General features: G+C 41.7%; 10 protein-coding genes, 2 long non-coding RNA genes and 1 pseudogene across 16 annotated transcripts; 6 read left to right on the forward strand and 7 right to left on the reverse strand.

Annotated features, from left to right (window-relative positions):
• Positions 1-13,730: 13,730 nt before the first annotated feature.
• LOC120025328 (potassium voltage-gated channel subfamily C member 1-like) lies at positions 13,731-41,811 on the reverse strand. The gene is made up of 3 exons (XM_038969851.1): positions 41,263-41,811; positions 23,605-24,544; positions 13,731-14,053 (listed from the first exon to the last, which is right to left on the reverse strand). The coding sequence occupies exons 1-3, from the start codon at positions 41,797-41,799 to the stop codon at positions 13,731-13,733; spliced, it is 1,800 nt and encodes a 599-aa protein (XP_038825779.1). The 5' UTR covers positions 41,800-41,811.
• Positions 41,812-51,818: 10,007 nt separating this feature from the next.
• On the forward strand, positions 51,819-71,816 carry LOC120024914 (CD81 antigen-like). Its single transcript, XM_038969282.1, has 8 exons — positions 51,819-52,047; positions 57,205-57,319; positions 67,913-68,010; positions 68,175-68,249; positions 68,512-68,637; positions 68,789-68,887; positions 68,998-69,081; positions 69,207-71,816. The coding sequence occupies exons 1-8, from the start codon at positions 51,982-51,984 to the stop codon at positions 69,267-69,269; spliced, it is 726 nt and encodes a 241-aa protein (XP_038825210.1). The 5' UTR covers positions 51,819-51,981; the 3' UTR covers positions 69,270-71,816.
• Positions 71,817-85,561: 13,745 nt separating this feature from the next.
• Positions 85,562-100,930, forward strand: LOC120024912 (plakophilin-3-like). Of its 2 annotated transcripts, none has more exons than XM_038969279.1 (13): positions 85,562-85,974; positions 88,896-88,984; positions 89,416-90,092; positions 90,236-90,359; positions 90,561-90,765; positions 96,444-96,618; positions 96,720-96,837; positions 97,251-97,415; positions 97,582-97,764; positions 97,908-98,061; positions 98,219-98,414; positions 98,530-98,617; positions 100,233-100,930. In XM_038969279.1, the coding sequence occupies exons 1-13, from the start codon at positions 85,749-85,751 to the stop codon at positions 100,272-100,274; spliced, it is 2,442 nt and encodes an 813-aa protein (XP_038825207.1). In that variant the 5' UTR covers positions 85,562-85,748; the 3' UTR covers positions 100,275-100,930. The 2 variants fall into 2 exon arrangements, with proteins under 2 accessions (XP_038825207.1, XP_038825208.1); XM_038969280.1 differs by having other exon boundaries at positions 90,236-90,299.
• Positions 100,931-102,732: 1,802 nt separating this feature from the next.
• Positions 102,733-112,645, reverse strand: LOC120024801 (anoctamin-9-like). The gene is made up of 18 exons (XM_038969130.1): positions 112,641-112,645; positions 111,611-111,745; positions 111,370-111,463; positions 111,214-111,274; positions 111,027-111,109; positions 110,690-110,794; positions 110,395-110,559; positions 110,281-110,317; positions 108,403-108,514; positions 107,839-107,905; positions 107,618-107,715; positions 107,156-107,355; positions 106,783-106,935; positions 106,537-106,681; positions 105,349-105,471; positions 104,992-105,085; positions 104,506-104,618; positions 102,733-104,328 (listed from the first exon to the last, which is right to left on the reverse strand). The coding sequence occupies exons 1-18, from the start codon at positions 112,643-112,645 to the stop codon at positions 104,295-104,297; spliced, it is 1,824 nt and encodes a 607-aa protein (XP_038825058.1). The 3' UTR covers positions 102,733-104,294.
• A 940-nt stretch (positions 112,646-113,585) lies between these two features.
• On the reverse strand, positions 113,586-114,034 carry LOC120025371. The gene is made up of 3 exons (XR_005472991.1): positions 113,988-114,034; positions 113,828-113,886; positions 113,586-113,666 (listed from the first exon to the last, which is right to left on the reverse strand). It is a non-coding gene; the product is annotated as an uncharacterized LOC120025371 (long non-coding RNA).
• A 469-nt stretch (positions 114,035-114,503) lies between these two features.
• On the reverse strand, positions 114,504-118,324 carry LOC120025037. Its single transcript, XR_005472965.1, has 3 exons — positions 118,131-118,324; positions 114,754-114,825; positions 114,504-114,608 (listed from the first exon to the last, which is right to left on the reverse strand). It is a non-coding gene; the product is annotated as an uncharacterized LOC120025037 (long non-coding RNA).
• A 453-nt stretch (positions 118,325-118,777) lies between these two features.
• LOC120025238 (protein TSSC4-like) lies at positions 118,778-122,472 on the reverse strand. Of its 4 annotated transcripts, none has more exons than XM_038969719.1 (4): positions 122,378-122,472; positions 120,692-120,833; positions 120,286-120,359; positions 118,778-120,179 (listed from the first exon to the last, which is right to left on the reverse strand). In XM_038969719.1, exon 4 carries the CDS (start codon positions 120,106-120,108, stop codon positions 119,173-119,175), a length of 936 nt encoding a protein of 311 aa, XP_038825647.1. In that variant the 5' UTR covers positions 120,109-120,179; positions 120,286-120,359; positions 120,692-120,833; positions 122,378-122,472; the 3' UTR covers positions 118,778-119,172. The 4 variants fall into 4 exon arrangements, with proteins under 4 accessions (XP_038825647.1, XP_038825649.1, XP_038825648.1 ...); XM_038969721.1 differs by lacking the exon at positions 122,378-122,472 and adding an exon at positions 121,999-122,355 and having other exon boundaries at positions 118,778-120,127; XM_038969720.1 differs by lacking the exon at positions 122,378-122,472 and adding an exon at positions 121,999-122,354 and having other exon boundaries at positions 120,709-120,833.
• Positions 122,473-123,045: 573 nt separating this feature from the next.
• On the forward strand, positions 123,046-147,338 carry LOC120024904 (anoctamin-5-like). The gene is made up of 20 exons (XM_038969268.1): positions 123,046-123,385; positions 135,783-135,853; positions 138,296-138,403; positions 139,068-139,136; positions 139,983-140,267; positions 140,396-140,515; positions 140,637-140,752; positions 141,376-141,510; positions 141,890-141,995; positions 142,308-142,368; positions 142,487-142,638; positions 142,741-142,815; positions 142,935-143,163; positions 143,424-143,602; positions 143,737-143,834; positions 144,034-144,155; positions 144,290-144,495; positions 144,673-144,875; positions 145,071-145,176; positions 145,376-147,338. The coding sequence occupies exons 1-20, from the start codon at positions 123,310-123,312 to the stop codon at positions 145,589-145,591; spliced, it is 2,733 nt and encodes a 910-aa protein (XP_038825196.1). The 5' UTR covers positions 123,046-123,309; the 3' UTR covers positions 145,592-147,338.
• Positions 147,339-150,912: 3,574 nt separating this feature from the next.
• On the forward strand, positions 150,913-171,104 carry LOC120024802 (vesicular glutamate transporter 2.1). Its single transcript, XM_038969131.1, has 12 exons — positions 150,913-150,986; positions 153,183-153,438; positions 153,985-154,103; positions 155,943-156,057; positions 161,505-161,592; positions 161,727-161,813; positions 162,373-162,515; positions 167,209-167,358; positions 167,537-167,669; positions 167,859-167,969; positions 169,498-169,625; positions 169,755-171,104. Exons 1-12 carry the CDS (start codon positions 150,913-150,915, stop codon positions 170,094-170,096), a joined length of 1,746 nt encoding a protein of 581 aa, XP_038825059.1. The 3' UTR covers positions 170,097-171,104.
• A 30,716-nt stretch (positions 171,105-201,820) lies between these two features.
• On the forward strand, positions 201,821-213,781 carry LOC120024803 (annotated as a pseudogene).
• Positions 213,782-218,382: 4,601 nt separating this feature from the next.
• LOC120024868 (transmembrane protein 178B-like) lies at positions 218,383-226,695 on the reverse strand. The gene is made up of 4 exons (XM_038969202.1): positions 226,293-226,695; positions 221,281-221,394; positions 220,661-220,798; positions 218,383-218,630 (listed from the first exon to the last, which is right to left on the reverse strand). Exons 1-4 carry the CDS (start codon positions 226,693-226,695, stop codon positions 218,383-218,385), a joined length of 903 nt encoding a protein of 300 aa, XP_038825130.1.
• A 1,161-nt stretch (positions 226,696-227,856) lies between these two features.
• On the reverse strand, positions 227,857-243,310 carry LOC120024901 (zinc transporter ZIP13-like). Its single transcript, XM_038969261.1, has 10 exons — positions 243,180-243,310; positions 241,683-242,030; positions 240,392-240,505; positions 237,927-238,060; positions 235,037-235,159; positions 233,309-233,398; positions 232,385-232,435; positions 232,047-232,179; positions 231,571-231,670; positions 227,857-231,419 (listed from the first exon to the last, which is right to left on the reverse strand). Exons 1-10 carry the CDS (start codon positions 243,271-243,273, stop codon positions 231,344-231,346), a joined length of 1,263 nt encoding a protein of 420 aa, XP_038825189.1. The 5' UTR covers positions 243,274-243,310; the 3' UTR covers positions 227,857-231,343.
• Positions 243,311-255,087: 11,777 nt separating this feature from the next.
• On the forward strand, positions 255,088-264,415 carry LOC120025149 (transcription factor PU.1-like). Its single transcript, XM_038969601.1, has 5 exons — positions 255,088-257,603; positions 258,107-258,197; positions 259,039-259,226; positions 263,025-263,184; positions 263,345-264,415. The coding sequence occupies exons 1-5, from the start codon at positions 257,556-257,558 to the stop codon at positions 263,665-263,667; spliced, it is 810 nt and encodes a 269-aa protein (XP_038825529.1). The 5' UTR covers positions 255,088-257,555; the 3' UTR covers positions 263,668-264,415.
• The last annotated feature ends 3,126 nt before the right edge of the window (positions 264,416-267,541 follow it).

The following is a 267,541-nucleotide window of genomic DNA, read 5'->3' on the forward strand; positions in this document are numbered from 1 at the left end:
GCTCAGATGGCGCTGGGGAGACGGATGGCTCAGATGGCGCTGGGGAGACGGATGGCTCCGATGGCGCTTGGCAGACGGCCAACTCTGACGGCGTTGGGCAGACGGACAGTTCAGACGGCGTTGGGCAGACGGACAGTTCAGACGGCGTTGGGCAGACGGGCAGTTCAGGCGCCGCTGGGCAGACGGGCAGTTCAGGCACCGCTGGGCAGACGGCAGACTCTGGCCGGCTGAGACGCACTATAGGCCTGATGCGTGGTGCCGGAACTGGAGGTACCGGGCTGAGGGCACGCACCTCAGGGCGAGTGCGGGGAGGAGGAACAGGGCTCTGGAGATGCACTGGAAGCCTGGTGCGTGGTGTAGGCACTGGTGGTACTGGGCTGGGGCGGGAAGGTGGCGCCGGATATACCGGACCGTGAAGGAGGACACGCGCTCTTGAGCACCGAGCCTCTCTAACCTTACCAGGTTGAATGGTCCCCGTAGCCCTGCCAGTGCGGCGAGGTGGAATAGCCCGCACTGGGCTATGCAGGCGAACCGGGGACACCACCTGTAAGGCTGGTGCCATGTACGCCGGCCCGAGGAGACGTACTGGAGGCCAGATATGTTGGGCCGGCTTCATGGCACCCGGCTCGATGCCCAACCTAGCCCTACCAGTGCGGCAAGGTGGAATAGCCCGCACTGGGCTAAGCACGCGTACTGGGGACACCGTGCGCTTTACCGCATAACACGGTGTCTGACCAGTACGACGCCTTCTCACACCACGGTAAGCCCGGGGAGTTGGCTCAGGTATCCAACCCGGCTTCGCCACACTCCCCTTTAGCCCCCCCCAAGAAATTTTTGGGTGAGCCTCTCGGGTTTCCAGCCACTCTGCCTTGCAAGCGCCTCATAATGCCGCCTCTCCGCTTTTGATGCCTCCAGCTCCGCTTTGGGACGGCGACACTCCTCTGGCTCTGCCCAGGGTCCTTCTCCGTCCAGAATCTCCTCCCATGTCCATTCCTCCTTGTACCACTGCTGCTGTCGCTGCTGCCCGTTGCCACGCTGCTTGGTCCGGGTTAGGTGGGTGTTTCTGTAACGGCTTTCTTCCATAGGTGAAGGAGAGGACCAAAGTGCAGCGCGGCTAGTGTTCAACATGTTTAATAAAAGAACAAGTGAAACACTACAAACAACATACAAAATAACAAAATGTGCAAAAACCGAGACAGACCTATCTGGTGCAGACAACCACAGAGACAGGAAACAAACACCCACAAAATCCCAACACAAAACAAGCCTCCTATATATGATTCTCAATCAGGGACAACGATTACCATCTGCCTCTGATTGAGAACCATATTAGGCTGGACATAGAAACAGACAAACTAGACACACAACATAGAATTCCCACCCAGCTCACGTCCTGACCAACACTAAACAAGCAAAACACATAATAACTCTGGTCAGGACGTTACACAAACATAGGCAAAGACACATGCATACACACACATGATAACATACACACTATACACACACAGGTACACATAGATTTTGTGTTGTAGATATCTGGTAGTGGAGTATGTGCCTGAGGGCACACACTTAGTGTGTTGTGAATTCTGTAATGAATGTATTGTAATGTTTTTAAAATTATATAACTGCCTTAATTCTGCCGGATCCCAGGAAGAGTAATGGGGATCCATAATAAATACAAATACAAATACACACTCACCGCACCAGACAAGCCACCAGGGTTCTTTTCACAGCCCCCATGTGCAGAACAAATTCAAGTCAATGTACAGTATTATACAGAGCCATGAGTGCATGGAACTCCATTCCATCTTATATAGCGCAAGTGAACAGCAAACCTGGTTTCAAAAAACAAATAAAGCAACACCTCATAGCACAATGTACCTCCCCCATGTGACCTACTTGTTGTGTGTTTGTACTGGCATGTATGTGTAACTGATAGATGCACACACACACTACATGTTAATGTTTTTAAATGTATGTAAATTGAAAAGTATTTTGTCTGTAATGTCTTTTTCATTATGTGCCGGACTCCAGTAAGACTAGTGGGGATTCTAATAAAATCTCAAATAGAAATCTGGAACTTTACTGGAACTCTACTGAGGTGAAATATTTATGGCCATGAACAGCAGATGCTCAGGGTTCCAGTCCTCTACTGTATATTCATTACTGATCTGCCCTTGTCTTCACCCGCCATCTCTGCCCTGAACACATGACACCAACAGTGGATGAGCACTCTGTGACCTCCATGGCCTCCACACTCAAGGAAAGGCACTGATCAATACATGTTATATGAATATGTGTTTATTGACCATATTTGCCCTTGTCGAGGTTATCCTCTAATAAGTGAGCATTACGCAAATCCCCAACGACGTGTTGTTTCAAATGTGCTTCAAAGCCTCGTAAACATCCAAGATTCCGCTGACTGGGGACAGACTGGGAATTGACTGGGCGCAAAAGACATCAGAACTTCTAATGTTAAACAAACACAGTTTTCTTGTCACTCACTATGTATGAACTAATCTAAACTCCTGGCAAGACCCAAGTAGGACCACAGCAATCAAAGCAGACATGTTGAAACATGCCCTGGCAGCAGGTCAGATTCTGCAGGCTCATGGTCTGAGTTTTTTGGTCTATTTTTACCCTGTCCATGGTTTCTTCATTTAGCTCCAGGTTCACATTTCCCCCTTCCAGCTCTCTAGGAGCCTTGCTCTAACCTCCTTTATATCCATCACCTGCCCTGCATGCCGGCCCGGCCTACCCAAACGGTTATGAAGGTTTAATTGCCTAGCATTAAAATTTCAGAGACCCCTGTTCCATCCTCCTGCATGGTGTGACAGGGGAAGAAGATGAAGTGACTGCTGACAGCATTAGGTTCTGGAACCACAAAGTTCAATGCATCAAAGCATCATGGTTTAATGCTAACTCTGCTACTACACAGACACTCAACTGTGAGATTTTCATCGCTTTATAACAGGGATGGACAACTCTGCTCCTGGAGGTCTGCAGTGTGTGCCGGTTTTTATTCCAGCCCAACAGTCACAAGTCTGGTTCAAACACTTAACTTACCATGGGCTTCAATCATGGTCTTCTTCGTGGTCTACAACACTTTCTTCCCATCTCCTTTTCTACATTCTGCTATCTCCCTCCCTGGCTATTGCACTCTCTGTACTCCTCTTCTCTAGCACCCTCTAACAGCAACCTGTGTCCTTACAGTACACCATAGAGCTAGATAGAGGACTCATTTTTATATCTGTGCCATTATAACGGCTGTGACAGCATGGGCAGCGCCGTTGAGGCTACAGCCTATAGGAATTCCCACCCAGTCGACTACTTCAAAATGGAGGAAGCATGGTGGAAGCCCTCAATGGTAATGTTCATGCCAAAACGGGTTATATCCATGATGAGTCTTCTATCGCTATGGCTCACATCCCTATGTTCCTCTCGGAGGAACAGTCAGTGTAGTGATACAGCAGCCGATGGGGAACACAGATCTGAGAGTCTGTTATTTATTGTGCAGAAATAGGCAAAAGGGATGAGAGAGTCTCTTCTAGCTCCTTCTCCCTGCTTTCCTTCCCTCCCAGCCCAGAGAATGCAATCACTCAGTAACTGTCATAGAGTATCTACAAAACATGGGACAAACTTGTTTAAGTTGCCATGCAAGTGGTAAAAGTGCTTTTAGAGTTATGGGAGCAGTTTAGAATGAGAAAACATGTGTTTTTATTGTATGTACAGTATGTATGTTGTACAATATGTTTTTATATAAAATATGCAGCCATGTGGACAGAGTTACCAACAGTACAGCAGGTGTCCTGTTATAATGGGTCATGCATAATAGTCTGTGTTATGTGTACATCTACGTGTGACAGTGTCAATCCTTTCTTGGTCTTACAAAAAAAGAAAAAAACCTTGTGTGTCCAGCAGCACAATAATGACATTCCTCTAACAAGATATTGAGAACGCTAAGCCACAGATGAGCAAAGTAAAGAAAATTATATCAATAGCCAGTGTGAAAACACAGAAAGACAGAAGGCAGACATTGTGATCTCTAAGCAACATCTACAGAGAGAGAGAGAGAGAGAGGGAGAGAAAGAGAGAGAAAGAGAGAGAGATAACGGAAATCATGTAGAATAAAGGGGTGGGAAAATGTGCTGCCCTTGATAGATGATCATGCTTGTGTTGCCTAGGTAACAAGCCCTGTTAGGTAACTAGGTTGCCATGGTGCCCATTTCTGCCAGTGATGGAGACCTGGCCTTCCTGTCCATGATCAAAGCTCACCAGCACAGAAAGGAACTCATAACACTGGACTAAACAGTGCTGCACTAGAGGGCAAATGTATTCAGCCATTCACTGGTCCTCAATTGAAATTAGGGCCAAACACCTGGAACATGTACAATAACTGCACCTGCATGTCCATTGGTGATTTAATGTAGGGATACATTTGGCAACGATACAGAGTAGATACTGACACAAAGAAATAAGCAACCAAACAACCAAATAAATAACCAAGCAAACACACAGCGAGACAACCTTGGATCCTCGGGTGGATGTCCTCAGTGTAATGAAAAAAAGAGAAACTGAACTTATATACAATTCCAAATGAATTGTGTGAACACAGTACAGCACACCCAAAATAATATATATTATGGAACTAGCCACGCAAATGAGATTAACTAGCTAATTTAAAAACGGTGTAATTGCCACACAGATAGATTCTACTCCAATCGTTCACAGGCCTTGTTATGCTGCAGTAGCTGTATATCAGGGCCCTAGTAGTCCCCTGGCCTTGGCCCATTATCATTGTGCCATATACACTGAACCACTAAATCATCTGGATAGGCTGATGGTAGTGGCAGCTAAACAGTAGAAACTATCTTGCCAAGTTCAATGGGTTAATACAAGGCATATTCTTTGCTTGTCTCACAGCCTCCACATTTATTTTTCAGGAACATTTACTACTACTGCGGGTTTCTTGTAACTTTAACAGTGACTCAACCGGTGTAGGTGTGTTTGTGTGGCTATGTGTGGGAGAGTTTCTCTGTTTGTTTTCAGGTGCAGCACCTCTGAGGTCATATCGTATTTGTCTGGATACTGCTTAAGCTAAATGTGTATATGTTTATCAGATTACTCTGACTGACTCCTCTCTCAAGGTGGTCTGACACAATCATCTGATTACATGTGTGCCAGTATGAATGTAATTTTTGCCTCCAATGTTCTGATGTGTCCTCCTGTGCAGATGGTTTCCATGGGAACAGGACCAGAGCGTCAAGCCGAATGCAGAGAGTATATGGATGTAATAAACATTCAAAACATGCGCTGTTCAGATAGAAGTGTGTATGTGAGAGATAAAAAACAATAAATGAATCACTCAAACAAAACATATAAGCACAAAACTCAAAGGGAGAACATATTTAATTACTTTTTATTTGTTTATTTATGTGGTTCTTTTTGTAAGGATCATCCAGAAAAGCTCAGCTAGAATACATATCTTGAAAGGGAACATAAGAATATGTACCTGTGTTGGTCGACAGATGGGGCATGACAAATTAAAGCAAACAGCTGGCATTCTTCCAACATACACTGAGTTGTGTGAACAATGCACATCGTATGTTCACACAGGCAGTTATTTTAGCATCTTAAAACCCCTTCTTATACAAGCACTAACTTCAAACAATAACTAACCTCAGCACTAAGGTTGGTTAGTTGCATTCACTACTGAACATCTTTCTACCTAATTTGACATATATTTTGCAAGATGTTGGAGTATATGATATACTGTACTGCGGTTTGTTGCTAAGGAAAAGAACAACCTTGGAAAAAACATGCAACTCCCATAGCAAACGTTTACTAAACACTCTGATCCCTAAAATATGGCACCATTGAAGAGGGAGGAGTCTCCCTGTTGCATAATTGTGGCCTGCACTGGTCCATGCTTCACTCCACCTCTTGGATAGGTTTGTGTTTGTAGATCAAAAGTGTGCATTGGTATGGCAGTGTTGCAGTGTGTAAATACAGCTTCATGTCTAAGTTGACTAGTTCCCTATAGGAGGAATTTAAAGTCTTTACTTGGCTGGTTCCTCTTTACCGTGTTAACTGAGCTAAGTAGTCTGGTCTAAAAACTGACTTTAGAAATACAAACGCTTTACATTATGCAGATGTGCACCCCAACCCCTTACTGATTAAATAGCAAATATTCTCAATTCAAGTTCTATATAATGAAATACACTGGTCTGTTTTTCAGTGCAAGAGATCTTATCTACTAAACCCAATAGTTTAACCTGATGTCTAGTTTGGAGCGCTGGTTGAATGGTTTATTATACAGGCAGTGTATATATTGTCTGTGGCAGCAATCTTATGCTAAGAGCATTTGTGAGCCAAATGAAGAGGTTATTAGTATTGATAGACTAGTCATATATTCCATTATTAGGCTATCAACCTTCAGTAACTATGTGGGTAATGTATCTGTTGTGTGTTTTGAAATCCCATGTAGGAAATAATGTGGTGAATAATTCCCCTGGGAGTTGGTAAAAGGAAAATGTGACGACTTTGCAGCAAAGTGTATTTTTCTTTATAATATGGCCATTCAAACTGAGTTAATGGAAACAGTGGAAAACTGTTCCTCAGCCTCCCTCACTTACACGTCTCAATGCCAATAATGGTATCTAGTACCACAACTTGCTCATGCAACATATTGGTAATAACCTGGCTCTTTGACACATTAAGCCAGCTGACAAAGGAGATATTAGTCCATATTCTATAGCTAACTAGAAAAGCAAAGCCCAAAGCTTGTGAAAACATACGCTTGTGAAAACAGTGTGGAAATAGTGTAACACATACAGTACTGTTGAAAGAGAGTTCAGAAACCAACCAACCAGTTGTCATTTACTACGTAGTTACAACATGGGTAATCATTTTGTTCTTATCCCATCAAAACCAGTTTTGCGAGTGCTTATGCTTATGTGAGTGCTTGATCTCTGTTAGTCTCATGGTCACATACTGAACAGTAAGTACATGCATATAAAAACCTTGTTCTGAGTGCAGTATGTACTGCATATGAAATCCACCGCACATTGTCTGGATGACGGTTTTCCACCTTGCAGCAAGTTAACATAGTAATATTTGCAAGAAATACCTCAAATAAATGTTTCTTTCCATTGCTGATAACTGCAAGGTTCCCTTTGCAGGCATAGTACCATACAGCCAATACATATTTCAGCAAGAAATGTGTCAATTGTTTGTATAACTGGGGATAACAAACTAATTTAAAGCACAACTACAGCTGAATTTAGGGCAAGTGATATTTTATGACATAAAAAACAAACATCATGTTGCGGTCATGATCACTTTGCTGAATTCATTTTTTCTTACACTCAAACCGTAATGTGTAGAAAGTGATGGCAATCAACATTTCTCAAAGGAAAGTTGAGTGTAAATATCTAAAAAAGGCAACTTAGATGTGGTATGACAAAAACAGCCTGAAAACAAGTATTTGGCAAGTTTTAACTCAGGGATAAACTGACTGTGTTACTGGGGTCAACATGACACTTGATTATTTCTCCAACATAGTTACATGAAGTCAGACACAAGGAAGAGAAGCAGATATACAACACTTATAGAAAACAAACAAACTTCAATAAACACATACACGCACACACGCACACACACACAAAGACACACACACAACGTTCATTCTTACTCAAGTGTGTACAGCATGAAATCAACCAGTCATAGGTACAGCAGCCAATGAGAAAGGTTTGAGAACCACCAACTCTTCTGGGTGACATTTAAGGCTGGGCAGGGGCTGGCAGCATGTCCAGCTGTCCATGTCAACACCCCCCTGGCACTGGTCATCTATGTACAACAAACAGACTAAGAGCATTATCAGTCGGGGGATGGGACGTTGTGGCCCACACACAGTGTGGTTGGAACACCATGGTTCATAACACAGACTGACTGGTCTGTGTTCTGTGATCGCCTGGCCCGGCCTGGGCGGGATGCTAGAGAGAAGAGAGACAGAAGCGTTATTACCCAGGGCCTGCTCCTGCTGGGCGAGGGCCTGCTGGGCGAGGGCCTGCTGGGCGAGGGCTTGGGTGAGAGTTAATGGTGGATGATGCTCAAAGTGCAGAGGGAGGAGCAGAGATGAGATAACTTTAGAGGAGTTTAATGTGTGCCGCCGGGCTGGCATCCCATGGTAAACCAGCTAGTTTTACCATGCTTCACCCATGCTTAGCCAATGCATCACACCTCTTAGTGTAGACTGTCTGTATAAATAGGTTGTTTTAAAGGGAAGTCTTATGAGTATGTTCAAACCATGCTTTCATTTATAATCCCCTTTAGATGTTGTTGAAGGTTTAGTCGTCACCATGCTGTGCATTCTGCCATGCATCTTCCAGGCCACTCTGGGTTCAGACTTGATTTCACTCCTGTTTAAGACCTCCCATTCACTTAATTTTGGTTTCCAAAAAGCTTGGTACACCAGAGGAGAGAAAGGGAGAAATACATTGACGTACATTCAATCCATTCAATGAAATACAGACCCCTCTGACAGGTTTCATACAAAATTTATTTCATGCTAGAGTTGTATTCTTCAACTCTTTTTTCCTATTGATTTCATGTTGCATAACATTGTGCATGCAGTTGATTTCCCCCCATGTTCTTAATTGCAAATAATCATTTTATGTTTTAAAATATACATATATTTTTGCTGCTTTCATAGTAGCTAAAGGTTGTTAGGGAAAGATGGTCAGACACATCCTGACTCAACCAGATTCTTTATGATTTATTTTCTAGTTTTCTTTAAAAAAATAACACTGTTCAAATTATATATATAGTATGTGAGAGTAAGAATGGTTCACTATGATAAGTTCTCCATAAATAATTGATCGTATACATCAATACGTATAGCAGTAGACAGAAACATAGATTACTAATTTAGCCTAAATGATTCTTCTCATTAAGATCCAGGATCACAAGCATGCCAACATAAACAAGTTCAAACATTATTTTAGCTTTTCACAACATAGAGAGCTTGCTGAAATATGTATATTCTCCATCTTTCTACAAATCTCTAGTTAGGAAATAGTGGTCAATATGACCAGAGCTGCCAGGTAACATGTACTCTGTACCACAAAGAAAAAGAGGAAGAAATGTGAAAAGAAAACACTGTCATTGAACACCTTAATAGTCTGGCTACATAAATTGTATGCAAAAGTGAGGAAACGTTAAAATAAAAATATATTCCTCATACGGATAGTCGTAATAGCTATAGTTTCTTTTTCTTTTTTACTAGTCCACCATGCAACTCATGCTAAATAAAAAGAGTCATGTTTAACTGATGGTATTGGGTGACATAAATGCCATTAGCAGTTATTCTTATTGTCCTCTACTTATTGATTTCATTCCACCCTTTCTTGCCATTCAGGCCAAGATGTCAGACCAATGTTCCTTTGTTATTTGTCTTTCTGTCCTCCTACAGTTCTTCATTGAGAAAAAGTCCATACAAAAACAACAACGAACAAAAGCAAAAAGGACTTCATCGATCTTGATGTTTGAGAGAAAACCTGTCCTCCAAAGTGAGACGGGTGAGCTCACTGTAAGAAGCCTCTGTATCTACTGTTTCTCTTCCTCACTGTGAATGTGGCCCTGTCAAGCCTTCCATCCGTGGAATCAAGAAACGTTGGAGAGGGGGATTTCTCCCAAAGCGTTGGTTTCTCCCATTCAGAGTCAGACTGTGGTGCACCCCCCTCAGGTCACTCTGAGAACTTCTGCCTGCATATACTTAACTAAGACAGTCTCCTCTTTACAGGGATCTGTGGTAGAGAATACACGGGAGGGTTGGGTTGCTCAGCATCAACCAGTCATTGGTCATTCTCAAAAGGATGAATGCATTTGAGAAAAGTAAGACAATGGGGGGGGGGGGGGGGGGGGCTTACAGAGAAAGAGGACCTCTAACAGATGTTTTAAAAATAAAAAAAACTTGCTCTGTGGTGATCCAGGAGAGGGAGAGAAAACAAGGGACAGAGATATAGAGAAGTGAAAGAAAGAGACAAGCTGAGAGGACAGCAGAGGAACAGAGTGTGTGACTGGGCCAACTATCTGTTGTGTCGGAGCTGTGTCCATGCACACCACGTCCCTGAGGGGGAGCCACCCCAAGAGAGAAAGACAGGATTGTAGCAGGATAGGAAGATCGACAGAATAAAAGACAGACGAGCAGAACAGGAGAAGAAGTCAACCAAAAATAGGAAAAGTGGACTTCTCTTTGAAGTAGCTACTTTGTGGTTGTGCTTGTGGTGGGAAGATACATTCTTTACCTTGTAAAAAAGTATTATGAAATAGAATATAGATAAGCTAAAATATATATCTTGACTACTGAATCTATTGATGGTTTGCCTTCAATAAAAACATGACTAGGTTCCAATAATTGATGTGTTAGAGTACTTCACCTACAGTGAATATTTACAGCTGGGTCCTTTTCACCATTTGGATGGGCTATACAAGAGTATTTAGAGAATATTATCTCCCATTCATAGGTGTAGAGTTCTATATGAGTTCTTCCAGATCTTTTGGAATCTACCTGAGCTGACCTACTCTTTCCTATGGATGTCAAAATTCCATATTTCTGGTATTAAAGACTCTCTTCCCATTATCAGTTTTGAGAAGGGACAGTTTACAGAGACAGAGAACAAGCAACACAGATAGATAACCACAGAAAAAAGAAGAGACGAAAGCGAAAAGCTGAAGACGGAGAGAAAGGTCCAGAGGACAAAAATGGGACAGACCGATACAACACGGTGGAACAAGAGCTAGCTGCAGATGGGGTTCCTGTGGGTGGGTAACAGGGAGAAGGGCAGAGGTTTAGAGGGGACCTTAGGAGACCGCCCTGTGTCACTGACCACTCCAGTACCAGCCCCCCATGCCGACAATGGTGCTAAGGCTATAAAGCATTTGGTAACCTTTGTTTTGGGAGAGACAGAGTTTCCAGGGTGTAGTGTAACAGTATGGGACCTCTATCTTTCAAATAATTTCCTTTCACTCTTTTTTCAAAATGTATAATGTTATTGATCCAGGCCAATTGTACACACGTATTACCATTCATGCATTCTCTGTTTGATTAAGGCCCCGGAAGCATGCAGAGAGCAGTTGGGGGGGGGGGGTTGAGGCACGGCTCGGAAAGAGAAGGCACATCAATGTATTTTCTAGCAGGGTTGAGAACCCAACAGCCATTCTGGCTCCAGGCACAAACACTTATCTGACGCTTATTCAGCTAGTTCAACATCAAGATACATTTGTGGTTAACAATATCAAATGGAGAAGAGAGACTGACAGTATCCAGTCTGCTTTGTAATACTGTCTATAAGAGTGCTGGCACAGAGCCATATTCAGCTAGACTTCAACATGTATCTACTGCAGTCCAATTATATAGTGATCTTGTTACATAATCTTATGACATGCTGTTATTTAATAACAATAGCCTGCCATCTATTTGTGAAGCAATGATATAAAAATAGTTATTTGCTGAAGTTATTCGTTGTTAGATCAGAGGTAGGACGCTGTTGAAAATGTCCGTCTTGCTTCTCACAATACTTGTCATAGACTGTAATACCATGTGGCCTCTCTTATTCCTCACCATACTTCACCCCTTACCACCAGCTACATTTCCTCTCCAATGCCAACCATCAGCTGGACAGGACATGCAGTGTTGAGTTAAGAGACAAGCACAACACATTCCAATATGGAGCAACAGAGAAACAGGTTCACTTTCCATTGGCAACATATACACAGACAATCACACACAGACACAGTCGCTGACATACCATACACACACTCAGAAGCACATTCATAAACACATGACATAGAATATACAACAGTGAGGGCATGTGTACTCTTAGCTGCTGTTAGTGATCATCCTACTTGATTCATGTAATGGATCAGTCTCATGAAGTGGACACAGTGGATTACAGTTGTGTTTGTGTTATGGCTCTTGAGAGTCACTGAACTTGTCCACCCAAAACAGATCATGCTCACAAAGAGCGGTTCACTATGGGAGACAGTGGGATTGTGGGACACAGTGGATTACAGTTGTGTTTGTGTTATGGCTCTTGAGAGTCACTGAACTTGTCCACCCAAAACAGATCATGCTCACAAAGAGCGGTTCACTATGGAAGATAGTGGGATTGTGTGACCTTTCGGTCAAAAAAAGCTCCACTGTGCACTAGAAGAGGCAGGATAAAAAAGTATGTGTAAACTGTATACTGTATGGAGGCTGTAGCAGGTTCTGTCTTAGCTAGTGTCTGGGAACTTGGCTGGGGATGATGGCAGGTGAGATTTAGCAATGCTATTAGCCCATGACAACAATATACAGTATTATGTGCTTGTGATTCATCTCCCTACGCTCAAAGCAGCTAATTTAAGAAGCTGCGGATGACACTGGCATTATAGTTTGATACTGCAACAATTGTGGAAGCAGCTTTTTCTTCGTCTTTTTCAGAGTTGATTCATCATAGAAGCCTTTGGTTTGCACTTGTCCTGCCTTTGCCTGGTGTAACTGTAGACTAGAGGATATGATGAAGGCCTGATGTTATTGTAGAGCATAAGGATAGTAAGGATCTCTCGGTGTGGTGAACAAGGCAATTCTTTGATTGTGCTATTCTTTAGTGTTAGAGGCTGGGGCGTCAGTTTGTGAGTGTGGCATGGCCGTCCTCTTGGCCACATACCCACCCAGCTAGCTGCAGCAGAGGGTAGCCCTGGGGGCCCTGGGGGCCGAGCGGTGGGCATAGGGGCGCCGGCTCCGCCAGTGACCTCCCCTGGGAAGGGCCGGCTACCGGCCAATTAGACACAAATCAAGGATGGGGGTATGATGAAAGGGGGAGTGATGGAGGGAGGAACAAACAGATCAGACAATGAGTAGAGGAAAAACAAGGAAAAACAAACATACGACAAAGAAAAACAGAAAAAGGGAAAGTTAAGGTTGGCCCAGGGGGCAGTGTGATAGTCTCGGTGATAGTGAACAAACCAAATGGAGAGTATGGAACACCCAGAGATGGAGAGGAGGGTTGGCAGGGTAACATAAAGAACATTTTCAAGAAAATCCCAAAACAGAAAAACAAGACCACTAATTAGTGATTTGTTTATATATTTGTTCAGTAACTTATTTCATGAGGAAGTAAATAAATTAAAGTAAGAGTAATAAAGATGATTCAGTTTTAATGAAAGAGAGAGAGAAGAGTTGGACAGAGAAAAAGGCTAGCGTCCAAATGCCAAATAAGAATGTTGGGGGTGATGTTTTTTGTTGTTGTTTTTTTTCACCTTTATTTAACCAGGTAGGCCAGTTGAGAACAAGTTCTCATTTACAACTGCGACCTGGCAGATGTTGTGTCGCTCAGCAGTAGTATGTGGGTGGGGGACCTGAAGTTGTTTGTGTTGGAACTGTATAGACAAAGATAGTAAGGACAAGACCTACTGTGAGATAGCAACAAAAAATGATGTGTGTACTCTCTAAAGTGTCTTTTTGTGTCACGTTTCAGACTTACAGTACAGCTGTGCAGTTTCTCCTCCCTGAGTACACATGAAAGTGTGTTTGTGCTTGACTCTAAGTGTGTTCCCTGAGGTGTGTTCCCTGAGGTGTGTTCCCTGAAATGTGTTCCCTGAAATTTGTGCACTGAGGAAGGTGTGCCCTGAGATTTAAGCCCTGGGATGTGTGCCCAGATGTAGGGCCTGTGTCAAGGTGTGTCATATTACGTACCCTTCCTGACTCTGGCCGCCGTGTGGCCTGGCCGCCCGCCCATGGCCAGCAGGAAGCAGGGCTGCTGCTCGGACCGGTCAATAGGGCTTAAGATCTGTCCGTCGTCAGGTGACATGATCTGGTCTATGTGGGGACAGTCTTCATTGGCCAGTGCTGCTTTTTCTGCCTCCTTGGCTGACTCCTTGGCTGACTCCTTAGCTGAATCCTTGGCTGACTCCTTGGCTGACTCCTTGGCTAACTCCTTGGCTGCTCTCTTGGCTGACTCCTTGGACGTTTCCCCGTTCACTTTGGGATCTTGAAAAACAGCTTGTGGAGCTGAAACAGGGGGAGAAGAACTTAGTGGTGATTCCTCAATGGTGTGGAAGAGGTTGTGTTAGCACCGGCATTTATGTGCAAGCTTGGCTGTTTTTTGAATCAACCAAGTAACACAGTTTTGAAGCACAATCATCAAACGTTTTAAAATGTCAAATAAACATTGACCTTTCCCAACTGCCCCAAATCCCATCCACTGGAGCTTCAACAAACAAAAACTCTTCAGACTTGCTGCTCAATTTGGCACAGAATATCTGCTTTCTTTGGTTTCCCAAATCCCTCACTCTCAAAACGAACAAGCTCCTGTCCTTGAAATGTACCACCTGCCTTTACAGACATAGCAGTGACTATGTACAGGTCAATAAAATAACCATAGTGCCACACGATTCTTCATCTTCAGCATGGTAAGTAAAGGTAGTGGAGTTCTAAGCCATTACCTTCTGTACATGACCAACTCAAAACAATGGAACAGGAAACACTAACATTTGATCATCTAGGCCTCACATGTCATGCCTCGTGGGCCTTATAAGCATTACATCTCCAGACTGAACCACACAGCCCAGACCACCACTGTCACCGCTGTAGTGAAACATTATTTGTGGGTAACACTTGCAGATATTAGCAATGGTGTCTCTGCTGCATTGACGCTCCACCCCATTACACATTACAGTAATCCATCTGCTCTTGTCAGCGCAGCAGGCAGCACAAAGACCCTAGCCAGCCACACACAGCCATTGTACGTGTGATGCAGACCCTCTGGGATAGAGGGAGAGGAAGAAGGGGAGAGAGAGTGGGAGATGAGTCACTTTCTTCAGAATAGTTCAATGAATAGACACCATTCTCTAACTCCCTCACCTTTTCCCTCTCTGTTCCTCCCCTTCTCCCTATCCCTGTTGACTTATGTCTTTTTTTCATCTTTTGGATATCTGTATCCAATTCATGGGATCTATTGATTGGCTGTTGGCCTCGTAATCGTGCATGTCTGATGTGATGAAGTGGCAGAGGATTTGTCCAGATGGTGCCTCTTTACGGGAAAGAGAGGGAGAGTAAAGATGACACAGCAGTAATGAACATATCACTGAGATCTGTCCATCACTGGCATCGTGGAGGACAACACTTCCAAAAGAAGCATGATGCATTCTGGTCATTTTGGTCAGTCATCACTACAGCCTGAAGCCATCTTACTCTCTACTTTCTACTGCACTAACAACATTTCTCGCAGAACCATACTCATCACTTCTCATTCAAATGTGTTGCCACACTGCACAACTACAGAGGAGATATACAGCGAGATACTGTATGTAAGTTAGCGGACCTGGTCCAGAAGTGTCTGTGTTGCACGTGTGGTTAAAAACAGCTCACTGAATAAAAGATGACAGAGGGTGTTTTTTTTTTACTGCACTGGCTTGCTGACTGGAACTGCACTCTCATAGTCATCCCAATGGCATTTCACCGGGTCCTCACTGGTCCCTTACTGTGTGTCTGTGTGTTTTGACATTGATTAGTAAAAATAGATGTGTTCATTTGTTTAAACTTCAAAACAATAAGCACACACCATATTCAAGTATGCAACAAAGTAGTGGATGTCATAAATAAGCAAGTAGCTACGTTGTCTGTGTGTGTGTGTGTGTGTGTGTGTGTGTGTGTGTGTGTGTGTGTGTGTGTGTGTGTGTGTGTGTGTGTGTGTGTGTGTGTGTGTGTGCGTGTGCGTGTGCGTGTGAGTGCGTGTGTGCGTGTGTGCGTGTGTGCGTGTGTGCGTGTGTGCGTGTGTGCGTGTGTGTGTGTGTGTGTGTGTGTGTCGAGCCAGAATGCTCGATCACATCAGCTGCTCAAGGGACCAGCTTTATGAGGAGTACAGTACAGCACTTTAAAAGTTATGTAACCTTTCCCAGCTCTCTTATTCAGAGGAATTGAGCTCTATAGATAGTGTAGACTGCTGTAAAAAGCAAATTGATGCATTGCATATTTGGCAATCCTAGTCTATTCCTCATCCTAATCAAACAGCCCATGCCTCTTGTTCAAAGACTGGAGGACTCAGACAGAGTTCTCACTCCATGGGAGGCCATATATAGAAAATGCCAACTCATGTGCCAGAATCACAACATTCACATGCATTATTCATTTCCCCCTGAGCTGAACCCAACCCATCTTGAGGGCCCATGCTTAGCATGTTCCTGAATGTGTGTGTATTCATGTGTTATTACATACATGTATCCCTTATAGTAACTTTGGAATAATGTCCATGTAATGTAAAGTGTTGCTCTGTTAAATTACCATTCAGTGACATCATGTACAGTAGATGGATGAGCTGGTCAAACTGTTTTCTGATTGGGTGCTAAATGAGTTTCAGATTGGCTGCTTATTCCATCATTCTGCTTTGCAGCCCAGTGTGAATAATAGGAGAAGCAAGTGAATAGCTGCAGTTCGTGGCAGAACCTGAGTCTTATTGTGCAATGTGCGTTGCTTGGAGACTGTTGTCATGGCAACATGCATTGGCACAGAAAAAAGATTGGGGGGAATTAAATAAATGAGACATTAAGAATGAGAGAGGATGTTGGGAAGGTGAAAACAATCATTGTTTTTACCACCTCCAGAGAACGTACATTATGGCAGTGCCTGGTGAAACTCTAACTCTCATTGTTCAAGATCATAGAAATAATGAGACTTATGCACATCCTGTATCATATGACTAGGCAAAGTCAGGAAGTCAGGAAGTGTTAATGTTTTTCCTCTCTCCTCCAGCAGACAAGTCATTATGTCACCTCTGGTTGTTCTCTCTGCAGGGAGTCAGGTCAGATGATAGGCCCTGATGGCTCAGCGTGTAGACGCCATCTGACAGGCTGCAAAGTAAAGGTGCAGATAGAGGTCAAGGTAATCTAAATGTGTTTGTTACAAACAAATAACTATCAATGAATAGTATCGTTGGAATCTAATCAGTAGAGACACCTTGTAAGTGGGACATCTTGGATACACAACTCTCCAGGGAAAACATTCATTATAAAGTTAAAGGATTCTATTATAAACAGGAGTACAGCCAGCGAGCGAGGGGTGCAGTGTTTTTTTTGTGTGTGTGTGAGAGTGCTCAGAGGGTTGTTAGTCATAGACATAGAGTGGAATGATGCTTGGCCGTAACATGTGGCAGTAAATAAGGAGCCATCACCAGATGCACTCATGGCCACTTCAGGCCCTCGTGGCAGGGCATACATACACACTACTCACACTATTTCATAGAAGAGGGAACTTCATGGAATCTGTTGGGCCCTATCCCTATCATGAGTAGGCGATGTACAGTATATCAGCCTGTGAGTAACTGAGAATCCGCCAAAGCTGCTGGTGCTCACCACAGCTGGCCTGGTCATCCAAGCAGAAAAACATGAAAGAGCAACACAGTCATCATCCATCCAAGGGACTTCCTGAAAATTGATAGGTTCTCTGAGGGAAACCCCCACTCTCTGCTGTCTTTGTCCAACTTCCCCTATGAGTCACACAGGTTAGACACACAGGTCTCCAGGCAACCAGGCTGTCTCTTTTATTGCAGTAATTTCTAGAGTGCGATATCACTGGTGCAATGTTAGTTAAACAAGTTAACTGTGAAATAATGGCATTCGCTGTTATTAAAAAAGATATATATATAAACACTACCGGTCAAAAGTTTTAGAACACCTACTCAAGACATCAAAACTATGAAATAACACATATGGAATCATGTAGTAACCAAAAAGGTGTTAAACAAATCTAAATATATTTTATATTTGAGATTCTTTAAATAGCCACTCTTTGCCATGATGACAGCTTTACACACTCTTGGCATTCTCTCAACCAGCTTCACCTGGAATGCTTTTCCAACAGTCTTGAAGGAGTTCCCACATATGCTGAGCACTTGTTGGCTGCTTTTCTTTCATTCTGCGGTCCAACTCATCCAAAAATTGTCAATTTGGTTCAGGTTGGGGGATTGTGGAGGCCAGGTCATCTGATGCAGCACTCCATCACTCTCCATCTTGGTAAAATAGCCCTTACACAGCCTGGAGGTGTGTTGGGTCATTCTCCTGTTGAAAAACAAATGACAGTCCCACTAAGCCCAAACGAGATGGGATGGCGTATCATTGCAGAATGCTGTGGTAGCCATGTTGGTTAAGTGTGCCTTGAATTCTAAATAATTCACAGACAGTGTAACCAGCAAAGCACCCCCACACCGTAACACCTCCTCCTCCGTGCTTTACAGTGGGAATTACACATGCGGAGATCATCCGTTCACCCACACCGCGTCTCACAAAGACGCGGTCCTTTGGTCTGGAGTCAAATTTGGACTCCAGACCAAAGGACAAATTTCCACCGGTCGAATGTCCATTGCTTGTGTTTCTTGGCCCATGCAAGTCTATTCTTCTTATTGGTGTCCTTTAGTAGTGGTTTCGTTGCAGCAATTCATCTATGAAGGCCTCATTCAAACAGTCTCCTCTGAACCCTGAAATTTCCATCCGTAACTATAACATTTTCCGACAAGATAGAACTGTCAAAGGGGGCGGTGTTGCAATCTACTGCAGAGATAGCCTGCAGAGTTCTGTCATACTATCCAGGTCTGTACCCAAACAATTTGAGTTTCTACTTTTAAAAATCCACCTGTCCAGAAACAAGTCTCTCACCGTTGCCGCTTGCTATAGACCACCCTCTGCCCCCAGCTGTGCCCTGGACACCATATGTGAATTGATTGCTCCTCATCTATCTTCAGAGCTCGTGCTGCTAGGTGACATAAACTGGGACATGCTTAACACCCCAGCCATCCTACAATCTAAGCTAGATGCCCTCAATCTCACACAAAATATCAATGAACCCACCAGGTACAACCCCAAATCCGTAAACACGGGCACCCTCATAGATATCATCCTAACCAACTTGCCCTCCAAATACACCTCTGCTGTTTTCAACCAAGATCTCAGTGATCACTGCCTCATTGCCTGCATCCGTAATGGGTCTGCGGTCAAACAACCACCCCTCATCACTGTCAAACGCTCCCTTAAACACTTCTGTGAGCAGGCCTTTCTAATCGACCTGGCCCGGGTATCCTGGAAGGATATTGACCTCATCCCGTCAGTAGAGGATGCCTGGTTGTTCTTTAAAAGTGCCTTCCTCACCATCTTAATAAATAAGCATGTGTCACGTTCTGACCTTAGTTCCTTTGTTATGTCTTTATTTTAGTTTGGTCAGGGCGTGAGTTGGGGTGGGCATTCTATGTTGTTTTTCTATGTTTTGTTCCGTAGGTAATTTTCTATGTGTTTGGCCTAGTATGGTTCTCAATCAGAGGCAGGTGTCAGTCGTTGTCTCTGATTGTGAGCCATATTTAGGTAGCCTGTTTTTCATTGTGTTTTGTGGGTGATTATTTTCTGTTCTGTGTTTTTGTTTCACCGTATAGGAGTGTTCGTTTGTCGTTTTCTTGTTTTTGTTCAGTGTTCATTATTTTCGTATTAAAACAATATGGACACTTACCACGCTGCGCATTGGTCCTCCTCTTCTTCCAACCACGACAAGCGTTACAGCATGCCCCATTCAAAAAAATTAGAACCAGGAACAGATATAGCGCTTGGTTCACTCCAGACCTGACTGCCCTTGACCAGCACAAAAACATTGTGTGGCGTACTGCATTAGCATCGAATAGCCCCCGCGATATGCAACTTTTTAAGAAAGTTAGGAACCAATATATACAGGCAGCTAGGAAAGCTAAGGCTAGCTTTTTCACGCAGAAATTTGCATCCTGTAGCACAAACTCAAAAAAGTTCTGGGACACTGTAAAGTCCATGGAGAATAAGAGCACCTCCTCCCAGCTGCCCACTGCACTGAGGCTAGGAAACACTGTCACCACCGATAAATCCACTATAATTGAGAATTTCAATAAGCATTTTTCTACGGCTGGCTATGCTTTCCACCTGGCTACCCCTACCCCGATCAACAGCCCTCCACCTCCCACAGCAACTCGCCCAAGCCTTCCCATTTCTCCTTCACCCAAATCCAGATAGCTGATGTTCTGAAAGAGCTGCAAAATCTGGACCCCTACAAATCAGCCAGGCTAGACAATCAAGCTAGACCCTCTCTTTCTAAAACTCTCTGCCGAAATTGTTGCAACCCCTATTACTAGCCTGTTCAACCTCTCTTTGTATAGTCTGAGATTCCCAAAGATTGGAAAGCTGCCGCGGTCATCCCCCTCTTCAAAGGGGGAGACAATCTAGGCCCAAACTGCTACAGACCTATATCTATACTACCCTGCCTTTCTAAGGTCTTTGAAAGCCAAGTTAACAAACAGATTACCGACCATTTCGAATCCCACCATACCTTCTCCGCTATGCAATCTGGTTTCAGAGCTGGTCATGGGTGCACCTCAGCCACGCTCAAGGTCCTAAACGATATCATAACCGCCATCGATAAGAGACATTACTGTGCAGCCGTATTCATCGACCTGGCCAAGACTTTCGACTCTGTCAATTACCACATTCTTATCGGCAGACTCAACAGCCTTGGTTTCTCAAATGATTGCCTCGCCTGGTTCACCAACTACTTCTCTGATAGAGTTCAGTGTGTCAAATCGGAGGGCCTGTTGTTCGGACCTCTGGCAGTCTCCATGGGGGTACCACAGGGTTCAAATCTCGGGCCGACTCTTTTCTCTGTATATATTAATGATGTCGCTCTTACTGCTGGTGATTCTCTGATCCACCTCTATGCAGACGACACCATTCTGTATACCTCTGGCCCTTCTTTGGACACTGTGTTAACTAACCTCCAGACGAGCTTTAATGCCATACAACTCTCCTTCTGTGGCCTCCAACTGCTCTTAAATGCAAGTAAAACTAAATGCATGCTCTTCAACCGATCGCTGCCTGCACCTGCCCGCCCGTCCAGCATCACTACTCTGGACGGTTCTGACTTAGAATATGTGAAGAACTACAAATACCTAGGTGTCTGGTTAGACTGTAAACTCTCCTTCCAGACTCACATTAAGCATCTCCAATCCAAAATTAAATCTAAAATCGGCTTCCTATTTCGCAACAAAGCATCCTTCAATCATGCTGCCAAACATAACCTCGTAAAACTGACCATCCTACCGATCCTCGACTTCGGCGATGTCATTTACAAAATAGCCTCCAACACTCTACTCAACAAATTGGATGCAGTCTATCACAGTGCCATCAATTTTGTCACCAAAGCCCCATATACTACCCACCACTGCGACCTGTACGCTCTCGTTGGCTGGCCCTCGCTTCATACTCGTCGCCAAACCCACTGGCTCAAGGTCATCTACAAGTCTCTGCTAGGTAAAGCCCCGCCTTATCTCAGCTCACTGGTCACCATAGCAGCACCCACCCATAGCACGCACTCCAGCAGGTATATCTCACTGTTCACCCCCAAAGCCAATTCTTCCTTTGGCCGCCTTTCCTTCCAGTTCTCTGCTGCCAATGACTGGAACGAACTTCAAAAATCACTGAAGCTGGAGACATATCATATCTCCCTCACTAGCTTTAAGCACCAGCTATCAGAGCACCTCACAGATCAGTGCACCTGTACATAGCTCATCTGTAAATAGCCCATCCAACTACCTCATCCCCATACTGTATTTATGTATTAATCTTGCTCCTTTGCACCCCAGTATCTCTACTTACACATTCATCTGCTGCACATCTACCATTCCAGTGTTTAATTGCTATATTGTAATTACTTCGCCACCATGGCCTATTTATTGCCTTACCTCCCATATCCTACCTCATTTGCACATACCGTATATATACTTTTTCTACTGTATTATTGACTGTTTGTTTGTTTATTCCATGTGTAACTCTGTGTTGTTGTATGTGTCAAACTGCTTTGCTTTATCTTGGCCAGGTCGCAGTTGCAAATGAGAACTTGTTCTCAACTAGCCTACCTGGTTAAATAAAGGTGAAATAAAAATTTATAAAATAAAAAAACAGCTGATGTTGAGATGTGTCTGTTACTTGAACTCTGTGAAGCATTTATTTGGGCTGTTAACTCTAATGAACATCCTCTGCAGCAGAGGTAACTCTGGGTCTTCCATTCCGGTGGCAGTCCTCATGACAGCCAGTTTCATCGTAGAGCTTGATGGTTTTTTGCGACTGCACTTAAAGAAACTTTCAAAGTTCTTGAAATGTTCCATATTGACTGACCTTCGTCTCTTAAAGTAATGATGGACTGTCATTTCTCTTTGCTTATTTGAGCTGTTCTTGCTATAATATGGACTTGGTCTTTTACCAAATAGGGCTATCTTCTGTATACCCCCTTACGTTGTCACAACACAACTGATTAGCTCAAACGTATTAAGGAAAGAAATTCCACAAATTCACTTTTAAGAAGGCACACCTGTTAATTGAAATGCATTCCAGGTGACTACCTCGTGAAGCTGGTGAGAGAATGCCAAGAGTGTGCAAATCTGTCATCAAGGCAAAGTGTGGCTATTTTAAGAATCTCAAATATAAAATATATTTTGATTTGTTTAAACTTTTTGGGTTACTACATGATTCCATATGTGTTATTTAATAGTAAAGATAAAGACAAACCATTGAATGAGTAGGTGTTCTAAAACTTTTGACCAGTAGTGAATAAATGTTTTATTTTTTTTGTTTCTGAGAAGCTTCCTATTCTGCTACCTGGCCTAGACATCATAAAAATACATTTGGCAATCAGCCAAATGAACAATATGTCTGCAGGCTTTAAACTTGTTTCATAGCCCTGCAGTATTTTTCCTGAGACACCACACACTCAGATAACTTAACTAGGAAATATAATAAATGTGTGATTCATAAATTGTAATGTATTTTCCATCTGAGTGGATGAAATAGGCTATTTAACATCTGCTGTCAGGATGGCTGGCTAATGCATGTGCCCCTGTGTTACCTTTGGTGTTTTCATCACTGCATTAAACTGGTCAGGGTAGAGATGAAAAGGTAGTTGAGGGGGAGATTGGTCTGGTGTGGTATATGGTTTGGTCTGGTGTGGTATGAGGTTTGGTCTGGTGTGGTGTGAGGTTTGGTCTGGTGTGGTGTGAGATTTGGTCTGGTGTGGTGTGAGATTTGGTCTGGTGTGGTATGGTATGGTATGAGGTTTGGTCTGGTTTGGTATGAGGTTTGGTCTGGTTTGGTGTGAGGTTTGGTCTGGTGTGGTATGAGGTTTGGTCTGATGTGGGATGAGGTTTGGTCTGGTGTGGTATGGTATGGTATTGAGTTTTGGTCTGGTGTGGTATGAGGTTTGGTCTGGTGTGGTATGAGTTGATAATGTCTGGGGAGTGGGCAGTGGAGTTGATGACATATGTGTATGAGTGGAGTGGTCACTGGTCAACATACTGCCATGTAGGGGCTTTCCACATTCAATGGCTCCTGGTGTGGAGAATGGCTGTTTTTCTGACTGGTGAGTTAGCAGAAGGAGGAGGAGGTGGAGAGAGGAGGATAACGAGGAGGAGGAAGAGGAGGAGGTGTGAAGGCAGGGGAGTTCAGTCAGTTCATTGAGAATTTATTTTCTTTTCATTGAGATTCAGATGGACATTCGGCAGAAGGTTTTCCTACCTGCTCTGTTTATTTCTAAGATCTCTTCTGGTGGTTCTTGTGGGGCCAGGGGCCATGTGTCGTCCTGCGTGCTGTGGTGAGGTGAGGTTACCTCCGACCTACAGTAATTGGGGGAGCCCAGAAGTGGGGCGCGGGGGATATGCTTGTTCTTTTTCTTTGGTAACTTCTGCTTGGCCATCGCCAGGGAGTAATACATCCCAAAGTTATTGACAATAACAGGCACTGGCATGGCGATAGTCAGCACACCAGCCAGAGCACACAGGGCTCCCACCAGCATGCCAGACCATGTCTGAGGGTACATGTCTCCATAGCCAAGGGTTGTCATGGTCACCACCGCCCACCAGAATCCAATAGGAATGTTCTTGAAGTGTGTGTGCTCGCTGGCTCGGGGATCATTGGGCTTGGCACCAATCCTTTCAGCATAGTAGATCATAGTGGCGAAAATGAGCACACCCAGGGCGAGGAAGATGATGAGGAGCAGGAACTCATTGGTGCTGGCTCGGAGTGTATGACCCAGGACACGCAGTCCCACAAAGTGCCGAGTCAGCTTAAAGATCCGGAGGATCCGGACAAAGCGTACCACACGTAGGAAACCCAGTACATCCTTAGCCGCCTTGGAAGAGAGCCCACTCAGCCCCACCTCCAGGTAGAAGGGCATGATGGCAATAAAGTCGATGATGTTGAGGGTGTTACGGAAAAACTCCAGCTTGCTCGGACAGAATGTCACTCGCATTATGAACTCAAATGTAAACCACAGCACACAGACCCCCTCTATATAGGTGAGGAAGACCACGGTCTCAGTCTCCTGGTAGACCCGCGTGCTGTTGTCCAGCGGGTCAATTTCCGTCCGGTTGATGATGGGGTTGAAGGCCTCATGTGTCTCCAGGCAGAAGGTGGTGATGGAAACCAGGATGAAGAACAGGGAGGCAAAGGCTATCCACTGCAGGGGAGAGATGAGAGGGAGGGAGAGAAGTAGGGAGAGGGAAAGAGAGAGGGAGAGATTATAAGCGAGGGAGCTTCGAATACAAACATGAAGGAACAGAGCACTAAAACACCCCCACAGCTCTCTTCAGTTCTACAACACAAATCTAGGTCAGTACTCTTAACTGTGTATCACTTGAAAGGGCGTGCACCTAAACTGTGGTGCTCCGGTAAGAGAGTTGTTAGTGCTGTTGGAGCCTACACGGAGGAGGGGAGGGACGGAGGGGGACGTTATGTACTGTACAGGGGAAAGCTTGTTTCTGGGTCAGCTTTTGCGCCAGTACTTAAGGTATTTTTTCCGGGAGGGCACTGTGTTCACCATGGCATCTGGCCCAAACGATAACATGTGACGGTGCCACCTCATCAATTTTGAATGGTGCTTTAATGCATAGTCCTTAATGTATAGGCAGATATACACTGCTGCCCATAGATTAGGGCTGACAGCAGTACTGCTGCTGCCAGAAGAAGCTGATGGGGTTGCATAACTCCACTTAACACCACTGGAATATTAAAGCGATGCTCCAGAACTTTTGTATAATTTCAGCCAGTAGTTTTGAAAGTGGTGCTCATGAGCCAAAACAGGTCCCAGTTTTTTGTGTACTACATCATCCAATTGTGTACTACATCATCCAATTTGTGTGATATGTTACGAATCCAATTCGTACACTATATTAAGAATTTGTTTTGCTTAAGATCCCGGACTGTATCTTTAAACAGGTCCAGGTCTGAGAGGAGGCAGGCACTGCCAGGCACATACACTACAACCACACTACAGTAGTGATAGAGCCAGGGTCCTACCTGGACATGAAGGGCTTAGTGATTACATTATAGAAGAACAGATTACAATTAGGCTATTTTTCTAAGACGGGTGCACCTCAGTTATTTTTGTGCATGGTCCACAACTTCCAACATCCTTGACCTTCAACAAACTGAGCCAAAGCAATGTCAATATAAAATGTAAATCAAATTGATCTTTTCAACTCCAAACAAGAATTTACGTTATAGTACACGCACACCTTACAACCCTGATACTTACAATAACAACAACAACCTCTCAGGAGAAAGGATTCATTGACAAAAGAAGCAAACCAGGGTGTTGAGAAATGAAGCGGTCTAGTTAACCTCCAGTGACCATTGAGAGGCTTGTATAATGGAAAAAGGCACAAAAAAACATATTCTAGTTAACCCTTTACACTGAACCTATGCAGTGCCTTTTTCCAGTAAGTTTCATTCAGGGTAGTAAATGTACCTTGTGTTCCACTGATACAATCAGATACAGAATCAGAGACAGAAAAGACAATACAGACAGTCTGACCGACTCATTAAATTGAGAGAAAGTCATTACATTTAAAGAAACTGTGCTAGAGCGATTCACTCTGATACGGTCTATTGTTGTTGAAGGTTTTGCAAGCTGCAGGCCCTACTGCAATGTGTACTATTGAAACAGATAAAGGGGTACATTAGATATGCCACCTCCACCCGCCTGAGGCAGCAGAGGCCTGGAGATGACAGCACACAAGACAGGGAGAGTGATGTCTGAAAGACAAAAAACCCACTGCGATATCTTTCTTAGAAACACACATTCATTCACACTCTCACTCTCATTCTCTGACACACATGCAACACACACTAGACATTGACAACAACAACCACAGCAGCAATAACAATAACAAGATAGAACATAATAACAATAACAACAAGATAGAACTGCCAAAGCGGGAGGAGTTGCAATCTACTGCAGAGATAGCCTGCAAAGTTCTGTCATACTTTCCAGGTCTATGCCCAAACAGTTTGAGCTTCTAATTTTAAAAATTAATCTCTCCAGAAATAAATCTCTCACTGTTGCCGCCTGTTGTAGACCCCACTCAGCCCCCAGCTGTGCCCTGGACACCATATGTGAATTGATTGCCCCCCATCTATCTTCAGAGTTCGTTCTGTTAGGTGACCTAAACTGGGACATGCTTAACACCCCGGCCGTCCTAATCTAAGCTAGATGCCCTCAATCTCACACAAATCATCAAGGAACCCACCAGGTACAACCCTAAATCCGTAAACATGGGCACCCTCATAAATATTATCCTGACCAACTTGCCCTCCAAATACACCTCTGCTGTTTTAAATCAGGATCTCAGTGATCACTGCCTCACTGCCTGCATCCGTAATGGGTCCGCGGTCAAACGACCACCCCTCACCATTGTCAAACGCTCCCTAAAACACTTCTGCGAGCAGGCCTTTCTAATCGACCTGGCCCGGGTATCCTGGAAGGATATTGACCTCATCCCGTCAGTTGAGGATGCCTGGTTGTTCTTTAAAAGTGCTTTCCTCACCATCTTCAATAAGCATGCCCCTTTCAAAAAATGTAGAACTAAGAACAGATATAGCCCTTGGTTCACTCCAGACCTGACTGCCCTCAACCAGCACAAAGACATCCTGTGGCGCACTGCACGAGCATCGAAAAGTCCCCGCGATATGCAACTTTTTAGGGGAGTCAGGAACCAATACACACAGTCAGTTAGGAAAGCAAAGGCTAGCTTTTTCAAACAGAAATTTGCATCCTAACTTTGCATCCTAACTCCAAAAAGTTCTGGCACAGTCCATGGAGAATAAGAGCAAGCCTCCCCAGCTTCTCCTCCACCCAAATCCAGATAGCAGATGTTCTGAAAGAGCTGCAAAACCTGGACCTGTACAAATCAGCTGGGATAGACAATCTGGACCCTCTCTTTCTAAAATTATCCGTCGCCATTTTTGCAACCCCTATTACTAGTCTGTTCAACCTCTCTTTCCTATCATCCGAGATTCCTAAATATTGGAAAGCTGCCGCGGTCATCCCCCTCTTCAAAGGGGGAGACACTCTAGACATACTGGGAGACACAAACAGGGAGAAACAAACCCAAACTTTTACAGACCTACTGTATATCCATCCTGCCCTATCTTTCTAAAGTCTTCGAATGCCAAGTTAACAAACAGATCACAGACCATTTCGAATCCCACCGTACCTTCTCCGCTGTGCAATCCGGTTTCCGAGCTGGTCACGGGTGCACCTCAGCCACGCTCAAGGTACTAAATGATATCATAACCGCCATCGATAAAAGACAGTACTGTGTAGCCTTCTTCATCAACCTGGCCAAGGCTTTCGACTGTCAATCACCACATTCTTATCAGCAGACTCAACAGCCTTGGTTTCTCAAATGACTCGCCTGGTTCACCAATTACTTCTCAGATAGAGTTCAGTGTGTCAAATCGGAGGGCCTGTTGTCCGGACGTCTGGCAGTCTCTATGGGGGTACCACACGGTTCAATTCTTGGGCCACTCTATTCTCTTTATATATCAATGATGTCGCTCTTGCTGCGGGTGATTCCTCTATCCACCTCTACGCAGACGACACAATTCTGTTAACAAACCTCCAAATGAGCTTCAATGCCATACAACACTCCTTCCGTGGCTTCCAACTGCTCTTAAACGCTAGTAAAACTAAATGCATGCTCTTCAACCGATCGCTGCCTGCACCCGCCCGCCCGACTAGCATAACTACTCTGGACGGTTCTGACTTAGAATATGTGGACAACTACAAATACCAAGGTGATGGCTAGACTGTAAACTCTCCTTCCAGAATCATATTAAGCATCTCAAATCCAAAATTAAATCTAGAATCGGCTTCCTATTTCGCAAACAAAGTGTCACGACTTCCGCCGAAGTTGGTCCCTCTCCTTGTTCGCGCGGTGTTCGACGGTCGACGTCACCAACCTTCTAGCCATCGCTGATCTATTTTTCATTTTTCATTGGTTTTGTCTTGTCTTCCATCACACCTGGTTTCAATCCCATCAATTACATGCTGTGTATTTAACCCTCTGTTTCCCCTCATGTCTTTGTCGGTGATTGTTTGTTGTATGTTTTGTGCAAATCATGTTCTGGTGGGTGACGGGTTTTGTACCCGTTTATATTATTTTTGTATATATTGTTTTTCAGATTTTTTTTTGCATTTATTAAACTGCTCCGTTTATACCAAGTTCACTCTCCTGCGCTTGACTTCTCTTCCACCAGCACGCACCCATTACACAAAGCATCCTTCAGTCACGCTGCCAAACATACCCTCGTAAAACTGACTATCCTACCAATCCTTGACTTCGGCGATGTCATTTGCAAAATAGCCTCCAACACTCTACTCAGCAAACTGGATGCAGTCTATCACAGTGCCATCCGTTTTGTCACCAAAGCCCCATATACCACCCACCGACCTGTATGCTCTCGTCGGCTGGCCCTCGCTACATATTCGTCGCCAGACCCACTGGCTCCAGGTCATCTATAAGTCTTTGCTAGGTAAAGCTCCGCCTTATCTCAGCTCACTGGTCACCATAAAAACACCCACCCGTAGCACGCGCTCCAGCAGGTATATCTCACTGGTCATCCCCAAAGCCAACACCCACTTTGGCCGCCTTTCCTTCCAGTTCTCTGCTGCCAATGACTGGAACGAATTGCAAAGATCGCTGAAGTTGGAGACTTATATCTCCCTCAATAACTTTAAGCATCAGCTATCTGAGCAGCTTACCAATCGCTGCAGCTGTACATAGCCCATCTGTAAATAGCCCACCCATCTACCTACCTCATCCCCATATTGTTTTAATTTACTTTTTGCTCTTTTGCACACCAGTATTTCTACTTGCACATCTTCATCTGCACATCTATCACTTCAGTGTTAATTTGCTTAATAGTAATTACTTCGCTACTATGGCCTATTCATTGCCTTACCTCCTTTCTCCATTTGCACACACTGTATATAGATTCTTCTATTTTGTTATTGACTGTACTTGTGTTTATCCTATGTGTAACTCCGTGTTGTTTTTTCTCACACTGCTTTGCTTAATCTTGGCCAGGTCACAGTTGTAAATGACCCCGCTCCACCTCTGGCTTGGCCCACTTGGGTGGCGCCTCTAGAGCGAGGACCCTCGCCACCGACCCCGGACTGGGGACCCTCGCAGCGGGCCCCGGACAGGAGGGCGACTCTGGCAGCTCCGGACAGGAGGGCGACTCTGGCAGCTCCGGACAGGAGGGCGACTCTGGCAGCTCCGGACAGGAGGGAGACTCTGGCTGCTCCGGACAGGAGGGAGACTCTGGCTGCTCCGGACAGGAGGGAGACTCTGGCTGCTCCGGACAGGAGGGAGACTCTGGCTGCTCCAGACAGGATGGCGTCACTGGAGAGGAGAGACACACAGGAGGCTTCGTGCCATGGATCATCACTGGAGGCTTCTTGCCATGGATCATCACTGGAGGCCTCGTGCCATGGATCATCACTGGAGGCTTCTTGCCATGGATCATCACTGGAGGCTTCTTGCTCGCCCCGGTAAGAACGGGGAGTGGGCTCAGGTCTCCAACCTGACTCCGCCACACTCCCCGTGTGCCCCCCCAAACGGTTTTTGGGGCTACCTCTCGGGCTTCCTTGCCAGCCGTGTTCCCTCGTACCGCCGGTTCCCTTCTCCTGCTGCCTCCGCTCTCCTGGCTGCCTCCACCTGTTCCCATGGGAGGCGATCCCTTCCAGCCAGGATTTCCTCCCATGTGTAGGATCCCTTCCCGTCCAGAATGTCCTCCCATGTCCATTCCTCCTTTTTTCCACGCTGCTTGGTCCGTTGGTGGTGGGTAGTTCTGTAACGGCTGTTGGAAGGAGAGGACCAAGGTGCAGCGTGGTACATGTCCATATTTATTTAATGAACACTGAAAAAACAAAAATACCAAAGAGAATGACCGAAACAGTTCTGGCTGGTGCAGACACACAACAGAAAACAACTACCCACAAAACACAGGTGGGATGAGGCTACCTAAGTATGGTTCTCAATCAGAGACAACGATAGACAGCTGCCTCTGATTGAGAACCACACTCGGCCAAACACATAGAAATATAAAACATAGAACAAAAACATAGAATTCCCACCCCAACTCACGCCCTGACCAAACCAAAATAGAGACATAACAAAGGAACTAAGGTCAGGGCGTGACACCTACCTGGTTAAATAAAGGTGAAATATATATTTTTTAAATAACAATAACCATAACAATCACTGCAGCAACAACAACAACAATAACACTTCAATCCACAAGTGTAAATTAAATTCAATTACTTTGTTTTCACACTGACTGTTTCCATCTGTCCTGTTGTCCACATAAAAATAACCTTCTGGTTGGGTTTCTGAAATGAAGACAGGTTGTGGTAAGGCCAGAAGGAAGAGAAAAGAGTGTTACTGTCCTTGTCACCACAACATTTTCTCTCACAAGCCCAGCAAAGGTGACAGACTTGCTTCCATTCTTTCACTGGTGTGAAAACAAATCAGCAGCATCCCTGCATGGGCTCAATTACTGAGACCTGTCATTGGACTGAGAATCAATTCTAACTGCTGTCAACTTCCTGTGCAGAATATCCAACATCTAAGTCCATGTGACATTGTTCTCAGAACAACCAACATTTTCTTCAACATGGTCAACTATCCGTATCAATACAGCAACATCATTATTAATAATGTATGATATGCAGCTGTTAGAGGAAAACCTGGAACATTGGAAAAGTATCATATTGTTCACTAATGAGGGAACTTGAGCCGTTAACACAAATTCCATGAGTCCAATTGAACTCTCCAGCGAAAGGAAATGAAACAGCTATCTTTGAAAAATGTTGACTAACCTTTCCTTTATCTTTATTCCATGAATGCCTACAGACTGCTGGTACTGAACATAGAAACAGTACGGTAATATACAGTAGATACGGGAAACGATCACCACATCATTGAGGAACTTCTTGACAGAGTGGTATCATGGCATGTGCGTCATTTGTATCCTAAATGCATTCTCTAAAAGCTTTATCTTGAGACAAACTGCTAATCTCATATTATAATACATTGAGCCAACATGAGAGCCACCCTTCCTCGTTCTTACCTCTGACCTGCAGCACAAGCAATGTGTGTGCATGCATGAAGGTGTCTGAGCGTGTGTGTGAAAGCATGTGCTTGTTAGCATGCATGGTTGTGTGTGTAAACATCATCCAAGGCAGATTGTGATGTATTTGATCTGGTGTTCTCAACATAACATGTATCAACAACATTTACAGAAAACGAATGAGTGAGTGTCTAACTATAAATGAGAGGCAAAGTGCATTATAACACACTCATGTGAATTACTGTATGTTGTCATGGTTTGGGTGTGGGGGTGTTTCCGTAATAGATGTGTGATTAGCTTGTTGAGTTGTGATAAATCAGTGTTACAGAAAGCCAGGAAGTCATTTGAATGAACCATTAGGAAGTCAAATTTCCACCCCTGTAATAGGCAAGTGAAAATAACCCAAAAGACATAACGTACAGATGTATGATCTTAGTTTGAGCTAATTTACTACAGCAGGAAGATAATCCTTCAGCAACAGGACATTTGAAATATTATGTGGATTATAATTAATGGACATTTTTGTAGGGGTTGATATAATTTTTTCGTAAGGGAAAATCAAGTCTGAAATGACAACCTTCAGAAACCTTCTTTAACCCTCAATTACACTACAAGTTTTAAATGTCCTGCATCGAGGGAAAGCTCTCCTGCAACAGGGGGATCAAATCAAGATCCTTTAACTGTATTATTCCGGTTTGCAGCAAATAAGTAGAAGTGCTGAACATGAGCCATTGTCCTGTTTGCATTACAGGTGAAGGAACCGCCTTCACACAGGACTACCTACCTACAATCCCACTCATGCAATCCCATGCACAGAACTGACGCCGACCCAAACATAATGTCTACACTGCAGACTGACCAGAGCAAGCAAGCACTTGCACTGCACCTCTCAGCTCTGAGAGGGTGGTTCTTTTCCCTTTGTGTCTAGGCTGGCAGGCCTCGCCCTTCAGTGGGAGGGAGCCAAAGACAACGCTGAGTTTATAACTGAGAATATAACCTTCCTCCAAGGAAACCAATCAGCAGGCCTTTCTGTCAGAACACATCACACACTCATCAGAGATGGTTATAGGAGCCATACCGTTGGGAAATAAACACCCAGCAGCTTCACTACCAAGCCTCTGCTACATGGAACTGAATTAACAACAACACCACTAAATAAGAAGATTAATGGACAGAGATGAATAAAGATAGAAATGTGACCATAAGAAATACTGTATGTAAGTCTGAGTGTGACACTTGGCAGTGTGCTGTACCTGCTAGTTTAAGGACACAACCACTGAGCAGAATACTGCATGGATATTAACATTCAATATTGAATTAAATCAATGGTATTGAGCACAAAATATTTGGAGATATTTGGATTTTGCTGTGGGTTCTACCCTGCAAATTATATTGGTCGCATACACATATTTATCAGATGTTCTTGCAGGTGTAGCAGAATGCTTGTGTTCCTAGCTCCAACAGTGCAGTAATATCTAACAATACACAACAACATCGCAAGCATGTCGTTTGTTTGAGAGGATGCATTGAGATAGTGAATACACAATGTAATTAAGTTAAAAGGCTGCAACGTAGACTGTGCCACAGAAAGCGTGTACATGTCAAGTATATCAAATGCTTAATCAGGAAATGTTTGAAGTAAGTTACAGATGTAGGATCTTAATTTGATCACTTTTTTGTTGCTGAAATGCAAACGTGTGGTGTTTTTGAGTATTAAAAAGACTTCTAAAGTTTGGCATTTCAGACATGATTTGCCCTAACAAAAAATGTATCAACCCCTACAAAAAAGGTCCATTAGTTATAATCCACATAATAATTCAAATTTCCTATAGCTGTAAGATTATTTTCCTGCTGTAGCAAACTGCCTCAAATTAAGATCCTATGTCTGTAGATGTTTCAGTCACAGTGCCATTGTAAGTGTAGGAGACAGCATTGAGTCAATGCTAAACAAAATAAAACTGCAACCAGACCCTTCTCTCCTACAACCCCTCCCACACTCTCCGTCTCTTTTAGACTCATGCCTCCTAGAGATGAAAGCATGTCACGTTCTCTTATGTAACGACCTTTCCCTCCATCCATCTGCCTTTCTCTGTGCTTACTGTATGCGTTTGTGACAATGTATTTGCATTGCCTGTTTATGAGTGTGTATTACATGCAGTATGTGTAATTTTAGATAAATACTTTTGTATATATAGTGTATTTGTTTCATGTAAAGTGTGTTTGTTTGAGTTTGTTCCTAAATGTTATTAGGCATGAATCTGCATGAGAGAGATGAGAAACAAAGTGTGAGGTGCCGTGTTGCTCAGTTGGTAGAGCATGGCACTCACAATGCAAGGGTTGTGGGTTTGATTCCCACGGGGGACCAGTATGAACAAATATGAAACTGAATGCACTCATAAGTTGTTCTGGATAAGAGTGTCTGCAAAATATGTTAAATTAGAACCCAGGGGACCTTTTCACATGATGAGGGTGGATAATGTTGTTTTCTGTGAATCAAGGACTGTCTCCGTGGGGTTAAAAAAATCCTGTAATATTTACAGTAACATACTGTACCGTTTTCTTCAGTAACTTACAGGTAACTGCCAACTTTGGGCGGCAGGGTAGCCTAGTGGTTAGAGCGTTGGGCTAGTAACCGAAAGGTTGCAAGTTCAAATCCCCGAGCTGACAAGGTACAAATCTGTCGTTTTGCCCCTGAACAAGGCAGTTAACCCACTGTTCCTAGGCCATCATTGAAAATAAGAGTTTGTTCTTAACTGACTTGCCTAGTTAAATAAAGGTTAAATGTAAGTTGCTCTGGATAAGAGTGTCTGCTAAATGACTTAAATGTAACTGGCTCCCAGTAAATTACCTTAAAAACAACATGCATTATTTTTACCGTGTAGGGATCAAGTTACAGGCCTTGCCTAATAATTGTCCATCTACGTTTTAGTACATGAGATGCTTAGCCTTTGTGTGAACTCCCTTGCAGTTCTAGAAAGGCCTTGACTGACCGTTTAAAAGCAGTGTCAATAAATAGAGACATTCCAATGTAACTACCGACAACATAAACAGCTAAGACCTCATGAACAGTTGGTTCAGCCCCTCCTGTATCATCATGTATGTGTTTTCCTTTTGCTATAACGATGTGAATATTGATGTGAATATTGATGTTTTTGATGTGTACTGATGTGTATACAGGGCTCATCTGTGAAAGAGACTTTGGTCTCAGCATGACTCCCTGTTAACTACAATAAAGGTAATAAAAAACATTTGAATCAACGGCTAATATCATAAGTGGCTTTCATTGATAAAAAATTATATTATATCGTCAATGGTCTCAGCATGACTCCCTGTTAATGCTATACAGACAGTCAAGTCCAGAAACAAAATTCATATAACATACACAAGGTTATGCAAATGTAAAAACGACTATATTGGTTTTCTCTCCAACAAATCAACAAATAGCCTACACCAGATCCTTTATACTGTAAAATGAAAGTCATATTGAACTGATTGATTGAACATTTGTTTGGAAGACATTTGTTAGCACAGTAATAGCCATTGGTAACCATGGCTGTTTTTAGTATTAGGTTGTAATTAGATTACCCTGTCAGAGTATGATCTGAGAGTGCCAGTAGACACAGTAGAGATTGAACCGTGTGCTGCCGAAGCTGTATGATGCCTCAGAATGCTGAGTTAGCTCAGAGCTCCACCACCACCTCCCTCCCTGTTCCACTCACCTACTGCAGTCTCTGATGGGAGATAAAACATGAAAAGGTTATTGCTATGAAACAGGCAATCCCACTTAACTGATTTCCTGTATTACTGTGCACATCGAAAAGAGAGAATGCATATGTAGCATTTACTGCACTATAATGAACTATACAAATCCATTCATACATAAACCACAACAGATTTGGTCATCTGAAACTATAGGAAGAAGAATAATGAGAACTTGCACATCTTGACTATATCTTCTTCAAGCCAGCCATATTCAAATATCAAAGGCAAAGCCTTTACTACAACCGTCTATCAATTAGTTTTGGCTCTAAGTTATCTAAAACACTTCAAATAACATGACTTGATAGTGCCAACACATAATGTGGCTCTGTTCCAACTGTTCCAAAGCCTTGCTTTGGGTAAATCACTCACATCGACTATGAAAGCCTCTATTTTGATGAGAGGACAGAAATGATAGAGAATTATTCTTGAATTATGTATACTAACTTAGCTCAAGAGCCCTTATGATTACTGAGACTCAAGCACAGAGGCATAACATACTGTAACATTAATGACAATATATGTAGGCAGATCAACACCCTAGTAAATGATGAGATACTGAAGGACTCAGGCACTTGGCTGAAGTGGTTGGGATAGCAATAAGTGAGCGTTATAAGGAAGCCGTGGTCAGTACATCATCATGCTATCCCATGGCCTGGGTTTAACGCCTGCTCTCTCTGATTATGGACTCCCCCAGCAACAGACATACAAAACATTTGCCTAGGCCATGTGTGTCAGTGATCCCCGTGCTCAGTGCCAGTGTGCCATTCCTCATCATCACTGCTGCCCACACCACTCACACAAAACAATTACATTTTAGTAATTTTGCAGAAGCTCTTATCCAGAGCGACTTACAGTTAGTGCATTCATCTTAAGATAGCCATAGTAAGTAGATTTTTCCTCAATAAAGTAGCTAACAGCAAAGTCAGAGCTAGTAAGAGGGGAAAATCAAATGCAAGAGTTAGATCACAAAATCCTTTTTTATTTTATAAATGGGGCGAGGTGAGGGGGGAGTTGCTGTGGGATTATTTAAGATACTCTTTGAAGAAGTAGGTTTTTAGATGTTTTTGGAAGATGGGCAGGGACTATGCTGTCCTAGCTTCAGGGGGAATCTGGTTACACCATTGGGGTGCCAGGACAGAGAAGCGCTTGGACTGAGATGAGCGGAAGCTGCCCTTCTGTAGGGGTAGGAGGGCCAAGAGACCTGATGTGGCATAACGGAGTGCTCGGGTTGTGGTGTAGGGTTTGAGCATAGCCTGAAGGTAGGGAAGGGCAGTTCCTCTTGCTGCTCTGTAGGCAAGTACCATGGTCTTCTAGTGTATACGAGCTTTGACTGGAAGCCAGTGGAGTGTGCGGAGGAGCGGGGTGACATGGGATAACTTGGGAAGGTTGAAAACCAGGCGGGCTGCAGTGTTCTGGATAAGTTGTAGGGGTTTGATGGCACATCAGGGAGCCCATCCAACATTGAGTTGCAGTAGTCCAGACGGGAGATGACAAGTGCCTGGATTAGGACCTGTGCCCGCTTCCTGTCTGAGGTAGGCTCGTACTCTACGGATGTTTTAAAGCATGAACCTGCAGGAGCGAGTCACTGCTTTGATGTTTGCAGAGAACAATATGGTGTTGTCCAGGGTCACGTCATGTCTCTTTGCACTCTTGGAGGGAGACACCGTGGAGTTGTGAACCGTGATGGAGAGGTCTTGGAGCAGACAGGCCTATATCCATCAGTAATCACCTTGGCCACACATACCAATAGCAAGTGACTGCATACAGTAGGTGTATGTTATTGTCCACAAACATGCCTGTGATATTGTTGTGGTAGTTGCATCCTGCTGTACAGTATACTGTGTGGCTATCTTGGTTATTTCATATTTGTCATACTAAATCATATTTGTTTAAGTCACACACTTAATATAAATACACTTATGAACATGTGAATAAACATCAGATGAATCTGAGGGAATTCTGACATAATATGCCTAATGTCAGATAAAAACATGACGATCCGTTGAATAGCCTCTAGTCACATTGTTGACAGCGTTCTGAGGATATCCCTGCTTCCCTCAGTGAAGCCTTACTTCCCACCTCGTACATAATCAGGCTGTCACCCTGCCTGCTGTCCCTAATGTCTCTGTCCATTTCTGGTCCACCAATTAGCACGGAGCAAGAAACACATTCAGTTTGACTTAACATTCAAATGAAAAACAATCTCAATCAAAACTTAGCTAAAATCACTGTAGTTTTAATCTATTTTCTTTTCATTGAGAGTAAGCTATTGAAAGACATGTATTTCATTCAATAATCATAGTGATATTTGAGAGCCACACATGAGTGTTTTCTGTGAAAACTGGGTTGTCCTTAAGTAGGGCAAGTATGTCAACAGGGAGGGCTCAACATTTAAAAAACGGTCTTATATGGGTTATATCTTCAGTGGGATAAATCTGAGTGACACCCCCATGTCAGATGGTATGGTCTGGCTGAGGTAATGGCTATGCCAGCATGTATAGCTAATGAACAAAAGTGATGAATAAACTGGATAAACACTCCCTCACCATGCCAGACCATTCAGGCCGAAACTGGAAAGACAGAAAATATTGTGGTTTTGCAGGTCATGAAGATCAAATTGTTTTTGTGTTTAGGATTTGTCAGATGACTGTTGGGTGTATGTTCAGAGTAAAGGTTGTTGGAGCCCGTGTTATCTTGTAGATGAAGGCAGAACAAGTGAGTGTAACTTTCCTTTCTGTTTGGCAGTGTAATGGTGGCGTGAGAGGCCTGTATTCTATATTTGCCCCAGTTTGAGTGCTTTTAGCTGGGTGCCTCATTCCTCTCTGCATGGAATATTAATTATACAGGAGCGTAGGGACGAACCCCACTGATTTTTAAGGGGTGTCCTGCTCCACTTCTTTTGGGAGCAAGAGCTGCGTTAGATATCTCAGTGACCAGCTTTTGATTGGTTTGTGCATTTCCCTATTGGAGTTGGACTGTGTCGATGTGTATCATGCACATGCTCACCTACATGTGCATGATGTGTGTTCATACAGTTACACATGTGAACCTCAATGTACTACAGCATGCCACATGATAGACTAAGAGCTGGTGTTGTTTGATAAAACAATATGTCCATCTATCTCGGCCCCAGCCCTCCAGACGAGTCGGTCTCCGTGTGGATCTCCTTAAAACCTAGATGACTTCCTGTTAAAGTGTGGCTAGGTTAGCCATGCAGCATGTCTTTAGTGTAATAGGATGCCTCCCTCTCTCTCCATTAATTACCAGGGTCTGTGCCCAACTCTGCTTCTGCGGCCTAATTAACGCTAATCGCTCCAGCCCCCAAAGGAGCAACCAGCCTTGCTATGTTCAGTTCAGCCTGGATCTGTTACTCACTCTGTGGTGGTTAGAAGCTGCCGTCCCAGTCACACTGTCTCTCTAGGGTGATTACGTAGACGTATAGCTACTTTCCATGTAGGTGGACTTTTCTCACTCATTTTAAGTAGAGTGGATCTCATTCTAAACTCAAGCAGTTTCATCACAGATAGCTGAAGGTCGTGGTAGCTGGCAGGGTGTCTGTATGGTCAGTAGGCTCCTCACGTTAAAGCTGACAGGTCTCCTTTATTAAGAAAGGTGATAATGAGGCCCTCCTTGTCGCCCAGCACCAACAAAGGGGATATAAAAATGTGATTCTTTCCTTTCTTCCTTCTATAATTATTATTTACATAGGAGGAAACCAACGTTACTGGAGCAAAAGATAAGGACGGATGGTCAATATGTTCTTCCTCTGAGATCAGTGTTACGTTTGCCCCTGCTGACCAAAACTGGGCCTAATGAGGATTTAATAACAACTAATCGACTCCCTGGCTAGTTCATCTCACATAATTGATCAGTACAGCAGGATTGTCACAGCAAAATAATCTTGCTGCAACAGGATTTAAACATTTACTCCATAATGTTGCTTGATCGGTCGTTAGGCTAATAGCTGACCAAATTTAGGCTACATGAAAAGTGCAATACTGTTAATGTAACCGTGTGTTAGTGTGGGTTTTCAGTGAATTTATGTAAACCCCAAAGCTCAACTGCATTTCCTGAGGTGCATTCGCAGCAACATAAGTGATCAAATTAAGATCCTACAACTGTAGCTTCACGTTTTGCTCTCACAATGCTCTGTGAAGGCCCTATGGTGTGTCTGTGTACACTGCATGGTCTCTATGGTTCATGTGATCGCCAGTTGCTAAGGCACCAGTACATGGTCATTCATAGTAACTCAACGATTTACTGTCACAATGAAAGACTGAGAATGAGAAACAGGTAAAGAGAGTGAGAAAATGGGAAGGAGGCTATATGAGAGAACCAGAGTGGAGACAATAGACTAGTGGAAGAGAGAGGGTAGACTATACTGTTACTCAACCCTGCACTATTGTAATCACTGCCCCTCAGGAGAATTGAGAGGTGCAAAAGATGGAGTCAAGCCAGTATGCTCCAGTCTAAACGAGTAAGCAGATGCACTTATATACATTGATCTAAGCATTTATGGAAATTGCCAGAGCCAAAGCAGAGGCTATTGCTTGCACTTACTTAATTTGCAAACTGCTCAGTCTCCGAGGAACAGCAAGGGGACCAATAACTAACCAAAACATAACATATATGCTGCATAATGCATATTGATTGATTGACCAGTTGATTGATTATAGATACATTCTGAAGATGTTATACTCTAACATGTTGTATCCTGTGCTGAGCTAGGGGAGGATAGATTTCTGATCCCTGCATCTCCTCACAGCTGTCTCAGGTCAGTAGGTCAGGATCCTATTGGGTCAGTAAGAGACTACTTTTGAATTGTTTTCAAGTGAAACTAAAATGAATTGGAAATGGGAATACCAGGTGTGATAGGTGTTGTTGTTCAAAGCTAAGTTCATTTACAAGGAGAAGAGACAGAAAGGTCAGGCAAAGCTAATAATTAGGTTCTAAATACAGCTACAAGCCTACAGAACATGGACAGCTCCAAACAGGCAATGTAACTATTGACCATCACAAATATTCCTCTCCTTGATCACCATTCTGTTCCAGCCTAGGAAAGAGCCAAGTGCATGTCTTGTTAACTCCCCCACACATCCTGGTCCTCATTAAAAACGGTGAGGGGCATATAAACAATTAAACTCTCATTCTAAGTTTTATTTTATCTAGACCTTGTGAGATAATTCATAAGACCTCACATGGACTGAAAGCAGGGTGGCTGCATGTTGCACAGCTGAACTGCAGGAAAGGAGGCAGTCGATCAATGCGACAAGATGCCCAGAATGCACATCTCAGAGAGTGAGCGCAGTGCATCATCACTTTGCGATACGTTTGTGTGCGGCGATGGACCCATTAAAGGGGAAATCTGTAGTTCAAACAATAACAAAGCCTTTACCCCACCACTGTTCTGGTAAACAGCTGAGAGATGGGGCTGGAGAAATGTAACCACTTTCAAATTCCCAGACAGGGCTATGGATGCAAGTTCTGACCATTCATGATATCAATATTTTAGGGGCAATACAGTGTTTGTTTACAATTGCCTTGTTTAACAATTAAGTAAAACAAGCTTATATTTTGGGTTCTGATGGGCTACGACAGTTGAACTAAGCTAATCAGGAATTTGTAAGTTATATTATTCAATAATCAATGGGTATATGTCATTCATTTAAACGTCTAAAAATGTATGTACCAACTTCAGATTTCAACTTTATGTACCAACTTCAGATTTCTATCTTAAAATCCCAATTAATTTTCACGAGCCCTATTAGCAAGATACTATGAATCCAATTTTTATTGGGTGAACGTTGGATGAGCGGCGTGAAAGGAACTATGTTAAAGCAAATATCTCTCTTTCACACACACACATGCACGAGCGCGCGGGCATGGAGAGAGAGAGAGAGAGAGAGAGAGATTGTAAAGCATTGTTTTTTCCAGGCCATTAGTAGGCCTATCTAAACTTTTATTGACTCAAGATGACTGATTTCAATCCTTACTTACCCTTGCATATTTAGAAGAATAGGGATCCTCGAAGAGTGCCCAAAGCAACCGCTGCCAACGTCGCCAATGCCCCCCGGATTTGGCATCTGGTCCATCAAGAGCCAACCTATTGATCATTCCCAGCGTTTCCTCATCCCCATCCTCCTCTGAATTCTCGGGGGGCCCACCCCCAAAACTATCCAATGCCTCCTCGGCCTCTCGATGTTGCCGATAAGTCATCCAACAACATGGTTCCACGTCAGTCTCATCGATACCCCAAAATGCCAACTCCTCCTCGTACAACGGGCCGCAAACATCTGCAGGGCAGTGCAACTTCCCGGTCCTATAGTAATTGAGGATGTGGGCAAACACACCCGGGTGCCGGTCAAAGAAAAATTCTTCAATCTTGGGATCATAGTCAAAGTGACTGTGGGCATCGGGCTCGGCGAGCCAAGCTAACCGGGTGCCCGGTAATGTACGAAGGGTGCTACGGTAGGTCTGGTGTCTGATACCTCCCACGTTAATCACAATACGATCGTTCTCGTCGCCTTGTCCCATTGCGTCGCTTAGGCATGTCTCGAGCAGGTTCCAGGCATTAAATTGCAAAATATGTGCGAGGCAACGCAGTGCGATCTGGCCGACACATGAACTCGAGTTGAAAGAGGAAAAGAGAAGGCAGATTTCTTCCCGACTTCTTTTATTCAGCTTGCAAAAAAGCACAGGCTCCACTCAAGCTTTCAGAAAAATCCCAACATTGAATAATACAAAATAAAGCAATGCCTCAACGGATGTTTGATATAGTTGCAAAGTAGGCTAAAGCAAGAAACAGCCTGTGCCTGCCCCAGAAACAGGATGGAAAAAAATCTAAATGTTCATGGTTAAGCTACATCACAAAACCAAAGATGAACACCCCTCGGAAAAGCGTTGATGAAAAATGTGTGTCGGCTATGACTCCATATAATGAAAACCTAGTTCCAAATCCACGCCGTCTTTTAATTAGGGAAACGAACACCCCTTGTGGCATTCAACGAAAGATGAGGGCTGTGGTGCTGAACGGACAGCACCAGTCTCTCTGAGTGCACACTCCTCACACTCCCTCCCTCCCTCCTCTCCTCCTCTCTCTCATCATCCCCCTCCCACTGTCTTTGAGACAAGACTCTTGCACTCCCTAGTCCCTTTTCTTTCTTTATATTCTCCTCCTTGATCCCAGATGCAGGACTGCTACAGGGAGATCAACATTGATTCTTGACAATTACTGTACATGTTCTGTATTCAATAAAGCTCTTGAATTCCTATATGCCTAAAACACAAATCCTTGAATGAGTGCCACTGCAACTTAATGTGTTCTTTTCGAAATTATGTTCACAGGAGAATGAGGAGAGAGCCTGCAGTATATGCTGTATACCATGAGGCAGGGTTGTATAGACTCCTTGTCATGGTTTTGTAATAAACATTAAATAACATTCATTAGTTCGAAAGGATGCACAGGTGCATGCAGCTAAATTGATGAGGGGTGTGTCGCGGACAGCTTTTTGGCCTCTGTCAGCACCATGGACAGGTCACATACTGGCTTCCACACAGGTGAATCACCTACATAAATATTTTGAGCATGAAGTTGAGTCAAGTTACTATTTGTAACAGTTAGTGCTCCATATATATATATACAGTATATATATATACACTACCATTCAAAAGTTTGGGGTCACTTAGAAATGTCCTTGTTTTTTAAAGAAAATGGGCATCTACGCCTATGTAGATATTCCATTAAAAATCTGCCGTTTCCAGCTACAATAGTCATTTACAACATTAACAATGTCTACACTGTATTTCTGATCAATTTTATGTTATTTTAATCAACAAAAAGTCCTTCAAGGCAGAGTTGCAAAGAAAAAGCCATACAACGCCTTGCAAAAGTATTCCTCCCCCTTGGCGTTTTTCCTATTTTGTTGCATTGCAACGTGTCATTTAAATAGATTTTATTTGGATTTCATGTAATGGACACACACAAAATAGTTCAAATTGGTGAAGAAAAAAATTAGTTGTTTCAAAAAATTATAAAAAATAGAAAACGGAAAGGTGGTGCGTGCATATGTATTCACCCCTTTGCTATGAATCCTTAAATAAGATCTGGTGCAACCAATTACATTCAGAAATCACATAATTAGTTAAATAAAGTCCATCTGTGTGCAATCTAAGTGTCACATGATCTCAGTATATATACACCTGTTCCGAAAGGCCCCAGTGTTACGGCTTTCATATTCCTCCTCCTCGGACGAGGAGAGGCGAGAAGGATCGGACCAATACGCGGAGTGGTTAGTGTCCATAATTTATTAGCATTGAACTGAACACTATATGAAGCAAGATAACAAATAGAAAATCAAACCGACAAACAGTCCCGTGTGGCACGAACACTGACACGAGATACAAACACCTACAAAACACACGTGAAACCCAGGCTGCCTAAGTATGATTCTCAATCAGGGACAACGATTGACAGCTGTCTCTGATTGAGAATCATACCCGGCCGAACACAAACATCCCAACATAGAAAATCAAACATAGACAAACCCACCCAACTCACAACCTGACCAACTAAATAAATACAAGAAAAAGGAAAACAGGTCAGGAACGTGACACCCAGAGTCTGCAACACCACTAAGCAAGGGGCACCACCAAGCAGGCGGCACCATGAAGACCAAGGAGCTCTCCAAACAGGTCAGGGACAAAGTTGAGGAGAAGTACAGATCAGGGTTGGGTTATAGAAAAATATCAGAAACGTTGAACATCCCACAGAGCACCATTAAATACATTATTAAAAATGGAAAGAATATGGCACCACAACAAACTTGCCAAGAGAGGGCCGCCCACCAAAACTCACAGACCAGGCAAGGAACGCATTAATCAGAGAGGCAACAAAGAGACCAAAGATAACCCTGAAAGAGCTGCAAAGCTCCACAGCGGAGATTGGAGTATCTGTCCATAGGACTACTTTAAGCCGCACACTCCACAGAGCTGGGCTTTACGGAAGAGTGGCCAGAAAAAAAGCCATTGCTTAAAAAAAATAAGCAAACATGTTTGGTGTTTGCCAGAAGGCATGTGGGAGACTTGTTGGTCAATTTCTTCAACAGATGAACAGGTCTATATAATTATCAAACATACATTAGTAATGGAAAGGAAACACAGACTCTTTGTTTAAGTATTAAAATTATCCTTTAGTAAAACAATTGTAGGCAGAAGTTGGTACATAGCTCTCCCCAGGTTCTGCAAAATGTCTAAGATTTCCTGTAACTCATATAGCCTCTCCCAGTCCTCTTGCGTGAGTTTCCCTGGCAACAACATTTTAATAAATCTAACCTCCCCCTGACAGCAACAACCAGCAGCAAGTTGGTTTGACCAAAACTTGACCTTTCATCACAAGTATAGGGACATAACAAGGTGAACGAATACAAGCATCATCTAACAAGTGGCTGTTTTCATCAAGCCTGCGGCAGCCTTGTGTTCTCGGAAAACCATTCGTATTCTCAAAACCTCAGATAGACAGGTGGGGCCCAGAAAGGAGGAGTATAAACGTAGGCGGTTTCCGCCTTCTGATAGTGTTTGAAGAGCACAACACTCAAAACAGGTGTTAACACACACACACACAAAGGTCTCCTAAAGAGGAGAACTTACAGTTTATCATAACACAATTTATTATCCCTTTAAAATGTACGAGGCCTTTGTTTAAAACCTCTTCACACTCCCCAAACATATGGAAGAAGGTACTCTGGTCAGATTAGACAAAAATGTAGCTTTTTGGCCATCAAGGAAAATACTATGTCTGGCGCAAACCCAACACCTCTCATCACCCCGAGAACACCGTGGCAGCATCACGCTGTGGGGATGTTTTTCATCGGCAGGGACTGGGAAACTGGTCAGAATTGAAGGAATGATGGATGCCGCTAAATACAGGTAAATTCTTGAGGGAAACCTGTTTTAGTCTTCCAGAGATTTGAGACTGGGACAGAGATTCACCTTCCAGCAGGACAATGATCCTAATTATACTGCTAAAGCAACACTTGAGTGGTTTAAGTGTCTTGGAATGGCCGAGTCAAAGCCCAGACCTCAATCCAATTGAGAATCTGTGGTATGACTTAAATATTGCTGGACACCAGCGGAACCCATCCAACTTGAAGGTGCTGGAGCAGTTTTGCCTTGAAGAATGGGCAAAAATCCCAGTGGCTAGATGTGCCATGCTTATAGAGACATACCCCATGAGACTTGTAGCTGTAATGGCTGCAAAAGTTGGCTCTACAAAGTATTGACTTTGGGGGGATGAATAGTTATGCACGCTCAAGTTTTCAGTTTTTTTGGTGTTATTTCTAGTTTGTCTCACAATAAAAAATATGTTGCATCTTCAAAGTGGTAAGCATGTTGTGTAAATCAAATGATACAAACCCCCCAAAAATAAATTTTAATTCCAGGTTGTAAGGCAACAAAATAGGGAAAATGCCAAGGGGGTGAATACTTTTGCAAGCCACTGTATCTCAGACTGGCCAATAAAAAGAAAAGATTAAGATGGGTAAAAGAACACAGACACTGGACAGAGGAACTCTGGCCAGCATCCTGGAGTCGCCTCTTCACTCTTGACGTTGAGACTGGTGTTTTACGGGTACTATTTAATGAAGCTGCCAGTTGAGGACATGTGAGGCGTCTGTTTCTCAAACAAGGCACTGATGTACTTGTCTTTTTACTCAGTTGTGCACCGGGGACTCCCGCTCCTCTTTCTATTCTGGTTAGAGCCAGTTTGCGCTGTTCTGTGAAGGGAGTAGTACACAGTATTGTACGAGATGTTCAGATTCTTGGCAATTTCTCGCATGGAATAGCCTTCATTTCTCAGAACAAGAATAGACTGATGAGTTTCAGAAGAAAGTTCTTTGTTTCTGACCATTTTGAGCCTGTAATCGAACCAACAAATGCTGATGCTCCAGATACTCAACTAGTCTAAAGAAGGCCAGTTTGATTGCTTCTTTAATCAGAACAACAGTTTTCAGCTGTGCTAACATAATTGCAAAAGGGTTTTCTAATGATCAATTAGCCTTTTAAAATTATAAACTTGGATTACCAAACACAACATGCCAATGGAACACAGGAGTGATGGTTGCTGATAATGGGCCTCTGTACGCCTATGTAGATATTCCATTAAAAATCTGCCGTTTCCAGCTACAGTAGTCATTTACAACATTAACAATGTCTACACTGTATTTCTGATCAATTTGATGTTATTTTAATGGACAAAAAATGTGCTTTTCTTTCAAAAACAAGGAAATTTCTATGTGACCCCAAACTTTTTAAAGGTAGTGTATATATACAGTACCAGTCAAAAGTTTGGACACACCTACTCATTCAAGGGTTTTTCTTTATTTTTACTATTTTCTACATTGTAGAATAATAGTGAAGACATCAAAACTATGAAATAACACATATGGAATCATGTAGTAACCAAAAAAGTGCTAAACAAAATAGATTTTATATTTGAGATTCTTTAAAGTAGCCACACTTTGCCTTGATGACAGCTTTGCACACTATTGGCATTCTCTCAACCAGCTTCATGAGGTAGTCACCTGGAATGCATTTCAATGAACATATGTGCCTTGTTAAAAGTTAATTTGTGAATTTCTTTCCTTCTTAATGATTTTGAGCCAGTCAGTTGTGTTGTGACAAGGTAGGGGTGGTATACAGAAGATAGCCCTATTTGGCAAAAGACCAAGTCCATATTATGACAAGAACAGCTCAAATAAGCAAAGAGAAATGACAGTCCATCATTGCATTAAGACATGGAGGTCAATCAATCGGGAAAATTTCAAGAACTTTGATAGTTACTTCAAGTGCAGTCAGAAAAACCATCAAGCGCTATGATGAAACTGGCTCTCATGAGGACTATCACAGGAAAGGAAGACCCAGAGTTACCTCTGCTGCAGAGGATAAGTTCATTAGAGTTACCAGCCTCAGAAATTGCAGCCCAAAAATATGCTTCACAGAGTTCAAGTAACAGACACATCTCAACTAGAGGTCGACCGATTAATCAGAATGGCCGATTAATTAGGGCCGATTTCAAGTTTTCATAACAATCGGAAATCGGTATTTTTGGGCGCCGATTTGCCTTTCATTTTATTTATTTTTTGTAAAAAAAAAATTACACCTTTATTTAATCTTTATTTAACTAGGCAAGTCAGTTAAGAACACATTCTTATTTTCAATGACGGCCTAGGAACGTTCTGCCTCGTTCAGGGGCAGAACGACAGATTTTTTACCTTGTCAGCTCGGGGGATCCAATCTTGCAACCTTACAGTTAACTAGTCCAATGCTCTAACACCTGATTACATTGCACTCCATGAGGAGCCTGCCTGTCACGCGAATGCAGTAAGCTAAGGTAAGTTGCTAGCTAGCATTAAACTTATCTTATAAAAAAAAATCAATCAATGACTGTCATTGCTCCAATGTGTACTTAACCATAAACATCAATGCCTTTCTTAAAATCAATACACAAGTATATATTTTTAAACCTGCATATTTATCTAAAATAAATTCAGGTTAGCAGGCAATATTAACCAGGTGAAATTGTGACATTTCTCTTGCGTTCATTGCACGCAGAGTTAGGGTATATGCAACAGTTTGGGCCGCCTGGCTCTTTGCGAACTAATTTGCCAGAATTTTACGTAATTATGACATAACATTGAAGGTTGTGCAATGTAACAGGAATATTTAGACTCATGGATGCCACCCGTTAGATAAAATACGGAACGGAATAAACGTTTTGTTTTCGAGGTGATAGTTTCCGGATTAGTCAAAGGTATATGGTTTAGAGAGAAATAGTCGACGCGTTATAATTCCTGTAATAACTTGCGGCTGAACTTGAAAGGGGTTCCTTCGTTATTTTACCGTTCATGTCTTCCATAGAGAATGTCTTGATCTACTTCAAATAAGGTATGTGTTTCGCGGAGGAGCAGACTGACAGGGGACCATGCAGACAAGCTCTGCTTTCTGCACTACAACCTAAAACTTAACTGGGAATATTGAAGACCCATGAAAGCTGGTGGTTCGTTTTAACATATGTTCTCATGTTATTTGAGACTAAATTGATTTTATTTATGTATTATACTAAGTTAAAATAAAAGTGTTCATTGTTCATTCAGTATTGTTGCAATTGTCATTATTACAAAAATGTGTGTGTGTGTATGATATATATATATAAATACATTTTTATTATTATTAATCGGCCGATTAATCGGTATCGGCTTTTTTTGTCCTCCAATAATCGGTATCGGTATCAGCGTTGAAAAATCATAATCGGTCGACCTCTAATCTCAACATCAGCTATTGAATGGAGACTGTGTGAATCAGGCCTTCATGGTCGAATTGCTGCAGAGAAACCACTACTAAAGGACACCAATAAGAAGACGAGACTTGCTTTGGCCAAGAAACATGAGCAATGGACATTAGATCGGGGGAAATCGTATTATTTATTTATTTTTTCAACCGCTGTGTCTTTGGGAGACGCAGAGTAGGTGAATGGATGATCTCTGCATGTGTGGTTCCCACCGTGAAGCATGGAGGAGGAGGTGTGATGGTGTGGGGGTGCTTTTCTGGTGACACTGTCTGTGATTTATTTAGAATTCAAGGCACACTTAACTAGCATAGCTACCACAGCATTCTGCAGCGATACGCCATCCCATCTGGTTTGCGCTTAGTGGGACTATCATTTGTTTTTCAACAGGACAATTTCCCAACACAACTCCAGGCTGTGTAAGGGCTATTTTACTAAGAAGGAGTGTTATGGAGTGCTGCATCGTATGATCTGGCCTCCACAATCACCGGACCTCAACCCAATTGAGATAGTTTGGGATGAGTTGGACCGCAGAGTGAAAGAAAAGCAGCCAACAAGTGCTCAGCACATGTGGGAACTCCTTCAAGACTGTTGGAAAAGCATTCCACATTCCTCATGCTTTGATGTCTGCACTATTATTCTACAATGTAGAATATAGTCAAAATAAATAAAAAACCTGAATGAGTAGGTGTGTCCAAACTTTTGACTAGTACTGTATATATAAGCTACTTAAACATAGTATACATACTTATAAATAGTATACTCATATACATTTAGTTGCCAGTATTTTAGGTACACCCCTCTAGTACCGGGTCGGACCCCCGTTTCCCTCCAGAACAGCCTGAATACTTCGGGGCATGGAAACGTTGCTAAATTGGTATCAAGGGACCTAATGTGTGCAGGAAAATTCCCAATACCATTACACCGCAACCACCAGCCTATACTGTTGGTACGTATACATAGTATACTTATGTGGAAAAAGTACTTATGTGGAGAGAGGTATGTATATTATGCAGTACAGACACTGCCCTGTTGTGGCAAAAGCTATTACGGGTAATTTCAGTTGTGCCCATTCAATCGTGTGTGTTAAAACAGCTTTCAAGATCATATGAGTTTATTAGCTTACAGACAGAATCCATTACCTTAGCAACATCAGGATACTCCAGATCAGTGATGTGATCTTAGACTGGACTCATCTATTGTCTTGGCCCACGGGTGGTTTTATTTGGCCCCAAAAATTTTCTGAGCTACAACAACCTAGGAGAGGGGGTGACCTTGATAATTTATTGTTAAAACGAGAGGCTGCTTGGATCTTTAACTTAAAGACCCTTGCTCCCTTCGGTCTCAACGTGGACTTTGATCTGAAGCCATTCTTGTGATTGTTGTGATTGTTGTGACTTTGCCATTGTGGTTGTTTGTAGGCTTGTGTGGTCTTAAGTGAGTATGATCGTATGTTATCCATTTGTATTTATTGTATGCTGCTCTTTCTATGCCATTTTAATATTTGAGAAATTAACCAATGATATTAGGCCACTCTTGGCCATGATTACAGACACCTGTGTGTCTTGACACTATTTAAACGAGTCATCCCGCAGTGTCTGTGATTGACTGCTTGCCTGTCGAAACGTTGGTAAATTAAATCTTTTTGCATCTGAGCTCCTAGAGTGTGCGGCTCTCCTTTATTTTTAAGTGAGCTACAACAGTTAACAATTTGGTAAAAAAAAAAAAAAAAGTTTATTGTTGGACCTTAAAGACTGTAAAAGCACCAGGAAATAATCTCCAAGTTATTTAAATGTGTGGAAATCTGTTCCCAAGTAAACCGACGCATAACAGAGAGACAAGTGATTGTATACAAACAAATGTAAGCAAGGTTTGAAATGATTATGTTTTAGTCAAATATTATATCTGTTTGAGCTTCTTGCGGTCAATTTGCAGTCCGCAAATTATGTTCCGTCCCCCCGAACAACCACTCAATAAAAAATAATCCCGCAGTTTAATCTAGTTGATGATCCCTGACCCCTGAATAGATTAGGCTAAAGAGATATTGTTACCGGCCATTAAAATGACTACTGATTGATGGAGCATTCATTACCATATCCCCAGGACCATTAAGGACGCAACTATGACCCACAAACACACAACTTGAAGAGTGTTGCATATAGTATGCTCAGCTATCCTCTTCATACATGATTCATGAAAAGTACAGTAAAAAATGGCAGAAAACATGAACCCATTAAAATGAAGATATAGTACAGTGCTGACACCCAGTGGACACAAAACAGCAATACATGGACAGCATAAAGCACCATCTGGAAGATTCCCTGCTGTTCAATTGTCATTTCAATATACCGAAATAGTAATTTATAAATGACTATGAGCTAGTGTGACTGCCTTACTCTATCCCCAAATCTAAGCTTGTATTACTACGTTACTTATAATCTTTGTTGTTATTGTGTCTTTATAACATACTGTATATTCAAATAGCTTGTGCCTATTGTATGCTGAAATACTTCCATACTAGATCTGCGCTCTATATCCTATATATATTTGGTGGTGATTTCTAGAGATGTGGTGTGAGGTATAGCTTCCCAAAGAATCACAATTGATGAATTACCCTATTCTAGAAGACTTCCAACTTCAAATGGTTCAAATGTAAAGACTCTATTTGGGTCTTTGAATGAGCCATGAAAAATGCATGCACTAGAAAGGTCTCAGTAATTGAGCTTCCACCTCCATCTCAGAGCTAACCTGTCCTGTCAGGATGTCAATAAAAATATCACTCTATATGATACAGCAGCCTGTATGTAGCCTCTCTATAGGCCAAAGTGAATGGCTACACCTTAAACTAGCTAGCCTACTAACATGCAAAGCTGAGCACAACACAGACCCCAACAGTTTGATGCCATGCTACCTGGAGCGCCAGTCACAGATAAACCTATGGAAGAAAAAAGTCAACTCTATGCACACTCAGGGTCTTGTAATAGGCCTAACAATGATTGTATAATAGCGGCCCCACTCACCCACTGGCCCAATAGACATAGCCCCCTAAACTGCCATGCCCCACTTTCTCTGTAGGCGGCACCGTTGTACAACCATATTGTTCGATTTGTGCAAGGAGAGAGGTTAATTTTAAAAAAACTGAGGCGGGGTCACGCGAAGGGATCGCGTACCCTACATATTTTGTAGGCAAGCAGTCTGAGTCTCTTCCTCTTCCACCTAGTTTTTAAGGGGCGGGGAGTACTTGGGTGTTGCCCATTTGCGTCGACCTCGACAGAGTCCAGTGGCTAAAACATCGGAATATTTTCATTTTAGAACCGCCTGGCCTTGTGTCTCTTGCCCGTTGCCTCACCACCGAAAAGGATCTGAATACTTCAACTATGGGAGTCGAAGGCTGCACTAAATGTATCAAATACATGCTTTTCTTCTTCAACTTCATCTTCTGGGTGAGACTTTTTTCTTGTAATATAGACTTTTAACTGTCCAAGCATTTGGTTGCTTGTCTATAGGGGCAGTAACCTCCCCCTCTTCCTGCTAAAAATAGTTGTATTAAAAATAGATGTATTTGTTTTTTTGTTGTTATTGTTGTTGTTGCCAAATAGGTATACGATCTGGGGAAAACCTCACCCAAATAGGCCTGCAGATGCCGATGTAGTAGTCTTATTTATAGTTGTTTTATTTATTGTCTTATTTTTATATTTTTATTAAAATAAAAATAGAGGTTTTGTTTTTAAATAGACCTAGAATCGTAGCCTATGCTGCCATATGGCGATATGAGGTGCGTTCTTATTTATTACGAATAGCTGTACAAGAGCAGCCATATTTTAGGGACCGCATCGGGAACAGACCGTCATGATATGTCAAGATTCGAAATTATGTTGCTGACTAAAGTAAATCATTCTATAAATAATAACCGAGTGCAGGATATGATTGACCGGAATATGACTGTGCAGGAACTAAGAACATAGTGTGTATTCCAGTACATAGATTGTGGTCCGTTTTCGACTACAAATCACATTTCAGTCATTGTTTTAGATTGGAATACCTCGATGTTGTCCCTCAGTAATCTCATACATACACCCATAATTGTCAGTGGTGTTTTTGCCTCCAATGAACTTGATTAAATTCTGGAATTTTTTTATTTGACTAAAATAGGCCCGTTAATCATTGTGAAGTTGTGTAAATCGCCTGAAATGCCTTTGCCTCTGTGATTCATTGGGTACATTTGTTAATTATGGATGACTCATTGGGATGGAGGGAAACTTTGATTAAAAGACCACAAACATTTATGCAAACTTTTCAAAACCCAACAGATTGTCACACCATCCTTTCATTAGTGGAAGTGAAATGTTCCTTGGTCTTTTTATGTCCCTGGCAAGCCAGCTAAGAACAAATCCTTATTTACAATGACAGTTTACCAAAAGGCAAAACGCCTCCTGCGGGGATGGGAGCTGAGATTTAAAATAAATTAGATATAGGATAAAACACACATCATGACAAGAGAGACAACACTACATGAAGAGAGACCTAAGACAACAACATAGCATGGCATCAACACATGACAACACAACGTGGTAGCAACACAACATGACAACAACATGGCAGCAGCACAAAACAGGGTACAAACATTATTGGGCACAGACAACAGCACAAACGGCAAGAAGGTAGAGACAACAATACATCACTCAAAGCAGCCACAACTGTCAGTAAGAGTGTCCATGATTGAGTCTTTGAATGAAGATAAAACTGTCCAGTTTGAGTGTTTGTTGCAGCTCATTCCATATTCTTCTGTCTTGAGATGTATATTTTTAATATAGGGATATGTTATTGATTGATGATTAGGCAGAAGTATTCTTAAGAGCGTGTATGGAACCACAACAATCAGAAGGACATGTATTGGTAGACCTCCGGACTATTGTTGTAAACATCCCCAGGGCTACTTTAGGTGACCCCAGATTAGGTGAGGGCACTGAACTTGAGAAATCATTGACTGTGCCAAGACCCGCACTTGTTCATGTGGGTTGTAATGTGGGAGTGAAATTCATTGTGAGTCTTGGCTCAGTCATGAAGAAGGTTGGAAAGGATAAATTATAGGGCTGGGGTGTGGCATAGCAGTCATCTGTGGAGACTGAGAGATACTCATTTTAAGATTCATGATTGCTTAAGTGGTTGCATGGATTGATGTGTCAGGGTCTTTTGCTTGATCAATGACCATATCCATTAGACTGGACATGTATATCATCGATTCTCTTTTCTCTCAATGATAATTCATCCAAAGGCTGTCATTGTAAATTTAACTAAAAGCCTTCCCCCAAAAATGTTTGATTAAGGGTTGCTACCCATGCCATTTTGCATATGTTGAACAGGTGGCAAATCACTTCAAGAACAAGCTGGGGAAAAAATAAAGATCTATCTAATTACCTTTAGTTTGAACACATCCTTTCACATGAAAACCTTTCAATCACTTTGTTCATTCCTGTGGATTGCCTTTTGAGCCGGGACACCAAGTCATTGAGATGTATCAAATACAATTCTGATTTAAACAATGCCAGTCAGTGTCCTCTTGTACACCCGCATTCGAAGGACAAGACTCATGAGCCTCTCAGAACATAAATCAGAGTTGAGTGGAAAGGGGCCGGTGGCTGACCCGTGGTTTACAGGATCTGTGGCTTCTGCATTTGAGCCATTCCCATCAGCAGCACCAGTGTGCCAAGCATTTTACAACCCCCTGCATACAAGGCATGTGGCAGAAATAGCCCTCTCACTAGACTGCAGTAAAAAGAGCTGAGGTGCTAGAGAGGTAAGGTGGTATGTTATCTGGTCCCAGACAGATAGCAGCAAGACATGTAGCACTGTAGTGTCAGGATACAGTTATAATACAGCAAAGGGGAAACACAGTGGGGTACTGGCACTGAGGTATACTATGTTGTGTTTGCCAGTCATAGTACAGGAAGAACACGTACTGTACTTTCTCACACAGATAAGTGACACATTTATCTCTCGAAGTCGGTGAACATGCTGAAAATGCTCTTTCCCAGGCAAGAGTTGAGGGAAGTCAGATAAGCAGTTCATGATGTGTACTTGAAGATAGGAGCTGTTTTGTGTATTGTTATTTTTTTCTGTGAATTTAACATTTTAGCTAGCATTGAAATGACATGATTAAGTTCATCGGATTGGGTTAATATAATGATATTGTTGGTTGGTCTCCCTGAGATTTTCACAAGACTCAGTTGCAAGTCACTTGGTTGGCCTCGTACCACTTTGATAATATAAATAATCATAGATTGGATTTGAATGCTCACACCTGTGTCATATCATTGTAATTACTATAGTAACAATATTGTATAAACTTTTTGTTACCTAATAATTATGTTAGTGGAATAGTGACTGTTGTCTGTGGCAACATCTTTTTTGTAGCCTATAAAGCCAACTCTAAGTAGATCTGTGCTTGATCAGTACATGGATGGGATGAGGCAATGGAAAGAAGCACTGTACTTGGGATAGAACCTTGAAATACTTTCCAAACTTTTTAACATCCTACAGTGGAATCTTGCTGCAGAAACCACACAGAGAATCAAACACAGTGGACTATAGGGCTTTGGTGTCCAGATAGGAAAAGGAGTCTGAAGTTCCCTTCTTCAATGAGACACCCTGGCGTGGAAGCAAACGAATGACTGTGCACTGACACATGCTACCTCTGTTATTTTCCCCATGCAGCCACCTGTCTCTGCAGGTTGCTCTCAGGCCAGCATGTTGGAAAGGCAGGGGAAACCTGACTTATTGAGGGGGTGGAGGGAGGTGGGGGGTCCTACTGTGTCTACAGTAGACATCAGAGCAGCCCCTTTCCCATACTGGGAACAGCAACAGCTGACAGGGGTGAGAGAAGACACCCGAAAGAGGAGGGTGACAATAGAGCTGCAGAGAACTGGCATGCCTTCCCAGTCACTGGACTTCATTTCTGTCCACTGTTCTTATTCATATTTCTTTCCCTAGCAACACCTAAGGAATTTGTATTTAGCTTTATATATTATGGAACCATTAGGCCTCAGTATAGAATTTGGAAATAATTATGGACTCTTTCCATTTGTGAGAAGAAAAAAAGTTAATAACAGGTTTATATTAAACATTGTATGATACAGCACAGTATCATATTAATGTAATGTATGTACACTATACTGTGTCTCGGGTCTGTGTCTCTCAAGTACTAGATACAGTATATTCATATCCAAATTACAGAAATCCCAAAAGAGACGACTGTTCAGATGTCTCTCTTGGCTGCTCCAGAATGCAACTGTTCAGGAGCCTCACCCTTTGGCAGGCTGCAGTGTTGATCTTGTTGCCAGGCAGCAGCGAGCCTCAGCAGTGGAATGGACCTTGCTGAGGGAGATGTGGAGGAGAGAAGAGCAGAGAGGCTGGGTAGGGGAGGCTGTTTTCAGGCAGAATTTCTGATAGTCTCCATGAATGAACTCAACCAGAGGGATCATGATTATTATACAGCTAATTTAGGTTAAGTCTTAAGATATTCCTGCTGGGAAGATATGGGTTAGATATATTACATTTCACTAACCTTATAAACCTTTTGGAGTTAAGTCCAGTTAGATGGATTTTACCAACTGCAGGGCAGAGGTACAGTAGTAGTTTGTAGAGACACTGACTCCAGGTACAGGAAGCCTTAGTGAAAGCTCTCTTCATCTGAAGCATTACAGCCACCACCCCACTGTCAGAGAAGGTGGGGTGGTGGTCTCTTCCAGTGTTCTGTGTTGTTATGCAGCTGTTAACAGATGTGGCTGTGCTTTCATATCATAAGGTAGGGCAGGGGGCTAACAGGACTCTGGGGGAGTGGGTGGTTGAGCAGAGCCTCCTTTGTCCTCCACTTGTTGGGACATTCGTTAGTCAGAGTTGTGCTGCCTGTGTTTGTTGGGACTGCGGCAGAAGCGGTGCTGTGTAGATTAATTACCTAACACCAACGCTCCCCATCCTAATAGCAACCGTAAAGATCTGTCAACACCAATCCACTCTTGGCATCCCCAGCTCCTATACTGCTGAATAGAATCAAAAATGTATGCAGAACCCCAGCTGCTATACTGCTGAATAGAATCAAAAATGTATGCAGAAATGAATCTTTGAATAAGGCCTCACTTTCCCTACTTATTCTGTCCTCCTATGTTCAGCTCTGTGCAGTTTTGGAGAGGCACTAGACAGGGGGCTAAGAAGTCCCCCATTCTTGGAGCCAAAATGGAGCCTATGGTAGAAAAGACTTCACTGTTCATCCAAATTCAGGGAGAAACCAGACACTGCTGAAATTAGAAACCTGGGCTGTATAAAAGTTCAGTCAGTTTAGGTAAAGCATGGAGTCACAGGGATTCCACCATTGACTCCTACATTGGCAGGGAGATGAGGCAGAGACACTGTTGCTTTAGAGAAGAGGGTGGTGGAAGTGACAATGTTCAGTCTGCAAAGAACATGAACAACACTGAAGTTCTATTCGCTACACCTAACAAAATAAGGCTTCAAAGTGAATTATGCAAGGTGAATTAATGTTGGTTTTTCTATGTGAGTGCATGTGTCTATTCCAATTTTCTCATTCCCTCTCTTCTGTCCAGCTCGCTGGAGGTGTGGTCCTGGGCGTGGCTCTGTGGCTTCGACATGACGGCCACACCAGCAGCCTGCTAGAGTTGAAGTTTGACGGCCAACAAGCACCAACCACCTTCTTAAACAGTAAGTACTTTAACACTCTCCCTCCTTGTCTTCAGAATATACTGTAACATGCATTTAACATGGTGAATATGTGTTATAAACATTTTATTGATGTTCCATAAACGTGATGTTGTGAGCTGGGTTCTCTCTATTTGACACCTGGTCCATTGTGTCGTTGTACTCCCCTGGAGTGCTCAGGGACAAGGTCAAGCAGAACAAACAGTATCCCAATGCACCACTGATCCCTCAGTGTCTTCTAAAATGGCAGATTCCACTTTTCTACTATTATGGCCAAAGTGATCAAACGTAATGGGAGTTCCTTTAGGGTTACTTAAGTAGTTTAATTAAATGATAAAAAATTGGGATTAATTTGATTTCTGTCAATCAGGGGTGTGGGTTCATTTGGAAAAATGAATGCCATCAGTGAGGAATTGTAAATTCCCTCAGTTAACCTTTTTATGAAGGGGTTTACAGAATGAAAAGTCCCCTGTGTTATCAGGAAGAATGTAGCCTATGTTGCTCACATGTTGAGAAAGAAACATTTTCCCAGAGAGCAGTGCAATGTTTATCCAATATCTTTTAGACAACTACTATCCACACATACTTCCAGTTTCAGAATAAAACTTGTGTATCTACCTAACATTTACAGGTATAGTACCCTAAGGTATTTTGGGAGTTTTGTTTAGTACAAGTACTGCGACAGTAGTATTGGGTTTATACCTCACAATTCACTGAAAAGTATCTTTCTTGTGGCAGTCCACTATGTATATATTCTGGACTGAGGTTGCCAGGAATTTTCCCATTGCACTAAAAAGGAAGATCCCGCCTGGTAATCGTGTTATTCTTAGTTAGCAGCTGGGTGTTATGGGCTATGACCAAGCGTTCTATAGCTGAGGTCTTTATTTCTGTCTGACAGAGGTAGTTGGTAACAACTGGACCAACAGCACCCTAAACAAGGGTCACAGCACTCTAACCCCAACTGTTCAAGTGTCACAACAGACCAGCTATATAAAACATTCTCCATCATCACCACATCCTTCAAGTCATACCCATGTAACAGTAGGGAGGAAGTTAAATAGAAGCAGCCATAGCGGTGTTTATGCGGTATCTCTGTTGAGAAACTGTTGCTGGGCGCACACACACATTTCTTATTCTGAAAGCTGTAAACATCATTTTTATGTTGTCACTTTCCTAGCCTACATAAAGGCTTTGACGTGTTTTCTTGTTTTGGAGGCTTGCACAATTCTCCAGAGAGGATCAACTGTCTGTTTTTCTGACCATGACAATGATTCCACACACGAAGTGGATCAGGTTTTCAGTTTCACTATTATGTCCACTTTGATATTCTCCAGTCTCACCCTCCACTACTCCTTGTCTCTCACTAGGCCTCTCTCTCTCTCTGGGCCCTCTTCCCTCCCTGTTCTTAAAGGAATCATGGCATAATGCTGACCATGATTATATTTCCGACCTAATGGAAATCCCGTGGCTCTTAGAAACCAAGTTCTGTAAGAGGCAGCAGGAAAGGGAGTATTTGATTGTTGTCATCACATCCTCTCTTTCCTAAGGTTACGACATTAAAATCAGTCAAAACGCTTTTCTAAGTCATTTTTGTGAATAAGACTGATAAACACAGCCGTGTATAGAGTTTGTGCATTCTTACACTAGGTTAATTGTTGTTTTATAAGAGACAAAACCTCTCCATTTTATCACTGTGGTCATTCGCCTGTCATGATTAACGAGAGGTTATTAACATAGATGTTAGTAGGCTAATATTTTATCTTACTCAAGTGATATCTAACTGTATAATGCATGACATAATCATCTACAAGATTGTAAATTCCCAGTCATTACAAGGCATAGCTTCAAATGTAAGACAAACTTCAAGTCTTTGAATGCGACTGTCTCAACAATTAAGCGATTACGGCAAAGTGAGGACTCATTAAGATATCCTGAAATAGTCTGTTAGAGGGAGGCATTACCCCACTCACTTTGTGCATGAATTTAAACGTGTTTATGGTATTCTTCTTGTGGGAAGTGCAAGTGTGTGAAATGTTTTCAAGTAGTACAAAATGACTAGTGGAAGTGACACTAGTAGGACGTTCATACGCAATATCAGCTTCCGTTCCGTTGGGTGTGTTTCACACAGTCCCAGAGAATTGATGTGTCCCAAATGGCACCATACTCCCTACACAGTGCACTACTTTTGGTCAGGGCCCATCAATAATGCAATATGAAAGGAATAGGATGCCATTTGGGCCATGGCCTGTGAAGTTGTAAGGGAAGGGAAGTTCCAGTGTAATGGCCTGGGCAGGCCTTGACCCATAACCTCATGGGGCTCCATGGACACAGCCCCCTTTGTCCCAGCCCAGTGGGTTGCCATCGATGACTGGGGACAGCTGAAGGGGCTGCTCAGCCATGATAGCAATACCTGCTATGTCAAGGGTGGGCAAACTTTTGGTCTCGAGGGCCACATCGGGATTTCAAAATTCAACAGAGCCGTACAGAATAAACATTTTTTTTACCGATTTGTTTGTCCAAATTAATTTGCGGGCCAGAAAGACGGCAGTTATTAAAAAATATATAGGCCCATTATAATTTCTATTAGAGGTCGACCGATTATGATTTTTCAACGCCGATACTGATTTATTGGAGGACAAAAAAAAGCCGATACCGATTTATCAGACGATTATTTTTTAAATATTTTTTATTTTATTGATTTTTTAATTATTATTATTTATTAATGATTTTTTAAATATATATATTTGTAATAATGACAATTACAACAATACTGAATGAACACTTTTATTTTAACTTAATATAATAAAATCAATTTAGTCTCAAATAAAAAATGAAACATGTTCAATTTGGTTTAAATAATGCAAAAACAAAGTGTTGGAGAAGAAAGTAAAAGTGCAATATGTGCCATGTAAAAAAGTGAACGTTTAAGTTCCTTGCTCAGAACATGAGAACATATGAAAGCTGGTGGTTCCTTTTAACATGAGTCTTCAATATTCCCAGTTAAGATGTTTTAGGTTGTAGTTATTATAGGAATTATATGACTATTTCTCTCTATACCATTTGTATTTCATTTACCTTTGACTATTGGATGTTCTTATAGGCACTATAGTATTTCCAGCCTAATCTCTGGAGTTGATAGGCTTGAAGTCACAAACAGTGCTGTGCTTCAAGCATTGCGAAGAGCTGCTGGCAAACGCAGGAAATTGCTGTTTGAATGAATGCTTACGAGCCTGCTGCTGCCTACCACCGCTGAGACAGACTGCTCTATCAAATATCAAATCATATACTTAATTATAATATAATAAACACAGAAATACGAGCCTTAAGTCATTAATATGGTCAAATCGGGAAACTATCATTTCGAAAACAAAACGCTTATTCTTTCAGTGAAATACGGAACCGTTACGTATTTTATCGAACGGGTGACATCCCTAAGTCTACATATTGCTGTTACATTGCACAACCTTCAATGTAATGTCATAATTATGTCAAATGAATTAGTATTTGTTAGGAAGAATAGTCTTCACACAGTTCGCATCAAGGCAGGCGGCCCAAACTGCTGCATATACCCTGACTCTGCTTGCACAGAACGCAAGAGGAGTGACACAATTTCCCCAGTTAATATTGCCTGCTAACATTATTTTCTTTTCACTAAATATGCAGGTTAAAAAAAATATACATGTGTATTGATTTTAAGAAAGGCATTGATGTTTATGGTTAGGTATATTGGTGCAACGACAGTGCTTTCTTCACGAATGCGCTTGTTAAATCATCACCCGTTTGGCGAAGTTGATGTAGGCTGTGATTCGATGATAAATAAACAGGCATCGCATTGATCATATGCAACGCAGGACAAGCTAGTTAAACAAGTAATATCATCAACCATGTGTAGTTAACTAGTGATTATGTTAAGATTTATTGTTTTTTATAAGATAAGTTTAATGCTAGCTAGCAACTTAACTTGGCTCCTTGCTGCACTCGCGTAACAGGTGGTCAGCCTTCCGCGCAGTCTCCTCGTGGAGTGCAATGTAATCGGCCATAATCGGCATCCAAAAATGCAGATTACCGATTGTTATGAAAACTTGAAATCGTCCCTAATTAATCGGTCAACCTCTAATTTCTACCTAGTTTTAGACATCCAACAGTGGCCTGATTGAATGGGCTGTAGTTTTTCCACCTCTGTGCAAGGGGATATCATAAGGCTATTGATCTGCTTTGTGGGAGTAGCAGTAGGAAGTACTGCAGCATTGCTACTGTACAACTGCATCTTGATATTGGATGTATATTGTAGAAATGTTATACATTGGAAAATAAGCAAATAAGGACTCAATTTCATCGTGCTTGTCATAGCTTGAAAGATGGTGATATTGTATCGATGTTGATTCATTGAAACTTTTTGAAATAGTAGCTCTGTGTCCTGAAAGCAACTTGCCCAGCTAGTGATTGGGAAGGTTAAGGGAGTTGTACTTGCCTATTGCACCAGTGAACTCTGTCAGTGAGAACAGATCCAGTGTATTATGTTTGCTAGTTTGATCAATTCTGGTCCAAAGTGTAAATGTTTTATGAGACAATGTCTGGTTATGTTCAGATGGAACTGGGTGCCTCACCACAACACACATTGTATTGCAGAGAGCAAGAACCTATGTGTCACGCTCGTCTAAATGAATCGACCAATCGAAACTCACCAAACAAAAACAATCAAGCACAAACGAAACGTGAAGCTAATGGCGTGCACACAGGCAACTAACCAAAAAACAAGATCCCACAAACTAAAGGTGGAAAAAAGGCTGCCTAAGTATGATCCCCAATCAGAGACAATGATAGACAGCTGCCTCTGATTGGGAACCATACCCGGCCAACAAAGAAATAGAAAAACTAGAATGCCCACCCAAATCACAGCCTGACCTAGCCAAATAGAGAAATAAAAAGGCTCTCTAATTGATCGTGACACTATGTGCCGAGCACATGAGGTTAGAGACACCCAGCCAAACAGGAAAATACAAACATAGACATTTCCTTTGACCTATAACCACATTACCAACATAACCCACATGACCTTACATTACGCATCAACCCATATTGAGGGACATAGAAGGAGAGCGGATCAAATTTAAATAAGTGTGAATACATTTTACATTAACTACAACCAATAAAACCACCAATTTTGTCAGGACTTGGGTGGTACTCAGGTCCCTCTCGTGCCTTGTGAGATTGGAGAGAGGTAAGAGGGTAATTCTACTGGCCCATTAAACACTCAGTGGGAGTAAACACACGGTACAATGTCCACTTTTCTGTTGATAGATTCCAGTAAAGGCCCACCCATGAGGGGAGAAGATGCCAGAAGATGCTTATTAGCGCCACCCCTGCCCCAGGAGTCTAAATTTGCACTCTCACTCATACCTCTCCCTACCACTTCTTCTAGATAATGTCCTTTAGGTAGAGATATTATAGAACATTAAATGAGCCTCGATGGTTAATGTAATACTGAGCTGCTTCCATAGTCTGGACTCTGCGTGTCTTAAAAAGCTGGTGTTCCACTATATGACCCCCAGATGCACTCCTCTGTCATGTTCAGCTCTAGTGTAGCATCACTCACACTTCACTGTCAGATACTGTGTAGTTGGCCGTAGTTATGTGACAAGTTTGCTGACCCTGAGGAAGGCACAGTGATGCCGAAACGTTGGTAAATACCCATTAAATTACTGGGAGTTTATACATCGAGTGTGCGACTTTCTTTATTTTGATAGTTTATAGTTTATTCGCCGTTAGTCAGCACCTCCACACAAACAAATTTTTCTGGGTGTGCGCCAGCTCATGTTTTTTAATCTAGGTTGAGGTTACTAACATCAGCGAGGGATTTGTCCTGCTTCTCGGGGGGCCAAACTTGTTTGCCCTTTTGTATACAACACAAATTCCTTCCTTGTGCGGTCAACTTCCTTCATAAACATCCTCTCTCTCCCCTAAACTTTCACTAGCTGCAACATTCAAAATCTACATTCAGTGTTGGCCTCATGAATCATCTTCCTTGTTATCAGTCATTAATTTTATCATTCATGAATGCAGGTCAGAAGGGTAAACAGATATCACATTAAGGAAGGAGGGAAAATGGAGGGGGAAGTGAACTTGCAGTAGAGGAAACTACAGCCATTTAGCCTTGATTCTGATGAAGATACACAATGTCCATGCAAATGTAATAAACAGTAGCCAACTGGAGCACAATCCATCCTCAGGGGATTTCCAATTATGTTGTGGATGTTTTCAGGGCATTCATTTTAAAATGTATTCTTTAAAGTTGATTAAGAGAAACCAAGAGACTGTGGTTGTTTTTCAGCAACTGGGTTTGTATGTCCTTCAACAATTTACTCGCTTGTTTAAAAATAATCACAGCCTGCCTGTTACATAAAGTATTTTTCTCTCCAGAGCATGGTCCTTGTTGCTTTTTTTCTAAACGAAAGGAAAAAATTCCTCACCAGTCTCCCCCTCTCTTCCCTCATACTGCCCCACCCTCTTTCCCCTCTAGCCTGTTACTTTCCACTGAAGTTCAGCTTTGTCCCCATCTGTTTGTGTTTAACGTCTGTGTTACACTCTCCCTCCTCCTCTTCAGCTCTGTCTACCTCTCTCTGTCCTTTCTTTTCTCTTCCTCCTTCCTTTGATTTTGTCACTCCTCTATCCACCTCCCTACCACTCTCTCTATCCTCATCTCAATCCTCTTGTTTTTCTCTTGCTCTGTCCATCTCTCTCTCTTGCTCTGGTATCCTCCTCCTCTCTCCTTTCTCTCTTCTCTTTTCCATTTCTTTCCCTCATGCCTATACCTTCTCCTCATGCGATAGGCTCCACACAGCACATCTCTCTCTCCTGGCCCATAGACTGGGCACTCTAGCACCGTGGTGTGGAGAGCTTGATGTCATAGACTGCACTGGTTCCAGAGCTGGTGTTGGGCCTTATGTTTCCTCTCACTCAAGGGTCTATCCCCCCTGGCTCTGAACCAGCTGCCTGCCCCGGGAGTTAATGAGACTAACAGCTGCATTACGCATTACAATTCACTGGCGTGCACACACGCACGCACATGGACACACACAAGCACATACACACCTTTTCTGGATAATAATGTACTATCCAGTACCACAGTGCTGTATCAGTTTTCATGTGCACAGCCTCTACATGTTTTTTCATAGCCAAAGACACATTCAAATAGTGACATAAGCAGTGGCATTTCGGTTTGTACAAGGTAGCGGAACAGTACGGTAATTCACGTCACACCTGTACCTATTAAGTTTAGAATGTAGTCTATGGTATATTGAATTCAATTTAGTGTACATTGGAATCTAACTCCAAGTTTAGTGTTTATTACACGCAAAGAAAGTGTATCCTCCAGAGAGGCCGATAATAGTTTAAATAAAACAATAACTGAAACACAATGAGGTCAGGAGTAATCCTTTTTCTAGATGATCTGGGGGTGGTCAGCACTTCTCCCTGTTTCTCATATAATTTCCGTACAAGTAATGACCGGTGATGACTCAGTGGAAATCCATTGTACTGTATATCCTTGGTCATGCACCCAATAACAATGTATGTGCTTCAAATAAACATAAGATCCATTTGAAGCATCTTGTATTCTCTATCTTTACCTGAAGGATTTAACACATACAGTACTTGACAAAGTGCAGTTTTCAGAATATTATTTTGTGCCTATAGTAATCAAACTTCCCTAAAGAAGTCAAATGATATGTACAAAAGGCGAAGACTGAATAGTATCCTTAGAATGGGGCCCCGGGTTTCTTCAGGGCACTACACTCTTAGAAAAAAAGGTTCCAAAATTATTCTTCGGCTATCCCCATAGAAGAACCATTTTTGGCTCCAGGTAGAACACATTTTGGTTCCAGGAAGAACCCTTTTTGGTCCAGGTAAAACCCTTTTGGGTTCCACGTAGAACCCTCTGTGGAAAAGGATCTACATGGAACCCAAAAGGGTTCTACCTGGAACCCAAAAGGGTTCTACCTGGAACCAAAAGGGTTCTACCTGGAATCAAATAGGGTTCTTCAAAGGGTTCCCCTATGGGGACAGCCAAAGAACCCTTTTAGGTTCTAGATAGCACCTTTTTGTCTAAGAGTGTAGGTCACCATTCATCCACTGTGAGTGAGGTCAGAGTAGAAGGTCACATCAGGGGCTCTGATGTTTGGAACCTCCGGATTAATCAACCAGCAGAAATACTGTTTACCTCAGACTAAAGCCTACATTATTTCACCATATTTGTGTTATTACACACATTATTTGTGTTCTAACATTACTTTTTTGGTAATAATAAAAACATCTAGTTTGGTTGAAATGTCCTTTTCTACCCAATGGAAAGACTGTGTAGGCTCTGTTCACTCTTCCCTCAAATCTAGTGGTATCCAACAATGTCTTATGGTATCAACCATGTTCTCACTAGTACACGAGTGGGTAGGACGGATGATTCAAACGTTGGTCATAAGAAATCTAGACAGCTACCGTGTGTCATCAATTCCACCGCTTCCCACAGGAAAAATGTTGTTTTTGCTCTCACCACAGGAAACACCTGGGTCACAAAGACAAAAATGTTGATATTCCTCTGATGCTTTTCGGATTAACTGACTGAGACCTCCAGTCTAGTCTGCTGTTTTAGTCAACCAGTTGACTCTCAGAGCAACATTTTTTGCGGATTAACTGACTGAGACCTCCAGTCTAGTCTGCTGTTTTAGTCAACCAGTTGACTCTCAGAGCTACATTTCTTGAATTTCTATACAGATGAAAACTAATTTGAAAGGAAATAAATTGTTGATCACACATAGATTGGTCAAATGCATGAATGGATGGATATAGCTCAAACAAGTGGTAAGGAAGAAAGAAAAAAGAAAGAAAGAGTGCGAGAGAAGCGTGTGATACTGCATCGACCCACTGCTAAACATGCCGGTCACGCCCCTGTTTTGTTCTGATGATGTCATGGTAAGGGATGGCTGAGCAGCGCTCGTAAAAAGCTCCCCATCCGTGATTCAATTCCCCCCGCCGCACAGCCACAATCAAGGAAATAGAAGGAGCACTTGGTCAGCCTCCAAGCCATCGATTTTTAAATGAGCCAGGCGAGCAGGCAGGAGAGAGGCGCTGTCCTGGCCGTCTGTGTCCCTTCACTGGAATATGAGGGGATGGGAGAGGACGAGAATCCAATAAGCTTTGCGATTACAATATGTAGGACAAAAAAAACATTAACCCAAATCGTGACCAGGCCCCTCCTTGTATCTATCAAGGACAGAGTAGAGGGATGGAATGGCAGTCTGTGGGGTGTGGGTGGAGGTCTTAAAGATGATGGATGGGGAGAGGGAGAGGGAGAGATCATAGGAGACAGTGGCATACAGTACCCCTACTTAATGAAGCCCTGTATAGTGTTTCAAGCAAGACAAAGGGTGTGTTTTTCGCCAAGTTGGTTTATAAAAATTGGTACCGTAATACTTTGCATATAGTCCCCATGAACTGAATTTATCTGAGAGATATAGAGAAAGGTTGCAGAAAGAGAAAGGGGACAAGACAGAGAAGAGGCCTGTAGACTAAAGCATAAAGAAAGATCTTTCTTGAGCTAAAAAGTGACATATTGTCTGGTTAGTGAGTCATTTCTACCCCGGGCTGCATTCACTGTTCAGCCAGTAAAAGGGTGCCACACATATTCACCACACAGCTCACCTCACACCAACCCTATCTTCTCGGAACTACTGTCCCCGCAAAACTTTAGGGCTATCGTCACGGAAACAGCAGTGAACAATAATGTTACGTGCCTTTGGGAAGCGGTGGCTCAGGCAACTGTTGCTCTGGACCACATGCTAAAGTCTGATGAGGTCACAGGAAGAGAGGGGAAGAAAGAAGAATGGTGGGTCAGAACAAAAGATAATTAACCAATCAGCATTCAGGATTGGACCCACCTGTTGTATAATATCACCTAAACCCCCTGATTGACATTCAGTGTGAGGCCCTAGGCATTAAATGCATAGTGGGACTATTTCTAAGCGCATGTTTTATGATTGAATTTATAGGTGAAATCAGTCCAACACACCAAGGTCAGCAGAGCTACCATGGGTTTCCATGGTTACCATGCTAGCCCTGTCTGAGCATCTGATGGATGAAAACAAGGCATGATGGGAGGGGCTAATGAAATCTGACCACACCAAGGAGCTGTAAAAACAAAACATTGCACAGCCTGGCGAGAGACGACTTTGATATATTATAAACCTTTCAACTGAAAACAAAATATCATTCCCCACTCCTGCATTCTCTTCAATTCTTATGCCATATGTTCTTCATAAGAACAACATTTATCTACAATGTTTGGATGCGTCTTGACATGAGACATGAATGCTTATTGCATTGGATTGAGAGCCAAGCACCTTGTGTAAATATAACTGCAAAGTTCCCATATTTAGGCAGAATTTAAACATGCTAAACCAAATAAATAACACCAACTCATGCCACCTGGTGGTAGTTAAGATGACTCTACTCATCATAAGGTAGTAGACACACTAGCAATGTTCTGTAGAATATTGACTATTGACCAAGTTGTCTTTGTTTATTCTCTCTCTATCTCTATTTTAGGTGTTCACATCCTGATCGCTGTTGGCGCAGTGATGATGGTTGTCGGGTTCCTCGGCTGCTATGGTGCCATTCAGGAGTCTCAATGTCTTCTTGGAACAGTGAGTCATACAGACAGAACACATTTACATTTACATTTAAGTCATTTAGCAGACGCTCTTATCGAACACCATGCAGCAAAGAGTCACTTGTATGTGGTCTAGCCAGCCCATTCCCGGCTATCCCCTAAATTGTCCACTGAGTGAATGGCTTTGTTTTCCTCCAGTTCTTTGCCTGCTTGGTGATCCTGTTCGCTTGTGAGGTGGCAGCTGGAATCTTTGGATTCATGCACAAAGATTCGGTGAGGAAACATACTAACTCTGATCTTACACACACACAGAAACACATTGCACACATACACAAAAACAAAATGTATGTTGAATCACACAGTGTATTATACAGTACTACATGATAGAGTTAAAAGCCATTTGATAATGTCATAGTGTGGCATTAATGTGATCATGACAAAGTAACTGAGGGTGGAATAACTACATTCAGTTATTCCTTCGGAGTTCCATATCTGTCATAACCTGACCAGACACATCCTGTCCTTTTGGTTGTAGATTTCCAAAGAGCTGATTACCTTCTATGACAATGTTTATGAGAACTCTGTAGTAAACACTATAACAGACCAGGACAAGGACAAGAAACAGGCTGCCGCTGCTGTGCTGAAGGTCTTCCATGAGACGGTAAGGCAAGCTCATACTTAAACTAAAATCATAACTGTCCAAAACTCACTTGTAAGCTGATTTCAAACACACAGCAAAGTGAATCTCATATCAACATCCAGACACACATCTCACTAATACAACTCCACTAACACATGCCTTTTTCTTTTAGTTGGAATGCTGTGGTAGGGGCATCAGCAACGTGTTCACTACGTTATTCACCCAAGGTTTTACAGACATGTGCCCCAAGTCAGTCTCCGCTTCCACTACAGTAAGTACTCTAGGGCCAACTATGAGGACACTACAGAATGTTGGTTATATAGTATAGTACATAAACCACAAAGTACAATTTCGACTCAAATGTGTTCTTTTGTTTGACAGGACTGTCACAGAAAAATCAGTGAGCTCTTTAACGAGAAGGTTTACCTGATTGGCATCGCTGCCCTGATAGTTGCTATTATTATGGTGAGTATCATGAAAGAGAGTATGTAGCTTGTGTGGAAGTGTAGCTCATACAAGATAAAGGATCCTTGGTCTCTCTATGAAGAAACCCATAATGCCCCTCTCATTTCTTTGTTCTCTCCTGTCAGATCTTTGAGATGACCTTTAGTATGGTCCTGTGCTGTGGGATCCGCAACAGCCCGGTGTACTAAAGTCCAGGGGGAAGAAGCAAGGGCTAGTGACCTCTGGAGATACTAGCCAATGACTGAAGGAAAATATTAATTTTCCTTTATTTTGTTTTTATAGCCTGTCACTTCCTCAAATAGTTGCTTGCTAATTTTGTCAGTTGTACAAGATCAAAAATGCATCTTCTCACACAGTTTTTGATAATACAGTACCAACTATTCTTGTCAGTCACAGATAGCTGTTCAATATTTTGACTAATGTTAGTCTGTACAAAATGTTGAGGTTTACATTGGCATGGCTTTTAAACACACACACACACACACACACACACACACACACACACACACACACACACACACACACACACACACACACACACACACACACACACACACACACACACACACACACACACACACACACACACGAATACAGATCCTGGAATTCTCGTGTTAATTGTGAAGTATTGCCATATGTTATGCTGGAGTCCAAAACATTGTATTCTGTTGGTTAATCAATCTCTTTTCAAATGTATATGTATAAACTGTATATATTTGCAGTGCTTTATGACTGTCAAGCATGGGTAATGTATTGAATCCCTTCTCCCCACAATTTTCTGTACTCACTGCTTGTCTGCCTGAGTTTTCTCCATAGAGAACAACCACTAACAGAGAATGGATACTATTGATTTGTCTGTCCCGTCTAAAACCAAGATAATAGAAGTGATAGTTTATCCTGTGCTTTTATAACACCTACCAATCCAAGCCATAAAGAGACCCCATGCCTCCAAGCCTTATGAGTGGAATATCCCATCCTCCCCAACAACACCTTGTTCCTGTTAAACTACATTGAATGTCCTGTCCTTAACCTATTGCTGTGTACTATGCATACCTACAGAAACCTCACCTCTTGGGGTCCTAAGCTGGCGCAGCGGTAAAACGCACTGCACCGCAGTGCTGAGGCGCCACTACAGCATGGGGTTTGATCCCAGACTGTCACAACCGGCCGTAACCGGGAGCCCCATAGGACGGTGCACAATTGGCACAGTGCCGTCCGGGGTAGGGGAAGGTTTGGCTGGTGGGGCTTTCCTTGGCTCATCTTGCTGTAGCGACTCCTTGTGACTGGTCTGGACGCCTGCAAGCTGACTCCAGTCATCAGTCGAACTGTGTTTTCTCCGACACATTGGTGCGGCTGACATCCGGGTTAAGAGAACAGTGTGATAAGAAGTAGGCAGCCAGATAGATCGTGTTTTGGAGGACGCATGACTCAACCTTCGCCTCTCCTGAGCCTGTTGCAGAGATGAGCCAAAGTACCTGATACGGGGTAAAAAATACCCTTGTGGCCATACCACCCTGAACACGCCTGTTCAGGGTCGGGCCTGGTTAGTACTGGGACGGGACACCGCCTGGGAATACCAGGTGCCATAAACGCAAAAAAACCGTCACCTCTTCAGCCATTCAGACGAATCTAGTTTATGTTCAAATAATCTTTTTTACCCCTGCTTGTTATACTCTGACAGTCAAACATCTTATTATGCTGGGACTTGCCGGACAATGTTGTATTTGTGCTGTATGATGATACTGTATAATACCACTGACCATGCAGTTGTGAGAGGTTGTGTTTGTGTCAGGAAGTCAAATACTGGCCATGTTAACAAGTCAAGTCCACAACCAACCAACCACTAGGGGGCAGACCTGTTGTGATGCTTCATGGTATTCCATGGCTATGGTTCCAAAGCCAGGGGGAGCGCTTGTCATACGTTCTTGCTCCACTGTGACTAGGGTTGCCTGCTCAACTGCAAAGCACTTCTCGACCGGTTCCATTTCAATCTTCAGCTTCCCTTCAGAGTTTACAGATCTGGTTCATTAGAGAGCTAGGTGGAGCTATCACCCTATTATCTACACCCATCCAGTCCTTTCAGATCTGTTAACACTGAAGGGGTAGGGGCTAGGGACTGAAGTGGAACCAGGCCCTTAATATTCACCTATATACACACATAAGCACTTAAACACTCACACATACTCACTCCATCATCATTTCTGTAGTCCTACATAATAGACTGTATGGCTTTCTAAGCCAACCAAAACCTAGTCTTGTTAACACATATTGCCTATGCTGATATATGGTTAAGTGTCTTGTAACATGTACAGCTATATATTATTGTACTAATGACCATGTAAAGACAATGTAGCTATGCCTTTCATTGTGATATTTTGTCTGGTACGTTGTCAAAAGAAAAATGGGTGTCGGCTTCAGTGGCAGTGTGCAGGACTGAGAAATCAGTTGAGTTACTAAAGGTTGGGAAGATTAGCAACATGGCTGTATATGCTGTACAACACAAAGGTGAAGAACAATGCCAGCAAAAGAGTGTCTCTCTTTAGTATCTATGTCACTGCCCTACTGTAAAAACACTATACACAATGTAGTGACTGAGACTCAATAGCCCACTGCTGCTCAAATCTGTGCCCTTTCTCTCCTGTTTTAGATTTTGATTTGGTTATGTTGCCCAAGTATTAAGGGATTAAATGTATTTTACAAATAATAAAGGAATAACCTGTCTTTTTCACATCTTATACAGTACATGAGTTGTTAAAATCCTTAACATATCCTTGACAGGTAGGCCCTATGTGGCAGTGTTTTCTATTCTAGGCTAGAGAGGAAAGTTTTAAACCAGGGTTTTCTTTCTTCACCCTAATTTCATAGAAATATATTTCCCAAATTACAAAGTTATCCTAATTATATGGATATAGAGAAAAACATCTATGGATTGAAAAGTCAGCACCATTGATCGTAATTTGTATTTGGTTAGCAGGTTTAGACAGGAAATCAAGATATGATCAAACTCTGTAAGGAGAAAATAATAAAAGCAACATCAACAAAAATATAATACATATAAATATGTAAAATATCCTGGAAATGTTCTATAAAAAATGTTTTGCGCACATTTGTTTACATCCCTATAGTGAGCATTTCTCCCTTGCCAAGATAATACATCCACCTGTCAGGTGTGGCATATCAAGAAGCTGATTGAACAGCATGACCATTACACGGGTGCACCTTGTGCTGGGGACAATAAAGGACACTCTAAAATGGGTAGTTTTGTCACACAACACAACGCCAACGTGCAATTGACATGCTGACTGCAGCCATGTCCACCAGAGCTATTGCCAGAGAATTTAATGTTAATTTCTCTACCATAAGCCGCCTCCAATGTCGTTTTAGAGAATTTGGCAGTGCGTCCAACCAGTCTTACAACCACAGACCACGTGTAACCATGCCACCCCAGGACCTCTATATCTGGCTTCTTCACCTGCGGGATCCTCTGAAACCAGCCACCAGTACAGCTGATGAAACTGAGGAGTATTTCTGTCTGTAATAAAGCCATTTTGTGGGGTAACCATGGATGCGCCCCTGCCCAGTCATGTGAAATCCATAGATTAGGGCCTAATGATGTATTTAAATTGACTGATTTCATTTTATGAACTGTAACTCAGTAAAATCATTGAAATTGTTGTATGTTGCATTTATATTTTTGGTCAGTATAGATTATCAATAGTTACATGTACACTGAGTATACCAAACATGATGAACACCTTCCTAATATTCGTTTGGGCATGGACTCCACAAGGTGTCGAAAGCGTTCCACAGGGATGCTGGCCCATGCTGACTCCAATGCTTCCCACAGTTGTGTCAAGTTGGCTGGATGTTAATTGGGGGGTGGACCATTCTTGATACACACGGGAAACTGTTGAACCCAGCAGCATTGTAGTTCTTGACACAAACCGCTGCGACTGGCACAACAACTCCATTATGCTGATCCTCAACACAGGAGCACCACAAGGGTGTGTGTTCAGCCCCCTCCTGTACTCCCTGTTCACCCATGACTGTGTGGCCACACACGCCTCTACTCAATCATCAAGTTTGCAGATGACACAACAGTAGTAGGCCTAATTACAAGACATCCTAGAGGGAGAGGGTGAGGGCCCTGGCAAAGTGTTTCCAGGAAAATAACCTCAACGTCAACAAAATGAAGGAGCTGATCGTGGATATCAGGAGACAACAGAGAGAGCATGCCTCTATTCACATCGACGGGACCGCAGTTGAGAAGGTGAAGAGCTTAAAGTTCCTCTGTGTACACATCACTGACAATCTGAAATGATCCACCCACACAGACAGTGTGGTGAAGAAGGCGCAACAGTGCCTATTCAACCTCAGGAGGCTAAAGAAATTTGGCTTAGCCCCTAAGACCCTCACAAACTTTTACGGATGTACAATTGAGAGCATTCTGTCAGGCTTTATCACCACCTTGTACGGCAACTGCACCGCCCACAACCCCAGGGCTCTCCAGAGAGTGGTACGGTCTGCCCAACGCATCACCAGGGGCACACTGCCTGCCCTCCAGGACACCTACAGCACCTGATGTCACAGCAAGGGCAAAAAGATCATCAAGGACATCAACCACCCGAGCCACGGACGGATCACCCCGCTATCATCCAGAAGTTGAGGTCAGTACAGGTGCATCAAAGCTGGTGCAGAGAGACTGAAAAACAGCTTCTATCTCAAGGCCATCAGACTGTTAAATAGTCATCACTAGCCCACTACCACCCGGTTACTCAACCCTGCACCTTAGAGGCTGCTGCCCTATATACAGTGGGGCAAAAAAGTATTTAGTCAGCCACCAATTGTGCAAGTTCTCCCACTTAAAAAGATGAGAGAGGCCTGTAATTTTCATCATAGGTACACTTCAACTATGACAGACAAAATGAGAAAGAAAAATCCATAGGATTTTTAATGAATTTATTTGCAAATTATGGTGGAAAATAAGTATTTGGTCAATAACAAAAGTTTATCTCAATACTTTGTTATATACCCTTTGTTGGCCATGACAGAGGTCAAACGTTTTCTGTAAGTCTTCACAAGGTTTTCACACACTGTTGCTGGTATTTTGGCCCATTCCTCCATGCAGATCTCCTCTAGAGCAATGATGTTTTGGGGCTGTTGCTGGGCAACATGGACTTTCAACTCCCTCCAAAGATTTTCTATGGGGTTGAGATCTGGAGACTGGCTAGGCCACTCCAGGACCTTGAAATGCTTCTTACGAAGCCACTCCTTCATTGCCCGGGCGGTGTGTTTGGGATCATTGTCATGCTGAAAGACCCAGCCACGTTTCATCTTCAATGCCCTTGCTGATGGAAGGAGGTTTTCACTCAAAATCTCACAATACCTGGCCCCATTCATTCTTTCCTTTACACGGATCAGTTGTCCTGGTCCCTTTGCAGAAAAACAGTCCCAAAGCATGATGTTTCCACCCCCATGCTTCACAGTAGGTATGGTGTTCTTTGGATGCAACTCAGCATTCTTTGTCCTCCAAACACGACGAGTTGAATTTTTACCAAAAAGTTATATTTTGGTTTCATCTGACCATATGACATTCTCCCAATCTTCTTCTGGATAATCCAAATGCTCTCTAGCAAACTTCAGACGGGCCTGGACATGTACTGGCTTAAGCAGGGGGACACGTCTGGCACTGCAGGATTTGAGTCCCTGGCGGCGTAGTATGTTACTAATGGTAGGCTTTGTTACTTTGGTCCCAGCTCTCTGCAGGTCATTCACTAGGTCCCCCCGTGTGGTTCTGGGATTTTTGCTCACCGTTCTTGTGATCATTTTGACCCCACGGGGTGAGATCTTGCGTGGAGCCCCAGATCGAGGGAGATTATCAATGGTCTTGTATGTCTTCCATTTCCTAATAATTGCTCCCAGTTGATTTCTTCAAACCAAGCTGCTTACCTATTGCAGATTCAGTCTTCCCAGCCTGGTGCAGGTCTACAATTTTGTTTCTGGTGTCCTTTGACAGCTCTTTGGTCTTGGCCATAGTGGAGTTTGGAGTGTGACTGTTTGAGGTTGTGGACAGGTGTCTTTTATACTGATAACAAGTTCAAACAGGTGCCATTAATACAGGTAACGAGTGAAGGACAGAGGAGCCTCTTAAAGAAGAAGTTACAGGTCTGTGAGAGCCAGAAATCTTGCTTGTTTGTAGGTGACCAAATACTTATTTTCCACCATAATTTGCAAATAAATTCATTAAAAATCCTACAATGTGATTTTCTGGATTTTTTTTTCTCATTTTGTCTGTCATAGTTGAAGTGTACCTATGATGAAAATTACAGGCCTCTCTCATCTTTTTAAGTGGGAGAACTTGCACAATTGGTGGCTGACTAAATACTTTTTTTGCCCCACTGTACATAGACATAGAATCACTGGTCACTTTAAATGGAACACTAGACACTTTAATAATGTTTACATACTGCTTTACTAATTTCATATGTATATACTGTATTCTGTTCTACTGTATTGTAGTCAATGCCACTCCAATGTTGCTCGCTCTAATATTTATATATTTTTTAATTCCATTCTTTTACTTTTAGATTTGTGTGTATTATTGTGAATTGTTAGATATTACTGCACTATTGGAGCTAAGAACACAAGCATATCGCTACGCCCCAATAACATCTGCTAAATACAGTGGGGAGAACAAGTATTTGATACACTGCCGATTTTGCAGGTTTTCCTACTTACAAAGCATGTAGAGGTCTGTAATTTGTATCATAGGTACACTTCAACTGTGAGAGACGGAATCTAAAACAAAAATCCAGAAAATCACATTGTATGATTTGTAAGTAATTAATTTGCATTTTATTGCATGACATAAGTATTTGATACATCAGAAAAGCAGAACTTAATATTTGGTACAGAAACCTTTGTTTGCAATTACAGAGATCATACGTTTCCTGTAGTTCTTGACCAGGTTTGCACACACTGCAGCAGGGATTTTGGCCCACTCCTCCATACAGACCTTCTCCAGATCCTTCAGGTTTCGGGGCTGTCGCTGGGCAATACGGACTTTCAGCTCCCTCCAAAGATGTTCTATTGGGTTCAGGTCTGGAGACTGGCTAGGCCACTCCAGGACCTTGAGATGCTTCTTACGGAGCCACTCCTTAGTTGCCCTGGCTGTGTGTTTCGGGTCGTTGTCATGCTGGAAGACCCAGCCACGACCCATCTTCAATGCTCTTACTGAGAGAAGGAGGTTGTTGGCCAAGATCTCGCGATACATGGCCCCCTCAATCCTCCCCTCAATACGGTGCAGTCGTCCTGTCCCCTTTGCAGAAAAGCATCCCCAAAGAATGATGTTTCCACCTCCATGCTTCACAGTTGGGATGGTGTTCTTGGGGTTGTACTCATCCTTCTTCCTCCAAACACGGCGAGTGGAGTTTAGACCAAAAAGCTCTATTTTTGTCTCATCAGACCACATGACCTTCTCCCATTCCTCCTCTGGATCATCCAGATGGTCATTGGCAAACTTCAGACGGGCCTGGACATGCGCTGGCTTGAGCAGGGGGACCTTGTGTGCTCTGCAGGATTTTAATCCATGACGGCGTAGTGTGTTACTAATGGTTTTCTTTGAGACTGTGGTCCCATCTCTCTTCAGGTCATTGACCAGGTCCTGCCGTGTAGTTCTGGGCTGATCCCTCACCTTCCTCATGATCATTGATGCCCCACGAGGTGAGGTCTTGCATGGAGCCCCAGACCGACGGTGATTGACCGTCATCTTGAACTTCTTCCATTTTCTAATAATTGCGCCAACAGTTGTTGCCTTCTCACCGAGCTGCTTGCCTATTGTCCTGTAGCCCATCCCAGCCTTGTGCAGGTCTACAATTTTATCCCTGATGTCCTTACACAGCTCTCTGGTCTTGGCCATTGTGGAGAGGTTGGAGTCTGTTTGATTGAGTGTGTGGACAGGTGTCTTTTATACAGGTAACGAGTTCAAACAGGTGCAGTTAATACAGGTAATGAGTGGAGAACAGGAGGGCTTCTTAAAGAAAAACTAACAGGTCTGTGAGAGCCGGAATTCTTACTGGTTGGTAGGTGATCAAATACTTATGTCATGCAATAAAATGCAAATTAATTACTTAAAAATCATACAATGTGATTTTCTGGATTTTTGTTTTAGATTCCGTCTCTCACAGTTGAAGTGTACCTATGATAAAAAATTACAGACCTCTACATGCTTTGTGAGTAGGAAAACCTGCAAAATCGGCAGTGTATCAAATACTTGTTCTCCCCATTGTATGTATATGTGACCAATACAATTTGATTTGGTTTGACACAATCCATGTCACAATTGTCTCAAGGCTTAACATTTTTTATTTAACCTGGATTTAACAAGTGACATCAATAAGGGATCATAGCTTTCACCTGGATTCACCTGGTCAGTCTATGTCATGGAAAGAGCAGGTGTTCCTAATGTTTTGTATGGTCATTGTATACAGTATCTTGTGATGGTATTCCATTGCTACAAAACATGAATGAGGCTTTTTAGAGCATGCTAGCAAGGAATCTGCCACTATGGATTACTTTCTAGGAATCTATAAACGAATGCATAGCACTCTCCAACACACAATTATTATCCTTGATATGTTTTCCACTTCTTTATTCAAGTCACTCAAGATCCATCTATTAAACTCAATCTGTTTGTAAATTACAATACTTAGATCTATTAGTAAGGACAGGCTTCTTGTTTTATCTGTGTTAATGTGAACTATGACCTCAGATCCTAAAGTCTTGGGAAGATCTGATGTAACCTAGGTAGGGCTGGGACCAGGGTTGAGTAAGACTAGATGTCCACACTAACATTTACAGTCCAGAGTCTAAAGATAAGCAGACCTTTACAGAGGACCATCTAGCAATCCTACTGGCTAGAGCAGGATAACACAGATGCTCAGATGTTCAACCTGCTCATTAGGCAGGCGTGGAAAGACTAGTGAAATATCCTACTCATGTAGAAGTACTATTATTTTAATTAAATTTGACTCAAGTACAAGTAAAATTACTGGTGTAAAAAAACTACTAAATTAAAAGTAAAAAGTACTCAAAGTAAAAGTAATTGAGTTAATTTTAAAATTAAAATATTGACCTTCATAATTAGCTAATTTCGCGAATGTTGTTACACATGATCTTTTCCATGCGTAACATTTTTAAAAGGAAGAGAGGAAATGAACTACGTTCATTTATTTTATGAGTTGCAACAAGGCACATCTGTACGTAAAAAAATAATCAGGATTTGTTAAAAATATACTTTTAACATTTGAAAATAAATGAAACATAAAATCTATTGACAAATAAAAAGCAATACAAAATTAAGTGAATAAATAATAATGTTGTCAGACAATATATTTCAGACTCCAGAAATAAACGTTTCTAATTCTTTGACCCATTCAATTACTCATTCACCCCTCTTTTACTCATTACTTGTCCATGTGACCAACTGACATTCACTCACTCACCCATTCACCCTCCCTCACTCAGTCCCTCTTTCCTCACTAACTCACTCACTGACTCAAGAAACCCCTCTTTCACTTACTCACCAGGGGTGGAAAGAGTACTGTAATATCCTACTCAAGTAGAAGTACCGTTACTTGAATGAAATTTGACTCAAGTAGAAGTAACACTACTGATTTGGAAAAATACTAAAAAAAGTACAAGCAGAAAAGCTACTCAATTACAGTAACGAGAGTAGTTAATTAGTTACTTTACACCTCTGTCATTAGGACATCTCAACTCACCCTCTTGTGGTGAGGCACTTTGGCCGTCCTCAGCCCGGATTTAAGGCCTCACTGTAAGGATGAAGAGGCCACTCCCCTGACCCGACAGTGCTGCACAGATTCTTCACATACCAGAACAGTTTAACAACCTTACAACCAGACCCATTAGGGAATAAAGACCAGGCAAACTCCAAGAAAACCTCTAACACTACCTAAGAGAGGGCAGACAGTATACTGTATCTGGACAAGGTTCTATGCGGTCCATGTTGTACTGAAGAATCTCACCTTATGAGAGTACTCTAATGTCTTTGGTCCAACTTATGTTTTGGGTCCATTTCATAGTAAATTATAATCATAGACAAGGGTAGGGAATTATAGATTCTGGACCTGCACATAGGGAACAACACCTACCATTGATCAAACCTCAAGACTAAAGGTAACAATGGGAACCAGCTGGCTTCATGCGCTCATGGCTTTGGGGCCATGGCTTTTTATCATTACTGTCTGTACACACTGCAGTGGATCTGTCCCAACAAAGTGTTTTTCTTGTTTAGTTCTCACCTCAATGAAGGCTCTATATATGTGCCTCGCTTTGTACCTCTCAGCCTTTTTTAGCCAATGGCTGTGGCGCAAATCTCATGAGGAGTGTGTATGGTTGGTGTCCATAGTGTTTTGTTTTTGTACTTCAAATAAAGTGTATCCATCAAAGCCCTCTCTCAGTGATCTCTTTGGACTACAGAGTCTCTTTATAACCCACGCATAACATGGTCCAGTACCAATAGGTTTTCAAGATGCCTTTGAGACCATGTGTTCTAGGTCCTAACACGGTTACGTTCTGAATATACCTAAGCTGTTAGATACTTTACACACAAAATGCTTCTTGATTCTTGTTGGTATTGTGACACTGGAGTGGGGGAGTGGCACAGCTTCCATACCAATGTCACATCCTCTGCAATATGTGATAAAGTATACTAGCCCCATGCTGTTACTTTATGGATCACTACTTCACTCAATGTCAAAACTAAAATGACAAAGGTCCTGTACGAAATAACCTGTGTCACACCCAAGCAGCCTAGCCGTGGGCGTAAGACCTCTCTAGTCACAGAGATGATGGTTGTGAAATACTCACATTGGTCATTACTTTTTTTTAAAGGCTTGGTGTGACAAATGCCACACATTTCTGACATTACAGGGTGTGGCTGGCTGGGAAGTGAAAGGAGGTGGGTGTCAGCAAGCACATTCTGGTTTTGTTTTTGAAGGATGGGATGGTTGTGTTCTCCATTAGGAATGGGAGAGAGAAGAAGACAATCGACATGTCTCTGACAGTGACAGCCCTGTTGGAACTGACTGTGAAAGAATGACGAGGAGACGATTTGATTGGGTCACAGTGACAGTTGTGTGACAGCTGTTATGACCATCCTGAGCACAAGCCCACAGTCATGCCTGATTTATAGACCCCTGCTATCTGTCCCTCATGTTAAACTGTGGCTTTGGCAATCATGATCTTAACACCAAGCAAATTAATCATTCCAACATCTGATCTAAAATATAAAAACCAATGAATTTGTGTGACAAAATAAGCCAAGTAGCTGATTACTGCCAGGCAGAAAGTATATCAGCAGTACACTGAGTTTTGTATTCTAGAGAACTAGATGTATTGATGAAGCAAGCAGAAAGATATAACGCTCATCCAACCTTGCCAACATCTCCCAGTGTTGTGCTATCTCTACGATATGTGAGACTAACATCTGGTATAACTGCTGTTTTATGCTTTGGTTAGCACGCTCAGAAATACACAGGGGAGTGTGAGAATGTAGTGGCTAGCAGCCCATTCCCCACCGGCCTGTCAAACACTAACCCTGGGTGTATCTGCATGAGCCCCTACTGGGGCTCCAAAATAATCCCCCAATGTTTCTAGGGGGTCAAAAGCCTTCACTTCTTATTTTGCAAAACCTGATTCAGTTGCTATTTAAAACTCATAATAATGGTTTTGGTGTTGTTCAACCTGTCTTGAATCTGTTTACTCAGAGAGGATTACTGTTTCTCTATGATGAGCTATGAAATCCAAGAACTCAACTGAGTTGTTATTGTCTTATTTCAGAACATCCTGTGGTTTCATTGTCTAAGGCAGAGTGGACTGTTCAATCACTTTCCCTGGGTTTCTATCATTCTGAGACGCAAGTTATTTCTCAGCCTTGTCCTCCCAGACCACAACCTGGTCTCTCTGGATTGGTCATGTTGTGATTTAGGGAACACAGCTATAAGACAATAACATACAGTGCCTACAGAAAGTATTCACACCCATTGATTTTTTTCACATTTTGTTGTGATACAAGGTGGGATTTAAATGTAATTAATTTTCTTTTTTTGTCAACGATCTACACAAAATAGTTTGTCATGTCAAAGTGGAAGAAAAATTTGTAAAAAATATTTCTAAAATAAAACACTAATATATCGTCATTACATAAGTATTCAACCCCCTGAGTCAATACAGTATAGAATCAGAGTAAATATATATATTTTCCTCACCCATCTACACACAATACTCCATAAAGACAAAGTGAAAATAAGTTTTTAGACATGTTTGCAAATGTATTGAAAATGAAATACAGAAATATCTCATTAACGTAACTATTCACACCCCTGAGTCAATACTTTGTAGAAGCAGCTTTGGCAGCTGTGAGTCTTTCTGGGTAAGTCTCTAAGAGCTTTGCACACCTGGATTGTACAATATTTGCACATTATACATTTTTTAATTCTTCAAGCTCTGTCAAGTTGGTTGTTGATCATTGCTAGACAGCTATTTTCAATGTCTTGCCATAGATTTTCAAGCCAATTTAAGTCAAAACTGTAACTAGGCCACTCAGGAACATTTAATGCCATCTTGGTAAGCAACTCCAGTGTATATTTGACCTTGTGTTTTAGGTTATTGTCCTGCTGAAAGATTTTGTCTCCCAATGTCTGTTGGAACGTAGACTGAACCAGGTTTTCCTCTAGGATTTTTCCTGTGCTCAGCTCCATTCAGTTTCTTTTTTTATCCTGGAAAAACTCCCCAGTCCTTAACGATTACAAGCATACCCATAACATTATGCAGCCACCACTATGCTTGAAAATATGGATGGTATTGGATTTGTATTCAGGACAAAAAGTGAATAGCTTTGCCACATTCTTTGCAGTATTACTTTAGTGTCTTGTTGCAAACAGGATGCATGTTTTGGAATATTTTTTATTCTGTATCCTTCTTTTCACTCTGTAATTTAGATTTGTATTGTGGAGTAACTGCAATGTTCTTGATCCATCCTCAGTTTTCTCCTAACACAGCCATTCAACTCTGTAGCTGTTTTAAAGTAACCATTGGCCTCATGGTGAAATCCCTGAGCAATTACCTTCCTCTCCGGCAACTGAGTTAGGAAGGATGCCTGTATCTTTGTAGTGACTAAGTGTATTGATACACCAACCAAAGTATAATTAATAACTTGTTCAAAGGGATATTCAGTAACTTTACTATGCACAAAGGGATGGATATTCAATGTCGGGCAGACATCTACTTTGCGAGGCATTGGAAAACATCCATGGTCTTTGTGGTTGAATATGTGTTTGAAATTCACTGCTCGACTGAGAGACCTTACAGATAATTGTATGTGTGGGTACAGAGATGAGGTAGTCATTAAAAAATAATGTTAAACACTAATATTGCACACTGAGTGAGACCATGCAATTTATTATGTGACTTGTTAAGCACATTTTTACTCCTGAACTTATTTAGGCTTGCCCTTACAAAGGAGTTGAATATTTATTGACTGAAGGCATTTCAGCTTTTCATTTTTTATTAATTTGTAAAAGTTTCTAAAAACATAATTCCAATTAGACATTATGGGGTATTGTGTGTAGGCCAGTGACACAAAATATAAATGTAATACATTTTAAATTCAGGCTGTAACACAACTAAATGTGGAAAAAGTCAAGGTGTGTGAATACTTTCTGAAGGCACTGTAGACATTCCTCAACAGCCTAGATGTCACGTATACTCCCTCTCCGGCGCTCGAGGTCGCCAGTCTGCTTATTATTACGCACACCTGTCACCATTGTTACGAGTAACAGCGTCTCATCAGAATCACCTGGACTCCATCACCTTCCTGAATACCTTCCCTATAACTGTCACTCACTTTGGTTCTTTCCCTAGGTGTTATTGTTTCTGTTCCTGTGTTCAATATCTGTACTCTACTCGTGTTTCTTGTATTGTTCCATGTTCGTTTATTTATTAAATATTCACTCCCTGTACTTGCTTCCCGACTCCTAGCGTACACGTTACACGGTGTCACACTTTTTTTGTATAGTCCAGCTTTTCCATCTGAATAATCTCTACAGATGATCATACTATCAACAAATGATCTGTTGGCAAGCAGCTGCTTGCTAAGATTACGGTCAGGGTTTGGTTTAGGTTTATAATAAAGGTAAAAGTTAAGGTTAGGGTTAGTAGATAGTTAGTTAGTTGAAAATGTTACTGATTAACTATCCAAATAAAGTGTTACCACAGCCTGTAATGAGTAGCCATGGATTCTGAACAGACTCCCAAAGTGATGTTACTGTTTCAGAGTAAGGAAAGGCACATGTGATGACCTCACTAATACTTGTTTTTGTTCTCACTCAAAACTATGCAATTAGGGACTGAAATCAGTTTAGCTTGTGTCCTAATGAAATACAGTGGAAACAAAGGATTGGACTTTTTAAAACCAATGCTTTGAATGTATTCATTCATACAAAAATGCAAACAGCAATATAAATGTCTCTTATCCAATGGGCTGCTTTTCCATCACAATAATGATTTTCTATAATTTCTTTAATTTCAGTAAAATTTCAGGCCAATGGTGAGTTTGAAGGTAAGGTGTGTTAGTCTGAACTAGCTTGTAGGCCTATATCTGGATACATCTGGAAGGGAAAACATGAGCTGCTTTTCTGGTTGAATGACCCCCCAACAGATAAAGTTATTGTCAAGACCTCAGTGTGTGTACCTGCAATCACCCTCAACCTGAGTCAGCTAGCTGCCAATGATCATGACAGGTCTTGACAGGTTCGGTCGTCCAACGGGAATCATTGACAACAATCTGTTCCTGAGAAAGACTTCATGACACACATTGCCACCCATAGAATCACATGATGAATTATAGGATCTCTACGGTGCCACCTTTCTGCATCACCTTGACAGGCCTTGGCATGGTCCCTACACTACATAATCAATGACAGCAGCCTGTTCATGAGAGAATGTTAATGACATACAGTGCAGGCTATGCTAAGGTCAACCAAAGTGCTCAACACTTTTAACCCTCTGGTCCAACCCTCTGATGTAACCACACACTCATACAAAATCTTCACCAAACAGAACCAGTACACTGACATCAAACCCATTGATATCACCATAACAATTTTGGGCCCTGACAGTTAGTGATTCATTTTGACACATTCGGGTAAAATATGTTCTCACATCTTCACTTCTAACCTAGCCTCTCCTCTTTGACTCATCTTTCTCTCTGTCTTTATCACTCTCCCATCTTCATCTAAGTCGGGCCAGGGTGTGGAGTATTAGGGAAGGGTTAATTCAGGGGTGAGCCCTCAGAGCTCGGCACTCCTTAGTCTAAAACCACTGCCTCCCTAAAAGAGCTGAGATTTCAGGAAAAGAGAACAGACGGACTAGAGCTAACTGAAGAGGACAGATCGAAGGAATACTGAAAGAATACAGAAAATATTTTAAACACTCGGGCAAAGGATAATAAAACCTATTATGATGGTGAGTCCCTTAATCTGACTATGTTGGGGTGATTGGATTATCTGATGGGATAATGATACATGTAAACTTTTTGAGTATCCTATTGTATCTTGCACCACGCTGTACCACGTACAGCGCCTACATTAGGTACCTACAGCTGGGCATGGGTCAAAGATGGTAAGGCATGCAATGTTGGTTCAGAAGGCGATGACATGGTCTCAAATGATGTCCTGTCTTTTCATAGCTAATTAATAGGCTAAATAACAACTTAGAATCATTTCACATCAATTCAGTAGTGAGGGAAAATCAAGATAATAAAGTATGCTGCCTGCCTTGGCTTAAAGAATCCTTATTTGAAACAATAACAAAACGGTCACCGGGTCTGTGTTGTGGTAAAACATGGAGGGATGGGCCTGGAGAAATGTAACCACTCTCAAATTCATAGACAAGAGCTATGGATACAACGACTGACCATCCACGATCTCAAAATTATAGTTTTAAATACGTTTTGAGGCTATACAGTGTTTGTTTCCAGATTAATTTAGCATGTTACATACAAAAAATTACAATATGATTGAAATAGTTTTCATTCCAAACATTTTTCATTAAGTTAGTCAAAAAGCAGCTTCTCTGTGTTGAAATTGTGTGGGATTAGCAAGCATTGAAATAGCCTACAACTTTGAGGTGGGGTTTTTGAAGTGTTTTATGCTTTGGCCACACATACGAGAATATACGAGAATAGAATGAGTCAACAACATATGAGTTAACAAAATATGAACTTTAACAAATTCGATTTTCACTGGAACAGTTCCTTTAATTTATGTCCAAACATGTATGTTGCAAATAAGGATTCCAGCTTTAATTGAAACATTCTCCAAGTGGCCAATGTGAGACCGCGTGACATCAAATAACTCCTCCTAGCGTTTGGCTCGAGGAGGCAAGCATCAGTTCAGAGAGAAGGTTGTCACTGACGGGAAAGAAGTGCAGCAGGGTGGTCTGCATTCCTTTGGGAATTATAGGAGTTGAATGCATGAGTCTGCCACTTTATACATAGGAGTTGGGCGTCATTTACACATAATAACGAATAGGGACTCTATTTGATTGTCAATTTTAAAGGATTGTTTCAATTTGCGGTTATCGCAATGAGTGCGACCGTTGCATCAGAGAGCTGCTTTCTGTCTGCCCTACAGCCCAACACCGCGGTCACCACTTATGCAGTCCCGTCCGATGTGCAGTTGGGACCGAGGGGTTCCATAATGGATGAGGTGGAAAGGGCTAAGAGGGTTCAACAACAAGTCCATCTGCGCCTCGCCGAAAAGAGGTCTTCATCCCTCACGCGGCTGAACGGCTCGAACTGCATTTCCCCAGGTGGGCAACTTATTATACATTTTAGCCTGTGTCCTATTTTAGAAATGTGAGGCATTTGTTTTTCAACAAACGAACAAACGAATTACCAGCTGTGTGTAGACCAGACCAAATACTCATGACATTTTTCAATTACACCCTTAGGGAAGATGGCTCAATCCTACTCTTTCAACACAAGTCCAGTCCAAATTTACTATGATCCGTTTTCCTTTGATATACAAAACATGGAAAAGGTCATTTTATCATTGGTAGCCTAAAGACTTGTCAATATTGATAGATTATTATTGTATTCTAATCAGTGAAACTAGTCCTTGTCTTGGCAGACTGGTCTTGCTGGTACCAAATGGGGTTAGGGGCTTATAGTGTGGTGTGAGTAGTCATATTAAGGTACAGCGGTTTCCCCTAAGACCACCTCCAACTCCCCATCTAGGCTATATTACTCTCACATACATGCCATAAAAATACAGCCCTGCAGGTATTTCATAACATGCAGGGAGGGGCAAGGTAACACATCTGAGTGATCTGACCGATGGTTCTCACATCTGCAGTCATGGTGTCTACAGATGCTGCGCCAAACCAGTAAAGCATTCAATCTGTCTTGCCAGATGCCAAACTTTCACAGTAATTCTGTATATAAAAAGTGATTTATACACAGATGCTTTTACACAGAAGATGTGATATTCTGGTATTCTGAAAAATCATAATATTTAGTCACAGCCAGGAATTATCACTGCATGTGGCAATGAACCATATTATGTGAGTGACAGATTCCTTTTCATGGATTTGTCATTCGCGTCTTACAAGGCTGTCACACCCAAGGCTTTAGATTTTAACAGAAGTTTGATGCCTATACAGTACGAACAACTAACAGTCACATGGCTCATAAGTGACAGAAGATAAACTCAGCTAATTATCGAAGAAAAGGGTAGTATTTAGTCTCTGAGCTTTTGATCCTTGTGCTGACTGATTTAACACTTAAGGGTTTAAAGATTATTTCATGCCCAATACTAATAGAAGGACAATTTAGCTGGATTCCTCAACATGGTTACACAGTTGGAGAATGTTTATTTTTTTAACACTAGAATGATATCATTAGGTAGCTAGTTTACTAGGTAAGGTTTTGAGCATGTCCATTTCGGATAGTTGACACCTTATGACATCATTTTTTACAGGATTGGGGAGGAAAATGATGCACAATACAGTATAATATGATAAAGTATAATGGTAGTTTTGAACTGCTAGTCATGGTGGTTATTGATAACATAAAGCTCAGATTTAAAAAATGGGACCCTCTGATGTATGGAACATTCCTGTCAATCCATTCAGCTCTTCAGAATGGGTTATCAGTAGCACCAAGCTGCTCAGCTCATGTTCTATTTTGGACAGCGTTGGTTGGGTTGGGTTGGATATTGTGGTCAGATGGCGTCTCAGAAAGAACTACGTGAAACCAACACATAAATCAGTCAGCTGCCTGTGTTTTGCAATGAGAAGGCAAACAACTTGAGTTGGGAAATCTATACTGTTAATTATAGTGCTGTTACAAACTGTAATTAAGAAAGGTATTTTGATTGAAAACAAACAGTGATAGTAGGCCTATTTCACTCAGCAGTGAAGTATATTCCCAACAATTGATCATATTCATGTGTGTGTGTGTGTGTGTGTGTGTGTGTGTGTGTGTGTGTGTGTGTGTGTGTGTGTGTGTGTGTGTGTGTGTGTGTGTGTGTGTGTGTGTGTGTGTGTGTGTGTGTGTGTGTGTGTAAAACTCATAATGGAGGGGATATTGGGAATGTAATGCATAGTCTATTTGACAAAAGCTTATGTTATCGCAACTCCTATTCAAACTAAACAGGGGGCTATAGATAATACTGTCTCAAATGACTTACAACACCCTATTATCACATTGTTGCCATGGTTATACAGTCAAAACATACAGTATTTGTATACACAGTAAGAAAAGTAGATTTCTATGACCTAATGTTCAGACCTAAAGGTAGAGTAACACTTGACCTGCAAAGTAGGGGACAGAGCTCAGCTCTCACACAGTGCAGAGACAACTTTGTGCATGCAGGGAATTCGTTTAACAAACTTCCCGTTTGTTTTTTGTTTTTATATCACTATTAAAGTTAATGAGTTAAGATATACATAAAAGGTCCAGTATTAATATCAGATTGAAGTGAGCGTCTGTAGTCAGCGTAAATCAATGTTTTTGTAGCCATTTCCTGTGAGTAAGTAGACACTTTTTTGACCTGGCAGAATTGTCCTGTTCAGTGTCAACCCTCAGGCATGCAATCCTCCCACACAGTTCAGTTGGCCTCTCTCAGCCCCTGCTAGGTCACTCTGCCAAGAGTCAGCCTCACTGGGACATATCCACTCAGTTAACCCTCACTATACCATATTAGTTAAGCTATAGTGTCAGCATTACTTTCTAGTGGTCATTATGTGTTTAGCTGGTCCAGTATGAAATGCCAGGGTCTGTTTTAATGCACTCTCTCACAAAACAAAGAATCTCCCAAAGGTATACTACCCTGCTTGCTTAGTCCAACATTATCCTGTCCTCAATGTTTCGATATCTCAGTACAGTGGCTAATCCCCTCTAAAACATGAGGTATTGTGCAATATCTCCCTGGGTGTGTGTTTACATTTCTACATTTTTGCTGCTTGTCTTGGTGTACAGCTGAGGTTGATATTGTTGTTGTTTTTCATGCACAAACATAGTAACCATGAGTCCAAATAGCAAAGCAAGTGGCAAGAAGCTAATCAGAGTCATCATTTGTCACACTTTTTAGTAACAAGAACAAGTGCTTTGCAGGACAGGTCATAGATTCATTAATATGTAATTAGACTAATTGTGAAGTTGTAATCTCAGGAGAAATTTGTGGTTGCATTCTCTGTCTAAGACAAAGTCTTTCTCTATCCACATGTAGACCATGGTGGCACAATGAGATATAACACGTACAACCCCGGATTCAGCTCTAAGTCAATGGTGTATAACACAGGGAGCAGAACCATGAAGGTGAGTACTGTAGGACTTCATATTTTCTAATGTTTAGTTGTGTTTATTTTTGCCTTCATGATAAACCCTAATCTAACAGCCCCAAAGTCCTGCTTTTCTAGCTGATTGCCATGCCACATTTGTCCCTTATCTAAACCAGGAGTGAAATGCGTTAAAAAAAGAAGCTCCAAGGTCTTACCACAGTGACACACTTCACAGCTGCACCCTCACAGCACATACATGCAGTATTTCACAGGGTCCTACCATAACTATGTTTAGATGAGACACAGGAACAAAAATCTGTGGATAGGATTCTACTGCCTAAAGAGTCTAAAAACATCTTACCCGTGACCTCATTTTTAGACTAGACAGTTTGGCCAATGTTTGCTTTTTGGGTATTATTGTAGTGTAGATAGTTAAGTGTAACAGTGTCCTCTCTCTATGGCCTCTAGATGCCCCCGGTATCCCAGCAGTACTTGGGAGGTAGGTACTCGTCTCGCTCAGCGGTGGAGTTAGGACCCAGATACAGAATCAGCCAGCCTCCAGTCAACACTGGCTACCTCCACCATGACGACATCCAGCTGGGTGGCTACCAGACCAGCCGGGCAAGGACCACCAGGTCCAGATCAGTTTGTCAGGCTGACCAAGAGGCAGTGGTCCAGGGTGTGGGAGGCCTGCTCACCCTGCGCCACCAGCAGCAAAACCCAGTGGCCAGCTGGGTGGCCCGGGATGGCATGGCCACAGAGTTCCACTCCTACCATGATGGAGGTATACCTGCCCCAGCAACGATGAGGCGCACACTCAGTGGAACCCTGGCGGGGGGTGGTAGCGGTGGGTGGAGAGAGGCGGAGCTAGTTTACCAGCACTCCTACAAAGGCCCCGCCCACCGTACCATTAGTCGCATCAACAACAGACAACAGCAGCAGCAACATCTGAGCTCAGCGTCGGGGCTGCAGCAGTGGCAGCAGGTGTCTGGCGGGGGCGGTGGCAGTGTGTACGGAGGCTGGGGGCAGTACCAGAACTCCCTGCCCCGACCGGCCTCCTTGCACAGCATGAAGAGTATGGGGAAAGGCATGGACGTGCCTGATGGGGGCAGGGATTCAGCTGATAGCAACGAGAAACTCGGAGGGTGAGAGATGCATGGACTGTTAAAATCTCCTGCAATATCAAACAGACAAACTTAGCCCTAGGTAGATTCTGTTCTTCTTACATAACTGTTATAGGTTTCTGATTAACCTCACTCTCCTTTGTCTTCCTGGTGTTTGTGGACAGAATGCACAGTTTAGACATGCCCACCGCGGTCAACTACCTCTCCATGTCCGACACAGCCATGCAGGTGCTGGGAGCAGCCTACATCCAGCACCAATGTTACCATAGCAGTGATGCCAAGAACCAAGTAACAGCTCCTTCTCAATAAATAGCCATATACAGTAACATACTTCATTGCCCAAAATATAATTTACAGCCCTACTGTTTAAACTAAACTGAGTTCTCCATGCTCTTATCAAAAATGCCATTGTAATATAGAATTTGTTGTCTTGTTATGGCTTAGTAAGTCAGCCTGATAGTCATATAGACTGGCCCACCCTGTCTACAGGTGCGTCTGCTGAAGGGTGTTCCAGCCCTGGTGCAGCTCTTCAGCAGTGACAGCCAGGAGGTCCAGCGCTACGCTACAGGCGCTACACGCAACCTCATCTATGAGAACATGGACAACAAGGCGGCCCTCATTGAGGCTGGGGGAGTAGCCAAGCTCATCAGTGTCCTGAATGAACCAGATGAGGAGCTTCGTAAGAACATCACTGGTAAGATCATCTATATACTTTAACAATCAGCTTGGATCTCAAACTAAGTTACAATTTTAAAGTTCAAGGAAATACTCTCAATATGAGAGCAACAAAGGTAAAATAGTCAACGTGACGTGAGGTGAGCAGAAGAAGCATACAGTATATTGTCACCAATCAGAGATTCAAGTAATCACTTTCTTTCAATTAGAGTCCAACATAAAGTTAATAAAGTTCAAATCCCAAATAGAATCCCAACCGAAATAATATATTTTTAGTAGTGATGGGCAACGATATGGAAAATCTATATCAATGCCATTTGCTTTTTTCTAACCGATATCAATATTATATAATTTTATGAATAACATAGCTACTGTGTGAATGTTTTATTTTCTGTTTACTTCTACGGCTTTGAGAAGTCCAGACAACTGCTTGCTGTGTGAATGTTCCATTGGCCTAACCTACCCAACCACTTTGGATACAATGAAAGCCAGTTGATGCCCCATCAGCAGGCAGTTAAGTTGAGAGGGTTTTGTGCTTGCAGAAATAGTCATGTATGTTTTTTTCTTTTACATAATTGTGTAAGGTAACAGCAATCATAATTCAATTTGATATCAATATAGGTTTTTCAATATTGTTGCCCACCACAAATTTTTAGGCTATATATTCTTATCATTCACGTGCTGAAGATTCTGTCAAATATAACAGAGCCTAAATGTAGTCTGCAGAGATAGAATCTGTCTGTACACAGGTTGAGCATGTGGACCGGTAGTAACTATGTAATAGAGGTTCCCTTTGTAAGTGGGTCAAGCTGGGAATGAAGAATGCCCTGTAACCTGAGGACACTCAAATCCCTCAGCCCATTGAAAGGGGCAGCCTAATTTCCCAGCAGTCTCTTGTGCTTTGTTCATGCTTGGCTGCCTCCTCCTGAGTAAATAGTCCTTGAGATTCCTGGACCCTGTATGTATTTGAACCCTCTCCTGGGTCAACTGCACTTCACAGAGAGAGAGAGAGGGCCATGCTGCTCTGATCAGTTGATTGGAGGGTATATGGAGCCACTGACCTTTCATTGGCTAATACGATAACGGAGTAGCTGTGGATCCAACTTCTCTGGACCCCACTTCCCGACAGCTAAAGGTCCGAAGCTTCTTCGAATGTGCGGAATTCTCTACTTCACGCACAGTCTCTGCTCCACTGTTAGGCTGCCCAGAGAACAAACTACTCTGGGGAATCAATGTCTGCAACATCACATAAGGCTAGTATTCTACATAACATAACTGAATATAATAGCGTAGCATAACGTAAGACAAAAAATAATTAAACATTTCATATGAAATTTTAGGATGATTGTGCAAATGGTTGGATTTTTCTCTCATGTGGCCAAAACTCAGCAATGCGCACCACTAGGCAAAATATGTGCTTTGATAAAAACTAAACACAGGTAAGGTACCGTGCTACAGTTTGTTAACACCATCTGCTACAATTTTTGCTCACTACATAATTGAAAACAACACTGTAGGCTACTTCACTGTTTAGCTCAAGAAGATCTACAGTTGAAGTCGGAAGTTTACATACACTTAGGTTGGAGTCATTCAAACTTATTTTTCAACCACTTCACAAATTTCTTGTTAACAAACTATAGTTTTGCATCTACTTTGTGCATGACACAAGTATTTTTTCCAACAATTGTTTACAGACAGATTATTTCACTTATAATTCGCTGTATCATAACTCCAGTGGGTCAGAAGTTTACATACACTAAGTTGACAGTGCCTTTAAACAGCTTGGAAAATTCCAGAAAATTATGTCATGGTTTAGAAGCTTCTGATAGGCTAATTGACATCATCTGAGTCAATTGGAAGTGTACCTGTGTATGTATTTCAAGGCCTACCTTCAAACTCAGTGCCTCTTTGCTTGACATCATGGGAAAATCAAAAGAAATCAGCCAAGACCTCAGAAAAACAATTGTAGACCTCCACAAGTCTGGTTCATCCTTGGGAGCAATTTCCAAACGCCTGAAGGTACCACGTTCATCTGTACAAACAATAGTACGCAAGTATAAACACCATGTTTATACACGCAGCCGTCATACCGCTCAGGAAGGAGACACGTTCTGTCTCCTAGAGATGAATGTACTTTGGTGCGAAAAGTGCAAATCAATCCCAGAACAACAGCAAAGTGTTACGTGGAGCAGCACAGGGGAACCTAAGAGCGGACTTAGACTAGGAAACAGAGATGAATGAACCAAGGTATTTATTGTAACACAGGGAGATATGGAGTGCAGATCCGGGGAAGCTTGGATGAGTTGTTGAAAACCAGATGTGGAGGCTGAGGTTGGAGTGTGATGGGTTGGGACAGGGTAAACAGGTCCGGAGAATCCAAGGGAGTGGTGGTGTGGTGAGTCCAGAACAGGGTAGCAGGGTGGTGAGATGTGGAACTGGAGACAGTAGCCAGAGTCAGGGCGGCAAAACTGCTGTGAGAGGATAAACAGCGTCAAGCAGGGTAACAGGTACAGCAGGGTAACAGGATCTTGAATAATAATAATGGCTAGAAGCATAAACTGACTGAGCAGAGATTACGATCTGGCAGAGTGGAAGTGGCAGAACTGAGTATTTGTAGAGGTCTTGATAATGGAACGAGTTGCAGCTGATAGGGATCTGATCTGACTCCAGAATACCTGTCTCCAACCAGACAATCACACACAAACAGAAAGGGAGGGGGAGAGAGAGAGAGTGTACCTGGGGCGCCTGTGGCCCTGGACTGAGTTACCGTTAGATGGAGGAAGGCCAGTGACGAAGTCCTGAGCTATGTGTGACCAGGGGCGACTGGGTATGGGAAGAGGGCGAAGCCGACTGGACGTAGGTTTGATGGGGCTTTTGTTTCCGGGCACAGACCGAGCAGGCTGAGATGAATTCCCGAACGTCTCTCACCATGGTGGGCCACCAAAATCACTATCACGTCTGCTCCCGCTCATCCCTCCCCTGGCGCTTGAGGGCGCCAGGCTGCCCTGCATCACGCACTCCTGTCATCATTTACGCACACCTGCCTTCCCTCGTCACGCGCATCAACGATATTGGACTCACCTGGACTCACTCATCATCTGTTTATTAGCTCCCCTATATTGATCAGTTTCCCTGGTCTGTTCCCTGTTGATGCATTGATTGTTTTTGTCTTTGTTTTCTTGTATGCTGACTGTCACGTTCGTCGTAGTGAGAAGACCAAGGCGCAGCGTGATTGGAATACATTCTTCTTTATTAAACGAAGAACACTTAAACAAACTAACAAAATAACAAAACGAACCTGAAGCTATAAACAACTAGTGCTGACATGCAACTACACATAGACAACTACCCACAATTACAGGTGGGAAAAGGATACCTAAGTATGGTTCTCAATCAGAGACAAAGATAGACAGCTGCCTCTGATTGAGAACCACACCCGGCCAAACACACAGAAATACAAATCATAGAAAAAGGAACATAGAATGCCCACCCAAATCACACCCTGACCAAACCAGAATAGAGACATAAAAAGCTCTCTACGGTCAGGGCGTGACACTGACGCTGTTCCTCTCTCATTCCATGTCCGTTCTATATTAAATGTTTGACTCCCCGTACCTGCTTCGTCTCTCCAGCGTCATTCCATGTGACACAAAGGACCTTGTGAAGATGCTGGAGGAAACAGGTTCAAAGGTATCTATATCCACAGTAAAACGGGTCCTATATCGACATAACCTGAAAGGCCGTACAACAAGGAAGAAGCCACTGCTCCAAAACCACTATAGAAAAGCCAGACTACGGTTTGCAACTGCACATGGGGACAAAGATTGTACTTTTTGGAGAAATGTCCTCTGGTCTGATGAAACAAAAATAGAACTGTTTGGCTATAATGACCATCATTATGTTTGGAGAAAAAAGGGGGAGGCTTGCAGGCCGAAGAACACCTTCCCAACCGTGAAGCACGGGGGTGGCAGCATCATGTTGTGGGGGTGCTTTGCTGCAGGAGGGACTGGTGTCCTTCACAAAATAGATGGCATCATGACGAAGGAAAATGATGTGGATATATTGAAGCAACATCTCAAGACATCAGTCAGGAAGTTAAAGCTTGGTCGCAAATGGGTCTTCCAAATGGACAATGACCCCAAGCATACTTCCGAAGTTGTGGCAAAATGCCTTAAGGACAACAAAGTCAAGGTATTGGAGTGGCCATCACAAAGCCCTGACCTCAATCCTATAGAAATCTGTGGGCAGAACTGAAAAAGCATGTGCAAGCAAGGAGTCCTACAAACCTGACTCAGTTACACCAGCTCTGTCAGGAGGAATGGGCCAAAATCCACCCAACTTATTGTGGGAAGCTTGTGAAAGGCTACCCGAAACGTTTGACCGATGTTAAACAATTTAAAGGCAATGTTACCTAATAGTAGTTGAGTGTATGCAAACTTCTGACCCACTGGGAATGTGATGAAAGAAATAAAAGCTGAAATAAATAATTCTCTCTACAATTATTCTGACATTTCATATTCTTAAAATAAAGTGGTGATCCTAACTGACCTAAAACAAGGAATTTTTTCTAGGATTAAATGTCAGGAATTGTGAAAAACTGAGTTTAAATGAACCCCATGAATTGGATTGAGATCAAATGGTTGGCATGCAGACGCTGCATGGCATTTCACCTGTAAAACGACTGTCAGTGAGAAATGTGAAGGGAGGGTGACCACAAAAACTGGCGAGTAAAGTAGAGGTAAAGAAACACACGAGCAGAACGTGATTGGGATCTTCAGCTCTGGGGAAAGGGGATCCAGGGGGGATGGGGCGGAATTACCTACGGATCCGCAGCCTCGGCCATTAGATAAACTAGTGTGTGGAGCGATTGATGTGTCACTTATGCTCTGTAAATACTTTTCCTGAGATTCTTATCATACTGTGATAGTTAATCTATTATAGAAATAGTATTTCCCATTACAGATTCGTAGAAGGTCCAAAAGGCTTCTTAACAGCTTCTAACCCCAAGCCATAAGACTCCAGAACAGCTAATCAAATGACCACCCGGACTATTTACATTGCCCCCCCCCCCCATTGCCCCCCCCATTTTACGCTGCTGCTACTCTCTGTTTATTATCCATGCATAGTCACTTTACCTCTACCTACATGTACATATTACCTCAATTACCTCGACTAACCGCTGCCCCCGCAGATTGACTCTGTACTGGTACCGCCTGTATATAGCCTCGCTACAGTAACTTTTTTGTTGCTCCTTAATTATTTGTTATTTTTTTTCAATTTTTCTTATTTCTTATTTCTTTATTTTTTTTACTTCAGTTTATTTGAGTAAATACTGTCCTAACACTTTTTTTCTTCTTAACACTGCATTGTTGGTTAAGGGCTTCTAAGTAAGCATTTCACTGTAAGGTCTACACCTGTTGTATTCGGCGCATGTGACAAAATAACATTTGATTTGATATTGATACATCAGATATTATTTATTGGCCACATTGAAAATAGAAAATAGGATTCCCAGGGTTTACTTTGGAATCATATGACATGAATCCCACTGTGATAATAGTGATTATTTAGACCTATTGAAGATAAATCATTTGGATGTCAGGTTATCAGCACACACTCTATCCTGGTCATAGAGGTTGTTTTGTGTACCGACAGAGTGGTTCAATAAAACCTCTCTCTCCTCTGTCTGTCCTGCAGGTATTCTGTGGAACATGTCCTCTAAGGACAGTCTGAAGGAGAAGTTGGCCAGAGAGACATTGAGTGAGCTCACAGAGATGGTGCTGGTGCCCCTGTGCAGTAGTGGAGATTCAGAGCTGATCCATCAGAGTCCATCTGAGGCAGACATCTTCTACAACACCACAGGCTGCCTGAGGTAGCTATACCTATCTGCCTACATGTTGTATACATACACACTGTACACGGACTGATACATGTACTGTATACAACTTCTCTGTACTCTCATCCTCTGTTCAGGAACCTGAGCTCAGTGAACGAGAGGACGAGGCAGCAGATGAGAGACATGCGAGGGCTGGTGGACTCGCTGGTGGCCTACATCCAGAACTCCCTTCAGGATGAGAAAGCAGAGGACAAAGTACGCCTCAACTGTTCTAATTATGTCACATTATTGTGTGTTTCTTTCACAACTTGATTATTTTTCTGGGCATGTTCTTTCAGGTCAAACCCTTTTCCCTGATTTAATATCTCATTTGATTTGATCTCATATACTACAGTCTTCAGCAAATCATGGGTTCAGCTGGGGTAGAGTGAGAGCCAATCATTGTATCTGTACAGTTCGTCATTAGTGGTACTGTTTGTATTATCTACCAGACAGCCAGACTGGTCATGCTGTGGCCTATCTGCTGTGCCTTATGTAACGCAGGCTGCTTTGAGAGACACAATGGCCACCTATGTTTCCATCTCACCCTCTCCTCACTCCCTCTCTCACTTCTCTCTCTCTCTTTCTCTCTCTTCCCCTCCTCCCTCCATCTTTGTCTGTGCCTGCAGGGTGTAGAGAATGCAGTGTGTGTCCTGAGGAACCTGTCTTATCAGCTGTACAGTGAGATCCCTCCCTCAACCCTACTGCGACTGGAGGGGCCTACGCGGGCCAGAGCCACTACTGAGACAGAGTCAATTGGCTGTTTCACCCCACAGAGCAAGAAGGCAAAGGAGGTAGGTGTCATTTTCCCAAGGCAAACCCAAAGGAAATATCAAATTATGGCTAAACATCAAGACACTGAAAAATGTACAGTATGTACAGTACAGTCATGCAATCCTGATGGATATGGGACCATGATATGTTTTTTCTGTAATGAATCTATTCCCCTGATCTCTATAGCGACGGAACCAGGAACTGTCCACCTTCTCAGAGGTGGCTAAGCAGCCGAAGGGGGCGGAGTGGCTGTGGCACCCCCAGGTGGTGGGGCTGTATAACCGCGTGCTTCAGCACTATGAGACCAACACGGCAACACGAGAGGCTGCAGTAGGGGCCCTGCAGAACATCACAGCCGGAGAGACCAGGGTAGGTCCCACTCCTCTCCCCCACGTGCTGACCTAGCCATCACTTTCACCATGACAGGCTACTTATGCTTCATTCAGATTTACAGTTCAACTGAAAATGTACTCAACACTAGTGTTGAATTCCCCTTCCTCCTTGTGTATCAGTGGGCGTCAGTGCTGAGTTGGGTGGTTTTAGAGCAGGAGCGAATGCTGCCTGTGGTGCTGGACCTCCTGCAGACACAAAGCGACCAGGAGATGCGTTCCCTCACTGGCCTCCTGAGGAACCTGTCCCGACACAGCAGAAACAAGGATGACATGGGTGAGACTCAACCCCCAGTACCCCACACTGTTCATTTCTACCTTTGTCTCTCCTGCCCTCAACCTTGTATCCATCCATTCCATGCATATTAATCACAGTAATTCCTCTTATAAGGAGACTTTAAAGAATGGCTACTTCTCTCCCTTCTGACCTCCAGCTACGAAGGTAGTGAACGTTCTGGTGACCAAGCTCCCCAGTGATGGCCACCAGAAGGAACCCTCCGGGGAAGTGGTGGTCAACATATGTGGGACCCTCAATAACCTGGTTGCAGGCAGCTCACTAGCAGCGAGAGACATCGCCTTCTTTGATGGACTCCCCAAACTTGTTGCAATCAAGTCTTCCCACGACAACAGGTTAGTGAATCTTGTCTCTCAGTGTTCTTGGTTTGTTATTCATTGTGTCTGCTTTTTATTTCCAATTTCCTGTCTGGCTCCTGTTGTGTTTGACTGTGTTTTTCACCTACTATAGCTCAGGGAAGCTGAAGGCTGCCAAGGCTGCTTCCACAGTACTCTTCAACATGTTCCAGTACAACAAGCTGCATAAAGATTATAAACAGGTGAGGCTAACACCATTTAACATAGACATTGTGATAGATGGGATTGGAGAGCAGGAAACGGGGTCGTTTGGCCTCTTCCATTGTGCATGGCCTTCTAACCTCTTGTCTTGGTCCAGATGGTTCTTTATTTTCTTTATGGCCTCTAACGGTTAGTCTAACTCTTTTTTTTCTCAGTTCTAAGAATGCTCCCCTCCCCCTCCCTTGGATCGACTGATATCCCCCATAATTCTTTGGCACAGCAAATATAAATATTTTTACTAAAGCTGTTAGTTATTACATTTTCATGGAAGTGAATTTTTCTTTTGGCCCTTAGGAATCCTCATTCTGTGCAGGTACTACAGTTATCAGTTCAAGTTTATACAATCTAGTTATCTGTTATCAGTTATATATTTAGACTAGCTTTTATATCATGGTTTTCTTTGCTTGAGTTGTTTTGGGGTTTATTGAACAGGACCAGTAAAACACCTTGGTTTGGTGGTTGGCAACTGGACAGTCCTCTCCTCTGTGCTATAGTGCTACTTGAGTTTGCAGTGTCTTGTGTTTCCTTGGATGGTCAGTTAAATGGTATGTTTGGAATGCTGGGAGCAGCCATTGATTGTCTCTTGCAAGATAACGGCTGTCTGTTTTTTCTCTGTGCAAAATATCAATCTTCAGTTTACACTTGTAAACACTGTTTGTCCCTTCTATGTGCCCTTTTCACACTGTAGAATATTTAGGCCTGTTTACTAGGGCCGGGATGATACCAGAATTGTGAAAAATGGTCATAGACTGTTCTCTCTACCTCACGGCAAGTGGTACAAGAGCGTCTGGGACCAAAAGGCTCATGAACATCTTCTACCCCCAAACCATAAGATTGCTGAACAGTTAATATAATGGCTACCCGGACTATTTACATTGACACCTTTATTTAAAAAAAAAACTGCACTACCTACATCAGTGGAGGCTGCTGACGGGGGAGGATGGCTCATTATAATGGCTGAAATTGATCCAATGGAATGGTATCAACCATATGGAAACCACGTTTGATGTGTTTGACACCATTCCATTGACTCCATTCCAGCCATTATTAATAGCAGTCCTCCCCTCAGCAGCCTCCACTGACGTACATTTACCTCTGCACATTGACTTTGTACCGATACTCCTTATGTTATTTTATGGTGTTACTGTTTTCCTTTTTTTTATTTAGCAATACTTTTTGGGTACTTTTTAACTCTGCATTGTTGGGAAAGGGCTCGTAAGTAAACATTTCACTGTAAAGTCTACACCTGTTGTATTCGGGGCATGTGACAAATAAAATTTTATTAGATTTTTTGATTTGATACTTTTTAGTATCGTGGCAAGGAAACAAAAAAGTGGATTTAACTTCTTTAGCCCTAATGTTGGAAACAAACATCAGGATGTTGTCATCCAGTCACATGTATTGATTTTCCAAGCTATAGCACACTATTTCACATACAGCAGGTTTTTAAAGGAGCAAAGACTTTGATCTGCTTCGTGTTTTCATTTTTGCCATGGAACAAAATATTGTGATACTGGTATCGTCCCAGGCCTACTATTTACCCTTTCTAAAAACAGACTGCTCTATCTAAGTGGCCTTCTCCCTTGTGTTTTACAGAAAGGGTTCACGAGGTGTGACTTCACTGACACGGCCATTTAGAGCAGACTGCTTGGCCCTTTTACTGGATTCATATTCTGGACCTGCTGGTAGAGCCAGCAGGAGGACCCCCACAATGAACCTGACACATCTGGTCTCAAATGGATGCATTGATGGAACCTGAATAATTCTGAGGAATGTATTTACCGGCCGCCAAGGACGGAGGAGAAGCAGCTTTTCTTTACTCAATATTTTTTTGATTTTATCACATTTTATTAGTCTTTCAAAATGGACTGCTTTACCAGCTTAATATTTGTATTGTCATGAGAGTGTGTTGGATGACTGAGGAATCTTCACTTCAGGACGGTGTGTGTGCGTGTGCGTGGTGCATACCTGTGTGCATGCATGTGTGTGAATGTTTGGACTTAGTGGACTCGTCCCGTAAAAGGCATTGGATGCCTCTTTTCATCTCTGATACCATATGGGCTCAACATGCCATTCCTACAGACATACTGTGAATACAATCCTCTATATTGTTAGTTCTACAGTACATGGATGCTTCACTGAAAGACAAGATACAGGATGGGTGCCCTCCAAACTCCCCTTTGAACTAATAATCACCAGAGCATTTTAAAGAGCCCCTGCTTTTAATCACCGGCTCTTCTGTGCTTATTTTCACCCCAAATAACTAACAATAAACAGCATCTGACATGACCAGACAGTTGTCCCCAGTGTGTCCTTTAAGCATGAAAATAAACTTCTCATTATCTTACCCCTCCCTCACAGATCTGTGCTATATTGTTTGGGCGGCAGGTAGCCTAGTGGTTAGAGTGTTGGGCCAGTAACCGAAAGGTTGCTCGATCAAATCCCTGAGCTGACAAGGTAAAAATCTGTCATTCTTCCCCTGAACAAGGCAGTTAACGCACTGTTCCTAGGCTGTCATTGTAAATAATAATTTCAATAAAATAAAAAATAAAATGGTTACTAATCGTAAAAGTTCCCTGCCTCTGAAATTCACTCACCCTTGTGTCATTTATGACTAAGAAACTATTTGTAATAATGACATCTAAATAAAGTGCTGAGTAGTGCTGATTATGAAAGCAGACATTACAGTACTACAAGGTATGACCTCTGACACATTGATGTATGTCTGAGTGAAGCATAGAAGAGTTTGAAGTGTCTGATACAGGGAGTTAACCCAACTCTGAGGCCACTGCACACACAGGTCATTACTTCTCTGCATTATTCATCTACATGGGCTAGCTCAGACTGTGTTAGGTTACAGTATGTGAGGTGTTAGGTTACAGTATGTGAGGTGAATTGTTTCTCATAAGTAATGGTTTAATTTAATTGATTTGGCATAATACATGATTGCATTTTAAAGATACAATCAAACTCAAGGGAACTTCTGTTTTCACTTTTTTACTTGGTAAGTTTATTTACATGCACATAGTACGGAGTTCCTCTGAAGCATTTGGGCTCCCTGTACTCTGCCTTCTCTTGTGGGAGGAATTGTTCTCATTGGCGGCAGGCCAAACAGGGCGTGTTTAAGTTTACAGATAATGTTCCTCAGTCTGGCAGCACACTATGAGGTATGAACTGTGGTGAGAGGGTAAGGTTCTCCGGGAAGTCATGGGAAGTGGTGGGGGAGTAAAAGGACCAGATGAAGAGCAAAGACACAGGCTAACAACCCTCTTTATAAAGGGAATGTAGAAAGCCTTGGAATGCAGACAGTAGGATCTGGCTTTGTTTTATCTCCTCATAGATCAACAGAGTCAGCAGAGAGAGACCAGAGAGTCAGCAGAGAGGGGGGTTAGAGAGTTTTAGTGAGAAACAAAAGTTAAGAATAGAGAAAGAAAGATTGTGATGAACTGTTCAACCATGAGTTAGTCTGATATGTCCACACAAACATGCCGTTTTTAAAATAAAAACAAAAAGTATTTTATATGCTCAGTGTTATGTTAGTATTTCTGCAACCTCACTGAATGCATTCTGGATATGAAGTGAACCCACTAAGAGGATTTATGTTATTGGAACACTAAGAATATTTTTGGTTTAACTTTAGAAGAGGGGAGGAACTCTCAATGAAATGACAGGCCAGGGGACATGGATAGAATCGGTTTAGGAACAGTAAGATGACATGTAGTTAGGAACTGCTTTTAGCAGACCATGTAGATGGCCCCTTTCATTTCCCTTCACTTTGACAAAACTGTTTACACAAGGTAGATTATGTAGTTTAGTGCTGTATATAACTTTGGGCTGTAGGAGAGAAGACCACGCTGCCCTCTTGTGGTATACAGACATTATGTTCATAGAGGGTTGTTTCATAGCAACCTTCTAATGGACCAATTGTCTCTATAACAGCTCTCTATTTTATTTACCTGACCTAATGTGAAAAGTATTTTTTTGTTGTTGATCAGGCTCAACTTGTTAGGGAAATACACAGGGTGTGGTCCACCAAATGGCAGTTAATTGTGTCTACTTAGCTTACCAAAAAAAAGTCCTAAAGTACACATTCAGCTGAGAGTAAAATCACTGCAGGCTTTAATCTTTGTTCCGTCTGTCCATCAAAAGTGAGAAGCAAATGGACAAAATTATAATGCACTTTCACGCAGGTGATAGACTGATGAGCAAAATCCTGTCACATATTGTATGTACAATATACAGTAAAAAAACAATACAGCAACTCAAAATGTACACCTTTCCAACAACAATACAATATCCATAGGTATTGGCTCAAATAATTTCTGAATTATACTTTAAAAAAATGTTTTTACAAAAACTCTTGCTCATACACACAACCCTATGTTTGAATTTAAAAAGTGATAACATTTTTCCGAATATCATTTCAAATAAAGAAATAATGCAGTGGATTAAAAGTAAAGTTAAGGGATGCATAATTATATAACAAAGATTTTAATATTTCACAAAGATAAATTACATTATTCACACTTTGTAATTCTACATGTTGAGAGAACATTGAGGTTACTAAAAGCATGTAAACAGGAAACATCAGTACAGTATTTGCAAAACAGGGATGTCACACCCTTACCCAAAATAAAACTACCGCAGTTCTTTGTAAAACATGAATATTGGCCAGAATAAGGGAGTCAATACATTTCAACTCAGGTTTTTCATTTGTATGGCACGTACAGTTTGTGAAACAAAATTAACCCCAACTCTGTTACCGTATAGGCATCCCTGCTAGGTTAACCTAATGTAGCAGGCATAAAATACATCTACACACTGAAGAAGGCTGCAAAGTCGAAAAGCCTGTACGCTATCCCTGATGCAGTGAAAAAATGTTCTGTGTACGGACCCATCACACCTTTTTATTTAACTGAATTCACACGTTTTACGCACCAACCAAACTTCTGAGAGACTGCGATGGTCCCCTTTTTATTAGGAAAAATAAATGACTGAAACTAGATCCCCTACATACTGGTCTTGACGAGAAGAAAAAAAACATTATTCTCTGCACTGTTCAACTAATCTGGTAAATGTGGAGGAGGAGTTAAGATGGAGTGTCGCCTTGTTAACGTCCAAAAGCAGAAGTCGCGTCACAGGCTCTCTTTCCATATCCCCTGAAAACTGGAACATCTGGTTGTTGGGGACTCGGCTGAGGCTACTACAGGGTCATCAGTCATTCAAGAAAATACAATGTTATATGGACCTCTTCTTATGACCCCCAGTTGTGGTTTGGCGTCTGGTATCTGGGGTTAGTCTGTCAGTCTATTGGTTCATTTATATTGGGGTACCCTTGCTTATATGTAAAATAGAGTTTGGAGCCGTCTAATCCTCGTAGAAACTTGTCGCCCCGATAGGCTATCAAGATACGCTCGCATGCGCAACGGGTGGCCATTAATCACACAGGTATAAACAGTGTGTTGACCATGTGGGAGAAAACTCAGAGGTTTGGAAGATAGGGCTGTCCTACCTCTCATAACGACCAGGCGCTAACTATGCTGTAAGATGCTGATCTCAGGTCAGTGCAGAGAGCATAACTTTTAATGTGTCTTTTTCAAGGCTTCAAAGTCATGTGTCATGCTGGTCATGTCTCAGGATGTCCCTCTGTTGCGGCCATCACACATCTGTGGACTGGCTGTACTTCATATCCCTGTCAACACAGACAACATTCATTTTAATCAGATCATGGAAATCACTATGGTGATAATAAGTTCCATGCAGATGAAGTATGGCAACACTTTAACGGTAACACTTAATCATACATCTTTATGATACATGTTCATACAAGGAATATTGTGGTAGTCTATAACCATATGTTTTAACTCACTGCAGTTCCTCTTTGAGTCTACTGAGTTTATCCTTCAGTCTGTCATTCTTCACCACCACAGGGGAGTCAGGCACAAACCAGGCAGCAATGCATTTAAAGATGACCACTACATGCTACAGAGAGAGGTGAAAGACAGACAGGCTTGTTCAATCATATCCGTGATATTTGGCATTGCTCAATGGCCATTTAGAGTTGCAAGGATAAGGTTTTGACAAAACCCTAAAATCACCTTTTTAGCTTGGCCTTTAACAAGTGATTGTATTGTTTTAGACATCCTTTGCGTTTTCTTTTACATCTTTAGTTTTATTGTTTTATTGTAAAGTGTCACACAATTTAAAATAATGTTTGATTTGATCATTGGTGCAGAGCTTAATTAAAATCATTAACATGGAATTCAGTGATTCCTGATCTGCCAAAACTATACTGAAAATAATCGAAGTAGTTTGATGTAAATACACATATTCACAGATGCAAAGAAAGACATACCTCAAATAGGACAACGAAGGCAAAGCGTACAGCTATGATGAGCCAGAACTGGGAGGTGAGGCTGTAGTCAACATCATTTCTGTAGTCTTTATAGCTGGGAAAACACACCAGTTTCACCATCAACAACCTCTCTCAACAACTACTGGTATCACTGGACTGGGTTTCTTTCTGTTTGTGACTGCATTGACTCTAGCTACATGTATGGATGCCTGAGGAGAATTGGTTGCTTTGGTTTCTGATTATTCAAACACTTCGTTAATATAAACAGTGAAATTAAGAGATGGGGAGTAGGGTTGAGCCAGGCTTCGGTAAATAGTAGCTTCCGTAGTGACCTAGTTGTGCCTCACAGATGCCCACCTGCATTGTGTAACATTGAAGCCGCTCTCTGTGATCAGTTGACTGGGGGAAAAGTCCTTCCGCACGTTCAGATCTGTTATCTGAGCAGTGGATAGGGTGTCGTTGATATAGCCCTTCATACAGCTATAAGGGAGGAAAAAGGGATTATGGTCATATAAAAACAAACCTGCAGTACCCTTCTCCAACTCATGAGGTTTTATGCAGCTAACCGTTTAGAGAACCCAAAAAGTAATGCCCCATGAATCAACACAAAACATACATTTAAAAAGCATACAACTTAGCTTGCTTATACAAAATCATAATTGGAAATACCTTTCCATATTAATTTGTCTTGGAATTTGGAAACTGCGAGCCTTTTCCACAACCAGCTTGAAGGGCAAACAAATAGTCACATGGTAACATGGCGAATCAGTATTATTACAACTTGCCACCAGTGTTTACCCACAGTGCTTTGTTTCATATGCAAATATACCCATTTGTCCACAGCATGGCAGCATGGTCACTTACGCCAATAAAGACTAAACTAGGGAACTTTTGAACTCTGCCTTTGGAACAGTTTCAATAGAGAGAGACAGTAGCGAATGTAGTCTTTATTTTGTTTTTCTTTATTTTATTTTTGTGATATCAAAATTGGTAGTTACAGTCTTGTCCCATCGCTGCAACTCCCGTATGGACTCAGGAGAGGCGAAGGTCGAGGGCCATGTGTCCTCAGAAACACAACCCTGCCAAGCCGCTCTGCTTCTTGACAAACTGCTCACTTAACCCGGAAGCCAGCCACACCAATGTGTGGGAGGAAACGGCGTACAACTTGCAACCGTGCCATCGTGCCCGGCCCGCCACAGGAGTCGCTAGGGCGCGATGGGACAAGGACATCCCGGCCGGCCAAACCCTCCCCTAACACGGACGACGCTGGGCCAATTGTGCGCCGCCTCATGGGTCTCCCGGTCGCGGCCGGCTGCGACACAGTCCGGGATCGAACCAGGGTCTGTAGTGGCCCCTCAATCACTGTAATGCAGTGCCTTAGACCGCTGCGCCACTCGGGAGGCTCGAATGTAGTCTATCAGATGACATTATCTACATTATTACTATGGCATTCATTGCTTTAAGAGCCCAGACCATGTGTGAGAGGTCTACTCTAGGTGCAACTCATGCACCAGTCACTGCACAATGTGCTACAGTAGAACTTACTGCACATTATCTTCTCCATTGGCACAGGGTCCGTAGTGGTAGTGATAGACCAGCCGAGGGATGAAGTCTGAGGACACCCCAATGACTAGCCCATTAGCAATGACAGCCAGAACACCAATAGCTTCCAGAACTTTGTTCCATATACCTGAGAAATCATATTATGGGATGAGCATACAAGCCCCAACAAAAACATGGTAAGGAGTTTACCAGAGAAGCACAAGCTTTTACATATACTGTTTAACTCACCAATATTATTGGTTTTCTTGGGGACTAATCTGCGTTCCAAGCTGACCATCTTGATGGCATCCAGACGGATCTCAAAGATATTGTTGATGAGGGCCAGTAGAGGGGCCAGGGGGAAGGCCGCCACAAAGATGGTGGTGAAACTGAACTGAAGAACTGCATGAGGAGAAGAGTGTAATAACACAACAGAGATTTAACATTCAAGACGGGATTGGGAAGTCAATAAAAACAACTGGGCAGAATCATTGAACATAAAAGAGACCATGAATCACAGTGTAAGACAGAGATAGAATCACTTCGGTGAAATAAATAAAGACGTTGGACTTAAAGACAATGAGACATCCATGGAAGGTAGCGACTTGTTAATGTGACGTACCCATTTCCAGAAACTCATTGAAGAGACTGAAAAAGTTTACGTCATTCAGATCGTAGTTGCGCAGCCAATCATGCAGCTTGCAGATATCACATGGGTCATGGCCCCTCTTCTCCTCTTCGCGACATGCATTTTTGTAGCAGTCGCCACACTTCCTCTCCAGCTTCTTAGTTGTAGTCCTTCTGAAGTAACTCTTGAACCAGCTGCACAACAACATAGGACAACCTAAAGTGAGAAAGTATGATGCTCCACTTTGGATGTCCAATTTGGTTAATTAGAATTCATTCAATTCATTAACTAGAATTCCTATTTACATGGAGTGTTATCGTCTGACTGGCAGTCAAACGTTTATTTGCATTACCAAAAGCTTATTCAACAGATCAAAGGGCTTATTCAACCTATTTATTTCCTCAGAATGTATCTATGTTAAGCAGGTAGATAATCATAGATATATACTGTACTTACGGCACAGTAAACTCAAAGATGTTATTCAGTGTCTGTTTGAGCAACATGATGACGGCCATTTGAATGAAGAGGTCAGTGAGGCAGCCACTGGGATGACACTGGCAAGGACAGGAAAAGGCAGATATGGTAACAATCTAAAGACAATTCAAACCGTTCAACCGTGTCATAATCGCATGTTAAGTAATACTTATTTTTTTAATAAATAGTGATGAGCTACCCACCTCCTCCAATCTCCATTTACCAAAAATACGAACATAGCTGCCTGGGCGACCATTTATCCTATGCACAAGAACAGCATGTTAGATTCATTAAATGTAAGCACATATGCATAAACATTTCAAATACTTACACATTTATGGTTCAGGACATTTCAAGGATCACAGATACATGAACACTTGTGGATACAGAAAGCACCTTCTCCATACAGCTAGGCTGCCCATGACAGCTGACACAGAGCAGTACCTTACCAACTGTTTTTCCCTTGGTTTTAGGCTAGTCTGCAATATTTTATTTATTTTATTTAACTTGGCAAGTCAGTTAAGAACAAATTCTTATTTACAATGACGGCCTACCACGGCTAAACCCTAAACCGGATGACGCTGGGCGCCGCCCTATGGGACTCCCAATCACGGCCAGTTGTGATACAGCCTGGAATCATACCAGGTTCTGTAGTGACACCTCTAGCACCGAGATGCAGTGCCTTAGACCACTGCGCCACTCGGGAGCCCCATGTACCGTCAGCCCGATGAAATATTAACACTACACACACACGTTGCACTCAGTACCTGCCCAGGAAAAATGCCACATATATGAGTGAGGAGAAGAGGGTGAAGAACTGGAAGGTAAACATCTTAACAGTGAAGCTCCTCTCAGTGGCCGCAATCGACTGTGTCTTCTCTGCAGGCAAGAGCAGCAACATTAACTTCATTCACTGACTCACTTAGCTAAGTACAATTCCATCTGATAGAATGACAGTGAGGAACATGTACAGTTGAAGTCGGAGGTTTACATACACTTAGGTTGGAGTCATTCAAACATATTTTTCAACCAGTCCACAAAATTCTTGTTAACAAACTGTAGTTTTGGCAAGTCGGTTAGAACATCTACTATGTGCATGACACAAGCAATTTTTCCAACAATTATTTCACTTATAATTCACTGTATCACAATTCCAGTGGGGCAGAAGTTTGCATACACTAAGTTGCATGTGCCTTTAAACAGCTTGGAAAATTCCAGAAAATTATGTCATGGCTTTTGAAGCTTCTGATAGGCTAATTGACATAATTTGAGTCAATTGGAGGTGTACCTGTGGATGTATTTCAAGGCCTACCTTCAAACTCAGTGCTTCTTTGCTTGACATCAGGAAAAGCTAAAGAAATCAGCCAAGACCTCAGAAAAAGAATTGTAGACCTCCACAAGGCTGGTTCATCCTTGGGAGCAATTTCCAAATGCCTGAAGGTACCACGTTCATCTGTACAAACAATAGTACGCAAGTATAAACATCATGGGACCACACAGCTGTCATACCGATCAGGAAGGAGACACTTTCTGTCTCCTAGAGATGAATGTACTTTGGTGCGAAAAGTGCAAATCAATGCCAGAACAACAGCAAAGGACCTTGTGAAGATGCTGGAGGAAACAGGTACAAAAGTATCTATATCCACAGTAAAACAAGTCCTATATCGACATAACCTGAAAGCGTTTGGCAGAGCCCTGCTCCAAAACCGCCATATAAAAAGCCAGACTACGGTTTGCAACTGCACATGGGGACAAAGATCGTACTTTTGGAGAAATGTCCTCTGGTCTAATGAAACAAAAATAGAACTGTTTGGCCATAATGACCATCGTTATGTTTGGAGGAAAAAGGGGGAGGCTTGCACTCTGAAGAACACCTTCCCAACCGTGAAGCATGGGGGTGGCAGCATCATGTTGTGGGGGTGCTTTGCTGCAGGAGAGACTGGTGAACTTCACAAAATAGATGGCATCATGAGGTAGGAAAATTATGTGGATATATTGAAGCAACATATCAAGAGATCAGTCAGGAAGTTAAAGCTTGCTCGCAAATGAGTCTTCCAAATGGACAATGACCCCAAGCATACTTCCAAAGTTGTGGCAGAATGGCTTAAGGACAACAAAGTCAAGGTATTGGCCATCACAAAGCCCTGACCTCAATCCTATAGACCATTTATGGGCAGAACTGAGAAAGCATGTGCAAGCAAAGAGGCCTACAAACCTGACTTAGTTACACCAGCTCTGTCAGGAGGAATGGGCCAAAATTCACCCAACTTATTGTGGAAAGCTTGTGGAATATTATCCGAAATGCTTGACCGAAGTTAAACAATTTAAAGGCAATGCTACCAAATACTAATTGAGTGTATGTAAACTTCTGACCCACTGGGAATGTGATGAAAGAAATAAAAGCTGAAAGAAATAATTCTCTATTCTGACATTTCACATTCTTAAAATAAAGTGGTGATCCTAACTGACCTAATACAGGGAATTTTTACTAGAATGTAATGTCAGGAATTGTGAAAAACTGAGTTCAAATGTATTTGGCTAAGGTGTATGTAAACTTCAACTGTACATGTTTGATTGTAAATGAAAATGTTCAATGCAACATATGTTCTGCTCATCCAAATTAAGATATTCCTCTTCAGACTCACCTATCTCACACAGCTTCAAGGCTACGGCCTTGTTGACCTATCCGGGTAAGAGAGGAGAAGAGTTAGGGACTGTGCAGGTCTACATGACTTAGAGGGGTTGCTGGTTGAACTTACTCTGGTCATAACTTGCATGGTGAAGTAGTGTAGTACAGCACCCAGCATTACTGCTACAGTGTTGGCATGGTCCCTTACAAACTCCCATGTTCCCTCTGACAACAGCACAGCAGCAACCACACGGAACACCACCAGAGCCTGGGTTAGCCCGATGATCAGAACCAACTGGTAAAAGAACACACACACACAGTGAGAGGACAACATTGACAGAACCGGAGCTAAACACGGGTATAGCCCAGGTTGAAAACTGCTACGTCTGATGCAATATGGTAGTGAGTGATTGACTGGGACTGACCATGAGAGTGACCAGCACCAGAACAAGAGTGCTGCGCAGATAAGAATGGCGAAACTCTTTGGGATGGCAGTCTGGATCATTGACTACTCCCAGGATGAGCTCCTCCTGCAGGCCAGATGGAACAATATGCAGGATTATACTACAGAGGTCTGAGGTCATATCAATCACACAATGGGTCCCTACCATAAGATGACAGTAATCAACGGGACATTATTTTAGTTATTTGAAAGAGTATATGATTGGGTAATATCAATGAGTAACAGACAACCTAAACCATGCTATAGTATACAGTATATCCAGACATATAATGGTTTCTTAAGCCTAAGTGAAGCCGTACCTCTTCCTCGCACCAGTCGAAGACTTTCCATTTGGACACAAACGTTGCTTTGTGTCTCTTCCCCAGCTCCAGAAAAATGGTAGCTGGAAAAATAAAAAGGACATGAGTCATGACAATGTCAAGATTTATCTGAATTAAAAATGTATTGGATGGAAATAATCAGTTTTATCCTGTGTGAGAGACTTACCCCAGACTGCCATGAACATAGCAAAGAACACCGTTCCCTCATTGTCAAACAGATGACTCACCTGCACACAAGACACATTTTGAACATACAAACTTTATTTACAATTTTTTAAATAGTAAAGTTTGCAATGCAGTATGGTAGAATGACATGAGTTACCTTGGCATAGGTACAGGTGTCACGCAGTTGCCATACTTGACACCATTTGTCACACCTCGGGCACATAACGGTATCAGACTCACAGACCTCCTTTCTGTAATATGAAGACACACAATGCACCTTCAGAAACACATGAGTTTTAATGAGGAGCAACTCCATGTAACCTATTTTTTATTCCTACTAAAATGTCAGCAACAATCAGCTTAATAAAGAATTTGGCTCCGTGGGCCTGTCAACTCACATGAGGGGGCTGGTGTTAAAGAAAGCCAGTGCATACAGGAACACAATCACACCCAGAATGGCTGCAGGGACCAGCAGGATGGTGTACCAGCCCAACCACAGGTAATACAGAGCCACCTTCTCTCCAAAGTAACTCCTGACAGATACAGATACATTTCAGTTTGCATGTTCAAATTCAAACCAGGAAAAGGACATTCCTTTTCAGTTAACACCCCTTACTAGGTTTCCAGGGGGGATTAAAAAATATTTAATTAACATGTAGTTTAGTTTCACAGTTTCGTGTCATCTTGATAATTTCCCTTTCACACCACTGAGGTAAATGACATGTTGTATTGCTGTTTGCATGCTATATATTTAAGCAATAAGGCATGGGGGGGGTGTGGTATATGGCCAATATACCATAGCTAAGGGCTGTTCTTAGCTGGTTCAAACTAAGCTTGATGATGAGTTGGTTATTTGAATCAGCTGTGTGGTGCTAGGGCAAAAACCAAAACGAGCACCCAGGGGTGGGCCCAGGACCAAGTTTGGGAAATCCTGCTTTAGGTAAGCACATCACATTTAGCTGCATCGGTAAACCCAAAGTTCTGTGTGGATATAACCACTAGCTGGCATACTTCTTGGTAACATAGTTAATTGCTTTGAAAGCGAGAGAGATAGGCCTTTTCTTCATTGAGCAAAAGTATTTTCTCCACCCTCTCTCCCCAGTCCTCTCTCCTCGTTGACCTGGAAACCAATAAGTGGTCAAGGAGAGCGACAATTTTTTGTAGGCAAATGGAAGATGGTCCTCCCTTCCTCGATAGCCTCCTTTTGGCATGGAAGCACAAGTGAATCCTACATGATTCATTTGCGGAAGAGTTTTAATTTCCACACCCACTTTGAAATCAGCTATTTTCTTGAAGGAGAAAAGGATGCAGACATTTCAAAACAATATTCTATTGATCATTTTATCTACAACATGTCTTGCACAACTAGCTAGCTACATTTGTTTTTAATCACTGTATACATTTACTTGGGGATTCCAGCCTGTAAACGTCATTTTCGTCCATGTGCTATTGGACAAGGAGTCTCATTTCATACAAGCACAATTTTGTCCACTTTCCCCCTTCTCGACGCCTCTCCTCGATTACTGTCAAGTTGTCTAGGTGTTATAATTATTTCAGCTCTGCCCAAACTTGAAAACGGCTTGCCCAACCCGTGAAGGATGCAAAGGGACAACTCAATTCCTTTCCAGTGTTTTATTATGGTTTTGATGCCATTTGTTGAATATGTTGAAACAGTTGATTTGTTGAATAGAGTAGTTGAATGACAAAGGAATAAGGAATAGGAATAGGTATAGGTTGATAACCTTAAACAGAGAATAAACATGCATTATTTTACACAATAAACAATGCATGACACAGCAACAAAGCATGGCTTTGAATAAAGTAAACGTTTAAACAATTTAATCTAGCACTTCAAGCAATTACTTCTGCAGTCAGAAAATATCCACAACAAAAGAAGTCACCACTCCTACCAGAGTTAAACATGTAAATTGTGCTAAGCACTGGATGCAACATAATAAATAGTTCCAAACATTACATACCAGTTGCGTCTTTAGGGTTGAACAATGAGCTGTTTGTATGTTGAGGACCCAAGCAAAGCTAAGCCCAAACATTTTATACCCATGCTTATCTGCCAGGTGCGCATGTAAAAGTAGTCCCTCCAGAAATCCTGGCTCAATTTTTTAGTTCCACCCGTGTTTTTGGGTTATCTGCCCTCTCGAGGCCTAGAGTTCTTTAAAGGAAGAGCTGCCATTGTGCTCATGTTTTGAGTGTTCTGTTTTTTGACGCAACAATTACCTATGACCTATGACCTTTCAAAAGGAGGCCAGAGAGGATGGAGGTGAGAGGATGCAAGAGTTGAGCAAATCCAATTGAGGAAAGGCCACTGTGAAACCAAAAGACACAGAAACACAGCAGGATATATAGAAGGTCTTACCTGACATCATCGACAGGCTGGGTGGTACAGAGAGCAGACCATCGTGCCCACTTTTGTTTCAACACCTTTTGCTTGTTCCTCTATAAAAACAGAAAGAGGCTCATACTGTAGATGTATTTCACAATCAATGAATTTCATATGGGCTACTTACGATCATACAAGACATAAACAGCTACAATGCCCCTCAAAATTGAACAAGTAATCAGGTATACAAATAAATAAGGAGATGTTTTTTTTTTACCTCATGCAGGCAGAATGTGGCCTCAAAGACACCCTTCTCCTGGAGCTCTCTGAGGTTCTCTGTTGAGTTTAAATGAAAAAGAGGGTTAGGAGTCCCGAACAATTGAAGTCAGGGACAAATATGTTGCTAAAGAAATCAATGGATGGAGCACTTCACATACCTCCTGTGTTGATATGGGTGTGGTGTAGGATGTAATGCACTACTCTGATCCTGAAAGAAAAACAGGAACAAGGTAAGAGGATATGTTGGAAGTTAACGTTATTTGCATATGGAATGGCAAGAGTTCAATGCATCTCACCTGGTTAAGTGAGGGATTCTGCCACATTTCCGGTCGCCGCTCCAGTTGCAAGAATCAGACACCTTTAGTAGGTACCTGTACTTGTCAAATATCTCCTTTGGGGCCCGGACACCATAAAACACCTTGTCATCATGGACGATTTTCTGACACAAAAACAGGCAAAGTTCATGATGAGCATTGAACAAGGTGAAATTGGATCATTTTGGGAGGATTGGCCATGATGTTACAATACAACTTTCACACGTTCTCTACAGTTGTACACGTCCCAATAAAATATTGTACTCATCCCAATAAAGTAACATTGCCTCAACATCGCTTCATATGGAATTTAAACGTGATTCAATCAAGTAACAAACTCACTGTCACTTTCATGTTTTTCTTCCTCAGGTGGTCAATAAAAGCCACCTGCTTCAGAAACTTTGGGTGTTCCTGGTCCTCAACTTTGTCAGCAACTAGAACATAATCATATGTCCTCTGCTGGTGCTGTGGGAAACACACACAAGGCTTTCTGTATTCTAGGGACTGTGTCATACAAACAGGTTGAATAATTATCACCTGTATGACTATATATGGCTCTAAGTTATGAATGCAGTGAAATGAATAGTTGGTGTGTGTTGTGTGGTCTCACCAGAATTGGGAGTAATGCCTCCATGGTATTGTCAAAGCCATCCGTGTTTCTCTCCTGCAGCTCAATACCATCCTAAAACACAGGGTAACAAAGAGGGACAATGTGACATCTCTCTTGTGATACAAGGGCTGGCCCTCCTCCCCACCTCACTGCAGTGGTCTGCCAGGCATGTGCCAGTCAGCATGGACCACAAGGAACCTCTCAGCTAACATAATGGTCAATGATGTGCCTTCATTCACTACAGCCAAATCGTCATTGTGGCTTCACTATCCTGTGTCGAAAAAAGGGATACTAGGCAAATTCCTTTTTACAGTTGGTCCATGAGATGTCAATAACACACATCTCTAAGCAGTGGGATAAAACAAATAAAGGCAACTGGGCCATCCCTCTTGCCATCTCTGTTGTTATGCAGGTTTCGCTCTAAAGCCTGTCAGTCTTTCACTTTCATTCTTCCAGACTCCCACAGGATTTTCCAGATTACATGCCCCAACATGCCCGTCAGTGAAAATGTTCCATAGACTGCTCCTCACACTCAGTGGGTGGGAGGGCTTGTAGGCTTTTGCTGTACAAAACGATGGGATTATTTACATATCTGAACTAAATATAAATGTTATATTCTAAGGCAACACTGAGTTCTATGCTCTGCTATGTCTCGAGAGATATGATCCAATTTTGACTGATTACATTTTGGAGGTGTGCCACTATTACCCTCTTTAGTGCAGTTTGCATAAGATTAAATGAGATAACCTGTTTCACCAGGAGCACAAGACCAGGCAATAAGACCAGGCAAACATTGAAAGGATGCTGGCTCTGATGTAGGGTACTGTGTAGTGGATATGGCATGGGTTGCCAGAGGAGAGGTGTCATACATCAGGCCTCAGCATCACATAAATCATAGACACTCTTCAGAGCAACATGGTCCAAGGTAAAAAGCTGACCTGACAATTTCTCAAAGATCTGCATGCTTTAGATGAGGATCATGGTGGGAGACTGTTCAGCCGACTTTGAGTTAAGTTATGCTTAAAAAAACAAAAGGCCAGATAAGTGACCTTTAAATCTGTGAAATATTTTAAGTTGGTCCTGGATTTTTAGTAATTAATTTATTTAGCTGCTGCAATGAGTCTAGCTTATACAGTGCCTTCGGAAAGTATTCAGACCACTTGACTTTTTCCACATTTTGTTATGTTACAGCCTTATTCTAAAATGGATTAAATAAAAACAATTCCTCAGCAATCTACATACAATACCCCATAATGACAAAGGTTTTTAGAAATGTTTGCTAATTTATTAAAAATTTAGAACAGAAATACCTTATTTACATAAGTATTCAGACCCTTAGCTATGAGGCTCGAAATTGAGATCAGGTACATCCTGTTTCCATTGATCATCCTTGAGATGTTTCTACAACTGTGGTAAATTCTATTGATTGGACATGATTTGGAAAGGTACACACCTGTCTATAAGGTCCCACAGTTGACAGTGCATGTCAGAGCAAAAACCAAGCCATGAGGACGAATGAATTGTCTGTAGCGCTCCGAGACAGGATTGTGTCGAGGCGCAGATCTGGGGAAGGGTATCAAAATATGTCTGCAACATTGAAGGTCCCCAAGAACACAATGGCCTCCATCATTCTTAAATGGAAGAAGTTTGGAACCACCAAGACTCGGGGGGAGAAGGGCCTTGGTCAGGGAGGTGACTAAGAAGCGATGGTCACTCTGACAGAGCTCTAGAGTTCCTCTGTGGAGATAGGAGAACCTTCCAGAAGGACAACCATCTCTGCAGTACTCAATCAGGCCTTTACAGTAGAGTGGCCAGACGGAAACCACTCCTCAGTAAAAAGCACATGACAGCCTGCTTGGAGTTTGCCAAAAGGCACCTAAAGACTCTCACCCCATGAGAAACAAGATTCTCTGGTCTCTTTGGCCTAAATGCCAAGGGTCACGTCTGGAGGAAACCTGGCACCATTCCTACGGTGAAGCATGGGGGTGGCAGCATCATGCATGTAAATAGCCCATCCAACTACCTCATCCCCATATTGTTATTATTTTATTTTGCTCCTTTGCACCCCAGTACCTCTACTTGCACATTCATCTTCTGCACATCTATCACTCCAATGTTTAATTGCTAAATTGTAATTACTTTGCCACTACGGCCTATTTATTGCCTTACCTCCCTAATCTTACCTCATTTGCACACACGGTATATAGATTTTTTTTCTATTGTGTTATTGACTGTACATTTGTTTATTCCATGTGTAACTCTGTGTTGTTGTTTGTGTTGCACTGCTTTGCTTTATCTTAGCCAGGTTGCAGTTGTAAATAAGAACTTGTTCTCAACTGGCCTACCTGGTTAAATAAAGGTGAAATAAAAATAAAAAATGCTGTGGGGATGTTTTTCAGCGGCAGGGACTGGGAGACTAGTCAGAATCGAGGCAAAGATGAACAAAGCAAAGTACAGCGAGATCCTTGATGAAAACCAGCTCCAGAGCACTCAGGACCTCAGACTGGGGCAAAGGTTCACCTTCTAACATGACAATGACCCTAAGCATACAGCCAAGACAACGCAGGAGTGGCTTCGGGACAAGTCTCTGAATGTCCTTGAGTGGCCCAGCCAGAGCCCGGACTTGAACCCGATCTAACATCTCTGGAGAGACCTAAAAATAGCTGTGCAGCAACGCACCCCATCCAACCTGATAGAGTTTGAGAGGATCTGCAGAGAAGAATGGGAGAAACTCCCCAAATACAGGTGTGCCAAGCTTGGAGCGTCATACCCAAGAAGACTCGATGCTGTACTGCATACTTTCCGAAGGCATTGTACATGGTGAGGCAGAAAATAGTTTCAGGGAACCTCAGCTACAATGAGCCACAGTCATGTGTTCTCAGTCCAAATAAAACACCTGTAATATTTTATTTAACTAGGCAAGTCAGCTAAGAACAAATTCTTATTTACAATGACGGCCTAGGAACAGTGGGTTAACGGCCTTGTTCAGTGGCAAAACAACAGATTTTTACCTTGTCAGCTCGGGGATTCGATCTAGATCTAGGGTGTGTTTGATATTTGACCCACATCTAGTTAATAGATAAGGCACTGTAGACCACTTTTGGCACGGTAACATAACACAACTCAGCATACTCACACACAAATTTATAGATTTCTGATACAGGTTATAGCTATACGGAAATAGATTTTAACCTGCTATGACCGTCACCTCAAAGTATCTAAAAAGCAGTTTCATTACCATAATCCATGAGTATAACGTTTGAAAAATACATTATTCAGTCCAACTTATTTTTATACTCAGCTTCAAAATACTGTAGGCTACATGAAAACATGTTTCCTAAACTGTTTGCAGGTGAGTTGTTTATAATCTTCCTCACCTGCTCTGGATCCATTAAGTACATGTTGCAATACACTCGTTATCCAAATTGAGCGGATATTGAAAATCCCCATTCACATCTTCTGTCGTTCGAGCGTCGTTTTCTTCATTACTCACGAAACGTGTACCCCTACTTCAGACAAAGGGGAGCTCTAATTATACTAAAAATAAAAATAAAATAAAGATGAAAACTGCTGTACTGAGCTAAAAAATAAGTTGACTTCACTTCCGCGTTTCTGAGTCAATTGCTATCAGGTATGTAGCGTCACTGCTTCTCAAAAGGTGAGGCGCTGATATTGAGCGCTTCCGGTGGATTAGCAATGCGGCCAACTGGTCATAATAGGACAGTCGCAATCGTTTAATAGGTCTACAGTTAGTGACCAAAACTGAGTCTCTTTGTATCTCTCTACCCCTGAAAGTGCATGCAAATGATTGTGCTTTTCTTATCTGTGAAACCAACGAATGCATTTAATTAGTTGATATGAACGTAGCAATGTCTATGATTCTCATAAGCACATTCTTCAAATACTTGTAATATAATGATAACACGTTGAATAACTTCTAGGTTAATCACAAATGAAACACTATTTGCTTCACATCAGTCACAGAAAATACAGGAACAAAGATTCATTAGTGACAAAGAAACAATTTAGTTGTGGGAAGACTTTACTGCTCCAATAATCAATAATAGTTACAGCAATAGGAAAAATGATGCCACTTACAAGGGTCTACTACAAATACAATTGTTTACATTACACTTCCACCAGTATACTTGACAGCTAAATTCAATATTCTTTGGACTTCAAAACAGCCATATACATTAGCATTACTGACAAGTGATTTTCATGTCTGAAGTTAATATTCAAAATACACATTTTACATTAATTCTGATGAAAAGTCAAGAGGCTGAAACCATTCCCTTGATTAGGAAAAAAACTCCTCTGGTTGAGGTTCTACAGGGAAGCACTAAAATACTGTCCATATTTAGGGTCCTCCATTATTTCCAGAGGACTTCAATTGATTGAGGTCATGTATGTGTACTCTCAGTCCTCATCTTTCTCTGACGTCTTGCGGAAGTTCTTCCTGTTGACGTTCCTATTAATGACAAAGCCAATAGGCGGTTGATCCTTCCTATCACTCAGCGCGCCCTCTTCGTCCCCCACCGGGGTCCACTTCCTCTTCCGCTCACTCTCCTTTGGGCGTTGGGGGGCGATTGCTAGGCCTATACCCTCCTCTTCTTCATCATCTAAGTGACAGAGACCCATCCCTACCTTCTTGGTTCGATCAGGCTTGTTAACTTCTTCAGCGTCATCCTTCTGTGGCCGGCTAGGCCTGGAGAACACAATCTTATGTTCTGAGCTACTGCTCTGGCCCTGGTTGAAAGTAGGTATAAAAGGCTCTTCAGGATCATCTTCCATCGTGTTCTCCTTCTGCTGCTGCAGGCTTTGTATGTACTGCTGAGCCACCATGCTATTCTTGCTGTCACTGGTCTCTGGCACATCCTCCAGGTCATAACGCGTCCAGCGCTCAGGATTCACCAGGTAATCTGGCACGCCTCTCTTCTGAGGAGGCTTGCTGACCAATTCCCCCACCTTCTCCCCATACTTCTTTCCACTTGGCAGCAGTGGGGGTGGAGGGGGACGTGCAAAGACCCCGTCAATGACATTGTCCTGGCCCAGATGGGATGAGGACAGCTTAGCGGCACTCTCCAGGCAATCAAAGATGCTTCGGCTGCGGTTGGAGAAGCTTGAGCTGCCACCTGTCAGACTGAATGCGGGTTTCTTGGGACCGGGACCAAGGCCGGAGTTCTGGTGCACTTCATCATCAGATGAGGACAAGTCTTCCACCTCTGGGTCTATGGACTCATTACGCTCTTCAGGGTCGGAGTCACTCAGAGAGAGGTCATCTGTCAGCTTGATGGCATCACTGTTGGACAGCTTGTTACGGGCACCGTCTCCGTGGTCCTCTTGCTCACACATTGCTCTCAAGGGCCTGGGTCTGATACCACAGGAAAAAATGACGACTTTCACACAGTCAAGGGGTCAAGAGCCTGGAAGAGTATGAGAGGGTTGTTCTGAGTGATAATTGAAACATATCATTTGTGAGGTAATATAGCATGCATTATAATATTTTCACTTTGCCAAGAAATGACTGACCTTAGCCTGGTAGAGCTGCAACACCACCACTTTCTGTGTCAGTGAGGTTCAAGGGTGATGGCAGTCCTTCCACCCTTAACAGACACACAGAAAGATATACATTAAAAACAGCAACACGGATCTAGCCATTTAAAGCTTAGGCCTATAGTGTAAATAATAAATACATTGACTGCTAAAAACAATGATACTATCATTTCAGAGCAGTTGCACAACAACACAAGATGTCAAGTGTGACATCAAGTGTGGTGAGTCAACTGCAGATGAGTAGGCCTATAAGTCCTCTGCAGCGTAGTGTGAACATTGAGTACTGTAAGTGGGTGCATCAGTACCGAGGGCCTTCGGATAATGTAATATTTAACATCCTACGTAATGTTACCGTTTGTGTTAGTGTGAGGAGGTATCTTACTGGAGTTGCAGACTCACAGGTTGTGGGAGCTGGTTGGAATTCTGCTCAGCTCAGATAAGACAACAAATGCGTGGGGATAGATGACAGCTCCAACTTTTGCCATGGTGTGACCAATACCAGACTAAAATGGTGTAGCGACAATCTGCAAAAAATACACGCAGATCAGTCTGTTACCCACTCATGCATATATGTAAATTGTGATTACATTGCATACATACAACCAGTCATTTACTTAGATGGATCTGAATACAACACAGTAGCTCTGGTCCATCACGCAACGACAATGAGTTGCCTTGTATACCGCCCATAGAGATATTGTAGTTAGAGGACGCAACATTGTATCTGTCCCATTATGACATCTGCGAGAGCATGGGCAATGCCACTGACGCCATCTCCATTTTGAAGTAGTCAATTTTCTCATTCTACTACTGTGGAGTTTGTAAACAAACTGAAAGGAGGCATATTGCCACCTGGAGTGTTGTTGAACAGGTATAAAGCCAAGGTTGGCTATTTACTGACACCTGCAGTTATGGGATGTTTGCTCATGAGTATAATTAATTGGCTGATCCCTCATGATGACCTGGATGGAATTATGTGATCCTTCCTTAACCTATAGGATGTCCCACCCAGTTCACTACTTAAAAATGTTTAAAGTCCTCAATGGCGCTGCCATCCTAAAACGGGCCTGAGTCCTCCATTTAGCTCAATGATACCGCCAGACAAGCTCTTGTCCACGCAGCTCGTAGTGCAGATCCCACGCATACGCGTGGATCAGGGTATTTTGACGGTAATCAAAGTACTCATATTTTGGGAGAAATAACACCCTGCACACAGAAAAGGAATCCGGCACTCTAAAAACATGTTTACTATGGTGAGTTACGATGAAAGGATATGGAAAACGACAGAACATTGGCATCTCGTCGTCGTGCGATGGACAAGACAAGAGCTAACACAGCGACTACGCCCCCCAACATTAGTAGCTAGTTCGTGCATCTCTCAGCGATCCTAGCTAGGTTTTGTTTGTCATGGTATTCGGTGGGAAGACAGCAGAAAAACATGGAGGGTTGAGTAGTTCACCACGAAGTAAACCAGTTATGGAAATCGACGTTGGATATCTAGCTAACGTTAGCTAGTAGCCTGGTTGGCTAGCTGACTTTGAATAAAGGGAGCAACACACCACAACCACACAATCATTCTATATCTTACAATACTTCATTGATACTTTGGGATGTGTTCATTAAACTATCTAGATACTAAATAAAGCATTCAAAGCTGATCTGTGTTGCTAGCTGCATCTCCGGCTTTACCTTCTTCACGCTGGCGCTGCAACTTCGGTTTGCATGCTGCAATGTATGCTGGGTAGGGTAGTTTTCCCCGCTTCTACCTTTGGTTGGGTTGATAACTTCGATACTCTATCGCCATAGTCTACTGGATTGTAAATGTTGGTCTACATCAGATTATCTAAACCTACATTTTATTCGCTGAGGTTTAACGGTGGATGGCATCCAATTTCTGTTGAGTCACCGCCACCAAGACTGGGGTATAAATTAATTATATTATGATCCACAAAATGGGAAAGTAAAAACATTTAACTGACCCTACACTCATTAAAACCATCGTTAGGAAGCATACATCACTCATTGACCTATCCCTCTGTGCTGTCACAGATCTACTAGGCCTACTCACAGGGATTCTCTCAGGATCCCTCGCACTTGACCCATCCTCCGCTACTTTCTTCACTGCCTCAGCATAAAACACCTTCTGTACTACTTACTCTGACCCTGGCCAACTCAACCTGCCACTCTGGCACCGACACTTCCGATCCCCAGCAAACATGGGCGCCCCTACAGTTGACACACAACCTTTTCCACTGAAACTACCGATGTACATCTTCCAGTGTTTCCCCCTTTTTCTCTACAAAAAAAACGATAGAAAGTAGGTTGCATTTTAAGAACCATCACCCATCTTCAATTAGTACTGTAATCTGTCAGAGAGAACATCTCTTGAATAAAATATAATTATATTATAAATCAATTAGGCCTAATTCTAAGAGAAAGTGCAAATATATATATATGTATGCATTTTGCTTGGTGGACTGTTTCTTCACATAGCCCAAATTGAAGTAATTGAGTAGGCTAGTCAATTAGGCTCATATGGTTAGGCTGTACAAAATATCAATTCATTTGGTGAGAATTGAAGGGTTTTCAAAACCGTACAAAATTGCCAAACATCAGGTTTGAGGCCATTCACATGGGTAGCATAACCCTCACAGACAGGATTCCAATGCATGATGCACTAATTCCTAAGCGCGACTTGTGTGAATAGGCTACTTCTTTATGCACAATGATTTGTCGACAGAATGTGCTTGGTTTTGACACTCCCCTTAAATATGTATAGTGGTTAGAGAAGCGGTATGAGTGCACTCGTAATATGATAGGATATGTCAAGACAATATTGGGGCATTCTTTCAGCCAATAAATGCCGAAACCTTGATTTTGGTGTGAAACCCAAGCCTCAAACTCAAATACAGTGTGGCGAGGATCGAGTCGTGGGGTGGCATCCTCTCTCTCCGTCCTCGCTTTCCTGAAAAACCAGCTCCTTCCTTGTAGTCAGTGGAGATGAGAAGAATAACGGGAATGGCAAAGGAAGTAACTTTGATCGAAATGAAGAGCGCAATGGATTCACAGATTGGAGGTAAAGAGCACATTCAGAGATTAGCCTACTTTGGTAATATACAATAATCTATACCATAATCTTTGTTTTCATTGGTTATTAACAAGTTTACTATAGCGCTTTCAGAAAATGTTCAAGGAAACACAACCAACTAAAGGTTGGTTCTATCAGTTTTGTGACTAGAACTACCACTGTCTATTATTTGGAATCGGAATAATGTTTGGCTAATGGTTTACTTGTGTCTGTGCCATATGTCACTATGTTAGTGGGCTACCTAGATGAGAGGCATATACAATGTTTAGCCTAAAGATGAGCACATTTCAGGGAATTTACATGTTATTTATAACAGATTATGTTTCAGGAACAGTTCCATGTGTTTGTACAATTGTACAACTAAATGTATAGTTCTGAAATGACTGAAAATACATGCGGTGACGTCATTCACATGCTGACAGGTCTACTGGGAGAGAGAAGGACACACTTGAAGTTTGAGAAACTGACAAATTAAAGTAACTGTCCAGTGTTTCTAGCTTTATATGAAGTATGACCAATAATTAATTACAATATGAGTGAAATAGATGTCCTTCCAAAAAATGGCAATTAAGTGTGTTATGTTTTCTGTGTTTGAATGGTGTGGGCATAGCCCAACAACAGAATGGTGTGGGCATATACCGGTCCCAAAACATATTTGGTCCCAAAACATATTTACACTCGTAGACTGCTGATTGGCCATCTAGGGTGACATCATCCTCTATAAGGAAATAACAAACATTTTTGAAACGTCTGTTTGAGATACAGGTTTGAGGCAGGGTTTTTATAGTGTTTTTTTCCTCCAATGTATGCTTTGGCCAGAAATACGAGTCAGCAACATTATTTGGGTATGAGTTATCAGAATATTACCTTTTTAAAGAGATTTTTACTGGACAGTTACTTAAACCCCATTGCAGAAGTCTGTAAAATGGCATGCATTTGTAAATTTCTTTGTTGATTTATACATCAGCATTCAAAGTGATCAGTATTGACCCCAAATAAATTCAATATTATTCATAATGATGTAATTTCCAAGCAGGTTTGTGACAAAAACATTTTTTTGCAGATGGATGTCTTATTCAATGCAAGGTTGGTCTGTTGTGCTAATGTATAGGCCTAGTAAAGCTGATGCAAGCGGCACTCTGCTTATCTATATCCCTTTATTGAGAATTTATAGTATTAGTCACTCCACACTGCACAAGGAATGTCGCTTGAAACTGGCCATTGTTGTGTCCATGCCCAGCCTTTTAAACACTATTAACTGCCCCATAACTTCAGTATTGCTCTCAGTATTGCTCCCCTATGTCTCCCCTTAATGTGCTCCTGTGTGAATAAGCTGTGTCCTATGTTCATGTTTTCTGTAAAATGTCATGGCAAAAAGGAAACAAGTTATAGGTAGACATCTGCAATGGTGTGCTAACAGATATTCCCAATACATGGCATGGGGTTGTCCTTAACTGTCTATTCATGGATTTGTAAAATCCAACACAAATTGGATTGCTAATTATTTTCAGTTATTCCCTAGTTTCAGGATGTGTCAAAGGGCGTCAGTAGACCTCTAATCCATATCTATAACCTTTGCTTTGTGTGGTGCCACACTGTCCCAAGGTAATACTCACATAATTGCACGCTAGAGACCAGATAGTTGTTAACATTAAGTGCATGAACACTTAAACACAATTATCTGCTGATTGGCACTCAAGGTAGAGAGACTATCTAGACAGGGAGTAGACCATGATGCTATGGACTGACTGAGCAGTCACTCACTGAAGAGATCTGTAGGGAGGAGTTGGACTGTAACAGTACTACTGTTTTTCCAATTGTGCTTAGTGACAAATAGACATAAATGTCAGAATATATGCAGAATATATTACTAGATCACATTTGTTATAACAAAAAGGTCACATTTTCTCACAGTTTGTGAGAATGTGGCAGTGTGCCTATACAGAGTTGCCCACAGACACGACTTGGTCTCCAAATACAGCCATCCACCACATAATGTGTTAAGCTGTCATGGTAGCAAGGGTCCCTCTATGAAATGTTGCTGGTTGAGAGATAGCTCAGAAAATGTAGAGCTGCTGTGGGTAATAAATAGATTGACCAATTACAAATGTTCCTTTTGTTAAAAATACTTTGTAGGCTACAATTTATTATGTATGGCTTCACAGAAAGAAAAGTACTTGAGCATTCATAATGTCGACAGTAAAGTGGTTTCAATAATGCCACAGTAATTATGGTTTTGAGATATTGTTACATCCGTCTCTCCTCTGCTGGGAAATTAAGTGAGTTGGAGCAAGTTCACTGATGGATGGAAACAGTCCGGCTTCTCTCCAACCTCTCTCACACTGTTTACATCCCTCTTAGCATTTCACCCCTATAGGGCGGCAGGTAGCCTAGTGTTTAAGAGCGTTGGGCCAGTAACTGAAAGGTTGCTGGTTTGAATCCCCGAGTTGATTAGGTGAAAAATCTGTTGATAGGCCCTTGAGCAAGGCACTTAACTCGAATTGCTCCTGTAATTCACTCTCGATAAGCGGGTCTTCTAAAATGTGAATGGAAACTGTAAATGGAAGATTCCTCAAACAAACTCTGCTGTCCATTTAACTTTTTTTGGTATTACAGAAACAGGGCCAAGCGATGTGGTTCCACTATCTCTGAGCAATAGGCATTTATGTTCTTAATGTGAAGTAAGTTGACTGAGCAGGTTAATTTAAGGACAATCTGTCACTTGCCCTTTGGTGTTAAGGCTCCTTGTAAGTAAAGATCCACAGTATGGCTGGCACTGTAGTATTATCAAATACTAGGCCTGCTATTCTACGAACAACATCTCTCACTATCACAGTAAAACCTTTATTCATTCAAACTCAATGCTTCAAGTGATGAGATCTAAGCCTTTCATAGCGTGTTTCCAATTCTGCATGCCTAATTGGTCTTGATCAGGGGCAGTCCGGCACAAACTAGGCCTAAATAATCATCTTTGCATTACAGCACTCACCCTTAATCATTGATGATCTAATAAGCAACGTATTTAGATAGTTGTGTGCAGCTTCCATTTAAGGTGTTTCATATCTGGTGGGGAGGGCAAGCCAGTGAATTCATCTTGGCTCACAGACTAGGGGGAGCCCTGGTGTTGCCATGGAAACTAGCTGAGTAATTATATTTTCTCTTTGATAGCTGAGTTAGACAGACTGTGGGCAGTATCTAAATATTGGCGTGAGGGTTAACCCACTTCTCATTTCGGTTAGTGCACTGGATGATAAAAACATATGTCTGGACTTTTCTCCTTTCACCTCCATTTGGTTATTATCCCTTCTTTGGTCTTCCACAATTATATTTCAATGGCCATGAGCAGATTAATATATAAAACTTGAGTAACTTTGATCGATGCACCTGATCACAGTGGGCTTTGTGATTGTGTTGCTTTGTGGGTTTAGGAAGCTCTGTGCCAAAGCATTTCATGTTCTATCTGTGGGTTAACTGGGCATCACATCTGATTAGGCTAACAGGCAACAAGCTACGAAGAACAAAGAACAACAGTTTGTTTTCATGTACTCTGCCATATCCTCAGTGGCGATTAGGCAGTACGCAACAAGGCCAAACGGTGCAGATGAGGAGAATTAGGGGAAGGACAAATTCTGTAATATTCTAACATTTCTACTTTTCCTCCTTATGCAAGAATGCCTCATTCAAACAGTATAGTATTAGAAGGATGACATTTCATGTCTGTTTTAGAGAAGATAAAGTATGAATTCTGCTATTTCATGTCTGTTTTAGAGAAGATAAAGTATTAATTCTGCTATCTGCTCTGCCCATGATCCCTCGCTGGGAGGTGCACCGGGGTATTGGTCCACTCTACTGATCTAACTTTCAGGGTTTTGTCAAGGCACAGTTCCCTTCTGGGACTAGGCCTGTGGTATCCTGGAGATAAGAAGGGAGATTTTGTTTGTTCCATGTGCAGAAAGTCATCAACAGACGATGTGAGAATAGGGATTCAAAACAGCTTTCCAACTGGGCAAAAACTGGTTGAATCAACATTGATTCCACATCATTTCAACAACAAAATGTAATGTGATGACGCTGAATCAACGTGGAGAACTGATTGGATTGGAAAAAAGTAATCAACAAAAGGGAATTTAATCTTTTTTTTCACAGAATTTACAACCTAATTACATCCTAAATTAAATCCTAAAGTTAGCATGTGGTTACTTCAGCAAGGTAAACAAAAGCAAAACATGGATTGGTCTCTCTTCCTACAGGGTAAGGAAACCAATGTAATTTCAGTGAGGTATCCTGTATGTTGTCTTTCCCCTGAGAAAATTAACTTGGGGATGATGTCAATAGTTAGGCTATTGGAGCCAGGAGTCATGTATGTTTTAGTCAGTCAAAAGAAGCCAGTCTGATATATCATGGTGCTATTTTTAGCTGGAGCTACAAGGATGATAAGAGTTTAGACATAATAGGTCACATCAGGCCATGGTAGCAACATAGTGGCATTGATGTGTATTCATTGTGTCTCCTACAACACTAACATCTTTCAACAATAGGATGTATGTTGCACAAGCCTCACATGCTGGCCTTCTAGATGATCCATCTGCTGTATGTAGGGCCATAAGACATATGGCCGGTTATCTTACAATGTTGGTCATGAGTGAATGAGAATGTTGTGAATGTCTGTGGCCTACAGTGTTTCCCTGATAAACTAATCAGCTCTAGTTATGTGGGGGATGAATGACACATAATGGGCCACTGATTTCCATTTAGTACTTATTGACTTACAGTATATACAGACATATTGGAATGCTTTAGTCTAGAGATCCATCTAATTAAATAGCTAGCAACAGGGTACAGCATCACTGTGCAGCATCACAATGCCTATTATGAACTGTCATTTTATCTATTATAAACTGTCTTTCTATCTATTATAAACTGTGGGAATCCCTGGCCTAGCACTTTTGTAGTTCATCAGAGAACAATTTCTCCATCATCAATAAGCTTTCTCTGATAGAGCCAACTGTGATATGATGATGATGCTCAGAGCCCTGGGTCTGGACACCCCCCTCTGCAACTGGATCCTGGACTTCCTAACGGGCAGACCACAGGCTGTGGGGGTAGGCAACAACACCTCCTCCACACTGACTCTTCACACGGGACCCCCCCAGGGGTGTCCTCAGCCCTCTGCTGTGCTCCCTGTTCACCAATGGCTGTGTGGCTTTGCACGACACCAACTCCAACATCAAGTTGCTGACAACACCACAGTTGTAGGCCTGATAACCTTCAATGATGAGTCTGCCTATAGGGAGGAAGTAAGTGAACTGGCATAGTGGTGCCAGGACAGCAACCTCTCTGTCAACGTCAGCAAAACAAAGGAGTTGATTCTTGACTTCAGGAAGCAGAAGAGGGAACATTCCCCGATCCACATCAACGGGACTGCAGTAGAGAGAGTCACTAGTTTTATGTTCCTCAGCATCCACATCACAGAGGACTTGTCATGGACCAACAACACCACCACTCTTGTCAAGAGGGCGCAACAGCGTCTCTACTTCCTAAGGCGGCTGAAGCTATTTGACATGCCACCCCGGGTCCTCTCCAAATATTACAGCTGCACCATCGAGAGCGTCCTGACTAGTTGCATTACGGCCTGGTACGGTCGGAATTTCTCAGGCCAGACCGCAAGTCAGACTTCTGAACACTTGAACTGGACTGACCACCTGCACTGACTCTCCTCACCTTAGCACACATGCACTCACTCACACACACACACGCATGCACATATGCGCACACACACACACACACACACGTATAAATTCATGCTACACACACATCACAACTGCTGCTGATAAATTGTGCCTTCCTGTATTATACTTATTAAGCTAAATATTTTATTCTACTGAGCCATTTACTTTATGTTCATATTCTTATATTTTCTTATTTCTTATTGTTGTTGCATTGTCGAGAAGGAACCTGCAAGTAAACATTTTGTTGGACGTTGTATGCCATGTGTATCCTGTACAAACGACTAATAAAACTTGAAACATGAATAACAGGGGAAGCCCAGTAGCTGAAACAGAAGAGGAGAAGGTTCATTAGAGGAAAGTAGCCTAAAGCTCAGGCCTCGTATTACCATTTAAATCACTAACCAGATTGGCTTGGTCTGATGAAATACATAATTTACCAGGCTGTCTAAAGGTTTATCTGGCTGAAACAATAGACAATCAGGAAGGCACTGTGACTGTCACTGGGAAGTAGACAGGTGCCACCGGTGGGAGCAGGTGACGCAGGTGCTGTTATTTCCTCACCAGCATCAAGGTGACAGCTTCTTTATGGCACAAATAAAACTTGAATAATGTATTCCTGTCCTCACACTGCCACTTGCTGTGATTCAACCAAACAGAGAATATATCAAACATATTTAACAGCTGGCCTGTTTCTTTGAGGCTAGTATGTCTGTGTCAGTGGTGGGTGCAAAAACAGATTGTTTTTCTGCTACTCTAGATATTCTAATTCAGAATTTGTGTATTTGTGATATCATAAATCCATCTATCAATGTCCAGCAGCATATTGTTAAGCAGACTAACCCCTTTGTCCTGTGTCTCTCCTCTGAAGAAGATGGCCCTGTTATGCTGACAGCATTCAGGATGATCCTATTAACAGGTACTGGCAGATGAAAGGCTTAATGTGACGCCTGTCTGTCAGTCCATCCTTTCATCTCCAAACCTCACCTCATAGTCAGTGGCTGTGTCTGTATGTACTGCTGTTGGTTACTCTGAGGCTTGTACTGTGCTTGTACTCTGCTCAGCCTCCCTCCCTTCATGCCAGCGGCTGCAGAGCCAGGCTCCTCATAACCCAAACCCAGCCCTATGCTACTCTGCATCCTTTGGTCCTGTGTAAGTGAGTGCCAAGGCCCTGGGTTTACCAGTGGATCGCTCCATTTGATTTAGCATAGGAAGCAAGGAAATGACCTTTCAAATCCAATACGCTACATTTATTGAATTTACCTGCACTATATTTGACATTTAAAATATATTTTTTTGTGTGATTTTGTTGGGATAATTTAATCTATGCATCTCTCTGGATTATTTGATATTTCAGAAAGGGAAACATGAGCAGAAACCTGCCAGATCTCTCCCTTTATAAAGAGCTAGGGCTAACTATGTTGGTAACCAGTTTATATAATAGCAATAAGACACCTCGGGGGGTTTGTGGTATATGGCCAATATACCACAGCTAGCGGCTGTATCCAGGCACTCTGCGTTGTGCATAAGAACAGCCCTTAGCCGTGGTATATTGGCCATATACCACACCACCTCGGACATTATTGCTTAAATGGATGTGCAAGACAATGTGAGATATTCATCACTCTGGACTGCCCACTGAAGGTACTGGTAGGTCAGCTACAGTAGGATGAGATGTTCTCTAGGACTTCATCAATGGGGTTATCAATGTCAGTTTAATTTAGCGTGTGCTGGAGACTACAGACGTGTTTACAGTAAGTTGGTGTTCTGTAGACAGTGGGTGTTATTTATATGTACATCTTCACTAGTGGATCTCCTACTATCTGAATGTGGGTCTAGTTCCAGGAGGTGGTACACTACGTGACAAAAAGTATGTGGACACCTGCTCATCAAACATCTCTCCAAAATCATGGGCATTAATATGGAGTTGGTCCCCCCTTTGGTGCTATAACAGCCTCCACTCTTCTGGGAAGGCTTTCCACTAGATGTTGGAACATTGCTGCGGGGACTTTCTTCCATTCAGCCACAAGAGCATTAGTGAGGTCGGGCAATGATGTTGGGCGATTAGGCCTGGCTCGCAGTCGGCGTTCCAATTCATCCCAAAGGTGTTCGAATGGGTTGAGGTCAAGGCTCTGTGCAGGCCAGTCAAGTTCTTCCACACCGATCTCGACAAACCATTTCTGTATGGACCTCGCTTTGTGCATGAGGGCATTGCATTGCTGAAACAGGAAAGGGCCTTTCCCAAACTGCTGCCACAAAGTTGGAAGCACAGAATCATCTTGTATGCTGTAGCGTTAAGATTTCCCTTCACTGGAACTAAGGGGACTAGCCTGAACCATGAAAAACAGCCCCAGACCATTATGCCTCCACCACCAAACTTTACAGTTGGCACTATGCATTGAGGCAGGTAGCGTTCTTCTGGCATCCCCCAAACCCAGATTCGTCCATCGGACTGCCAGGTGGTGAAGCATGATTCGTGTTTCCACTGCTCCAGAGTCCAATGGCGGCGAGCTTTACATCTCTCCAGCCGACGCTTGGCATTGCGCATGGTGATTTTAGGGTTTGTGTGCAACTGCTCTGCTATGTAAACCCATTTTATGAAGCTCCTGACAAACAGTTATTGTGCTGATGTTGCTTCCAGAGGCAGTTTGGAACTCGGTAGTGAGTGTTGCAACCGAGGACAGACGATTTTTACGCGCTTCAGCACTCAACGGTCCCATTCTGTGAGCTTGTGTGGCCTACCACTTTGCGGCTGAGCCGTTGTTGCTCCTATATGTTTCCACTTCACAGCACTTACAGTTGACTGGGGCAGCTCTAGCAGAGCAGAAATTGTAAAAGGTGGCCTCCTATTATGGTGCCACGTTGAAAGTCACTGAGCTCTTCAGTAAGGCCGTTCTACTGCCAAAATGTGTCTTTGGAGATTGTATGGCTGTGTGCTCGATTTTATACACTTCATACAACGGGTGTAGCTGAAATAGCCGAATCCACTCATTTGAAGGGGTGTCCACATACCTTTGTGTGTGTATTTATGTGTGAAACCATACTGTGGTAGTTTTATTTGAGGATATGTGTTTTCCATTGTATTCATTTTTGAAAACATTGAAAAATGTGTGTTGCTTGGGTGCTGAGGTGTATGTGAACGTATGTATACTATGTGTATACTATACTGTGTGTTTCTGCATGTGTGTGGATGTGCTGCTATCTATAAATGTCTAATAAAAGTGGCCTTGTCCCTGTTTGGTAACACACTCCCTCTCTCTCTGTGTTTGCTCAGCTCGGGACTGATAATGACTGTTAGCAGTACAATCATCACAGCTTGGCACAACTTCTGTGACCTTCATAGGGGTTAGGGATGCTTGTGCTCAGACTCATCTGGCTGGCTGGCAGTCTCAACATCATTCCTTCCTCATGAGTTGTCTCTATAATTTACCTCTCAGCTGTACAGAGCGGCTCCCTCAAGCCTCTCATTGGCTTGCAAGGCACTCAGTAAAATTCTGGTTCTTAAAAAATATCCCCCTCATCCAATGGAAGAAAGGCTCAGGGCAGAACGAGTCCTTCCTGTGGTAAGCTAGATTGTGTTATGTCTGAGGGAACTACAGGGCCTCTGACTGGGCTGCTGCCCCCTCCCCCATCCCTCCGTGCACGTAGAGGCCTAACCTCCCCCACGGGAAGTGCTTGTTTCCCAGCATTCAGAAATAATCAGGAGGTAGGCAGTGCTGCAACATGAGCACATTCCCTCTAGCACGGTCTGCCAGGCTGGGGGAGTGCTCTGCGCTGCTGCTGGAATGCTGTGTGTTTCTGTTTGTGTGTCTCCAGATGGAAAGTGTGCTTTTGTGATAGTGGGTCTTTATAGGCATGTGTTTAGTTCTTTCCCCTGGTTTTATGTCTGAGAGCTCTTGAGAGAGTGAGTGTCTTCATGTCTATTTCACCATGCTGTTGCCCTGAGGGCAGTCCATGTCAACGCAGTGTTGTGTTGGGGTGTTCTGACATCTGACCACAATACAGTTCCACTGACAGACTAATGCTGTTTTCTTCACATCAGCAATCCCTGCTCTTAATATAGAACTATTACCTAATAGGAGGGAGACCGACTTGATCATCTGCAAAATCATTGGCAAATCTATAGAAAAGGAATGTGGATGGAAACAGAGGAATGGGTCATGGGTTTTCATGGGCTTAAAGTAGTGTATCCGATGACATTACAAAGTAATGTTGTTAAATAACAGCTTTATTTTTCTAGGATTAATTTAGCCAGTTGACTGTATGTAGTGAAGGTATCATACACAGTGAACAAGTTTGACAACATACATTTTCATATCAAGTGTATCTCATTAAGACCTATTAGGCTAATTGGTGTGATGCGGCTAGAATAATTACGCTTCTGGACTTGTGAAGTAAAATATTTAGACAAACAACCCATTGCTTTCTCTCTCTTAAATAAATGAGTAGATACACATATCACTATGTAATTTGTACATTGTAAATAGTTTTCTGTTAGAGGCAATCCTTAGACCTATCCCTCTGGGCACAGACCACAGTTCAAAGTACATTTTTTATTTACATTTGGTTGAGTTGTCAACTAACGTGAATTCACCATGACATTGGATTTAGGTTAAAAGGTGAAATAGAGATGGAATTCACCTACGTTGATGTCTTTTTACAAATCCAATCAGTTTTCCACGATGATTCAATGTCATCACATTCAAAAAAAAAAATCTTGAAATGATGTGAAAACAACATTGATTCAACCAGTTTTTGCCCTGTGGGATAGATGCAAGGACTGACCTTCCAAGATATCAACTGTCACACTCTGGCATTTGTTATATTGATTTTCTTTATTAGTTTAGTTAGGTCAGGGTGTGACATGGGATGTTTGTGTGTTTTGTCTAGTTTAGGGTGTGTGTATTGTTTAGGGGGTTTTGTATAGTGTATGGGGTTGGGTTAAGTAGAGAGGTTTAGGAAAGTCTATGGTTGCCTGGTTTGGTTCTCAATCAGAGACAGCTGTTTATTGTTGTCTCTGATTGGGAGCCATATTTAAGGCAGCCATAGGCTTTAGGTGATTGTGGGTAATTGTCTATGTTGAACGTTAGTAGCTTGTGTGTGCACTTTCGTTTATAGCTTCACGGTCGTTTATTGTGTTGTTAGTTTTGTAAGAGTGTTTCGTGTTACGTCTTCGTATAATAAAAGGAAGATGTATGTCTCTCACGCTGCGCCTTGGTCAGCTTATTATGACGATCGTGACATCAACATTATAGTTTTAACCATGTTTTGAGGCTATACAGTGTTTGTTTACATTTACAATATTTACAAACATTAGATTAAAACTAATTTATGTTTTGGGTTCTGATGGGTTTTGACAGTTAAACTAAGCTCATGAGGCATTTTTAAGTAATATCCTTCAAGAACCAATGGACTCATATACAGTATATCATTATACTGTATATCCTAAGTCCAAAAATGTATGTACAGTTGAATTCGGAAGTTTACATACACCTTAGCCAAATACATTTAAACTCAGTTTTTAATCCTAGTAAAAATTCCCTGTCTTAGGTCATTTAGGATCACCACTTTATTTTAAGAATGTGAAATGTCAGAATAATAGAGAGAATGATTTATTTCAGCTTTTATTTCTTTCATCACATTCCCAGTGGGTCAGAAGTTTACATACACTCAATTAGTATTTGGTAGCATTGCCTTTAAATTGTTTAACTTTGGTCAAATGTTTCGGGTAGCCTTCCACAAGCTTCCCACAATAAGTTGGGTGAATATTTGGACTTTTTGGACATTTCTCCAAGAAGCACGATCTCTGTCCCCATGTGCAGTTGCAAACCGTAGTCTGGCTTTTTTATGGCGGTTTTGGAGCAGTGGCTTCTTCCTTGCTGAGCGGCCTTTCAGGTTATGTCGATATAGGACTCGTTTTACTGTGGACATAGATACTTTTGTAGCTGTTTCCTCCAGCATCTGCACAAGGTCCTTTGCTGTTGTTCTGAGATTGATTTGCACTTTTCGCACCAAAATACGTTCATCTCTAGGAGACAGAACGCGTCTCCTTCCTGAGCGGTATGACGGCTGCGTGGTCCCATGGTGTTTATACTTGCGTACTATTGTTTGTACGTGGCACCTTCAGGCTTTTGGAAATTGCTCCCAAGGATGAACCAGACTTGTGGAGGTCTACAATTCTTTTTCTGAGGTCTTGGCTGATTTCTTTTGATTTTCCCATGATGTCAAGCAAAGAGACACTGAGTTTGAAGGTAGGCCTTGAAATACATACATTGGTACACCTCCAATTGACTCAAATTATGTCAATTAGCCTATCAGAAGTTTCTAAAGCCATGACACAATTTTCTAGAGTTTTCCAAGCTGTTTAAAGGCACAGTCAACTTAGTGTATGTTAACTTCTGACCCACTGGAATTGTGGTACAGTGTATTATAAGTGAAATAATCTGTCTGTAAACAATTGTTGGAAAAATGACTTGTGTCATGCACAAAGTAGATGTCCTAACCGACTTGCCAAAACTATAGTTTTTTAACAAGACATTTGTGGAGTGGTTGAAAAACAAGTTTTAATGACTCCAACCTAAGTGGATGTAAACTTCTGACTTCAACTGCAGATTGCCCCTTTCAACTCATCTATGCTCGTGTTTCTTTTCTCTACACAGAGGAATGTAATGGCCACAGTCATAATAACTCTATAGAGGACGGAGGAACACAGCTACCTGGACACACAGAGGTGAGTTTCACACATTTCACTGTAAGGTGAAATACCTGTTGTATTCAGCGCACGTGACAAATAAACTTTGATTTGAGTCCCATGACCCCATGTTGACCTGCCTGGACACTCTCCTTTCCCTCTACATTAACGTATCCCTGCCCTAGATGACTTCCCAAGTTCTCTGTGCTGTAATGCAGCAGTGTTCTGCAATGCAACGGGCATATTAATTGAAAGCTACAACTAACAAAAAACACATAATATTATTTGCATGATAAAGGTTAACACAATTTTGAAGGTATACTGGATTAGTAGATTCATTTTTGCACTTATGTGCGTTTATGGCTGTAAGAAATGTATGATTATGTGCTTGTTTTTAGTCTTCCTCTACATGCTTGATCGATCCTCATCCATGATCAATATTCTTGATCAATAGTGAGTGTGTATTGAAAAGAGGTTGTTTTGCATGCCTTTGTGTACCTTGCCTATGTTGGAAACAACTGACCTCTTTCTACTACAGTTCTCATTGTTCAGTCACAAGACCTCAGTGTCTCTCAGAGAGCTCCTCTCTTTATCAGATCAGCTCTCCCCAGGCAATAAGCACAAACTAAAATACTGCCCACAGAGAGAATATTACTATGTCTGTTATGTGTCTGTGTTCGTGTTCTCTATCCAGCATTAATCTGTTGTTCAAGAACTAGGGAACTTGAACACTTTCTCTCACTCATATTCAAGCGTGCTTTGACACATAAAGGTGGAAGGCCATACATTTCAAATTGTTCTAATATGCTTTCCACAACCTAATTCTGTTGATGATATTTGGAATTGTATTCTGTATCCCCACCCTGTTTCCTTCCTCCCTGTTTGTGGGTGTGGAGGCTGATAAACAAAAAGGGGAGGGGGCTCTGTTTCTATTCCCGACCACAGTGTGTCCTCCAGAGCCAGGATACTGCTGAATATAGGGACCCGCCTGTGCTTTATTGCTAATTGCACTGAAGCGCTTTTCCTCCTAGTCACATGATGAAACAGACCCCACACAATCCTTCTTCACAAATGAGGTTCAAAAGATGATGTAATACCTGGAATTGGTGAACATAATCTTAGCCGATTGGATCAAGAAAAGACATTTTCCTCCACTCCAGGTCCAAGGCTGTGTCGATAAGGTTTTTTCCCCACTGTCGTCCTGACTGCAGGGCATAGCACTGTAAAACCTTTGCTGTACTCCTCAGGTGGAATAAAACCAGGAGTAAACAAACCTAGTTGAGAAACAGCCTTTAACCCACTGCATATACAATCTCCTGAATTTCACAAGCATTTTTCTTTTTAACAAGGGTGCAGTTTCTCTATACTAAGACTTTCTCCTGCATATGCTTAATATGCTTATAAATAAACTGGAGTGTGGAGTGTAGATGCAACCCTGGCAAACTGGTGTGGAGCATTGTGATTGAAGAGTATTGTCAGTGCCAGGTTTGGGGCTTGTGTAACAGTATAACTTTACGGCGTCGCCCCGACCCGGGCGCGAACCAGGGACCCTCTGCACACATCAACAACGGTCGCCCACGAAGCATCGTTACCCATCGCTCCACAAAAGCCGCGGCCCTTGCAGAGCAAGGGGAACCACTACTTCTAGGTTTCAGAGCAAGTGACGTAACCGACTGAAATGCTGCTAGCGCGCACCACTGCTAACTAGCTAGCCATTTCACATCCGTTACACTCACCCCCCTTTCAACCTCCTCCTTTTCCGCAGCAACCAGTGATCCGGGTCAACAACATCAATGTAACAGTATAACTTTACGGCGTCCCCTCGCCCCGACCCGGGCGCGAACCAGGGACTCTCTGCACACATCAACAACGGTCGCCCACGAAGCATCGTTACCCATCGCTCCACAAAAGCTGCGGCCCTTTCAGAGCAAGGGGAACCACTACTTCTAGGTTTCAGAGCAAGTGACGTAACCGACTGAAAGGCTGTTAGCGCGCACCATCGCTAACTAGCTAGCCATTTCACATCCGTTACACTTGAATCAAGAAGTGGCTGTATACTGGTCTGGGATGATCTGAGAATATCAAGACTAGGTTTAACGTTATTATTAAAAACAAAAAGTTCATTTCAGGCCCTAGTACAGTATGTACCTCTTTGCTTGCCATAGTTGAGGGCTACATTTATTATAATGATAAGCATGCTTTCACTGGAAAGTGTCCAGGATCCACTGCCTCCTAACTCCTATTCAAGTTACATAAGACAAACCACACAAAAGAGAGAAAGTCCACAATCATTACAAAATAAATATGTTTATTTAATTTTGGGCGTGTCCTAAACCATATACTAAACTACTACCATGTACTTTTAATGTGCTTCTAACGTACATCGTCACATTCAGTAAACAGATGTTCTCTGTTCATAGGAGGAGGAGAGAAATAGTTTGTGTGGGTTAGTGTTCTGACACTTCTCTGTCTGCCCTCCAGACTGACAGACTACAGCAGAACAAAGACACCGTGTTCTTCAGGGACGGGGTTCGCAGGATTGACTTCATACTGTCCTACCTAGATGACAAGGATGGAGAGAAGAAGCAGGTGGGCAGCATAACGCACCATCATCAACACAGAGACAGAGAGCATTGTGTGGTTACAGAGAGACATATGGCAGTTTATCAACACAGACATGACAGCACAGAGCATTAACCTTGGAGTGGTCAGGCTTGCTTTGAGCCTGAATGGCTTCAATAAGAACAGATTTATTTTAGTTTTCCGTTGCAAAACGTTTTGTCACAGTAAAGACAGTGTCTGGGGTCAACTGACCAAGTGACCATGACTCATAATCAGCCTGAATCAGGGCGGTAAGAGGAGAAGGTGACTAAAAGGAAGTGGCTGATAAGTTCCCAGTGGTTGAAACTTTGTTGTTGGTGTAATTGCATCACCTCTTTCTTGACAGAGAAGCAAAGATTTAATGCCACAGACAGACCATAGACAGACCAAATTTCATTATTACAAGGCCCTCTAGCTTTTGATTTTCGGGCTTTGAGAATGCTGTGACTGGTGCCAGGCAGCCTTTCAACAGAGCTTCTACAAGAACAAAATGGATTATGAGAATGAATGGGGAAGTTAGAATACAAGGATGGATGGAAGGATAAAGTAATAGCAGCGATGATAGAGGGGGAGATACAAGGAAAAATGCTTTTCTGCCCTGGTCCTTGCTATTGCGTAAAGTGCATGTGTGTCTGTCTCTGTATTTGTACAGGAGAGGAGGAGGGAGTTTGAGGCCAACCTTAAGAAGGCTGGACTGGAGCTTGAGGCTGAGGACAAATCGGTGAGTTACCAATCTGTGGCACGCTGGTGTCCTCTAGTGGTCATCATGCAGCAGCACATCACATTACTGCAAGGTGGGGAATATCTCAGCAGAGCTTTCTTATAGGGGAATTCCACTCCACAGTCTTCTTTCCTCAGTGGTAGAAGGGTGTTTAACGTATACTGAGTGTACAAAACATTAGGAACACCTGCTCTTTCCATGACATAGACTGACCAGGTTAATCCAGGTGAAAGCTATAATCCCTTACCTTATATGATCCCTTCATTCAATGTAGATGAAGGGGAGGAGACAGGCTAAAGAAGGATATTTAAGCCTTGAGACAATTGAGACATGGATTGTGTGTGTGCCATTCAGAGGGTGAATGGGCAAGACAAAAGATTTGAGTGCCTTTGGATGGCGTATGGTAGTACGTGCCAGGTGCACAGGTTGGTGTGTGTCAAGAACTGCAACGCATCTGGGGTTTTCACACTCAACAGTTTCCTGTGTGTATCAAGAATGTTCCACCACCCAAAGGACATCCAGACAACTTGACACAACTGTGGGAAGCATTGGAGTCAACTTATAGTCCATGCCCCGATGAATTGAGGCTGTTCTGAGGACAAAAGAAAATAACTCACTATTAGGAAGGTGTTCCTAATATTTTATACACTCAGTGTTTCTATGTTTTCTTTACAATTTTTAGGTGAAAATGTGTACTATATTCAAATGGAAAATGTAGAAAATATTATAAATGTTATATAATTATTAAATGTACTCAATATTTTAAATGATTCCTCTGTTTTGTGCTTAAATGGTATGGTCAGTCAAACTGCCTCTCTCTGTCCTCTCTCAACTCATTCCTCTTAGGACTCAGATGATCTGAAAACGTACTTCCTGAAGATCCACGCCCCGTGGGAGGTGTTGGCCACCTACGCTGACGTGCTGAAGATCAAGGTTCCCTTTAAGGAAAGCGACATCCCCCACGGACAGGACGTTCCACTGGAGTGGCTCTCCCGACCGTTCCGCCTGCCAGAGAAGGTGATGCGCCCACAGCCTGACTACTTCACCTCTCCATTTGATAAGGACAAGATAGACTTCTTCCTCATCAAAAACCAAGACACCTTCTTCCCCCCCTCTACACGCAACAGAATAGTGAGTACAGTATCTTAACACAGAATCTAGCGAGACACACACACACACACACACACACACACACACACACACACACACACACACACACACACACACACACACACTAATCTGATGTCCCTTCCTGTCAGGTGTACTACATCCTGTCTCGCTGTCCGTACTATAAAGAGGACCGCAAGGAGACAGACAAGAAAGGTATCAAGCGGTTGCTGAACAATGGGACCTACACCTCAGCCTTCCCACTTCATGATGTAAGAAACACGTGACGCCCCACCTACATCACATCAACATACTCTCAGTAGATTTCATGTGAGGATGTCAGATTTTTTCTAAAACTAGAGCTAATTATTCTCCTGTCCTCTATGCTCTCAGTGTCGATACTGGGAGAGGAACACAAATGAGCAGTGTGAGAGCGAACGCTACCACCTCTATAAGAATTGGGCTAGGTTCCTCTGTTTCTACAAGGAGCAGCCCCTCAACCTCATCAGGTAAGACAACATCGGCTGGACATCGGTTACATTTCCCCTATGCATAGACACAAAGATCTACGTCTATAACGGGGAAGGGAGGGAGGGAGGGGGGCGAACTCAGTCCAGCTTTAAACTTACTCTTGAAAGTTGTAATAGTAGAATGCACAAGGTACAATTTCTAAATAGGGTAGTGCATCATCAGTTCCTCTTGTCATGTCAGTCATTGCATATCTTAGAGAGCTATTTATAACTTGTCAGAAATGTCAGCTGACGTTTTTTATTTAGGTTTTTTAGCCCATAGATATTGTTGTAATAATTGTTGTCACTCAAATATCACATGAATACACATTAGACATGACAAAATGTCTAGAATTGCATGAAAATGTGCTTTAAACCTGCAACGTTCTCTCCACCAACAAGAGAGGTGTGAACAGTTTATATCATGAACAGTCCCTGTGCCCATAGAAATAGACGTGGTGTGTGTGTGTGTGCGCAGGGGAGATGCAGGATGTCACCCAATGATGGAAGGGGGGCCCCGAGTTAAAACGTTTGGGAACCCCTGATCTATAACACCATGCAAATACTAAGTGTCCCTACTCTCTAATGCCAAATAAGTTAAATTATCTCTGTGTTGTTAACAGGAAGTATTATGGGGAGAAGATTGGGATCTACTTTGCCTGGCTGGGCTTCTACACAGAGATGTTGTTCTTTGCTGCGGTCATGGGGGTCATATGTTTTACCTATGGTGTGCTAAGCTACGATGATAATTTAACAAGGTTAGTACCACCAGGGGGCAGAAAGGTGCCTTATTTGAAAAATAGGAAAACAGTTAATTGGCTGCATTTAAACAGGCAGCCCAATTCAAATATTTCGCCCAATTATTGGCAGAAGATCTGATATTGAATTATTGGGCTGCCTGTTTAAACACAGCCTTTGAATCATGCTTAAGTGGGCTATCATACACACCTAATGGTGTGTAGTCAGTATATTAATAATAATTGTGTAAAAAAAACAGAAGTCTTTGTTGTTGCACATCCAACAGTACACTAAATCACACAACCTTGTCAGTCTCTACAGGACATGTAAAGTCACGTCATATCAAATGTATTAATGTTCTTTCCCACTTTCTATTCTTCCTATTTATCTCTCCCACAGTAAGGAGATCTGTGACCCCAGCATTGGAGGGAGTGTTGTGATGTGTCCACTGTGTGATAAGAAGTGTAGTTACTGGAAGCTCAACTCCACGTGTCTCTCATCCTGGGTAAAGGAACATACACATATTATTCTGTCATTCAGTCACAACGTAATCTTTCCTAAAATGGCTAATCATAATCTCTTGATGATTAGCCATTACATCTAATTCTTGATGGCTCCTCACGCTTAAAAAAATTATGGCTGTGAATATTATCTGTGATTAGCTTATTGTTATATTGTTTAAACCATCCTGTCAATCAAAGCCAGTGAAATCTCCCATGCTGAGTGTGCAGCATGTCATCTTGCTGTGGCCAAAGCACGGCATGTCATTTCCTCTGGGTGGTTAGGAGCTCATCCTGTCCCATGTTCCCTCTTCCAGCAATCCCATCTGTTTGATAACGAGGGGACAGTGTTCTTTGCCATGTTTATGGGGATCTGGGGTAAGTGTCTGTCCACTCTGTTGTTACTGTATTTAACCTGTTGGAGAATTACAGTACATCCCCTGTGAGGGAGGCAGACTGTTACTGTTAGAGTGTAATGACCCTGTCGGTTCTGCAGTGACTCTGTTCCTGGAGTTCTGGAAGCGGCGCCAGGCCCAGTTGGAGTATGAATGGGACCTGGTAGATTTCGAGGAGGAGCAGCAGCAGCTCCAGATCCGCCCGGAGTTTGAGACCAAGTGCACTGACCAGAAACTCAACCGGATCACCCAGGTACGGGCTGCCAACTGGTTATTACACACTGCTTGTGTGAAAATTCTAAAGTATTCAATGTAAACTACTGACTGGGCTTTCCGTATATTTGTAATTGTGCAGGAAATGGAGCCATACCTACCCCTCCCCAAAAAGTGTGGTCGCTTTTGCCTCTCCGGTGTTACTGTTCTGTTCTGGGTAAGCCAACATACTACACCAACTCTGTGTGTCTGCAAGCATTTGTTCGCCAGTGTGCAGTATACTGTATGTGCGCTGTATGTGCGCACTGTAGCATGTGGATTTTGTATTCACCACAGATGCTTCTGATTGTGGCCTGTATCACTGGGGTGATAGTCTACAGGCTGGCTGTGTATGCAGCCTTCGCCAGCATCATGAAGGACAGCCCCACTAAGAAGATCCATCTGGTGGGCTCTCTCATCACCCCGCAGCTCGCTACCTCTGTCACCGCCTCCTTTATCAACTTTGTCATCATTATGATCCTTAACTTCTTCTATGAGCGAGTGGCCATCTGGATCACTGATATGGGTGAGGAGGAGTAGCTCGCTATCATGGCGATTAGATCAGGAGGAGCAGGAAATGCAGGGAGATGGAACACAGATGGCACATCAAGTTTAAAGTGATGTTTACCCCAGGTCACATTAACTACCCATTTCCTGCTCATTTAAAAAAAATGTTTTTTCTCTCCTATAAAAATTCACTCATACCTCAGCAGTACATTGCACCCGTTAGTTTAGGTAGCTGGTGTGCCTTGAATGGCTTTGACCTCCAACTACTTGCTCCAACAGAAATTCCCAAGACACATCTGGAGTATGAAAACAAGTTGACAATGAAGATGTTCCTCTTCCAGTTTGTCAATTACTATTCTTCATGTTTCTACGTGGCCTTCTTCAAGGGCAAGTTTGTGGGTTACCCAGGCAACTACACGTACATGTTTGGCAAATACAGCAGGCTGAGGAACGAGGAGGTGAGCTTTGTCACACAGCATCTACAGTATATGAACACATTCTACTATATGAAACACCTTTTGAAGATTAAACTACAGTATTTATGTTTTGATCTCAAACCTAACTGTTAAACACCCACTGCAACTTGTCCCAGTGTGACCCAGGAGGCTGTCTGATTGAGCTGACCACCCAGCTGGTGATCGTCATGACAGGGAAGCAGGTGTGTGGGAACATCCAGGAGGCCCTACTGCCGTGAGTTTCACTGACCTCTGTGCTACTTCTGATAGACTGCGAAATGTACCTCGATGACCTTTCAGTTGCATATCTACTCCACCATTGGGTGTGAACCAGCTTGAACTTGTTAAAAATGTCTGACATTCAGTATGTAATTTGTACACATGTGCCCTCCTCAGAGTTCAATATTCTCTCAATCTATATTGTATCCTGTCAGGCTGCTGAGGAACTGGTGGTGCAGCAGGAAGGCCCGGAAAGACCAGTACAGCCGCTGGGAGCAGGACCACGACCTGCAGAACTTCAGCCAGCTGGGCCTGTTCTATGAGTACCTGGAGATGGGTAAGAAGGCCCTTAACCCATTTCACTCTCTTCCCACATAGACAGGAGACTATGTATGGCTGTTCATCAACATGCACTCTCTCGCTCTCTCTCTCTCTCTCTCTCTCTCTCTCTCTCTCTCTCTCTCTCTGCAGTAATCCAGTTTGGCTTCATCACTCTGTTTGTGGCCTCTTTCCCCCTGGCCCCCCTGCTGGCCCTCTGTAACAACATCCTGGAGGTCAGAGTGGACGCCTGGAAGTTCACCACCCAGTTCCGCCGGCCTGTGGCGGCCAAGGCCCACAACATCGGAGCATGGCAGGAGATCCTCAATGTGGTAGCCATCTTGTCCGTTGTCACCAATGTGAGTAGTATTAAATGTTATTAAGCTGTAGCCACATTGTTGTTATCAAGTGTTCAAATCTATGTCTTTATTGTTAAACAGCCCCATTGTACAATTCATATATACTGTATAATCAAAATACAATAATTCAATAGTTCAATGTGTCTCGGATCCCCTCTCATGCTCTCATCTCCCCAGGCATTCATCATGGCCTTTACTTCAGACATGATCCCCCGCCTGGTCTATCTGTATGCCTACCACCCTGGCTCTGAAGCCACCATGAGTGGCTATATCAACAACAGCCTGTCAGTGTATGACATCTCCCAGATCCCTCTCCTCAGTACGCCCGAGGAGGGGGCGATTCCTGCCTGGTTCAACAGCTCCTTCATCACCACCTGCAGGTGGGAAGCGACTGCAATGCCAGGCCACTCACTTGCACATTTAAATACCCTTTGTCTTGACTTCACTTGAAGTCTTGACTATGGAGCTGTGATTGTATTAATCCAGATGTTTACAGAGGACAGGTCAATGCTTGGGGTTTAGCACTAGTGTATGTAGTTGTTGTGTCCTGACATTAGCCCTATATGTTGTCTCAGGTACCGTGACTACCGCTACCCTCCAGGCCACCAGAGGCAGTACTCCCACACTATGCAATTCTGGCACATCCTGGCAGCCAAACTGGCCTTCATCATTATCATGGAGGTAAGCCATCCAAAATATGTGTATGGAACACATCACATCTCTCCACTCTAAACCAGCAGGTTCTCTCTCCATTATATACAGTATGCAACAGAGCCCAATCTTTGCTATCACTGTCTTTCAACATGTTATCATCTGTACTTCATAAGGTGAGTGTGTGATAATGGTATGCTCTATAAAAACCCTCTTCCTTTCCCATCAGCACGTGGTGTTTGTGGTGAAGTTCTTTGTGGCCTGGCTGATCCCGGATGTGCCATCCGAGGTGAAGGCTCGGATCAAACGGGAACGTTACCTCATCCAGGAATACCTGCACAACTACGAGGTTGAGAAGCTCAAGATCCAGCTGAGTCAGAGTTTTATCATTGAACCCAAACCTGAGGTCTGCACTGCCACCGACAAGCATGACGTGTTATCTTAGTGCCTGTAGGCCCCCAATCAGTAACTCACACCCACCTGGCTAACCTAACTGGGAGGGTGGTGCTGTGAAGGCTCCTCCACTGATGGCAAACAGAGGTACAGTAAAGGGCTTTTGTCAGTGGGGCAATCCTATCAATTGTTTCTCTTTGTTTTGTTGTTTGTTAATTTTCTAATGAGCAGCTAGCAGATTTCAACCTTTTCGCCTATATTAGGACTTTCATTGGAGGCAGAGACGGAATAATTTGATCGATGACCACATCTCGTCACCTTTTCTCAGCCTCCAATGCTGTTGCAATGCAAGCTCCTGTTGTTCAGCTTGCTTCATATCTTCTGTGCAATGATGTTTCTTGCAAGTGATTCAGTCATTCAGTGCCAGTGTTGATCGTGATAGGATATTATGGAATCCTACAAAAGTATGTGCCAACTTGTTAAATGCCATTGGGATTCATGGCTTCTTGAAAAAAATGTCATATAATGCTCACCTTATCCACAATGTCATAATATGTTACTAACATATCCAGCAAAGACTGCCAAAGATATCCCATGGCTTTTATCGGCAGCTATCTAATGAATTACCTTTAAAGTAATATGCATGTTTGATAGAATGTAACATATAAAATCTAATTTATTTGCCTTCAAATGTTGGCATGTTATCTGCTTCAATTTGGCTGTATGTGTTTTCCTTTCATTACTGTCATGTATTTGAGATAATTTCATGGGAGTCAATGTAAAAACTGTAAATTAAAAGCCCAATGCAACTGTCTGTATATCAATATAAAATAATTTCTAGGTAACAATAATTGCTAGGATTGTCTGGGAGTAGTCTGAGTGGCAAGGGGAAAACTCTAAACTAGATGTTATTGGCAGAGAGGTTTGGAACTCTCTTTGTATTTGGTCTATCAACCAATTTACCACATGTTGATGTCACTATGGAAAGCTGAAACTCCCATCCATGCAAACCTGATGATTAGGAAGTCCTGTGTAGATTGTATGTTCAACCAGCGATTATCAGGAATTAACACTGATCACATTTTTTCACACTTTTAGAGTGTTAGTTTCATCAGCTGTTGTACAATTGCAATATAAAACACAGGAAAAAAGCATTTTGACTGCAGTGGCCCTTTAAAAACTGTTTCTCTCAGCTGGGTAATGATAGATAGAGATACTGTAATGGTCCAAGGCGGTAATACACCCATATGTCTACTGTATGTATGTTTGGTCTGATAGAGCCCTTTCCAGTGGATATAATCTACACTCAGTTTGAAATGTTTTGAGTGGCATATTAAGTCATACCAGACAAAATATTAGCCCTGTTTTTGGGGTTGCATTCCTCTTCCTTGTTTAGATTTATGGCGAGATATGCAACTTGTATGTGTGATTTCTTCTGGTGTGGGACCCAAATGTGTTTTTGCCTGTGTTACTTGCACATGTATCTATCTGCTCTTTATTTTTACACTTATCAAACTCATTGTAAGCAGGAAAATCAGATTCCTCAGCCCTGTTAGGAATGATCAACTTAAGTTGATCATTCCTATCTGCTTTTTCAGTCATACTCTATATCTGTACTCAGTAGCACAATGGGAGGCCTTCTCTTTTTAATATTGTTTTAGCACAGAGCACTTATATGGGACTCATTTTATTTAGCCAATGAGTCTTTCAGACAGAAAACTCCACTACATTATTACTGTTTAATGTCAATCATTCCAACATGTCTGGATGGTCTCATATTAAAAGGAAAGTTGACTTTAGATTACATGTCTCAAAGCAATTTTTATAAAATTCAATTTCAAAAGGGACTGTAGCTTATTGAATCGATTTCAAGTTACTGTAGTGTGATTTGTGCAAACAGAGGTGTTAGCTATACAGTATATAGACTCAGAGTATGCATCACAATCTCGTGTCCCATAGACATTCAATGTAAGGAAACATGCATCATTTAACCTGCATAATGTCCCCTTTACAGCAATCAGTTCACACTATTTTATCACAGCCTGTATACACATGAAGAATGTTGGGGTATGTACAGTAGTTGCCACATTAAGTCCAGTAAACAAATCACTTATTTAGATTGTTGTACAGATTACATTTGTAAAGTATAGTTTGCTCAATGTAGGATTAGGTCTTATAATGCAGTTAATTCTGTAATATATTGATTTTATTTGTAGGCTTTTTCTAGGTTCATCTGTTTTATAAATGTTAATAGCCTCTCATGCTGAAGGTGGAAACTATACCCCTGGATGATTTTACTTGGTATAACTTCAACTTCAAAGTCACATGGTACATCACTATCTCAGGCTTGTCTATATCCCAGTGCTTGACTAACACCACTCTCAGCCATACAGACAAAATCCATTGGGAGACTCTTGACTCCTCATGTCCTTCTTGCATGCAGGGTGGAAGCCATAGTACATGACCAGTAGATCAATGCTTTAAATGTCTATGTTTACTTTTTGGGATGTTCTTCAAAAACAATAACTTTCTATTGTTCTATTCCTATGATGTTTCACAACTCATATTTTTTTATATCATAGTCTGTGTTGTCTAAATATGTTATCTTGCTTGTTTTGCATGAAAGGCTATTGACCTTATTAACAACATTCTGATAATGTAAGTCCTTTTAATTAAAATATTTCAGGATTTTAAATGTGTGCACTACAATTACTGTATAACTAAGAAATCTTAAAAACATTGTCAAACAAACATGTATAGAATAGGATAATACAAATCAAATCAAACTTTATTTGTCACATGCGCCGAATACAAGTGTAGACCTTACCGTGAAATGCTTACTTACAAGCTCTTAATCAAGACAGAGTTAAGAAAGTATTTACCACGTAAACTAAAGTAAAAATGATAAAAAGTAAGACAATAAAATAACAGTAAATAGGCTATATACAGCGGGTACCGGTACCGAATCAAAGTGTGGGGGTATAGGTTAGTCGAGGTAATTTGTACATGTAGGTAGGAGTGAAGTGACTGTGCACAGATAATAAACGCTGTGTAGCAGCAGTGTGAAAAACAAAGGGGGGGGGGGGGGTCAATGTAAATAGTCGGGTGGCCATTTGATTAATTGTTCAGCAGTCTTATGGCTTGGCAGTAGAAGCTGTTAAGGAGCCTTTTGGTCCTAGACTTGGCGCTCCAGTACCATTTGCCGTGCGGTAGCAGAGAAAACAGTCTATGACTTGGGTGACTGGAGCAGTTACCATACCAGGCTGTGATGCAACTGGTCAGGATGCTCTTGATGGTGCAGCTGTAGAACCTTTTGAGGATCTGGGGACCCGTGCCAAATCTTTTCAGTCTCCTGAGGGGGAAAAGGTGTTGTCGTGCCCTCTTCACGACTGTGTTGGTGTGTTTGGACCATGATTGTTCGTTGGTGTTGTGGACACCAAGGAACTTGAAACTCTCGACCCGCTTCACTACAGCCCTGTCGATGTTATTGGGGGCCTGTTCGGCCCACCTTTTCCTGTAGTTCACAATCAGCTCCTTTGTCTTGCTCATATTGAGGGAGAGGTTGTTGTCCTGGCATCACACTGCCAGGTTTCTGACCTCCTCCCTGTTTCATCATTTTCGGGGATCAGGCCTACTACTGTTATGTCATCAGCAAACTTAATGATGGTGTTGGAGTCGTGTTTGACCACACAGTCATGGGTGAACAGGGAGTACAGGAGGGGACTAAGCACACACTCCTGAGGGGCCCCAGTGTTGAGGATCAGCGTGGCAGACGTGTTGTTGCCTACCCTTACCACCTGGGGGCAGCCCGCCAGGAAGTCTAGGATCCAGTTGCAGAGGGAGGTGTTTAGTCCCAGGGTCCTTAGCTTAGTGATGAGCTTTGTGATGAGCTTTGTGGGCACTATGGTGTTGAATGCTGAGCTGTAGTCAATGAACAGCATTCTCACATAGATGTTCCTTTTGTCCAGGTGGGAAGGGCAGTGTGGAGATTGCATCATCTGTGGATCTGTTGGGGCGGTATGCGAATTTAAGTGGGTCTAAGGTATCTGGGAGGATACAGGCATGACAATAGCAGCCTATTCATATCAGAAATAGTTCAAATCAAATATCATGGTTTAAAAATATATATATATATATATTATCACGTTTTCATCCCATCCAGTACTGCATGTAAAATGTAGTGTACTTCGAGGATGTCTCACTGGCCTAATGCAAAAACCTGACAGGAATTATACTAAGTGCCCGCCAGATGGCGTCAGTTCCCCAATCCATTTATACTGTATTCACATTAGGTAGCTGCCAGTTTCTTTAAGAATTTCCATGTGTCTCTCAAAGGTGTCTGGCTCTTACATTTTATTATTTCACAATGACCCAACTTCAGAATGAATTGTGGTGGAACCGCAAGTCTCTTGAAATATGTAAAAAAAAAACTAAAAAAAAACGTTGATCTATCCTTTGATGCTATAGTTACAGTAGTGTGTGTGTGTGTGTGTGTGTGTGTGTGTGTGTGTGTGTGTGTGAGGGGAATCCAGCCCTCATCTGGTTTCCATAGCACCGCCCTCCGGAGGATAAGACAGTATTTTATGTAGGCTCCATGTAGACGTCATGCCTGATAGAAAAACAAATATTGGGAAAGGTTGTAAAACTGAAAATGACTTACGTTTGTATGTCACCACGCATAGCCCTCACACTTTGTAAGGTTATGATTTCCAAATGCAATCAAACCCTCTAACCATCCTTTCTTATTCCAGCCTGAACCACTCCCTAAAACAGTCGATTACAGTGTAACAACAATAGCTTTCTGGACAGTAGGCTATATTGAGTATTGCTCTGGTGATCAGTTATGGGGATGCGGCGTGCACCACGCGCAGATAGTGTGCACGAGGCTGTCGCTGACCTTGGTGCTGAACAGCCAGAGGTTCTCGCGACGTCAGAAAAGCTGGCGCTCTCCACTAAGACGCGCGCGCCCAGCTCTGTGGTTTATAGAAGCAACTCCACACACCGCTAGTTCCCGCTTTTACTGGTTGTTTCTTGTTTTAAATTATATGGATATCACCGTAGACGCTTCTAACGTTTTTCTCTTTCGTTCGCTTTAGGAATTATCTGTTGATTTTCATTGGGATGGCATTGCATGCACTTGTACGTGAGGCGAACGATTAGTTTGTATGGGGAATGGGGAATCAGAGCTCATCTGATTTCTCTCATATGTAGGCGTTTTTACAGCGATCGACGCGTGATAGGCTACAGATCTTGTCTGTTTTACTTATCAAATAATCAGATACATCGCTTGCTCCACCGGTTTGTTCGGTCACATTGTACTGTAACATGAAGCTTAAACAATAGACATTTTTTAGAAAAACATCAAATTTGGATATGGAGTCCGTCAAGATGAGAGCCAAAGAGGGGATAAAGGAATTTGGGGCGAAGACCCTGGGACAGATGTACAAGTAGGTGTTGAAATTCTGTTTTATATGCAGGCTAACCCATGTTTAAACATAGGGCTGGTTATGATTTCTGTATTTTCAAGTGATAGGCCTACAATATGGTGGTGTAATATGGTGGTGTAATGGTAGTAGACTACTGTACGTTCCTATCCTATGCCGAGAAGTGTGTTACTTTTATCTCAAACAGCTTGCAGTCATGGTCACGCCTCTAATAGACGTAGTGGGGAAATTATGCATAACCTCGTGAAAGCGCAGGAAGGACCTTGATGCATGTGGAAAAAGTCAACAATACATTAATGCATTAAACAGATAGCTGTGAAAAGCATTTGCCGTGAACTAGCCTAGTATGTATGCGATTAGATACAGATCCACGGAGTGTTATCTTCGTTTGCAATTGGCTTGTAATATTTTAAATATTTTACTGAAACCCTCCAACAACTACAGGAGGTTATCTCTTTCATTATTTACCGGATGGGTATCGATTTATTGCTAGTAGCCTAAACGTCTAGCTGATTTGTCTTGCTAAGTGGCAAGGGCTTCATGCATCAAAGCTGGGACCGAGAGACTGAAAAACAGCTTCTATCTCAAGGCCATCAGACTGCTAAACAGCAATCACTAACTCAGAGAGGCTACTGCCTACATTGAGACCCAATCACTGGCCGCTTTAATAAATTGATCACTAGTCACTTTAAACAATGCCACTTTAATCATGTTTACATATCTTAAATTACTCATATCACATGTATATAATGTATTTTAAACCGTCTATTGCACCTTGCCTTTGCCGCTCGGCCATCGCCCATCCATATACTTACATGTACATATTCTCATTAACCCCTTTAGATTTGTGTGAATTAGGTAGTTGTTGGGGAATTGTTAGATTACTTGTTAGATATTACTGCACTGTCGGAAGTAGAAGCACAAGCATTTCGCTACACTCGCTTTAACATCTGCTAACCATGTGTATGTGACCAATAACATCTGCTAACCATGTGTATGTGACCAATTACATTTCACATCTATTCTGATGCTTGTAGTTGCAGCCTAATGTCAATCAATGTATTGTTGAAGCTCTAAATGAATCTATTTCGTTTTGGTTTGGATTTTTTTTCGATTCATTGTTGCTTCCTTCGATAGGCCTATTTGGATTCCAAATCCCATTTTAAACTTAGGCTGTATGAAATAACAGTTACATGTTGTTGCGTTAAAAATACGTATTTTTCGTTGGGCATAACGAAATGATCACCTTAATGTAGTTCATGTAAATTACACATAATAGTTTTGATATTCCAAATGTATATTCTAAACAGGAGTGCATAATTAGCTATCGTCAGTGTTATAGTACCGTTGTGAATAAGATAGAGAGTTCTTGTAATTTTTTCCTTATGGCGATTTTACATCATTTTTTTAGGTATAGGCCTAATACTGTAACTGTAGCCTAAGCTTTATTTGTGCTTATTTTGGCAAACGAATTAATTGTGCATATGGCCAATAACGCATTTGAAACAGCAGGGTGAATGTTTGCCTGGAGAGATGAGCAACTGCCAAATCCGTGAATGCAAATGAGGGTGAAGGTGAGCGGTTGCTGCAATGCGGTGGAGGCATCTTCATTCGCTTCTTGCTCCAATCTACGATGCTTGTTTTTGGCATTCGATGAGATTGAACCTGGTGCCGCTAACATACAGCGCTATTTTCTATTAATAGTTGCTCAATTACCTTGCTAAAGTAGACTTTTCGTTTAATGAAAAAACTAAAACATTTTCTGGATCATGTTAGTTATCATGTTCTGAATCATGTTGGTTATCATTCATCAAATAGCGCCCCCAGTCGTTGGGGCGAATACACTATCCTCATAAAACAGCGGATTGAATAGGCATAGATATTTAATGTAGACCTAGATAACCTAACAAAATGATGTTTCAGTACGCTATCCGAAGAAGATGGTTTTAAAATATAAATTAGTCTCCTTCCTTATTTTCAATAACTTTTACATTTTAAAGATTTTTATTGGACTTGATGCAGGCTATATTTTGAAGACTGTATAGGTCTAGCATTTAACTTAATTACGGGCCTGAATTTTTGCAACACTAAAATGCATTTATTATTCATAACATTCAAATATCAAACATAGGCTAATCCATTAATTTGAGGCTGATTTTCCGACGAAATTGGATGACTTTTTTATCTGGCTGTTTGAAGGGTGATGGAGAAGCGACAGGGAACTGGTGAAGTTATCGAATTAACAGAGGATGGCAGGCCCTCTGAGGCCCAGGAGAAGAAAGCACCCCTGTGCGACTGCACGTGTTTTGGGCTGCCCCGCCGATACATCATCGCCATCATGAGCGGTCTAGGCTTCTGTATCTCCTTCGGCATCCGATGCAATCTGGGCGTGGCCATCGTGGGAATGGTCAACAACAGCACGATTCACAAAGATGGGAAGATCATCATCACAGAGGTGTGTGTGGTGCACACTTTACTGACGTCAACATCATTTCACCGCCCTCCTGCTCCATCATTTGTCGTCCCTAAAAATAGTCCAGATGTTGGAGGTCTCCTAATCTTCTCACACTTGACTTGACCTTATATTGAAAATAAAAAATAAGAAAAGGCAGATACAGAACATTTCCCTTCATGTATTTGTTTCATAGCTAGATTAATTTTGTTCCATGCTTTTTCAGTGCAGCCATAATAGGTATGCCACAACCATAAACCATTGTATTCCACAATAACACAGCATTTAGCATGTGTGTCCTACACATCGTGTACCGTATATGATAGTAATGATTATAGCTCACATTTCTGCTACTCACTATATCCCTATTTCCTGTTATGATATGAGACCTTAGGCTTTGGTTATTAAGGTTATTATACGGCTTTATACGTTTTGTGAATTATTGTATTGAATTATAATGGAATTATATATGTGAAGGGGATTTATTACGATGTTCCATCGATTGTGTATTGTTTATTTTATTGTCTTTGTTTTTATTTCACTGGAAAGAAAGCAAAGTTCAACTGGGACCCAGAGACAGTCGGTATGATCCATGGTTCGTTTTTCTGGGGCTACATAGTGACGCAGATCCCGGGAGGGTACATATGCTCGAGACTGGCAGCTAACAGGTAGGCCTACATTCATTCATTATTTTTACAAAAGTTCGTATTCCTTCTCACAGTCTCAAATGCGATATATTCGTTATTATTCAATTGGTTACTAAAATGCATCACTATGAAATGAACGACCCTCAAGAAAAAAATGAAAATAGGTCCGATTTATTTTAGTCATCAAGAGATGTACCCAATATGTAAGATCCGAGCAACTGTGATGATGACGTAGATGTAGATTACTGAAGCCTGGATATATTATCGGTTTTCAACGTATTATTATCACACCTTTTTCCGTCAAAATAAATTATGTGATGAACGAATTTTCAAACAAAATCTAAATTTTAATGATCTGAAAATGTTGCAGACACAATGGCATCCCACAAGGGTTTAATTGGACGTTGCAAATCTTTATGACAATTCGACCTTTATTGTAAATGAGAGGGAGGATTTGCAGGCTAGTATTGCGACCCAAGGTTTAACAGACAGTAGGCCTAGTAACCAGTGTGACTGCAATGGAGAAGGCCATTAATGGATAATTAATTTGGGAGGGAGCGACTCAGCCGCTGACGCTGGCAGGGCTATTGAGATTTGACGGTGTCGCTCCGGTCCACAGGGCTTTCTGCCACCTGTTAATGAGGTCTCCGGGGGGAGCCGTGTCTAATTTGCTGCATTCTGGGGGCATGGCGACCAGCCCGGTCCTCGTCGCCAAAGGCTTACTCACGCTCATATGCACGGTGCACACTAAACATGGCTTATAAATAAGGTTTAGGCCTAGCTTAAATGAGGCATGAGCAGCATTTAAATATAGGATATTATAATAGGACATCTATGTTCAATTACTATATATTTTAGTGGGTCTTTGGTCCACTGTTCATAATAGTAGTGTCCATAATTGGTGATCGCAATTTATACCCTGAATATACATGAAGAAAAACAATCAATTTGGCATCATAATATGTTTTGTTTAGTATATACAATATTATTATTTGTTGAGCGGGCTATTTAAATATACACGATGTATTACATTTGTATAATGTAGTTTAATGTATAACATGTTTATTGTCTATATGCTTTCTTGATTGACATTGAGATTGTAATCGAATCAACCTGTCTCGTGCCAGAGAGTTGCCTCAATCGGATTAGAGTTGCCGCGTGCGGGTGGGAGGGGCGGGGTCTCCGGGTGTTTACAAGACGTGACAAAAAAAAAGAAAATAGCACGTTTCGTGTTATTCATTAGGGATTGCCTCCACTGGCTCAGCTGCGCTCAAACCAATGTCGTTTGCTGTCGGCACTCCCTGTCATCACGCTTTAATTTATTTCTCCAATTGAATTATTGCTATCTGACGTAAATTGAGAAGTTAACGGTGCACTAGCCAATGCTTGACATGAAAAAAGTCTTAAATATTTAAATTATGCAAGAAAATTATCTATATATTTATTTTGGACGTAAGATTGGCCATTTGATTAGAAGAAGAACAGCAGGCCGAATATAGGCCTTATAACCATTAGAAAATGGGATAGAGAAATTACATTGAATAGCCTATTTGAATAGGACTAACTCCATTTCGATAGTAAGCCAGTAAATGAGTGTGGAATGTGATATGTTCGATGGGTCCCTGCTGAATTTTGCCCGGATGGCCATAAAAAAAATCAGAGATTAATAAATTAAACATGAAGTCAATGAGAGGCCTAGGCCTAAACTATTTCTGTTTTATGCTTTGAAGAATAAATTGGCCAAGACATAAATACAGCTTAAATAAATCACTAGGCCTACTGGACACATTGTTTATCAAAATGATGTATAGGCCTACGACATACGATATATGCAAATGTGTATATTTCTGTTTCTTTTAGGGTTTTCGGTCTTGCCATTTTCCTTACCTCGACGCTCAATATGTTAATCCCCTCGGCGGCACGGACGCATTATGGACTGGTCATCTTTGTGAGAGTATTGCAAGGGCTGGTGGAGGTAAGGAGTTCTTTCATTCAAAAGTCTCATTTCTGGAGAGCTATTTTTATATGCAAATTGTAATTAAGATTGAGTATGCTTATCCTGTCAATAGCACTGTTTTCGAAAACAGACAGTTTTCCTTTGTGGCATTTCGATTATGATTAGGCTACAGTTTGTCAGTGGCAATGGAATAGAGACAGTACAACAGCCAGAATGCACCCTGGGGAAATGTGAGACTGTTGTATTGATCTGCAGCTGGGTATTTGTTGTGGGAGAGTCCCCTCCTTTGTCTGTTCTAAAAAATATGTTCTGCGTTTTTTACACAAAAATGAACTGTAATTGTACAGGCTCTGGTCTTGTCCCATCTTGATTACTGTCCGGTAATATGGTCAAGTGCAGCAAAGAAAGACCTATTAAGCTGCAGCTGGCTCAAAACAGAGCAGCACACCTTGCCCTTGACTGCACATGCCAGTCTTTCCTGGTTGACAGTTGATGAGAGATTAACTGATGATCAACAGATGAAAATTCCAGATTGTCTGCATAATCAAATAACATACAGCTCAGACACCCATACATACCCCACAGGACATGCCACCAGGGGTCTCTTCACAGTCCCCAAGTCCAAACGAATTGACGGCAAAGCACAGTATTATACAGAGCCCTGATCACATGGAACTCCCTTCCATCTCCAATTACTCAAGCAAACAGCAAAATTACCTTCAAAAACATTATAAAACAACTTCTCATGGCACAATAGGGATGGTGAAATGACACACACACACACACACACACACACACACACACACACACACACACACACACACACACACACACACACACACACAAACACACACACACACACACACACACACACACACACACACACACACACACACACACACACACACACACACACACACTCTCTATCACACTCTAACACACACAATCTATACACTCTAACACACACAATCTATACACTCTAACACACACAATCTATACACTCTAACACACACAATCTATACACTCTAACACACACAATCTACACACACATTATTCTTTAGTTGTATTGTTTATATATATTTATTTTTTAATTTGTGTGACTGTTCTTGTCTATCAGTGTATCAATGTTTTCCCACTGGGCACAGATGGCAATTTAACATCGATTCCTTGTTGGTTCAATGTAATTTCATTGAAATGACGTGGAAACAAAGTTGATTCAACCAGTGTGTGCCCAGTGGGTTGTTACTTGACATGTTTTATGTTTTTGTGTGGGCCCCAGGAAGAATAGCTGCTGCTTTGGCAAAAGCTAATAGGGATCCGAATAAACCAATAAACCTGCTGAAACATATCTGCTCTGCTCTCTGGTAGTAACACCACAGTTAGGAAAATGCTGGTCTAGCCAGAATCATATTCCCAAAGACAATGTGCTGATATATCAGCAGCTCATGAATCCACTGTCCATTAGGCATATTGAAACATGAGATGTTGGCAGTGGCTGCCTTGTACAGTAAAACATGATGCCATGTTGATACTGAAGGGCAGGCTACATTCACAGTGTCATAATAAAACATATCCAGCTAAACCGATCAGATGTGGAAAAAGTACTCAAATGTCATACTTGAGTAAAAGTAAAGATACCTTAATATTAAACGACTCAAGTAAAAAGTGAAAGTCACCCAGTAAAATGCTACTTGAGTAAAAGTATGTTTAGTGAGTCCACCAGATGTGAGACAGTAGGGATGACCAGGGACGTTCTCTTGATAAGTGTGTGAATTGAACCTTTTTCCTCTACTGCTAAGCATTCAAACTGCAACTAGTACTTTTGGGTGTCAGGCAAAATGTTTGGAGTAAAAAGTACATAATCTTCTTTATGAATGTAGAGAATTAAAAGTAAAAGTTGTCAAAAATATAAATAGTAAAGTAAAGTACAGATACCCCAAAAAACTACTTATGTAGTACTTTAAAGTATTTTTACTTAAGTACTTTACACCGATACACCATCCTGGCACCAGAGACAACCATTGAGAATCATTTTGAACACCATAGATGGAATTTTAGATTAATACTTTATTGTCCATTATCTTGCAGAGAATGGAAATGTGTATTTATTCTCACAAGTCTGACTCATTACTAACTACTTTCAATGCAATAATTCTCTTAAAATAATTGTCTATAGGCTGTGTTGGCTGTGAGTGATAGAAATAAGGTTCAAATGAATGTCTTGTGATAATGAAGGGTGTAATTCAATAACAACAGCACATCTATGTGTTTGGCATTGATGGCTGAGGTGAGACTGGACCAGTAGCTCCCATTTGGGCACACACTGGTTCAATCAATGTTGTTTCCACATCATTTCAATGAAATGACGTTGAACCAACGTAGAATAGACGTTGAATTGACGTCTGTGCCCAGTGGGTCCTTGATTTGAATGAGCCATCAGGTGACAAAGGCTAATCTGGTTATGTCTTGTTTTTGTCTCTGTAAGGAAAGGCTTCAGTGTTTTGGGTATATTCAGTAAATAGAGCAATATTAATTAAGTTGGGAGTGGTACACATTCCATGAGCTTACAGGAGGACCTAAAAGTGATTCATATATAGTGATCTCAGATCAGTCCAGTGGATAGCTAGGATAAATCTCCTCCTAGCATGTCCATGCAGATTGCATTTTCAAATAGCACACTCTGTTCCAATTAGCAGCTAATGAACATTTAATGGCAGCAGCACTGTCAGTGTTATGAGAGGCTCATCAGTTAGCTCAGAGCACTGCGTCTCTTATTAACGTTAATCAAAAAGGCAATGAAGAGAGTATGTTGGTTTTTGTTTGTGATCATATTTGATTTACAACCATGGCAGCTCATATCTAGTAGTATCATCTCTTGTGATTGTCAGCTCAGTGCAGGCACATCTATTATCAGTATGTCTTATGTTTACAATTTCTCCCATTATTCTGTGACAATCTGTTTGAAACCATCTATTTGAATAACACAGTTCCCTACATTTAGTCTTTAAAATGGTTGTGTGCAACCTCGTGTTTTAATTTTAATTTTTTTATATGTATTAATCATTTGGGCCAAAATGGGGGAGGTATTTGAAGGACGTGAAGAAAGACTAGAAGACAAGGTTAAGATGACAAAAGAATGTTGCATTTTACCTAATGAATCCAATAACAGGTGGTACTGTAACACGTTACACTATATCTCAGCTAACCCGTTAAGGGCGATAGACTGTAACAAGGCTCAAGATTCAAGGCCTGCCCACTGGGCACACATTGGTTGAATCAATGTTGAATTGACGTCTGTGCCCAGTGGGTGGTTATTTCATGATCATTAATGTTTAATTTTACCTAATGAAACCCATAGCGGGTGGCAACTAACAAAAGGCTTTACAAGGATAAGAGATTACATGTTACCCCAGGAAAGGTAGCCTATCAGTTAGAGCATTGGGCCAGTAACCGATTGGTCGCTGGTTCAAATACCCGAGCCGACAAGGTGTCAATGTGCCCTTGAGTCAGGCACTTAACCCTAATTTGCTCCAGGGGTGCCGTACTACTGGATGGCCCTGTAAAACTGTACCTATCAGGTATATGTGACAAATAAAACATACAGTACTAGTCAAAAGACACACCTACTCTTTCAAGGGTTTTTCTTTATTTGTACAATTTTGTACATTGTAGAATAATAGTGAAAACATCAAAACTAGGAAATAACACATATGGAATCATGTAGTAACCAAAAAAGTGTTCAACAAATCAAAATATATTTTAGATTTTAGATTCTTCAAAGTAGCCACCCTTTTCCTTGATGAGAGCTTTTCACACTCTTGGCATTCTCTCAACCAGCTTCATGAGGTAGTCACCTGGAATGCATTTCAATTAACAGGTGTGCCTTGTTAAAAGTGAATTTGTGGAATTTCTTTCCTTCTTAATGTGTTTAAGCCAATCAGTTGTGTTGTGACAAGGTAGGGGTGTTATACAGAAGATAGCCCTATTTGGTAAAAGACCAAGTCCATATTATGGCAAGAACAGCTCAAATAAGCAAAGAGAAACGACAGTCTATCATCACTATAAGACATGAAGGTCAGTCAATGGGGAAAATTTCAAGAACTTTGAAAGTTTCCTTGAGTGCATTCGCAAAAACCATCAAGCGCTATGATGAAACTGGCTCTCACAAGGACCTCCACAGGAAAGGAAGACTCAGAGTTACCTCTGCTGCAGAGGATACATTCATTAGAGTTACCAGCCTCAGAAATTGCAGCCCAAATAAATGCTTCACAGAGTTCAAGTAACAGACTTGCTTGGGCCAAGAAACACGAGCAATGGACATTAGACCGGTGGAAATCTGTCCTTTGGTCTGATGAGTCCAAATGTACGATTTTTGGTTCCAACTTCTGTGCTTTGTGAGACGCAGAGTAGGTGAACGGATGATCTCTGCATGTTTAGTTCCCACCATGAAGCATTGAGGAGGAGGTGTGATGTTGTGGGGGTGCTTTGCTGGTGACACTGTGATTTATTTAGAATTCAAGGCACACTTCACCAGCATGGCTACCACAGAGTGAAGGAAAAGCAGCCCACAAGTGCTCAGCATATGTGGGAACTGGTTGAGAGAATGCCAAGAGTGTGCCAAGCTGTCATCAAAGCAAAGGGTGGCTACATTGAAGAATCTCAAATATAAAATCTATTTTGATTTGTTTAACACTTTTTTGTTACTACATGATCAGATATGTGTTATTTCATAGTTTTGATGTCTTCACTACTATTCTACAATGTAGAAAATAGGAAAAATAAAGAAAAACCTTTGAATGAGTAGGTGTGTCCAAACTTTTGACTGGTACTGTATATTTAAAAAAAAATAAGAATATTTTTTAACCCATTGTGTGTGGTAACTGTAAAAAGTCTATACTTAGCTTTACCCCAGGATATCAATTATTAATGGCGGTAACTATAGAAACAAGGTAGCTTTATTCACGTCAGGGGAATTCAGAGGAACACGGTTGCTATATTCACATCAGGGGAAATTAGTGAAAAGTGTCAGCCTATTTGCAACGCACTTCCTTGTTATTGTATTTCCATTGTTGTGTGTTTCACCTGCATTCAGTAGTCTATGAATCACATGATTATGAAGGCATAAATGTATGAAAGCGTGTAGACTTATTTACAATGTATGTAGTTCTGTCTTGTGATGTACTTGTGTACATGTATTTTGTCATGTTTTATGTTTTGTGTGGACTCCAGGAAGAGTAGCTGCTGCTTTAGCAGTAGCTAATGGGGATCCTAATAAAATGCTAAATACTAAATGTTAAGCAGTGTTGCTAGAATCCATTGCTATTGCCACAAGGAGCAGGATGATCAGAATTTTCTGGCCATTTTATTCATTATATCTTAAGAATAATAGCAGCAGTATGATTTACTTTGAACCAGTTACCTACTCTTAGTTGCTCATGGTTCTGTGGTGTGTGTGACCTACCCAGGGAGTGACCTACCCAGCCTGCCATGGGATCTGGAGTAAGTGGGCTCCCCCTCTGGAGAGGAGTCGCCTGGCCACCACCTCCTTCTGTGGTAAATATTATTTTCAATAGTATCTTATCTGTCACACTATGGTAGTGAAGCAAGAGGTACAGTAGTTGTACTTCCTTTGTCTATTTAGATTTCCTTTTTCTTCTCTTCCTCCTCTCTACCATTTCCTCTTACAGGTTCCTATGCTGGTGCTGTCATAGCCATGCCTCTAGCAGGAATCCTGGTGCAGTACTCAGGCTGGTCCTCTGTGTTCTATCTCTATGGTAAGATAGAGTTCCATGGCGATGTTATAGCTTCCGAATGTAAAAAGCATGAGCTGATGCACACCCATCCTGAAGAAGGGCCGAAATGTTGGTTAGGTTTACCCACTAAATTGTTGGGAGCATATATAGAGTTTTCCACTTTCTTTCTATCTTTTTATATAGCTTCCAAATTAGTTTTTTTTACATTTTTTAAAATCATCATCACATTCTAACCAACAACCTATTTGAAAAATGAGTATAGTACATCTTCTTCAGGACATTGTAAAGCTGGTTGCTGATGCTTTTAGACCTCCAGACCATTGATTTCTTCCCAATGTTTTGGTGTGTCTGTTCTCCAATAATTTCTAAAAGATCAGGCTGCCTGTTAAGAATGTAATGTTATTGTATAGGCCAATCTAAGCTTTTCACATGTTCACATACAACAATGACACAATTAAAACACATTTACAATAGGGTTTCTGTAGCTTTGCTGCTTGGTTCCCTAATGACTAGAAGATATACATAATCCACCACCCATATTTTATTTATCCTGTGTAACAATCCCAATATCATTGTGCAGGGTGCTTTGGGATCTTCTGGTATGCGTTCTGGATCCTTGTGTCGTATGAAAGTCCTGCTGTGCACCCTACCATCACCCAGGAGGAACGAGTCTACATAGAGGAGAGCATCGGGGAGAGTGCCAAGCTCATGGGCCCTGCTGAGGTGAGGGACAGGGCTTGAGGTTGGTTGAATAAAAGTTGTTTGAAAGGTTTCAAACAACTTTCACTCAACTAACCTCATGCCCTGCTTCTCTGTTTCAGTGAAATAATCCAAATCTGTGTGAAAGTTTGACAAAGTTTTTCAGTAGGCCATTACATTTTCTGAGTGATATTAGGCCAGAGTTCTCAAAGTCTTCAAAGTCCGCTTCTCCTTAAATCGATTCCTATGATATTAAATTGGGAGATGATGCTATGCCCCACTTCCTACTCAGGCTTGTTTTGATCTCTGCTCCCCTGAGGTCTCATGCATAAACTGTGAGTATGTCCAAAATATACCACAAAGTGTGCATGCGCCAAAAAAGTTCACATTTATAAAAAATATAACTTGAGACAATGTGCTAACCTATCCGTAAACTTTAGACCATGCGGATGCACATCTCACATCTCTGAAAATCTATGTGTTTAATTTTTTTTATCTAACATATAGACACAGGAATCTTTTCCTATTTATTTTATTTTCATAACCATTGCAGAATAAATTCCTCACCTTTTCTTGCCATGACAGGTTCATATTCTTGAAGTAGCCATACAACAAATTACAATGCGCATCTCTCATTTAAGTGGACCTTGTAGTCTAGTAAATATATAGGCTATATACAGCTGAAGTCGGAAGTTTACATACACCTTAGTCAAATACATTTAAACTCAGTTTTTCACAATTCCTGACATTTAATCCTAGTAAAAATTCCATGTCTTAGGTCAGTTAGGATCACCACTTTATTTTAAGAATATGAAATGTCAGAATAATAGTAGAGAGAATTATTTATTTCAGCTTTTATTTCTTTCATCACATTCCCAGTGGGTCAGAAGTTTACATACACTCACTTAGTATTTGGTAGCATTGCCTTTAAATTGGGTTCAACGTTTCAGGTAGCATTCCACAAGCTTCCCACAATATATTGGGTGGATTTTGTCCCATTCCTCCTGACAGAGCTGGTGTAACTGAGTCAGGTATGTAGGCCTCCTTGCCTGCACACACTTTTTTTAGTTCTGCCCACAAATTTTCTATGGGATTGAGGTCAGGGCTTTGTGATGGCCACTCCAATACCTTGACTTTGTTGTCCTTAAGCCATTTTGCCACAACTTTGGAAGTATGCTTGGGGTCATTGTCCATTTGGAAGACCCATTTGCGACCAAGCTTTAACTTCCTGACTGATGTCTTGAGATGTTGCTTCAATATATCCACATCATTTTCCTTTGTAATGATGCCATCTATTTTGTGAAGTGCACCAGTCCCTCCTGCAGCAAAGCACCCCCACAACATGATGCTGCCACCCCCGTGCTTCATGGTTGGGATGGTGTTCTTTGCCTTGCAAGCATCCCCCTTTTTCCTCCAAATATAACGATGGTCATTATGGCCAAACAGTTCTATTTTTGTTTCATCAGACCAGAGGACATTTCTCCAAAAAGTATGATCTTTGTCCCCATGTGCAGTTGCAAACCGTAGTCTGGCTTTTTATGGCGGTTTTGGAGCAGTGGCTTCTTCCTTCCTGAGCGGCCTTTCAAGTTGCTGTTTCCTCCAGCATCTTCACAAGGTCCTTTGCTGTTGTTCTGAGATTGATTTGCACTTTTCGCACCAAAGTACATTCATCTCTAGGAGACAGAATGTGTCTCCTCCCTGAGCGGTATGACGGCTGCGTGGTCCCATGGTGTTTATACCTGCGTACTATTGTTTGTACAAATGAACGTGGTACCTTCAGGTGTTTGGAAATTGCTCCGAAGGATGAGCCAGACTTGTGGAGGTCTACAATTTTATTTCTGAGGTCTTGGCTGATTTCTTTTGATTTTCCCATAATGTCAAGCAAAGAGGCACTGAGTTTGAAGGTAGGCCTTCAAATACATTCACAGGTACACCTCCAATTGACTCAAATTATGTCAATTAGCCTATCAGAAGCATCTAAAGCCATGACACAATTTTCTGGAATTTTCCAAGCTGTTTAAATGCACAGTCAATTTAGTGCATGTAAACTTCTGACCCACTGGAATTGTGATACAGTGAATTATAAGTGAAATAATCTGTCTGTAAACAATTGTTGGAAAAATTACTTGTGTCATGCACAAAGTAGATGTCCTAACCGACTTGCCAAAACTATAGTTTGTTAACAAGAAATTTGTGGAGTGGTTGAAAAACAAGTTTTAATGACTCCAACCTAAGTGTATGTAAACTTCCGACTTCAACTGCATATTTCAAGTTTTGCAATCGCATAGGCAGCACGGTTTATAATATATGGTAAAATTGAACAGGTAAACAGTTGATCTTTTACATTGAAGTAGGCCTATGTTGGCGACTGTAATACACAACATAGTCTCAGGGCAATCTCTGACACGCTGACACTCTATTTAGTATGGTATGTTACGTTACGTTAGCCTCCTGTGACCCGGAAAAAATAGTTTGGGGTCTAAAAATATGGTTATTTATATTTTGTTGTATGTGCAAAATTGTCCTCTGTACCGATCATTAGGATGTAAATATTACAAAATTGATATTACAGTCAATGGGTAAAGTAGATGAAAAACATAGTTGCGGCATGTGGGTGTCCACTATAGAGCACATTTTTTATAAGCTCTTGTTTAGCTCTTATTTAATGTGAAAAAAATATTACAAGTCCTGACAACTCACTATTCCTGAGAAATCCACTTACTAGAAACAATTTGAATATCAAACTCACAAAAATGATAATTTATAATTACACACACTTCTTTTCAAATTACCATAAAATGTGTACATTTTGAACGACATCCATTTTTTTTAAGAACCAGGAAGATAAAGTTGTCAAGGTCACACCCCCACATGTGACATCATTGAAAAGCCCATAATGTCCTCTCAAAGGGACAACAGGTCTTAATACAGTGGCTTGTATGGACTTAGAGATACGGACCAAGAACTGATGAATTGCTGGGTCTCAGGAGGTTAGGTGCATTATGAATAGAATAGCGGTCGTACAATATTCTATGAATTAGAGGATGTATAGTATCATACATCTTACCCAGTCGTACAATAGCATACGAATTGGATGACGTAACCTATCAGACATCTTGAATGACGTATAGTATTGTACGTCTTGATCTGAGACCAGGTTGCTTGTTGCACCATAATAACAAAGGAAAATTATGGAGAGAATTTATGTTGGCGGTTAGGGGAACTAATGACAAAAAGTTAGGAGAACTAAAACGACAAAGTTTACGTGAATTGATGTAGCTGGTTAGGTGAATTGGGTTAGGAGGGTTAGGAGAAGGGTTAGCTAAAATACAAGAGTTGTCCCTGATGCGATTTGAACATGCAATTTTTGGATTGCTAGTCTATCGTGGATTAAGCCGTCAGCATGCTTCAATTTGGCTGGTGCCTAGCCAAGCTTGGCCAAGTGAACCGATTGAGTGTGCTCACATACTACTTTAAAAGTCCTTCGTTTGAAAAACGAGAAAAAGCATCAGTAGTACTGTTTGGCCATTTGGAGATGCCATAGCCAGTATACGCTTCCTTAAAATAGTCCGAATTAATCTAAGATAACTCAAGAAATTGTCATTTATTTTCATAGTCGTGCAGTTTTGCATATGACTAGGATGTTTGGTGCAGTATTTTTTTGCATGAGGACGAGTCGTCTCTCGATGAATGACAGGCGCTTCGGCTTTCAACTTTGGCTTGCCTGGAGAAAATGTTTTGTGTGCCCAAACAGCCGAAAAAACCCTTGCCAGTCCACAATGAAGAAAAAAGTCACAAAATGTCATCAAAATATATGCACAAACTGTTCCGAACTGTTTTGGCCCACCAATCCTCCCCGACCAACCTCCCTACTTTCGCTTATGTCCAAAGCAACTAGACCATTAGATACAGTACGTCTCGGAGGTGCTCAGAAATACGTAAAGTATATTCCATATGGCTCTGAGGCCAGGTTGATGTACTGCAATAGATGGGGGGTTTTCCGAGTAGACAATGTTTCAGAATTTGTAGGCAGACCATCGTAAATAGGATTGGGGAAAAGTCGATGCAAAACATTGTTGAATTCAAACTTTCTGCTGACAGGTCAACAACAATTTGCCATTGTTTTCTCTTTCATTTACATTTAAGTCATTTAGCAGACGCTCTTATCCAGAGCGACTTACAAATTGGAAAGTTCATACATATTCATCCTGGTCCCCCCGTGGGGAATGAACCCACAACCCTGGCGTTGCAAGCGCCATGCTCTACCAACTGAGCCACACGGGAAACTTTCAGAAACTGACAGTTCTTTTGCCAGCTACAGCATAAATTACTGCAAAAGATTAAAAGATTCTGCCAACACAGTAGATAGACCGGTAGCTTATGTAAAATATTTGACAGTATGGGTAGCTACAGTATTGCTGTGTGATAGGAGTGTAACATCATAGCCTATTTCAACTCAGAGCCTATAGGAAGGCAGGACATAGAAACCCAATGATATAATGATAAACTAAATATTGAACAACAATTCGTCTTTTGCATAGAAGTGTGGGCTGTAGCATATAGCCTACTTTTAAATTGTTTCAAATATACAATAAATCTTGCAGAATGTGCAGACAGGCACTCTCTATAGGCTGCATTTATGTGTTTCTCGCTTTCTCACCGCTGCTATCCTTTCACCGGTAACTCATGTATTTTCCTCCCTTTTGCTCCATCATAGAAATTTAAGACCCCCTGGAAAAAGTTCTTCACCTCCATGCCTGTCTATGCAATCATCGTGGCCAACTTCTGCAGAAGCTGGACCTTCTACCTACTGCTTATCAGTCAGCCGGCCTACTTTGAAGAGGTGTTTGGGTTTGAGATAAGCAAGGTGAGACCAGTGGAGCATTCCCAGGATAGGGCACCAGCTTAGCCAAACAGGGTTGCTGGGGTATGGTACTCGAGGCCTAGGTGAGGGATGTGTGAAAATGTTGTGCTAGGCTCTAACTGACGTTAATACCTTTAAATACCTCTATGTGGATGTTGATTGCAACTGTTCCTGTCCTCAGGTTGGCATGGTGTCTGCCCTGCCCCACTTGGTGATGACAATCATTGTGCCCATTGGAGGGCAGTTGGCTGACTACCTACGCAGCAGGAACATCCTGTCTACCACTACAGTCAGGAAGATCATGAACTGTGGAGGTGAGAGAGCCCCTTCAGCACAGTATGTACAATTATATTAAATGTGTTTGATAGAATAGTAATGCTTTTACACTATCTGTATGATCGTGATACAATGACTTTTTGGGACTGTAATTAAATTGCGACTGTGATGGCCCATAGCCCCTGGGTTACTGTAACATCTGTGTGTGTGACTGTCTGTCTCTGCAGGGTTTGGCATGGAGGCTACGCTGCTGCTGGTGGTGGGATTTTCCCACACCAAAGGGGTGGCTATTTCCTTCCTGGTCCTTGCTGTGGGCTTCAGTGGATTTGCCATATCAGGTCAGTGCCTGTTAAACACATGGCATCAGAGAGTCTGCTAGTATAGATCACAGCTGCCTGTAGGATACTCCTCCCTTACTCTTTGTAGACAGAGAACAAATCTACCAACTACACCGTAGATTCTGTCTAGAATGGCCACTATTTATAGCATGAATCTTGCCATGGAGGCAGAACTGAGTGATTTCCTCTAGATGAAAGATCGAAATTGGCTATATTGTAAAAATTCAAGAAAACACAACATAGCTTTTTGGTCTTAATTTAAGGTTAGGCATTAGGGTTAGCAGTGTGGTTAGGGTTATTTAAAATCAGATTTTATGATGTTGTGGCCTTGCCAGCTAGTGACGACTGCAGAGCTGCCTCCAGAACAAGATTAATGATGAAAACTCCAACTTGCCTATTTATCGTTCAACAGCCACCGATGTGGTCTAAAAAGGACTTGTAATCAGCAATATCCAGCGACAAAGGGAACAGGGTCGATTTCTCACATTTCTCAAACATCTATTCCAGCTGAAGCTTGTGGCCGCAAGGCAGACCTTGGTTTTCTACTACTCATTTTTCTTGGGCTTTCTCCTGGAGTATTTAATAATTCAGCACAAGTCCCAGAGGAGCTGCCATACAGGCTGGCTGTGTGCAGCTACAGAGGACACTCAGTGTGGGGGAGGAGATTCGCTGGCTAGCTACTCCCTTTGCAACAAGATGGCTGCATGGGGCTTTGTTTTTCATCGCAATTTCATTTCCATTACATTTATATTATGTTTGGGTTATTTCAGTAGTTTTGATACATCCACGTACTAGTACTCCGTTAAGGGAGACGTGTTCTTCATTAAAGAAAAAAAGGTAATCACTATTGGTGGTTTTTATTACCTACCAAGAATGAGCAAAAGCTCTAGAGACTGTAAGGGCTAGATCCTATCAGATCTGCGCTAGCGACACCCACATAGCGGTTGTTTTGACGGTGTCTGAGGTGGAACTGCGTTAGAGCTGTCAAATCCATAAGCGGCTCCTTGCGTCAGTTTATCGCGGACACTGCCATTGGATGCAAATACGAAACCAACCGACTTCATAATCCAACTTTATAATTAGAAGTTCATGCAGCCGCGTTACAAGTTCAAACGCTCGAATGCGTGATGTTTTATTGTCTGATAGGCTATGAATCCCCCCATCCAAATTAACATTAAAACATGCATTAGCCTACACGTTCTATTGGCGTTTTGAACTTCTAACGCAGTGGGGATACTAAGGAAGGGAGTGGTTTGTGACACAAGAGCAGCCACTCACCTATTTGTTAGTTCATACCGCAGTTACACATCCAACAAAAGTCGCTATGCGGATGTCGGCGAACGTGGTCTGATTCGATCTGATTGAAACGAGGTCTAAGTTATAGTGAAATCAGTTAAACCACAATAACTATAACAACTTGTTTTTATTTAATCAAGTGCTAATCAATTGTTGTCTTAGAGATCTGTCTTATAGAGAGTAACTTCACACTGAAAACCTTGTATTTCATTCTGAACGTTCTTTCCATCAGGATTCAACGTCAATCACTTAGACATTGCTCCACGCTATGCCAGTATCCTTATGGGCATATCCAACGGTGTGGGCACCCTGTCTGGCATGGTATGCCCATTGATCGTAGGTGCCATGACAAAAAACAAGGTAAGACATTCTGTTACCCTTGGAAAGTCCATAAAACATTATGGTTAAACGTAGATTCATTATCGGATAGAACTACAATTCTCTGTGACTTTGTATAAGACACTTTATATTCCATCTGTCCACATGAAGACTCGAGAAGAGTGGCAGTGGGTGTTCCTCATCGCTGCTCTGGTTCACTACGGGGGAGTCATCTTCTATGGCATCTTTGCCTCTGGAGAGAAGCAGCCGTGGGCCGACCCAGAGCTGACCAGCGATGAGAAGTGTGGCTTCATCGATGAGGATGAGTTGGCAGAGGAGACGGGCGACATCACCCAGAGTTACGGTGCCCTGGGCGGCGGTCCGGCCAAAACGTACGGTGCTACTACGCAGAACGGGGGCTGGGCTAACAGCTGGGATAAGAAGGAGGAGTTTGTCCAGGAAGAGGCAGAGGGAGGGCCGTATGGCTACAGGCAGGACCAGGACTACTCCTAGAGACAGCAGACTCACTGACCATCAAACGGTAGACTTATTTTGTATTGTTTACCAGTTTAGACGAAACAAGTCAAAAACCAAACAAAAAAGATAACAACCCATTGTTGTATGTTTGCACAAATTCAAATCATAATTTCAAAAGATAAAATTTGTTCAAAAGATGATTTTATTGTACAAATAAAAATAATAATATAGAGATGTAGCACATCAAATTACCAGATCTATTTGTAAATGTAATATGCATATAAATTATAGATATATTTATTTGGAGTGCAATTGTGTGTAAGTGTGAACCATTTCCACCTCATCAATCTGAGCTTCTTCATTCTGGAGAAGCCTGTTATGTACGATCAGACAAGATTTAACTGGCTTCCTGGATCATCATGCCTAACTGGTTCTTATTACAACTCCTCATGAGCCAGCCATTGCCGTGTAAAAGAAACATGTCTCTGTAAAAAGGGGACTTAACCAGGAATGAGACTGTATGTCTTAGGTTGTACAGTATCTCTTCTGAATGCACTGAAAGTAGTGTCCTTTTAATGCATAATATAATTATCTTTTTTTATTATGTGTTTGTATAACTGTCTTTAACACAGAGGCATAAAGATACAATAATGTTTTGAAGAACGACATAACACTTTCGCCAGCTGATATAAAAGTTTTAAGATGCATATGAAAGAAAAAAACGACGAAGCGTTGCTCACGTGTTTACAGTGCCATTTTGAGAGCTTGGGACTATATGGTTCTATCTGCATTTTTTCCCAAAATGGAGTTAGTGACATAGCCTTGTTCTGTTCAATGTTCTCTACCTATATACCCCAATTCAAGTTGTTAAGTTCAAAAGAATGCAAGATAAAAATAGCGGACACCATTCAAACCAATGAGGATTCGGAACTTTCAAGCCAATTATCTGTAATGAACACGACAGAGAGCTGGTTTCAAGCGCAGGGTGCAGCAGGTGTTTATTGCAAAGGACCACAGGAGGAGGCAGGTAGCTGGGTCCAGGGACAGGCAGAAGGTCATACACAGGGGGTCCAAAAGGTAACAGTACAGGCAGGGAAAAGGCTAGTAACGTCGTCCGGGAGATCAGGCAAAAGTAGATAACAGGAAATCTGATAGGCTAAAGTACAGGCAGGGAATAGACAAAAGGCATCCTTAGTGAGGCAGGCCAAAACTATCATACACGGGAGGATTACATTATGGGAAAACCAGCGCTCCCAATAGAAGTGTGTCACAAAACAAACAATACCTCACAATGATGGGGTGCAAAGAACTGAACTAAATAGTGTGTGATAATGACATACAGGTGTGTGAACAGGTGATCAGAATTCAGGTGATTGCGATCTGGAGAGTGAGCTGCGTTCAGGGGATCTATGTGTTTGAGAGTGTGAGCTGGAAAGTGGGCTGGAAAGTGAGCTGTGTTCAGGGGATCTATGTGTTTGAGAGTGTGAGTTGGAAAGTGGGCTGGAAAGTGAGCTGTGTTCAGGGGATCTATGTGTTTGAGAGTGTGAGTTGGAAGCAGACATTACATTATCTAAGAATCATCTTTTTGCAGATAGAACCTTATAGTCCCAAGCTCTCGATTTCATGCCTATAACAATGTTACATCTGTTGTTAAATGTTTATGATTGGAGGTTACAAACATTCATAACTCAGTTATGTAATTCTTATGATCATTATGTCAGTTTTATTGTCTGGTCAATTCAAGTCATTTCAAGGCATTTCAATGAGATTTGTTGTTGTTTAAAGGTAAATGTTTGTCTGAGGTGACTAAAGAAATAAAGCTATAATGTATAAGAGCACATGGACAATATAAAGAAATTCTGCCCGGCACTATCAAGGGTCTGTGCAATGCAGAGAAAGACCAGCCAGCCGATCCAGAAGTAGCCAATCAGTATATCTACTGTACAGACAGTCCGTCAGCAGGAGATATGTTTTGCTAATGAAAAGGGAACATTTCTAGACTGGGATAGTGATCCAGATAGACAATGTTGTTAAAGAAAACTATACCTTGCAGTCCAGGAGGACAATTAGCCAAGTTGGTGAGTGAGATTCATATTACATCTACTTGTAAAAACATTATAGCATTACTGAATTTAAAAAAAACATGACAGTATAGCTGTTACTGCCTATGTAATGTATGTCACATTGAACGTTTACCATTCCTAAAAGAGTAGGTAGACAATCAAAAGAGCAGCAAGACATGATTTAGCCAGTGTGTATAGAGTGGGAATGACCAGTGTAGAGATACTGGGTTCCAGTCAATGATTTATATATACACTCGATGATTGACAGGGGCCTTGTTTAGAAGCCACCGTGCATCCATCTTGGCACTCCCGCACATTGTAAATAAATATTTTGGAAGCTATAGAAATGCATTTATTATTGTATACATTTGTTTTTGCCACGTTTATTCTATTACAGAACATTTAATGAATACTTTTAAATAATATTATGTGAGCTAAAATTTGTTTTTTAAAGATATAAAAACATTTTCCTTAAAGGTATAATTTTTTGAAAGTTCTAACGTTACTGTCCCCAATACAACAACAAAAAATACTTAAATACATACAAATTTCGGCCTATAAACATTTAATTAAAATACTGTAGAATTCCATTCATTCCAGTGGACCACTGCTCCTACTGGGGAGTGCCAATATGGCTGACCGGTGGCTTCAAAGCCTCTCATTGGCCAATACATAGCATCAGCAATCCAGGGTTTATATACATCATTGGTTTCAGTAGCGTGTCAGGGACCTAAACCTGCTTTTCACTGTCTGTCTGTGGATACCTAAAGTCAGCACTTCACAATGTATTTATGGAAATGTATTTATGCATGGAACAAAGCCGTAGTCTAAATGTTTTAACTTTTTATTTCTTTCACAAAATGCATTTTGTCTCTCAAACTGTTACTAATGTGTCAATTTCTTTGCACAATTAACCAAAGGTAACGTGTCAAGCTGGGTTTGAACAGGAGGGCTATATACTAAGGGAATTGCTGGACATTGCAGTGAAGGCCTCTGTAGGCCTCTCCAGGTGGCGCTAACCATACTCAGTGTACAAAGCAATAAATCCATGGTAACAGTTGTTGTCAACCATTGAAAAATGTAAAACACTAGCATATGTAACTAGAGCATTTCTTTTACGTTTCAAGTCGTGTTTTTTGTGATATCAAATATAGAAAAGAACAAACACAAGTACTTGTAAATATAAAACTTATGTAGTTAGATTCCTCCACACAGCTCTTTGACATGCTGATAATGCAAGGAGTTTGTGAGGGGACTGCTCACCAGAAGAGAATGATAACCTGGGCCATTCCTGTGACATGGATGATGTCCTTCTCCATATCTCTATGGTTCCACTCCTGTTGGTGTCTGCACATCCGTTGTTGTTCTGTACAGTTTCCAGTGGTCGTTTTGGAGGGTTGTGCTATTGTTCAGTTTTTTCTCTCTCTCTCTCTAAACCCTGTTGGTTTGATTGATGTGTGTTCTGCCAGTGGCTGGACCCCTATTGCCCCCTTAACCATCTGTCTGTAACTACCTAAACCCCTTCCACTGTTGCAATATTCAATGACGTGAAGATTGTCTGTAAAGGTGATCTAACATTTACAGAAATGGCAGATGTATAACATGAAGTAACGGTACCTTTTTCCTGTTTTGTGCCTCTGAGTGAAGTTACAGTGTGATTCTATGGCTTATTTTGCTGTGTCAATGGAGAGATTTGTTGATGTCAAAATGAAATGCTCTATATATCCATTTTATAAAAAAACGAATGAACAAACATAACTTGTGTCTGTATTTGTGTGAACACATCCACAATCGTACAGCTCAGTCAGTGAAGTCTGTATAGGCAGATGAAGAAGCCTGGCTTTAAGTCCAACTGCGATATTTAGGATTCCAAAGGAAAAAGTGGCAAATGTGTCTGACTACTAACATTGGTACAATGGTCCTTCAGAGTTATATGCTTGCTCCAGAGCACCCTCTCTCCCAGAGAATTTGCTTTATGGTATACCTTGCATGATGTCTGCACACGACCAGAGTCCGTCTTGCACTAAAATTACAGGACATGGTGACCCCTCTCCACTAAAGGACCCTTCCTCCCTCTCTATTCTCCTTCTTTGACTTGTAGTGAAATCAATGGACCAGTCCCTCGTGCTCAGCCGAACCTATTGACTGTTCTAACCTCTTAATGGAGATGGGAGGGAGGAACAGCACTTATAGGGCTATTTGGAAGAACTGCTCGATTCAGAGTGACCCTTGGGACTGAAGCCCCCCCATGGTGGGAGACCCACCACTCTTTATGAAACAGGCCCAGGAAATATTTCCTCATGTTCGCAACATTCAGCACTAAACTGGTACACCGAGTTTATATATTTTTTACAGATTGTTAAATCGATAGATTGAGTGATTGTTAAATGGTTGATGTGAAGACCAGCATGATTGCTAAGAGTGGTTGCTTAGAAGGCACAGATGAATTGTTAAGGGCTTCTCTTCTTGCATTCACTGCTAATTGATACCAACAGTCAGTAAAAAGATGACCTTCTATTCAAATACATTTTGGCAGAAACTGAAAGGTTACAATCTCTGTTAGACTTCCCTGTGTCTCAGCATGTGTCTGTGCATTAACAGAGAATCCTGTCACCCTGTCATGCCAATTGAATTAGCTACCTTCTACTTGCCAACTAATTTACAATTGAAGAGATGAGTAACTCCCAATTCAACTTTATTAACTGTGATTAATTCATTACATGTCCCTTCCCCTAAACCCTACCAAGGTAAAACTATGTGTTAGAATTCCGCTATTGTCCTGGCTTTGTTTCCATTTAGTAGATAAACTAATTCCAAATAGAATAGGCCTGGGCCTCCCGAGTGGAGCAGCGGTCTAAGGCCCTGCATCACAATGCCAGAGGCGTCACTACAAACCTGGGTTCAATCCCGGGCTGTATCACAACTGGCCGTGATCGGGAGTCCCATAGGGCGGTGCTCAATTGGCCCAGCGTTGTCCAGGTTAGGGGAGGGTTTGGCCGGGGGGCTTTACTTGGCTCATCACGCTCTTGTGACTCTTTGTGGCAGGCCGGACGCCTGCAGGCTGACCTTAGTCGTCAGTTGAATGGTGTTTCCTCCGACACATTGGTGCGGCTGGCTTCCTGGTTAAACAGGCAGGTGTTAAGAAGCACGGTTTGGCGGGTCATGTTTCGGAGGACGCATGACTCGACCTTCACCTCCTGAGCCGGTTGGGGAGTTGCAGCGATGAGACAAGATCAAAATTGGGGAGAAAAGGGGGTAAATTAAAAAATATATACTATATACATTAAAAAAATTGGCCTACTGTCAATACGTAGTTTTGTCACATTGTCAAGTGTTGACTGGTGCCCTGGAGAAAACCAAACTGCCACCTTTAAATCAAATATATCTTCAGCTGCTGCTCAATAGCATTTAACACCCGATGAAAGGTACCAGTACACAGGGACAGGACTAGAGAGTTCTTTCTACACTTGTGATGTCTGTTTTTGGTGCCTCTGTGAGGCATATTTCCTGGTTTCTCTGCTAAACAGCAGGATGTTTGCAGAAGCCATGGGGGCGGAGCTCCTTTGCTGATTGATGGCACCTTCTGGATCAGCAGAGGATAAACAATCAAGGGCGAGGGAGCGTGTAGACGCAGACACCCTGCAATTACACCATGAGCCATGTCCTGGCTCAGCCCATTGCTTTCGTTAATTTGACAGGCTCGATAAATGTGTCACCAGTCCCTTAAATTATGTTTTCTCCCAGCCAACCAGCCAGAATGGTCACGGTTCTCATCTCATAGCAAACAGGGGAACTGACCCATAACCCTCTGTGTGACCATCAACCCATCTATTATAACTAAACTGTCTATCCCTACTCTGTCCTATATGATTATTAAGGCAAGAGAGCAAAATGGAAGTGTCTGTGTGTGTGTGTGTGTGTGTGTGTGTAGGTGGTGCGTGTATTTACATGTATGTGTGGTGTTAGTGCATATCAGAGGGTGTAGCTACATAAGAGAGTGTATGTCCATATGCTCAGTGGTTTAAAGATGACTGCTCATCTGTGGCTGGGGGACAGGTGATATAGGGGCCCTGGGGGACCATGAGGGGAGGCTTTGGGAAGCCAAAATCACTATTTGATGACTGGGGCAGCACTGGGGCCCATGAGACCCTCTGGGCTTTATAAATAACACCCTGTTCTCCACATACAGTGGGGCAAAAAAGTATTTAGTCAGCCACCAATTGTGCAAGTTCTCCCACTTAAAAAGATGAGAGAGGCCTGTAATTTTCATCATAGGTACACTTCAACTATGACAGACAAAATGAGAAAGAAAAATCCATAGGATTTTTAATGAATTTATTTGCAAATTATGGTGGAAAATAAGTATTTGGTCAATAACAAAAGTTTATCTCAATACTTTGTTATATACCCTTTGTTGGCCATGACAGAGGTCACACGTTTTCTGTAAGTCTTCACAAGGTTTTCACACACTGTTGCTGGTATTTTGGCCCATTCCTCCATGCAGATCTCCTCTAGAGCAGTGATGTTTTGGGGCTGTTGCTGGGCAACACGGACTTTCAACTCCCTCCAAAGATTTTCTATGGGGTTGAGATCTGGAGACTGGCTAGGCCACTCCAGGACCTTGAAATGCTTCTTACAAAGCCACTCCTTCGTTGCCCGGGCGGTGTGTTTGGGATCATTGTCATACTGAAAGACCCAGCCACGTTTCATCTTCAATGCCCTTGCTGATGGAAGGAGGTTTTCACTCAAAATCTCACGATTCATTCTTTCCTTTACACGGATCAGTCGTCCTGGTCCCTTTGCAGAAAAACAGCCCCAAAGCATGATGTTTCCACCCCCATGCTTCACAGTAGGTATGGTGTTCTTTGGATGCAACTCAGCATTCTTTGTCCTCCAAACACGACGAGTTGAGTTTTTACCAAAAAGTTATATTTTGGTTTCATCTGACCATATGACATTCTCCCAATCTTCTTCTGGATCATCCAAATGCTCTATAGCAAACTTCAGATGGGCCTGGACATGTACTGGCTTAAGCAGGGGGACACGTCTGGCACTGCAGGATTTGAGTCCCTGGCGGCGTAGTGTGTTACTGATGGTAGGCTTTGTTACTTTGGTCCCAGCTCTCTGCAGGTCATTCACTAGGTCCCCCCTGTGTGGTTCTGGGATTTTTGCTCACCGTTCTTGTGATCATTTTGACCCCACGGGGTGAGATCTTGCGTGGAGCCCCAGATCGAGGGAGATTATCAGTGGTCTTGTATGTCTTCCATTTCCTAATAATTGCTCCCACAGTTGATTTCTTCAAACCAAGCTGCTTACCTATTGCAGATTCAGTCTTCCCAGCCCGGTGCAGGTCTACAATTTTGTTTCTGGTGTCCTTTGACAGCTCTTTGGTCTTGGCCATAGTGGAGTTTGGAGTGTGACTGTTTGAGGTTGTGGACAGGTGTCTTTTATACTGATAACAAGTTCAAACAGGTGCCATTAATACAGGTAACGAGTGGAGGACAGAGGAGTCTCTTAAAGAAGAAGTTACAGGTCTGTGAGAGCCAGAAATCTTGCTTGTTTGTAGGTGACCAAATACTTATTTTCCACCATAATTTGCAAATAAATTCATTAAAAATCCTACAATGTGATTTTCTGGATTTTTTTTTCTCATTTTGTCTGTCATAGTTGAAGTGTACCTATGATGCAAATTACAGGCCTCTCTCATCTTTTTAAGTGGGAGAACTTGCACAATTGGTGGCTGACTAAATACTTTTTTGCCCCACTGTACAGCCTCCATGATACACGGAGGAGCTACTGAAATCATTGTCCGAGGACACAACACCCCCAGAGACGATAATGTGAAGCACACCTATCGTGCATTTCAGCATCTCTGTGCATAAAACACTGAATGAATGAATAAATGAACTGTCGGTTGTAAAGCGCAATGAACAGTACAACCCACACAGCCCAACCCCCTCTCCAATAGACCACTGCTACAGATCTCATCTATAATTTGGAGGTTTCATGACATTTCTGTAATAACACACGAAGCTACCGACTGATTTTTTATTGAATAATCTCTGTTGTTTGGATTCCAGACTGGAACAATAGAATGTAGAATCGTATTAGTGCAATGTCCCGGTTTCCTCTGGGATCCCTGGATGAGAAATATGATTCCACTCTCATATCGCATGTCCTCTCCCCAGCCATCTCCAGTCATGAAAAGCCACAGGACTTTTTCACAGTGTTACATGAATGATTATAGTAAGGCAGGATGCGTATTTGGCAGAGGAGAGGCCTGGATTGGCTGGTTGAGAACCCGCCTCTGGCTCTGGCAACGTGATAGAGAGTGGAGGGGATTGGCACGTGTTGCTGAATTGCATCACCCCAGCTGGTAGGTGTTGGCCCCCCTCGTCTGTGTGAGATATGAGATGTGCGTCACAGGTATGAAGCCGCTGGAAAATCTCTGGGGTGTGGCACGATAATGGTTAGAGGGCTGAAGACACACGCACTCCACTTCACCTGGCTTCCTCTCAGATCACACTCTACAAGACCTGCCTACACAAGCACAAACACAAACACAAGCATATAAACAAACACACACACACACACACACACACACACACACACACACACACACACACACACACACACACACACACACACACACACACACACACACACACACACACACACACACACGCAGACAAATGGACAGGTGCTCTCCTCTCTCTGCTCAAAGAACTGACCTCTGTACGTAGTTTTCCATTAGTAATATTGTTGCACACAATACTGTCTCTTGTACTGTTTTCAGAATGTCAGTGAATGCAATCTTCAAAGGATATGCCAGTGTTTGTAGTGCAGCCTGCATCTAGAGTAGCATCAAAGGATATGTTTACAGGATAGAAGAGAACATATAAGGGAAATGTTTTTCAAGAGGAAAGGTAAAAGTGAGAATGAATATGAATATTTCGTACTATATTCTCATATGAGGATTCAAGGACATTGGTTCGGCATTAGAAGCATTCATTTTTTCAGGATGAGACACAGCGGGTTTGGGAATATGGGGTTGGGGATGTTTTTCCGTGTGAGAGATGATCCTGACCTGTAAGTAAAATCACATAAAAATGTACCACTAAATAAAAAGGAGAGGATGCATCACATGGTTAGAAACTGAAAAGGGGTTTCTACGATAACATCTTAAAAGCATTGAAAATCTATAAAAGGGAAATTTCATTATTGCATTATTCATGTCAAGGGATTGACCATGTGGTAGCATGTGGTAACATGTTACAGAAGATGGGATGGAAGACAAAAACCTGCACGTACAACCAATGCATGTCAGAAAAGCACCAAAGTCTCTGAGTGATGGAGATAGCATAATGATCTGTTTCAGCCCTGGACAGCTCCACTGTCACAAACCTGACAAAAAATGCCAACTGAGGAATGGAGGGGAAAAAACAGATGTGTGTAGGGGATGGAGAATGACAGGAGAAGTAGACGGAGTAGAAAGAGTGAGACACAGGAAGGGGGGTTTTCAATTAATGGAGCTTAGGCACGTGTGTATGGGGGGGGGGGGGGGCGGGGGGGGGTCTACTGCCAATTGTTTCTCATTCAGCCCTGCATGACTCTCAGCCTCTCAGTAGCTCTTCACCAGATGGGAGGTAGGGATGGGTGGAGGGTCGCAAGGGTAGGGGGGCTCTCCTGAACCCCAAGCATTAGGCCTCCCTTTGTCCTCTTGGCTGTCACCGATGGCAGCGCAGTGGGGTAACACAGGCAGGCACACTGCAAATCTCATTAAAAAGTGAGAGGAGTGGCTGAAGGAGGCTTTAGGAGGCTTTCTAAAGCCTTTCTAATAACAATACATGGGGAAAGCTTGCATATTGGATTAAATCACAAACATATGCCCTACCCACCGTAACTCACTCTATCCACAAAAGGTCTTCAATAACCTCAGCTACTTTAAGGATATTTGTTATGAAATTAAGAAAGCATCACAATGTTATAGACATTTTACAAAACTGCCGTATTTTACCATGACAAACACAAAACAAGACTGTCTGTGACTTGTGTTACACATCACCAGCATTTTAAGTCAACCAGTTTTACAGGGCCGCATAGAATGATCTTCTCTTCCTTTCAAACAAATGTTTTCACTTGTCAACCAGCCAACACAACCACCCACACTCACAAACACTGCCCTCCTCCCTGTCCCTGGTCCCCTCCGCCTACCCTAGTCCCTTCCTCCACTTTCTCCCTCTATGCTTTATTGATTTCATGTTGTCACCACACCTTTCTATCGGATTTCATTAGTCACAGTGAGGTGACACATCAGATGGAGGGATCTCAGAGAAGGAAGAGGACAACACAGGAGTGACAGTATCACAGTCTCCCATCTTGTTCCGTGTTAAGATGGAGCACAATGTAGTACTTAGGGACTGAATGGTTATATTATACTGTATGATATTGTATCCACAAACTTATCTGAGTGATGATTTCCAATGTGTGTATGTCTCTGTAAGTGCAGGTGGTCCTCCTTTGAACACTGCTCATTCGTCACGTCACTGACCCTGTAATTTACAGTTTAACACAGTGAATGGGGGATTCAACAACCCTGTCATTTCACTCATTGTAAGATTACACACACCAATTGGCCTATCGTCCAAACCCTATCAATTTTACAGCCACTCGGATAACCAGATGGATGGCTAGCTCTTTCCTCCTGGCAGATACACTATGTGCTGCCAAATAATTTTAATTGTCTTCTGTCTTTTCAGCTTCATGATTCCACTCTTCTTGCATTTCTAAGGTGAGCGTTTCGATCCATTCCAATTTTCACTGGGCGATTCAGTGAGCTTCCTGATCTACAGTGGGGAGAACAAGTATTGGATACACTGCCAATTTTGCAGGTTTTCCTACTTACAAAGCATGTAGAGGTCTGTAATTTTTTATCATAGGTACACTTCAACTGTGAGAGACGGAATCTAAAACAAAAATCCAGAAAATCACATTGTATGATTTTTAAGTAATTAATTTGCATTTTATTGCATGACAAGTATTTGATCACCTACCAACCAGTAAGAATTCCGGCTCTCACAGACCTGTTAGTTTTTCTTTAAGAAGCCCTCCTGTTCTCCACTCATTACCTGTATTAACTTCACCTGTTTGAACTCGTTACCTGTATAAAAGACACCTGTCCACACACTCAATCAAACAGACTCCAACCTCTCCACAATGGCCAAGACCAGAGAGCTGTGTAAGGACATCAGGGATAAAATTGTAGACCTGCACAAGGCTGGGATGGGCTACAGGACAATAGGCAAGCAGCTTGGTGAGAAGGCAACAACTGTTGGCGCAATTATTAGAAAATGGAAGAAGTTCAAGATGATGGTCAATCACCCTCGGTCTGGGGCTCCATGCAAGATCTCACCTCGTGGGGCATCAATGATCATGAGGAAAGGAGGGATCAGCCCAGAACTACACGGCAGGACCTGGTCAATGACCTGAAGAGAGCTGGGACCACAGTCTCAAAGAAAACCATTAGTAACACACTACGCCGTCATGGATTAAAATCCTGCAGCGCAGAGCATGTCCAGGCCCATCTGAAGTTTGCCAATGACCATCTGGATGATCCAGAGGAGGAATGGGAGAAGGTCATGTGGTCTGATGAGACAAAAACAGAGCTTTTTGGTCTAAACTCCACTCGCCGTATTTGGAGGAAGAAGAAGCATGAGTACAACCCCAAGAACACCATCCCAACCGTGAAGCATGGAGGTGGAAACATCATTCTTTGGGGATGCTTTTCTGCAAAGGGGACAGGACGCCTGCACCGTATTGAGGGGAGGATGGATGGGGCCATGTATCGCGAGATCTTGGCAAACAACCTCACTCCCTCAGTAAGAGCATTGAAGATGGGTTGTGGCTGGGTCTTCCAACATGACAACGACCCGAAACACACAGCCAGGGCAACTAAGGAGTGACTCCGTAAGAAGCATCAAGGTCCTGGAGTGGCCTAGCCAGTCTCCAGACCTGAACCCAATAGAACATCTTTGGAGGGAGCTGAAAGTCCGTATTGCCCAGCGACAGCCCCGAAACCTGAAGGATCTGGAGAAGGTCTGTATGGAGGAGTGGGCCAAAATCCCTGCTGCAGTGTGTGCAAACCTGGTCAAGAACTACAGGAAACGTATGATCTCTGTAATTGCAAACAAAGGTTTCTGTACCAAATATTAAGTTCTGCTTTTCTGATGTATCAAATACTTATGTCATGCAATAAAATGCAAATTAATTACTTAAAAATCATACAATGTGATTTTCTGGATTTTTGTTTTAGATTCCGCCTCTCACAGTTGAAGTGTACCTATGATAAAAATTACAGACCTCTACATGCTTTGTAAGTAGGAAAACCTGCAAAATCGGCAGTGTATCCAATACTTGTTCTCCCCACTGTATGTTCATTCATTTCTTCTGGATTTATATTCAATTTTGTTTGTCTCTCTTCCTCTGTACTCGGTTTTCAACTCTCTTTCATCTCTCGCTTGCTTTCCTTTTTCTCTGTCCTGCTTTAATGAGCATGGTGTTCACTGCTGGGGCGTACTGTCCCTTTAAGAGCGGAAGGTGTGAGCGCAGACACCTTGTGATGAGTGAGAGGGAACAAACCATAGAAAATGAACACATACAAGGGGAGGCACATGAGAGACAGTGCCTTGACATTTACTGAAGAGAGAAATAAGTGCAGTCTGATTCTCTCATAGACAAAGACAGAAAACCCCACAATATAGCGTCTTGACACCAAGGCAGAACTATAGAAATCAGCACAGGGTTTGCTAGATAAAGAAGGTGTCAGAGCATAATGTATTGAGTGGGAGACAGAATCAGAAAAGGGTCAAGATGAATGTCAAAATGAGTCGGATTGATATAATATGATAACGTATGACCACTGTCGCTGTGTATCTCTGATTATGTCCATTCACTATTCATCTGCCCCTCTCCCACCCCCCTCTCTCTGTTTGTCACTGCATGGTGACTCAGACACTGCAGAACTGCTAGATCTTACATGATATGAAATTAGTCACACTGCAACCGGAAGTTATCTAGCTCTCTTTCTCACACACACTCATACACACTCATACACACTCATACACACTCATACACACTCACACACACACACACACACACACACACACACACACACACACACACACACACACACACACACACACACACACACACACACACACACACACACACACACACACACACACCAAGCATTTAGACTCCCTCAGTACTACCAACCCTCCCCTGCAGCTCGCCCGCAAACAGCCTGACACGGACAGTGAGCTGGCGTACTTATCAAAGAAACTCCATTACCAGACTGTGCTCTTCCAATGTACCTAGACACCTGAATAAATACAGAAACTGACTTTAATGATGCTCTCTTCACACTGCCTTGACCACACATCACACAGGATGAATGCACACACTGGCTGAGGCTGTCAATCCACATGCCTCCCCTCAGAGACATCCTGCTCTCTCTCTGTCTCGTTCTCCATTTCTCTCTCTTAAATTGAAAGTCAGCACTGCATGGTTGGTATGTCAGCTGTGAAAAACCACACAGTCTTTTAAAAGTATTTTCTTTGGTCTCGAAGGCCAAGTCAGTCAAGCACAGGCCTTCAATTGAAAATAAAGTGCCCACTACCCACAGACAGAATGTGACCATGAAAGGAAAACTGTTCTGCAGAGATAGGCCTGAGAAGAATGCTTGACACTCTTTTGTCATTTAGCTTTCAGTGACATTATGAGCACTCTGGGACGGTTGATGTTGCTTTAACAGCTTGGTGCACAAGCTCTTCAAAGTGCCCTCGCAAATTGATTACTTACTGCCACTCCCCTCCTTCAAATAAAGATGCACGCTGCTCTCACAGACCTAATGCTTAAGTGTCTTGTTACTGTTGCAGATAAAATCATGTCCCCTGAACGGGTATTGGCAGACATGTTCGTACTGTTTAGAGAGAAAATGATGATGGGATGGGGAGATATAAGGAGGAGTGGGGAGGAAGGAGAGACAGGAAGGAGGCAGGAGTGGGGAACAAGGAGGGCGAAGAAGGAGGGGTGGGAGAGGGAGAAAGAGCAGGAAGTAAGGAGGAGGAAGGAGGTGTGGTTATGAAAAGCCTGTTTAGTCCATCTGACTGCTCCCTGAGTAGCGATGCAGCTCCCACATGAAAGTGAGTTGTGTCATATGTGGCTGGCTGTGGCACGACGCCACGTCACACGACCCCTGAAGTCTGGCCAAAAAATAGGCCGTCTGGAAGCCAGGAACACATGGGACCACAGACAACAGACGGAGAGATGGCAGGAGGAGAGGGAAAGAAAGAGGAAGAGATGGAGAGAGTGACCGAGTGAGTGAGTGACCGAGAGAGAGAGAGAGAGAGAGAGAGAGAGAGAGAGAGAGAGAGAGAGAGAGAGAGACAGACAGACAGACAGACAGAGAGACAGAGAGACAGAGAGAGAGAAACATAGTAAATTATATGACACATAACGGAAATTAGTAGTGAGAAATGTAGTGGAACAGAAGGCTGTGGCACAGCATACATGTAGTATATGTGTTCCCCTCCCCATTGATTAAGGACAGAAAACGAAGCACACAATAAGGGGACTGGAAAGATGCAGAGCAGTCAGTGCTAGTTTGATGTGAAACCAAGTGAATATGTGCCGGTGTCTATAACACACCACAACAATACAGGTCTTTCTCTACCTTGTGAGAGTCTAGTTTTAAACTCAAACCCTGACTCAGTGAGACTCAGAGAGGGTCTGTGTCCCTGTGTGTTGGGATGCTCATCAGAACTCTTGACTCAGTGAGGGTCTGTGTCCCTGTGTGTTGGGATGCTCATCAGAACTCCTGACTCAGAGAGGGTCTGTGTCCCTGTGTGTTGGGATGCTCATCAGAACCCCTGACTCAGAGAGGGTCTGTGTCCCTGTGTGTTGGGATGCTCATCAGAAACCCTGACTCAGAGAGGGTCTGTGTCCCTGTGTGTTGGGATGCTCATCAGAAACCCTGACTCAGAGAGGGTCTGTGTCCCTGTGTGTTGGGATGCTCATCAGAACCCCTGACTCAGTGAGGGTCTGTGTCCCTGTGTGTTGGGATGCTCATCAGAACTCCTGACTCAGAGAGGGTCTGTGTCCCTGTGTGTTGGGATGCTCATCAGAACCCCTGACTCAGAGAGGGTCTGTGTCCCTGTGTGTTGGGATGCTCATCAGAACCCCTGACTCAGAGAGGGTCTGTGTCCCTGTGTGTTGGAATGCTCATCAGAACTCCTGACTCAGTGTACCTGTGTGTGTCTGTATTTGCTATGGCAGTGTACATCCAGTACATGACTAGGTGTGTATGTGTGCATGTAGAATATTTGTGTGTCCTTGTCTAGTTCTCTTTTTCTATACACCTTTTGTCCATCTTCTCAAAGCTGAGATAGGTTGTCATGGAGACCAGGACAATTGTGGAAAAGGAAACAGGCAGAAGGGAGAAATCTAGTTGTCATCAGATACTCTGAGATTGTGGGGTCGAGGAGAGAGAGAGAGAATGAGAGCGAAAGCGAGAGCGCGAGAGCGAGAGAGCAAGAGAGTGAGAGCAGGAAGACTGCAACAGCGACAGAGAGTGGTGAAACCACAGGCACAGCTGAAATCATCCTTTCCTTTCTCTGCTCAGGCCAAGTGGCGTAAATGTAGATAAGAGGACAACTTGAAACCATATGCACATGCACATAGACACCAGTCCTGAGGAGGCTTGGCTGGGACCTTCCCTGGAGCCTGTGGTTGTGTCCGCTCGTCATGACCAGGTATCCTCCAACATGTTTAAACAGGCTTCCACCATCAGTCATAACTCAGGGTCCAGGTGTATACTCCTTCACCTGATGACAGGGGTTAAGAGACTGAGGAGTGATAATATAGCCATCACAAGCACTCCATCACATGATAATTACATTTCAGTGGCACTCCATTGCTTCCACGCTTTAAGGATAATCTTGTTAAAACCGAGTGGTCGGCATCCCAGTGACAGAGAGAACAGGCAGCCTCTCTCATACAAAGGCTCATGGAGCAGCCAATGTCTGAATGAATGAATGAATGCACAGTGTGGAGGAGCAAAGCTTTTGTTGAGTAACCTTGGAGCTGGAGAGCAACAGTCATGCAGCGGTTGGTCCACTAATCTTTTTTTCTGAAATTAATTGCTGAAAGATTGGTTCATTTCTGATTAAGAATATACTGAAAAAGGAAAAGCTGAAATGTCACTTGAATTAGATGTGTTGGTTGTATTATAATGTAATCAAATGTAATATTCCATTATGATTCCATTATTATAAAGGCACGCAGGGTGAGGCTGGAACTTGAACGCCACAATGGAAAAATGCATTGGAAAGAACTTGCTTAAAATGATTCACCAATATACTTCAATACATCCCCTTTTGGTAGGAATGGATAATCCAAGCAGAACTGTTTGTATCCTACACAGCATATCATATTATGCTGTCCCTCTAGACATTTCTCCTCCCTTTTTCTTGGCTAGTATGCTGAGCAGTCTACTGAGTAAGTAGCTATATCTCCCCCTGGCGGCTGGTTTAAACACTGCAGGATCATGAACATAGTGAATACTGTATCTAAAATATATTACAGATGCTATAGAGAAGAACATATTGCTTTATTTATGCAGAGCTTAGTGACCCAATCACCAAATAATGCCATTGGATAGTTAAGTTTGTCAAATTCCGATCCGTATTGAAATATTTGTAATTTCCAGTCCAAGGCTACCTCCGTCTCATTTTCCATGTAAGATCAGCATTATACTGTGACAAAGCAGACAGCCAGTGTAATTACTTTAAAACTGTACCCTGCAGCTACTGACCTGCCGCCCTGGCAGCCCAGGCTCCAGTAATATCAGGTTTATTTGTCTGGCAGGACTGACACATTATCCATTAGACATTTTTATGAACGTCTCACACCCACTCCTTTGCTTGATTGAATTTTCCAGCTCTGGTTAATTAAGAAGAGGACAGCAAGCTGATTAAAAATGAATAAGTTCCTTTGAGAGCCAGAGTGAAAAATAACTAAGTACTTCTTCTTTTTTTCTACAACGGCAGAAAATACTTTCTGACTGGCATTTAATATGGCAATGCTTTTCCACTGATTGTGTTCAGTATTTAGTGTGTGAAACATTACTAACAAGTTCAAGGGTCCAGTCATCATACACAGGGTGATCTGGAACTACATGCTCAAACAAAAATTCATGATTATTAAAACATATTAAAACATTGCACTTTTAACTTCTATGGTAAAAATGGTATTACTTGAGTGCAGCATTTACCCCTGAAAAGGAGATCTGTCCATTCTAATTTGACAGAGTGATGAAACATTGGTCTATACTTAATACGTGTGAACCCATCTGATTGTGCATGGGCTCTCTTGACCCTGGGGACCAATTTGAGTGGTGCACAGCACAGGGATTACTGGATTTCCATCACCCCCCTACACCATATTTGGGGAGACACTAATGGTTCTGGTTGTCTTGGCAACATGTGATGCCATCTGTCAGGGTCCTGCTCACTGATCCATGTGGTGTATCTGAAACATTGTTTTTAAGACAGTCTCTGTTCACCCTCAGACATTGTAAAAACAGAGAACCATGCGCTTATGTTTAAAACAGGGTAGTTTCACTTCCAATAAATTCTCCTATAATAATACATCTGAAGCACAAATACTGTAGTAAACATCTTACAGCAAAATTAGAATTTACTTTGAAGGATTTCAAAATAGGACATTTTGGCAAAACACATTTTGGAATCCACAATGAACACATGCTGTTTAAAAAAGTGTATTATAGTACATATTTTCTACTGTATAAGCCTTCCTGTCTAGTTCCAGACGCTCTACTGTTAATGAAATCTGTTGGTGCTTCTGAGTCATTGTTAAATGGGTTTAACATACCTTTAACACACTGGCAGCATGGCCAATACACACACACACACACACACACACACACACACACACACACACACACACACACACACACACACACACACACACACACACACACACACACACACACACACACACACACACACACAGACTGATTCCTCAGGTCACATGAGATGAGTCCCAACTTCAATCTGTCCATCATGAGGTCAGCTTCTTCAAAACTCTCTCAAAGCAATCTTTCAGACAAACATTTGTTTATGTAAATATATTTGTTCTCTCTCTCTCTCTCTCTCTCTCCCTCTCCCTCTCACTCTCTCTCATTAACAAGCACACACATATACAGGAGTCTGATGGGCTGAATGTTAACCAGTGCAAATTAGGGAATGGGCTAGTGGCAACTGAGAAGGGGTGTGTCTGAGGGGTTTATGGGCACAAGAGATCTGTCCCCTGGGAAGGAGTGGTGGATCAACCCCACCTGCGACCCTACCCTCCTCCTCACAGGGGCTGGCATGTCAGCGCCTCAGCGCACACTAGATGGATAGCTGCCCTTAAGCTGCAACCCCCACCCCTCCCTCTCTTTGACAAAAAGTGCAATTACTTCTACCCCCCCTCTGCTTCAGCACCAATAAACTAGATATTAATGAGCCTGTAACAGGGGCGAGAGAGAGGATGTCAAATAGCTGGTTACCAGCTGATGTTGTCAGGAAACAGGGAGGTGGGAATAGTGGGAGAATGGTTTGTACTGGGCTAGCATACAGTGGGTACACTCCATAATTGTCATAGGCTACAGACAGACCTGCAATATAAATCAAGAACTAAACTTAAACAATTTTCCCAACAGTTGTTTAGAGACAGATTATTTCACTAATAATTCACCGTATCACAATTCCAGTGGGTCAGAAGTTTACATACACTATGTTGACTGTGCCTTTAAACAGCTTGGAAAATTCCAGAAAATTATGTCATGGCTTTAGAAGCTTCTGATAGGCTAATTGACATAATTTGAGTCAATTGGAGGTGTACCTGTGTATGTATTTCAAGGCCTACCTTCAAACTCAGTGCCTCTTTGCTTGACATCATGGGAAAATCAAAAGAAATCAGCCAAGACCTCAGAAAAAGTATTGTAGACCTCCACAAGTCTGGTTCATCCTTGGGAGCAATTTCCAAACAGCTGAAGGTACCACGTTCATCTGTACAAACAATAGTACACAGGTATAAACACCATGGGACCACACAGCCGTCATACCGCTCAGGAAGGAGACACATTCTGTCTCCTAGAGATGAATGTACTTTGGTGCGAAAAGTGCAAATCAATCCCAGAACAACAGCAAAGGACCTTGTGAAGATGCTGGAGGAAACAGCTACAAAAGTATCTATGTCCACAGTAAAACGAGTCCTATATCGACATAACCTGAAAGGCCGCTCAGCAAGGAAGAAGCCACTGCTCCAAAACCGCCATAAAAAAGCCAGACTACGGTTTGCAACTGCACATCGGGACAAAGATCGTACTTTTTGGAGAAATGTCCTCTGGTCTGCCAAAATGACCATTGTTATGTTTGGAGGAAAAAAGGGGATGCTTGCAAGCCGAAGAACACCATCCCAACCGTGAAGCATGGCGGTGGCAGCATCAATGGCTTAAGGACAACAAAGTCAAGGTATTGGAGTGGCCATCACAAAGCCCTGACCTCAATCCTACAGAAAATTTGTGGGCACAACTGAAAAAGCGTGTGCAAGCAAGGAGGCCTACAAACCTGACTCAGTTACACCAGCTCTGTCAGGAGGAATGGGCCAAAATACCAAATACTAATTGAGTGTATGTTAACTTCTGACCCACTGGGAATGTGATGAAATAAATAAAAGCTGAAATAAATCATTCTCTCTACTATTTTTCTGACATTTCACATTCTTAAAATAGTGGTGATCCTAACTGGCCTAAGACAGGGAATTTTTACTAGGAGTAAATGTCAGGAATTGTGAAAAACTGAGTTTAAATATATTTGGCTAAGGTGTATGTAAACTTCTGATTTCAACTGTATATACAAAAGTATTCAAATTAGTTGATTCGGCTATTTCAGCCACACCCGTTGTTGACAGGTGTATAAAATTGAGCACATAGCCATACAATCTCCATAAACAGTCATTGACAGTAGAATGGCCTTACTGAAGAGCTCAATGTCTTTCAAGGTGGCACCGTCACAGGATGCCAACTTTCCAACAAGTCAGTTTGTCAAATTTCTGCCCTGCTAGAGCTGCCCCGGTCAACTGTAAGTGAAAATGTCTAAGAGCAACAAGGGCTCAGCCGAGAAGTGGTAGGCCACACAAGCTCACAGAACGGGACCGCCGAGTGCTGAAGTGCGTAGCGCTGTCCTCGGTTGCAACACTCACTACTGAGTTCCAAACTGCCTCTGGAAGCAATGTCAGCACTAGAACTGTTCGTCGGGAGCTTAATGAAATGGGTTTCCATGGCCGAGCAGCTGCACACAAGCCTAAGATCACCATGTATAATGCTTGCCGCCATTGGACTCTGGAGCAGTGGAAACCTCTGGAGTGATGAATCACACTTCACCATCTGGCAATCCGACGGACGAATCTGGGTTTGGCGGAAGCCAGGAGAATGCTACTTTCCCGTATGTATAGTGCCAACTATAAAGTTTGGTGGAGGAGGAATAATGGTCTGGGGCTGTTTTTCATGGTTCAGTCTAGGCCCCTTAGTTCCAGTGAAGGGAAATCTTAACTCTACAGCATACAATGACATTCTAGATGATTCTGTGCTTCCAACTTTGTGGTGACAGTTTGGGGAAGACCCTTTCCTGTTTCAGCATGACAATGTCCCCGTGCACAAAGCGAGGTCCATACAGAAATTGTTTGTAAGAAATTACAGTCGGTGTGAAAGAACTTGACTGGCCTGCAAAGAGCCCTGACCTCAACCCCATTGAACACCTTTGGGATCAATTGGAACGCTGACTGCAAGCCAGGCTTAATCACCCAACATCAGTGCCCAACCTCATGAATGCTCTTGTGGGTGAATGGAAGCAAGTCCCTGCAGCAATGTTCCAACATCTAGTGGAAAGCTTTCCCAGAAGAGTGGAGGCTGTTATAGCAGCAAAACGGGGACCAACTCCATATTAATGCCCATGATTTGGCCATGAGATGTTCGACAAGCAGATGTCCACATACTTTTGGTCAGGTAGTGTATGATCTAATCCCACTTGATGGTTAACAATGATAAACAGTGCGCTTTACTGCTAAAACGGATGAAAAGTAGTAGAACTCTTACATTAGTCATCGCTAATGTTACCTTGTCTCATGGTGAGTACTGGACATTCTTGCTTTGAGCACTCAGCACCACTGTTTTGTCAGTCCTCCACCAGCAAGTTTCCCGCGGAGACTTTAATAATCTCCATCTGCTATTAAAACGTGCAGGGGTTACGTGTGTGGGTGGTCTTTGTGACTACTATGTGCAGGCAGTATCTTGAAATTCAGACCTGTCACCTCGTGTCTTTTGATTTTTGGCGCGTCATCCATTCCATGTAGGCTAGCAATAAGGTGGAGTCATCAAACAAAACAGTTGCAAAAAGTTTTGAAATTGGACCTGGACAAATGAACAACTTAATATTCTTGTCACAACGTCGTTGACAGCGGTAACACCTACAACTTGTAAGATGACACCAGCAGCTTTCACAAGGCGCACAGGGGTGTTTCATTGAGAAGTGGAGGTAGCCTGCGTTCTGATTGCACATGTTCCATTTAGCGGACCTGAGAAGATAACCTGTAAGTGATGTTTGGTCCTGCTGTGCCGACACACACAGTCTGTTTGTTGATTTTTACTGGAGGGACTTATTGAACAGTTTTACTTACTCATTGACACTGTAAGTATTTCCTTTATACTGTATTATTCCTATGCCGAAAGTTGATTAAGATATTCTGAATATTTAATAATGAAGGTCATTGATGAGGATGGTGATGGCTGGACATGATTAATAAATAGCCTGTGTTTTTTTGTTTAGTTTGACCACTATCTCCACTAGATAGATAAAATAGATAAAATGTATGTATTTTACAAAATGCATTAGTTTATCATTGAAATATCAGTGAAATAGTGATGATTTCAAGCGGTAGCATACATTTTATGTGATACATCCTAAGTAATAGATGGTAAATGACAGCTGCATTGCCAAACCTTAACATTCATTTTGAACCTGAATATATATATATATATATATATATAAAAAAAATAGAATACATTTTTTGAACAAAATAAAATTTGGATGTGCTTAAAATTGTACTCCATGAAGAAAAACATCTCATATTTACTAGAACTGATCTAAGTGTACATATCCCCCTGGACCAACTTCCAACCAGGGAACTGAAAATAATATATCTATAGTCATATTGAGGTATATCTGTGGCCCAGAGGGCAATGGTTGGGCCAATAATCACTCAATGAACAGCTTGTGCTGTGATCGCTGTTTATTTTATAAATGTCTCCTTAGAACCGTCCATGCTAAAATGCATTTTTTTCTGTTTGATTTTAGTGGCCTAGTAAAAAGAAAATGTCCAGTGGAATTCTAGAGTAAAGCCCCATTGTTCAAGGTGTATAAACAGCAATGGGCAATTGACCTTAAAATCCTATCTGCCGGTCTGGGGTTTATTTAGTCTGGAACCAGCTGAGACAGAGCCATGTACCGGGCCTGGAGCCCAGTAAGATGTAGTCTACCTACCCTCCAACCAAACCTTTGAATACAGTATCTGTGTTCAGTAGGGTTGCATTACCCCCGTTAAGCTGTTTCAATCTGAGACTCGATAATTGGGGACACCAGATCTCTGTTCAAATGCTGTTTCAGAATGGTGTAGCTTCCAGCAATGCTGTTGGACATCAACTTGAGATTGCCCATCTTGTTCTTCTCTGAATTGTTCATTCAAACTGTTTGGAAAACTGATATTTAGATCAGGGGAAGTCTCTGAAAGCATCTATAGATACGTGTTCATAGTTGCCACAAAAAGCCTGCTGGCTGTTTGGTGATCAATTAGTTCCACTTGACAATCATTGGTGTTTAGTAAAGGGCCTAAGTACGTACCACAACACAGTGACACACACTGCTGTTGGCAATTGACTTTGTGTCAGGACAAGCCATTGTCAGTTTCAGGTCTTTTCTGCTCAAACTCTTGAAGCTTGAAAGGAGGTACTATAATTTCAAGATGAAAACATTCTCTCACCCTGTTGAAAGGACACTTGTTTACCGGTGCCAGATGTGAGACAGCATCAGAGCCGTCAGACCCATCCCCATGACAGAGCCCAGGTTAGGGCCAGCTTGGGCAAAGGGAACCAGACCATCAATCAGTCTTGTGAATTTCAATTTCAATGCCCCGCTTTTGCATTACAGGAACATACTACACATATTCTTAAGTTTGATATTACCAGTAGAATTCTAAACTTTGTTTCATCTAATGGGTTTGTTTCCCTGTGAGGTTGTTCCCTGCCATTAAGACACAGTCAATGAATAAGCAGCACAGTAACAGGCTCCAAAATGTCACTGAAGGAAATCTTGTGCTAGCTAAAGAGATTTTAGGTAGGGCTAGATAAATGAGGTGTTAGAGACCTACATAATATCAATGCAATGTATGGGCTTTTGTGCGCCTGTGTATACTTGTGTACAGTATGGTTGCATGTGTGGGTGTCTGTGTATGTGTGCACGTGTGTGTGGGTGTACATACAGTATGTGTGAATGTATTTTCGGCCTAGAGTATAAAGACCCCTTGTGTCCAGGAACACAGGTGCCTGGATTGTGCTGTAGTGGAGGTGTGAATGTGGCACCTGTGTGTTCTGTTAGAGTGTGAGGCTCCCAGGCCCGTAAGCCTGAAAAACAGCCACGTACATGGCAGACAGGCCTCCGTCTACTCACCTAGGCCTGCATGGTGCATTTACAAAGTCACCCTACTAAAGTCACTACGACGAACATAGAGGGACCATAAGTCTACAAGGTCATCAATCTGATCTGTCCATGTTTGAGGGCTTTGTTGGTACATTGACCTACTACTGTTGCTGTAGGTTGTGTGCTTGCTGCGCCATCTACCTGCTTTCACTAGCAAATGGACTACATAGGTAGTAGCAGCCATTCCTCCCCCTTCCTACCTGCCTGTATTCCATACAGCTCCCAGGTCTCCCAGGTGTCTTCCTTAAAACCTGTTGAGGACAGAGGGCGCTGTTTTCACTTTGGGGGAAAATCGTGCCCAATTTAAACGGCCTCGTACTCAATTCTTGCTCGTACAATATGCATATTATTATTACTATTGGATAGAAAACACTCTCTAGTTTCTAAAACCGTTTGAATTATATCTGTGAGTAAAACAGAACTCCTTTTGCAGCAAACTTCCTGACAGGAAGTGGAAAATCTGAAATCGATGCACTGTTCTAGTGCCTGCCTATTAAAGTCCTTGATATTTATTAGTTTAGATGCACTTCATACGTCTTCCACTAGATGTCGACAAGCAGTGAGAGAAGAAATTGAGTGTGTAACTTGATCTGGGCTCGAATAATAGCTCTTGGCATGACGTGTCACCAGTTTCCTGTTTTCTGGAGAGCGCGAGAAGGGACCTGGATTTGCCTTCTGATAAGCTGTCGTTATGGACGACTAATATCTCCGGCTTTGATTTTATTTGATACATGTGACAATATCATCGTAAAGTATGTTTTTTCAATATAGTTTAATCAGATTATTGAAATTTTTTCGGGAGTTTTGCCGTGTTCCGTTCTCTGAGTTTGTTGACGATGGAGAGATTCGCGCCACTTGGCAAGTGTGCTTGCTAAATCGAGAGGGGAAAAGGCCGTTCTAAAACCAAACAACGATTGTTCTGGACAAAGGACCCCTTGTACAACATTCTGATGGAAGATCAGCAAAAGTAGGACCCATTTTATGATGCTATTTCATATATCTGTCGAACATGTTGTACTAGTCGTTTGCGCCCAGATTTTGGGTACTCTCTCGCTATACCTAAGCTGGATGTCGTAATGAAGTTATTTTTAGAATTCTAACACGGCGATTGCATTAAGAACTAGTGTATCTATCATTTCCTATACAACATGTATTTTTTTGTTATGTTTATGAATAGTTATTTGGTCAGAATATGTGTGTCAGAAAAAGTGTCAGAAAAATATCTGGACGTTGTGGGAAAAAGATGCTACGTTAGCACAATGTATAACCACTGATTTCAGCTCTAAATATGCACATTTTCGAACAAAACATAAGTGTATGTATAACCTGATGTTATAGGACTGTCATCTGATGAAGCTTATCAAGGTTAGTCAAAAATTAATATCTTTTGCTGGTTTATTCCCTATCGCTAACGTGCCTATTGCTATCGCTAACGTGCCTTGATGAATGAATGCGGTAGTGTGGTAGGCTATTGTAGTAAGCTAATATAATGCGATATTGTGTTTTCGCTGTAAAACACTTAAAAAATCGGAAATATTGGCTGGATTCACAAGATGTTTGTCTTTAATTTGCTGTACACCATCGATTTTTCAGAAATGTTTTATGATGAGTATTTAGGTATTTGACGTTGGTGTCTGTAATTACTCTGGCTGCTTCGGTCCTATTTGTGACGGTAGCTGTGATGGTAGCTGCAATGTAAAACTGATTTATACCTCAAATATGCACATTTTTCGAACAAAACATAGATTTATTGTATAACATGTTATAAGACTGTCATCTGATGAAGTTGTTTCTTGGTTAGTTTGGTTGGTTCTTGGTTAGTTAGGTTGGCTTTGTGCATGCTACCTGTGCTGTGAAAAATGTCTGTCCTTTTTTGTATTTGGTGGTGAGCTAACATAAATATATGTGGTGTTTTCGCTGTAAAACATTTTAAAAATCGGACATGTTGACTGGATTCACAAGATGTGTATCTTTCATTTGCTGTATTGGACTTGTTAATGTGTGAAAGTTAAATATTTCTAAAAAATATCTTTTGAATTTCGCGCTCTGCCTTTTCAGTGGAATGTGGGAGGAGTTCCGCTAGCGGAACGCCAGAGCCAGACAGGTTAACCTGGGGCTTGTGTTGCGTAAACTATGTAGGCCTTCCTGCCCAACTGAAAAAATACTATGGCATGCTATGGCATAAATACTGTAGTATTCATTGTAGTGTTTTGTCAGACTTTACTGTAGTATTCATTGTAGTGTATACTTTAGTATTTACAGTTAACTATAGTACAGTACATTCAGAAAGTATTCAGACCCCTTGACATTTTCAACATTTTGTTATGTTACAGCCTAAAATTGATTAAATAGTTTTTTCCCCCTCATCAATCTACACACAATACTGCATAATGACAAAGACATTTTTGCAAATAACATCACATTTACATAAGTATTCAGACCCTTTACTCAGTACTTTGTTGAAGCACCTTTGGCAGCGATTACAGACCTGAGTCTTCTTGTGTATGACTCTACAAGCTTGGCACACCTGTATTTAGGTAGTTTCTCCCATTCTGCTCTGGCAGGTTGGATGGGGAGTGTCGCTGCACAGCTATTTTCAGGTCTCTCCAGAGATGTTTGATCGAGTTCAAGACCGGGCTCTGGCTGGACCACTCAAGGACCTTCAGAGACTTGTCCCGAAGCCATCCCTGCATTGTCTTGGCTGTTAGAGGTCGTTGTCCTGTTGGATGGTGAACCTTCGCCCCAGGCGGAGGTCCTGAGCGCTTTGGAGCAGGATTTCATCAAGGATCTCTCTATACTTTGCTCCAATTATCTTTCCCTCGATCCTGACTAGTCTTCCAGTCTCTGCCACTGAAAAACATCCCCACAGCATGATGCTGCCACCACCATGCTTCACCGTAGGGATCGTGCCAGGTTTCCTCCAGATGTGATGCTTGGCATTCAGGCCAAACAGTCTTGGTTTCATCAGAACAGAGAATCTTGTTTCCCATGGTCTGAAAGTCCTTTAGGTGCCTTTTGGCAAACTCCAAGCGGGCTCTCATGTGCTTTTTACTGAGGAGTGGCTTCCGTCTGGCCACTCTACCATAAAGGCCTGATTGGTGGAGTGCTGCAGAGATGGTTGTTGTTCTTGAAGGTTCTCCCATCTCCACAGAGGAAATCTGAAGCTCTTTCAGAGGGACCATCAGGTTCTTAGTCACCTCCCTGACCAAGGCTCTTCTCCCTCGATTGCTCAGTTTGGCCGGGCGGCCAGCTCTAGGAAAAGTCTTGGTGGTTCCAAAATTCTTCCATTTAAGAAGGATGGAGGCCACAGTGTTTCCTTGGGACCTTCAATGCTGCAGACATTTTTTGGTACCCTTCCCCAGATCTGTGCGTCAACACAATCCTGTCAAGGAGCTCTACGGACAATTCCTTCGAACTCATGGCTTGGTTTTTGCTCTGACGTGCACTGTCAACTTTGACACCTTATATAGACAGTTGTATGCCTTTACAAATCATGTCCAATCAATTGAATTTACCACAGGTGGACTCCAATCAGGTTGTAGAAACATCTCAAGAATGATCAATGGAAACAGGATGCACCTGAGCTCAATTTTGAGTCTCATAGCAAAGGGTCTGAATACTTATGTAAATAAGGTATTTCTGTTTTTTATAAATATTTATAAAAAACTGTTTTTGCTTTGTCATTATGGAGTATTGTGTGTAGATTGATGAGGGAAAAAAACAATTTAATCAATTTTAGAATAAGACTGTAACGTAACAAAATGTGGAAAAAGTCAAGGGGTCTGAATAATTTCCGAATGCACTGTATAAATACTGTAGTGAAAGAGAACTGTAATATATACTATAGTAATTACTGTAGTGCTTTTGCGGATTGAAGTGTACTGTAGTATTTACTGTAGTGTTTTAACGGAATGTACTTTACTGTAGTGTTTTTGCGGACTGTAGTGTACTGTAGTATGTACTGTAGTGTTTTTGCGGACATTACAGTAGTATTTACTATAGTGTGTTTTTTTTTTTTTTTTTTTTTTTTTTTTTTTTATTGGGGTGGATCAGCTTAATATTGCGGAAAGAATGTTGCTTCCAATGTAATTGTCTGCATCATTTCCAATCCCCCATATTTTTTTGGGTAAATATATATATCCATACACGCATGCATACATATATACATATATACATACACATACCTATATAGACATACATACTTTTTTAAAGAATATACCTTTATTATTATTCCCCGCAACCCTACCACCGCTCCCCCAATTGGAGTAAACTAATAAACACTTCTGCTTTTACCTTCAATTTATACATCTTATACCTATTTTACAGACACAGACTACTTTATAATAGTTCTCTCTTGTTTGTTCTTAGTCCTTCCTCTATTTCTGTTGTCCATCCAATTTTATTTCCACTTGTAACTGTGCTATTTCACAAAAGCTCCGCACCTATACACATTTCACAGATCCCGTATGCCCTACATTGTTTATCTTGTTATTAGTCCCACCCTTCAGTTCCACTCAACCCTTCCCATCTATCTTCCAACATCATCCATTTCGGATTTTTATTTGCCATATATTTTTCAACTGTGCTGTGATGCTTCACAAAAGATTTGAACCTTCCTATTCTCATAGCTTCTACAGATTGTAAATTAAAAATAAACATTTTTGCTAAAATAATTATTATATTATTGATTGATTGACTATGGCTTTTCAAATCCCCCAGTATTGCTATCTGTAGCGTTAGTTCTAGGCAAATGTTGCAATTCTTCAGCCATTCCTGGACCTGTGACCAAAAACGAGCTACATATGGACAATACCAAAATAAATGATCTAATGACTCTGCCTCCTCACAACAGAATCTGCAGAGCTGGGAAGATTGTATACCCCATATATATAACATTCTATTAGTTGCAAGAATTTTGTACAGTAATTTAAATTGAAAAATTCGAAGTTTTGAATCCGGCGTTGTTTTGCGTATCAATTCATAAACCATGTGCCATGGAATGGGTACATCGAAAATCTCTTCCCAACTATTTTGCAATTTATATGGCACAGCTGTCAGTTTTTTGGTCCTTAAATGAAATTGGTATATGTTTTTATTTATCACACTTTTCTTTAACCATTTATGTTCTTTAATACAGGGCCGACATACAAGTTCCTTACTTTTTTCCCCTTCTACTTGCCTCTTCCATTTTTGTGGTAATGCTGCAATTAATTGGTTGTAATTTTGGGTAGAGCAGACATTTCCATATGTCTGTGTTAGCTGCATGTGTGACATAACTCCACCAGTCCTATTTATGATATCATTCACAAAAATTATACCTTTTTTAAACATTTCTTCGATAAATACAGTTTTTTTATCAATTACTATATTTGAATTTAACCACAATATTTGTTGTACTATTTGTTCCGTCCTTTCAGGTGGATTAAACTGAAATTGCAACCAACTTTCTAAGGCTTGTTTAAAAAATAAGGATATTTTAGAGATTATTTCCTTTTCAAACAACCGAAAGTGAGCAGGTGTAATCTGAATAAAGGGAAAAAGGCCCTTCTTGAACATAGGATGAGACATTCGTACCAATTTACTAGAGAACCAGTTTGGATTTAAGTATAACTTTTGTATGACTGATGCCTTTAGTGAGAGGTCTAATGCTTTAATATTTAATAATTTCTGCCCTCCGAATTCATATTCGTTATATAAATAGGCCCTTTTAATTTTATCTGGCTTGCCGTTCCAAATAAAATGGAATATTTTTTGTTCATATAATTTAAAAAGCAGGTCACTAGGTGTAGGCAAAACCATAAGCAAATAGGTAAACTGTGATATGACTAAAGAGTTAATCAGGGTGATTTTTCCACAAATAGACAAGTATTTTCCTTTCCATGGTAGCAAGATCTTATCTATTTTTGCTAACTTTCTATAAAAATTTATTGGAGTGAGATCATTTCTTTCTTTTGGGATTTTTATACCGAGTATGTCCACATCTCCGTCAGACCATTTAATTGGTAAACTACATGGCAATATAAAATGTGTATTTTTTAGTGATCCAATACGTAATATGGTACATTTATCATAATTTGGTTTTAATCCAGAGAGGATAGCAAAGGTATCTAGATCCTCTATGAGGCCGTGGAGAGACTCTAGTTGTGGTTTTAAAAGAAAACATGAATCATCAGCGTACAATGACACCTTCGTTTTTAAGCCACGGATTTCTAATCCATTAATATTAATGTTTGATCTAATTTTAACAGCTAACATTTCGATGGCAATAATAAATAGATATGCCGATAGTGGACAACCTTGTTTTACTCCTCTAGATAGTTTAAAACTTTCTGAGATGTAGCCATTATTTACTATTTTACACCTAGGGTTACTATACATAATTTTAACCCATTTTATAAGAGATTCCCCAAAATTGAAATATTCTAGGCATTTATATATAAACTCCAGTCGTACTTTATCAAAAGCCTTTTCAAAATCAGCTATGAAAACCAGACCTGGTGTCCCCGATATTTCATAGTGTTCTATTGTTTCCAGTACTTGCCTTATATTATCTCCAATGTATCGTCCATGTAAAAAACCTGTCTGATTAGGATGAATAATATCTGACAAAACTTTTTTTATTCTATGCGCCAAGCATTTTGCTAGGATTTTTGCATCACAACACTGAAGTGTAAGAGGTCTCCAATTTTTTAATTGGACTGGATCTTTATATATACCACTTTTACTATAGTGTGTTTGTTTTATTATCTTTGACATAGAAGTGGAGGCTTTCTCCTTCAGGAAACCTACTGGAGAAATTCTGAACGGATAGTTCAGCTCTTCTGCTCTTTTCTAAAACTTGTAGGAAATACAGTATATGGTCTATACTTTTCATGTATGTTTCTCAATTATGGGTGACACAAATTGTGATATAGGGAGGGGAATGGGCAGGGTATATGCAAATTAAATACTGTAGTATTTACTATAGTATTCTATAGTATACTACAACATTCTATAGTAAGTACTACGCATGATAGAAGGATACTACGGTGTGTAGTATAGTATTCTACAGTATACTACAGTTTATTGTAGAATTCTATAGGAAACTTATATTTTTTCATGTGGGTGTCTATGTGACAGCATGACAGCTCCATAGTCAATATTTGAAGACAATAGGACAATACCTTGAAATTATACTGTTTGCACATGTGTATCCTATCAACAAATGCTATTTTCAGTACAATTAGAGTGATGGCTTCTGTGGGGGTTACGTCCCTGTCAGCAATCAGTTTGTTTTACCTTCCAATAGTCTGTGACTTTAAACAGAACTCACATTTTCTTGGCAATTGAAATGAACGGCACATCTGAAGTTATGTACATACCATAGAATCTGGGCATCTTATGGTAACAGTGTTTGTTGAAGTTGACCAGTATATTTTCTTCAGTCCTTTTCTGCAACCCCGGTGCATGTGTTGTTTTCTTACCCCTGCAGATTAACTGTGGGGATTACGGGAAGCCAAAGCATGTCTCTGCATGGGGTTGGCCTTTATGATGAATACTTGTCTGGAAAGAGGAGAAATGAGGCATAGAATAGTGCCAGGGGATTCACTCTTGGCTTTAGATGTTTGTCTATGAAATCCTTTCCTGACATCAGTTACACTAACAGTTATGACAAAAGGTTGGTGCATGTGTGTTCATGTTTGTGTTTATTGTGTGGGTTAGTATGTTGTCTGTATGTTTATCATCCATGCTTTTGGTTTCCACACTGAAGACCATTACGAGTTTTACCTGTGCCAAAACCTTCTCCTGTCCGGACCTCCACCAACTCCAAACCTTTCCGCTCATGTGGGAGTCTGGTGGACAGTCCTCCTACTGTGCTCTGTTGATGACTCTCATAGGCCCCCCCGTCCTGGCCCACGCTTGGCTCCTGTCTCAGCTGTATGCCCCTGTCCTGGCTCCTGCTCTGGGAGGAAGGTGTGGAGTACTCCTAGGCCTGGTTAGGGTCAATGAGGGTGTTCCACACCATTAGATTTACTGTCAACTGAACGAGAGGCTAGAGCTTGTTTGAGTTGGGTTGAACTCTTGCTGTAGTAGGCTATTAAAACTTTAAACAGAATGACTGTCCTGACGTATACAACTAGAAATGTACAGAAAATATTGAAACACCAGAGGCTGACAGACAGGTCGACGCCCCTCTGACAAAGAGCTGATTTACAGATAGAAATGTCGCATCACAAATAAGCTCTCCAACTCCCTCCTTTGATGTGACATATTCAAATGTTGCAAATCTAGAAAAATGACAATACAGAATATTTTAAATATGAATGAAATATAATATTAACAGCTTCTTTTCCTCCTGTCCTGCAGGCAAAAGAGGAGGGAACCATGAACAGTCCGGTGGAAACAGAGGACGACCAATACAGTCCAATACATCTCATTGGGCTCAGAATATGTTGCCCCCTCAGTCCCAAACAGCACCACAATGGGCCTGGTCTGGAGAGCCCACAGCAGTACACCAAATGGCTCCCCAGCTGCCACGAGGCCAGTCTGCTGCCCATGAGAGAGGACCTGGCTCTCTGGCTCAACATGTTTCTGGGTAGGGTGACCTTCACATGGTTTTTATGTTGTTACGAAACACCTGCAACAAACCTGTAACCATCTTGGAGTTTGGGGCTTTTAAAAACACTTTGAACAAGGAATGTGACTAAGATAATGTGATGCATTGGTTTAGCTCAATTCTTGTGCAACATAGGCCTATTTTTGTCATTTCTGAACATCAATTAGAATGTCACCCAATGACATACAGGTTATGCGAGGACATGAAATTGGATCATACTTTTTATATTGGATAATATCGGGGACAAAGCTATTGGTTGGTGTTCTGAACTGGAAAGGCACACATGAACCCAAATGCTTGAAATACTCCTGCATGTCTGGTCACTGAAAGGAACCCTGTTAAGATATTATTGGAAGGAAGTCAGGAAGGGCCTGAACATGTCACAGCCTGTTGGGGAGATGACTAGATAATATCCATCACTCACACATAGGGATCGACTTGCAACAATGCAAAGCCACACATAGGTATTTTCTAGGTCTACAACTAGGAAGTTTGCATGAGAATGATGTCGTTAATAATAAGGTCCCATTAACAAGGCAAATGCTTCAGTTTAATATGGCATAATAAAAATGCATTACTCCAAATCAACGCCCTTATCATTATTCACAAATAATGCCGGAGCAGTATAGTACAGCTGTGTCATCGCAGTGAGTAGTACCCTCAGGACAAAAACACCTGTGTAATGACATATAATGCTCTACATGATCAGTATGTAGCCACTATATAGTCACTTATCATGTACATTTTTTTTTAATATAAAACATTATTATCAGATGTAAAGCACACAATGATGTAAGACAACTATTTGATGTCAAATGGGCTCCCCTTTCTGTGATCTGTTTAGCATGGTGTTGGTGACTGACATTTCTCACCACAGACTCTGGGGTCACGGCTGACAGCCTGATGGACAGGCTGGATAATGGGGTTCTGCTGTGCCAGCTGGCCGAGGAGCTACAGGAGAGGATGATCCAAGCCAGCAATGGCAAGGTAACATACAAACATACATGACCATAGACAGCATACATTACATGATCACATTTAAGAATATTGATCTTTCATCAACTTACTTATGCCATACAGATGTCTGTATTTCAGTGGCTCAGTCTAAAGATACGATCTGCAATTGAGCTATCTCTGGTGTACATTTGGTGTATTTTTTATTATGTTGAAACCTAGCCATCACTTGAAAGTAGACAATAAAGGACAGAATGTTTCACTGAGAGTCTCTGGTTTTGAAGTCACCATCTGTGGTTCTCCTCACCCCTTCTCAGAGTGCTGCTGCTGCTGATACTGATACTGACTGAGAACAGCATAATGCCACGCTTCATTGTCATTCTTGAATTGCGTTTACTAGTAACTGTTTCCTAAGTTTATAAACAAAATTACTCAATATTGTTTATAATCTTACACAGAATCTGCCCAAGTGCTGGTTGTTGGAGTTACTTTCTATGGTTCACATCTGACTAGACATAAATAAATAAATAAATAAAGGCCCAAGTTTTTTGTTTTTAAAATATTGTTCAACAGCTGATGAAACTAACACTGTAAAAGTGTGAAAACATTTGATCAGTGTTATTTCCTGATATTTGCTGGTTGAAAATACAATCTACACAGGACCTTGTAATCAGCAGGTTTTGCATGGGTGGAGTTTCGGCTTGCCTGGTGACATCACCAGGCGGTTAATTAGGTAAAGGCCCAGTGCAGTCAAAAATGTGATTTTCTTGTGTTTTATATACATTTCCACACTATGAGGTTGGAATAATACTGTGAAATTGTGAAAATGAGGATAATGCTATTTTAGTGTAAGAGCTGATTGAAAAGACTGCCTTAAATTACAGCCTGTTATGGTGGGATGGAGTTTTGGCGGTAAATTAGTTAATAGAGCAATAACAAAGAGAATTCCAAACCTCCCTGGCATTAACAGTTAGTTTTCAGTTTGCCCCTCCCCATTCAGACCACTCCCAGACAGTCCTAGCAAAATTCTAGCTTGAGAAATAGTTTTTTTGCTAAAAAGCTATTTCTGTTTCTTTTGGAAACTGTTTATGGAAAACTATTACAGTAAGGTACTTAATTGTTATCCAGAAATTATTTGATATTGACATAAAAATGGCTGCATTGGGCCTTTAAGAAAATAATTGAGGCTAAGAGGATAATGTAGTGGGATTGACCCCAAATTGTTCGGGGATTGACCCCGAACAAAGCAGTTAGCCACTGTTCCTAGGCTGTCATTGTGAATAAAAATTTGTTCTTAACTGATTTGCCTAGTTAAATAAAATAAAAATAATATATATATATTTTTTTTAAAGAGCTGTTATTAATAATTATAATGCACTAATTATACCATGTTATACACTGAGTAGAAAAAAACATTAAGAACAGCTGCTCTTAGACATAGACTGACCAGGTGAAAGCTATGATCCCTTATTAATGTCACTTGTTAAATACACGTCAATCAGTGTAGATGAAGGGGAGGAGACAGGTTGAAGAAGGATTTTTAAGCCTTGAAACAATTGAGACATGGATTGTGTATTCAGAGACTGAATGGACAAAACAAAAAATATAAGTGCCTTTGAACAGGGTATGGTAGTAGGTGCCAGGCTCTGTCAAGAACTGCAATGCTACTGGGTTTTTCATGCTCAACAGTTTCCTGTGTGTATCAAGAATGGTTCACCACCCAAAGGACATCCAACCAACTTGACAACTGTGGGGAACATTGGAGTCAACATGAGCCAGCATCCCTGTGGAACGATTTCGAAGGTGTTCTTAATGTTTGGTATACTCAGTGTATTGAGCTGAATCGGAGTATTGACACTGACTTGGTGATTGTCCCTGTGTATTTTCCCCAGCCCTTCGTCCGCAGGGTGATTCATTGGCGAGCTGATGCTACTTCTGGCTCTTTCTTTGCCCGGGACAACGCTGCCAACTTCCTCTACTGGTGTCGGAAGATTGGTGTGGATGAGACTTACCTGTTTGAGTCTGAAGGTTTGGGTGAGTGCCTACTTGCTTGTCCATCTCCGTCTGGCACTGACAGGACACAAATCTGTACTTAAACAGCCAATATCCATCAAGTTGTCTAAGAGAGAATCTGTAAATCTCTGTCAGAGTCAACAAGATTAACTCATGAACACTGCAATGGTGTGGCTAATTGGCAACAGACCCTACAGTTAGTTCATTAACACACTTCTGCCGATTCTAATCTGAGCTCAGGATGTGCGACGTCCAGAGATTTACCAGAGATAATCTTATTGAGAAACAATACACGTCATACACGTCACAAGAACATATGCTTTTATAATGTTCCCGACCCCTATCCCATCTCTACTCTCATCCATATATATACTCTCATACCCTCTTATCAGACCATGGGAGGCCTCTGGCAGTAGTCTCTGGAATGGTTTCTTTCTTGTGCCTGTTCTGGATTAGTAGCCTGTCCCCTGTGGAAAGACTGTGCTGTGTCCCATTGTCCTCTTCTCTGTCCTGTAGAAGCATGGCCCCACTGGGAAAACACTCCAGTGTCACCTGTCTTTGTCCTCCACTGACTCCCTAGCTTTGATCTGTGACTGTCACTATGAGAACGCCAGCCATGCTTCCTCACTAGCTGTAGAGGATTTAGCGAGTGGGTGAGATGGTTTAAAGGGAATGAAAGAGACAGATGTTCAGGTGGAGCTGGAAAGCAGGTCAGCTCACAGTGCTAGCTGACTCTGTACCTTGAATAGAGGGATGATATATCTTCTTCTCTGACTTGGATTGTCTTGTCTTAGGATCATGTATCACTCATTCACCTCTGTTTCTGTTTGATGCCTTCAGTACTGAGGAACATGGGAGACTAGTTATTGCATGTTGACCACATTTAGTGATATTAACTGTGTGTGCGGTATACCTATTCCACCTGGGCATGTTCCTGCATGGGCATGCGTGACACTGAGAGTGTTAATGTGTAGGTTTAACTACCATACACATCAGTTTGCCCCCTAGTCTGACTAAACTGGCTTATTGGTGAATTGCACTCAGAATGATAGGACATGTACATATGACTGCTGTATTTTTCAATATTTATGTTTGACACAGGAATTTTAAAGTCATTCATACTGTATATTTTCATACGTACGTAATTGCTTAAATTGTTGTACTTCAACGTACAACTACATGTAAGTGTATACTGTGTATTTGTGGCATTATGTCTGCTCTACTCTATTCCTGCTTTCTCTCCTCCCGCTTCCCTGCTGCATCCCTGGTGTAGGGATGGATTTACAGAATAGAGCAATGACAAGGAACTTCATTGCCAATTTCAAAGATCAAAGGTTACCTATGGACACTGTCGGGAGGTGTGTCCAATGTGTCTCACATTTGAACTATAATACCATAACTTTTCCCATTTTTTTGTGTTTTGGTGGTGCTTCCTTTTCATGTTAGGCTACTGTCAGAAGTTAATTTCACTACACAGTATATCCATGATTCCTTTCCCTCCAAAACAAAACCACACCTTCTGTCCCTGTGAAATTACATGTTTAGAACAAGATATGTTTTGATAAGTATTTTAATCACTTTGGAGAGCCTAACTTTGAAGACTACGGATGATTACAGGCATTGAGCGTGCTGTGTTTAGCCTGCATGCCCACGTTTTCTTTACACACGTGTCTGGTGCCTACAGGGATTTGAGTTCAGCTTCAACGATAGCTGGGCGCTGGAGAAAGGCATAACCCCTCCTGAGTCCTCACTGACATTCACCCGTATTCAAAATGCTGCTCTTGTTTTCATTTTCCTCACAGATAATGTCCTGTTATCTTTGCAAGCAGCTGAATGATACTCGTTGTTAATCGGTAGCATGTGTGATGTTTGTGGTTCTTGAAATGTAAACACATATTCAATTTTGTCTGTGTGCCTCCTGATATTCAAATAGCTTGGTGCAGGATGAAGGTTGTTTTGTGTGTCCTGACATCCTGACAGTCTGTGTGGTTTGTCAAGGGCGTGCGTTCATGTAAACGCACATTTAGCTGCTGTTCATGTCCTCAGGCTTTACAAATGAATATGACAGTATTTGTTTAGCCATGACATGTGTTGTGTGTGCTTTATGGGCAGTGCTCCACAAACAACCTCGGGAGGTGTCTCTGTCTTATGGAGCTGGGAAGGATTGCAGCCAGGTGAGTTGTCATGACTCTGTGTACATCACTCAGAGACTTGCACAACCGCGCTATTCCCAGTTCATGGAATCTTTCTTTACTAACCGTCTAACAGTCGTGGTGTCTCACTGACTCACTCTCAGGTATGGTGTGGAGCCCCCAGGGTTGGTGAAGCTGGAGCGAGAGATAGAGAGGGAGGAGGGAGGGTCTCTCACCCCATCATCACCTCTGGCCTTCCCCTTCCCCTCACCCACAACTCTTCCCTTGATCTTACCGCTGCTCCGTGCTCCTACACCCCCTGCTTCTGTAACCCCACCTCCCAGTCCAAGCCCACCCCCTTCCCAAGCCCCAGTAGACCCTACTCCTCCAACTTCCATCTCATCCTCGTCAACCACCACTAGCACAACTTCCACTCAAACCTCATCTGTTACCATTGTCACAACCTCCACTGAGACCCCTCCCACAACACCAACCACAGATACTATCTCAACCCTGAGCCTTACAGAGACCCCTATCTCCCCCTCTCCACCTCCTCCTTCACATCCTCCGCTACTGCCGTCACCACCATCACCCTCTCCCTCACCTAAACCCAAGGCGCGTCGTCCAAGCAAATCATCTGCTAAGAAAACGCCAAGCACATGCAACTTGTTGGATGACATAGTAAGTACCTACTCTCAAATAGGCCTAAAGTAACCATGAATTACCCATCAATGTAATGAGAAATACAGTAGCTAATCAGTGTCATCTTGCCCCACTGACTGTATCGTAGGAAAGATCTTAAGTATTGACCTAGTCTAGCACACCAGACTTCCTCTCCAATTGTTTAGCAAACATTCTTAGCGTTGATAATGCTGGTAGGTATAGCCTACGGGTAGGACGAGGTTATGTCTTTGTTTGCTTTATCTGAGAGATGTTTTGTGTTTCAGGTGAGAAACATTATCGAGGACCCGCCATGCAGCTGCCCCACTAAGTTCCCTGTGGAGAAGCATCCTAAAGGACGCTACCGTGTCGGGGAGAAGGTCCTCTACGTACGAGTATGTCAAAACCCCTTCCTTCACCCTAATTATAAGGAGTTAATAAACCTCAGGCAGTTGCGTGAAACCATGGAAGTAGATTATATTTATATTGTTCTATACAGCAGTGAGTGACATTATTTATAGGACACATACTGTATGGACATAAACATTAATTTAAACCAACAACCACATGAGGAAATGTAAGGATTTTAATTTGTTGGTATTGACTTAATACCAACATATTACATTCTTTGCATTTCCTTATGTGTTTGTTTTTTAATCATGTGATATTTAAGAATGTTGATTGACATATATTGAGCAATGAGGGTATGTTTGCTGCACTAAGCTGCACTAAGTGGGAATCTATAGAGAAGGACTTGTTCCAGGCAAAGCCCCATGGGATACAGGGTTGCTTGGCAACGGTAGACTGAGTTCACACCCTCTAATGGGAAAAAAGTATTATTAAAACATGCCCAGTTTTGTATTTCTTGATTTGTCTTAATATGTATTGAATGTGTCTTACTAATAAGTTATTCTATATTATTTTGTTAAACAAGAAGTGAAATCTTAGCTATAATGTAAAATTAACATTTATACTTGATTATATTCAAAATACACATTTTACTCAGTTGCTCCATATCTAATATATTCTGAAATGGACTATTCAATTCCATAGCCAATTTACCAATAATTGGATGGGGTCGCACTCTATGGTCTCAATGAACCAGAAATGCATCAATTGCTTCCTCAGTGGAAGCTTTCCCTATATGGCCTTGACTGACACTGTAGCATCATCTGTCTGCTGTCCACACTGAGCTGACAGACCAAATCGTATGTTGTTTCTCATCTTTTGGGGACAATTGGTCACCAACAGAAGACTGTTTTAATGCTCAGTTAATCTCATTGAAATCCATTGGCTTAGAATGTGTTACTCAATAACAGTATGTGATTTAGCTGTCTTTGTCAATAAACTGACACGCTGAGTTACAACTTCACTCCTAATTTTAGTTCCCTGAGCAACAGACACCTTATTTTTACTGCCCATTTAGATATAATGGCTGCCTTAGACTCACTGAACACCTGTTTCTCAGTAATAGTCAAATGTCTAACATGGGAAAACATACCCTTACGCCACATCAAAGAAAATGGAGGTCATAAAAATGGATAGCCAAGGGATGTTGTTGGTTTATGGGCAAGTTCAGTGAGGCTGTATGTTTAGGACGAACATTTACAAAATTGAGAAATATGCCTACCCTGACGGTTTCATGCTCAGGGTATTGTATTTTTCCTTTCTTTCATCCTTCAGTGTTTCTCAGCAACCAAGGTCATATGACTGGGGTTTGGTTGCATATCTGTTGAAGCTCTGTATTTTTCCTGATGCCCTCCCCTAAACACACTTTGGCTTATTTTAGTCTTCTGTGGTTTCCTGAGCATAACTGCTAATTACAGATTTAATTACAGCAGCATGGACTTGTGCCAGGCTACGTTACCTTTTTCACTTTAGATTGTCTGTGTGCCCAACATCTCCATCCTAACTGTTATTACTGTACAGCAGAGGTATTCAACCGTGGGTCTGCAGCCCATGTACCGCAGGGGGTCCGAAAAAAGATAAATAAAAAATACTATAAAAAAGTGATTGTATTTAATTGTATTAATTCAATGTTTTTAAGAATATTACTAGTGGCCTCCCGGGTGGCGCAGTGGTCTAAGGCACTGCATCGCAGGGCTAGCTGTGCCACCAGAGATTCTGGGTTCGAGCCCAGGCTCTGTCGCAGCCGGCCGCGACCGGGAGGCCCATGGGGCGATGCACAATTGGCCCAGCGTCGTCCGGGTTACGAAGGGTTTGGCTGGTAGGGATATCCTTGTCTCATCGCGCACTAGCAACTTCTGTGGCGGGCCGGGCGCAGTGCACGCTGACCAGGTTGCCTGGTGTACGGTGTTTCCTCCGACACATTGGTGCGGCTGGCTTCCGGGTTGGATGTGCATTGTGTCAAGAAACAGTGTGGCTTGATTGGGTTGTGTTTCGGCGGACGCATGGCTCTTGACCTGAGTCTGTACGGGAGTTGCAGTGATGAGACAAGACTGTAACTACTACCAATTGGATACCACGAAATTGGGGAGAAAAAGGGGTAAAAAATATATATATATTTTTAAAAAATAATATCACTAGCAACAACAGAATGAATGCTTTGTGAATAACAAAAAAAGAAGATAATATATATACTGTATATTATTGTCATCCACACCAGAAAAGAGCATATCTTATTTTCTTTCTAATGTCGCCTAATGTATGATGGGGGTCCCTGGGTCGCCGGTTGCCTAGGAGGAGGTTCCTGGGCAAGAAAATGTTGAAGACCCCTGCTGTACAGCACTACCTGTAGGATACAGAGTCCTTTCTCTCAATCACTAAAAACAGACTTCTCTTCTCTGTATGAATAGAGCACTACAGTCCACTCCCCTGTAAAGATGTTACCTGTGAATGTGTGGAGTGATGCCCTGATAACCCCTGTATGTCTGTCTGGATGTATGAATCATGTGATGTTTGCTTGGCTTTTTAAAGAGCAGAATCTATTGATTACTAAGACCAAGTCATTAGTGGTGTGATTTAATCAGACAGCTCATTGAAGCCTGGCCTGGTATGACACCCCCTCTCTCCACTGGAGATTTTTCAATCATGCTAGCCCTCGAGGGCTCCATGCAGCATTCTCAGCTGTTGAAGAAAGGAAGGCTTTTCTTCTCCAAGCCCAATTAAGCACCAGGCTTTATAGCAGGGATGGTAACTGTGTCTGGCACTGAAAAGAAGGGAGACATTAAAACCTCTCACTTCCATTACTTCCTATTTCCATCAGAACACATAGGAGCTTTGTTTGGTTTGCTTTATATTTTAGCAGTGGTCTGACTGCTATAAAAAGAAGACATATCTCCATTTAAGCAATCATTAAAGTTCTATGGGGTTACCTAAAAGGAAAAAGTAGTTTCATTTAAGAATAAGTAGGAGACTGTGGTTAGGTTATACTAAAGTCCCTGCACTTTTTGCATGTGACAAGATCCTCCCTTAGAGTGAGATACATGTGAATTTCTCCAATACAATTACTCCATCTCTCATGTAATGACCAGTGCAATCACAATAATCTTTCCTCAGAAGGGAATGGTTAAAGCATGGCCCCTAGTGGATGATGGGTGAAGGCCTCTTCTCCATTAGCATTCTCATGAATCTTTCAACAACAAACGGGAGGAGAGAGAATCAATAGAGCTGCCAGGGAAGGAGGACACAGGGGAATCCAGCAGTAAGGTTATGGGCTGGAGTAAAGGCACACATGTGGGGGGGCAGGGGCTGTTAGAATGAATCTGATTATATCGAAGAAGATGTCTGCCGCAGGGGGTTGTGTGCACAATTGCTGAGAAAGTCTACTTGCATAATTCCACTATGTGAATATTGAGTTTTGAGAGCCATAACAGTCATAACGTATTTTGACTAGTGTTCTGAGTTGACTAGTGTTCTGTTACATATGTAATTAATTAAATACAGTCACCCAAATATATTTTCCTCATAGAGCTCTTGAAATATAGTGCTTTTGAGAGACTACTGAAAAGACAAATCCTTATAGCCTACAGTATTTTATCCCACATTTGTATGGACAGCTCTTACCTAAGGTTGATGAATGGAAAAAAACATAAATAGGTGTTTCCCTCCACTGCTCCCTCCCTCCCTCCCTCTTACTCTTGTGTTCGTGTGTTATGTCAAACTTGACCCCTCTGTCAGCAATAACATTTTAATCTGCCGGTGGACAGCTGAGGCAAATCACGTCTCAGGGGCTCCTTGGGTTGGTAAATGGGATTACCAGGCATTGTCTGTGTGCACGTGGGTGCTTGTGTATGTGCGTGTGTGTATTCACTTACACCCCTCCACCGTCCATCTCGCCATTAGTATGCATAGTGGAGGACAGGAGGCGTATAGCAGGGGTGTAAATCTGCTTGTATTATCACATTCTTAATGGTTCCATAATGAAGGGGTTATGGGCGATAAGGAAGGAGGGGGTGGGCTGGTGTTGACAGGACGGAGGGCCAGGCAAGGCCTCTTGGGAATCTAGATGTCTGTGTGGAGCTACAGCTTTGTAAAGAGACAGCGGTCTCTATTTCGCTGCTTTAATTTTCTTACAATCTGAGTGTATTATTTGAGAGCTGTTGCCATGGTAGCGTCAGATTTGCACCAGACCAGCGGGTGATGTGTAGAGGAAGGTGTCTATGCAGTAGTTGTCAGAGGGCTTGATTTAAAGAGTGCTGATGTCTGTGTTTGCCTGCTATCACGGGTGTTCTAAGTGTAACTATGTACATGGTGACTTCACACCAACGTACCATTTATGAATGCTGTGTGCGTGTCTGCGTGCCCGTGCGTGCATATCTGTGGATTAGTCCACTGCATGTGCTCAGCTGGCGTCATGAGGCAGTGTTTCATTTGGCTTAATGAGATTTTGACAAAGCTGTCTCTTTCTATGGCTCAGAGATCATTTGACTTTCATGAGAGCTGTTACACAGGCAGAAGGAACAGGTCAATATTTGATTGGAAGGGTATCTTCTCTTGGCTCAGGGGGGTCATACAAGAGCAGTTTCAGTCTGGGGAGTGGATCATAACATTTTCCAAGGTTACTATGCCTTGGCCTACTTGAAATCAGACATAGGTGAAGGGGGATTCAAAACCAAGCTAGGTACTGAGCAACAAACAAGTACTTTTGTTGTGATATGGTTGAATTGGTTAAGTTGCTCAAATGGAATAGCAGTCATGGGTTTTATTGTACCTGCTGTTTCTGACTTTCCCCTCCATCTTGTTCTTCCTGCAGATGCTGAATGAGCGTCATGTGATGGTGCGCATCGGGGGAGGCTGGGAGACCTTGGGATGTTACATGCTGAAGCATGACCCCTGCCGGAGTCCACCGGTCACCCCGGTCAGGACCTGTCGGGCCAAAGGAAAGTCCCCCAACATGAAGGACTTCTCACCACTGTCACCAGACAGCTACATGGTGGTGGGGGCACACTACCGTGCCAAGAAATAAAACATGAATCTGTTCAACCATAACAGATAACTGACACCACAACCTAGCAATGAAGCTTCCTGGTTATTCTGAGCATATCAAGGTTTTTTTCTGGAGATTTATTTGAATGAAAGCTATTGCCTAGTGACCAGAGGTGTGTAATAAATATATATATATATATCTGGTAGGTTGGGTTTAGTGGCTCACATGTATGTAGAAAGGTATATTTTATCATCTAAAGGAATTCAACAAAATACCTGGTATGGTGTTATTTTTAAGATTAGTTTGAAAAAGTGATATTATCTGTAAAAATCTATCCTGTAGTCTTTAAAAGAGTTGATCCAGAAAGGCTAGTATAGCTGAGGGTTAATGGTGTTTATAAATGTATTTTAATATGTTGGATGAGGGCTCATCTCAAGACTGTCCAGTCATTTCTCTATAAGAATTGTTTTATTGTACTAAAATATATTTTTGATAGTACCCTGAGAGAAGACGATATAGGGATCATTTATTAAATGTTTATTTTTCAGTATTTTATGTATATTTTGGAATGTACTCTGACTGCATATCATGTAATGACATCACATTTTTACCTTTTTTCATGCCCATGTAAACTATGAATTTATCTGTAGTCAGTTGTTCGATGGTTAGCTGCTACCCTGCAGCCTTGACTCTTCCTCAGTTACTGGAATTAACACGACAGAGGACATAGCCAGAAAATACCCAACTCTCCTCTAGGTGGCACTGTGTCATAAGCAATAGATGGGACAAGCAACACCTAGCCCAGGGTTTCTTAGCCTTTATGGCTGCATTTAGACATGCGACATAATTATGATATGTGTTTGACCAATCAGATCAGCCCTAAAGATGATCTAATGTGAAAAGATCTGTGATTGGTCAAAAGACCTATTGGTGGGAAAAAAGATCAGAAATGGCCTGCCTGTCTAAACACAGCCTAATATTATTACAGGGAATTCATCCACTGAGGTCCACTTAAAGTAAGTCTAGCATTTGGACTAAATCAGTGTCAGCTCACTAACTGACAGATGTCAGCAACATCCATGGGATTGTTTTTAAAACCTCATAAATGCTGTATTAGTTTGGAGAATGAATATGTGCTACACACTGATGAAAGACAAACTGAGATGGATGATGGTGTTTTTTTATTGTGAAATCGTGGCAATCGTGTAATTCCTCTGAAAAATGAGCCACATGTCCAACCAAAACTTTACTGCAGTGGTTTCAAGAACCATAATAGCCTATTTGATTCTACTCTCCGTGGGTGTGAAATAGTGTACATGTAAGCCCAGATGGGCAGTTCACAGGAAGAGCTTTACCTAAGCTCAGAGTTTTTCTGTTGTGACATAGGATGACATAGACATCTAAAATACATGAAATATACAGACACAGTTGACTTCAGAATAGTATATTAATTACATTTTATTTCAGTAAAATAAATTAGATTAAAAAATGGACAAGTTTGAATACATTAAAAGAAATGAACCATAATGATCTCATGCGAGACTATAATGTTTTTTAATCGTCTTTCTCCATCCTCGTGGATTGAACCAGTATAAATGACTTGTAGAAAATCATAGCAGTGCTACTTAAAGAGGTGCCACTTGAAATTGTGGCATTTATACAGTGTCCCACATTGCTCACGCTGAACACTTTCCAGTTCCTCATGAAACACTAGAAGTCCCAATAAGAGAAGTACTTTGCTGTCACTTTGCATTCAAGTTGTATATTGTGCTTACCCCTTCTCTCATTCTTTTTTATGTGGCCATTTTACTACTTTTTCAGAAATCTTGCTATGCTACCCAGATATTTCTCTATCAACCGGTTTAGCAACAAAACCTTTATCATTATTCAAACAACGCAATTGCAACAAATGTATTGTTTATTGTAGCAATTATCCATGCATTCAATCCCATTGGCGAATTTAGAGATCTAAGGGACAAAACCTGTACATGTGTGTTGATATAAGCTGGAGGAGAAGACTGTGGATGAGCTCAGAATGGCAGCAGAACACCACCAATATCCACAACTCTTTTACAAGTCTGAGGTGGTGCTACATGTAGTAACAATGTTGGGATGTTTCACTTTGTAGTCACTTTGAGGCAATGTTTTTATCTACAGTCAAATACTAATTCACTGGAAAGGTTATAGCTCATCACCTCACCTCATAACACTGCTGAAAAAGTGTCACAATGAGTGCTTTTTTAAATATAGGTAACAAAACAGTGTTACTTGAGTACTCTGTACTCACAAAACACATCAATTCCATCTTACCTGTAATTCCATCTTAATTCATGTGCAGTGCTAGCCTCCAAAGCCTGCTTGAACCCAGACCTGCCACAAACAAACTCCCAACATGGCCTGAGTTTCATCCCAGACCCTTTATGTAATACACAAGTGTGCTTGTATAATTATTATACCTCTCAAGTCTTGCGAGAACTGTACATTAATCAAATGTTACCCAAATGAGGGCCTTTTGACCTCTCCTTGTCTCTATGAATTGCAAAGGGGACTCTGCAAAGGGCCAGTAAGACTGCCTGTTGCCTGGGGCAAAAGTGGCACTGAAATTAAGAAATGGTGAGCTCCCTCAATTCATTCAGGAAAGTGGTCGACTCAATAGGGATCCTTCATACTGAAGTGACGCAGATGATGCTTTAACAGGACATCATGTTGTCTGCTTACAAGCTGCCACATTATTGGTCTTGTCTCCAAGAGACCTAAGCTGATTCCTAGTCTCCCCCTACTGAGGAAGAATACAAAGAACAGCTATGGGCAAGAGCAGACACCCCTGCCTCAAACGTGAGGACAGAAGGATTGGTAGACTGGAAAAAACAACATACCAGCGGTGTTACTGATGTAAACATGATATTAAGTATGACTTTTTACAGCCCTACTGCTCTCTCAATGTAAATCTCAACATTACCCATTTTCGCTTACAGAAGAATATTAACAGAAATGTTAATGTTGAATAAGACATGTATTCAATGATAAACTTTAACAGAAGCTTTGGGAATCTATGCTGTGCAAATACCTGCATTTTGCAGCAATTCACACAAACCAAATCACTTAATGCATTGATACTTGCTACATACAATGTTTTGTGCTATGTGAAGGTTTTTGTGCCAGAATACATTAAATGCAAGTCCAACACTGGTGTCTGCCGTTCAATTCCTGCCAAATCCAAGACGGCAGGTATTGTCACTTATAACTGTAAATTACTGTCTGTCATTGTTTCTAAGTTTGAATGTGTTACCAGAAGGTTACATTTTTTTTACATTGAACCCCGTCCTTCAACATACAATATTTACTGTTTCTTAAAGGTCCAATGCAGATGTTCTTATTTCAATATCAAATCATTTCTGGGTAATAATTAAGTACCTTACTGTGATTGTTTTCAATTAAAATAGCTTCTTAGCAAAGAGCAATTTCTCAAGCAAGACTTTTGCTAGGACGTTCTGGGAATGGTCTGAGTGGGGAGGGGAAAACTGATCAAACAGCTCTTACACTAAAATGGCATTATCAGCATTTCACAGTATTTTCCAACCGCATAATGTGGAAATATATATAAAACACAGACAAATCACATTTTTGACTGCACTGGACCTTTAACTGCCTCTGCTACTCTCAAACAGTACTTAATGCGCCTTGCGATCACTCTTATTCTTCTAATCATGAAGCATACAATTTATTCTGGCAAACAACATCACTGAAGACCCAAATTGCCATTGTTACCTCGAAACAAACAGAAAAAAAATCTTATTCAAGAGTTACTTTATACAAACAATGACCTGAATCTACGTAGAGATGCATTTGTACATACTGAATCATAGAAGCGCTGAAAGATTTGCTCTTCAAAAGCACAGTTCTGTATTTTATCTTGCTGTTCCACCCCTGCCATTTCCAGTTTGTGCTCTTGGTTCTCTGCTGCAAGAAGCAGGTTTTAGGCTTAAACTGTAAAGTCCTTCCTAGGGATAATGCTTCCTAGGGATAATGCTTCCTAGGGATAATGCTTCCTAGGGATAATGTTTGACATCAGTCAGCTGATTCAAAACATTGGACAGTTTATGCCAGCATAATTTTTGTTGCGAACAATAACAAACACAGTACAGACCACCCGACTAAAAGAGGAATGATGACAGGATGCTCTGCCACGTTTTCTTGTTTGTTGGTTTGTTCCATTTAGAGATGCTTGTTGTATCTTTCTAAGCTTTTGGACTGTGTTCTGTGTTGTGTGTGTTAAAAGAGAGCACCATTTTAAGACAATTCCTCTTGAAAACAAAAACAGACAAACAGTCGCCTTTAGGCTGCCATAGAGTTAGTAGTCAAACGTTTAACAACAAAAAGGTCTTGCCATGTCCCAAAGTATTCTGGGGGCCATTGCTCTGTGTCTTAGATGTACAGTAAATAGTACAGTTTGGTGTGGTTTGTCTTTGCTCTGTTCTCCCATGTACAATTTCTCTGGTACACTCATGATTCAGATGGATGACAGAGGTGGTATGGACAGGGAAGGGGATGAGGTGAGATGGTGGTTGGACAAAAACGTTGGACGAAGTTGGATGGGTGTTGCTTATTTGCGCGCTTTGTGGGCCAGTCACACAGTCCCATCACACGGTTCCGTTTTCCTGTCTGGGCTTGTGGACGGTTGTACGGGAGGGGGTGCTTAGGGATGGGGCCAGGGTGCACAGGAAACCAGCCAGCAGAGTGAGGCCTAAGCCCCCCCAGGCACAGAACATGGACCAGCCGTAGCCATGGCTAATATCCTCTGGGAGGCCATACATGTAGCGTGGGTAACGCGACAGCTCAAAGTTGATGCCCGCCACACATGTACACAGGGAGATGATACAGCACGTTCCTGAGGGAGGACAAGGAGACAAACGGAAATGTATGGGATTCACAGAAACTTCAATGAACTATATACAGTATTATGTCATTCCTATGTTGGTAGGCCTAGTGGGTCAGCCAGACAATAAATGGTAACATCTTCACACTCCATTTACAGAGATGTCATGATTTATTGTACATCTTATTATATAAACCTATATGTGTTCACATATATACAGTGGGGCAAAAAAGTATTTAGTCAGCCACCAATTGTGCAAGTTCTCCCACTTAAAAAGATGAGAGAGACCTGTAATTTTCATCATAGGTACACTTCAACTATGACAGACAAAATGAGAAGAAAAAAAAATCTGAAAATCACATTGTAGGATTTTTAATGAATTTATTTGCAAATTATGGTGGAAAATAAGTATTTGGTCAATAACAAAAGTTTATCTCAATACTTTGTTATATACCCTTTGTTGGCAATGACAGAGGTCAAACGTTTTCTGTACGTCTTCATAAGGTTTTCACACACTGTTGCTGGTATTTTGGCCCATTCCTCCATGCAGATCTCCTCTAGAGCAGTGATGTTTTGGGGCTGTTGCTGGGCAACACGGACTTTCAACTCCCTCCAAAGATTTTCTATGGGGTTGAGATCTGGAGACTGGCTAGGCCACTCCAGGACCTTGAAATGCTTCTTACGAAGCCACTCCTTCGTTGCCCGGGCGGTGTGTTTGGGATCATTGTCATGCTGAAAGACCCAGCTACGTTTCATCTTCAATGCCCTTGCTGATGGAAGGAGGTTTTCACTCAAAATCTCACGATACATGGCCCCATTCATTCTTTCCTTTACACGGATCAGTCGTCCTGGTCCCTTTGCAAAAAAACAGCCCCAAAGCATGATGTTTCCACCCCCATGCTTCACAGTAGGTATGGTGTTCTTTGGATGCAACTCAGCATTCTTTGTCCTCCAAACACGACAAGTTGAGTTTTTACCAAAAAGTTCTATTTTGGTTTCATCTGACCATATGACATTCTCCCAATCTTCTTCTGGATCATCCAAATGCTCTCTAGCAAACTTCAGACGGGCCTGGACATGTACTGGCACTGCAGGATTTGAGTCCCTGGCGGCGTAGTGTGTTACTGATGGTAGGCTTTGTTACTTTGGTCCCAGCTCTCTGCAGGTCATTCACTAGGTCCCCCCTGTGTGGTTCTGGGATTTTTGCTCACCATTCTTGTGATAATTTTGACCCCACGGGGTGAGATCTTGCGTGGAGCCCCAGATCGAGGGAGATTATCAGTGGTCTTGTATGTCTTCCATTTCCTAATAATTGCTCCCACAGTTGATTTCTTCAAACCAAGCTGCTTACCTATTGCAGATTCAGTCTTCCCAGCCTGGTGCAGGTCTACAATTTTGTTTCTGGTGTCCTTTGACAGCTCTTTGGTCTTGGCCATAGTGGAGTTTGGAGTGTGACTGTTTGAGGTTGTGGACAGGTGTCTTTTATACTGATAACAAGTTCAAACAGGTGCCATTAATACAGGTAACGAGTGAAGGACAGAGGAGCCTCTTAAAGAAGAAGTTACAGGTCTGTGAGAGCCAGAAATCTTGCTTGTTTGTAGGTGACCAAATACTTATTTTCCACCATCATTTGCAAATAAATTCATTAAAAATCCTACAATGTGATTTTCTGGATTTTTTTTCTCATTTTGTCTGTCATGGTTGAAGTGTACCTATGATGAAAATTACAGGCCTCTCTCATCTTTTTAAGTGGGAGAACTTGCACAATTGGTGGCTGACTAAATACTTTTTTGCCCCACTGTAGCTCTCTCTCACACACAAGCACATATACCCACAACTACTGTAGTCTACACAATGCATCAAACAAAGACACACACACACACACACACACACACACACACACACACACACACACACACACACACACACACACACACACACACACACACACACACACACACACACACACACACACACACACACACACACACACACACACACACACACACACACCAAACAGAGAGAGAGGAGCCAGCTCTTACCTCCCATGAGAAAGAGTAGTCCAGCTACATACTGCATGAGGTCATGCTGCTGACAGCAGCCCAGCACTCCGATAATCCAGCCAAACAGGATGATGGACACGGCCATGCCCACAAAGCCAGCCGTCATCCTGCGTAGATCTGCACCAACAGACACACACCTCCGTCATTTTAGTGGACAAAGAACAGTGGAGTTCAGAGCAGGAGGCCCAGTGGGATCTACAGCATGCACAGCACAGAAATGCAATGTCTGCACAATCATATTCTCGGCATATGCTACATCGAAATATTCCTGACACAAATAGAGCCATACACGCTTACAAATCCCTGTCACTTCCTTCATAGAACCATGTAATCTTCCTTATCTTTTTGAAGGATATCAAAACTAGAGAGGGCGACAGGGAGGGGTGAACAGCGATAACAAGAAGATGAAATTGCTCTCAATGGCCGCCACTTTAAATGTATTTGATCCTGAGATAACAGTTAGAGAGAAAGAGAACTAGAGAGATAGACAGAGAGAGAGAAAATGATTGAACACAGGGAGAGTCCAGACATACTGTACAGCCAGTAAGACATCCATTAGATAGACAGACAGACAGTCAGACAGACAGGCTCAGACTTACGGAGTGCATGCCACTCATCCTGACGGATGGTCTTGGTGATGTTGATGGGTAAATTCCGCGGAAGGATGGAGGAAGAGTAGTGATACTTGACTGGGATGCACCGCTGAATCAATCCTGAAGAAAAGAGTTTATGATTATGATAGAAACACAGTCTTGATAAGATCTTGATAAAACAGACTGCTTTGCAGACAATAAACTCAACCACACTGAATATGGTGACTCAGTTAAGCATGTAGACACTACAGTAGTTCTAAAAGAGAAAGATTGTTTTAAGTCCTTTGTGTCACTGTGAATGATGTCATCATGCAATATCCTCAGTGTGCCTCTCAAAGTGAGAGACAGCTAGCTGTGATTCAGGGCAGAAACAGCATCCGGCATCATTCATGTAGATCAGCCTCTAATTATCTCTCAGTGCGAGGTGGGTATCCAGACTAATTATTACAACAGGAAGAGACGAGAGTTGCATTACTGTTTCATCATATCACTGCGATGAGATAGACCACCTATGCTCAAATTATTGCAAATATCTTCACATATTCCTGGATGTTGTGTACTGTAATTATTGTGGTTGATTTACCAACAGTTACTTGTTTGATCAGGGAGAAGGGAGATTTATGCTGGAATATGTTCATGACGTGGTTTTGTAAGTGTGGAAGAAGACCCCTGCCATAAAGCCTAGTCAGTCACCATGAACGGAAAAGGCTATATGGTTCTGGCATAAACAAGAGGAAGAATCAAAAAGGAAAACATGAGCTAGTGTGAATGTTCAAAAAAGGGTTTGACAAGGATTAGCATTGAGTTCACTCAGTTCAGAGTACAGAAATACATAATTCATTGTTCTCATGTTCGGTGGGGAAGCACAATACATCCATGTCCCATGACTACTTCTGCAAAATCTAACATTGTGTGAGCCTCAAGATCAAGAGCTATGGATGGAGACCAATTTACTAAGCACTTGCTCAGTAGCAGATCTGACTACCTACTTGCTAATATTATTTGATACATTTTAGGTCAAAGGCAGCAAAAACAAGTAATCAAATGTGAGAACCCAATGTTGAGGCAGGGAAATCACCAACACATTGGTATTGACCTACCAAATGTGATAGAGTTGTCAAAAGTCACAGTGTGAAGCTCCACTCTTAGAACACCTGGACTTCAGCTGCAAACATTCAGCTATATGAAGCTAAGGAAGTCAAAAGTACTGTACGCAGGCTAAAACATGGAGCCAACAGTTCACACCCTCATATGGAACTATAGCAGCCTGAGAGAAGAAATAGACATTTCTGGATTGGGTTCCATGTCCCAATTACTGAGGAGAATCTATAGTATTGGCCAAATTAATCACTTTCAATGTGCTCTGGTCTCATAGTGTGGTGGTAGCCAGATCTGTTTGTGCTTAAGCCAACTCATCTGTCGTTTGTTTTCATGCCATAGATGTAGCATTGAATCAGAAACATATCTGGCTAGTGGCTACCCCCTGGTCCCACCAGGTTACTTATATCAGTATTACTGTGATGGTGGTATACAGACCTACTAACTTCACTATAGAGACACTTTGAGGTGTGAGTTGTGAGGTGTCTGCAGATGCAGACCAACTCATCATTCTGATAAACAAGGGAGCAACTAGAGAGAGTATCATGTTGTCCAGTGGGCCTATGTGTCTCAATGCAATTCAACCTGAGGATGTAGTGGATATTGTTGTCAATTTATGATATGCTACAGATGACCTTATTCTATCAAAGAAATCAGCTCACTTTCCCACAATTCTGACAACAGTTACCTCAGCATGAGGGTCGTTCCACCAATTCGGTGCCTTTTGAGAAGTGTAACTTTAGGATTATATATTTTTTTGCTTTCACCTAATTGTAGCATTCTGTCATTAAGACCACATGTTCAACTTAATTAAAATAAAAATCTCAAGTTAAATAAAAGAAATGACTGTAGTAAGTGCCTAATAAGTGCCAGGGTTGACCATAACAGGGTTGAAGTCAGATTGTTGTGCGAAACAGAGAATGGCAATTAAATGCAAGCTACACCCAAAAAAATGACATTGTTAAAACATTTCTAGGGTTGACGTGATATGCTCGACCCGCTCAGTTTTCCACCACAAAACAGGCAAAAAAAAGGAGAACCAGCTCACCTGCTTTTACACTATGATTTTACTATAGATGGGATGGTTGTTTAACAAAATGCATGCACAGCTATGGGGCAAAGCAGACAGGGTTGGCTTAGATTGTTGACAACACGTAAACTATATTTCCTTTCCAAAGTTTATTGAAAACAAATACATTTGCACAATGAGCACTTACTTGTTGTTTCTCAAATAGATCGTTACAGTTGTTGGTTAGCTAGCCTGTTTGGGAAAGGCGTGCCGCTAGCGGGACACCTCGACACATCCGGTGAAATTGCAGAGCGCAAAATTCAAATTACAGTATTATAAATATTTAACTTTCAGAAAATCACAAGTGTAATACATCAAAATAAAGCTTAACTTCTTGTTAATCCAGCCGCTGTATCAGATTTCAAAAAGGCTTTACGGCGAAAGCAAACCATGCGATTATCTGAGAACAGCGCCCAGCACACAAAACCATACAAACATTTTCCAGCCAAGTAGAGGAGTCACAAAAGTCAGAAATAGCAATAAAATTAATCACTTAACTTTGATGATCTTCATATGGTTGCACTCACAAGACTCCATGTTACACAATAAATGTTTGTTTTGTTCGATAAAGTCCCTCTTTATGTCCAAAAACCTCAGTTTTGTTGGCATGTTTTGTTCAGTAATCCATTGGCTCAAAGGCGGTCACAACAGGCAGACGAAAAATTCCAATAGTACCAGTAAAGTTCGTAGAAACATGTCAAACGATGTTTATAATCATCATAATCATTCCTCATAATATTTCAACCGGACAATAGCATTGTCAATATGCACCAAACAGCTCTGGGACTTTCCACTGTCCACTCATTCAAAGTGGTCATTCTCCCTCATTTTTCAGAATAACAGCCTGAAACAATGTCTAAAGACTGTTCACATCTAGTGGAAGCCATAGGGAACGCAATCTGGGTCATATCCCTTTATATGGTGGATAGGCTTTCAATGGAAAAACACCCATTTCAAAATAATGGCACTTCCTGGATGGATTTTCCTCAGGTTTTCGCCTGCCATATCAGTTCTGTTATACTCACAGACATTATTTTAACAGTTTTGGAAATTTTAGAGTGTTGTCTATCCAAATCTACCAATTAAATGCATATCATAGCTTCTGGGCCAACAGGCAGTTTACTTTGGGCACCTCATTCATCCAAACTACTCAATACTGCCCCCAGTCCCAGAAAGGCTAGCTAGAAAATTTGAGCCATATTGGCATAGACATGACATCAGTCAAAACACCTCAAAACAAGATCTGGTATCAAGAACAAGATACAACTAGCTGAAATGAGCCACCTGTGATTCCCCACATGGCAGCTTGTCATTGTCCTTAGCTGGCCATCCAGAATAACAACACAGACTTCTGCCCCATTGAATCGCGAGCATCGTTTTCGTGACGTTGTCAGCTAACCCATCTATTAGGGACTGCGGTTGAAAATTAGCCTGCTGGCTAAAACTGTCACTTTTACTGCAATGTTGATTAATGTGCACTGTCCCTGTAAAAATAAAATAAACTCAACTCAACTATTAGATGTTCAATGTTTTGAAAAATGAATAGTTTCACCATATAAAAACGAGAGCTCAGTTCACGTAACAGGGTTGACCTTAAAATGAGGGACGGACGTAAAATAATCACTAATCACATAAAATAAATAATAATGTTCAGAAATTATTTTTTCAAAGCAACAAAAATAATTAGGGCTTTACGATGATGCTGAAAACTTGGATACATTTTGGGGTCAAGTGGGTTAAAATCTTCCTAGAAGTCACCGAGGGTGCATAGATGGACATGTCAAAATGCTGAATATTGGCACCACAGTCTTTATTCTTGATAAAAATGTAAAGATGTATTCAATATAACAGGCTTTTAAAATTCAACATTGGTGCACAATTTCTACTTAAAATATCAAAGGGATGCAAAAGGAACTTTATTTTCGTGGAACAACCCATGAACATGTATGTTTTCACTGTCCTCTAGGCCTACTCTGGACAGTTTGAATCTGATTGAATACATTAGGAAAACATCCTGGTAAACAAACATGCTATAATTTGTGGGGTATTCTCAAAAATATTCAGTGTCCTGAATTTCCTTGAACGAAGGTACTGTGTTTATGCTAACATTGATGCTGTTGTTCGCTCATCATTCGTCAGAATCTCAGAGTAGTCAGGCATGAACGCCTCATGGCATTGCACAGAAAGCCCTGCTGTTGTGTGTCGGACGAGGCCGTTCTGCGAGAGTTCCATGCACTGTGATTTCCTCTCTTGCAGCTCAAAATTCCCACGAAGCAGGATGTTTATCAATAATTCAGTCATTGATCTTCTCTCGGTCTCCCCCGTGACAATCAACGCATCACCCATAACACATGATCTAGTATTTTAATGTAACAGATGCCAAATGCACTCAGCAAAATCGAACAGTCCAAATAGCACCTGAGACAAAACCGTTTCGCTTTTATAAGGGAAGACCCCCTTCCTACGCGTTAATATGCTGCTGCTAGGCGAACGGACTGGGCGCAAAGCCTGAAAATAAATTCAGCACCATGGACAGCGCTGTACACACAAAGCGTACAAATACGCAAGTGTCAGGTCTTCGGTGTCACGTACACGACTGGCATTTCCATCTAGATGATTTACTGATTATTTATTTGCTACTGTAGTTTACAATGATGAACAAACGCCCCTCTTGTAAAATATTATTATGGCAACGGCCCTACAGTGGCAGTTATGAGCATCAGTTAATCCCATGCCCAGTGTATCAATATGATCGTGTTGAGCTTGGATCTGAGCATCAAGCTTACACTCAGTGAGCAGCATCAGTACCACACCAGGGCCTGATGTAGGCTATTAGCTGTAGCACCCTTACCTTTATATATGAGATCCTCTGTCTCCAGGTCAAATCCATCTCGATGACACTTTCTCCAGAGGCCAGAGATGGTTGAATTGAACTGGCGACTGCAGTGGGACTCCATAGCTGACGCTGCGGCCAGAAAGTGCCGTTTTTCCCTAATAAGAGGCTGTGCTCCGGCACTTGGACTGTTACCTTTCCTTTCAATGCCCTTTGGGGGCATCTGGAGGGGGAGATTGCTATTTGAGATATAGATGTACCCCGGGTCGTTTCTCTTGTTGGCGTAGTTCTTACACCTTTCTCGGTGTCTTCGCGCATCTGTCTCATACCAAAAGTCGGTGCAGATTGCCATGGCTAGCAACCCCAACGCACAGAACGCTAAGAACAGCCCACTGCTGGTTAAAATTTTCATGGCGGCCATCTTCCCCACTCGATGGAGAGCCCAGACAGTCGCGAGAAGAATCCTCGGCTGCCGTGATGGTACCCCGTGTCAAAAATCCCGAAGGCGCTCACACCCTCATGGAGCTCTGGACAGCAAACATGATGGACGCCCCGGGTCTCTTGGGCTAGATGCTGTCTATTGTTGTCGTGCGTCCGGGCAGATGTGATGATTTTTCCACCATCTGTTTTGGTACTGGAAAGAGGAGAGGGGATGGATGGCGACCAATGCTACGAGGAGTGGGTAGTGATGCAATGCACTCTCTCTCCTCTCGGGTTTCAGTAGGATGGGAAGAAACTAAGCACTGGCAATATATCTCCCGCAGGTTGTTCACTAATAATAATAATAATAATACTACTAGGGGTAAACATGTATGATTGATTAAATAGGAATACATTGTGTTAATATACAAATTATATCATATGTATTATTATTAGTATTATTGTTATTATTTGGGACATTGTGATCTGCTACAACTGTAAGGACCTGACACAGTTGTTTAACTATCATATTAAGTATATATATTGGGCCATGTTTTATGTATCATGAAGAAACATACACATGCACATGGACCACATGCTGGATCAAAACCTATTTGTAACCCAACATATTTCATTACAAGCCTTTTCTGTGCACAGTTGACAAACACACTGAGACAGGTGCGGGCTGAAATTCAATTGGACCCAGCACAGCAATGATTGGTGTCTTTGTTTACAAACTACCACAATCCAGGTTTGATTGAATTGAGCCCACAGCCTATCAATATAGTGAAGTTTCAATGTATAAAACAACATGGAGACACACTGACCAAGGGTTTCCAAAGGCCTACATCAGGGCTCTCCAGCCCTGTTCCTGGAGAGCTACTGCCCTGTAGGTTTCCACTCCAACCCTAATCTAGCACACCTGATTTAATAATTAGCTGCTTGATAAACTGAACCAGGTTAGTTACAACTGGGATTGGAGTAAAAACCAACAGCAGGATAGCTCTCCAGGAACAAGGTTGGAGACCCCTGGGCTACATGATAACATCAATATTTAAGATGAATCAAACTATATTCCTCCTTCACTCAGGCTCGGCTGATCCAAAAACACTGCTAACGTATATCAAAGAAAAGTTTTACACAACTTTGGAGAGACATTCAATCAGTACTTAGGGATAGGTTTTAATTTACAATACAAAGCAATAAGGTGTACATATTAATTAGATGTTATTACTTGAATAATTACATTGCTAAGAGTAATTACATTGTTATTACACAAGTATAAGAGCAACTTAGTGTAAAGTGTTATCAATGAAGTTTTGGGGACATATTCCTATTCAAAATTGTGCATATGGGTCTCAATTGTTCATCTGAGGTAAAGGGAGGTAAAGATAGCAATGAAAACCGGCACATTTTCAATTGTGCAACAATAGATGTCCTTGAAAGACTTTACATGCATTTGTTTTCTCTGGGTATACCATGTGCAATACATGATCCCTTTAAATACAAGGTATCACACATTTACTTCGGACAAGGCTTGTGTATAATTGTGTGCCAGATTTGAGTTTGGAGGTCCGCTGATCCTGAACTGGACTTGTCTTTCCTAGGACCTAGTGGGATCAAGACCTATCTATCTCCTGTTAGAAATGTTGTGCAATGTTCCGATAGATGGTGAGGCGATTTATGCTCGAGGTCAACTGTGTTAAGTTTATGGATTTTCTCGCTTTGCAGTATAGGTTGTCATTCATGTCTCATTTATACCTGGCACTAACATGCGTCTTTTGTCCTGGTCTTGTCCACATTCTACATATGGAATTAAAATGTCTCTCATAGCTGTCCACTGTGTCCGCATTGTGACTAGATTTCTTGGTCCCGCCCTGCATGACAAATATATTAATTTCTTTCAAAATAGTGTTTATTTTAAGACACAAATAGATACCATAAGTCAATGATTTTAGAAGGTCTGATACTGATGATTTAAAAATGGTTTCACAGTCCAGATCCATCTACACTTGTAAGATATCCAGACACTATGGGAGAATCTCAATTGCATCCTCTCTACTCGCCTCCTCCTCCACTGGAGGATGTCAGAGGGGAGGGACCTCTGCCTTTCTCATCCAATGGGTTTAAGAAGGCAAGGCGAAAGCGTGTGAGGAGTATTCAATTGAGATTCTCCCAAAGCGTGCCCGACTACCTCCGGAGGTGGTCAGGAAGATCTGATCACAACCAGATCACAGTGCGTCTTTTAATCATCTCCACCTGTCTAAAAGTGTGGGCACAATCAGAATGTGGACAAGATCAGGATAAATGGTGCGTGTTAGAACCAGGTATAAATGGAGCTTCAGTGTCTTAACTCACAGGAAGGCTCCCACAGGCAGTAGGCTTCTCACAGGACTAAGGAAGGTAATCTGCAGGGGAGTCGTTATGGCAACGGGCTCTTGTCAAGAGTGAACAAACAATCAATACACCCCTCTTCTGGCTCCCATTACATTTTAAGTCCAGACTCTTTGCTGCAGAACATGTGCTTACAGAAAACATGTTTAGTGTGGAATTTTATTGCATAACATATTGATGCATAATCTCCATAGCTTTCACTTAGTGTAACTTGTGAGCGTGCAACTACCAAGAGTGAATACAGTGCAATTAGAAAGTATTCACACCATTTGACTTTTTCCACATTGTTACAGCCTAAATTAAACATTTATTAAATTGAGGTTTTGGGTCACTGATATACACACAATACCCCATAATGTGAAAGTGGAATAAAAAAATCTTTACAAATGATTTAAAATGAGAAGCTGAAATGTCTTGACTCATTAAGTATTCAACCCTTTTATGGCAAGCCTAAATAAAGTTCAGGAGTAAACATGTGCTTAACAAGTCAAATAAATTCCACGGACTCTGCACAATAATAGAGGGGGGGGGGCAGACATTACATCTCCCTTTGAGCATGATGCAGTTAACACTTTGGATGGTGTATCATTACACCCAGTCACAACAAAGATACAGGCACCATTCCCAACTCAGTTGCCGGAGAGGAAGGAAACCGCTCAGGGATTTCACCATGGGGCTAATGGCGATTTTAAAATAGAGTTTAATGGAGGATGGAACAACATTGTACTTTAGTTACTCCACAATACTGACAAATGACAGACTGAAAATAATACAAATATTCCAAAACATGCATCCTGTTTGAGACAAGGCACTTAAGTAATACTGAAAAAAATGTGGCAAATAATTGAACTTTTTGTCCTGAATACAAAGCATTATGTTTGGGTCCAACACAACAGTGTAGCACTTCATATTCTCAACACGAGTTGATCACCAAGACATCATTGAATGCTCCCAAGTGGCCTAGTTTCATTTGACTTAAATCTAACTGAAAATCTATGGCAATAATTGAAAATGGCTGTCTAGCAATGATCAACCACCAACTTGATTTTTTAAAAATAAAATGGGCAACTATAGTACAATCCAGGTGTGCAAAGCTCTTAGACTTACCCAGAGACGCAGCTGTAATCGCTGCCAAAGGTGTTTAACAGACTCAGGGGGTTGGATACTTATCTAATCAAGACAGTGAATTATTTTCCAATATATATATATTTTTAAACTTTGACGTGAGTATTGTAGATTGCTGATAAAAAAATATTTCAATCCCACTTTGTAACAAACATGAAAAAAGTCAAGGGGTGTGAATACTTTCTGAAATCACAATAGTAAAATCAAGATCACAAAAATATTTTGCATAATATTATTATAACATTTCTAAACCATATTTTCCTGAAATTAAGGAGTTCCAAATATATCTGTCTGAGTGTCTCTTAACAAATTAGCATTGTATGCAATTGAAAAATACATGCTCTTTTTGCTTGAATATACATCAATGTAACAGATTAACCCTATACAAAACGCAATGGTGCGTGATGGGAGTCACAACAGAATTTGACAAAAACATTGCACCATGTTACTTTCTGAAATACTTAGCAGTATAAGCAGATACAGAAACCAATAAGACACAAATATAAATTAGCCTGAAAGAGACAAATAGAAAGCAGCACATGAGCATTCAATTTGAAGAATGTAAGGAAATGTGTATGCATTTTAGTTTGGTAAAGCCATGTGAGATTAAGTTTGTACCAGTATGCATGAGCTGCTCATAAGTGTCCGATATGACCTGTTTGAGTATGTGCAATAAAACAGAATGAGACTGAGTGTCTGCCCATTATGGTCTGATGCTCTCAGATAGTCCAGTTACTTCCATGAAAGCTTCAATAAGCTTTCTTCAGCTCTCTTGCCATTTCAAAATGTCTGTCTGTCTGGGTTTGGCACATTAGTGTCCACACAGACAGTAGTCAGAGATCAGCAGACAAGGTGGACACAGTTGGTCTAGAGTCCTGATAGAAAAAGCAGGTATCATGATTCAAGGTGCCGTTCTGATTGTCAGATCGCTTCCATGTTGATGGTCATGCTGATAGGATGTTTTGGCACTAGGTGGAGTATTAAAACAAAGTTCCATATAATAATAAAAAGGGCAATTGAATGCAATCGGAGGACTTAACTTTATAGAAAGGGGGATTGCTTCCCAGTCCAGTGAATGTTGCGGTGATGTTCTCAATTATATTTTGGTAAAGCAGGCTTGTCTTTTGAGCTCAATCCACTACGGCAGACAAAACGGCCATGACGGCAATGCCACAGCACAGGAGCAGGATCTGCAACAGGGAGTGTCTGGAAACAAATAAGAAACATGTTTTTGCTTCAGTGTCTGCCCATTCATTTTCATATTAGCGTAACACTTTTTTCCCCCTCTGCATATTTAGTCTCTTAGTGGGTATTTGCATGGTGGTCAGCTGCTGTCCAGACTGACCAGTGTACATACCCGAGGCTGGTCTCCTCCAGGAGGTCAGGCACCACATTGACCAGGGCTATGTACAGGAAGCCTCCCGAGGAGAATGGTAAGATCCACGCTGTTGCATTTTCTACACAGGATAAAGAGAAATTAAAGACATTTTGCTTAATAATTAAACAAAGCTTTTCATGCTGCTTGGCTGCCAAAGCACTGAAGACTATATGGTTCCTTGATAGCCTATGCCAAGGGTGTGGACAGTTCTCGACATGGGCAGGAGCTCACCGGAGCAGAGTACCAGCACTTAATGGTCTACTGCTTTAGCTCCTGCACCGCTTATAGAATATTAAATCAAAAGTATTGTGGATCTCTTGCAGCTAAATATAAACAGTACCGGCACCCAAAATAAATACCGTTCCTTATTTCAGTCCAAGTCAAGCACCTGGTGTGGAGCTCTAGTTTCAGTGCTCTGCTGCTGTTTTGTATAGGGAGGATGCTAGGCGGCTCACCTGTCCCTCTGGGAGACTGGGCACATAGGGCGAAACAAGCCCCCAGCACCCCTCCCAGGGCTGTGGATAGCTGCATGCGGGCGGCACTCCAGCGGTCAAACCCCGCACGCAGCAGGATGGCAAAATCACCCACCTAGAGATGAGCAAACATCATGTCAGCAATGCATCACAGATCCCATTTATGTAAGAAAAAAAAGATGGGGAGATCAACTAGAACTGAATCAATTCATGACTCAAAAAAACAGTCATAATTAGCTTTCATTGCATGAAGTATGTTACAAACAAAATATTCAAAATAAATAGGTCACATCCCCTAAAAATAGCGAGTTTGAACTTACCTCATGGGGGATTTCATGGAGCAGGATGGCAAAGGTGGTGAGACACCCAACCTGTCAGGAAATACACATAACATGTCTCTGATCAGGCTCTGCAAAATATATACTGTACAAGACGTGTTTCCAATCCTATACTACTCAAACTCTGATAACGCCTCTCCTGTACTACATTACAGTGTGTATACATGACAATGTTTGTTTCATGCATCCAACTGGGCTTCTACTTTGATAAACACCATCATGCCTGCATATAGAAATATGAGTGCAGATGGAAACCAAAATAAGTGGGATGCCCATGTGTGTGAGCGATGTAGAGACATCTAGCTAGTTTACTTCCTCTCTGGCAAACTCTCCCTTTGGCTCATGCTGTTAGCCGTATGCCTCTCCAGCTGGACTTTCTCCCCCACAACCGTGGGTAATGTAATCACTATTCTACATCAGAAAATAGCAAGGTAGAAATCAATGTCCTGACTCAATGTTCTGTAATAATGACAATACCGTACTTAGTATCAAAATCATAGAATTGTGTTGTTGAAACTAGTCTCTTAAGCAGGGGTGCAGTATCATGCTCATAGTTGACTGAGCTGAGAATAGTGAATGTTATGGCTAAGTGAGCGCTGATACAGCTATCTACAAGTCTGCAAAGGGGGTTGGGTCCTATGCCAATCATGGGCACGAGATGGGCATGAGCCTCAAATGCCAAAACAACCACCTTTCATACTGTAGTATGTAATAAGTCTGCTCTAAGTTGAAGTATTGTATGCATTGTTTATGACCAAGGTGCATTTTGTTGAAATGCTTGCATTGAAATTAGTAACTGCTATTAGGTTTTATTTGCATTTATTAAAAACCCACACATGGGGACTATTTAGTATAGAGCACCTGGACAGACTTCATTGCCTTTATTTGTGCTGCAGACCAACTCACCTTCCTGCTGACCAGGAAGCTCCCTGCCACAGCCAGGCCATGGGTGAAGTTGTCGATGCAGTTGGCCAGCAGGTTCAGGTACCCACGCATCTGCCAGATAGAGACACAGAACCAAGTCTATACAGGATCCCACAGCTGACTCACACTGAAGTCATATACATAAAGTGAAAGGGGTTACTTAGTACAGAGGATTTCAGTTTGGTGGCTCTTAAAAGTATTGAGTAGCCAGATAAGATGCCCATTTCAAACGGCCTCGTACTCAATTCTTGCTCGTACAATATGCATATTATTATTACTATTGGATAGAAAACACTCTAGTTTCTAAAACCGTTTGAATTATTTCTCTGAGTGAAACAGAACTCATTCTGCAGCACTTTTCTTGACCAGGAAGTGGAATGTCAGAAATATATGCTCTGTTCAACTTCCTGCCTATACATGGTCATGACACGTAAGAGTCTACGTACACTTCATACGCCTTCCTCTGGGTGTCAAGAGGCTGAGAGAGAAGAAATTTTGTGTTTATCTTGGTCTGAGGTGGAATAAAAGCTATTTCTTTGACGTGACCGTCCACTTCCTGTTTCTGGAGCGCGCGAAAGAGGACATGGATATGGCTTCTGTTTTGCTCCCGTTATGGACGACTAACATCTCCGTCTTAGACTTTATTTGATACATTTGACCATATCATCGTAACGTATGTTTTTTCAATATAGTTTAATCAGATTATTGAAAATTTTCCGGGAGTTTTGCCGTGTTCCGTTCTCTGACTTTGTTGACGTTGGAGTGATCCGTTCCACTTGGCAAGTGCCCATGCTAAACGAAGAGGGATATTTGCCGTTCCAGATCAAAACAACGACTGTTCTGGACAAAGGACACCTTGTCCAACATTCTGACGGAAGATCACCAAAAGTAAGAAACATTTTATGATGCTATTTCTAATATCTGTCGTGCATGTGAACTGGTCGTGGGCGCCCAAGTGTTTCTGGCTATTGTGGCTACGCTAATATAGCGCTACATTTTGTTTTCGCTGTAAAACATTTAATAAATCGGAAATATTGTCTGGAATCACAAGATGCCTGTCTTTCAATTGCTGTACACTATGTATTTTTCAGAAATGTTTTATGATGAGTAATTAGGTATTTGACATTGGTGTCTGTAAATATTATGGCTGCTTTCGGTGCAATTTCTGATTGTAGCTGAAATGTAAACTATGATTTATACCTGAAATATGCAAATTTTTCGAACAAAACATATGCTATACAATAAATATGTTATCAGACTGTCATCTGATGAAGTTGTTTCTTGGTTAGTGGCTATTTATATCTTTATTTGGTCGAATTTGTGATAGCTTCTGATGGAGTAAAAACTGATGGAGTAAGAATAGTGGTGTCTTTTGCTAACGTGGTTAGCTAATAGATTTACATATTGTGTCTTCCCTGTAAAACATTTTAAAAATCGGACATGTTGGCTTGATTCACAAGATGTGTACCTTTCATCTGGTGTCTTGGACTTGTTAATGTGTGAAAGTTAAATATTTAAAAAAAATATCTTTTGAATTTCGCGCCCTGCACTTGAGCTGGATGTTGTCATAAGTGTACCGGTGTCGGGCTGCAGCTCAAACAGGTTAAGCAATGGAGATTTCCAGATTGTTCTCCCTTTGTCATTTACATATGGCTTGTTAAAAGGAACAATATCCCGTCAGACAAACTTCACCCATTTGATCCAACTTACCTTTATTTTCTTTGGAACTTGCTGCAAGCTGCTTTTTGTCTTGGAGGACGAGCTCCAAGTATCAAAATGGTGCCCATTGATGTGGGACAACACCTCACTACTGGAGTCTGAGCTATGGGAGGTCTGAGGAGAAGGGGTGACAAAAAAACAAAACAGGTATTAGCCCAATCAGCAGGAAATTCCATAGCATGCAAAGGTTTACATAGTACACATATACATTCCATTGAATCAACCTACAGTACTGTGTTTCTTCTATGTCACCCATAGCTTCACTCCTCCAACCACTGACTGCACAGTACATCCTAAAATTCCTGTCACAGTCGTCGCATCTTCCACTGAATTTGCGTGCTTTGAACAAAAAACAAATTCATTCTACCCCAGGCCATTCTCCTTTCCAGAGCAGGGCCGACTTCCTTGTTCCTTCCTCGTTTAGAGCCATTTACAGTACGGTGGCATTTAATAGTCAAATTAAATGAGGCAAATAGCCTGCTGTATTCTAAATGTGGCTGGGAAATGTTCTCTATTTTTGTAACCACACCACAAGGAAGAAGTCAAACAGTACATATCAATCTGTCTCCTAATGTGTGAATGGGCTGGGTAATTCATTGGAGAGTGGGAGTTTGACCCCAGGTGAGACCATGATTCATGACCTATGTCCCTGAATTGAATAGTAACGGCATCTTGATACTGACATTGAAACATGCTTGATAAGACTCCATTTGTGGAATGAGCACTGATCTACCCTGAGTCTCACTATCCACCCCTGAACACTCTCCTCTGGCCTCTCTGAAGTAGATGTAGCAGCTGCTTCCTCCCCATCTCTATTAATAGCTACAATGAATGAGCCCAGACATGGATGCCAATCTTCCTCCTCCTGAGCAAAAGAGAAGGAAGAGGAAAGTGGTACACACACCTTTTGCGAGATGTATGGGGCACAACGATAAGAAACAGAAATACCTGAAATTAAATTAAGGATTATCTCTTGAATAACAGAACATTTTAGCATATGGGATCACAAATGCAGTATGATTAAAGTGCTGGTTTTCACCCTTAACTTTTCATCAGCAACTTAGAGCTGACTATATCAGTGAAATAAAATTGATAAAAAAGGAAGCCTACAGACATTAAGGCCTTCAAAAGACTGCAGTTGTGTACCTCTGTTTTACACACGCCACAAGAAGCTCTCCCATATCTACAGAGCAGAGAACATCTCAACTCATCTAAATCCACACTGTCAGACAGGGAAAATGCACCACCCAAAACCACTCCATACCCCAAAACTTCAAAAGAATCCTGAAGCTAATACTCTGCACTAATACCCACTCCAAATCCCATATGAAAAAGGGTCTCACTGGTATTAGAGAAATGGAGGGGAGATAGAATACAGCTTTGATCCAAGCGTGTCTAGTAGATAGACTCAGGGCTACGGCACAATGGGTCTCTGCATCAGATTGTGGGGGTAGGGGAGCGATAAGGTTGCATCAGTAACCATGTTTCAATCCAGATTAAAGTTACACCGCGTAAAAAAAAAAAATCACAACAGCTGGGATGGAAAAAGGAAGTGTCGGTACAATTTCACAATTGTCAGACAATTTGCTTGTTTGACATGGTGGGATCTTTTTGTGTTGGTAAAATTAATTATGCGACAAATTGAGGTGGAAACTATTTATTGCGCAATTGTTGATAGCATTAACATCATGTCGAGGTAAATTTGAAGTCACGTCGATGCTATGATGTGTGGTCCTAACTTGAAAAAGCTTGCCCAGTTTATTAGGCTTCAGATGAAAGAAGTTATGATGAACTTCACAGGGTGGTGCACGGTCGTGAGCTTAATGCTCCTTTCCAATAAATATTGAGGATCTTATTTTGTATGCTAGTGACACGATTTGTGCTTCGCTGCCAATTAACGAATAAAAATGATCTTATCCATCCAATCCTATAACCTAACCTGTCCACTTTATCAGCAAGCTGTTGTCTAGAGAGAATACGCCAAAACTGGATTGGGCACGTTCGCCATTTAATCGCAACAGTTTGTGTGAAAAACCAAATCGATAGTGGAAAATGCAATGGAAACACATTGACCTTGTGTTTTTTAGTCGGTACATGTCAAACTTTAGCACCAAAGTGGTTTCTATGTACACTGCATCACAGCCTTTTATCCACAACACACCCGTTTGATAGAAACAAACCTCTGGTTGGAAAATGTGCATATATTTTTAAATGCATATTTTATAATATTCACATTCAAATCTGTAGAAAATTGTATTAGTTTGACTCAGATTTCTTATTTTCCATTTGGACTCAAACTCCACTTATAAAGTTATAAATAAGACAATTCTGGGAGATTCCCATTCAGGACATAATGTGTCATCACAGCACTGTTTAATCATGACCTTAAAGCGGCTTAAAATCAGAAGTTGATTGTTGAAGTCAAAATGCTAATGATTCATCACTGAAGAGTGGAATAAAAACTGATTGTGGTTTCTTCAGCAACAACATTATCAAACAAGATGATCTAATGTGCCTTGTTTAAGTTTAGATCAGAGTTATCCACTGAAGACCAGCTCAGACCAAACAGAAAGCCCTAGACAGAGCCAAATGATCCTCTAGCCACCCCACCGCGTGGAAGAGCAGTGCCACTGTGGTACCAGTGAAGGGATTAAAGAGCACTGGTGCACTGGACACACCTTCTAAATAAATATGTGAGGGTTCCAGCATGAGATGAGGTGTGTAATTAGATGCATGACATTAACCTTCTTTGGAAAGACATGCCCACTATTTCTTTAAATCATTTGGGGCTATTAAAGAGTTGTATCCGGTGCATTGACTCGACTCTGTTGCACTTTCCATGTAGACAACATGGACAATAAAACAGCATTGAACTACTCACAGGGACATGCTGGCTGTTACCAATGGAGTCCTCCTGACTGTTCTCATCTGGGAACATCTTCTCCAGGAGAAGGAAGGACATCATACCCATGATAACCCACAGGCCCTGGGTCCTGTAGTGGAGCTGGCTCTCGTCTGAACACAGGGAGGATGGAAGAGACATAGAGTGTGAGATAGGCTCTATTTTAACAGGAATGACAAACTAATTGGAAAACTTTCTCCAGGATTGCATGGTGACCCCCTTTCACATGGATCAGTGGAATGCAGGCATGGCTTAGGGTTGCTCGTCATCACCACTGAAGACTTCACAGAAGTCAGCAAAGCATTTTAAAGTGTATTTCTACATGACAACCAGAGGACCTCAGGTCAGGGAAACTTAATCTTGGGCCACATTGTTGTCAAACGTTGCAGATAGAAATGCTATGACTAGAGTGGACATGATTCCTTACTATACATCAGTGTTTCCCAATGCCAGTACCCAATGCAAGCACACCTTATTCATCTCATTGAGTGCTTGATGATAAGCACACCTGAATTAACTTTCCAGGGTTACAATTACTTTCTTTCTTCTTTAAAAAAAAATACCGGAGGACTGGGTACTGGAGTTTGGAAACACTGCTATACTTGACAGAGAAGCATGTCTGTTTACATAGAAATATATATATGCTATGTGAATGTTCCAAAATGTTGCGTCCTTCTGAACGCATCCCTGGTAATCCTAAATTAAATCAACAAAAAAGAGACACTGAACAAAAATATAACACATAGTGTTGGTCACGTGTTTTATGAGCTGAAATAAAAGATCCCAGAAATGTTCCATACGCACAAAAATCATATTTCTCTAATGTTGTGCACAAATTTGTTTACATCCCTGTTAGTGAGCATTTCTCCTTTGCCAAAATAATCCATCCATCTGATAGGTGTGGCATCTCAAAAAGCTGATTACACAGCATGATCCTTACACTGGTGCACCTTGAGCTGGGGACAATAAAAGGCCACTAAAAATCTGCAGTTTTGTCATAACAATGCCACAGATGTCTCTAGTTGAGGGAGCGTGCAATTGGCATGCTGACTGCAGGAAAGTCCACCAGAGCGGTTGCCAGAGAATTGAATGCTAATTTCTCTACCATAAGCCACCCACAACAACATTTTAGAGAATTAGGCAGTATGTCCAACCAATTTCACAACTGCAGACCACGTGGACCTCCACACCTGGCTTCTTCACCTGCGGGATCATCCGAGACCAGCCACCGGACGAAACTGTGGTTTTGCACAACTGTAGAATTTCTACAGAAACCGTCTCAGGGAAGCTCATCTGCATGCTCGTCGTCCTCACAAAGGTCTTGACCCGAGTGCAGTACGGCGTCATAACCAACTTCAATGGGCAAATGCTCATCTTCAGTGCCCCATGGTAGCGTTGGGTTTTGGTATGGGCAGGGATAAACTACGGACAACTAACACAATTGCATTTTAATCAATGGCAATTTAAATGCACAGAGATGCTGTGAAGAGATCCTGAGGCCCATTATTGTGCCATTCACAATAACATGCACGGCCCCATGTTGCAAGGATCTGTAAACGGTTCATGGAAGCTGAAAACGTCCCTGTTCTTCCATGGCCTGCATACTCACCAGACATGTCACTCTTTGAGCATGTTAGGGATGCTCTGGATCGACATGTACGACAGCGTGTTTCAGTTCCAGCCAATATCCAGTAACTTCGCACAGACATTGAAGAGCAGTATGACAACATTCCATAGACCACAAGCAACAGCCTGATCAACTCTATGTGAAGGAGATGTCGATCTGTATGAGGCAAATGGTGGACACACCAGCTACTAACTGTTTTTCTGACTCATTCCTGCAACTTTTTTTAAGGTAGCTGTGACCAATAACTGCATATCTGTATTCCCAGGCATGTGAAATCCATAGATTTTTTTATTTTATTTAACCTTTAATTAGGGCCTTATGCAATTATTTCAATGGACTGATTTCCTTATATTGACTGATTTCCTTATATGAACTGTAACTCAGTAAAATCGTTGAAAGTGTTGCATTTATATTTTTGTTCAGTGTATACGTTTGCACTAAAACTGCTTTGAAGAGTCATTGTAAAATGCTATATTTGAAAAATCGTTAATACTGAAGAGAATATCTGCACTTCCAATGTTAACTTAATAGAAAAAATAAATGTAGTATACTGGGAATGTTAGCTGTCATTCCCTGTCTGTCTCTGTCAGTTTGAAAAGTGTCGAAATCAACTGTTTTTGCAAACAGACTATCTTTACAATATTGCTGACATGTCAGATAAGTAGACAAGCCTAAGGACACAGGCATTCCACTGGTCTGTGTGACGGGTCAGAAGAGGTATACTGGTGGGGAGAAATAAGCACAGGAAATTTGGAATGGGGATGTCTCCAGGAGGGATAAAGGTTATAGAAAGAACAGAGAGAGAAGGTTGACCCACCTGGGCTGCAGGAGTGGGAATGTGCCCAAGCCTCCGGGAGCAAGTGGAGGAACACGTCACCCAAGAGACCACCAATGGCAAAGCTCAGGAGCTGCTTTAGCTTCCGACAGCCAGCTGGAGACACACGGAGAATAACAAGTGAGAAAGAGATGGCAATTATGAAAAGTGTAGTTGAGGTAGGCTGCATCATCCATGATATACAAAAATGCTGGTTCTTCCCTATTTGAGCTAAAACATTTACAAGCTTCATTTAAAATAAATCTGCAAAATAAGTGATTTTCTATTTCTAGCTTTAAAATTAAGAGCCATTACATGTTTGTCTATTTAAACATTTTCATCTTTGCATGAAGTATGACTTAATGATGACTATGACAGGCCTACTGGGTAATTTCTCAATTTATTGCCTCGATTTTTTAAAACTTTTTAATGAACAGATTCAGAGAATGCAACTGCCTTTGCTATGGCATTAGTTATCTGACTTATTTCTCCTTAACAATACTAATAAGCACAAAGGACCAGGACAGGCAAAGCCAGTGCCCTTCAGTGTTAATTGTGTTTTCTGAGAGGTGTAGAAATGCAATACATAGTGGCCTGGTTTCTCTTCTTTGAGAGTGAAGAATGCAGCATGGAAATGAGGACACACCCAATTCAGCACCATTCACATTGACACATTTATCCATTATCCAACTAGGCTTATGTCAGTGATACCTTCAGAATTTTTTATATTTTTTTTATATATATATTTTTAAAACAAACACTGCAGGATTTGTGTGATCTAAAAGCATAATCACAATGATGCAAAGGAATCATTGACATTTGACCAAAATGTTACAGTTTGTAACACTATGCACATAAATAGTACTGGTATCTCACATGGTTAAATACTCAAGGCAACAACAACAACAATCAGCAACGCAGCTTAGTGACTGTGGCCTCTATATATTCTACTTGAAGGCTGTATTTTAAAGGGTGTGGTCAGGCAGAGTTCAGAACCACATGGTTCATCTCATTAGCAGCAGTTTACTCAGAGAAAAATAGAGGTGCCATTGCTCCACATTTAAATGGCTTTTCAGAAAAAACGGTGCAGAACCGTATTTTATGATTAAAAATGATGCCCAGCTCACAAAGGCCCCTTGATGGTAAGTCAGTCACTCTAGGCTACCTCAGGATGTCTAATTCTGGGTGTGTGGTGATCAAGGCATAACCAGTGTGGCTCATTTTCAGAGGAAAGAGTAGGCCTACATTAGTCTGGCAACAGCAAGGTTACATATCAGTTTAGGTCACAACTTACCCGCTGTCTCGAGGGCCTCTCCTGCCTCAATAGGAATAACAAGAAGGGGGAAAATTCCAGTGAGTCCTACAGCAACAGACCCAACCAGAGAGCAGAGCCAGACATCGGCACGCTCACTTGCAAAGAAGTCAGCTAAGGCCTGGAAGCCTAGGAACTCATCTGGAAGCCCTTGGCCTGATCCAGCGGCTGTGGCTGTGGCATGAGCCATGGCTGCCTGGGACATCATCTTCCCACTGGACACCCCTCTGGAGGAGATGACCAGCAGGGCAGCACCTGTGAACAGTACAGCCAACGCCCGGCTGGGCCTACCGCCTCTTGATTTCATCTGTCCCTCGTTCCAAAGAGCACCTGCAACCAACAAGGACAATTTTGCAAGACGGAGAGGTCATCATATAATGTAGATAGGCCTGCATGCATTCTTAACTCAACATAGATGCTTTCTCAAATAAATTGCATGCACATTCACTGCCAAACAGTTTGTATAGACATTTTTGGCTAAGGTTGCGATATTGTGTGTGACCAGTAATGGGTGATGACAGTAAAAATGGACTGGACAAAATAAATCCCTTGGTAGGGTAGTTATTCCACCAAAACAGATGGAAAAAGTGCTCCATGAGCAACTGCTTAGGTCTGTTAATGTCTAAGAAAACGTGTCTAAGGGGACCTATTACACAGCATCGTGACTTGAACTAAACCAAATAACTATGGTTGACGTTTAATTCAGAAAAGTATTATTATATTAACTTTATATGGTTGTGTGTGATAATGCCCGCGAGCCCCTTGGCCTGCGGTACCCCATCTAGACGTCAGCGCGCCTGCGTCGCATTTTGAACGTGTTCATCAGAGCGCTGTTCACGGTCGACGAAAATCACAAATATAAGGGAGAAAGACAACACTAAAACGTTGGAGGCTGTTGTGAAGAATTCGCAAACATGGCTTGCAGGAACGAGTAAAATGCATGTTTACATCAACGATAGATATGGGATGCTGATGATATGCTGTTGTGTGATGCCAGACAGCTCGCACAGTAAAAGTTGAGACGACATAGCACAAGCGAGTGTTGCACACGTTCCGGAAAGGCCCAAACATTGTAACATTTTGATGAATTGCAAAAAAGTAACAATTTGTAGGCCAGCTAACGTTAATTACAATGTAACACATCTCACTCACTGTAGTAACAGCTGTATCTGCTACGTTAGATGTGCATCGCATTGATTTATTTAGTTAACGTTAGCTAGGTGACTTTTGTTTTTACTTATAGGTTACTGTTTATTTGGCAACCGGTTGCTATTTAATTCGCTCTGCTACTTGGAAAGTTATGGTCGTGACGCCCAAATGGCTGTCTATAAACAAACTCAGCTAGCACGCTTAACTAGCCAAGCCTAACGTTAGCATTTCAAGCCTTAGAAGTTGAAGTCAGTTAGTTTGGATTGCTAAAATCACGCAGTCAACTTACAAGAAAAAGTACATAAGTAATGTTATATGAATATGTTTTACCCTGTTGTGATTCCTGAAGTTCTTCCACCAGTGTGTCCCTGCCATCCAGCTCAGTGAGGTAGACTAGCGCTCCAGCTGATTCCGCAGCTAACATTCCTGCCACGGCTTCCCCTTTTCCAGAGGAGCCACGTCACCGGAAGTGTATTTTTATTCCTGACAGGAGGGGTGACAAAATGTAGTTTAGGTACTTATGTTTGCGATGGAGGTTTCTGAGGTCTATTCATTACGGAAACCGTTTACCGTTTAAGAGCCAAACAGCAAACGGGACAAAACGGGGAGCGACCTACCTGGATTTGTCCAATATAAACTCGTTTGCGTTTTCCGTTTAGAGTGAACGGTTGCTGTTGCCAAACGTTTTGCAACAGACGAAACGTTACGTTTTGCAACATAATCCGTGTAATGATTACACCCCAGGTTTGACATTTGCCTGCAGTGCTGTAGGCTTATGTCCAGTAATAATGCTTCTGTTTCATGTGAATGTTTGTATCAGTCATGTATCTTAAATACAGTTGCGGAAAGAGTACTTTAAGGACATTTCACTATAGTAGAAGTAAAATGAATGACTTGAAAAATACTCAAAAAAAGTATAAGTACTCAGTGACAGTAACGAGAGTATATTTGTAATTAGTTACTTTACACCTCTGCCTTAAATAGTAGCCTATAAGGTCACCTCAATAGAAAATCGAAAGATATTTTGTATTTATTAAACCTTTATTTAACTAGGCAAGTCAGTTAAGAACAAATTCTTATTTACAATGACGGCCTATCCCAGACGACGTTGGGCCAATTGTGCGCGCCCTATGGTACTCCCAATCACGGCCGGATGTGATACAGCCTGGATTCGAACCAGGGACTGTAGTGACACCTCTTGCACTAAGATGTAGTGTCTTAGACCGCAGCACTACTCTTTTATTCTATTATATGGTGACAAATGAAATGTCATTAAACATTTTATTTTTTAAATGACGCAGACATTTTTTTTAGGGGGTAGATAAATCCACCAGGGCAATAACACGTTAATGTTGATAAAGAAATCATCTTGAATATGATTATACATCCATATTGTGCTTTCAAAATAGGGGAGCTTATTTAAATGCAGCCAAATGGGACAGAAACTGTGCCTTCAGGGCAAAAAGGCACCCTCTCTGCCAAAAAGGTTTTAAGGCTTGTGTTGTTGTATTCACACTGTGCCAGTGACCTGGAAGGTGATGGATGGGGAAGTAAATATTGGGGACCCAGGCGTTATGATTCATGATGCCGTTAACGCCATGATCTATGGAATACAAATTGACTCCTGACAAAAATGTCAGGCGGCCTAGACTGTATCATCATGCCTTTCTAGTTCGACCACCAGATGGTGCATTTGACAGTTACAGTACAGAAGTTTCTAGATATTTTAAGGTATGGCACTCAGTAATCTCGTCCACCAGACGGCTCTCTCTCTCTTGAGCCTGGGAATGAGGTTGGATTCCCATAAATACTATCTGTAATGATAACTCTTCCGTAAGATTATTTGTGAGATCCATACTGATTGACACACCAATGGAAGTGTGTGTGCGTGCGTGTGTATGTGCGCACACACGTTTGTGTGTGATTCTGCGCCTCTCTTCTTTGACCATTAGGTGCTGTTGTGAACCTGACTCTGGTCACGCCGTCAAACTACCTGCCAATGACTTCTTTAGACAGCACCTGTCCAAGGATGGGTGAGTAGTGCTCAGAGACCTCTTTCAAACACCTGCCTGAGTGTGTGTTTAGAATAAAACATCGTATCAAGAAAAAGTATGACATTAATCTATAACACTGTTTCTACTTTTTTATTCTATATATTTTTTAATGATGCAGACACATTTTTTAAGGGGGTAGATCAGCTTTAATATTGCAGATAGATTGTAGCTTCCATCAATGTAATTGTCTGCATCATTTCCAATTCCCCATATTTTGGGGGTAAATATAATGTATATTAAAAAATCTTGCATGTCTTAATTTATTTCCAAAATTAACAAATAATATGCGTAATAATGTTGGCAGCTCATATGAAAGATTGTTACCTATAACCAGGATTGGCATTACAACATTTTCATTTTTGGCAAGTAATTATTATTTTGGCAAACAATTATTGTGATTCCTCCTGTATTGTCCCTAACATCATTACCCCATAGCAACAGACATGGGACACACACACACACACACACACACACACACACACACACACACACACACACACACACACACACACACACACACACACACACACACACACACACACACACACACACACACACACTCCCCACCCTTCCCCCACAAACATCCCTGATCCCAACTCAAGAGAGACTTGATATATGCGAATGCATATACAGTTGAAGTCGGAAGTTTACATACACTTAGGTTGGAGTCATTAAAACTCCTTTTTCAACCACTCCACACATTTCTTGTTAACAAACTATAGTTTTGGAAAGTCGGTTAGGACATCTACTTTGTGCATGACACAAGTCATTTTTCCAACAATTGTTTACAGACAATAATTCACTGTATCACAATTTCAGTGGGTCAGAAGTTTACATGCACTAAGTTGACTGTGCCTTTAAACAGCTTGGAAAATTCCAGAAAATGATGTCATGACTTTAGAAGCTTCTGATAGGCTAATTGACATAATTTGAGTCAATTGGAGGTGTACCTGTGGATGTATTTCAAGGCCTACCTTCAAACTCATTGCCTCTTTGCTTGACATCATGGGAAAATCAAAAGAAATCAGCCAAGACCTCCACAAGTCTGGTTCATCCTTGGGAGCAATTTCCAAATGCCTGAAGGTACCACGTTAATCTGTACAAACAGTAGTACGCAAGTATAAACACCATGGGACCACGCAGCCGTCATACCGCTCAGGAAGGAGCCGCGTTCTGTCTCCTAGAGATGAATGTACTTTGGTGCGAAAAGTGTAAATCAATCCCAGAACAACAGCAAAGGACCTTGTGAAGATGCTGGAGGAAACGGGTACAAAAGTATCTATATCCACAGTAAAACGAGTCCTATATCAACATAACCTGAAAGGCAGTTCAGCAAGGAAGAAGCCACTGCTCCAAAACTGCCATAAAAAAGCCAGACTACGGTTTGCAACTGCACATGGGGACAAAGATTGTACTTTTTGGAGAAATGTCCTCTGGTCTGATGAAACAAAAATAGAACTGTTTGGCCATAATGACCATGGTTATGTTTGGAGGAAAAAGGGAGGCTTGCAAGCCGAAGAACACCATCCCAACCGTGAAGCACGGGAGTGGCAGCATCATGTTGCGGGGGTGCTTTGTTGCAGGAGGGACTGGTGCACTTCACAAAATAGATGGCATCATGAGGTAGGAAAATTATGTGGATATATTGAAGCAACATCTCAAGACATCAATCAGGAAGTTAAAGCTTGGTTGCAAATGGGTCTTCCAAATGGACAATGGCCCCAAGCATACTTCCAAAGTTGTGGCAAAATGGCTTAAGGACAACAAAATCAAGGTATTGGAGTGGCCATCACAAAGCCCTGACCTCAATCCTATAGAAAATTTGTGGGCAGAACTGAAAAAGCGTGTGCGAGCCTACAAACCTGACTCCGTTACACCAGCTCTGTCAGGAAGCTTGTGGAAGGGTACCCAAAACGTTAAACAATTTAAAGGCAATGCTACCAAATACTAATTGAGTGTATGTAAACTTCCGACCCACTGGGAATGTGATGCAAGAAATAAAAGCTGAAATAAATCATTCTTTCAACTATTATTCTGACATTTCACACTCTTAAAATAAAGTGGTGATCCTAACTGACCTTATGATTTTTACTCTGATTAAATGTCAGGAATTGTGAAAAATTGAGTTTAAATGTGTTTGGCTAAGGTGTATGTTAACTTCCAACTTCAACTGTACAATTGTAGCTGTTTGAGAAGGCATGCAAATTGAGCAACAATGGGGAGAATGATTAACCAATGTAAAGTCCTAATTGATGGCGTTCAGATACACCCCTCTACCCTGAAACACACACACTGGTTCCCTGTTGTGAATATTTTCCAATTTGTGCCACAGGGGCCACAATAATTTGCCCCTTCTCTGATTGTTCAAGTGTGACCCCCTCCCCAAGGGTAACTGCAGCTAGTGTTGCCAGCACTGCCACTACCTGGGTGGGGGCACCCCAGCATAATCCCTACTGACTAGGTACAAGGTCATCAAGGTTCTCATTAGCAGCTTTGAGAAATTCCTTGTATATTGTGCTCAGCCATCTGGGGGCTTTGGCTTTATTGGACCAATCCTGCCAGGCAGGCTCAGACACTTGAGGGGGCAGTGCTGCTTTAGTGGGTCACTGACCACCTTTATTTTTCTGTCTTGGCTGGATATAGGCTACTTGCAGTACGCCGATGAAACAGATAAGGATTTCTCCTTAGTGTGTGGGTCGCTCAGGTGGGTATCTAGGGTACAGGGTTGGGGACCGCTCCATCATGATCAGGCAATATTTATAATCTATTTTAAAATGTATATCCCATATTTGCACAAAATTGAAAGCTCTCTCTGTCACAACTCCTGCTTGCAGACACATATGGGCTCTGGCATTTCCAACTTTTCCAAACACAAAAACACACACCCCACCTTCCACCACAATACACCCGTACATACCCACATACTGTGCCTTCTATGGCCTCTGTTTGCTGTGTTTTTATCCATACCGTCTTGAAAAATATTTTTTTACTGTTTTGTGCAACACAATGGACACACGAGGGCCTTGAAAACACATGCAGATTGTTTGTGAGAGGTTAAGATAACAGAAAACATGAATAATGTTCGCACTATGAGTCATCCCTGCCTGACTTGAGCAATGCATATAGAAAGAGGAACTTATGGCTGTTGGGACAAGGGTCCATGAAGCAGAGTTTAATGGAAAACATAGTGTATGTTTGTGTGCACACGTGCGTGCGTGTGTGCGTGCTTGTCAATCGGCCATGTGATTTAACTTTGTCTTCTATCCAAGCCTTGTCTGATGGTTGGATCTTGTAAAGCCGAGTGCATTGGGGGAAAATGAGGAATCGGGAATAAGAAGTGAGAAATCTGGATGTCCCCTTGCACGCCTGTCAGGGTCGGCTCCATGTCATTGTGAAAGAGATGACGGCCAACGAAACTGCTGGTGACAGTCAGGGAGTAAAACAGGGTCAGGGTCCTCTCTGCAGCCTGTCTATCCAGGCCATGCCCTCAAAACCATAATTTTCTTGACAGTTGCTCTCTTTTTCGAGAATGTTTTTTGGGGATCTGATATTCTGATTATCCTCCGGCATATGCATACAACCAGTTATTTATTATCTTGGTAGACAGTAGACAAAACAAATAACTACGACTTACATTTGGATAACCCACGCCCGTAGCAGTGTGTGTCCACTCCGTTCTATTATAAACAACTCTCTGATATACATCCAAATCAATAAGGGCCCTTGGTGTTCAGTTCATCATATGGTAATCTAATGGAGTCTATGGCATACTACTGGATTGCACCTGCAGTATAAGGCCTGGAAGGAGCAAGTGGCTCCACAGAGGGAGCAGAAATCAGATCACAGACGACTACATCGACCACTACCTCTAATCAAGCTTTGCTTTGTGGCAAGCTGTTTAGTTACCATCTGGTTTAAGGAAGAAGGAGAAGGAGAAGAAGAAGAAAATCTTTTGAGTTCCATCTTAAATTGGTAAAATTAAGGAAGTTTTTAGTTCCCTAGTTAATTCAGTGAGTTATAGAAATCTCAGATTTCTTGCCCTCTGTGGCAATTTGCTTTAACCGACTCAATGAGATTCTCCTGCATTCACAGAGAGCGTACTACTATCCATGCTGCTCCTGGAAGACTTATGAGAGTGACGGTAAGAGTGAGGCTGGCTGGACTGAGAGAGACAGGAGGCGTTTCTTCCCATGAGCATCCTTTGATACAGATTGTAATGTTATGAAATATGTTTTTCTGCTGGTTTCAGCTCAGAGATATATCTGTATAACTAGTGTTGGTATTCTTGCTACTTTTTATTGAATGAAGGAAAGAGTTGATGTAATGACAGAGGCAATTTGGCCTTTGTAGATCACTGGGTTAGTTGTTTGCATTATATCCTTATCCATTATTTGATTTGATAGTCTTGCATAATAAGTTGTTGAAAAATAAATGCTAATTTACTCTTGTTGATCATTAATAGTATATTGTATCTTTGACTGAGAGTCAATGGGTTACATCAAGAGTAAAAATGTACCTTTAAAAGTTATCTTTAGCTAACATCTAGGCAGTAGACCTATGTTCATCACTGGCAGCTAATACAAATGTGTCCACATTTGTCTTCATTTGTTTCTTCTAAATGTAATTACTTGGTTTAGAATATGTTGTTATCACATCAAAACTAATAACAGTACTCTTTAAATAATAACTAGAATGAAGAATGTTTGGTAACACTGTTTGGATAGTCCATCTGTAGATGCTCTACAGACAGCATCAGTAACATTTCAACTAACTATCTACTAACCTTAGCTCTAAGCCTAACCATTATCCTAACCCTGATTCTGAACCTAACCCTAATCATGACCTTAGCAAGAAGTTGCTTATCAACATAATGAGTTGGAAAATCCGGACTATCCAAATAAAGTGTGAGCGAATGTTTTACTGGGCTATAACATGTTTCCAACTATTCAAGCTAAATTACTCTAGTTGTTCAAGAGAGTTTGTCAGAGGATGATTACGTAAATTATGTCAAAACCAGCACAGTGTGGACATTGATCTGGAGAAATTTTGGTCAAACAGAATAGATAGACGGAGTGCAACATTTCCTGTTGCGACGGTCTATGTATCCTGTTTTCCACAGTCAGTGGTCATGCATGTCATCCCCTTGTGAGAGGGTCTGTGGGTATGTTCTCGTGACCCGAAAGTGTGAGGCCACAGAGGTCTGGTAGAGGCTCTCTGTCTGTCCGAATTAAACTGACAGATTATGACATATAAGTAATCAAAGGTATCAGTTAAAGCCAGATATAGTCCTGACTAGAAATGTAGGCCTACATTGTGACTATTTTGCAAACCTTAAGAATACTTTTGCCACTAGTATACAGTTGAAGTCGGAAGATTACATACACCTTAGCCAAATACATTTAAACTCAGTTTTTCATAATTACTGACATTTAATCCTAGTAAAAAATCCCTGTTTTAGGTCAGTTAGGATCAAATCAAATCAAAGTTTATTTGTCACGCGCGCCGAATACAACAGGTGTAGACCTTACAGTGAAATGCTTACTTACAGGCTCTAACCAATAGTGCAAAAAAGGTTTTAGGTGAACAATAGGTAGGTAAAGAAATAAAACAACAGTAAAAAGACAGGCTATATTCAGTAGCGAGGCTATAAAAGTAATGAGGCTACATACAGACACCGGTTAGTCAGGCTGATTGAGGTAGTATGTACATGTAGATATGGTTAAAGTGACTATGCATATATGATGAACAGAGAGTAGCAGTAGCGTAAAAGAGGGGTTGGCGGGTGGTGAGTGGGACACAATGCAGATAGCCCGGTTAACCAATGTGCAGGAGCACTGGTTGGTCGAGCCAATTGAGGCAGTATGTACATGAATGTATAGTTAAAGTGACTATGCAAATATGATAAACAAAGAGTAGCAGCAGCGTAAAAAGAGGGGTTGGGGGGGGCACACAATGCAAATAGTCCGGGTAGCCATTTGATTACCTGTTCAGGAGTCTTATGGCTTGGGGGTAAAAACTGTTGAGAAGCCTTTTTATCCTAGACTTGGCAGTAGTAAAGAGAACAGTCTATGACTGGGGTGGCTGGGGTATTTTACCATTTTTAGGGCCTTCCTCTGACACCGCCTGGTGTAGAGGTCCTGGACGGCAGGCAGCTTAGCCCCAGTGATGTACTGGGCCGTACGCACTACCCTCTGTAGTGCCTTGCGGTCAGAGGCCGAGCAATTGCCGTACCAGGCAGTGATGCAACCAGTCAGGATGCTCTCGATGTTGCAGCTGTAGAACCTTTTGAGGATCTCAGGACCCATGCCAAATCTTTTTAGTTTCCTGAGGGGGAATAGGCTTGTCGTGCCCTCTTCACGACTGTCTTGGTGTGTTTGGATCATTCTAGTTTGTTGTTGATGTGGACACCAAGGAACTTGAAGCTCTCAACCTGCTCCACTACAGCCCCATCGATGAGAATGGGGGCGTGCTCGGTCCTCCTTTTCCTGTAGTCCACAATCATCTCCTTAGTTTTGGTTACGTTGAGGGATAGGTTGTTATGCTGGCACCACCCGGCCACGTCTCTGACCTCAACCCTATAGGCTGTCTCGTCGTTGTCGGTGATCAGGCCTACCACTGTTGTGTCATCTGCAAACTTAATGATGGTGTTGGAGTGCCTGGCCATGCAGTCATGGGTGAACAGGGAGTACAGCAGGGGACTGAGCACGCACCCCTGGGGAGCTCCAGTGTTGAGGATCAGCGTGGCAGATGTGTTGCTACCTACCCTCACCACCTGGGGGCGGCCCGTCAGGAAGTCCAGGATCCAATTGCAGAGGAAGGTGTTTAGTCCCAGGATCCTTAGCTTAGTGATGAGCTTTGAGGGTACTATGGTGTTGAACGCTGAGCTGTAGTCAATAAATAGCATTCTCACATAAGTGTTACTTTTGTCTAGGGGGGAAAGGGCAGAGTGGAGTGCAATAGAGATTGCATAATCTGTGGATCTGTTTGGGCGGTATGCAAATTGGAGTGGGTCTAGGGTTTCTAGGATAATGGTGTTGATGTGGGCCATTACCAACATTTCAAAGCACTTCATGGCTACGGACGTGAGTGCTACGGGTCTGTAGTCATTTAGGCAGGTTGCCTTTGTGTTCTTGGGCACAGGGACTATGGTGGTCTGCTTGACACAGGTTGGTATTATAGACTCAATCAGGGACATGTTGAAAATGTCAGTGAATCACCACTTTATTTTAAGAATGTGAAATGTCAGAATAATAGTAGAGAGAATGATTTATTTCAGCTTTTATTTCTTGCATCACATTCCCAGCGGGTCAGAAGTTTACATACACTCAATTAGTATTTGGTAGCATTGCCTTTAAATTGTTTAACTTGGGTCAAACATTTCGGGTAGCCTTCCACAAGCTTCCCACAATAAGTTGGGTGAATTTTGGCCCATTCCTCCTGACAGAGATTATGTAACTGAGTCCGGTTTGTAGGCCTCCTTGCTCGCACATGCTTTTTCAGTTCTGCCCACAAATTTTCTATAGGATTGAGGTCAGGGTTTTGTGATGGCCACTCTAATACCTTGACTTTGTTGTCCCTAAGCCATTTTCCCACAACTTTGGAAGTATGCTTGGGGTCATTGTCCATTTGGAAGACCCATTTGCGACCAAGCTTTAACTTCCTGACTGATGGCTTGAGATGTTGCTTCAATATATCCACATAATCTTCCTTCCTCATGATTCCATCTATTTTGTGAAGTGCACAAGTCCCTCCTGCAGCAAAGCACCCACACAACATGATGCTGCCACGCCCGTGCTTCACGGTTGGGATGGTGTTCTTCAGCTTGCAAGCTTCCCCCTTTTCCTCCAAACATAACAATGGTCATTATGGCCAAACAGTTCTATTTTTGTTTCATCAGACCAGAGGATATTTCTCCAAGAAGTACAATCTTTGTCCCCATGTGCAGTTGCAAACCGTAGTCCGGCTTTTTTATGGCGGTTTTGGAGCAGTGGCTTCTTCCTTGCTGAGCGGCCTTTCAGGTTATGTTGATATAGGACTCGTTTTACTGTGGATGTAGATACTTTTGTACATGTTTTCTCTAGCATCTTCACAAGGTCTTTTGCTGTTCTGGGATTGATTTGCACTTTTCACACCAAAGTACTTTCATCTCTTGGAGACAGAACGCATCTTCTTGCAAAAGACTCTAGGCTTTTGGGGGCCCTAAGCGGTATGACGGCTGCGTGGTTCCATGTTGTTTATACTTGGGTACTATTGTTTGTACAGATGAACGTGGTACCTTCAGGCGTTTGGAAATTGCTCCCAAGGATGAACCAGACTTGCGGAGGTCTACAATTTTTTTTCTGAGGTCTTGGCTGATTTCTTTTGAATTTCCTATGATGTCAAGCAAAGAGACAATGAGTTTGAAGGTAGGCCTTGAAATACATCCACAGGTACACCTCCAATTGACTCAAATTATGTCAATTAGCCTATCAGAAGCTTCTAAAGTCATGACATCATTTTCTGGAATTTTCCAAGCTGTTTAAAGGCACAGTCAACTTCGTGTATGTAAACTTCTGACCCACTGGAATTGTGATACAGTGAATTATAAGTGAAATAATCTGTCTGTAAACAATTATTGGAAAAATTACTTGTGTCATGCACAAAGTAGATGTCCTAACCAACTTGCCAAAACTATAGTTTGTTAACCAGAAATATGTGAAGTGGTTGAAAACGAGTTTTAATGACCCCAACCTAAGTGTATGTAAACTTCCGACTTCAACTGTAGCCTGTAAAAAATAAAAAATTAACTCAAATTAGTTTAGACCAGGGATGGGCAACTTTGATGGGGATGGGGGCCACAAAAAATCTGAACTCGGTCTGCGTACCCACATCCATACCCACACATGCAGTCAGTTGCAAAAGACTCTGCTTTTGGGGGCCCTAAGCAAAAACATTTTGGGTGGGGGGTTGCCACCTTGCAAGCAAAACATTTTGCAGCAGAGAGAAAAAAATGTAAGCTGCAATATGTAACTTTTCATGCAATTCTACTAATTTTGCCATGGGTGGAGATAAATGTTTGCCGTTTTTAACATGATATTTGAGTAAGAGTGACAAACAAAATCAATCGGGGCTCCCCAGATTGTAATTGGACCATGATTACTAGAAGTTTAGATACAGTAGCTAGACTAACTTAACAATCCCAAAAATATTTAGCTGACAGGGGCTAATTGACTGACTGTCAGTGACTGACATAACAATAGAAAAACTGCTGATGCAAAACCAAATTTTCGAAATTGCACCTTGTGTATTCTACTATTCTAACTCAAAACAGTAAGTTGAGACCCTGACTGATCCTCGCTCCAGTGTATTTTCTGTATTGCTAAATGAGTACTAATGTCACACTGTGGCCCTGAGAACTCAGGGTATTAAAGACATAGCGGGCTGTGAAGTAAGAGGTGTCAATGTGACTGCTTGCTTATAAGGATGCTTTAGCCATCAGAGATATGCATCTTGTGAACATAACTGCATTCAGACATCTCAGGTTGTCGAGTACTCAGTCACTCGCTTTCGTAGCCTAAAACCAACGTGTCCATGGGTCCAAGTGATATAGTAAACACAACAGCATCCGTGTGCCTGTAGCAAAATTACACACTGAACTTCTGGGCTGGTTTCCCAGACCTAGTCTTGTATTAAAAAGCATGTTTTATGAAGTATTGCCATTAATTAAGTATTTATATTCCAGTAAAATACTTTATCTGGGTCCAGGCTCTTTGTCCACAAGTCGTTGGTGGAAACCAAACACAGTAGACATTTTATTTACTGTGTTTTACCAAAGAAAGAAGCTGGTCTGATCTGTCAGGGACTGATAATATACGATACGTATTATGTTTCCTTACTGTATGAAAAGGCCCAATGTGATCAGACAAGACAATCACTGAAATACTTCTATAGATTTATATTTTAAGTTTTGTGGCCTAGATCATACTGAAGTTTAGACACACAAATGGAGTCATTCACAGCAACCCCCCTCCCCATAAGGAACTGAATCTAAAAGAGAATTTCCCAGTTCCTCTTTTACATAGTGTGTGTGTGTGTGTGTGTGTGTGTGTGTGTGTGTGTGTGTGTGTGTGTGTGTGTGTGTGTGTGTGTGTGTGTGTGTGTGTGTGTGTGTGTGTGTGTGTGGGTGTGTGTGTGTGTGTGTGTGTGTGTGTGTGTGTGTGTATGATGATGATAATGATGATGGTCAAGACTGACTAACAGTAGAAATGTAAAACCAAATTATAGGCCTGATTCTGTTTGAATGTTATCTGCCTATTTCCTGTAACTTTTTACATTGTGAGAAACACACATTTTATGTATTGAGCCATTCATTCAAACACAGAATTGAAAGTGTGTTCTTGTCTTTCCCAAAATGGGATGAGCACAATGATGCCTGTTTAGGTTTCATCTTGTTCTTAGCTGTCGAAGGCCTAGTAATCTGAAGCCTTATGTAGTAGACATGTATGTGGATGTACTTTGTAAAGCAAGGTACAGGGGAACAGAAATTACAGTATATCATACTCGTCAAACTAACTATAGTGCTGTCCATGAGGCTGAGGGACGGACCTCTTACTGAGATGTCCACCGATCTCCACCTAATAGTTTTAAACAGATCTGGGAAACCTGAATGATTCCTGACAAAGCAGCATATTTTTGTGTTAGAGAAAAAAATATATATTCAAAAAAAGAGTCGTTGTGTGCACTGAAAATAGCCGTGGTGAAAATAGCGTGCTGTGCTTGCTGTAACGCACATAGTGTATTAATACTAAATGTCATCAGTTTAGCTCAGACAGCTGTGATTAACATGGGGGCCATGGACAGGCTGTGTGGTTTCAGCAGACCTACAAGTGGTAGAAGGATGCAGGGGACTCAAATTATAACCCCAGACCATGCAAGCAAGGCAAACTGAAAAGCCACGTATGTACAGGCCTACCAAATTAAGATTGTTATACCGCAACCAAGTCAAACTGATTGTTTGCCTTTGTTAATGTTGATTATTAAACAAAGAACGCACTGTATTTGGTGCTACGTAGCACATCAAAACATCAGATAAGGTTATAACAATTCACAGAAAATTCAACATAGTCTTTGATAGAGATGAAGGAGAGGAAAAACAATAGAATACATGGACATCCATAATAAAGCAAATTTGACTACAGGGTTTTTGGTTGTGTGTTATATTAAGCTTTGAACAACCAAGGGAATATAATAATCATTCCGAAATTATCTTCAGTGCGATTTGGATCTTACTGTCTACAGTATTTCAAGTGTCTGGTCATTATCAGACTGATGCACTCTTCCGCTGTCCAAACCTACACAAGCCTGTCAGTAGAGGCTTGGCTTGTGTCCTCACTTTTCTTCAAGTTAAAACAGAGATGTTATGTCAGGGAGAGATACCTGAGACAGATAGGGCTGGTTTCCCAGACACTGCCTAGTCTTGGATAAAAAAGCATTCTCATACTGTGTCCTGTAAACCAGACCATAGGGTCAGGAGAGAGGGTCATCTGAGTCTAGTAGCAGAGCTACTGTACACTGTACTCATTGTGAAGAAGAATATTTTGGTGAGAAAAACACATTTGGTCAGAAAATATTATATTTGCGATTTCTCAAGAATCCCCCCACCAACACTACTATTGTCACAGGAGGTGTTTTATCTCCTCTCCCTTAATCTCCACAGCTGTTGCAGGATTGCAAAAAGGAAGTGGCATGATTTTATCTGTCCAGCTAATCTACACACAGATAAAACAGTTGTTTGGATAGAAATATAGCAGAATTCATCGATGTATGTGAGTCATTATTTCATTGATATGGTTAGAACTCAAGCTACTGGTTTGTTTTTTAATTGACATATTTAGACCAGTTTATTTGAAGGGATAGCATAGTATAGGGAATAACAGGGGTCCAAGTGCCGAACCTTGCTGAACACCAAATCCAATGTACACACTGATACTGGTCTGAGAAGTAGGAATTAAACCAGTTTAAAATGTGAAATGACAATGTTTAGGTATCTGGCATTGAAACATGCTAAACATGTTTAATATTATATTTGTAATATTCATCTAGATTTCCATAGTGTATGCAAGGTATATGAATATGGATACCTGCACTTTAGCCACACAAAAAAACACATTTAATTTGGTTGGCAAAATTTGGTCACAATGAGATGCAAAGATACTATCCACTGACAGATGATGCTATGCTAGAAGACTGACAGTTAAGACAGGCCTTGAAATGATTGGCTGGTTTGGGAGGTGACACAATTGAGCCTTAATAAATGTGAGATGTTAGAATCTCCCCCTGACAAATCACCAATGACCAGGAACCGCCACCAGACACACTGAGATGTGTACACCCACAAAGATATACAGAAGTCAAAATATCAGGTTCCCTTTTAATTTTCAGTCATTGAGTAGGGCTATTTTATTTTATTTTATTAGACAGAATTTGAGTCTCAGAGAGTAGCTTGGCTTACAAGTGGATAAAGTTGTGTAGGCAGAGGGAGACATTTTGGGTTTCGTTTGGTGAGAGGAAATTTGGTAAACGTTGTGCAATGGTGCGGGAAAAGTTTTGAAAGAGTGTGAGAAACAATTGCAAGCTAAGTGCCTGAAGTAGGTCGGTTCAAGAAGAAGCCTTCATGTTGCATCCGTACAGAATGGAGGGGTACCTCATCTCACCTGGTCCTGTAAGTACACAATGAGTCAAACAATTTGTGTTAATTCAGTTATAGGCCCAAGTATATACAGGTATGTGGTTATTTGTTGAGTTTATGTACTTGTTTATATACCACAGGATATACTTATACAGAAAATGCATTAACGTCATTAATTTTCAAACTCTTGAACTGGTACACAATGTTGGTACTTTTGTGGTCTACATACTGGCAAAAGAACAATATTTCAAACATAATAGTTTATACAACTAACAATATGTTTTGTTTCACAACAATCCATTTTGTAAGGTCATGACCGACCATGAAAAAAACCCAGCAAAAGTATTATAGTAAATGTCAATGAAGTTTAAAAAGCTCAAAATGTTGTTCAGCAATGTCATTATCAACAAACATTATCAAGGGCAGAAAGCAATTTGTATATAGATGTTGAGTGTCAGTTCCTTGGAAACAATAGTAAAACATTATGTGAAGTTTTGTTATGATTTCAGTTGAGGATATTATTTTTGTTTTGACAGCCATCAGAAGACATGTACGAACCCGACATCTATAGACAACAGATGTCAGAATATTCATATCCGTATGTCATCGATGCAGAGAGTCAAGGAGGTGAGCTTTAAAACACTACAACATTTTTCCTAGTATTAATACCTCTTGTATTATCTATTGATAATCTTGATAACTATGATACAATGATATACTTTTTAAATTTCCCTTTCTCTGATGAACTTACCATCACATAATTGTAGATTAAATAAACAATCTGAATATCACTTATACGGAAGTGAATAGTGCCGGCCCAACTAGATATGTGTTTGACCAGGCCTGAGGAAATCACACACAGTAGCTATATTAAAGACAATACTGTACATAAAAGGTATCAAGACACTGCAGCTGGAGCCAACCATGTTGCCCCCATGGAGTACAGGAAACAGATGCCATTTCTGTCAGGCGCTCAACCTACAGTCATAGAACAACTTTCCCCCCTGGGGTTTATTGAAATGGAGAGGTTCAGTTGTATTTTCTCCTGTAATCAACTGATCCTACTGCCAAGAATAAACTGGTATTTACTAGTACGAGCTGTAGAATTATATAGGCTTTGCTCCATTTAACAAACTAAATTATTACAAAATAATAATGGCAAGTCTCTGGTGCAGTGTCAGGACCGAACACAACAGATCACTAAAACATGTGTACATGCGGAACGTTTTAACACATTTGTGACATTCGGGCTAAAAAGAGAGAAAAAGACAACTGCCAAAGCAAAGATGTGTGAACAGGAAACTGCCTAAAATATTTTGCTGAACACTTTTTAAACAAATAGCATACATTGTGTATTTGGAATCTGTAGTCAAATAGGTTTTCTCTATTCTATGCCATCTGAACATTGCCATTTAGTGTACACCTACCTCTTACTCTATGAACAACTAAAATGTTTCTCTCTGTTCAGATCACTGGGACTATCACACCACTCATCATGCTCATCCTCTGGACTTTGACAACCTGCCAGAGGGCCACTTCACTGAGCTCCAGAGTGTCCAGCAACTACATCTACCCAGTATGGCTCGTTACAGCGATGTTGACACTCTCTCTCTGGACCCTGGCCTTGGGGGACACAACCATGCCCTACCCCCACCGGGGAGCCCACCCCCTGACCCCCCTGACCCCTCTTTTCCTCTAACACAGACAGAGCGTTGGAGTTGGTCATTCTTTTCAAGCAGATGTAGTGTACATGACTAATAGAGAATGTTCTGAATGTTCAGGACTAAAGCAAGTAGCAGAACTTGTTTACATGTCCCCTCTAGTGCAATAGCAATGCTTCAGAAAGGTTTAATAACAGGTAAACATAAAATCAACCATCTGGCTTCAGATAAAATGGCTCAGATAAAGATATGACAATGAAAATGTATCTGGGCTACTGTTTGTTACTGGTGAGCTGTGTTGCGTGGAGGATGTAGGGTGCGCCTACACACAGATGGTTTGACATTGTGGCCTTTTCCTAACTGGGGCCTGCTGGTGTTGCTACAGAACTATAATCTGCCAACTCACTAACGGCTGATGAACAAATAATTCTTTTTTTAAACAGAAGTGGCCTCCCCAACATTATGTCACACACACACACACACACACACACACACACACACACACACACACACACACACACACACACACACACACACACACAAATCATTGTCAGTCTTCTTATTGTAAAATCTTACATTGTAACATTGTAAATATTACACTTTAAACAGAGAGCATTAACTAATGAGTGTGGATGAGAATATCCTTAAAGATGCCTTTTCTATTTGTGAATGGAACTGATTATACTGCCTCAGAGTAGAAACAGTGGGTTTTTAGAACTGTGTGCTGAATGTTTGGACAGGATTTTGCACGGCCAAACATTCAAACTGCTATAACAGCAACCACACATCACACCTCATGCAGCGGGGCGGTGCCCTATAATCTGTTCCACCGCTGGGCTAACTTGAGATGATTATATCGTCAAGAACAGGTCAAGGTTAACAGATATACTACTCTTAAAAACATGGCGAAGGTTTGAACTGAGAATCATGAAAATAAAACTTTGAGTTACAAGTTGTTATTATGGGTAGTCAGACAAATGTGACAATACCTCTAAGATACAACTGGTCTCCTGACTTGAAACAGAGTCAAATGCAGCAAGCTAGCAGTGACATGCTAAGATAATCAGAGCAAGCTAGTTAGCTAAGCATTTAGCAACCTCTTAGCTACTCATGTTGAATTAAAAAATATAACTATAGCTAATTAGGTGTCAAATATACAAGTAAGTCAGGTAACATTTGCTTTATTGAAATGTTAAGTTGAATAAGCTATATGACAAAAAAACAACAGGGATGGATAGTTATGCTACTCCAGGGGCATCAATATAAAATGCTCAGCTAAACAGAAGTAGTTGGCTAGCAGATAGTTATCTTTTACTAATGTTGAGTCAAAGAATAGTGCTAGCTTGCTAGGTCTCAAATATGCCAGTAAATGTTAGTTTGGGTGAAGATAACCATAGGATTTAGAAAAGGGCAATTCCACGACTCAGATTTTTCACTTAAAATGTATGCCAAACAAAACTGATTTATTTTAAAGTTTAACAAACTATACAGTGCACAAGGACTCTATGCACAAGGGCTACATTTAACAATTACACAGAAAATTTTACAAAACACATTTACTGGAAGAACTGTACAGATTCAAAGTTTGGTAACAGAATTTCTGTAAAATCTCCCTCAGTTTTTTATGTGTCCACGTTTTCCAAAAACTCAGAATTAAGAATTCAGAATTAGGATTCAACAATGTCTGCAGAAATAATGGGGTGTCAGCTATGGCACGACACCTTGACTTTGAAAAAATCTATTTTGGTTATGGAACTACAATAAGTGAAGTGGATTTACACCGGGTAAATTAATTGCGGTAGCAAAGTTTCATCATGGGTCCCTGATTTGTACTACAAAGAAATGCTTAATTATGGATATGAATGTCATTCCCTTCATGGGGATCTATCCTAAATAGGTACACAAAGGTATACATATGCAATAACCTCCTTCGCATATTTGGGGATTATTCTACACAACGGCTATTATTTTAATGAGCTCTGCCCCCAAACGAGACCAAATTTGCTTGGAAATTTGCTTTTTCTTTACTGTACTAGACTCTACTCTACTTTTATTTACTGTACTGTATAGTACTGTGTTGTCCAAACTTGTGAACCCAATTGTGGTTTGTGACTACTGTGATTTCCCATTGTAGCCAGTTAAATTGCATAAATCCCATTACCGATTTTTGGGAAGTTCCATTACCAATTTGGTAACAGAATTTAGAGATTTTATCACATAATAATTTATTAACAAAATTGATATCAGTAAAAACACTATAATAATTGATAGGTGTACTTGTTACTTCTGTGAAATGTCATTATCCTCCCTCCTCATGAAGGAGAGAAATTAGAAAATATCTTAAAGATATGTGGGGTTTTGGTAATGGAATTTCAAAGCACAGGGCAATGTTCTTAAACTTATAGAAGGCAGAAACATGTAAATATGAAAGTGTTGATATTAGTTGGCAGGGGTCTTTACTTCAACATTATTGTAATTTTTAGGATGGAAAATGGTTGAAAAATGTATATCTGTCTTAATTTCTCCTATGAACTTCACATGTTGTTGCTCATGGGTCCTTTTACATGGAAATGACCATATGTCCATGGTTGCCCTTAGGGCACCAAAGTGATCTTAACCCAAATGAACATTACTGCCCCCGGGGAAGAATTTAAATAGTTTATTCCAGTCTGCCTAAAGTCTACCCTTAGGGCACCAAGTGATCTTGACCCAAACTCACATTTCTGCACCCAGGGTAGCATAAACAGTCTGTTCCATTTGTTGTTGTTGATATCGCTTATTCAACTAAACTTTTAATAAAACAAATATTAACTGACCTACTGGCAGATTTGAGACCTAACTTGCTAGCTATTTTTATTTTATAATTCAACATTAGTAGGAGGTAGGTCTCTGCTCAGCTAAGCTACATTTAGCTTAGCATTTTACTTTTCTTCCCCCAGAAGTTTATATAGCTTATTCAACTAAATACTTTGACAAAGTAAATGGGCTTTACAGGTACATTCAAGACCTAGCTAGTTATATTCTATGACTCAATATTCTATTTATAAATTCAACATGAGTAGCTAAGAGGTTGCTAAATGCTTAGCTAGCTTTCTTGCTCTAATTAGCTTAGCATAAGGCTGCTAGTTTTCTACATTTTACTCTTTGCTTCAAGTCAGGAGACCAGTTGTATCTTAGAGATACTGTCACGTTTGTATGACTACTGTAACACAAACATGATTTTAAAACATTACAACTTGTAACTCAAAGTTATTTACAAGATTCAGAGTTCGAAACCAATCGGATTTGTTCTGCACCAAACCAATCAGATTCCTTCTGCCCTTATAACAAAGTTGACTAAACTTTAAGTAAATCTGCATTTAAGCTCTTTTTCTCCCACATTATATGTGGGAGAGAATCTTTTTAAGTATTCATTCAACTCTACTTGATACTTGATACATTCAAGGGAGTGGGTATTCACAGGAGACTGGTGAGGGGAGGACAGCTCATAATGATGGCTGGAATGGAGTGTTTGATACCATTCCATTTATTCTGCCATTACTATGTGCCAGTCCTCCTTATTTAAGGTGCTACCAGCCACCTGTGGTGGGGATAGTTGATTGGGGGAGTAAAAACGGTTGCCGTCATTAATAACACTTGCGCCTCACTGTGTATATAACATGATCAGCATGGTATCTGATTTGTTTAGTTGTAATTTCTCAGTGAATACTGCTCCAAAAATAATGTATTGTAATTGTAATGATGGTTTTGTATTGTAATGACTACATGGTTATTGTTGTTTGTGGTGTCCAAGGTGCCATATTACCCTCGAGCCATGGGCTACTTGCACCCCTCTCCTCAGACGATGAGGAGCTCAGACGACGAGGAGCCAGGAGGCCGCAGCCCTCCACTAGAAGTGTCTGATGAGGAGTGTCTGAGGGACCACATCACCCACGTAACAAGGGGAGAATTGGGTAAGGAATTAATTCATAAATGCATACCTAATATCTCACATGTTTGATTTAGCTTCTGAGGTCACAATAATCCTACTCCATGTAGGTCATAGGTAGGGAACATCCTCAACTGATTCATTGCAGGTTTAACCATTTTGTACTTTTATCAACATTAATATAGGCAACAAGAAGAAGATCCGTCTGTACCAGTTCCTGCTGGATCTGCTGAGGAATGGGGACATGAAGGACAGTATCTGGTGGGTGGACAGGGACAAGGGCACCTTCCAGTTCTCCTCGAAACACAAGGAGGCACTGGCACATCGGTGGGGCGTACAGAAGGGCAACCGCAAGAAAATGACCTACCAGAAGATGGCACGGGCTCTTCGCAACTATGGCAAGACAGGCGAGGTCAAAAAGGTCAAAAAGAAGCTGACTTATCAGTTCAGTGGTGAAGTGCTAGGGGGGAGGTCTCACTTGGAGAGGAGGCCATATTCCCATTTGTAGAGGGAGAAACATAGTGGAAGTCCTGAAGAACGGTAGAGTGAGAGAGAGAGAGATAGTTAACTGTATATAGTATGCAAGATGGTTAACAATGTAATAACTATTGTTTGTGTTCAAATCAACAATAACTGTTTTTGCTGCTCTTGTAAAAAGCATTTATGTGAACGTCAAAGCCAGTGTCTTAATGGAATCTGACAATTAGCAAATTTTGACTCAATGATTGCACACACACATCTGGACCTTTTACATTCCATAGCACTTAGAAACAGGGCCGTTTTAAATGATACTGTCAATCATTATCACCAGAATGCTTACAGGAGTGGTAATACAGATGACCACTCGAAGTCCTCAGAGATCTCCTTTCTTAAAGCTGTCTGTGTTCACCGACTTCTACGCACTGTTGGACTCACTGACCATTGTGCACATTTGACATCGATTAGACTTGGATGCAATGTAAACAAAGAAAAAGACTGATAAAGAACTCTTTAGCATTAATGACATTGATTTGATACTCTGAGATGCACTGACTTTGGAAGAGCAATTCGTGTTGCTTAACCTTTGCTGTAGCAGCACACAAACACAACATATTATACATAAGCTTTTGCTAATCAGAATTGAGTATTCAGCCAAGCCGTGGTATAAAGCTTGTATATTTGTATGATGGTACTACATGTGTATTACATACTAACTCATGTTAGCTCAAGACTTTGGGAAGTAAACCCTTCTGAACATTGGGAGACTTAACCTGCAACCTTTCCGGACTTGACCATTACTTCCCTGTCACATCCCATTGACTTGTTCCTGAAATGGGGGAGGGTGAAGAGGCTTATCACCCAGCCCTTATTATCTGCTTGTGTTCGGAGATGAAGCACAGACCTTTGCCTCCTCCGAGCTAGGGTGCAATCTATTCCTAGCCTAGGAATACCAACACAGGGATATTTCTCCCATGCTCTCAATCATAGACCCCTGTTTGAACTGTATGATAGTGTATATGACCAGTTATTTTCCCGTACTCTATGTGCTCTCTGTATAATGCATGTTGGCATGTTTGTATGTTGGCATGACTCAGTTACATATCTGCACGTGATGAACTCGAAAGCATTTCTATTTCTCACTCGTCATGTGGTTTTAGTCGACTCATCCTCACATTGTTCCAGCACATCACAGACTGGCTTTAGCAAATCCTCTGGGAATCACAGCCATGTACGCAGAACCCCAGTGGCCGAGCCAGATAATATATAGACATGTGGGCAGCCATGGAGACTTTACTGGGCCCACTGGCAGCAGACAAGGCCACCCCATCCCCCACCATCCACCCACCCCCAGCCCAGTTATGTGGCAGCTGAAGCTTGTAGGTGTAAATAATTCTGGGTGCTGACACAGCTCTATGATGGGAGCACAGGGCACAGTCTGCAGTGAAAAGTGACGCAAAGTGAGGTATCCAGGGAGAACACCATCAAGAGACAGATAATAGTTTTAAGTGTATTTTCCCTACAGCACCTCTGGGATAAATCAATTAATAAATACTACTGAAAAGGAGACATAAAGGACAGGGATATAGTTAGAATAATTCAATTGAATAATGCAAAATCATAGAAACAGTGAGGATTGATTTAAGTGAACCCTCCTGCATTTATTACTGACTGAGCAATAAAACAAGGTTGAAAATAAAAACATATACAGTACCAGTCAAAAGTTTGGACATACATACTCATTCAAGGGTTTTTCTTTATTTCTGCTACTTTCTACATTGTAGAAACTATGAAATCATGTAGTAACCCCCCAAAAAGTTATATTGTACATCACAATATATTTTAGATTCTTCAAAGTAGCCACCCTTTTCCTAAATGACAGCTTTCAACACTCTTGGCATTCTCTCAACCAGCTTCCCCTGGAATGCTTTTCCAATAGTCTTGAAGGAGTTCTCACATATGCTGAGCACTTGTTGGCTGCTTTTCCTTCACTCTGCGGTCCAACTCATCCCAAACCATCTCAATTGGGTTGAGGTCGGGTGATTTTGGAGGCCAGGTCATCTGATGCAGCACTCCATCCCTCTCCTTCTTGATCAAATAGCCCTTACACAGCCTGGTGTGTTTTGGGTCATTGTTCTGTTAAAAATAAATGATAGTCCCACTAAGCACAAACAAGATGGGATGGTGTATCGCTGCAGAATTCTGTGGTAGCCATGTTGGTTAAGTGTGCCTTGAATTCTAAATAAATCACTGACAGTGTCACCAGCAAAGCACTCCAACACCATCACACCTCCTCCTCCATGCTTCACTGTGGGAACCACGTAGATCATCCGTTCACCTACTATGCGTCTCACAAAGACACAGTGGTTGGAACCAAAAATCTCAAAGGACAGATTTCCACCAGTCTAATGTTTATTGCTCGTGTTTCTTGGCCCAAGCAAGTCTCTTCTTCTTATTGGTGTCCTTAAGTAGTGGTTTCTTTGCAGCAATTCGACCATGAAGGCCTGATTCATGCATTCTTTGCTGAACAGTTGATGTTTAGATGTGTCTGTTACTTGAACTCTGTGAAGCATTCAGTTGGGCTGCAATCTGAGGTGCGGTTAACTCTAATGAACTTATCCTCTGCAGCAGACGTAACTCTGGGTCTTCCTTTCCTGTGGCCGTCCTCATGAGAGCCAGTTTCATCATAGCGCTTGATGGTTTTTACGACTGCACTTGAATAAACTTTCAAAGTTCTTGAAATGTTCCGAATTGACTGACCTTCATGTCTTAAAGTAATGATGGACAGTTGTTTCTCTTTACATATTTGAGCTGTTCTTGCCATAATATGGACTTGGTCTTTTACCAAATAGGGCTATCTTCCGTATACCACCCCTACCTTGTCACAACACAACTGATTGACTCAATTAAGAAGGAAAGAAAGTCCACTATTTAACTTTTAACAAGGCACACCTGTTAATTGAAGTACATTCCAGGTGACTACCTCATGAAGCTGGTTGAGAGAATGCCAAGAGTGTGCAAAGCTGTCATCAAGGCAAAGGGTGGCTACTTTGAAAAATCTCAAATCTCAAATATATTTGTACTTTTTTGGTTACTACATGATTCCATATGTGTTATTTAATAGTTTTGATGTCTTCACTATTATTCTACAATGTTGAAAATAGTACAAATAAAGAAAAATCCTGGAATGATTAGGTGTGTCCAAACTTTTGACTTTTACTGTATTTTTTTTAGGAAGTATAAGGTAGTTGGGACACTTGAGAAAACTGGGCAGACAAAAGGCCAAGGTAAAACACAAAAAGAAAAGTCCTAAAATGATCAAGATGTAGTGTTAAGGATCAGGATCAGACATGCCTTATTATCCCAAAATACTCCACTAAGGTGTGGTTGCTCAACCGCCTCCACAGTTAACACTCCATAATACTTTACTCCAGTCAGTCTGTTAGTCTGTCATGTCCTTGCTATGCCACCAAGCCGAGGCTTCGAACGGTAGGCCCCTACTAATAAGATGCAAAGCTCCAGTGTGTCAGGCAACAATATATGATTCAACCAGTACAGGATTTATTTAGACAGGGTAAAGGTCCCACTTATATGTGTATTACTTACTTGGGAAATTAGGTTCTGATGTAAAATTCACTGCCATTTGGAAGGCTTGATTTACATGAAAAAGTATTGTTACATGACAAACATAAGGAAAGGTATTTTGCTATTTACAGTGCTGCCTGTTCAGAAAATAAATGTTAAATTAACCAGATGGATAATGGAAAGCTGTGCACACAGCCATGGAAGAATTCCTGGAAGTCCTGGTTCACCAGGGGAAAAGCAATCACATTCCTGCCAACAGATAAAAGGATTACTCTAGCCTCCTGTCTGCTGTTTTCTGAAGCAGCTACTACTTTTTGCAA

This window comes from Salvelinus namaycush, chromosome 30 (assembly GCF_016432855.1).
Source record: "Salvelinus namaycush isolate Seneca chromosome 30, SaNama_1.0, whole genome shotgun sequence".
Taxonomy (NCBI): domain Eukaryota; kingdom Metazoa; phylum Chordata; class Actinopteri; order Salmoniformes; family Salmonidae; genus Salvelinus; species Salvelinus namaycush.

Coding starts and splice junctions, on each gene's coding strand:
- LOC120024801 (XM_038969130.1), bottom strand. Junction 110,318..110,394: donor CCATGCAAGTTATGACCAGA/GTAAGTTCAACC, acceptor TTACCCGGATAG/GTCAACAAGGCCGTAGCCTT. Junction 104,619..104,991: donor CCTTCGTTGTCCTATTTGAG/GTATGTCTTTCT, acceptor CTCTCTCTGTAG/CATGTAGTGGTCATCTTTAA.
- LOC120024914 (XM_038969282.1), top strand. CDS start 51,982: ATGGGAGTCGAAGGCTGCACTAAATGTATCAAATACATGCTTTTCTTC. Junction 52,048..57,204: donor TCTTCAACTTCATCTTCTGG/GTGAGACTTTTT, acceptor TCTTCTGTCCAG/CTCGCTGGAGGTGTGGTCCT. Junction 69,082..69,206: donor TGATAGTTGCTATTATTATG/GTGAGTATCATG, acceptor CTCTCCTGTCAG/ATCTTTGAGATGACCTTTAG.
- LOC120025238 (XM_038969719.1), bottom strand. CDS start 120,108: ATGTGTGAGCAAGAGGACCACGGAGACGGTGCCCGTAACAAGCTGTCC.
- LOC120025328 (XM_038969851.1), bottom strand. CDS start 41,799: ATGGGACAAGGCGACGAGAACGATCGTATTGTGATTAACGTGGGAGGT. Junction 24,545..41,262: donor ATTCTTCTAAATATGCAAGG/GTAAGTAAGGAT, acceptor TCTCCCCTGCAG/TGGATAGCCTTTGCCTCCCT. Junction 14,054..23,604: donor CTTAGAAATAAACAGAGCAG/GTAGGAAAACCT, acceptor CCCCTGTTTCAG/CTCCACAAGCTGTTTTTCAA.
- LOC120024912 (XM_038969279.1), top strand. CDS start 85,749: ATGAGTGCGACCGTTGCATCAGAGAGCTGCTTTCTGTCTGCCCTACAG. Junction 96,619..96,719: donor AACACCACAGGCTGCCTGAG/GTAGCTATACCT, acceptor TCCTCTGTTCAG/GAACCTGAGCTCAGTGAACG. Junction 98,618..100,232: donor TGCATAAAGATTATAAACAG/GTGAGGCTAACA, acceptor TGTGTTTTACAG/AAAGGGTTCACGAGGTGTGA.
- LOC120024868 (XM_038969202.1), bottom strand. CDS start 226,695: ATGGCCGCCATGAAAATTTTAACCAGCAGTGGGCTGTTCTTAGCGTTC. Junction 220,799..221,280: donor GGATGAGTGGCATGCACTCC/GTAAGTCTGAGC, acceptor CTGTTGGTGCAG/ATCTACGCAGGATGACGGCT. Junction 218,631..220,660: donor ACTACTCTTTCTCATGGGAG/GTAAGAGCTGGC, acceptor GTCCTCCCTCAG/GAACGTGCTGTATCATCTCC.
- LOC120024904 (XM_038969268.1), top strand. CDS start 123,310: ATGAGAAGAATAACGGGAATGGCAAAGGAAGTAACTTTGATCGAAATG. Junction 135,854..138,295: donor AGCTACCTGGACACACAGAG/GTGAGTTTCACA, acceptor TCTGCCCTCCAG/ACTGACAGACTACAGCAGAA. Junction 145,177..145,375: donor CCTTCATCATTATCATGGAG/GTAAGCCATCCA, acceptor CTTTCCCATCAG/CACGTGGTGTTTGTGGTGAA.
- LOC120025149 (XM_038969601.1), top strand. CDS start 257,556: ATGTTGCATCCGTACAGAATGGAGGGGTACCTCATCTCACCTGGTCCT. Junction 257,604..258,106: donor ACCTCATCTCACCTGGTCCT/GTAAGTACACAA, acceptor TTGTTTTGACAG/CCATCAGAAGACATGTACGA. Junction 263,185..263,344: donor CGTAACAAGGGGAGAATTGG/GTAAGGAATTAA, acceptor ACATTAATATAG/GCAACAAGAAGAAGATCCGT.
- LOC120024901 (XM_038969261.1), bottom strand. CDS start 243,273: ATGTTAGCTGCGGAATCAGCTGGAGCGCTAGTCTACCTCACTGAGCTG. Junction 233,399..235,036: donor AAGTTCCAAAGAAAATAAAG/GTAAGTTGGATC, acceptor TCTATCTGGCAG/ATGCGTGGGTACCTGAACCT. Junction 231,420..231,570: donor CTGGAGGAGACCAGCCTCGG/GTATGTACACTG, acceptor ATTTGTTTCCAG/ACACTCCCTGTTGCAGATCC.
- LOC120024802 (XM_038969131.1), top strand. CDS start 150,913: ATGGAGTCCGTCAAGATGAGAGCCAAAGAGGGGATAAAGGAATTTGGG. Junction 154,104..155,942: donor TCGAGACTGGCAGCTAACAG/GTAGGCCTACAT, acceptor TGTTTCTTTTAG/GGTTTTCGGTCTTGCCATTT. Junction 167,670..167,858: donor GAAGATCATGAACTGTGGAG/GTGAGAGAGCCC, acceptor CTGTCTCTGCAG/GGTTTGGCATGGAGGCTACG.